Source organism: Ylistrum balloti, unplaced genomic scaffold (assembly GCF_031769215.1).
Source record: "Ylistrum balloti isolate Yb309-2 unplaced genomic scaffold, AGI_CSIRO_Ybal_v1 Utg371212, whole genome shotgun sequence".
NCBI classification, from domain to species: domain Eukaryota; kingdom Metazoa; phylum Mollusca; class Bivalvia; order Pectinida; family Pectinidae; genus Ylistrum; species Ylistrum balloti.
The window spans coordinates 91,560-379,917 of NW_026782658.1; the positions used below are offsets into that span (position 1 = coordinate 91,560).

The 288,358-nt window shown below is 34.4% G+C and overlaps 11 protein-coding genes and 2 long non-coding RNA genes across 16 annotated transcripts; 7 read left to right on the forward strand and 6 right to left on the reverse strand.

The window, feature by feature from the left end:
* Positions 1–1,495: 1,495 nt before the first annotated feature.
* LOC132561481 (proton-coupled zinc antiporter SLC30A2-like) lies at positions 1,496–31,628 on the reverse strand. Its single transcript, XM_060226189.1, has 9 exons — positions 31,465–31,628; positions 18,531–18,571; positions 17,393–17,503; positions 16,118–16,264; positions 14,845–14,998; positions 13,936–14,215; positions 10,806–10,911; positions 6,624–6,758; positions 1,496–5,572 (listed from the first exon to the last, which is right to left on the reverse strand). The coding sequence occupies exons 1-9, from the start codon at positions 31,626–31,628 to the stop codon at positions 5,427–5,429; spliced, it is 1,284 nt and encodes a 427-aa protein (XP_060082172.1). The 3' UTR covers positions 1,496–5,426.
* Positions 31,629–50,890: 19,262 nt separating this feature from the next.
* LOC132561473 (uncharacterized) lies at positions 50,891–56,653 on the reverse strand. The gene is made up of 4 exons (XM_060226179.1): positions 56,622–56,653; positions 55,940–56,003; positions 52,893–53,145; positions 50,891–51,339 (listed from the first exon to the last, which is right to left on the reverse strand). The coding sequence occupies exons 1-4, from the start codon at positions 56,636–56,638 to the stop codon at positions 50,891–50,893; spliced, it is 783 nt and encodes a 260-aa protein (XP_060082162.1). The 5' UTR covers positions 56,639–56,653.
* A 2,528-nt stretch (positions 56,654–59,181) lies between these two features.
* LOC132561469 (serine/arginine repetitive matrix protein 1-like) lies at positions 59,182–79,107 on the forward strand. Of its 2 annotated transcripts, XM_060226175.1 has the most exons (11): positions 59,182–59,295; positions 60,567–60,857; positions 61,193–61,900; positions 62,997–63,029; positions 64,536–64,706; positions 65,606–65,718; positions 66,018–66,092; positions 68,396–68,463; positions 69,755–70,016; positions 72,680–72,727; positions 77,326–79,107. In XM_060226175.1, the coding sequence occupies exons 1-11, from the start codon at positions 59,252–59,254 to the stop codon at positions 77,496–77,498; spliced, it is 1,986 nt and encodes a 661-aa protein (XP_060082158.1). In that variant the 5' UTR covers positions 59,182–59,251; the 3' UTR covers positions 77,499–79,107. The 2 variants fall into 2 exon arrangements, with proteins under 2 accessions (XP_060082158.1, XP_060082159.1); XM_060226176.1 differs by lacking the exon at positions 72,680–72,727.
* Positions 79,108–88,001: 8,894 nt separating this feature from the next.
* Positions 88,002–168,457, forward strand: LOC132561483 (exostosin-1a-like). The gene is made up of 9 exons (XM_060226192.1): positions 88,002–88,918; positions 135,173–135,247; positions 136,428–136,554; positions 155,777–155,896; positions 160,445–160,693; positions 163,526–163,627; positions 164,110–164,199; positions 167,220–167,380; positions 168,063–168,457. The coding sequence occupies exons 1-9, from the start codon at positions 88,002–88,004 to the stop codon at positions 168,418–168,420; spliced, it is 2,199 nt and encodes a 732-aa protein (XP_060082175.1). The 3' UTR covers positions 168,421–168,457.
* Positions 168,458–176,641: 8,184 nt separating this feature from the next.
* LOC132561486 (uncharacterized) lies at positions 176,642–178,537 on the reverse strand. Its single transcript, XR_009554708.1, has 2 exons — positions 178,483–178,537; positions 176,642–176,924 (listed from the first exon to the last, which is right to left on the reverse strand). It is a non-coding gene; the product is annotated as an uncharacterized LOC132561486 (long non-coding RNA).
* A 6,783-nt stretch (positions 178,538–185,320) lies between these two features.
* LOC132561485 (uncharacterized) lies at positions 185,321–187,247 on the reverse strand. Its single transcript, XR_009554707.1, has 2 exons — positions 187,193–187,247; positions 185,321–185,603 (listed from the first exon to the last, which is right to left on the reverse strand). It is a non-coding gene; the product is annotated as an uncharacterized LOC132561485 (long non-coding RNA).
* Positions 187,248–202,448: 15,201 nt separating this feature from the next.
* On the reverse strand, positions 202,449–219,675 carry LOC132561475 (mannose-1-phosphate guanyltransferase alpha-like). Of its 2 annotated transcripts, none has more exons than XM_060226182.1 (12): positions 219,596–219,675; positions 217,436–217,533; positions 216,689–216,792; positions 214,864–215,056; positions 214,231–214,290; positions 213,509–213,639; positions 210,804–210,845; positions 206,039–206,167; positions 205,627–205,771; positions 205,398–205,490; positions 204,229–204,400; positions 202,449–202,731 (listed from the first exon to the last, which is right to left on the reverse strand). In XM_060226182.1, the coding sequence occupies exons 1-12, from the start codon at positions 219,633–219,635 to the stop codon at positions 202,631–202,633; spliced, it is 1,308 nt and encodes a 435-aa protein (XP_060082165.1). In that variant the 5' UTR covers positions 219,636–219,675; the 3' UTR covers positions 202,449–202,630. The 2 variants fall into 2 exon arrangements, with proteins under 2 accessions (XP_060082165.1, XP_060082166.1); XM_060226183.1 differs by lacking the exon at positions 219,596–219,675 and adding an exon at positions 218,117–218,181.
* A 3,209-nt stretch (positions 219,676–222,884) lies between these two features.
* On the forward strand, positions 222,885–227,864 carry LOC132561474 (uncharacterized). Its single transcript, XM_060226181.1, has 3 exons — positions 222,885–222,897; positions 225,909–226,391; positions 227,375–227,864. The coding sequence occupies exons 1-3, from the start codon at positions 222,885–222,887 to the stop codon at positions 227,845–227,847; spliced, it is 969 nt and encodes a 322-aa protein (XP_060082164.1). The 3' UTR covers positions 227,848–227,864.
* A 7,862-nt stretch (positions 227,865–235,726) lies between these two features.
* On the forward strand, positions 235,727–246,475 carry LOC132561468 (dihydrolipoyllysine-residue acetyltransferase component of pyruvate dehydrogenase complex, mitochondrial-like). The gene is made up of 11 exons (XM_060226174.1): positions 235,727–235,897; positions 238,686–238,995; positions 239,340–239,627; positions 240,004–240,150; positions 240,702–240,787; positions 241,145–241,285; positions 242,048–242,129; positions 242,968–243,048; positions 243,525–243,599; positions 244,214–244,278; positions 245,131–246,475. The coding sequence occupies exons 1-11, from the start codon at positions 235,782–235,784 to the stop codon at positions 245,258–245,260; spliced, it is 1,521 nt and encodes a 506-aa protein (XP_060082157.1). The 5' UTR covers positions 235,727–235,781; the 3' UTR covers positions 245,261–246,475.
* Positions 246,476–248,239: 1,764 nt separating this feature from the next.
* Positions 248,240–252,156, reverse strand: LOC132561476 (U11/U12 small nuclear ribonucleoprotein 25 kDa protein-like). Of its 2 annotated transcripts, none has more exons than XM_060226184.1 (6): positions 252,107–252,156; positions 251,182–251,387; positions 250,502–250,625; positions 250,153–250,258; positions 249,363–249,437; positions 248,240–248,699 (listed from the first exon to the last, which is right to left on the reverse strand). In XM_060226184.1, exons 2-6 carry the CDS (start codon positions 251,368–251,370, stop codon positions 248,639–248,641), a joined length of 555 nt encoding a protein of 184 aa, XP_060082167.1. In that variant the 5' UTR covers positions 251,371–251,387; positions 252,107–252,156; the 3' UTR covers positions 248,240–248,638. The 2 variants fall into 2 exon arrangements, with proteins under 2 accessions (XP_060082167.1, XP_060082168.1); XM_060226185.1 differs by having other exon boundaries at positions 252,124–252,152.
* A 44-nt stretch (positions 252,157–252,200) lies between these two features.
* LOC132561477 (DNA-directed RNA polymerase III subunit RPC10) lies at positions 252,201–256,818 on the forward strand. The gene is made up of 3 exons (XM_060226186.1): positions 252,201–252,370; positions 253,306–253,393; positions 255,955–256,818. Exons 1-3 carry the CDS (start codon positions 252,260–252,262, stop codon positions 256,080–256,082), a joined length of 327 nt encoding a protein of 108 aa, XP_060082169.1. The 5' UTR covers positions 252,201–252,259; the 3' UTR covers positions 256,083–256,818.
* A 5,133-nt stretch (positions 256,819–261,951) lies between these two features.
* On the forward strand, positions 261,952–267,244 carry LOC132561478 (androgen-induced gene 1 protein-like). The gene is made up of 6 exons (XM_060226187.1): positions 261,952–262,107; positions 263,175–263,324; positions 263,760–263,861; positions 264,235–264,350; positions 265,100–265,251; positions 265,607–267,244. Exons 1-6 carry the CDS (start codon positions 261,952–261,954, stop codon positions 265,654–265,656), a joined length of 726 nt encoding a protein of 241 aa, XP_060082170.1. The 3' UTR covers positions 265,657–267,244.
* Positions 267,245–278,946: 11,702 nt separating this feature from the next.
* LOC132561471 (calmodulin-A-like) lies at positions 278,947–281,323 on the forward strand. The gene is made up of 4 exons (XM_060226177.1): positions 278,947–279,004; positions 279,425–279,568; positions 280,557–280,802; positions 281,286–281,323. Exons 1-4 carry the CDS (start codon positions 278,947–278,949, stop codon positions 281,321–281,323), a joined length of 486 nt encoding a protein of 161 aa, XP_060082160.1.
* Positions 281,324–288,358: the final 7,035 nt, after the last annotated feature.

Here is a 288,358-nt window from a genome sequence, read left to right on the forward strand (position 1 = left end):
GCATTACTTTCACAGATACCGCTGTAACCCCTGGAAACTAGAGGATGAGTTATTTCCTGGAGGGGGAGTATGTAACCCTGGTAAAAAAAACTAACCACAATATACCGCTCAGCTAGAGAGAACTTCTCTTTTGCTTGATCGGTTGAGCATCAGACTAGTAAGCCAGAGGTCCTAGGTTGGAATCCTAGCTAACACAATGAATTAAGAATGACTTCTCTTACAGAGCCTGACAGAAAATAGATCGTCTGATGTCTCATTATTTGTATTATTGATAAAGTTTTACCAGTAACAAATTTTATTTATAAATCAGCCAGTAATTGGACAAAGTATTCACACTTCTGAAATAACAGTAACTGGTGTTCTTACCACAATCATGTATTCAGAAATGAACATAATATCGTGTTATTTTTATTGCCAACTCACGGTCCATCAATGTGGATTTTCCATTATTTGCCGAATTTTCCGTATAAGGACAGACAGATAATGGACCATGGGTGACCATCTAACCACTAACTGACCACAGATGCAAGGTTATTTGAATAGCGGGTAGCAAAGAAACCCAACACACAATTACAGTATTTAAAAAAAAAAGATTTATTACACATTTTGATTGTGTTGCCCTACAAATAACTGAGACCAATATAAACCTAAAGCAGGATAAACTGCTGAAGGTTTAAAATATATCTAGTAAATATAGTATAATTGACTGACATTACTATATACTGATACAGCGTGCGTAAGCTTCGGTGCATCTGAAAAAATAACAAACCCGCAAGAAAGTAAAATAACATAGTTAACATGAAAAATTATCATCAAATGATTGCTGTGTTAGTCGGTGTATATACTGTACCCATATATTACATTTTGCATTACCACATTCAATAAAATCAGTTTTATATCAAATTTTCAGTCACAAGACAATAATGTGACCTCGTTTTGGCACTGTTAATCTGGGTTACATCAACGCTTCGCACAGTTCCTCAGATTACACATATTTTAGCTTAACGTACAACGTTCAGACGATAATGATTTTCAGGAAGCTCTTACAGCAAAAAGCATACAAGGCAAAGCCTAAAAATTATAAGATAGACGTATATCACTTAAAAGATCCATGTAACGTCTGAAATATTGTTGTCCATATAACATTCATATTGGCAATAAAGACAATGTTATAACCATTCAATGGTTAAATGATGTTCTTAATGTAGAAATCGTGTTCTGTGATGTCTCACGATGCTAGAGATGATAAATAAATGACATCATAACGCTCATAGATTACATAATGATCTCACAATGGAAATCAGTCAAAATGACATCAAGAATGGCATAAAAAACATGATTCCTCCAATATATATAAAACTTCTGGATCATATGCTGGAAAAGGAATTAAGGATCTTAAATTTCTTTTCATTTTAAATGTTTTTTTTCTAAATTCATCAATAAAAATTAATTTATCTTATCAAAGGCTGACTAAATTAATTAATTCTAAGCCTTGTTTTGTAAAGTTGAACCTTCCATACAAATTCCTCTTGATTACAGTCCAGGTCACATGCATTCATGTGAAGAACACCTAGATGATCTTACACAAGTGTCCATTTCATACCAGTGTAAAAGTGAAGTGGTGAAGCCTCCATTGTAAAGTGAAGCCATGTTTTACCAGTTTTAGATAAGTGTTTCTTCACTTTTCATCAGTTTACATGTTCCTCTACACATGACAATATGAAACATATTAGGTGGGAAACATAGTGTTTTATGATATTTTTATTCTAGTGAGTTTCTTGTGAATACATCAAGTAGGTGACCACTGACCAGAATCTTTCATTGGAGCTGAGGAATGTTACTGGACCATATTCCATAACAGTTCCCATCATTCTGCACACAAAAAAAAAAAAAACCCACATCACCATTAATACAACATTGGATCCTTAATCGTCGTCACAGTCCCTACCGTTTATAACTATATATAAACAAATGTCAAGTAGATAATGCATTGATAACATCTATTTTATTTTATTATTCCAATGATTTCTAACCTTTTTATTTCATTGTCATTCTTGTGATAATTTATCATAAATATAATAAATACGGATACACCAGATCCGGGTTCATAATGTGAACTTTAGTAGGACCGAAGGAACGAGATACATGTGATCAAGCGGAGCGGTGGAATAGTTGTTTGAGCAACAGAATCATTTCATTGTAATCAGACGATTATTACTTTGCATCTGTTTCTAGTGAAAAAAAACATTCTCCGACAGATCTCTCTCTCACCCTCGCATAAATACACCCTCCCTCATTCTGTCTCCAACATACACCCTGTTACATACAGTACACTCATTTCAGTATTAGTCTTAACTTACTTATAAAACAAGAGGTCTATAGGGCATGTATCACTCACCTAGCAAAATTGGTTTCTCTTCACCCAAGAATGCTTCAGACCAAATTTGGTCATAATCCAATCATTCTTACTTGAAGAGTAGGATTTTAAATGATTTTCTTTATCTCCAATATCTTGGTAACTCTGTACATCTGTTTTATTCTAATATCCCAATGTTTTCTAACCTTTGTATTTCATTGTCATTCTTGTGATAATTTATTGTAAATATCATAAATACGGATACACCGGATCCGGGTTCATAATGTGAACGTTAGTAGGGCGGAAGGAACGAGATACACGTGAGAAAAGCGGATCGGTGGAATGGTTGTTTGAGCATGTTTATGTTGAATTGGGGTACATCAACGCACAATACAGTTTGCGATAAGTTTTATAACATTCCAATAGTCCCTACGTTGTGTTATATACCGGAAATATGTTGTTTTGCATTTGTAGCATATTATATGTATATAAAGTGCACACTGTTCCTTTTTTGGGCAAGACGGCCATTTATACAGTCCTATGTGGGTGAAGTAGTAAGTGAATGCAGTCCTGCGTGGGCAATTCTACTGCCGTATATGTTCCTGTGTGGATAGCTGTATGATTTATTATCTGGACAATCATGTAACTCCAGATGTCCTATGTAGGCAAGCAGGTTCAAAGATGACCCTATTGGTAACTTACACTGTGTTTGAACAGATCACCATATTTCTGTATCATGGAGCATTGTGACTGGAGCTGCCTTAGTCAATGGGAAGAATGAGTAGAGACCATCCATGGACATTTCTGAGTATTGGACGTTGTGTAAATGACTACTGAGTGACTTAGTGGATATCAGACTGCTATTTGCAGTGATAGTAACTTTACATAAGGGAATGAAAATTATGATATGGTAAGAATATACGAGTATACATAGTGTAATAAAGTCTTGTTGATATTGTATATTTGGTGTTTGTGTCATTCTTATATCAGCGATGTAAGTCATGCTCATCCAGGTTACAAGTAGGATCTTGAAGAATTCCATTTATTTCCCATATTGGGCCTGCCCTGTGTCCCAGGGGTCGAGATCGAAGGTTTATAAAAGATTGATTTCTCTTCACCTTACAATGCTTAAGACGAAATTCGGCCAAACTCTAACCAAGAGGTGTAGAGTTTGCTCTATTTTCCTTATTGGACCTCCCCAATCCTGTTCCAATGAGCTGAGACTTCTCATTTATGCAAGATTGATTCCTCACCACCCAAAAATGCCTCTGACCTTATTCAGGAAAAAATGGATACCCCTTTACCAAGAGATGCTTCAGACCAAATTTGGGCAACATCTATTCGTTCCTGTAGGTGGAGTAAAATTTTAAGAATTTACTCATTTTGCCTCATGGGGTGAAGAAGTCAAATTCTAGAATGGTGGCCATGTTTGTTTACGTGTCTGCGGCTTTGGTGCAGCTTGCAAAAATGTAGTACAGGATTATAAGAACTTTATCAACATGTTAATGTATTTAACAGTACAGACACTGGCGGCGAGGTTGTTACACTATACATAAGTCAATCTGGCAATCATTGAAGGCCCCAAACAAGTTCACTATTTTATGTACCGAAGGTATTTTAAATGACCAGCATTATTTAAGAACACATCCATAAGATAAAGGATTATTTGTGCAAAATTCATCAGTCAACTTTATTAAATGTTACACTGACAATCTACATAAACTTCCTTATGTTGTCTGTTAATGGTATATCAAACATCAACAAGAGTGGTCATTATATCATAAGAAAGAGTAGGTTAAACCCTGGTGCTGCTTTTACTTGGATGAAATCGTGAAAATTGCTAAAACCGGTCCTGCTGCTTATACTCGGGTGCAGTTCACAGGCCGGAAAATACAGTACATAGAATATATAAAGGTCATTTTCCGAGAAAGTCGGAAGAAATTGGTGAATAATTAAAATATTTATGAATGCGGGAGAATAAGAAGGAATGCATATGAAGATAGTATGATCTGAGCCTTTGTACCAGAAGGAGGAATGTTTCTTGTTTGGCTAAAATCAGTCATCTCCCCTCAGTGACTCTATTTCCAGGAAAAGACTTTTAATATCATGGCTGAGTTTGGCTACTTAAGGATGTTCTCCTCTGATAAATAAATAAGAAAAAAATAAATTCCAACATAATATCTTGGAATTATGTCTTTTTATATACTTTGTCATCTATAGTTGCGAGTTGAAAACAGGCAATTCATAATATGATGTTCAGAAGAAATTTTGCTCATGGACTTCTACATTTTATGACGGCATAGTTGACAGCATGATTCAGTTGATAGCATTTCCAAAAAGTTTAATATTAGAAGATGTTCAAGTAAAAGATTTATGTCGTTTTGAAACATTTTCATTTTTTGGTTGCTATATTTAAAACTTGTTCAATCAAATAAAAATTCAGCATTTTCATATGATTTTTCTCAAGATCCAAGTATCATTCCATTGATTGGTAATGAGAGATGAAAATTTATTTAAAAAAAGTTTACCATAAAAATAACAGGGAATGTCTGTTATTTATGAAAAAAATAAAAATTATATATGGAAATGACTTATTTTCTGCTCCACATATTCCTGTACCGGAAAAAGTGGTGCAGCAATATATGATTTTATGCTTTTAATCTGCTTTCTAAAATCAAATCTATATAGGATTCTTTTTCACTTCTCCGAGGAGTACATCCTTAAGAATTTATTTGAATTTTTTGTTATTTACTGGTGTGTAAAACTGCATTTTTTAATATTTCAACATTGCATTGTGTTGAAATATCTGTGAAACAAGAGGCCCATGAGTCACTTGAGTTTAATTTTTGTTTTTAACAAATGACAGGCACAAACTTAATAAAATTGCCTTATCCAGTATCTAGCATACAGATTAAAACCTAAAGAGTATTGTTTGTTGTTAGACTTAATGTTTCCTGAAATGTAAACAGTTCATAGGGCTAGCCATTTCGGCAAGCTGGTCAGTTTTGTGAGGTGTCTTTTGTGGTAAATTTGTCATTCTTGTAGGACAAAGGGTCAATAAATGCGGGGGTCAGTCTGGAAGATCCTGACACTGGGTACAATTTAACATCTCTTCCTCGTAGGCTTCAGTCTGTATTGTGGTTTCCTGGATACCAAAGTTTAGCTGAATCATCTGTGTTGCCTCCTTCAGTACATCTAGTGGGTTATGATCAACACCTTGGGATACAAACAATACATGCATTTTTACAGGCTTACTAGACTGATTTCCTGTTTCGTTTTTTTATTTAGGTTTGTTTAAGTTGATTTTTTTTTTAATTATTATCATCACATGAAAACACAAAATGTGTTTTCAAACTTTCTTTAAAAAATAAAAATTTAATTCAGTGTAAGTTCTCGACAAACATCCACAATTCGGAACAAGAACTAATTGTAATGGGGACCATTACATCAGTCCCCTAAACACCTGTCGTAATTGATGCACATAGTGTTAAGTTAAGATTTGTAAGATAAGTATTGAAAATTGAACAATACAATGTATTTCAATTTCATCAAACTAGTCTACTGTGGAGGGCAGTTATTTTGTCCAATAAGAAAACAGACATCAGTGTTTTGTTTGTTGTGTCAGATAACATCTCTATACAGATTTTCACAGGCAAATTTCAACAAATCAAAAGCGCTATCCTAGGGGACTGAAAATCAGACATCTAAATTTCAACCAATCAGAAGCCATAAATGAGGCATCTATCTTGTTCAATAAGGAAACCAATGTCACCATTGTGTTTTTCTGAGTAAAACCACACTTACATACCAATTTTAATGAAAATTGGATGATATCTAAATCTCAATCACTTAGCAGCGCTTTGTGGCGGCCATCTTGTCCAGTTGGAAAACACGTTACCACTGTGTCTCTGGTGTAAAACCCAACTACATACCAATTTTAAAGGAAATCAGACAATATTTAAACTTCAACCAATCAGAAGATGCTATGTTGCGGCCATCTTGTCAACATGGTGTTTCTGGTGTAAAACTACCAATTTTCATGGAAATCGTTTCCGTAAAAAGATGATTTTTATTTATAACCATCACCACCTTGTCACCATTTATCACCAGACCCCTTGGACAATATTAAGATACATTTATGAAAAGTTTATCATTTCTTAGACACAGCTGCATTCTAAATGCACTAGTACTTATTTATGCTTGGCTTGTATTAATATTAAGAAGAAGAAATGGAGCAAAAAACAGCTACTACTTTTCTATTACTTACTGACAGCCAAATGGACTGAGAGGGCTAGTTTGTCCATGGACAGTGACCACACCCGAAGATCATGGATATCTTTTACACCTGGTAGTCTATACAAACTTGACTGAAGATCCCTGATGTCTATTCCTCGTGGCGTACCTGTCAACATAAGTTTTAATATTCATAAACTCTACTCATCCAGTATCTATCTTAACATTTTCTTTTTATACCTTTTATACCTATAAACCAGTTTCATAAGAATATGTAGATCACACCTTGTAGATCACAGAGGATGCTACTCCGAGCACCTTGACTTGTACACATACCAGGTTCCAGGGGAGGCTACTCCAGGTACCTGGACTCCTAAACATTTTAGGTTCCAGGCGTGCCACTCCAAGCACCTTGACTCATATACATACTAGGTTCCAGGTGGAGATAAATGTATCCAGTGTTAACCCAGACAGTCAGGCACTAGGGGGGATAAAAGTATCCAGTGTTAACCCAGATAGTCAGGCACTAGGGAGAGATAAAATTATCCAGTGTTAACCCAGACAGTCAGGCACTAGGGGGGGATAAAAGTATCCAGTGTTAACCCAGACAGTCAGGCACTAGGGGGAGATAAAAGTATCCAGTGTTAACCCAGATAGTCAGGCACTAGGGGGAGATAAAAGTATCCAGTGTTAACCCAGATAGTCAGGCACTAGGGGGAGATAAAAGTATCCATTGTAACCCAGATAGTCAGGCACTAGGGGGCGATAAAAGTATCCAGTGTTAACCCAGACAGTCAGGCACTAGGGGGAGATAAAAGTATCCAGTGTTAACCCAGATAGTCAGGCACTAGGGGGAGATAAAAGTATCCAGTGTTAACCCAGATAGTCAGGCACTAGGGGGAGATAAAAGTATCCATTGTAACCCAGATAGTCAGGCACTAGGGGGCGATAAAAGTATCCAGTGTTAACCCAGATAGTCAGGCACTAGTGAGTGATAAAAGTATCCAGTTTTAACCCAGATAGTCAGGCACTAGGGGGACATAAAAGTATCCAGTATTAACCCAGATAGTCAGGCACTAGGGGGGGATAAAAGTATCCAGTGTTAACCCAGATAGTCAGGCACTAGGGGGAGATAAATGTATCCGGTGTTAACCCAGATAGTCAGGCACTAGTGAGTGATAAATGTATCCAGTTTTAACCCAGTAGGTCACCAGAAGAAGCTCTAATGCCATGAGTTAATCTACACAGTTTAGCACAAGGGGGAGGTATAGAGTAACCAGACTAAAACTTCAATCCATGTTTACCAGTAAGCTTATGTGTATTAGTACTTCACCAGTTAATTAACATGGCTAGAGAGGTGGTCGTATTTATACTTGCCATGTTAATTAACTGATGAAGTACTAATACACATTAGCTAACAGGTAAACATGGATTGAAGTATACATGAGTTGTCCACAAGGTCTTGCACACATAAATGGCAATAGATTCAGCTGTTTACAACAAGATAAAGTTACACTGACCATCATACAAACTGCTTAGATAGGCTTCAGGTAATGACTTATATAATCAGGGAACAAACTAATACATGAACATGTGTAGTAGATCAGTAACGACAGAATACCTCTGGCCACTGGTCAATACATGATTGTTCACAGGAAATGTCAGTACTAAATTAACATAGGCAGATACATTATGATGAAACATCTGACTTATGTCTAGCATAATTTTAAATAATCTAATCTTATATATTAACTTTTTATAGTTCATTACTCCCTTTGTATAAAATTTATTTCAAATTAGTTACAATTTGACATCATCTATGAAAATATATATAGTTCATAACGTCCCTTAACATGGCTAGTATAAATACGACCACCTTTCTAGCCAGTATGTATAGGTTCCTGAAGGTATGTGAGTGTTCCATCTCTCCATTGCCTACATCGCAATAAACCTTCAACACCCGCACAGCGTTTCGACTTCTTCATCTCCACTCATCAACACAAGAACAAAGTATCATTTTACAATGAATAGCATTTTTGCTTAGTCTACTAACAACATGAGATAAAGGCTTATTGCAAACAAACACAGGTATGCAACTGCGGTCTCTCCTAGTAAAAATTTAATATAGATCAACCTGTCTGTGATGTCTCTCTTTCCAGAGCTAGGCGATTGTTTATATAATGTGCTACCTATATCCATTTTTGGAGACTACATTTCCTTGGCATTTTGAAATGTGTTTGCTAATATACAAGACCAAGCCTAGGGATAATGTTAGGAAATGTCAACAAAGCAACTTTAATAATGTCAATATATTCATTAATGTCATTACTCCAGATATACTGCCTGTTGGAAAGCATGCTACAGGCCCAAAATCAAGACCCTTGACCTTTTGGATATTGAGAAGAAATTGCTTTTGCATTTCAACACATTGACCTCTGTGACTTTGACCGTCTGTCAAGGTGAATTTGGTAGTCGTTCATCCCAACATGCTACAGACCCAACATTAGCACCATGGACCTTTTGGTAATTGAAAAAAAGTTGTTTGAGTATTTCAACACATTTTACCCTTGTGACCATGAAAGTGGGTCAAGGTAATTCATTTTAACAAAGTTGGTAGCCCTTCATCCCTGCATGCTAAAGGCCCAAAATCAGTACCATGGACCTTTTGGTAATCAAAGAGGTGTTGTTTTAAGATTTTGACATATCTGACCCCTATCACCTTGAAAGTTAGTCAAGGTCATTTATATCAATAAATGTGGTAATCCTTCCTTAAATCAGGAAACCGGCCAAATATCAGCACCCTGGGTCTTTTGGTTATTTAGAAGAAGTCATTTTAACATATTTGATCCCTGTGACCTTAAAAGCATGTCACAGTCATTTATATTACCAAACTTGGTAACCCTTCATCCCAGTATGCTACAGGCCTAATCGGCATCCTGGGATAAGTATCCCATAAAAGCTGGAAAAGAGACCACATAGGGATCTTGGCACCCACCATTGTTTGATCTTTATTTGTTCTTTAGAAGTTTTTCATTCTGATCTATTCTCTTTTCTGTTTTTGCTCTGAATGATAAGAAATTTGAACATCCTTTGCAGAAATAGCATCAATAACCTTTAATTACAAAATCCAAGATGGTTGCCTTGAAGTCATTTTGTTTTTCTGATCAGTCCCAATATCAAACAGGCATAACTAGGGACCAATGGGAACCTACACATGAATTATGAAAGAAATCCCTTGAATCCTTCCTAAGAAATAGTAATTAACACCTGTCGGCCATTTTGTTTTTCTGATCAGTCCCAATATCAAACAGGCATAACTAGGGACCAATGGGAACCTACACATGAATTATGAAAGAAATCCCTTGAATCCTTCCTAAGAAATAGTAATTAACACCTGTCGGCCATTTTGTTTTTCTGATCAGTCCCAATATCAAACAGGCATAACTAGGGACCAATGGGAACCTACACATGAATTATGAAAGAAATCCCTTGAATCCTTCCTAAGAAATAGTAATTAACACCTGTCGGCCATTTTGTTTTTCTGATTACTCCCCAAATCAAAAGGGCATAACTAGGGACCGAGAGGAACCTACATAGCCTTTGAGAAAGATTCATCCAGTGCTTCTCCAGCAATAGTGATAACAATTATCATATATGGATGGACAGACGGATGAACTGATGATGGACCACGGATGTAGGACAATTTGAATAGCCCTCCATCTATCTACTGGGGCTAAAAATAAACGAAAAACATGGGTTTTGAAGGCATTTTTGCTAGGAAATGAGACCAGATTTTACAACAAAATTGACAATTATTGTTTTGTAACAAAACATGTTTTGGGATCATTTTGAAATAGATAAAGCAATTCAATGATACATTGTATTTTATACGTTTATATCTAAGATGATGTGCTTTAGAAGGCAATTAATTGAACAAAATTAACAATACCTTGAAAATTGCTATAATCTGGATTAGCAGTTCAAAAGTATGTATATATATGAACAAGTAGTAAACATAATGTAATGACATATGTGTTTTATGTATATAGTGTGGTGTATATCTACTACTGAAATAAAAATCATTTAATCCAGTTTGATCCTATAAAATTTACAGGGATGGACTACCTCAATATTATCAGGAGAGTTAAGCTAGATTTCAGTAAAGCTGACTGTATGAGGATGTATGACAGAAGATGGCTGAATTTGGATCACATACCTTCCATTAGAATCCGTAATAAATCCCGAACTACAGTAAAAGTTGTCATTAGCACCAGTACTGAGAAGATAAATGTACATATGGGATCTGCTATCTTCCACTCAGGCTGAAAATTTCAGAAAAAAAAAATGTTTATTACATTTTTGCTAGTGAAATTTTGAGAAATATCTCCTTGATAAAAGTGTTATTTTTCATAAGCGACTTTTGCAGACTTATGCAAATAAAAAGAAAGAACACAAAACATCTGAAATTGCTTAATCATAAACCCCCCTACAAAAAACACAGACATCTGAAAGGGTTGTTTACTTGTGACCTTCAATTCCATGGTAAACATTCATTTCCATGAAAGTCAGCAAACCATGCAAATTACCTTATCAGTGACCAAATCCAATTTCAAATCGAACGTCTAACATGTTAGGCCTTTCAATGGGATTAGTGTCATCAACATCAACGACGATAGGCTGTAGCCATATTTGCACCTGCATAGTAACTTATCACAGGTTAAACTCTCTTTGGACATTTTACAGCAAATGTTTTCTCTTAATGACATGAGTAAATAATATTTTCTATGTAAATATAAAAATAAATTTACCCTGAATTTTATTTTTGTGTTTACATATTTTTAATGATTTTTTAAAAAATAAACTATATTTTGTTATGTACTGAGAAAGTTTGTTGTGTCTGCGAAAAGCCTTGTCAGCTTTCTCGTTTTCTATTTGTTCCAAACATGCCAGTAATTTGACTATTTTGCTTGTGAAAATGAAATAAATAAAATATCTTATAGTGTCTTCAGTCAGAACAAATATATTTCACTCGAGTGTCTAATATTTTTTGTATCTTTCACGAGTGTGCACTAAAATATTTGTCACACTTGTGAAATATATTTGTTATTAATAAAGACACTATCAGATATCCTCTGCATATTAATGGGCAAAGACAGCAAGTATTATGGTCGATTGTTTCCATTAAATAGTCCATGCAGTTAATATTAAAGACACTATCAGATATCCTCTACATATTAATGGGCAAAGACAGCAAGTATTATGGTCGATTGTTTCCATTAAATAGTCCATGCAGTTAATATTTGATTTTCATAAGTAATATTTCTCCAGTTAATAAAACTTTCAGAAAATGCATACAGACCAGTTCTACTGTTTATTGTTTATGGGTATGTTGTGCAAAATTTTATTTTCTTGACTTAACTCAAGACGGAACAACCCTGAAATTATACAGTGAGCATTCCAGAGGTTACAATAACACTTACAGTAAGTCTATTATACCACTACATGTTTCTATAACTTAGGCCACAATAAAGAAGAAAATGGTATTCAATAAATGATATTTAATAGGAACTTTATCACTGCCTTAGCCAATTTTTATGTTTCTATGAACAACTAAACAGCAAAATCTTATCCAGCAATTATCCCAAGAGAACCAACACATTACCTGTGACTCAAAGTCTCGAGTTATTACAAGACAATGAAACGAGGCAATGCTCATGATACAAATTCCTTCACAGTTCCACCTTGATTTAAGTACAATGAAGATGACCAAATATCTGAGGTAGGATTAATATGGACTATCTAGTTACTGATCAGGGCTCTCACACTCCATTTTGGGACTGGGGCCCGAGGCCCGGGGCCCTTAGAATTGGGAAAATCAGCGGCGTTTTCCTTAGAATTGGGAAAACTTGGGGTCTAAATTGGGAAAAAAAGATACTATTTTGCATTGGGAATTCGGCCCCAAATCTGGCAGATCAAGAGTCGTTACATTACAAAAATAGATAAAACTTATGTGAGAAAAACAAAACTATGACAATTCATGCAAACACTGTTGTAATAAGAGATCCCCAAGGAATCTTGGCGCCGACCATTGTTTGATCTTTATTTGTTCTCCGAAAGTTGGATATTTTCCCTTCTTGTCGCTTCTCTTCTCTGTTTTGCTCTTAATAATAAGAAATTTGACTTTCAATCCTTTGCAGAAATAGCAATAATAATCTTTAACTGCATAATCCAAAATGGTCACCATTTTGTTTTTTCTGATCAGTCCTAAAACCAAATGGGTACAGTTAGAGGCCAAGAGGAATCTGCATATCAAATGTAAGAAAGATCTATGCAGTCGTTTTCAAGAAATAGTGATAACAAGCTTTCAAAGTCATAATCCAAAAAAAAGCTGTCTGTCACCATTTTGTTTTAAAACAAACTCAAAATCATACAGACATAACTAGGGATCAAGGTGAATCTATACTTGAATATTTGAGAAAGATCTATGATGTAGTTCTCAAGGAATAACAAATTTCAAAGTCAAAATCCAAGATGGCCGCCTGTCAGCCCTTTTTTTTTCTAATCAATCACAAAATCTAACGGAAACAACTAGTGACTGAGGGGAATCTACATTAGAAATTTGAGAGCGATCTATTGCATGCTTCTCAATGAATAGCAATAAAAATTTTACTAGGTGACACAGAATAGATAACTTAAAATAGTAACAGTGACTATGACCTTTACACTAGAACCCTGATATAAATCTCCGTGAGATATAAAGGTCCATAAGGAGTGTGAAAAGATTTGGAATCCTTTAAGAAATAAAGCAGCTAGAGGATTTTCTAGATATCAATTGACCTTGACACTGACCTTGACCCCTGATGTAATGGTCCTGTATGATGATTTGATGAAAAAGAATTTCTAATTAGGTATAGTGATTCTTCACCAGTATTTTAAGTTTAACCTCTTGAAGTGAAGCTGCTTAAGTGCTGACAGTAAACATTTGCCAGTAATTCTACTGAATAACCATAGATAGGTATAGGCTTAAACCTTACATGTATTTATTTTAAAAAAATATATATATTAACTTTATTTATTTTACAACAATTGCAAAACAAGTTATGTCAACTTATACTAATCACTCTTGTTGGCCTGGATGTAAGTGCAAGAGGGGTCTTATTGTGGGAGGAAACCGGAGTACGAGTGGAAAACCCACATGGTCGGGCAGGTGACCCCTTACCTTTTCACGCCCATTCTGGGAATCAAACCCTGGTCGGCTAGGTGAAAGGCGAGTGCATTACCACTGTGCCACCAGAACAACATGTGTTTATTTCTGTATAAACATAGTAATGAGATAAACCATTTACCTTAATGTATATCATGATAGCTGCTACAAGTACACCTATACTTTGTAGTAAATCTCCTAAAACATGGACAAAGGCTGCTTTAACGTTGATGTTGTTTGAAGAATGTTTCAGTGGCTTCTCCTTGTCGTTTTGTTCAACATCTGAGACCGAACCATATTGAGAAATTCTGTCTTCAATACTTGAATTGATCAAACTTTCCGCATTACTGCTGCTGTGAGAGTGACCTCCCCCTGCTCCTCCTCCATGTGTGTGACCATTCTGGTGTAATGTTAAGCCCATTCTAAACAAAAGAACAGGTTGGTTCATGGAATATCAAAAGAACCATTAAAAAACTTCAATTAAGCCAAACCTGTCTATGAAGGTTATTCAAGGAAGCAGAGACAACTGGCTGTGATTAACATAAGACCATTTACAGGATGTTTACATACACACCAAGTAATGCTGTGATTAACATAAGGTCACTTACAGGATGTTTTTATAGAAGAGATGAAAGTGGCTGGCATTGGAAAAGGCAGAAATCCGCCGATCGGCAGAAATTTTTCATCTCTGTTGTAATTCAGCTATAGCTTTCAAATGTTCGACTGATGTAAGAGTTATGTTCCTTCGTATTATCGATTTGACAATACCAGAAACTCAATGCTCGTAACTGCTCGATGTTTAATTTTACAGTATATAAGGGCATATAAATCGAAAGATTTAAGAACGCAGTTGATGAAGATTGCTTAAAAATAAAATTCATCATCAAGACATACCTAACCCCCCACCCCTGAAATTTTCTCATCGGATTTGCATCGATCTGAAAAATGACCAAATTTGCCATGGAAAAGGCGGAAATCTGCCGATCTGTGGAAATTTTTCATCTCTCTTATACACACTAAGTGATGCTCTGATTAACATAAAGCCACTTACAGGATATTTATGCACACACCAAGTGATGCTGTGATTAACATAATCACAGGATTTAACTCAAAGTCACCGCTTGTAATCCTCACTACACCCATGTATACCAGAATTCCAGTTAACACCCACAGCATCACAATTGACATCAGTGCTCCCAGAATCTCTGTAATACAAAAGTATTCTTACAACAACTGTGATGTCAAAATATTTGATGATACACATTAAAGATACTACAAAATAAAGATTTCAGTATATAACAAATTTTGTGCACAAACTTATTTATTTTGTAACTATAGTAACTACTTATAATTGGCAATTCATGCATTAAAGCAAGACAAAACATTACTTTTTTATCATCTGTAAATTTTTAATATGCATACACTACAACTGTGATTTGTGTATGAAAAATAATTTTTAATGTTTTATATTTATCAAGGAGCAATAAAATTTATATTTCCACAAATTATTTTACGGTAAAAAATTATGTGAGTATGAAAACTGAACACATGATATCATTTCTTTACAACTATTGTTCTTCTACTGTCGTCAAAATACAGATTTCATAACATTTGACAAAAAATGGATAATCCCAATCATCACCAGGTAAACTTGATTGAAGTTTCATCACAAATCAAACAGACATACATTGTATTGACAAACGTTAGATGGAAGTACATTAAATTAATCAAACAAAAAGCAAATGAGTTGAACCTTCTCACAAAAATTGCACTATTAGAGCCAAAACTGCAGATGTTAAATTTTATGGTGCTAATATTCCTCATTTGTTTCAGTTTGGATTCGTTCAAGGGTTATAAATTTTGCAAACATGTACATACTTGTATGTCTATACATTGGTATTCGTGTATAAAAGCACAGATTTCCTTTCATCTAAATTGCCGTTAAAAGTTTGCTTAGAATTTAATTTCATGCCATATTTGAGGACTATGTATAAAACCAAAGTAAATCCCCCACAACTACTGCCAACAATACATAATTCAGTCTCTTGAACAACAATACAGTAGTTTACCTATATCAAAATTTTGTTAACTTAACAGGTTTTTGTATTGTTTGTAATTTTTGAAGTACATCAGAATTTTCCATAATTTTGTTAGTAGTAGGCTGTGTAGTGAAAGTAGGAGGCTGGCCTGCCGTGTACGTGTAGTCGTGTACGGATCATTATTACGGAACTGGATTGGTGTAGGCGGCTGTATGATCAAAGTAGCCGGTCAAATTGGCCGGCGACCGGCTCTTATGGAAAACCCTGAGTAGATATAACACATACCAGCCCTATACCAGCCAAAGCTTAGTTTTTTTGTAGCAGGTCTTGAGGCAAGAAAAAGGGCAAACAGGCTGATTAGGAAACTGGCCAAGTCAGTGAGCATGTGTGCAGCATCAGATATGATAGCCAGACTGTGAGCAAGGATCCCACCTATTCAGAACAAGAGTGTTAGTGACAATGATGAATGCTATCCACGACAAACTTAATTGGACACAAAATTTTAACAAAGAGCAATAATTCTGTGATTGAGGGGTTGCAGGCCCTGAATCTGGGTTACTGCCAATTCTCTTAATATAACTAATATAAACACCAAGTTTCATAATCCTAGATCTAATGCAAGCAAAGATATGGTCATGATACAAACATTTATCAAAGAGCAATAGCTCAGTACTGAGGGGTTATGGGCCCTGACTTTGCTTTTGTGTGACTAATGTATACGTCACCTTTCAATTATCTAGTTTAAATGCAGGAACAGTAATGCTCCCGACACAAAATTTTAACAAAGGGCAATAACTCTGTAATTTGGTACTCAGCACACTGTCTTAGTATGATTAATGTATACACTAAGCTTCATGTTCCTTGCTGAACTGTGGGAAAATTTATGCTCTTGACGAAAAAACTTTCAACAAAGGGCAAACACTCTGTATTTAAGGAATCAAGAGTCCTGAGTTTGGTTCATTTGCATTGTCTTAGTATGATCAATGTATCCACCAAATTTCATTATTCTAGTTTGAATGTAAGCAATTATAAGTTGTGCTCTAGCTACAAAATTGAGGGGTCAAGGGTTCTGAATTTGGTACACTGCTCATGGTCTTATTATGATTAATGTAGACACCAAGTTTCATTATCTTAGTTTCAAAACAGGTAAAGTTATGCTCTGCACACAAAATAATAATAAATGGCAGTACCTCTATAATTGAAGGGTCAAGTGTCCTGCATGTCCCCTTAGTATGACCAATGTATACACAAAGTTTCATGATCCTTGTTTAAGTGAGGGCAAAGTTATGCTCCAGATATGAAAGGACGGATGGACAGAAGGATGGAAAAGGAGACGACTATGTGCTCCCCCTCAAAATTTCGAGGAGCATAAAAAAGGGAAATCACTTCACCATGTCAAGATCTAAATATTTTTTATTTATTTCCAAGGATTACAAAGGACATCCCAACATAACAAAATGCTCCTTTGAGATGAGGTATAGAAGCAAAAATCCATCAATAAGAATTGACAAACAAATTTAAAACTTAGCTATGTGTGTTAGAAATTAAAGTTCTACTTACCAACAAATTCACCAGTCATGAAACACAGACACAGAACACTTGCTATTAACAGTTTACGTCTAGCTGTTTTGTCCAGGCCAGCCCTGGTCTTATTGGCATGGCAATGACCTTCTTTACAACACAAAAAATCACAAAAAATTGTATACACTGTTTACCTACATAAACAGGACATTCATGACTGAAACTAACAACTTATTGATTGTAACTGACAAAGATGTGAAGTATGATGAAAAATGCTATTCATACAATATTTTTCGATAACTAGAAGGAACCAGAGAAATGCTGGTTTGAAAAACAATAAACAAAGTTTGTATACAGTAATTAAAGAACTGCATGATAGTAACTGTGATAATGAAAGTACAGGATTTATTCTTTGTATAGCCCTATACGCCTTATTTCTAGAGTTTAATACACCCTATTTCTAGAGTCTAAATACGCCCTATTTCTAGAGTCTAAATATGCCCTATTTCTAGAGTCTAAATACGCCCTATTTCTAGAGTCTAAATACGCCCTATTTCTAGAGTCTAAATATGCTTTATTTCTAGAGACTAAATTTGATTTGCCACTTTTTAGAATACACTTTTGACTGACCTTATTCTAGAGTATGCTTTTGAATTTCTAGAATATATTTCACACTGACCTACTTCTAGAGGATGTTTTTGATTGACTTACAATGTACTTCTAGAATTTACTTTGAAATTATCTATTTCAAGAGTATGCATTTGACTGACCTATTTTGAGAACATGATTTCAGACATTTTTCTACATTTTGCATTCAACTGATCTATTTCTACAATATACTTTTGACCGACCTATTTCTAAAGTATGCTTTTTACTGACCTACTGACACACTATCAGAGTATATTTTCACATTTTTTCAGAGATATGCCTTTAACTCACATATTTGACTGACATATCTCTAGGGAAAACTTTGATTCATTCTACTTCCAGAGTACAATTTTACCTAATTTCCAGCAATCATGTGTAAATTATATGTGATTGTCCTATATTCTATTCATGAATGGTACATAAATTAGAGTAATAAAACTACAATACATCTTTACCTGGTGGCCTTCCTCTATAATTGAACTTATCTATATACATTGATTTACTAATGAATTGTACAAATAACACTTACTTCCTTGATGGGCACCTCCTGAATACTTGCCAGATCTCTCACTGAAATTAAATCAAGAAATAATTTTAACCAATTTCATCACCAAGAGTGTAACAGGTAATGTCAGCGGGCCAGGGGATTCAACAGTCCAAAATTTCAATTTTTTTTCGAAATACAGCATAGCATATACTAGATAAATAGCTACAAATAACATTCATGTTTACCTGAGAACAACTGCAGCAGCGCTGACACATGCTAATACATACATTGTAAACAACACACTGATAAACTGAATTATTGACACAGGTACAGAAACAGTATAATAAAAACTAACATAAATTTCAAACATTTATTAGTGACATTCTTTTCAACTAACCATGAATTTAAGTATTTAGTAAAGTTTTTTTAAGTTTTTACATTTTTATTCGCAAATAATATAAATGAAATTAAATATTCTTAATCCCGAGTAAGCAAGACATGATAATATTAAGTGAGTTTCATCTTCAACGTCTCTTCTATTACATAAAAAAAAATTGATTTCTATGTATACCTTGGTATCTACCAGTGTCAACACACTTGAATTATGTACTTGTGTCCTAAACTTAGTGACAACATTTTAAAAAAAATTGATAGTCAAATACTTAATAAGATAAAACTGCAATTCAAATCTATCAACAATGTCTTTATATGGCATACACTTAGACGGGTTTTCAAAACTGTTTCTCATCTCTGGGATAAAAACCTCATGTGCCCGTTGGATACATAAAGAACAGTTCTCATTAGAGTTATACTTAAGACAAGCACGCATCAGAAAACTCTGAACTACTTAGCTCCTGCTTCGCATGATACATAAAATTCATGTTACAACTACCGTAGGTTTGTTTAAATTAAGCTCCACAAGTTCATTATTACTATGATTTTTAAACCACAACTATCAGTAGGTAAGCCTATATTTGATAACAGCAAACTTACGACTAATCAGTAAAGGAAAGTGACCCAGCTCAGAGTAGTCAGAGAAGTATTCATCGTCTTTTTAACTCCAAGCACATTTTTTACAGATCAAGAATTATGCACCTTCTCTATCACGTTTGATGAATCATATCTGATTTGAATTAACTAGCAAATTGTTGACCGAGAAATGGAAAACCTAACTTTATTTAAATAATTTGTATTATAACAAAGAAGTTTACCAAGAAAATTAAAAAAAAAAATTAACAAACAATAATGAAAGTACTGAAATTACTGAAAGGCTAAACATATTGATGATATATATATATTTGTTACTTAAAATATGATGATTTTATCAATCACATGCAAAACAATCAAACATGTTTATAGAAGATGGCTATCAACAGCCAAATAGACCTTTCCAGGATAATTTTAACTCATGTGCATATCAGGCTAGGGGTTGCAACAGGTTTGTTAATAGCGACCTAGATGGGGTAGCATTAAGTTTCAACCTATGCAATACCACCACTTTCATTGAATTCTATAATCTTCTAAAACCGTCTATCAGTAACCATAATCTTCCACCATATGACGTCGTTTATACAGTAATGTTTTTAGTAATACCTCTGTATATACATTTTAACGATATACACAACCTCATAATTGAAGGGCAAAGGCCTACACTTGCACAGGATTTTTACTTTTTAAACCAAAGTGCAGTAAAAAAAAAATGGAATAATTCTTTTCATTCAAAGACTTGTACAATGCTGTAGCCATATTAGTGGACTTTTGTTTGTATTAAATCAGTAACACAGAGATATAGCCATGTTGTAATTGATCTTGCTTGTACATTAAAGTTATCCAGATAGATTATGTCAAGTAAGATGACCATGGAGCCTCGTTCCTTAAAAAAGCTCACATTAAGCCCAAACTTAAACCTGATCAAGCTTCAAGGAAAGAGTATGACCCATGGCATGTAAGAGATAGAGCCTTGGAGCCTGCTTTTTATGCAGAAAAGATAAGGGAGATGCATTCTATCTTATCAAATACAGGTACAAACAAAATCAGGGACATTGTATATGTACACACTAGATATTTCCTCCTGTCATCGAGTATTAAAAATCACAGACAAGGTCAGAGTTAAAATAATTTATTAAAGTTTTAACTTTATTACATATCAATAAGATCTAAAGAATATGAAAAAATATATATCAATAATAATGAAAGACAATAAGGGAGATCACAATCAGATGAGTGTTATCTAAAATTCATAATGATAGATAACAATAAGGGAGATCGCAATCAGAGGAGTGTAATCTAATATCAATAATAATGAAAGACAATAAGGGAGATCACAATCAGATTAGTGTTATCTAAAATTCATAATGATAGATAACAATAAGGGAGATCGCAATCAGAGGAGTGTTATCTAATATCAATAATAATAAATAACAATAAGGGAGATCGCAATCAGATGAGTGTTATCTAATATCAATAATAATGAAAGACAATAAGGGAGATCACAATCAGATTAGTGTTATCTAATATCAATAATAATAAATAACAATAAGGGAGATCGCAATCAGAGGAGTGTAATCTAATATCAATAATAATGAAAGACAATAAGGGAGATCACAATCAGATTAGTGTTATCTAATATCAATAATAATAAATAACAATAAGGGAGATCGCAATCAGATGAGTGTTATCTAATATCAATAATAATGAAAGACAATAAGGGAGATCGCAATCAGATTAGTGTTATCTAATATCAATAATAATAAATAACAATAAGGGAGATCGCAATCAGAGGAGTGTTATCTAATATCAATAATAATGAAAGACAATAAGGGAGATCGCAATCAGAGGAGTGTTATCTAATATCAATAATAATAAATAACAATAAGGGAGATCGCAATCAGATGAGTGTTATCTAATATCAATAATAATGAAAGACAATAAGGGAGATCGCAATCAGAGGAGTGTTATCTAATATCAATAATAATGAAAGACAATAAGGGAGATCGCAATCAGATGAGTGTTATCTAATATCAATAATAATAAATAACAATAAGGGAGATCGCAATCAGAGGAGTGTAATCTAATATCAATAATAATAAATAACAATAAGGGAGATCGCAATCAGATTAGTGTTATCTAATATCAATAATAATGAAAGACAATAAGGGAGATCGCAATCAGAGGAGTGTAATCTAATATCAATAATAATGAAAGACAATAAGGGAGATCGCAATCAGATGAGTGTTATCTAATATCAATAATAATGAAAGACAATAAGGGAGATCGCAATCAGATTAGTGTTATCTAATATCAATAATAATGAAAGACAATAAGGGAGATCGCAATCAGAGGAGTGTTATCTAATATCAATAATAATAAATAACAATAAGGGAGATCGCAATCAGATGAGTGTTATCTAATATCAATAATAATGAAAGACAATAAGGGAGATCGCAATCAGATGAGTGTTATCTAATATCAATAATAATAAATAACAATAAGGGAGATCGCAATCAGAGGAGTGTAATCTAATATCAATAATAATGAAAGACAATAAGGGAGATCACAATCAGATTAGTGTTATCTAATATCAATAATAATAAATAACAATAAGGGAGATCACAATCAGATTAGTGTTATCTAATATCAATAATAATAAATAACAATAAGGGAGATCGCAATCAGATGAGTGTTATCTAATATCAATAATAATGAAAGACAATAAGGGAGATCGCAATCAGATGAGTGTTATCTAATATCAATAATAATGAAAGACAATAAGGGAGATCGCAATCAGATGAGTGTTATCTAATATCAATAATAATAAATAACAATAAGGGAGATCGCAATCAGATGAGTGTTTTCTAATATCAATAATAATGAAAGACAATAAGGGAGATCGCAATCAGATTAGTGTTATCTAATATCAATAATAATAAATAACAATAAGGGAGATCGCAATCAGATTAGTGTTATCTAATATCAATAATAATGAAAGACAATAAGGGAGATCGCAATCAGATGAGTGTTATCTAATATCAATAATAATAAATAACAATAAGGGAGATCGCAATCAGATGAGTGTTTTCTAATATCAATAATAATGAAAGACAATAAGGGAGATCGCAATCAGATTAGTGTTATCTAAAATTCATAATGATAGATTACAATAAGGGAGATCACAATCAGATGAGTGTTTTCTAAAATTCATAATGATAGATAACAATAAGGGAGATCACAATCAGATGAGTGTTATCTAAAATTCATAATGATAGATTACAATAAGGGAGATCACAATCAGATGAGTGTTTTCTAAAATTCATAATGATAGATAACAATAAGGGAGATCGCAATCAGATGAGTGTTTTCTAATATCAATAATAATGAAAGACAATAAGGGAGATCGCAATCAGATTAGTGTTATCTAAAATTCATAATGATAGATTACAATAAGGGAGATCACAATCAGATGAGTGTTTTCTAAAATTCGTAATGATAAATAACAATAAAGAAGATGACAACAAGATGAAATAACAATAGTTAAATAAATATGTACACTTCTGTAAAAGTTATGTTCACATGATCTTTTATTGTCTTTTGTACTAAATGTATGACAAAATATGTTGAATTACATCGGAGGAGCATGTGATATACATTAATTTGAATATCAATGAATCTGCAGGATGAACAATGATAACCTGAAAATATCCGAGTTAGATGTAAAAAAAATGAGGTACAAGTCTAATATTACATCATTTGCTACCTTCGTTTAACATGTTCTTTTGACATGCTGTTGTCTATTTTGTTGTGTCAAATTTTTAAAACTATATTTGTTTACAGCAATTCCTGTTGTGTTAACAAAGACTGCAGATATATGTAGAACGTAATACACAATGACAAAGAGATAGAGTAATCTGTGTCTAGTGCTTCACATGGGGAGAATTACAAGCTCTCATTTTGGTGATGTGCTGGCAGCTGGACAGTAATCCAAGTTCTTTATAAAATAATTACTCAATTGATCATCTGTGAAAAGGTAAATCAAAATATATTAGGAAAGTCATGCAGTACTGTCTGAGCATATTCCTTTTGTAAACTGGGTTTATCACCTTGTGAACAGCCAGGGTGATTTTGAGGTAACTGATAACTACCACAGTGAACAGCATATGGAAGGTCAGTCACATGCCATCCGGATGCCTTTTTAAAGGAGACAACAATGTAAGCACAAATTGTTGCATTTCCTCAGCATCATGATAATCACATACCACCATGGGTAGAAAGTGTCATTAACCACAACCCTTGGGCTTTCACCCGAGGTTATGTAGGCCAATGTTCTACTGACTGGGCTATGACAATGGTTATAACCCCAATATATCTGTATGTATCACTGAATTTTCAATATGTATATTGATCAGGTAATCAGTTAAAACTTGTGAGACAAGTCTGTTTATATTCAATGAATTGAGATCTGGATAAATTCATTATTCACTTAGGGGTATTTTTATCTAGATTCCATTGTACATTGTTGCAAGATCTGAATCACTTAAAAAACACTAAATTGGAACAATCTGTCAAACCAAGTAAACAGCTGATCTCATTGTATCATAAATAATATTTCATTTTCTATCCAATTCACATTAACAATGAGTGTATACATTTACAGATACAACACTTTGCCACCTGCTGTCCAATGGATGTTGATATGGAGGTGAAAGCCAGGACAGATTATTTGTCAGTTATGGAGAAATTTGATTCACCAGTACAGGAACAGAGCAAAGGCTTATATCTATATCCTTCTATCTGCAGCATAATTAAGAGCTAGCTGTGAGGGAATTGACCTGTCTACACGAAGTGACTGCCAAGAGGGAGTATTGGAAATCAAATGTCCATTCAGGGTCAATGATATCAAAATATGCAATATGGAGACACTGAAAATATTTCATCAAATTTAATTTAATTTTCAACCAAATTAAAGATGAAGGGCCAGAACTTTAAAAATACCCCATAAATATTATGCACAGATACAGAATGAAATGGCAATAACTGGCAAGCCATGTAACTAGCCAGACTTTGCTGTTCGAACTGGTGCTGAGGATAACAATATCTGAGTTCAGAGTTCTAGATTTTGTATCCAACATACTGCCTATAAGCTTCAGAATTTCTTCTCTCAGTTTGTTAACTGATTCCTAATTACCTTTCTGTCCACAGTTTTATGAAGATACGTTTCAGACAGATTGATAAAATCTAAGGCTCACTGACTTTGGTTTTGTACAGGCTTGTGAAGAACATGTAACACGTGTGAGAATCAACAACAAAGCTAGTGATGACTACGGTGTTACAAATTGAAATTTATGTAAGTTTAAGACAGTAACTGTCGTAATGTCTTGTTGCATTTGTTTGTTTATTTCCTGTGTACAAGAAACATTTCTTTTTATTTCCATCACTTCACCAATACACATACAATGTAAAATAAATAATCACAATGTAATTCATTGCAAGATTTAACCTTTTCCCTCACATGGTATTCTTTGAGAATCTATAAACATTTTAAAATCAAATAATAAATATCATCACATTTTACTACATAGACATGCAACATTTTGTATATGACACAAAGGATATAACACCAGACAGGGTTTTACCTATTAAAAACTTCAGTGTATTGTGATGCTTATAATTTAGAAATGTTAAATTTTGATTAATTAAACTAGAAGACCTCTGAATAAATATTTCAGTATAATTATATGATACACAGATTTGTAAAATGCTTAAATACAGATGTAGCTGTTTGTGTCATAAGTTCTTGAGATGGGAAACATCAATCATCTTCAATTCTTTATACATAATACAGAAAATGTGGTTTTAGAACCTGAAACAGTCCAAACCTTGAGTCTCATCAATACTGTTAGAATATGATCAATCAGTGGAATGGATGTTTTCATTGGTCGTTGTCAGTCTGTTGTTGATGTCCGTTTCCCTCCCTTATTCTCTCAGCTTTTGGTGATAAATAACTGTAAACAGACATACACAGAGAATCTATAGCCAGTCTATTATTAATTTTGATTTAAGGTCTTGATTGAGAGTTTTTAGTTCAAAGAATCACTTTGTGTCTAAAGATATTTAACTTAATTCCATGCTAAATACAATGCAGCATAAAATGTGATTTTCTCTTAAGGTAATCAAGACCTTCTTGTGTTTATTTGTTTTACATATATCAAATATGATATTAAAACAAAACAAACACACAACATTAATAACAGTATAAATATTCCTGTAAAAGACCATTGGCCAACCAATAACTTCTTACTCAATGTCAGGGGGTGGACAATTAAATCGCAGGTGTTTTTCATGGAAATGTGAACAGCAATATAGGAGTGTGATCATAACCAGATATGGGCTTATTGCTAGATGGCTATGGAAATTTCTCCATGCTATGGTTCTACATGACTGAACATACAAGTGAGTTGAAGAAGCAATTAGCTTTTTTTTAAAGAGTCGACTCAGAAAGAGTCACATCTGATGCACCATGACCATGTAAGTTTTGAATTTTTGGGTAAAGAAAATGAGAAATACTTATAATGTAATGATCTGATTCCATAATGTGATAAAAAATGAATAACAATGTGTTATATCATCAACCTTACCTAAACAGCCATAGAAAGACAGCAGATGATGGCAGCCTGTGTAAAATTATTTTGCCTTGTTATCATCCTATAGTTTATCAACACCACAGTGCAGCTGTTAAACTTCAGCTTTCAAAAGCTGAACTTCTTTTTAGACTTTGATGTTTTCACGAAGACGAGGGTCATCTTCACATTGCACACCTATTAAAAGAATGCAGAAGATGTTAATCAACCTGCAAACAGCATCAAGACGCTTGTTCATAATATGACTTGTGTAAGTTAATGTGTAGCATTTTCTGCAGTTGACAAAGGCAAATATCAACTTCAACTAAAAGCTGTGGGTGAATAATTGGAAAGTTAAATAAAAATTTGCCCGAACGGAAACTGCCATTGACCAAGCCTTCTCAGGTGATCTCGTCTTGATCATTTATCACATTATCTAAAGCAGTTGTCTATTTCCTAAATGGGTTGAAATGGTTTTAGTTTATTCTTTATAGTTATTAAATACTTCAATATTTTTTTCATACATAATTGAAATTTTGTTATGCATTCATCTAGTGGTAAACAAAAGCTCCAGCCAATGTGCATGTAATGAAATAAATCCATAATAGTGATTTATATGTAAATAAAAAAGATATAATCAAATATTCTAGGATTTAAGTTGGAGTAAATTGTAAAAGCTGATTTGCATTTATGAATGAAAACTTTCTATATGTAAATGAAGTGAGGTAACACTATATGTCAGTGAATTTAACTTTTGAAATGTTGATAAGTTTTTATTGTATACTATTTCACTATCTCTACAATACCTTTGCTATCGTACATCTCGGTATCATCACACTGCTGTTCATTGTTATCTGGTGATTTCATTCTGTCATCTGCCATGTCTGAAGTGTCTGCTACACAGCAATAGACAGTGTGTAGGTGTAAGGACAGACTCTGCATGTGGGTCTCCATTTCTTGCTGACTGAGGACAGTTTCTTTGGAAGTCTAGAACACATACAACAAACATTTAGATAGATGGGCCTCCACTGTAATGGTAGTTGTAGTACTTTACTTCAGCATGGCAACTACGGTTGGTCAGAATGAAAAATATAATGAAATTCAGTATATCTCAAAACAGAATTGGTAAAATATTGTAAACAATAGTCCTCTATCAAAGATTTCAAACCTTCATACTTTACATGACTTGTGTACGTTCATTTGTCACAGGTCATACAAACACATATTAATGAAGTGGATATATTCTAATTACTACTATCAATGTAGTACAACCACTCGTCTTATGATGTTTTTTCCCTAAATCATCAATTTTGCTAAGTGTGCTTGAATTAAAAATGTGTCTATTTATAACAATTTCTTTGTTTGGCAGAGTTGTACATGTACTTTTGTACATACCATGTATGAAATTGTGAATGTGTAGTTTCCAATGAGTTTGATTGATGTTTTCATTGTTGGTGTTGTCAAGTATCATCAAATTATATATTGTAAGTTTATCCCTGGATAAGACTTAATATAGTCCGTGTCTTTATTCTAATCCTTTTTTGAGATTCTGTGTTTAGGTGTTTACTTTTATTGATAATTTATCAAGTCACAAACTTTATATTGATAATTAAACCCGTGGAACTTACACTTTAGTGTCGTTGTGGATATTTCCTAACACTAAGGCTAACCAGGAGAAAAAACCAATAGGTACGCCTTTGAGCTGCCTGTTGGCCACTATTTTGTCTATAGCTACCTTGATTCTGACATTCTGACCTTGTTCTTCTAGTACATCTGAAAAAATACAAAATGCAAAGTCTTTTATGTGGCAAACCTTCACCTCCTGAATGCACCTACTGCAGTTGAAACAAAATGAAATTGGACAAATTGGATACATTGAAATTTACTATACCTTTGTCAGATCCCTGTTCAAGATACGTTCTCTTCTCCTTTTGTAGAACACCTTTTTTTCTTTATAGCTGAACACTGATGGAGAATAGTAAACACCATCTCTTTGTCTGCATGCCACCCAGAAATAAAGTGTGCTGAACATATGTATGAAATAAAGATGGGCTGCCAACTTTTTCTAATGATACATCTCCCCCAAATACTTCTCTTGTGCTTGCCTTTTGGAAATTTGAGGAAGGATATGCCTCATTCCTTCGCACATACATTTGCTTGATTCATACCCCTGTACATGTTACAACTTTTCATCACCTTCTCTATATTGTCAATGAACTGTTGCCACCCACATGTGTTTATACACATGCACGAGTTACTATACCACAGTTGAGTCGGAAGGGTCTATTTGAAATTTTTTAATACCTTTTCCATCATATCAGTGAAATTTGTGCAAAATATACAATTCACGGAAAAAATTCAAAGTTTTAAATCAAGAGATTACCACTTGCATAGGTATTGGATATTGAACCCAGGAGAACAAAATTTACAACAGATTATAACTGTTTATTTTGATGCCCTAAAAACATGCACTTGAAAAATTAAAATTCAAAAGTGGAGAGTGTGCTTCCTTTTTATTTCCTGGAAAGATCAAAGATTTTGTGAGGCTGCCCTAATTGATTTTAGGGATTATCCGGAATGCAAAAATTTATGAGCAACAAAAATAAATAAAGTTATAACTGTAAATATAAATGCAAACTATCGGAGTTGACATCATCCAAAACCATGACGGAATGTTGAAAACAACTAGCAAGATGGTTAATTACCGATTGGTAAAGACACTGGTCATGCAGTGTGGAACATAGAAAATTATGTCAGTTATATATGACTGTCTTTTGAAACACTTTGATTTTCGACTATTAAGAAATAACAGTATTAATTATATTATCTTTCACGCTGGATATCACAACGGAAAAGCCATGTGGCTTGTCTGCTTGTATAATGACAGAAGTTAGCATTGACATATTAGTATGCAGAGCCTGCATTGGATATTACGACTACATTTTTTATTATCTATAAAAATTGGCCTCACTGGTGTTTATGAAGCATGTCTGTGAGTTTTATAATCATATAATTACTTATTCATCATTATAAGGATGGTCTTCTCACTATTATCTCATTAAAATGTGTAGTGAAAGACCATTGTCCTTTGATCGAATACACTTGCCTACATGCTTTGCATATGCAGATCACTTGAAATACAGATTCAGGGCCTCAGTGGTGTGTCAGCTGGCACGCGCACAATGTTGACAGGGACATGTGTGACATGGATTACAAACCAGAGATGCCAATGTGTTATATATACATGTCTCTGAGAAAAGTAATCATATGATTATGGGATGTATCCTTTCTTTCAATTTATTTCATTCCCTATTAAATCAACAAGTCGCAAAGTGTGGCATTATCCCCCACACCCGAGTGTTGTATAGAACCAAAATATATAGATATATATATATATATATATAATGATTTGTGACTTCACTCAATTAAGCAATAGTGCAAATGTAACACCTTCTTTTGTCAATTATCAATGAAATTGCCTTCAATCTCCTCAACTTCAACATCTTATATATCAACCTTATAGTAAGAGTTTAGATCTTGATGTAGATTCTAGCTGTGTGTCTGACTGTCAATATTTTAATAGAGCTTGGTTCTGTCCATGAACAAATATATGCAACACTCTGTAAGATCTGGAGTAAGACAAGAAGTCACAAAAAATCGAAAAATATGATGGTAACAAAAAAGATAAATAATAAAATGCCTTCATTTAGAAACGGCACAACTAGGGCACTGACCTAGTATATACAAAAAGTTTTGTGGAGTTCAGTGGAATGTTTCGAAGTTGTAGCAAAGAAAGGAAAGTTATCACTAATTTTGTGTTTTTTGACTATGTTTCCACAGTAACAGAAAAAATATGAAAAATGAAATGGAATCAATAGCAAAAGGCATGACTAGGCGCTAACTTAATATATACAGCAAGTTTTGTGATGTCGATTTGAACAGTTATGAAGGTATAGCCCATCAAAAAGCCCTCAGACAGACAGACGCATGATCGCACGTAGCCCAAATTAGTATTTCCTGCAAACATGTTCGCTGCGGGTGTCCATAACGAACATGTTTGCTGGGAATATTAATAACACATATTCCTTGAGGAAAATTTATCTCTCCATATCTCAACCAATTTTACAAATATCAACATGAAACTCAAGGATGTAATATAACCATATTTAGAATACATTTTTTTAATGTTGCTAACTTTTTTGAGTATTTTTGTCAAGAGTGTCTAAAGACACATCACGTATACCCATGACATTTGTGTAACATGTATATACCAATGTCAAGCTGGCATTCTCCTCAAAGTAAAATCATCGTAACTCTGTCATTTTTCATAGAAATGAAATTGAAACTTTGAATATTTATGTATTATAATAACATGAACTACATATTTTTTGAAGTCACTTATTCTATTTAGTATTTAATGATATATAGTTTAGACACTGTCCTCCAGTGTTAAACACAATGTACTGTGCAATCAACGAAAATTTAACTCTCAATCAATTTTACAAATATCAATATGAAACAGTGTTTCGCGATCTATGATGTCCCTAACTATATTGCTTGTTCTAAAATATACTTCCTGAAGAGTCTTTACAACTCAAATCAAGAATTGATTTCAATGATCCCATCATTCTGTGCATTCTGCAAGCCATATTGTTCCCTCTTAGAAAATTCTCTGCAAACCACACAGAGGAATACTAAATTGAGATTGACGCAAATCTCAATCTGTATATTTTCATGTTTCCCAGTCTGTCAAATTTGCTAAGTTTTAGTATAAAACTTGATTGTCTGATAGTGACAGTATGTATGCATGACACTGTTATGAAAGATGGTGGCATAGTTTATAGCATACGACTGTCACCAGGTGTCACTGATAATGTGTTGAAATATTTCCATCAATGAGAAAGATGGGTTGGTAATAAAGAGTTACTTCCAGACTTTGACAATAGGCTGAAAGCATAATTGCATAACATTTAGACTATATACTTGAATCTAAACATTTAGACTATATACTTGAATCTAAGCCTTTAGAAAAGGTGCACACCTTAACATTTTCGCACCATTATTTTTTTATTTATTTATTCCATTAACGTGTCATTTCAATCAAAATCATGGTTTTATCTAATACATGTGTAGTTCTAGATAAACGTAAGTCGATTTAACCTTCTCTGACCCAATGATGTCAGCAGAAACAGAAGTGCAGTCACGTGTCCGATATACATGTGGGTCGTTTCATGTGAGAGAATTTGAGGTCTGAGCTGTAGATATGTTTCAGTTTCATCACTATGTGGTGGGTCTGAAACTTTTAATGAGCAAAGGATATACAAGAACACACACATTCGTGTCCACAAGCATCTGGCTATTACCTGCTATCGTCATGCCCCCCGTCAATATAATTTTGTACATCACTATCGGTTAGACTCAAGCTACATCGGGAACGAGGTCGTCCCGATCTTTGTCCAGGGTTGGGAGTTACGACTTCTACCCGTGGAACAAGCAACGGTGCATCCTCTGCTCCCGAATCGGCCATCACGATGTGTTTACGTACAATGCGCATGCGCACTTCCCGAACATAGGACCAATGTTTGTAAACAAAGATAACGATATCGGCATACACCAGTGATAATCTAAACATTATGATGACCCTAGCTGGCATGCATTGACATATATCACTAGCTTGTACATAAATATATCCATAGTGCGAATTCCAGGTAATCTTCTTTGCTAAGTAGGTCAAGAGGAAAAAGTGGAAAACGAAAGTAGGCAAGCTGATAAGTAGGACGTTTTAGTTGAAGATTTATTCCTCTAAGAAAAAAAATATCCAGCAATAAATTTTTGCTGGTGGAATTTTGAAAGATTTGACTTTAAAAAGTAGATCAAAATAAAAAAAATAAATAAATATGTTGTCTCACTACATTTTCCGGTACAGGCGTCAAAACAAGAAATAATTACTTTTCAAAGTATTCTTATTTTTTGTCTGACACGACAACCTCTATCAAATTAAATGTTCATCTTTCATTGTAAAGTAAAGGTTGTAGTGTTACCAGACTAACAGTTAATTGGATTGGCGTTGACCATAACCATAAAATCACTGGCTGTCTCAATATCGTGTAACAGAGGTCAGTTTTCGTCTCAATGCCTCCGCAAGGAGTCGAACCCGGGACCCCGTCTTACTGGTACATTGCGGCTAGTATTTTACCAGGGTTACACTCATATGGTTAGGCCCTGCATTGTGGACATTGTAATTGCATTGTAGTTAGATTAGATGCTTTGTACTTTGTATAGAAGTCAGTCTAGATGAAGGCGAATAAACATGTGCATACAATGCGGAGTTCATCATTATAGGCAAAAGAACACAACAAATGTATGATACTTGGATGCTGAAGAAAACATAAGGAAAAAACAATTTAAAGCAATGAGTCAGTTATATGATTATTAGACGAAAATAATAAACAAAGACTGTTCGGTGGCAAAACGAGATCTTTCCGTGATTTTTTTATTATATCAAAATAACAAATGGCAGATTTTAAATCCCAACGTCTTCAGGTATTTTTCTCGGGGTATTCGGGTCTCGTAAAAACCTAAAACTGGAATGCCCATACATTACCAGCATGTGGTACTCAAAGGTGTTGGTCAAGGATGTGGTGTTTTGTGTGATAAAGCATGATTCAAATTGCCTGAATATACATTCTATTACTTCTAAGTGTCGATGATCTTTGATCACGTGACTTTGAAACTACAATGTTCACATCATTTTCTAGACTGTTATTTGTGGCCTATACAAAAAGTTGAAGATTTTAGAGAAACGTTTTGATGACCTTTGACCAGGTGATATTACAACTTAGCAAACTGAATCTTTGCATTACACTGCACTTCCTAAAATTTTCAAGAAAACGTATGCCTATACAAAACGTTGATGGTATTCGAATGAATTGGCATTTTATTGCTGTTTCCGTGTTTTGGCTTCGTCCAGAAATCTTCCATCTTTGGAAGATAAATTTGGCTATTTTGCTCGGGTTACTCTTTGACGTCACAACCATATTAGGTACTTGATAAAGAAATAATTTGTCTCGCAGGAAATTTTAATTAAAAAAACATATTTTCATTGTATTTGTCTCGTGCCGTAATTCCAAAAGGATTGAGCATACAAATTTTGTTTTTTTTGTACCTTCGGATATTGATGCTAGTGACAATGTTTGGTTTGAATCGGCTCAGTGGTTCTTGAGAATTCTAAAATATGAAAAGGTTAATGAAAGACGCATGACGAAGAAAAGGCAACCTAAAGGGTTGCTATGTCAAGGATCCTAGTGTTGTATCGAGACTATGACCAAGGAATGAAACACATTATACTTTCTCTATATTAAAGAAATCATTCATGTACATAATTTCAATTCCATCTTTGTAACTTTTTTCTGTTTTAATTGACGTTTAAACACTTTTTATCATTCACATAATATCCAGCATTCACACCAAAAACAAAATCTGAGTGTCGTTTGTGTTTTCAGTAATTCCAGTACTTTAATTTTATAGTCCCCGTCACACAAACGTATGCACAAACCAGGTAAGCAGGCAAATATACTTTGTCACAGAGTTATGATCTTTCACTATACATTTTGGTAATTGAGCGAGACTATCCTTACTATGACGAATACGTGGTCATATGATCGTAAGGCTTACAGATATGCTTCATAAACACCAATGAGGCCGATGTTAATAAATAATAAACCCATAGTCATAAGACCAACCAGATTCCGCATACTAATATGTCAATGTTAACGTGTGCCACTACACAAAGAAGCAGACAAATGCAGAAATTTCAGTACTTTGATTTTCAGATTCACACTTTTTTCCCTGCCCATCAGCTTTTCAACATAACAAAGGAAAGTAGATACAACCGAAACAGAGGTAGATTTTTCCGGTGTGTTCTAATTTCGTAAAAAAAAGAATGCAGTGATGTTGTGACAGTAGTTATAGTCTGTTCCTTGTTTTACCCGTGTTCTCCAATCTGTTTTACCTGTAGTCTTAAACCAGTTTAACCTTTATTCTCCCACCTGTTTTACCTGTGTTCTCCCACCTGTTTTACCTGTGTTCTCCTACCTGTTTTATCTGTGTTGTTCTCCCACCTGTTTTGAATGTGTTGTAATCCCACCTGTTTTATCTGTGTTGTTCTCCCACCTGTTTTACCTGTGTTCTCCCACCAGTTTAACATGTATTCTCCCACCTGTTTTACCTGTGTTCTCCTACCTGTTCTACCCGAGTTCTTCTACCTGTTTTACCTGTGTTCTCCTACCTGTTTTACCTGTAATCCCACCAGTTTAACCTATATTCTCCCACCTGTTTTACCTGTGTTTTCCTACCTGTTTTACCTGTGTTCTCCCACCTGTTTTGAATGTGTTGTAATCCCACCTGTTTTATCTGTGTTGTTCTCCCACCTGTTTTACCTGTGTTCTCCCACCTGTTTTATTTGTGTTCTCCCATCTGTTCTGTTTTATTTGTGTTCTCCCACCTCTTTTGTCTGTGTTCTCCCACCTGTTTTACCTGTGTTCTCCCACCTGTTTTACCTGTGTTCTCCCACCTGTTTTACCTGTGTTCTCCCACCTGTTTTACCTGTGTTCTCCCACCTGTTTTATTTGTGTTCTCCCACCTGTTTTATCCGTGTTATTCTCCCACCTGTTTTATCCATTGTTCTCCCACGTGTTTTATCCGTGTTATTCTCCCACCTGTTTTATCCATTGTTCTCTCACCTGTTTTTCATGTGTTGTTAACCCACCTGTTTTACCTTCTTTGATCTTCCTCCTATATTCCCTCTGCTGTTCTTCCACCTTTTTGCCTGTGTTATTCTCCCACCTGATTTATCCGTGTTATTCTCCCACCTGTTTTATCCGTGTTATTCTCCCACCTGTTTTATCCGTGTTATTCTCCCACCTGTTTTATCCGTGTTATTCTCCCACCTGTTTTATCCGTGTTATTCTCCCACCTGTTTTTCCTGTGTTGTAAACCCACCAGTTTTACCTTCTTTGATCTTCCTCCTATATTCCCTCTGCTGTTCTTCCACCTTTTTGTCTGTGTTATTCTCCCACCTGTTTTATCCGTGTTGTTCTCCCACCTGTTTTATCCGTGTTGTTCTCCCACCTGTTTTATCCGTGTTGTTCTCCCACCTGTTTTATCCGTGTTATTCTCCCACCTGTTTTATCCGTGTTATTCTCCCACCTGTTTTATCCGTGTTATTCTCCCACCTGTTTTATCCATTGATCTTCCTCCTATTTATGGATAAGTTTATGAAACAGACAAAAATTTATCCTGCCACACAATCACGAGACTGTGTTTGGGGTGAAGGCCATCATGTAGTTTGAAATAGCAAAATGTTGAAATCCTGCCACGTGACTGTGCATATGTAGATCAGTACGAAGGGCCAAGTGTACTCGTTCAACTTAATAACAAATTTCTCAAACCCTCGTTGATGTCCATTGTAGGTTTTTGGCTTGTTTTTGAGGGTCTTTCTGATAAAACGTCTAAAATCTTAAGGTGGGATGATTCCGAAAACAATGTGTGCAATTGATGGTGTAAAATGTAAGTGTTGTAAAATCGGCACGTGGTAACGCAGTGTTAATCCTCGATTTACGTGAAAAGACAATTAGCCCCAGCGAAACAAGAATTGTTAAATTACACACATTTGTTTATATTAAACAGTTAGCAAGCATCTCACATACTTAAAAACTTACGACACCAGCTTAGGATTAGAGTTTAGGGGAATTTAGCTCAGAATTATATAAAATTAACAGAATAATTAAACTCTTGATTTGGTCCACGTGCTCTGTATTCAAATTTCCAACTCAAATACAATTCCTCCTCCTCAAATAAAAGAGTTCAAGACAGTCTGACAAGAGTTATCACCCTTCTCCAAATTCCCAGACCAAGCTTGACAATGTGTAATAAAAATCTGGAATCCTATCTTTATGTATTTTGTACCCTGGCCGATTTCTATAGAATAGTCAAAACCCTTTCACTTGTACATCCATGTTTGACACTTTAGTGTTAATTTACGTTTGAAATACCAGAAGAGTTTAATCACACACTTAATGTGCCTCAGTTCCTAAACTTCCCTTCTCTCATATAATAACCACACAAAATAAAACGTTTTTACAACGTCTTCAGCTTCTCAAAATTTGCTTATTGTGTTTTTTACTTCTGGTCGGGTCATTTTTAAGCTAATTTGTTGGCATTTAGAGATCAGCGAAGTTGTAAGGTAACCTTGAAAATAGGCATTTTATTTAGATTTTTAAAATTTACTTAGAAACATGAAATAGTGGGTCCATCTCACTGTTTATACATAAGCCCCTTTATCTAAGGACACTTTCAACTGAATCTGGACAAACTCCAATTTCCACAAAGAAAACATTATAAGCGTTTACTATAAATCTCTTCTAGGGCATCGCCCCATAGGCGCTGGACAGCCAAGAACCTCCGTTACAAATTTTGTCCTACTCCTTCTCTCAGGAATGGTTTTATTTGGTCAAAATATCTTCTTCTCGAATGAGAAGAGGGATTTTATATTTATTCATTTATTTCCCCTAATGGGCTTTCCTCTCATGCTCTAGACCTCCTCTATGTAACTTATGATATCATTTCGTCACCATTACTATGTCTACTATATTCTTAAACAAACAAATACCCCGAAAAAAAGCTTTTTATGTCATTTGTTGTTTTCAAACATGCACAATTTTGCTTTTTCTTTCACATCTAGTAAACCGTTTGGCAGAAACATTCATTTTCCTGTGAATATATCTTCAGTAATGAATTAAACCAGAGCTTAGGAAATTAAGATAGAAAAAATGAATGAAATGTTCACAGCATACAAATCTCGCTGCCAAAGTAGCATGGGTTTTTACTACATTGGTATTGAGTCTCCAGAATTTCATATTCTATCCATTTTTGTTTGATAATAATCATATTTACATTCCATAATAGTCCGACATTGCAATTTTATCGGATTTAACTGTAAACACTGTAAAGATTTAAATCGTTGATATTTCGTCCTGGAATAACAAAATGGTACATGGTCAGCACATTATTTCCTTAACTGCCACAAAATGACAATAATCTTCATGATATCATTGAGAATAACGAGATCACATATACAAGTATTTCGTCATTACTTTCCTTGAGTGAGGAGTTAGTATAAACTAGCCAAAATCTAGCTCAATTGCTATACATTCCAAACATTATGTTTTTCTTACTTTGTGTACTTACTTTGTGTACCTACTTCGAGCCCTTACTTTGTGTACTTACTTTGTGTACTTACTTCGAGCACTTACTTTGTGTACTTATTTCGTGTACTTACTTCGTGTACTTACTTCGAGCCCTTACTTTGTTTACTTACTTCGAGCACTTACTTTGTGTACTTACTTCGAGCACTTACTTTGTGTACTTACTTTGTGTACTTACTTCGAGCACTTACTTTGTGTACTTATTTCGTGTACTTACTTTGTGAACTTACTTCTAACACTTACTTTGTGTACTTACTTTGTTTACTTACTTCGAGCACTTACTTTGTGTACTTTGTGTACTTACTTTGTGTACTTACTTCGAGCCCTTACTTTGTGTACTTACTTTGTGTACTTACTTCGAGTACTTACTTCGTGTACTTATTTCGTGTACTTACTTTGTGTACTTACTTCGAGCCCTTACTTTGTGTATCTACTTTGTGTACTTACTTCGAGCCCTTACTTTGTGTACTTACTTTGTGTACTTACTTCGTGTACCTACTTCGAGCACTTACTTTGTGTACTTACTTCGAGCACTTACTTTGTGTACTTACTTCGAGCACTTACTTTGTGTACTTACTTCGAGCCCTTACTTTGTGTACTTACTTTGTGTGCTTACTTCATGTACTTACTTCGAGCCCTTACTTTGTGTACTTTATTTGTGTACTTACTTCGAGCCCTTACTTTGTGTACTTACTTTGTGTACCTACTTCGAGCACTTACTTTGTGTACCTACTTCGAGCACTTACTTTGTGAACTTACTTCGAGCACTTACTTTGTGTACCTACTTCGAGCATTTACTTTGTGAACTTACTTCGAGCACTTACTTTGTGAACTTACTTACTTTGTGTACCTACTTCGAGCACTTACTTTGTGTACCTACTTCGAGCACTTACTTTGTGTACCTACTTCGAGCACTTACTTTGTGTACTTACTTCGAGCACTTACTTTGTGTACTTACTTCGAGCACTTACTTTGTGTACTTACTTCGAGCACTTACTTTGTGTACCTACTTCGAGCACTTACTTTGTGTACTTACTTCGAGCACTTACTTTGTGTACTTACTTCGAGTACTTACTTCAAGCAGTTACGTTGTGTTTCATTTTTAAATAAATGATATGATCATGAGCCTATCAAGTATTCTAACAGATGAAATGTACAAATTATATATAATTACACAGTACACACTCATTTGGATTGATCAAGATTTACATGGCGTGTGTTGTCAACGAAACAGAAGACATTTACCATCATGAAACACCTAATGTTATTCTCTATTTCAAATGTCTCTCTATATCGAATTTTTTGTCCTAGTTTTATCGAAAATTTATATTTGATTTTTTTATATCTTTAAACTTTGCATATAAACAATAGCCATGATAGATTTCCTTACTTTATACATACAATGAGAATAAAATACCATGTATAGTGCCCACGAGTTTATGTAACCTGTTGCGACCACAACAAAACAGTTTTTCGTTACTAAAGAGCACTATAAAAGCGAATGACGTAGCAGATTCCGCTTCGTCGATATTTGATCTTCTAAATCGTTCTGTCTACTTTCATATTTTGACTGCTTTGTGCAATAAGATTTGTAGAATTTCTTTGCAATGTGTTACGAAGTCTCATTTCTTGTTGTAGGTCATCGTTGCATCAAACATTTAAACGATAGCCTTGTAGATTCATAGACTAATCTTGATTTGATCAGGGCTTAATTGTATTAACAACATGTTTCTGTATGGTCGTCATATGTCCTGCACTAACTAGTCTTCTTTCGCTCCAGATCGGAGGAAACGGTTTGGATTTTGTAGCTTGCGAGAGTTTGGAGAATCTGTTCATTACTAACCTTCTATTTTCTATAACCCTACTTGCATGAATTCGTCATGTGATATATATAATTCGTTCCGCGTGAGATCACATGATTTTGTCCTACATATGACTTGATATGTGTTCTATTTGTATAGCATTTGTTGATTCTGCACACACAGAATTTGGACATATCTGATTTCACATTTTTCTTTTTATACAAAATAAATTTGTTAAGTAAGATATTTGCTGTCACACACACACACACACACACATATATATACAGTTGTTGGATAGTACGACGTCACACGAGGTGAGCAACAATAAGATGTATGCACAATGTGCGGAAGGTAAGAAAACTGGACGAAATTTGCGCATGTTGTGCGGTTCTGTCGTGGTTGATATAAATTCAGAAATGACTTTTAAATAAGCGTGAGAAAGGGTTTATTTATTTTCTAAATGTATAAGAGAGCATCTATGTATATTTCTTAACTAAGCCATATCTATAAATCTTAAGTTTATATCTATATACATTCATAACGTCAGCAGTCTAAGTGTTACATTTACTTATTATATATACATTATATATATAAACATTAAATGGGCGTCTATTTCGTCTAGACAATAAATCATGTAAAATCTAATATGTTTAAGCTAAGCCATATATATATATTAAGTTTGTATTTTCAAGCATGCATAATGTGACCATTCTAAGTATTCATATACTCATTATACATACGTTATATTTATAACATATAATGGGCGTCTCTTTTCGCCTCGATAATGGATCATGTAAAATCTAATACCGTCAGAAAGGAAATATTATTTTAAGTACTTATTCTCTTTTAAAAAAAACAGTTCCAAGTTCTTTTTTTTAACCTTTTTACTTTTAAGCTCATTAGTAAAACAAGTAGAAGTTAATATACAATAATGTAGAGACATGACATACAGTGCTAGGATCTGTAGTAAGTATAATTAGATATACAATAACGTAGAGACATGACATACAGTGCTAGGATCTGTAGTAAGTATAATTAGATATACAATAACGTAGAGACATGACATACAGTGGTAGGATCTATAGTAAGTATAATTATATATACAATAACGTAGAGACATGACATACAGTGGTAGGATCTATAGTAAGTATAATTATATATACAATAACGTAGAGACATGACATACAGTGGTAGGATCTGTAGTAAGTACAATTAGATATACAATAACGTAATCATGACATACAGTGGTAGGATCTGTAGTAAGTACAATTAAATATACAATAACGTAATCATGACGTACAGTGGTAGGATCTGTAGTAAGTATAATTATATATACAATAACGTAGAGACATGACATACGGTGCCAGGATCTATAGTAAGTATAATTATATATACAATAACGTAGAGACATGGCATACAGTGCTAGGATCTGTAGTAAATATACAAGATATAGTTTATCAAAAACTATTCATCATTTGACCTAATTTTAAATGTTATGCCAATCACACTTTTAAACATCTACTTCTTAAAGTTTTGTAAAAGGAATTTTTAGTAAGAAATGTTATTCATCCTCTGTAGAATTCACTGTAAAATACATACACAATCTCGGAGATGAATGTTTCTCTATCTTCCAGTCTTCACTGTTAAACAGTGTGACGCCATATGCTACTTTATGTATAAACCTCTCGACTTTTTAGATATAAATTTTCTCGAATAAAATTGTAAAAACACAACAATCAACAAAAATAAATAAATGCATTGAGACATTGATAGGACTATGGAGACAATGCTTAGCTTGATTAAAACAAATCACTCAATTCAGTCAATTTTACATCACTATTACTCTGATTAATCCAAAGATTACCAAGGCCAAGCCTGAATACTTTCGGTTTTACAAAAGAAACCCAGATATCACAGTTAGCGTTAACATTTCTAACCATTCAATTCAACTCCTGATAGGTTGTTTGTAAAATATAATTTTTAGATTTTGATATCTTCAACTACAGTACAAGTTCGGCGTTTTTCTCCTAAAAATCTCTTACAGAAATCCAGATGTACCTTTTCAATAACATTACATTTCTTAAACTGCAGATGCGTAATAGAGAATATTGCTTGCATACGTATCAAATAAATTTAACATGGTTTGAACATTTAAACTTAAATTCGTACATTTGGAATATAATGCAACCCTAGTTTTTCTACCCTAGCCTGATAAGTAATTTTGAGCAACACTTGTTGTTATTGTCGAATACTAACCTATTAAGATGCAGTGTTACTTATATTTTCTATGTGTCTACCCTATTTACAATTCTCATCTGAAATTACTCCTGGATGCTGATGTTAACCAACAAAGTCAACACTCGCGTTATTAAATTGGATATCAATGGCATGCTCATCAATGTTTGAAATAAGTAAAGCTTCAGTTTTCAAGGGATTAAATTTGATTTACAACTTTTCTGCCCAGTTGTGAATTTTAATCAGATCGTTATTCATTTCAATCTTTTGTGGTCTATGCTTTGACAGTAACAGGTGTCTCAAATTTTATTATTTTATTTGTTTATTTATTTGGTTATTATAGCTTTTTTGCTATTTCTATTTATTTAGAGGAAGCTCTTCGAGTTCGAAGCTCTATACCAGTAACACGTGTAAAATCACGGTTCGTTCACATCCAGGACGAGAGGTCCCAGGTCTTGATCCATCTGAAAAAATTCTTGATACTGCGAAAATGTTTTGTTTAAAGTTATCAAACTTTGCTTTTGTTAAAATTTCCTTCAGACTCGTTAACTGTCGTTTGCTCTACAGATTTTCTGAAGTTTGAACTAAATCTTGCATCTTTTGGCTTTTACGTACATGTAGAATTGGAACTGTGCTCTTTGCTATCTTTATCATATTTTGGTGACATGGGTTATGTTTAATTACCAATCGCACGTTAGCTGGTTCCTAGCGTTGTTTCAGTTCTCATTCATTAATAGATGGGTGTGAATCTAACCCGATCAATACTTCTTGTTTCGGTAGAGTAATATTTATCCAAGAAATTTCGCAGCTCATTTAATTTGGTATGCTTCTTTTGGTATGTGTTGGATGACAAGAGCGAAAGTCATGTACTGTTGCGTATCACAAAAAACATTAAAAAATAATAATAAATCGCCTTAATATGGCCGCTGGACTGAAAACGTTAGGGAACCACCGTGCTGAATTTATCTTTTTAATATTTAACCGATGCAAAATAGCTTTATAAGTTAGATATGTATATATATATACAAATATATTTTGAAACTCCTCAGCCATTGCCAGAATATACCTATCACATATATTTTGCTGTATTCGGCAGTGACGGAAATAATTAGTATTTTAGCGCGTGCATTACTGCGAAGAAATACTTTTGAATTTGCTTAAATATCTATTTTAAAGATATGAACAAATATTTAAATACGAGATTTTATCTTAATTATCAAGCAAGGTTATTTACAAAAAAAACCCAAAAAGTTGCTTTTTATATCCATTGGTTGATAAGTTGTGACCTTGTTTTGAAGAAACAGGATTGTCCTTTTTCAGCTCTCCTGTTCCCAGCCTATTCAAGGCTGTGCACCCAACGACTGGTGCCATTTCGTCAGCTTATGTCGAAGAGGTGACGCCCTTAAGTAATCAATGCAAGTGGCTTTTGCAAAATGAACCAAATCGGTGAAATAACAGTGATTCAATATTTGCAAAAGAAATGCCAAGCACCTAGGAATATCCATACTGATATGGTGGCAACGCTAGGGAAAGATACCCCTTTATATGCTACAGTGAAAAGGAGGCAAGAAGAGCCTTGGGGATGACATCGTACTGTTGGAACCCCAGAAATTATCAATAAGTCATGATATTGTTATGGTTGACAGGTGTGCTACAGAGATAAATAACCAGAATAGTGGGGATTTTACAGGAAAACGTACACTCCATTCTACCGAAGATCTTGCATTGAGAAAGCTCTTGGCCCGTTGTGTACCAAGACTTCTGGAAATTGAACAGAAGCACAGGAGCATGCTAATCTTAACCGTTTAGAGGCAGATCCTGCTAACTTTCTGAAGAGGTTCATGGCTGTGGATGAAGCGCTTGTCCATCATTTTACCCTAGAGGTCAAACGACATGAACAACGGAAGCACCATGGTTCAGCCCCAGCAAAGAGGACCAAGACTGTTCCATCATGGTCAGGATCTTAAAGCATCAGCTGAAATTGGCTAAGGACAGAAAGACCAAAGTGTCTCGCAAAGGCTTGCAACTTCTGTCTTTCTTCAAACTCAACACAATTAAGGCATTGACCAAATATTCTCTGTATATAAGCGAATGTGTAACAACTGAAATTCAGAAGCTGAAAATGGCGGAACAATGCTCCTTTTTGATTGTGCCGAAATTCATGCATCTAGTATTAATGATGTATTTTTTTCTATTTTATATTAATTTCAACTAAAAGATTAGGGTCATCCGATATGAAGTGTGTACTTTGATTTATGTGAGCTGAATGCGTTTTATTGCTATAACACCGTATATATGACATGGGAGATGAGTATACAGTGGAACACACTTGTGTCGAACGCGCCTGAGTCGAACATATCGGGTAAGTCGAATGTTTTGTTCGGTCCCGATTTGTTCTCTTCTTTATCTTAGTAAATTAAACACGGATGATTTGAATACTGTTAAGTCGAATACTCCCTTTATTTCTAGATTTTTAATAGGTTTTTTAGTCAATAAGGTCTCCAGTATTAAAAGTATTTTTCCTATGTCTATCGCGAGGTTGGCGCTGCTTACATGAAGCTTGGTTTATCGAACGGACGAATAGTTACTTCATAACTTATAATATGGACTGAAACAATTTCTAGAATTTATTGTAAAGTTGTCAGTGGCCGAGTCCATGGAAGGAGCAGGCAGAATTTCTCGCAAGTTAACATTTCCTATCAAATTGTTAAATTGAACAAAATCCGTACGTTTATGATTCCAAGCGTGTCTTTTATATTTACAATTATAAGAGAATGCCATACATAAATTGTTGCTTTATGATCGCTTATTGTGCCATCCACCCAAAACACACCAATATCAATATTTAAAATTATCAAAAATAAAAATAGGATATTAAAATCACAAAGAACAGCTATATTTGAACAAAAATCATATATTGTGTTAAAACTTAATTACCATAACAATCACCACTAGTCCCTAAAACACCTAGCATAATAACTATGTCATGGCATTGTACTTTCGCCCAAATACCTTAGGTAGATACAGTTCAAACTTAGTGTGTCTAAAAAATGTACATGGACGCCGCCCCCATGAGCATTTCTATCATTATGCAAAAGCAGTAAAAACCCGGGAATATTTTGTTGATTTTCTGGAACTAGCTGGTCAATGTGTGTTTCTTTAAAACACAAAATATTAAAATCTGTAGCAATACTGTTCACACAATTTATTCCCAATACTGTTAATTTTCGAATGGAACTCACTTAAATCAACACTGTTGGGACCTGGGTTCCTTTATCACCACTGAGAAGAAGTACAAGTTTCGTTATGTACGTACCGGTGGAAAGAACCAATACTAAGCAAAACAACCAAGGCACCAAGGACAAAATTTAGTTTTTACTGAGAATAAATATATCTGCGATTGAACAACTCAATCGACGCCCAATTCATTTCAAGAGAATAACCCATAATCCGTTACGATACAAACAGAATATAGTTGGTACAATGCGTCGATCGGTTGGCAACCAGAATGTAAAAGGTATTTAGTAACGAATGGGTGGGGTGGGGGAGGTATATGAAATACATACATACATACATCAGCAAAGTCAACGTAAATATCACCGACATTGAAAATAAAAAGTTTTCGTGAAAAATCAGCAGATTATATCTTTAGAAAGTGATTGGTGAATAACGATACACAGGTTGCACTATTTTACCTGTAAACAACCAAGAAAATTAAAATACTTAGTTATTTCCACTCTGAAATTTGAAAATCGGTGCCGAAGATTCGCGGAAGCTACCGGAAAAAGTCGAAGCGCGGATAGGTAATCAAGCTCAGCTGTAGCCGAACGCACCCGGCTACAACCGTATCGAAAGGTGAAAAACGATTCATGGTACAACCAAGGTGATACCTATGTCAAACTAAAGAGACTTGCAAAATATTCTTGAATTTGTATATTTTCATTATATTAAAACTTCATGTAATCATGTGAATGGTATTTCCCAGCACTAGTCATTGACAGTTCTTTTATTCCAAGCTTACTACTTTTCGAAAGTTCAACACATCCCGTGTCTATCAACATTCGCTTGGCCATCCTTTCCTCTCAGATATGTATATATCCACCGTGCCGTCCGTGACAGAAAATACCCATCACTTTGCCAAATACATTGAGCATAAAGCGGAATAAATTCAGCTGAGATTATGACTAAATCCAAGATGAGATGAGAAAATTATATGGTTGGACGTTTACACAAATAGGTAATGTAAATTATGCTCATATGCAAGGTATCAAATTATACCCTTTTTCTGTTACTGAATTGAATTTTCTTTGTGAAACACTTCATACTTAGATGTAAGTAGCACATTGAAAATATGAATCCATTCTTGCGAATATGTAAACACACGCCTTCAACCATCATTGCACGCATGAAGACATATAAAACATACTAATCCGATATTAAGAGCTTGTAATCTGAAAGGAAAACTACAGCAAGAAGATAGCTCTAACCCGCAGGAAGATATATACTGAAATGAACAGAAAAATCCAGATACTTGACAATAAGTAAATCAAACGCGCGTACAGTAGTGGTATGTGCAGGCTGACGTATGCACTCGTGCACAACAGACACCCTATGACACTACGTATACGCATATGTGTGTCAACATAATTGGCGACGTACGAGTGCATGCATCTCGCACGTGTATACAGTCACGATAACCACGAGTCCGCGCACCAACTACATGTATTTCACAAAAGGAGTAAACACACGATTGCTCAACATATATAATCTTATTTGTTTATGATAATTTCAGACGTGACAATCTGATCAATATATATTTTCCAAAACAGAATTATAACGCTCCTTTTATTACACACTTGCAGACTTGTGAATTTCACATCATTTAAAGGAATAATGAATATTAATATAAATCAATTTTCTTAACTGTTCAAAGTTATATAAGATTAAGAAGGCGTTTGATTAACATAGTATGTTTGTAGTGAGTACTTATTTGTGTGGAATAACTTAATAAAAGCCCATTATCGATACATGTTACTCGATATAATTGCTGGCTGTAATAACGATTACGGTGTCATATATTTTGTATATATAATGTATTCTATAATCTATCTCATTCAATACTTGTATAAATTAGGTTGAATGGTTGTACGTACTAGAAAGGAATTAATATAGAGTTCGTAACTTGTTTTCTTACCTCAAAATGCAAACATATGTCTGTTTATTTTGTTGTTATATTGTTTAATAGTGTTTAAAACCAAATCAACAAAAACTCAATGATCGCATGTAACTACCGACACGTTCTAAAAAATTACATGTTATACTTATATAGTGTCGTGTTAATGTCCGACACGTTCTAAAAAATTACATGTTATACTTATATAGTGTTGTGTTAATGTCCGACACGTTCTAAAAAATTACATGTTATACTTATATAGTGTCGTGTTAATGTCCGACACGTTCTAAAAACTTACATGTTATACTTATATAGTGTCGTGTTAATGTCCGACACGTTCTAAAAACTTACATGTTATACTTATATAGTGCCGTGTTAATGTCCGACACGTTCTAAAAACTTACATGTTATACTTATATAGTGTCGTGTTAATGTCCGACACGTTATAAAAACTTACATGTTATACTTATATAGTGCCGTGTTAATGTCCGACACGTTCTAAAAACTTACATGTTATACTTATATAGTGTCGTGTTAATGTCCGACACGTTCTAAAAACTTACATGTTATACTTATATAGTGTCGTGTTAATGTCCAACACGTTCTAAAAACTTACATGTTATACTTATATAGTGCCGTGTTAATGTCCGACACGTTCTAAAAACTTACATGTTATAATTACATAGTGCCGTGTTAATGTCCGACACGTTCTAAAAACTTACATGTTATACTCATATAGTGTCGTGTTAATGTCCGACACGTTCTAAAAACTTACATGTTATACTTATATAGTGTCGTGTTAATGTCCGACACGTTATAAAAACTTACATGTTATACTTATATAGTGCCGTGTTAATGTCCGACACGTTCTAAAAACTTACATGTTATACTTATATAGTGTCGTGTTAATGTCCGACACGTTCTAAAAACTTACATGTTATACTTATATAGTGTCGTATTTATGTCCGACACGTTCTAAAAACTTACATGTTATACTTATATAGTGTCGTGTTAATGTCCGACACGTTCTAAAAACTTACATGTTATACTTACATAGTGTCGTGTAAATGTCCGTCACGTTCTGAAGACTTAATACTTACGCATCACCAGTGCTTTGAAGAACAGAAATATTAGATCCACTTCTTTGCGATAGTACCATTTCCATCGTGGATATCTTTATTTCCTCATGCTAGGACGCTTCCAACTCTTGTGCTGCTTGTATATTATTCAGATGTCGGATTGTTATTGTCAAACAAAACACTGAAAACTTGACAACATTTAGATACAAACTGAAATAACGACACGTTCTGTTTGTGTTTTCGTCTTTTACTTTATCATATGAATACGTATTACCAACGTTAATATCATCTGTAAGTTTTTGACATAGAATTGAAGCTCAGTAATGCAATAAGACCATCCAGGCATGAAACGGCGATGCAGAAACTCCTGATTCATAACACGAGTTGTTAAAAGCGCTGTCAAATGAACAGTAGTGATATATATTTAGGTGGCTAGGTCTTTTCTCTTGCAACGTTGAACACAGTGCAATACATATAAGTAAGCATTGTATTTGCTTACTCCATTGCATGATACTGTAAACGTACATATATCAAGGCTAAAGCAGAACTATCACTTTAGGGTCTTTCACGCTAGAAATGTTACACTGAAATGTGATTGCGTTAATTGCAGATTTCTCATGCCAGTGATACAGCAGTTATGGCGAAAGCATGAATTCATCGTGCTATTTCGTTACACATTGTTATTGTTCTTCAGTTTGAATGCGCCAAAATAAGCACGGTTACAGTAGTAGGAGGTGACTGAATTTGGGATCTTCAATGATATTTTTCCTATTTTCTTAAGTTTTTTATATATAATCTCCCTAAAATCTTTCGACACTATCTCATTTTGACACACACTATGTATATGCCATTTGAGCCATGGCGACATCTAGCGACAGATTTCGGAACTACTACCTTCATTCATAAAATTTCATTTATAAAATGTCCCACACTTTACCAATCTGAACGCTCATGTTTATCATAGCATTAGCAATCTAAGAACTTCTGATTATGAAATCCTAAAGCGACATCATAATAACACGATTTTTTTCTTTTTGATTTTTTATTATTACATTTATACATACAGTAAATCACCTTATGAACAATGATAGTTGGGTTTCACTGAGATATGCACATAAAGAAGTTAATCAAAATTATAGAAAATAAATCCTTATTTGTTGATCAGCAATCTGGATATATATTTTTTACGTCAAATATGATAACGCATGCGCACAAAACACCGGCGGCTATAATCTTAAAATGGCTTCCCATCTGAATCGTTGGCGACTAATTTTACACTACATTAATGTGTCACTACTGTCAATGTCATATCTGCCCGTCATCATGCGTTCGAGTTTTCGAAATCAACTACCTTGTTTTCAAAACGATCGCGTGACGTTACCAGTGCTAAATTTGAGAGGGGTTGTCTGACCCCATGAAGAGATCAAGTTGGACATCGGAAATCGACTGTAAATAGGGAGCAAAAATAGAAACGTTGCTTGAAGTATAAAACCACGCAAAATCAATAACATATATTTACCATGATGTTTCTATAAATAAAATCTGTTCTGTTATTTTAAGTAAACATTTGGTAATATTCTTCAATAAATTTCATTCAGATCTATAGCTATGTGCATGGTTTTGAAACGAAAATATCCACTTATGTTCAATGGAATTTTTACCCAATGACTTTGTTTTCTGATAGCAATTTTAAACGAAAGAGTGAAAAACGAGAAAAGCCTCGAAAATAGAATAAATATTGCGGTTTAGAAATCTTGAATATGTAGCTTTTATTTTTGCGACTTTTTCAATGCCTTCATTATTATTTTTAACGATACTTCTAATTATTTAACAGACAACCACAGATACCCTGGTGTAACACTTACTTGTGACGGTAAATGGAACAAATAGGTATATGGGGTTATCAAAAAATGTTTATATAACAACGGAGATTGAAATGGCCACCGAGTAGAAGTAAGCTCGAAAAACATATGTAACGTCTATGTTTTAATGAGTTGGCTTAGCCCTACCACCGACCCCACAATAAATTTCTAATGTATTCTCAGATCCCTGTGTGTAAGTCTGTAACCTAATCTGTTGTGGACAGCGTCATCATTTCATACAACTCTCAACGAACCAACACCATTTGTTATCACACATTAATTGACTTATTGATTTATTTGGTCTACACATTTAGCTTATTTTTTTAATCGATTTTGTATACACCCCAAATAAACAAAAGTTTATAGAGTACGGCGGTACATAGGGAACCATGGTATATTTTCAATAAAAGTAATATCGTAATGAAAGCAGTGATTTTTTTTTCTGTTACTTGCGCACGTAATAGGAAAATATACCTCCCCCATCCCCAATTGCTTTGAATGGCATGCGACGGGCCTTTCGTATGTTGTTCAGAGAGGTCATCGCCAGCTAGAACAAGAGACCCCGCCTCAAAATGACCCTGATGACTATTCACGGGCGATAAAAACAGCAAAAAACAAGACAAACCAAGTAATGATTAATATCATCAAGGATCACCCACAAAACATGGCTGCCATCAATGATCACCCACAAAACATGGCTGCCATCAATGATCACCCACAAAACATGGCTGCCATCAATGATCACCCACAAAACATGGCTGCCATCAATGCGACATAACTTTTTTTTAAATGTAATTAATTTGTTCGATGTGTGGAATGGATGGTAACGAATCACGTTATTTCAAGTAATTTTTCTTGAATCAAAAAAGGCTACAAAGAAAATCGCTTCCAAATTTAGATTATAAAGTTTGGCAACCTCACCAAATCGGCCATGTGCTGACGTAATAATGAATGTGTCTTGTGAACTTGGCTTGTGAACCTATAGCCAGGTATAAATAGTTTAACACAAAAGTCTATATCTGCTCGAATTGTGGACTGCATTAAGGTATGTATCTCATTATCCTTGTTTGTTAACCTACAGCCCGGTATACAATACTTCTTTCATGCTATAGCTTGATAAATGACATTTGATGGAGTTGTACACTCCATCGATTGTCACGTGATAATTATGCACGGATATCTAACACAAAAAACATGGCGCCCTTTTTAAAACAATATATTGCATGAATAGTGGTATTTGTTCTTTGGCTTTATGAGTAATTTGTAAATGGTGGTTATAGACAATTATCGGACGTTTACCTACATCATACAATTTAACACAATGTAAACATAAAAAATGTCGTCAGTAATAGGTAAACAATTCATTATCAAGCTTTACAGAATCTCCTGAACAGGAGCGACAGAGCATCCGGAAGAATACGAACCACAGGGCAATGAACCTCCAACTGCTCCCTTGAGACAGCTAAAACAGAACACGTGACCGCAAGAACACGTCATGGTTTTGCAACCTTCTCGGTGTTCTATGAACAGGAAGCACTTTGGACATGCACGTATATTTGGAACATTCGCTATATTGTCATAGCCCATGGTGATTCTACCGCAGTTTCGTAGCAAGTCATTTGTAGCTCCTTTGTCAATAAAATGCCAACCAGTGGTTGTAATTTCGTTAATTCGCTGTTTGAAGAACATCCTTTCGTCGTCGGACAAAACAGCCTTGATGGTGATTTCTTCCAAGGTCCATATATTTCGACAAATCTGGCAACTAAATATGGCGATACCGCCCTTCAGAGTCGTGAGACAAAAGCGAAAAAGGTTTTCAGGTGCTGGAAGTAAATGTATGTTTAGATATAGAAATACATGCAAAATGTTTCATGGAATAATTGAACTTTTCCCCCAAAATAACTGGTTATCGCTATCAAATTGTTTCAGTGGAAAAAATCTCATCAAGGAGTTTAAAGTAACAAACCGTCACATGCATTGGACAGTTGAAGTGACCTCAATGGCCGTTAAAGTAAGATCTTAAACTAGTATTTGCTGTGAATGTGGAATGTCATCGCTTGAAGCCGGGCGAGAATATTACAACATTATCATTGATTAGGCTAGCCATTGTATCCTCCCCAAGAATTCCCATAATCATCCAGATGCGGATTTGTGACATAGGATAGTAATTCTGGCACATGGCTCAGAATTGTGAACTGTAGTGATATGATCAGCCGGAACAATTGAGTCATAATCAAACTCTATAGTTAGGGTCATTAATTTGATTGAAAGAAAACAATACGCGATTGTTGTAAAGTTTTTTTTCTTCTTTTAAATTCACCTGGCCAAGTAAGCTAATGGAATAACGCGCGTACGCCGTCCGTCCGTCCGTCAATGTTTCCTCTAAATCGCTACTAGTCACAAAAAACTCAACAGAATATGGCCATTTGATCAAAAGCATCCTTAGAGGAAATGGAGCATATTTATATAAACAGTCTCCCCGGCCCCCGAGGCCCAAAAAGGGAAACTTAGCAAGTTTCTATGATCCGGCTCCACCTGTAGGAATGACTGGGTTTTGCCAAACTTTGGTACGAAGCGTTGTTGTGGGAAGGGGAATCAATTTTGCATTAACGGTGGGTCTCGCCCCCTAGGGTGGGAGGGCCGGACCCAATATGGGAAAATAGAGAAAATGCTTTCAAATCCTACCTCTCCTGTAGGAATTATAAGATTTTGGCCAAATTTGGTCTGCAGCATTCTTGGGGCGGGAGGGGTGAGGGCCCAAATACTTCTCCCTTAGGAATGTTTGGATTTTGGACAAGTTTGGTGCGCAGCATTCTTTGGTGAATGGGAACCATTTTTATACAAACGTTGGGCCTCGGTCACTTGGGGCGGGATGGTGGCGCCAAATGGGGGAACTAGAGCAAATCGTTCAAAATCCTACTTCTCCTGTAGGAATGATTGGATTTTTACCAAATTTGGTCTGCGATGTCCTTAGGTAAAAGGGAAACAATTTTTGGTCTGATTCGGTCTGAAGTATGAATAGTTTGGCTGACCCCTTACGGAAAAAGGGTTCGGGACCAATAGGATGATAGATATGTATTGTGTTGTGTTAATAGATAGTTGGAATTTCTTTTCTTTTAGTTTTAAGGAAAAAAATTTCAGCCAAGCAAAGCCAGGTGAGCCAGAGGGCATCCTGTTTGTTTTATGTTTATAATTTTGACGATTTTACTAAATGGTTGAAGCAAAATGGAGGTAATTTCAATGAATGTGATGAAGGGAACCATGGTTTTATTTTTTCATGATACACTGTTTCTATTTTTCGCGGGTTTGTTTAATCATCAGGAAAAATTCGAAACAACAACTATGACAGTATACAAGCTTTTTCAATCAAACTTACTGACGGCATGACCACAACACATCGTCACACGCGGTCCGTCCGCCATGTCACCCTCAAACACGTCCGGCAAAACACTTCTCAAATGGCCAGGTATTGGTCGTTCCACCGGATGTATAATTAATCCCATTTCGCTCTGTGACGTCATATCCTCTTTGTTTTCAACGATAAATGGGCCCCTAACAAGATCAATACGATCCCATGTCACACTTGTCAGTTGGGCAATGTGACGTTTTATTTCGAAGTATGATTTTGTCTGAAATGAAAGGGAGAAGTTTGATGTTATACTTTGCACGGTAAAACTTCAAAATGATGACGTCATAATTTGTAATGAGGTATTTTATCGTGATCATCAATTGTGTAACCACAATATTTTTTCATTTCAGCTCTTTATAACGATATCAAATGATGTCATACAATTCTTAACTTTTTGTTGGTTCATATGAGGGGAGTATCACTTTTAGAAGGTCGTCAAGCTCGTATTAACCTAAAAAAGGTCGATAATTGTTTTGTTATATAACACGGCATTTAAGTTTAGAGATGAAAAAGACAAATGATTGAAATAAAGTAAAATGAAACAGAATCGTTTTACGATTCCGCCAGAGCAACAGCAGTCAGCGTTTCAAATTAAGCCAACTGTCTTTTTTCTGACAAATACTACCGGAAACATTGTACAGGGTATTCTGTAGAACGTTTTGTGTTCTTGGAATCTTTGCCAAGTACAATTTTCTACAAATCTTCCCCAGAAACCGATGCTAATCGGCTTTCTTGACTCGGTGCACGACTCTGGTGGTCAGCCATGCATGTAAATAGATAATGTCTCCTTTTCGTGGGTCAAATGTACATCCCTTATGGAAATTCTCTGGATATGTTACCTATTTGCGATGTTAAACTCTCGTGCAGGAATTCGCCGATTTCAGGTTAACATTGCATTCATCTAAACCTGCAGGACATCTCAGAGCCATCCACATGAGAGACATTTTCTCAGTCATATAACAATGTATGATGTCATCATTTAATGACGTCAAAAAATACAAAGGAATACCATTTAGTTTTGTTTTTGAAAATGGTTTTGTAATTAGAATATAGTGGAAGACTATATAGATTTTAGTGGTAAGTCATAAAGAGTTGAAATAAAAGAATATAGTGGGTCACACTATGTTTTCGGGAGTATTTATCGGAAAAAGGACAGTTGACTGAATCTGAAACCCTGACTGCTTTTATCTTAAATGTCATGTCATTTGACAGAACAAACATCGTTTTTTCTGTTGATATCAGGATTTGTCAACCTGAGAAACGTGTTTGTGGTAATTCAAAACCAACAAATAAACGGAAGTGTGGCTGGAACTCCATTACCCACAATGCACTCAATGCAGCACGCAATGAGAATTGTCGACCCGTTGAATGGATTATGAAACATTGTGACCGATAAAACATATTTTCAAGCTTTCATATGGAAATGAAATCATATTAAAAGTATTAAATATTCAAATAAATTTAACAAACATATACGTTAATGATTTGAAACGCATGTAAGCAAAAACTCGTTGAAAAATTATAATTTTCACCATCTAAAATAAAACATCACTTTCTGTGAACGGAAATACACTGTCTCTAGCACGGAAGCTGCCGAAATGTCCCAATTTTGCGTGAAATCTGTCCCTTCTCCTAACTGCATTGAAACTGCTGCAATATTTGGAAGTATTTACTACATCAGTTTGAATTTATTTAAGTATGTAAATGTTTAGAAATTTTCCAGGAAACATCTTACACGGCACTTATGGGATTCATATTGGTGGTAACTCGGATTTATTTATTTATTATTTTTTTTTTTTGTCTTTTTGGGTTTTTTTTTTCAGAAAAGAGCAATTTATATAATGCTGGAGATTTGATTATAAAAATTCTCATGGCATATCTAGTTTTTAAAAACTACAACATTTATACTGATTTTCTGAACTACAATGTATAAAAGAATAGTCTCGGTAGCATTTACAAAAATGGCGATATCTTGGATCATGAACTTTACCCGCTCTGTTTTAACATAGCCAGTCAACCTTGCTTTATCAAAAAATAGATAAATCAATAATAAAGGTTAAGTAGCCTTTTATAAGTTGGTAAACATAAGGTAAACTTATAAGCACGGTCTTCAAAAATCACTACAAACTATATACTCTTCCACAATATTTAAGTACAAATTCATTTTTTTCAAATAGTACTAACTGCATCCTCTATATTTCTGAATGGAAAACAATTGTACCTTTATTTTTGGAATGTTATCAATTTCAAAATCTAAAGTCTAGATATGTTGTCGAAGATTTTATTTACACATTTTTTATGAAGTAAACAAACATCCCTGTTTGGTTAGATCAGTAAAGACAGACAGACATAAATAAAGTTAACTTTATTTATTAATTCATTTAGCAAGTTTGACGTCCCCTATAACGGCCTTTCAGCCTTTCACTAGACGAGATAAAGTTGACGTCCAAGTTGTTATGCATGTGTCTGCACACATTGTACACAAGTTATTGATATTTATTAATGTTGATGTTCAATTCTTGTTCATTATAAAGTCTAAACTGGTAGTAAAGGGGAGATGCGTGCAGATAAATGTGTGTACGAAATGGATGAAGTTGGGAAAACCGATGAAACATACACAATACTGTATCCTATCAACATGTAAAAATAAATATCTTACTTACAGTATGCAATTATAAAATGCAAATAATTTGTATAGCTGTAATTTTCATTAGTTAGTTTCCTTTCTCTGATATGTGTATGTGTCGGCGTCTTGTTAAAATCTTGCTAAATATAAATCAAATTTGAAAAGCGCGCTTCAGTGCAGAAATTAATCGGGAAGCTCAAAATGTGCATCTTGTTGATCAACTTGCGCTCGCTTTTAGGCAGTGCCTAGTGCCTCGCCGTGGGAAGTGTCATTTTATCTATTAATAAAGCGCCTTTATAATAATGATGTAAAACGTCGCAAGCCCCTGTGTTTAGAATAACGAAAAATGAGTAACAAGACAAATAATGATAGATGAAGATGTCCTTACCTGTTCTACGGTATAAACTTGACGATTGGAGAACCTCCGGAAAGAAAATGTCGCCATTGTCAACCTTTGATAGAAAACAAATTCAAACTATCGTTATTCTTCTTATACTTCATCATGAATTAAATGGAACAAGATGTAATCTATAATTTGCAAATCTTCTGTATTTCCGGGTTCGCTGAAGATATCGCCCCGTTAAATCTAAGGTAATTTAGATTTGTAGTAGCTGGTGGCTACATTACTGAACAACATAGGGAAGGCCCGACACATGCCGCCCAGGACAATCACAGTAAAGTGTCTCGCCCGAGGACACAAACACGCCAGGACAGACCGGTCCGTTTCTAGGTGTCCTCTCTTCCAATCTAGTCAAAACTATTGACCTTTCGCTCGCAAGGAAGTTAATCACCACCTGATATTATGTAAGGTGAACTGTATGTATAGCCAAGTCCTATCAACCCTTACAATCTCACACACTCAAGTTGTTTTAATTCCCTTGAACTTTGAGATATCTCGCAATTTTTTGTAGACACTATTAGAGATATATGATCTCAGTTTAACTAGTCATAAAATACGGGAGGAAAACTCTTTCCTTGGGTGTATTTTTACATTCCTGATTAAGAAATAATCGTCAACCTTAAATCACTGTTAAATCAATCTGATTTTCATAATTAACTCACATACTTACGTATACACTGTTTTCATAAATCTTCTTCTATGCTTTTATTTTCCCTTTGCAAATTAACAGTAATGTTATATTTAGTAACATGGTAATGCACCATCGGGATGAGTTTCTGCTAAAGGCTTGTTTCTACTTTCACTTTCGTTATGTAAAGTGTTTACTACCACCTACTCCGAACATGGGATGTAGAAGGTTTAATCATACTTTTCAAACTGTTAACGTTTGTATATCATTATTGCAATCGCTCTAGAATGTACAAATCACGTTTTTAATTTCGTTCCGGCGTTCGTTGTTAGTTTCGGAGCTGTTGTTTCAACGAAACTGTTGAGAATCGACATATTTTGTACTAATGACTTCATTCTCTATACTCCAGGGGTTACGATCACTACATCCTCGATACTCCAGGGGTTACGATCACTACATCCTCGATAATCCAGGGGTTACGATCACTACATCCTCGATAATCCAAAGGTTACGATCACTACATCCTCGATAATCCAAAGGTTACGATCACTACATCCTCGATAATCCAGGGGTTACGATCACTACATCCTCGATACTCCAGGGGTTACGATCACTACATCCTCGATAATCCAGGGGTTACGATCACTACATCCTCGATAATCCAGGGGTTACGATCACTACATCCTCGATAATCCAGGGGTTACGATCACTACATCCTCGATACTCCAGGGGTTACGATCACTACATCCTCGATAATCCAGGGGTTACGATCACTACATCCTCGACTACATCCTCGATAGGGGTTACGATCACTACATCCTCGATAATCCTCGATAATCCAAAGGCTACGATCACTACATCCTCGATAATCCAGGGGTTACGATCACTACATCCTCGATACTCCAGGGGTTACGATCACTACATCCTCGATAATCCAAAGGTTACGATCACTACATCCTCGATAATCCAGGGTATCGATCACTACATCCTCGATACTCCAGGGGTTACGATCACTACATCCTCGATACTCCAGGGGTTACGATCACTACATCCTCGATAATCCTGGGGTTACGATCACTACATCCTCGATACTCCAGGGGTAAAGATCACTACATCCTCGATACTCCAGGGGTTACGATCACTACATCCTCGATAATCCAAAGGTTACGATCACTACATCCTCGATACTCCAGGGGTTACGATCACTACATCCTTGACAATCCAAAGGTTACGATCACTACATCCTCGATACTCCAGGGGTTACGATCACTACATCCTTGACAATCCAAAGGTTACGATCACTACATCCTCGATACTCCAGGGGTTACGATCACTACATCCTCGATACTCCAGGGGTAACGATCACTACATCCTCGATACTCCAGGGGTTACGATCACTACATCCTCGATAATCCAGGGGTTACGATCACTACATCCTCGATACTCCAGGGGTTACGATCACTACATCCTCGATAATTACGATCACTACATCCTCGATACTCCAGGGGTTACGATCACTACATCCTCGATAATCCAGGGGTTACGATCACTACATCCTCGATACTCCAGGGGTTACGATCACTACATCCTCGATAATCCAAAGGCTACGATCACTACATCCTCGATACTCCAGGGGTTACGATCACTACATCCTCGATACTCCAGGGGTAACGATCACTACATCCTCGATACTCCAGGGGTTACGATCACTACATCCTCGATACTCCAGGGGTTACGATCACTACATCCTCGATACTCCAGGGGTTACGATCACTACATCCTCGATAATCCAAAGGTTACGATCACTACATCCTCGATACTCCAGGGTTTACGATCACTACATCCTCGATACTCCAGGGGTTACGATCACTACATCCTCGATACTCCAAAGGTTACGATCACTACATCCTCGATACTCCAAAGGTTACGATCACTACATCCTATCAACGTTATTTTTTTACTCAACTTAAAATGCTATTTAAACAATAAGTTTTTGCAGTTTTGACTGAAAGTACCTATGGCATTGCAGATGTAAGTAGCATTAACAATCATTTTATTTAATAGATATCGTAAGGTAACAAATATCATTGGTCATAAAGCTAGAACAATCGATTTGAAAATAATCAAACTCTCTTCTGCTGTTTATTTTGAAAAGACTAGTTATGTACATTTTAGAGAAAACTATTTTATGCAGCGAGGTCTGTGGCTGATGAATTTGGAGCTGAGTGTCGCTCCTTTGTAGCCTTCAATAGGGGCGTATCAGTCTGTGGTTGGTCACCTTTTTTCCTCCTGGAACCAATTAAATTACTTGGTTTGTGCCTTTAGGTTTGCCATGGCATGTTACAGGGATGTAGAAAGCGAAAGCGGATACTAATTTGTATGTGATGTATTTCTCTTTCTAAAATCGGATTGACAAACACACATCTTACGAACACATCTGGTTTGAATAACAGGGTCTGATATCCATAGTGTACTTAGTGTATGCAACCTCACGAGAAAAATTCAAGTCCACGCATCTTTAACACAAAATTGTATCAAAATTATGTCCCTTTATGATTTTTCATAGGTGGCGCTTGAGTCAGAGCAATGGCGCTGGCCACTGGTGAAAATGCGGTTTAATATGTCTTCATGTTTTCATCAGTAGATAAACGATAAACACCAACAACGTCAAAATGCCCCCAGCAAAGGAAAGGACACGCGGACATAGGAGTCAAAGGTAGTATGCATACAATGTTTAGTTTGTGTTCGATGAGGTATAGTTTGCTCCATAAATAGCATTGACGGGTTTGTTTATGGATTCTGTAAATCTATGATAAAACGTTGTAAACCGGGTTCGTCGATCAAGATATGGAATCGCTCCTCCACCTTGATGTGATCTCAACAAATTTATCTCGAAGTATATAGATACGAGGAAGCCATGGCTATATTAGAATGTAGTTTATAGTGGATACCACTCTGGAATCGTCTACAAGACGACTTTCTCAGTTTCTGTGCATGGCGACAATACTTTTTCATTTCATGATGTCTTTCGTTGACATTGCTTTGTAGATATTTTTGTAATTCTTCTGACTGAGGAACATTTTAGCTCACTGTGTATTTCCTGAAACATTTAAAATTGGCACTATTTATATCATCATTTTGTGGTGCAGATTTTAATGAGAAAATACAGTTCTATTACAGTAGTATGGTACTGCTATGATCTTCAGAAAATTGAAAACATATCAAACCATTGCCATACAGTTACCATTTTTGTCCTGAGCACATTTTGCACAACAAAGGCTTTCTAACCATGTATTTAAATCCTGAGGTGCCTAAAGTAGCAGAGAGTCAACAGCAAGTGCAATGTTGGGCCCAAGTGCCATTGTCAACAAAGAACTGAATGTTGTTGGCTAAGGATACTCTGCTGCAATGCATGGTTTTGGTTAAACATTCAGAACGAAATAAAATGTGTTTTCATGATACAATGGGCATCAATGTTAAGTCACCTTACAGTTCTTCTTGGCCATATTTCAAATCTAGTAGAAAATTTTTATTTTTATTTTTTTTTTATTTTATTTCCATCCACAAATAAAGTTTTTGATTAATATAAACCATAGCATTGATTAATCCAATAAATTGACATCATATTGCTAAAATATCTATTTTGATAAGGAAAAAAAAGTTCCGACTGTTAAAAGTAAGTGTAATTAGAATATTTTCTACACATAAGTGTTTATAGTGAAACCTGTCTATAAAGGCTGCTGAAAGTAGAAGAGAAACAATGTCTTTACAGGCAGGTGGTCTTACTAAAAAAATCCAAGTACTCTGTATTGTATTTATTTGGGATCCTTGGGAATCTGCATGCTTTATTGATGAGTATTTGTTATATGCAGTTAGCTTTAAAGTCAGGTTTGTTTGTATACAAGTCTAAATGGACTATTAAGACACAACTGTTTATGTGTGCTGTAATAATATTTTACAATGATTTGATTTGTTCGCTATTTTTAGATCATATTCAAGGAGCAGATCAAGATCCAGGTCACCATATCAGAAAAAAAGTAAATATGTACAATCAAGGTCAAGGTCACCCCGACCATCAAGAAGGAAATCACCACCCTCAAAAATTCATCAGAGTCAACATAGGAGTTACCCTTCTTCCATGAGGAAGCAAGTACCCTCTGGCAAACCGTACAATTTGAAGAGAAGAAGCAGAACCCCATCTCCATATGGACAAGGGTCACCTCAAAGACAGAAGTTACCAACACGACCTAAGACAGCACACCCATCTTCACAAGGGAGGTAAACATCCAAAAACTGTTGCAAATTAATTGTGATTCAAACTTGATTGTAGATTTGATGGGTTAATTAATTGTAAGATTACGTTTAGAAAAATTTTGTCCTGTGGTGTGGACGTCCTGTTAATACATTCATGATCCAAAATCTGTCTTCTAAAGAGGAATGGTTTGGGGTATGATTATGGCTAGAGCACTTTTGAAAATGGTTTTCTTAATTCGTCTTAAACAATCCTACAGAAATCATTGATACACTTAGCCCATTTATTTTCATTCAATACATTTTGTAGTTCAAAGATTTAAAGTTTTTTTGGGATAACAGTTTTGACATTTCTCTTGTAGAGACAAGATGGAAGAAACAAGGCGATTAGATACTAGTGGTCATCGAGGCAGATCACGGTCACCAATTTATTCAGCATCAAAACAACACCGGCCATCAACAACTAGTAGAAACCAAGACAGATCTCCAATTTACACAGGGTCAAATGTCGACAGGTTTGATCCAAAATCTCGAAGGTCATGGTCTCCGGAGCAGTCCTTTCAATACAGTGATGTGAAGGGTTCATCGAGGGTATCAAGGGGAAGACGAAGTCCTTCTCCGGGATACAGTCATGAGCCAGGCCCTTCTACTATGCTGTTTCCATCAGCAAACTTCAATTCCATTAATGGGCCTCTGACCATTCCGCCAAGTCACTCAAATGGAATTAAAATGTCTCTGAACAACCGTTTTGGTTTTTTTGAGGAGAACTTAGAACTGCCTCTTATCATTGAGGATAATATTACAATAGGTATACATCGTCGGGGCCCTAATATGATCTCTGATCCTCGTCGACAAATCATACGTAATTTCCGGCCCGGGGATTCCTTAGATATTCATAGGAAAGATGAGGGAAGACTTCCTATTTTTGACAGAGAGGAGATAAAAGTCTTTCGGCATGACGACATCTTGGATGATGAGGTTTATGAGGAAAAAAGGACCATAAGTGTAGCTCATTCTAAACCAAAGAATCGTCGGGATTCCTATGAATCAGATAGACGAATCATACAAGGGTAAGAAATTTTCATGCCTCCATATAAAACTCTTTATCTAATTTCGTTCACCTTTAATTAGGTCAACTTTCTAGCTGCAAGTCATTTCAAAAGTCAAATACTGTCCACATGCTAAAACAAAAAGAGGAATATGCTTCATGAAAACATCTGCTGAGAAAGGTGAACACTTTAAATATGCAGAGACCTTAAATGTTGAATAAGAGAAGAAAGTTGTACAATCAGTTGCATCACTTAACTGACATTGTAGATTGGAAGCAAAGATTAAAAAGATGACAGTTAGATGTACAGTGGAAACCGCTTAATATCATGTTCCATTTGTCAAATGTGATAATGAGCAGAACATGACAATAACAGTTGACACATTTCTTCATATATCTAAACCTGGAAGTTAATGTTCTGATGCACCAAACTGACTTGTTTTCTAACAGAAATTCTTTAAGATGAGAAATTTGTAATTCAATTTGTTTTTCCAATAAGAACAGTGATTTTTTCTTTAACTTTTGTATTGGTAAATCAGTATACACAGTAAGCATTACCTTTTCACTGACTACTTTTGTATTGGTAAATCAGTATACACAGTAAGCATTACCTTTCTATCGACTTTATCTGCATGGTACCTACTCTTTTATGAGTGAAGGGACAAGTATGTGAATAAAATCAATATCTTCAGGGTAGGGCATACAAAACATAGGTCAAACTTATGTATTCTATAGAAATGAGGAGTTCAAGGTAATTGTAGTACATGATGTAGTATTGATTGTAATGGTGAACAATGAGTACTGTAAAACACAACTATTTTTGAGCAATCATATTTTTAACACAATATCAGATAGGTGCAGTGATGAATTTGCACATTCACAAAGTATGTCTTGACATACAAACACTGGAAATAGTGCAATCATGTTTTCGTTCAATAATTTCAGCTCCAAAGCACTGAAATTAGAATATTTACCACTGAAACATTTTTAAAGCTTTCCTTTCTTGTGTTGTTAAAACATTTCACTTATGTGCATATTTTTTGCGATTGAGAAAAAGACCATTTTGTTTTTATGTTCTAGAAGAATGAGATTAATATTTGTGTGATGTTTCCTTTCAGGAAAAGTTCCCATTATGCTGAACCACAGATCAAGTAAGTAAGAAAACCAGGGTCTTTTGACTGCTGGTTTATTCACAGAGATAAGATCATCACTGGCATTTGGTATTCAAATATTTCAGTCCTGGACTCCCACTTTTCTTGTGGCCATTTTGAAAACTTACTGTATCTGTTTTAATTGCTCTGATCAAAACTGTGAATGGTGCTCTGTACTCTTCAAAAATAAACTTTAAATAATTACTGGAAGCAATTCAAAACATTTGAGATCTTTTTCATTTACATGACTGGTCTGTTATGTAATATTTTGGAATATTTTCATCAGGTTGGTAATGTTAATAGAATAGAAGTTCTTACAAGTATCACAAACAGTAGAAGATATAGAGTGGGACACTTCAATAACTACACAGTCACTGTCATCAGACAAATGACCAGTGTGGAGCCTACTAGCACTGACATATGTAGTGTATGAGATGGTACGGAAACGACCAACTTTTTCAGCTGCACTATAATCCTATGTACACTAAGGTAGAAAATGGTGTGACGAGATGGTTAACAGATTATAGACCAAAATACACAAGATGGTAGCAATGTACTGTAGTCAATTCAGCTTTGGTTAGCTCTTGATCATAGACATGTGAGAGTCTGACCTTTCATTGTTGTACACTACATATGTCAGTGGTCATTTGTCTGATGAAAGTGACCAATACACCACACTCTAAACAATACAAATATGTTATTACTCTCATATGATAACTATTGATAGGGAAATAGATGTAAACCTTAAGAATTCCTATTCAATGCAATTTTAGCAAAACAAAACTCGGCTCTTGATGCTGATTAGTCCCCTACTGGTTAAAACCAAGGAATTGGCTGGACTATAATTTTCCTCTTGGTCTGTCCCTTTGTCAGTCCATCCCTGTGTCTGTGAAAGTGCTCTAATGGATTCATGGCTTCATTCCTCATCAAAATTAATACACATATTAATCATGTAAAATGGTCAAATTTGAGGGTTGTTGGTTCAATGAAACATTTTTTAGAAAATCATTGTCAGCAGTCTAGCTAGATGTGTTTTTCTTAATTCAGCTGCAGAAATAAAAATTTGAATTTCCTGTCTGTTCTTTGAAAGTCGTTAAAAGGAGCGTTATTGCCATATCAGACTCTTTACATGTACACAGAGAAGTTTTCATACTTGGAGCATGTGCCTAAATCCCATATTAATATGTAGAGGTTTGTAACACTGTATTGCTGCTCAGAAAGATTATGAATCAGCAGTGTTTAAAAGTCTGATTGCAAAACAATACAAATGTGTTATTACTCTCATATGATAATTATCACTTTTACAGTTTATGACAGATAAAATTAAATTTACTAATGAGGCTCAAATTATGTGGGTGTTCAAAAAGTATCTATATATGTGTACTTGATTTTATGGTTAAATAATATTGCACTTATCCACTTGTCTGTGTCAAATTACAGTCTATCAGTAACAAAATAAATAAAACATAGGGATTCAGAATGTTTTGTTACCACACAAATTTCCAGGTTTGACCCTCGACCTGACCCAAGGTATGAAAGTTTGCTGACTAACACCAGATTTCGAGATGCTGCCAAAATGACACGCGTTCAGCGTAACCCAAATGATCTCCGACACAGCCTGCAAAAGAGACGTCATGATGATGACGACGACGAAGATGACCAGCAATTTGATGCAAGGTAAGATATAGATATTGTATATACTTGGATACATTACATGTAAATTGTTCACTTTTGATCCTCTTTTTGGTTTTTATTTGATTATTAATTCAGTTATCCCCTCTTGTTTGAAAGTCCTAAAGACATCGGGGGAGATGTATGGTTATTGTTTCACCTTTCAGGTAACACCCTCTAGCAGCCTCATTCCTTGAAAAAACTTCTAAAGAATCATACTACCTTGGATGAGTTTAAGCTTTAGGGTTTAAGATCTATGTCACCGTTACTACTTAAAGAAAATTTTGAACAGCACTTAGTGATATTATTCCTTGAGGGATTTGTATCAAACTTCACTCACTTCAATAATTTTTTATTGCTTATCTCTCAAGGGAATTTCTTTCGTTTACTATACCTTTTTATTTTAGAACCAAAATATTATCCTGTTGTTTGGGTAGGGGATTTCCCTACCATATCTTACCAGAATGTCTGAGTAATGGTTCTACAGAGCCATGGTGACGGAATAGGGTATCTGACCATCTTTATCACTAGCCTTAGTTTACACCTCTGGGTCGTAGGTTCAAGGCCTGTGTGAGGCAGTCACCAGGTAACAGCTGCAGGCTCCAGTGATCATCCACCACCCAAACCTTAAATGACTAGCTGTTGATAGGTCATAAAGCAAAAGTAAACTAAACTTGTTTAAGAATAGATTTATGAAGTAAAGAGTAATGGTCTGTGACTCTCTGTAAGAAGGATCTATAGTGGTACCAACCTGTACTTGTAAGTTCTTGCATTTGTAACTTTATATTATTCTACAGACTGGAGCTTGGATAGATTTTATATTTAGTTTGAATTATGATGAATTAGTATTGATACAGTATCCTCGAGGTGTACCATTTTAAAAAAGAATGATGTTTCTTTGCCAGGAAGAAGATTGAGGCCAAGAGGAAACACAGTCACCGGGATGACCGTGTCCATAGTAGAGAAAGATACCATGACAAATCTGGCGACAGACAACAGGATCGTAGTAGATCCACAGGTATTATGTTAATAGAATTCTTAGGTATTCTGTATTATTGTGTGATCGTCCAGTCACCATGGAGATCTCACCATATTAGGAATCATTTGGTGCTGATTTCACTGAACTGTGAAGATTTCATTAGTGGGAGCCTCCACTGGTTTAGCTGAATTATTAAGTCTCGCAGTATTTATTAGATCTACGTTTTTCCTAAAACGATGCTATCAAGTTGTTTACATCATGGCTTATTATATTAGTGTACAATATCTGTATGAAGGATTTAATCATTAATCTATTTCTTTTCTGTTTGAATTATTTAGACAGAAGAAATAAAATGGTGACAGAAACAGAAGTTTTGCCTGATTTCTCTAATCGTCCTGGAAGGCTAGATGCAGGTAAAGCGGACTGTAGATTTGTCAAAGTGACCACTTGGTATTTATAGCCCACCATCAAATGGTGAGCTGTCCATATCACTCATTGTCTATTGTCAGTCATTCGGTCCATAAGCAATTATCATTATTTCTATTTTTAGGTCACCTGAGACAAAGTCTCATGGTGACCTATTCTAATACACATCATCCGGCGTTGTGCTTTGTGTGTCGTGTGTCGTGCATCCGTAAACAATTTAACACTTTCGACTTCTTCTCAAAAACTCCTAATCCAATTTTAATTGAAATTTTGCAGAAACCTTCCCTGGTCTAAGATGAAACAAAATTGTGAATTTTACAGTTTCTATCTCCAGGGGCCTGAGAGATGGGGCCAGAAGGGGTCAAATTGACTCAGATTTCAAAAATCTTCTTCTCAACACCCAGATGTGGTAGGATTAAATACTCTATATGAATGGAAGCATCTTAAGGTGCTTTACCAAATTGTGAATTTCATGGCCCCTGGGTCTCACATAATTTCATGGACAGGGGGTAAACTTTATTATAGTTCATGTAGGAAAACTAGATTTTTTAGCATAATTTGTTTAATTTCCATTAGAAATGTTTCAAACTTGGTTAGAATTATGATTGAATGGTGACGGCCTGATGGTATGCCCATTTTGATCCTGACTGACCCTCAGAGGCTGATTGGCAGGACCAAAAGGGGTCAAATTGACTTAAATTTCAAAATTCTTCTTCTCAACACCCAGATATGGTATAATCAAATGTTCTTCATGAATGGAAGCATCTTAAGGTACTTTAATTACCAAAACGAGTCTCAAATTTCTTCCTGGGGAGGAATATTTTTTTAGACTTTACTGTAATTTTTGTAGAAAAATTGTATTTTTGAGCTCAAGGTTGGTTATTTCCCACTGGAATTAACTTTATAAGAATCATCAGTATAGGATGACAGTTTTGGTGGAATGCATGTATTGACGCTGTCTATATTCAATGTCACAATTTCTGTTTCATGACACTTGATAACTGTCCTTTAACCTTTATATTCAATATTGCTTATCTCGGGTGATTGACAAGACCGCTAGGCCTCTTGTTATCTCTATTTCTTGAGAAGCACTGGAGGTGAATCGTTCTCAAATTTCACATGTATGTTCCTGTTCCTGAGTTTTGAAACAGATCAGAAAATCAAAATGATCGACAAGCAGCCATCTTTGATTTTGACAATCATAGTTTGTTATCACTATACCTGAAGTATTAGATTAACTCTAATTTCATTTTTAGATTCCCCATGGTCTCTAGTTATTTGGGACAGATGAAAGATGTCTGATTATCAGCTGCTCTTGCCTGATGTTGTTGACATATGATTACTTCTCCTGTCAATAAATACAACAAAGGAATAAAAACAAATATAGATAAGCAAAGAGGGGGAAAATCCATTATAATGGTGGGGGGAGGGGCAGGTCTCTCTGAGATCTTCTTTAATAGAAACTTGTTCAATAAAATTAGACAGGGATCACAGTAACTCAGAGAGCTGTGACGTATGTAATCTACTCCTGCAAATTTGTGTTTCTCAGGGAAACTGAAAACATATTTGTCTGTGGTGTTGTTGTGCACTTTGAGAAGACACTTTACCCTAATTTCTCTGGATGACATGTGAATGTAATTGTCTGTGGTGTCATGGTCGTACCCTTTGACAAGACACTGCCCCAATTGCTCTGAATGGCAGGCCTCCTAATATTTAGGTAGGTAGCCATGGTCCACCAGCTACTACAGGGGACACCACTTTAAAAAGACCGTAGCAGCTCACAGAATGATAAACCCGTCAAACTAACAATTTAGTTGGTAATTCTATCCTTGTTACTATATTTACATTGTGTAAGATTGTCAGAAAAGAGGGGACCAAAACATAAACTTTTACTGAGAAGGAATGAGTACGTCAAATGGAAAGTAAAATAGTGTTGTTATATTTTTTCATGCCACAGTCATGGTCATAGTCTAAACATACATATTTTAGCATTTATCTGATTTGAGCATTTTTGGCCCTGAAGGTATTGCACTAGAATATGCAGTTTCTGTAGTCTGATTATGAAGTAATTATTGTGTATGTACCAATTCATATATGCACTTAAAAAGTGTTAATACACAAAATTTTGATTTTGCCAAATTAGTTCAGTTTACAGTAGATGGACTTGACCTAAACAACAAAACAATTGGTGTAAAATGAGCTTAAACTGTAATCACATAAACATCTATACACAGTTTTAATAAGTGGTAGATGGTCATTGGGGTGACACGTCTACTTTTATTGTTAACAGATCGGTACAAGTCAGAAGAATGGAAGGACAAGCCGGAGATGATACCTAAGAATCCAATGTACTATGAGGTAATGTCAGGGGTCATTTAACAGGTCAGAAAGAGGTCAGCAAAAAGGTTTTTGTGTGTACCATTTATATGATAAATAGTGTATAGGTTTGTATATACAAAGTGATATAGATATGACACGTGTGATAAGATATTTCTTAATCTTCCTTGTCAACGGTTTTGAAGAATTCTCTGTTAATCCATCCCAGTACCTGATTATAATTTAGGGCTGATTTCTAGCCATGGTGGCCTAGTGGTTGAGGCGCCTGACTGTCTTTGTCACAAGTCCTCCACCTTTGGACTATTGGTTGGAGGCAATCACCAGGGCGGTGTTTTTTCTGCATGACTCTGGCTCTCATCCACCGCCCAAACCTGGCTCATCTTTTAATGACCCATGCTGTTAATAGGACATAACACAACACTCCACACTTTAGGGGCAACTGGATGATCTGAACCAGTAATATTTATAAATTCACATGCTGTGGCTATCTGTCCTCAGAAGTTCAAAGTTTGACCATTGGTCAGTGAGAAACAAGAGCTTTGAAAAAAAAATACTCTAAGAGCATACCAATCTGACCTAAAAAAATTGGTGGTTGTGGAAGAAAGCAAAATGTTCTTGACTTCATTCATATTTGACTTTTTCACTTATCATTATTTACCAAAGTTTTAGAAGAGCTTCAGCTGTGTCTGTAATCTGATAGTACCAGTTGGTCTATAAAAGTGGGAAAATATATGACAAATGAGACTGAGATATTTTGAAATATCAGTTTTACAACATCAGTGTTTGTCCTGGAATAAATCAAGGGAGGGGTGAGGTGGGAGAAGGGCTTATTACAGAATAATTACAGCACTGTAACATTCAGTGAATATTCTGCTGTTTCTGTGATAGGTGTGGATGGGCTTATCATCAGGAATGGGTTTTTGTTTTATTGATATTGTAATTTGTGACTTGAAAAATTATTTAACAACTTTAATCAACTCCATATTATATAGGCATAAGTGTAAGTGTCTGAAAAGTGAGCAAAAACTCTCAAGTTTCCTTACAAGACAAATTTGTTTCAAAGTCAATGATACGTTTTTCATTAATGGCGCAACCATCAGACTTCATCAAGATGTAACTTTTTTATGTAATCAAAAGAGTGTTATTACACGTCTTAAAGATATTTTGATATGACTGTATAGCATAACAAGAGCCAATTATGTGATCAATTCACAATCTGTTTAAAATAACAGTCGTTAATGTAACTTTAACCTGAGAATACTGGTACTGATCTACAATTCACTGTAGTGATTCATTTACACATTATCTGCAGCATGATAATCGTGAGGATGAGGATAAAGGATATGTTGGACGTGGACGGTATACCAGACGACCTTACAGACAGGGGTTCCGTACCAGAGGCTCATATAATGACAGAGGCAGCAGCAGTGCCACCTACAGAAATAGCAGCAGCACCAACTATAGAAATAACAACAGAGGTAGCAATTATAAAGGAACGAACTTCATCCCCAATTTCCGTCCTCGTGGATTTAGACGCCCCTTCAACAGCAACTATAGAGGGCGAGGTTATCACAGTAAGTTGCCATGAAAGTAAACATTTACTGTAAGTTGGAACATGTATTGATGGTTGTGTCAAGAGGTTCACTAAATGGTCATGTATTGAGTGTGACATTTGCAGATTCATAGTCAGTGTAAATATGTATTAAAGGTGGTATTAGGAGGTATGAACTGGTATTGACAGTCATGTGCAGTAAAAATTAGGTCAGTTTGAACAAAATCAATTGAATATTGTTGAACCTGTTCCATTTACACAAAATTATGAAAATAAATTAGAGTTTGAACTCTCAGGGTCAATATCATGACGAAATGGTTAAAAGCATGCTAACAAGGCAGGAAACTATTGGTAGGAAATGGCAATTCTGAGGGAAACATATTGATTATAAAATGATTATCTTTAGAAACACTTACTCTACTGCAATAGATGTCAATCTATTGTTCAGAAATCACAGATTTTAGGTCACCTGAGGTCATCTGAGACAATGTCTCATGGTGACCTAATACTATTCATCCGGCGTTGTGTGTCCGTAAACAATTGAACACTTTCAACTTCTTTTCAAAAACCCTGCATCTAATTTCAACGAAATTTTGCAGAAACTTTCCCTGGCATAAGATGAACCAAAATTGTGAATTATACAGTCCCCACCCCCTAGGGGCCTGAGGGGCAGGCCAATAGGAATCAAATTGACTCGGATTTCAAAAATATTCTTCTCAAGAACCAGAATGGTGGAATGGTAGAATCTTTTAAGGGAAGCATATTAAGGTGCTTTTCCAAAATTGTGAAATTCATGGCCAAACGCTCTCACATATCCTCATGGGGGGGGGGGAATAAAGTTTACTATAGTTTATATAGGAAAATTAGATTTCTGAGCTCATTTTGTTTCATGTCTATTGGAAATATTGCATACTTGGTTTGTAATAATCTGTCTCAAACATGTATTGACAGTGGTTAAGGATGTTCACAAACTCAACATGTATTGACAGTGGTATAGGAATGTTCACAGTCTCAACATGTATTGACAGTGGTATAGGAATGTTAACAGACTCAACATGTATTGACAGTGGTATAGGAATGTTAACAGACTCAACATGTATTGACAGTGGTATAGGAATGTTCACAGACTCAACATGTATTGACAGTGGTATAGGAATGTTCAATCTCAAACATGTATTGACAGTGGTATAGGAATGTTCACAGACTCAACATGTATTGACAGTGGTATAGGAATGTTCAATCTCAAACATGTATTGACAGTGGTATAGGAATGTTAACAGACTCAACATGTATTGACAGTGGTATAGGAATGTTCAATCTCAAACATATATTGACAGTGGTATAGGAATGTTCACAGACTCAACATGTATTGACAGTGGTATAGGAATGTTAACAGACTCAACATGTATTGACAGTGGTATAGGAATGTTAACAGACTCAACATGTATTGACAATGGTATAGGAATGTTCATAGTCTCAACATGTACACAGACTCAACATGTATTGACAGTGGTATAGGAATGTTCACAGTCTCAACATGTATTGACAGTGGTATAGGAATGTTCACAGTCTCCACATGTATTGACAATGGTATAGGAATGTTCATAGTCTCAACATGTACACAGACTCAACATGTATTGACAGTGGTATAGGAATGTTCACAGTCTCAACATGTATTGACAGTGGTATAGGAATGTTCACAGACTCAACATGTATTGACAGTGGTATAGGAATGTTAACAGACTCAACATGTATTGACAATGGTATAGGAATGTTCACAGTCTCAACATGTATTGACAGTGGTATAGGAATGTTCACAGTCTCCACATGTATTGACAGTGGTATAGGAATGTTCACAGTCTCAACATGTATTGACAGTGGTATAGGAATGTTAACAGACTCAACATGTATTGACAGTGGTATAGGAATGTTAACAGACTCAACATGTATTGACAGTGGTATAGGAATGTTCAATCTCAAACATATATTGACAGTGGTATAGGAATGTTCACAGACTCAACATGTATTGACAGTGGTATAGGAATGTTCATAGTCTCAACATGTATTGACAGTGGTATAGGAATGTTCAATCTCAAACATATATTGACAGTGGTATAGGAATGTTCACAGACTCAACATGTATTGACAGTGGTATAGGAATGTTCACAGACTCAACATGTATTGACAGTGGTATAGGAATGTTCACAGACTCAACATGTATTGACAGTGGTATAGGAATGTTCACAGACTCAACATGTATTGACAGTGGTATAGGAATGTTCACAGACTCAACATGTATTGACAATGGTATAGGAATGTTCATAGTCTCAACATGTACACAGACTCAACATGTATTGACAGTGGTATAGGAATGTTCACAGTCTCAACATGTATTGACAGTGGTATAGGAATGTTCACAGTCTCCACATGTATTGACAGTGGTATAGGAATGTTCACAGTCTCAACATGTATTGACAGTGGTATAGGAATGTTAACAGACTCAACATGTATTGACAGTGGTATAGGAATGTTCACAGTCTCATCATGTATTGAGTATGGTGTTAGGGGAAAGTGGGAACATGTACTAACCTAGGAATTATAAAGGTAAGACTTCTATGGAGATGGTTTGAATTTGTTTGAAATTAGTTACAATATAAACTGATGTTAATGTTTGTCTCCCCTTAGCTTCATCAGACTATTACTCAAAGACATCATCCTTCAAGGAACGGACAGGTACCTATATCACACTATTTATATCTACCCATAACCATGTTACCTTTAAATAGTCTAGACTTTAATGTCCTCCAAACAGTTTGATCAGAGGTAGATTAGGATCGAGGTTGACGTTATAAACCCTATATCTACTATGCCCAGTTATTGAAGATTGATCTGGTAGCAAATATTATACTTCACTACATTATTGTATGTCTCTGTAATTCCTCTTTCGAATGAAACATAGGGTTTGTCTTGCTATGACAAGGAGCAATGCTTAAAGTTTTGTGTTTACATTCAACTTCTATTACTATATAAGATATTTTAAGTTGTAGTTAAGAACTAGTCTCTCGTCCATTTGTCTTTATTTACAATAACATATGTTTAAATCAAGTGAGAAATCAAAATGGTGTTGTTCAACTGATTATTATATATGGATGATGTAAAAATTGAAATATTTGGCAGTATTAATATTGAAGTTTTCTGATCCTCAAATGCTGTTAGAACTCTTCAGACATCTAACATGTGAGCATGCATAATTTATCATTTCTAAACAATCAACTGTAACACAGTTGATAATATCTGTCCGGATCAGAGCCACACAGACCAACGTATACATACCACTTATAGTAACATCTACTTGATTGCTTTAGGAATATATCTCAGCAATATCTACTTGATTGCTTTAAAAACAGACTCAGTAACATGTACTTGATTGCTTTAGGAATAAATCTCAGTACCATGTATTTGATTGCTTTAGGAATAAATCTCAGTACCATGTACTTGATTGCTTTAGGAATAAATCTCAGCACCATGTACTTGATTGCTTTAGGAATAAATCTCAGCACCATGTACTTGATTGCTTTAGGAATAAATCTCAGCACCATGTACTTGATTGCTTTAGGAATAAATCTCAGCACCATGTATTTGATTGCTTTAGGAATAAATCTCAGTACCATGTATTTGATTGCTTTAGGAATAAATCTCAGTACCATGTACTTGATTGCTTTAGGAATAAATCTCAGTTCCATCTACTTGATTGCTTTAGGAATAAATCTCAGTTCCATCTACTTGATTGCTTTAGGAATAAATCTCAGTACCATGTACTTGATTACTTTAGGAATAAATCTCAGTACCATGTACTTGATTGCTTTAGGAATAAATCTCAGTACCATGTACTTGATTGCTTTAGGAATATATCTCGGCAATATCTACTTGATTGCTTTAAAAACAGACTCAGTAACATGTACTTGATTGCTTTAGGAATAAATCTCAGTACCATGTACTTGATTACTTTAGGAATAAATCTCAGTACCATGTACTTGATTGCTTTAGGAATAAATCTCAGTACCATGTACTTGATTGCTTTAGGAATAAATCTCAGTACCATGTACTTGATTGCTTTAGGAATATATCTCAGCAATATCTACTTGATTGCTTTAAAAACAGACTCAGTAACATGTACTTGATTGCTTTAGGAATAAATCTCAGTACCATGTACTTGATTACTTTAGGAATAAATCTCAGTACCATGTACTTGATTACTTTAGGAATAAATCTCAGTACCATGTACTTGATTGCTTTAGGAATAAATCTCAGTACCATGTACTTGATTGCTTTAGGAATAAATCTCAGTACCATGTACTTGATTGCTTTAGGAATAAATCTCAGTACCATGTACTTGATTGCTTTAGGAATAAATCTCAGTACCATGTACTTGATTGCTTTAGGAATATATCTCAGCAATATCTACTTGATTGCTTTAAAAACAGACTCAGTAACATGTACTTGATTGCTTTAGGAATAAATCTCAGTACCATGTACTTGATTACTTTAGGAATAAATCTCAGTACCATGTACTTGATTACTTTAGGAATAAATCTCAGTACCATGTACTTGATTGCTTTAGGAATAAATCTCAGTACCATGTACTTGATTGCTTTAGGAATAAATCTCAGTACCATGTACTTGATTGCTTTAGGAATAAATCTCAGTACCATGTACTTGATTGCTTTAGGAATAAATCTCAGTACCATGTACTTGATTGCTTTAGGAATAAATCTCAGTTCCATCTACTTGATTGCATTAGGAATAAATCTCAGTCCCATCTACTTGATTGCTTTAGGAATAAATCTCAGTACCATGTACTTGATTGCTTTAGGAATATATCTCAGCAATATCTACTTGATTGCTTTAAAAACAGACTCAGTAACATGTACTTGATTGCTTTAGGAATAAATCTCAGTACCATGTACTTGATTACTTTAGGAATAAATCTCAGTACCATGTACTTGATTGCTTTAGGAATAAATCTCAGTACCATGTACTTGATTGCTTTAGGAATAAATCTCAGTACCATGTACTTGATTGCTTTAGGAATATATCTCAGCAATATCTACTTGATTGCTTTAGGAATAAATCTCAGTACCATGTACTTGATTGCTTTAGGAATAAATCTCAGTACCATGTACTTGATTGCTTTAGGAATATATCTCAGCAATATCTACTTGATTGCATTAGGAATAAATCTCAGTCCCATCTACTTGATTGCTTTAGGAATAAATCTCAGTACCATCTACTTGATTGCTTTAGGAATAAATCTCAGTACCATGTACTTGATTGCTTTAGGAATATATCTCAGCAATATCTACTTGATAGCTTTAAAAACAGACTCAGTAACATGTACTTGATTGCTTTAGGAATAAATCTCAGTACCATGTACTTGATTGCTTTAGGAATAAATCTCAGTACCATGTACTTGATTGCTTTAGGAATAAATCTCAGTACCATGTACTTGATTGCTTTAGGAATAAATCTCAGTACCATGTACTTGATTGCTTTAGGAATAAATCTCAGTACCATGTACTTGATTGCTTTAGGAATAAATCTCAGTACCATGTACTTGATTGCTTTAGGAATATATCTCAGCAATATCTACTTGATTGCTTTAAAACTTGACAGAATAAATCTCAGTAACATGTACTTGATTGCTTTAGGAATAAATCTCAGTAACATGTACTTGATTGCTTTAGGAATAAATCTCAGTACCATGTACTTGATTGCTTTAGGAATAAATCTCAGTACCATGTACTTGATTGCTTTAGGAATATATCTCAGCAATATCTACTTGATTGCTTTAAAAACAGACTCAGTAACATGTACTTGATTGCTTTAGGAATAAATCTCAGTACCATGTACTTGATTGCTTTAGGAATAAATCTCAGTACCATGTACATGATTGCTTTAGGAATAAATCTCAGTACCATGTACTTGATTGCTTTAGGAATATATCTCAGCAATATCTACTTGATTGCTTTAAAAACAGACTCAGTAACATGTACTTGATTGCTTTAGGAATAAATCTCAGTACCATGTACTTGATTGCTTTAGGAATAAATCTCAGTACCATGTACTTGATTGCTTTAGGAATAAATCTCAGTCCCATGTACTTGATTGCTTTAGGAATAAATCTCAGTACCATGTACTTGATTGCTTTAGGAATATATCTCAGCAATATCTACTTGATTGCTTTAAAAACAGACTCAGTAACATGTACTTGATTGCTTTAGGAATAAATCTCAGTACCATGTACTTGATTGCTTTAGGAATAAATCTCAGTACCATGTACATGATTGCTTTAGGAATAAATCTCAGTAACATGTACTTGATTGCTTTAGGAATAAATCTCAGTACCATGTACATGATTGCTTTAGGAATATATCTCAGCAATATCTACTTGATTGCTTTAAAAACAGACTCAGTAACATGTACTTGATTGCTTTAGGAATAAATCTCAGTACCATGTACTTGATTGCTTTAGGAATAAATCTCAGTACCATGTATTTGATTGCTTTAGGAATAAATCTCAGTAACATGTACTTGATTACTTTAGGAATAAATCTCAGTACCATGTACTTGATTGCTTTAGGAATAAATCTCAGTACCGTGTACTTGATTGCTTTAGGAATAAATCTCAGTACCATGTACTTGATTGCTTTAGGAATAAATCTCAGTACCATGTACTTGATTGCTTTAGGAATAAATCTCAGTACCATGTACTTGATTGCTTTAGGAATAAATCTCAGTACCATGTACTTGATTGCTTTAGGAATAAATCTCAGTACCATGTACTTGATTGCTTTAGGAATAAATCTCAGTACCATGTACTTGATTGCTTTAGGAATAAATCTCAGTACCATGTACTTGATTGCTTTAGGAATAAATCTCAGTACCATGTACTTGATTGCTTTAAAAACAGACTCAGTAACATGTACTTGATTGCTTTAGGAATAAATCTCAGTACCATGTACTTGATTACTTTAGGAAGTATTTATTTATAAATCAGTTGTATTTTGTTTTTATTGATTCATTGATTTAAAAGCTGATTTCAATACAACCACAAAGAAACAAAAACTTCAAAGACACCCAGAAATGATAAACTAACGTCATTATTAATTCATTGATCTGTTTATCTAATTAACATCAATCTTAAAAAACAAACCACAATACCTTGAGTGCAATGTTTATCACAAGATCCTGGCAATAGTAAGATGGTTTATTACTGGTACTCATCACTTGTCATGTAGTCGTTCACTGACTTCCTCTGATTTCTGATGCAGGTTGGAACTCCAACTGGAAGCCAGCTTCCTCCACCAGTGGGGAAAGTGTGTGGAAACATGACCTATATGATGACAAGGAAAAGGGTGAAGGGGACACTGGAGATAAAAAGGACGATAAAAAGACTTCTCACGAAGATAGCAGGGAAGACAACAAGCCAACCAGTACAACCTGAGGAAGGGGGATTACTCTTTAATTACAATCTTTGTCCTGGTGTTGGAAAAGCTATTATAAGGAGTCAGTGGATTCAACAGCAATGTTAAAATGATTTGCAATGGTCTTCTCAAAAATTATTTGGTTTGATAAATATTGTTGGTACAGGGAATCTTTTGACTCAAATTTGCTTCTTACTTGAAAATATGGGCATTCATTTTTTAATCTCTATATATACATATTATAGAGGGATATGATTTCAATTGAAAATAAGTTTACTTCTAAATTTTCATCTATGTTTAAAATTGCAGTCAAAACCTGAACATATTAACTTGCTTCACTGACTTCATAAATTCTTGAATTATATCTTCACAATTCATACACAAAGGATTTTCATAGGTCATCATACAAACTCATTCAGCCTGGTACATGCTTTCATACCTTAGCATTTTGATACCATGCATGCATTAAATGAGTCTCTATTTAATGAAACTGGTCATATGCTTTTGATATATTATCACCTTAAATTAAAAAAAAATTTAATGTACTTTTAATCACGTAACTCAGAAAAGTCACATTTTGACAGGTTTTAATGTGAAAATGTGGATGGTTAAATAAAACCGAGGCAGCTATTGTGTTGTATTATGTACATATTAATACGTCACAAACATAAAGTAGGACAACAGATGGAAAATTACACGAGGGACAAATACACAAACAACAGACAGATTATATGATAAAAGCTGGTAAGTCCTCGTTATAAACATACCCTCATTATTCTTACTTGAACTCATTTGCCTGAAGACATGTCCATAGACATACTTTATGAATCATGTATATGGTTTACACTGTGATGAAACTTACTTCACCCTTTAAATCCTGACATTCCTCCATAACTGTAATTTCGTAACATCATACATTATCAAAAACCCTCTAGTTCAACCATTAAAGCTGTCACAACCATAGATTAATGACACGATACATACTTATATAGAAGTTGTCCTAATAGGTGCTTTTCCATCATTATCACCCACCCAGATATGCCTCCTTGCTCCAAAGCCTACTAGCAATATGTGTTATCAAAGGCTGCAATGGAATATTAATAGACTCAAAGATTTTGGTTTATTTACAATATTATATTACAATATTTTACAGTTTTTATCACCATTCAATATCATCTCAAGTTGAACTGTTGTGATGATTTGCAAGAGACTGTTTCTACTTCAACAAAAAAAAAGTTATACATTAACAAAATTGGTGAAATTTTGAGGTGACTTTTTACGGTCTTCTAGCTTTATTTTAAAAAGAGATTTCTCTGTAACCCATTTGTAATTGTACCATTCATAATACTAAAAACAGATGAGTTGACCAGTTCAAGAGATTTACTTACCAGATACAAAAGGTAGATTATAAATTTACAATTTTTTGAAGATTATGTTTCATATGAGAACTTTACACTGATATATTGTGTGTAAATATCTTTAGCATTAGGAATGATTCAAGTACTTTGAATTGATGATATCCTTATAAAGGAAATTTTAATGATGTATTTGTGTTGAAACTATTTTACTGTGAAAAATTGTACCTAATTTTATTGTTTCTACAAATTTTATGGAGCTGTAAATACAAGAATTGAATGTAGCCATTTTTTTTTGTTATTGGAAATGAAATATGTATGTGTCATTTTCTTCGCAGTTTGAAGCTTTTTTCAAATTGTGGGCTACTAAAATCGCCCTACATCTGGTCTGTAGCTTGTCTGTGCATCTGTACGTCCATCTGTAAACAATCCATGTTATTATTATTTCATGAGAAGTACTGAATAGATCATGCTCAAATTTCATAATAATGATAACTTTTCCAGATGTGTCCTGTCAGCATTTGTGTTAAAGATGTTCAAGAATTACCAGCTTTATTGTTATATATAAGAAATCAAATGGTGTCAGTTATGATTTTAGCCTTTACTGAATGATGAATTTGACTTCCTAACTGCACAAAGTTGAAGTTTTTCATTTAGCTTGGTGTTGAGCTGTCATAACGAAACCTGGAATATACTTATATTTATGTATGGCCATACCAATATACAGTTCAGGTTCACCAACAGTGTACTGTTAATTAGGCTTTCTTAATTATACATAAATCTATTAAATACATAACATCTTTGCCTAATCCTGGTTGAAGGTTCCTTGTATACAGTAATATTGAAAGGGTTTTAGAAATTTCTTGTATGCCAAGATGTAAATCATCTATCTGGCTTAAACTCACCATATAATTATCTAAGTGGCTGTTTGTGTTCAGGATCCTTTGGCTTTGCAGTTTATAATGCAAACGAGAAAATTTAATTCATTTTATTTATTAAAATTTCATGAAAATGAGTGTATTCAAATTACATAGATTGAATTTATCATCTTGGAGATTAAAAACTTGTATAGCTTCTCAAGTAGGCTATGGTAGTGATATTATTACAAGGGATATACCTTTTTTACAACACAAAGAGATTCAGAGAGATTTTCTGAAAAAATTAGAATTTAGCATTATGCAATTAAAGTCTAAAATTGACTGAAAGGACCGGTACAGTGAAATTTGTTAAGTATATTAAATTTTCAGCTATTAACAAGGCTGGCCTAGGTAGATAGTTTTTGGCCTGTACCATGCAGTAATATCTTATATAGGGTTGACTTTAATACTTTTTTGAACATGTGTAAATGAAAATTGATATTATATATGATATATGTAAGGATGTTTTTTAAAGTAACTAGTAACTCACTATTACCAAAATAACACTTTTACACCTGACCTTGATTTGCCTTCAAAATATGCATGTTCATAACACTGAGGTAAAAAGGGCAGAACAAGGTGATCTCACTGTCATCTGTATATAACGGGGAGCATGTAATTGCTGCCTTTTCCATCTATCTGACCGTCCTTCCATCCATCCTTAAATTTCCGAAGCATAACTTTGTCTTTGGCAAGGGGCAATCGATGCTAAAGTAGGGGAAAAAATATCATCCATATTTTAAAAAACTTGTATTTCAAAAAAAGAAAATGTTTGATGACATTGTCATATGTCATCATGCTGATTATGGTGCTGGCGAAATCAGTTAAATTGGAAACCTTACAATAAGCAATGGCTGACTGATTACATCTGAAGAGGATGTCATGGTGTTGAGGGTCGAAATGTCTGGAGATGTTTGAATTCCAACTAAAGCATCGGTCTTCAAAGCTCTATGTCTGGCCGAAGTAGTGATACAGTATTGATCTTTGGTCCACACTAAACATTGTATTTAGAGGGAGTATTTCGGAGGTGAAATACATCTAACAAGCAAATCACTCCCTTTTGTGGGCTTCATTCATCACTCCAAAACAGGCCACCTATATTGATATCATGGGGTCCGGCATCCATCCATCATCTGGCATTCGTCATCTTACAACTTCTACTATATATTGCAATTATTCATGAACAACTGTGAGGATTTTAATTAAATTTGGTCTGAAGCATCCTTGGGGAAAAGGGAACCAGTTTTGTGTAAATGATAGGTCCAGAGGGGCTGGGCCTTCAAAGAAAATCAATCAGTTTCTTTAAAATCTATCTTACTCTTTGGGAATTGCAGGATATTGTTCAAATTTGGTCTGAAATATGCTTGTGTAAAGGAAAGTCAGTTTTGTGTAAATGGTGGGCCTCGGGGCCCCCTGGGTCTAGAGGGATGGGGCCTAAAAGGGAAAATCTATCATTGTCTGTAAGATGTATCTTGTTCTTTGGGAATTGCAGGATATCGTCCATATTTGATCTGAAGCATGATTGGGTGAAAGGAAATCGGTGCTGTATAAAGCATGGGTTTCGGCCCCCTAAAGCCAGATGGGATAGGCCCAGCAAGGCAATCTAACCCCAAGTAGATTTAGTTCATTTTCATATCATTGCTTTGCACTATCAACAATTCATTTGGATCTTTGGTTCTTTGAAAAAGTTGTGATCCCAACTGTATAAATATAGCATTGCTGAGCATCAGGAGATAAACATTACTGATCAATTGTCCTGGGGACTGATCCCATCCCAGGACAGATCATGTCTTTGAAATTATTGAGATTATCATCTCATAACTTAATAGCATTGCCGGACATCAAGATTAACATCTGATCTCTGTTCACACCCCTAGGGAATTTGAAGCTGTATCTCTTAGATTAGGCTCATCAGTAGATGTATTTTCCTTCTAAAGAACTGTTAAGTTTTGCATTATTTACTTAAATATCCAAATGAGCAATACAGGCCCTTTATGTCTCTTGTTTTATGATCCTATTAAAACTACATTTCAGTTTCTCTCTGTACATTACATACGTAATATAACATAGTTTACCTGAACGAGGGGGTTGAAATGTCCTTTGATATGTTAAACATTTATTTGTATGCGTTCAAAATCTTCTAAAATGTAACCATTCATAACATCCCAAGTTGATATGATGTAACTTGGCATTAACCAATGACAGTATGAGGGTGAGAAACATGGAATAGCCCAACAAGGGATAAAAAAACAAGAAAATAGTAACATGTCAACATAAGCATAATCCAAATTCAAATTCCATAAAACTAGTTCGAAATATGAACAAAAGAAAACTTTACACGGATACCCCTGAATGGTACAAGGAGAAAAGGACCGGGAAGGGCAAGAGCATCTTCTGCTTCATCGAGGACATTCGCCATTTAAATCTTGGTCAATCCAAGTAAGCAATGCCATGTTCTTGAATGAGATCAAGGTATACAACAATGGGACAAACTTGTGAGCATCAAACACTTCCAGCTTGATATTACATAAAGAAATAGAAGATATTTCTCAACGAGATCACTATGACGACCACAAAAACTTCCCCATTATTTTCATCAATCTGCATCTTTTAACCCTTGTGTCATGAGTTTGTCCGTCAGTTGACGACATTGTGCACGAAAATTGCAATAATGGGAACAGGCCCTTGAATATCGAATCAACTGTGACAAATAAATACCATAGGTGGTGGATGCAGGGATATTGCTATCCAGAAATGGAAAATTACCAACAGAGAAATTTAAATCACGATGTTTATAACATTAAGTCTGGAAAGCTGTCTATGTTGGTTTTGTTGTAGAAAAAGATCGAGACACGCACCTGATGTAGAAGAGTCTGTAGCGTCTTTGACTTCCAATTCTTGTGGGTATAGACGATGGATGTGGTAAATAAATGTCTTGTTATTTAAAGGCAACACATCATCAATATACCTGAAAATGGAATTTAACGACTTTGCAAGGTCTTTTGGACCTGTTTCAATAAGCTCTTCAGAAAATTCAGTACCGTGTGAAAACAAAAACAAGTCAGCCGACAGAAGAGCACAGCTTGTGTATGAAGATCTAACCACCAAACTCGACGAAAATATTGTCAACCAGAAACTTTATCATTTTTATGATTTCATCCTCCATAAATCCGCTGTCATTTTAAAAAAGTATACCAAGAAGATCACACAGTGTACCAGTGATGATATTAGCAGAGAAATAGACTGGGATACTCGCATCAAGTATAAACATAACACTCTAACCAATCTGGTGATTTTGAGACTTTGACTGCCATAGCAAAACACAGATACTAATTTTTACTACTCTAGAAATACCAAGTTTACCCTCTACATTTATTTTGATAGAATAAAACAGTTAAAACTATTTCAATAAGTTGTGTTATTGTTTTGTACAACAGAAATGAGCGGAAGACAATGATTTCATAACACATTTCATTAAGTTCATAGTTTTGGCAGTTATTGGAAAGATGGGTCAGCGAATCATATTTTCTTAAATTTGTCAAAACCAAGATGTATCATTACTGATACACTGTGATCTTCCTATAGGTATACTATAAAAATTAGAGGGGGTCATATTTCTGTTGTCGGGACGAAGTAATGCCCATTTAATACATGTTTGTCAGAATAGTTGTACATAATGTGTAGCATATGTATATTGCTTATAATGTATGACAGTGTCACGTGTTGTCAATGGAGAAATGGCGGGTTATCACACCAGGAACAATAACTTATAAAAAAGAATGTGGTAATTAGGATTACACTGGTGTTGAGGGATCTGTTGCCATTCTGATGCCTTTTGTCCACCGACAGGATTATTGGACATATATCCAGGGTTTGTTTTCTTGATCGTAATATAACTCTAATTGTTCCTTTCCTTGGAATTTTCTCTTTCCTTTGAATTTTGTCTTTTAGTTTTGTCTCTTTCTTTAGAATTTCTTAGTAATTTAGAAATTTATCCTCAGCTGGTATGAATCCCTCTTGTGTTCGACTAGGTCACAGGGGACAAGGTTACAGACTGAACGAGCGTTTAAAATTAGTTGGATAAAGTACACCATTTTTTGTCCCATTAAGACATTGAAGAATCCAAGAAAAACAGTGGATTGCATGTGCAATCTGTCGTCTTCCAACAGATACTGGTCCAATAGTTTCAAGGATAATTCTAGGCAACTACTTTCAGTGTCCCATTGATGTACCAACTATAACATAACTTAATTTGTCATGAATGGTTATTTATTTACTTTTGTAACAGAAGACAAATCCATGTTACGAAAAACACAATTGCGAACCTATATACATTAATAATTAGATTAAAAATTTATAAATTACATTAAAAAGACATAAATGAGTTGGGAAATGTGCAAAGAAGGGCAACGAAACAAATACCGGGAATGAAAGACCTAAGCTATGAAAGCAGGCTAAGGACCTTAAATTGCCGACACTGAGGCTCAGAAGATTGAGAGGAGATATGATTCAAGTATACAAACTAACACATGGAGGATATGATAGAGCTGTCGCGGAGGATTTCCTGATACAAAACAATAACAAGAGTTAACACAGTTTTCCACTATTAAAAAGAAGGAGCAGACTAAATCTGAGGAAGTATTCTTTCTGTGAACAGGTGGTAAACCACTGGAATTCACTTCCTAATGCCGTTGTGACGTCACCAACAATCAAAACTTTCGAATCCCGATTGGAGAAACATTGGAGGCAAACTGAATGTGTTTATAATCATGAACTAGACAATAACACACGGATCCATTTTCGAGATATTAATTCTTTAAACTCTGATCTGGATATATAGGCTTAATAAGCTTGCGTCCATATATTATTATTATTATTATTTAATACTTCAACTATAAACTTGATTCGGAGTGGAAAAAAAATAATAGAGAACATGCTACTTCTAGTATCTGATTAAGCAGCTGCAGTATTTTGTCAATCTATGTCATATGGATACAGAAAGCGGAGTTTATAGTTAAACGAGAGGTAACTCGAGGTAGTTTCCATCACCGGAAAGCTATTTTTCAGGGGAAGTAACTCGTGTTAGTTTCCATAACCGAAACTATTTTTTGTATATATTCTTATGTTAGTTAGAACAATATGAAAACGTGTTATCAATAAATATATATATATATAAAATCAAATAAATGTAAATAACATTTTCAAAAATGTACAGACTCACAATTCTCGGCTGAGCATCTTTAATTATTGGATAAACAGCAGAGACAAATCGTGAATTAAACTGCATTTTACAGCTAATATTGTTCTTCTATGTTTTGTCAATGTTTTCAATGGCCAAATTATATCAGACGAAATGGACGATTAATTAAAACCAAACTTGACGGAAATGTCAACAAGTATATGGGAAAGTTCGATAGTACCCATGTAATTCACAAATTTCCGTGATTTCCACTATTTAAAAAAAAAAAAAACACAAAGTACGTCATGTGTATTGAGAAACCAAGCCACTATTCGCATGAATCAAAACGTGACGTGCATATTTTAAGAGGAGAAAAATTTGTACGCCGTGAAGGAAGCTGTGTAGCATGTGTAACCTATGTAAAACTTTTTACAATTTACACAGAAGTCTCGTCTCATAATGACATTGTCTATATTTACAATCATATGAGTTAGGATAAATATGATTGCCTACTGACGTTAATGCCGCGGTAAGGCTTCTAATGTATTTTATTTCCACATTACGTATGACACACACGTGTACACAGCACTTGTGTGTGTGGGTGAATATTTACGTTTCTGTAAACAAAGGCTTGCTTATGTTATGTTATGTGCTAAAGTTTATGCAAATATTGTTACTAGCCCACAGACAGATACACACTTGAAAGGAAACAGGTTCTCGATTGTAGTTCACTAAGTATGTTTGTTCTAATTTTTTGTATGTATAGAGTGTACACGACTTTTTTGTGAATAGAAACGCGCAATCATCAGTCGCATTATCCATGCACAGCCTTATATTATAACCGAAACTTTCTCGCATACACAAATCGCAAAACATATGGCGCACTTTAGCATGAACAAAAAGACATGATATATACACTGATCTATAAATAATTTCCGAGTTTCTCAATTTTCCATGAAAGGCACAATTTTGCAGCGACAGAGCGGAATGTGTTGTTTAACAAATTAAAATGGTACTTCCCTACCCGAGTCCGTATACTGATATACGAAGGGGTAATAAATAAATAAATAATGTGTTATTGCATTGTGAGAGTTCCCTCTGTCTCCTCTATTAGATGTGAAACTTTTTATATTGTCGTATACATGGTCCAGAGAGGACATTTCCTGATGACGGCAAGACACAACAGGATTTCTATACATTTATGTATGTACTACGTTTCTATACATTTATGTATGTACTACATTTCTCTACATTTATGTATGTACTACATTTATGTATATACTATATTTATGTATGTACTACATTTCTCTACATTTATGTATGTACTACATTTCTATACATTTATGTATGTACTACATTTCCCTACATTTATGTATGTACTACATTTGTATACATTTATGTATGTACTACATTTCTCTACATTTATGTATGTACTACATTTCTCTACATTTATGTATGTACTACATTTCTCTACATTTATGTATGTACTACATTTCTCTACATTTATGTATGTACTACATTTCTATACATTTATGTATGTACTACATTTCTCTACATTTATGTATGTACTACATTTATGTATGTACTATATTTATGTATGTACTACATTTGTATACATTTATGTATGTACTACATTTCTCTACATTTATGTATGTACTACATTTCTCTACATTTATGTATGTACTACATTTGTATACATTTATGTATGTACTACATTTGTATACATTTATGTATGTACTACATGTGTATACATTTATGTATGTACTACATTTCTTTACATTTATGTATGTACTACATTTGTATACATTTATGTATGTACTACATTTCTCTACATTTATGTATGTACTACATTTGTATACATTTATGTATGTACTACATTTCTATACATTTATGTATGTACTTCATTTCTCTACATTTATGTATGTACTACATTTCTCTACATTTATGTATACACTACATTTATGTATGTACTACGTTTGTATACATTTATGTATGTTCTCGATTTCTAGGCATTAGTGCTTTGTGACATTTTATAACGAATCTTTACACACATTTTTAGCGTAAACTTTATCGACATTAGCACATATGTACTGTTAAGTATTTAAACATAGATAGTGAATCATTATTCATGTGAAACTGAGCTTCATTTCCTTAAAATCAAAAATGATTTTACGCCAATTCTCATAATTCTTTATGCTACGGTGAAATCATGCGTCAGAGACATAAACACGGAATTGTCCCATCTGTTGAAATACTTCATCCGTTGAAAAACACTTTCAGTGTTGAATAAATATTTTAATATTTACTGTAAAATAAGATGCCAAAATGTACTCAAATGTTTAATATGTTAAGGTGCAGGTGTCAATATATTATGTGTAACATAGGAACATTAAAAACAGAAAAGGAAAATCCTTATAGTTTACTCACTTGAAATTAACATCAGCTTCAGATCAATATTACCGGGGACGTATAATACAGATCTGTGTTATACGCCTCTGATATTACATAATTTGTACTTTCGCATAGATGACATGACAATGTTAATTTCTGTCATGACATCATTCCGTAATACCCCTGTAAAATAAAATGAAATTGTAGACTCGTAATACACACTGAAACTATCTACAATATCGTTATCAAATCTAGACCGGCTGCATTTCTAGACAGACCTTAACGTTAGGGTGTAACTGTAACCTTTAATCCGGTACAAAACACCGAACCATGAATGGGGTTTAAGGGGCTTAAAAGGATGGCCGGCTTTTATTCTTATTGCAGTAAAGTTATATTTGGATTATGGTAATTAATCGGTAGTTAAAGCACTGAAAGGTGTCATGAACGCCATAGCAACCTGCTAATCAATACACACTGTGTATTGTACACGTGTGTGTGGAATTCCCCTAAATGTGCCTCGTTTTGACCTCGCACATGTGTACACTCTCCTGACATCCAAGATGGCGCTTTCTATGTGAACGGGTGGAGAGTGTAGGTAAATTTTTGTTTAGTTTGGGTAGTTCTCGGAACAGGATGGTTACAGAAAAATGACAGGCTAGTATTTATGACTTCAGATGTTCCATGCAGGCTGTTCAGCGATATTCTCTGCTACTCGCCGTAGGAATTTTACTATTAATTCTCTATTATGGCTTGAATACAAATTTTAAAAATGGAGGAAAGGTTCGGTCCTTGTTTACCCTTCGAAGGGAAAATCTCAGATCGTTTACCGATTCTGAAGACTACAGTTTTGCTGAAGATCTGCACATGTCCCCAAAACATCGACGTGAAAGGGCGTCAGAGTCGAAAAAGAGACAAAAATGTCGAATGGAATCGTGTTTCGATTTGTCAAGGTGTCGGAAAGATTTCAAAGTATACCTGTATCCACTGGAGGAGAGGGTATCGGAAACATATAGCAAACTGGTCTCGGCGATCCAGGAATCGAGATACTATACCACCGATCCGCAAGAAGCATGCGTGTTTGTGTTATCTATAGACACAATAGATAGAGATGTACTTAGTCAAGATTATTCTAAAAATATTCAAGCTAGAATTGAACAATTAGAACATTGGAATAATGGAAGAAATCATATTATATTTAATCTGTATTCAGGGACGTGGCCCGATTATACAGAAAATTTGGATTTCAATATTGGCGATGCGATGTTGGCTAAAGCCAGTATGTCGGTGCATAAGTTCCGTCATGGGTTTGATATTTCGTTTCCTCTCATTGGTAAAGACCACCCGCAAAAGGGTGGAGAGAGAGGTCATGTGTACAGTTCATCAAACAACATTCCTCCATTCCGTCATTACTTATTAGGATTTAAAGGAAAACGTTATTTAACGGGGATAGGATCAGAAACAAGAAATTCTTTATATCATATTCATAATGGAGAGGATATAGTGTTGTTGACTACATGTCGACATGGAAAGAGTTGGCAGAAGAAAGCGACTGAATTGAACGACACTAGATGCGAGACTGACAACATTGAATATGACAGGTAATTTCAAGTCTGATTATGTTTTTTAGTTTGATTTATTGTTAAGATTTTCATTCCCGATACGAGACTGTCAACATCATACTTGACAGGTAACAGATATATAACGTCTTGATTATGTTTTAAAATGATTTCTTAATATGATTATCATTAATGAAAATATTTAAGATGGTTCTTATGAAAGCGATTACAGGGCAGTACTGTGTTACTCTTTAATATAACATAATGCTATTGATGGCACACCCAGGTTCCGGTATCGGGCATCGATTGCCAAGTTTTGTATAAAGTACTTGAAACAAGGGTACAAGTAGGTCACATATATCACTGTAAAAGTAGACCATAAAAGTAAGATTAAACTGGGCTTACAATCACAATAGACAATGTGTGTACTATTTATGGAGCAGCTAATTGTATTGAACTTCTAAACTATCTAAACACACGTGTTTCATAGAATTGAGCTATCGGTATTTTACTGAGAACTTCTAAACTCAACTTATCACAAAGATGTGTAATATATTTGAGCCTCCTTTACTACACTGTGGGCTGCTAAACTCAACTGACCAGATCTATATGTACTATAATTGAGCTGCCTTCTAATCTCAGCAGACTTGTACTATAATTGGGCTACTATATATGTATTATACTGTGGGCTTCTAACGTCAACTGATCAGATATATGTGATATAATTGAGCTGCCTTCTAAACTAAGCAGCCATGTGTACTATAATTGAGCTACTATATATGTATTATACTGTGGGCTTCTAACGTCAACTGATCAGATATATGTGATATAATTGAGCTGCCTTCTAAACTAAACAGCCATGTGTACTATAATTGAGCTACTATATATGTATTATAATGTGGGCTTCTAAACTCAACTGACTATAATTGATCTACCAGTATCACCATATTTTCTGGGTTATAAGCCATATTTTTTCCTCGGCGGTCAAGCTTTCAGCTTATATACTGATGCAGCTAATATGTAGACGAAAAAAAAAATCGGCAGAATGAAAACAAAAAAAATGAATAATATCGTCTGGACATCGGTTCCGGACCTTAATGTATTTCAGAACAGGAGTATCACTTGTACTATTGACCTGCATGACCTCACGCCCTGATAATTTTGGTTGCTGTAACATGTCACGCTTCCAGAAAGAATGAAAAATAGTGATTTAAACCAAGAATACCAGTATGAGATGTCACTACCAAGTTTTTAGGTTTTTAGAACAGATTGTCAAAAGCTTTCATTTGCAACCGTTTAAGATTTTAAGATTGAAATAAAAATTAAATTCTTGTGGATTTAATTAATCGTACCTTTTGATATGAATCACAATAATATCTTCTGAACTCTCATGGTAGCTTCGGAAGCCATAGCGTGGGTATCGGGTCAAACTTTAGAATGACCGCCATGTTTGTTAACGATAGGAAAGATATCGTTTAACTAACAAGAAATAATATGGGATTGTAAGAATTTTGTCACCATGCAAGGGCCTTCGCTAATATTTAACTGTACAGACACAGATTGAGATATTGTTAAGTTAGCGATACATAACATCAGGCTCTATATCTTTTCATAGACAATCTTTGAAGGCTGTCAAGCCAGACAAGTTAGATAATTGTTATTTTACATTTTTGAAACACATCAAGAAAATAAAGGATTATCTCTATATAATTCATTTGCAAACTTATATTAAATGTTTCACTGAGTATTTAGATAAATTGCCTTCCATTGGCTGTTATATCAACAAACTTTGGTCAACATAAGGGTTACCACATTGTAAGAATGGGTTGGCTTATATTCCAGTGCTTTGTATATGTGGCTCAAATAGAAAAAAATTTACTAAAACCAATCCTGTGGCTTATACTCTGGTGTGGTTTGTAGCCCGAAAAATATGGTACACTGAGGACTTCTAAGTGCAACTGTGTGTACGATAATTTAGCGATGCCTGAATTAAACTAAGGTCTTCTAAGCTCACCTGAACAGATTAATGTGCTCTATAATTGAGTTACTTGTAATAAAACTGAGGGCTTCTAGACTCTGGATATGTGCGCTTGTGAAAGTTTCATTGTCAGTGCTGCTTGCATTGGTTCTTTTAAGTTTACTTGTTATAACTAAATGATTACAATATTTCAGAGAAAAAATTACAAATGGTTACCGGTATGTAAAAGTGTTGGTCATATATGGTTGTAACAAAGAAAAGTGTATAGCTATTTGTGGGTTTGAAGCAAGGACCAGCTGTCTCAAGCCAGATTTCATGATAACAGTACATAATACTGGTGCTTATAACTATCTTAAAATCTACTCTCGCTGGCTCTGATGGAAGTGTGCTAGAGGATCTTACTCTGAAAGAAAACTAAAGTACTGAGAAAAAACCACAGGTGGGCAGGTGACTATACCTTTTCATGTCTATTTGGAGAATTGAAGCCTAATCATATGGTCCCCCTAGTAATAGCTGAGTGTGTTAAGACACTGCGCCATTCAGTCTCTGAATACTCAAGATCAGTGTGTACTTGTTCACCTGCAAGCCAGTTCCATCTAAGGTACAAGTTAGATAATTAATAGTTGAAAGGTTTATAGCACATTTTGATGTGCTTCATGTCTGATTTTTAGCAAATGAAAAATAAACCGTGTAGTTTTGTCCTGAAGCATTGTTGAGTTATATGTACATGTACATTACAACAGGACATTTCAAATAACTTCTTGAGTTTACTTTGTAACTTTGTTTTATGTATGTGATGTAATTTGTGTCTGGATAAAGGGGCAGATTGTCTAAAAAATTTGACAATTTACGTGTGCCCTGCTGTTGTTATCACTTCATTGATCATATATCTATTCCAATAATATGCATCATATGAACATTTTTTTGTTAGGATCCAATACCAGTATTGGAACATACCGTTGATATTACTTACAAAAAAATATCATGTACATTAATATGTATAACTAGGGGTTGTCTCGAAATAAGTTATAACTCACATTCTGAAAGTTCAGTCTGATACCTCCAGACGTTTTCCACAACCATGTCGACATCAAGGTAACAAAGGTTTACTGTACATATATATAGTACCAAACATCTAAATACAATATGATATAAGTCTGATGATAGTAACAATATACATTTGATGGTATGTACAAAATAGGTATAATTAAAGGTACAATATAGGTCTGATTATAGGTACAGTGTAGGTCTGATTATAGGTACAATGTAGGTCTGATTATAGGTACAATGTAGGACTGATTATAGGTACAATGTAGGTCTGATTATAGGTACAATGTAGGTCTGATTATAGGTACAATGTTAGTCTGATTATAGGTACAATGTAGGTCTGATTATAGGTACAATGTAGGTCTGGTTATAGGTACAATGTAGGTCTGATTATAGATACAATGTAGGTCTGATTATAGGTACAATGTAGGTCTGATTATAGGTACAATGTAGGTCTGATTATAGGTACAACGTACGTCTGATTATAGGTACAATGTTAGTCTGGTTATAGGTACAATGTAAGTCTGATTATAGGTACAATGTAGGTCTGATTATAGGTACAATATAGGTCTGATTATAGATACAATGTAGGTCTGATTATAGGTACAATGTAGGTCTGATTATAGGTACAATGTAGGTCTGATTATAGGTACAATGTAGGTCTGATTATAGGTACAATGTAGGTCTGATTATAGGTACAATGTAGGTCTGATTATAGGTACAATGTAGGTCTGATTATAGGTACAATGTAGGTCTGATTATAGGTACAATATAGGTCTGATTATAGGTACAATATAGTTCTGATGAAATGTACAATATGCATCTTAATTTTGATTGATTTGTTTTTGTTCAGAATTTTGTTTACCATCTTTTAATTAAATGATGATATTGATTAAAAATCAGATGTGTTCTAGGAAATACAAGAAATTATTTTCCTTTTAGGTGAACAAAATCTTATATGTCTGATATTTCTAGTCACAAACCTGCTGATGGTTTTACTGGCTGAAAGCTCTGAAGGATGTCAGATGTTTATCTACCTTAGACTTAGACAGGATGTAACCTAAAGCTTGCATCAAGGAAGTCCTTAATGCTTTTGACACATTTTGATATAGAAAAGGAAAACATCTTTATATTTTCGGGTGCTGATATAATCAATGGATCATAATTTGAGACTTTCTTACCAGGTACCTAGCCCGGTACATGTAATGATGTAGTTTCCAAGTAGTCGTGGTATTGACGTTTTGGAAGGAACTAACTTGTTTCTTAAATTTCATTGTGATTCAATTCTGCCTTGAGTGTTAATTCAAACAGGATTCTGTTGCAGTTATTTTTGCTGCCAAATCTATGTAGGTTTTAATACTTTGGCTGTTTTCCCTTATTGATCCAGTCATAGCCCATGTTTCTTAATAAGCCCACCCATAATCATACTATTACAAATCATTGCAATTTCACTGCCCTGCAATAAGCCCACCCCTAACTTTGGGTAAGAATTTGTAGGTTGGGCCCCATATACTTAATGGCAGATTAAATGTTATAGAAAACCTGATCGTGAAAGCCACTTTTACCTAGTGATAAAAGCTGTATTAGGAACATAAAAAAATTGACTAAGAATTATAAATCAATGCAAACATTCCATTTAAAATGTACAAATTAATGTTTAGGTAGAGCGGGTTATCTCTGAACATCAATGTAATAAACACATAAATTATTATACCAGTAAACTCAGTGTTGTTACACGGTATCATATATATTTATGATGTTAAAGGTGAACTCTCCCACACAACATTTTAATGTTCCCGATTGAATTTCAGTAATTAGATTTTTATGCCTCTGTATCATCCCATAGTCTTGATATTGAAACGTTACTGTGTGGTATAACCTTCAATGTAATTCGAAAAATTGGAAAGGTCAGACAACAAAAATAGGAATCCATTGTATTCCATTGATAGGTCAGATCCCTGCTCACTGATGTAGATGAAATGATTTAGCATGTTTTATAATGACTTAATGTACAAATTATATATATACTAAAGTAGCAAATCAGATCAAAAACTGAAAAGAACATAAATTCCTTCAAATATGTGCATGACTGAAGAAGTGTTATTTGATGTGTAGGTGTAAAATGTGGTTCTTGTGTACGTATGTGATGGTAGGAGATAAGCAACATATTACTTACATTTAAAATGTGTAGTGTTAATGACTGAAAGCAGGAGACAGAAGATCAGACTTTACAACCTCGGTGAAGAATCTGAGGTGTTCGATCTGGTCTAGACATCTGCAGGTCAGCTTGTGTTCCTCAGAAAATTGAGATGGATGTACTTGTGGCCTTGATCAATGCATCATATACCCCACTTGATTTGGGAAGCAAGTGACACGCCTCCTGCATGTGTGCATGTATATTCTCCCTCCAGCCCTCCCCTATGTTAAATAAGTTCAGTTTTGAAATACTTTAGTACAATAGTGTATTTCTTTGAAATTAAATTCGTTAATTGATTGAGAAGTGGTGTTGTGGTGATTAATCATAAAATAGAAACAAAAGTACTGGTTAATGTGTTTATAAGCAACTATGTGACCAATAACAGGAACTTGTATAGTATTTTCTTTTTGCCTGACGTTAAATACATTTATACTAGGGGTGACAATTGAGGCAAAATAAGCTATCATGATAGTATTGCGATAGTAAAATTAGTATTGCAATAATCAAGTGACTGTTGCGGTACTATCATGATAGTTTCATTTTACTTTTAAAATATGTTAAAATGTGTTTTCTGACCCAGAAATAAAGCAAAGTCACTAACCATTTAGATGTACCAGAAATCTCAATTTAGCAAATTCTAAAACTGTTTTTCATTTTTTCATAGTATTCATTCTAAATATTACCATGCTATTCTCTGGTGTTTGTTGTAAAAATCATAAGCTGGACTCAAGACTAATATTTTTATATAAGTCTTGGTTTTACAAAAAAAAATATTATAATTCCTCGTTATTTCAAACTTGTTTGATTTTTTAAAATGTAATTAATTGATTCAACATTCATATGATTACCCGGGTATTTGGTTTTGACAGTAAGTTTGACATAATTCATACATCGTTGGCAGAGCTGTGTCAAAAAAACTTCTAGTAATAAAGTTAGGACAATATAGCTGTTTACCATAATGAAGGTGCTTGTAATTTCACAAACAGTAGATTGATTGAGGCAAGTTTTGTGACACTTTGTCATGAAATTTTACAAAACAAAAAAGCTGTCCTACTGCTGTTTTTTGCCTTTATATTGGAACTATTTTTAAAATGCTGCTGTCTTCTGTCATGTTGTTTATCCAAATGAGTCATTTCAAGGATGGGTCTAAAACATGGTATAACACTTGTGAAATAGAAACTCTTGTGGATGTAACAACTTGTGCTTAAAATTCTGTTTCCGTTCTGAGTTCGTGAATGTGCTATTTTTTAAATTAAGATTTCATATATAAACAAAGGCTTGCAACCTGTTGGCTATAACTCAATGAAAAATCTTGCTTCCATGCAGCATTTTTGTTTAGTTATAAAACTTTGGTTAACAATCAATAGTTGAACAACCTATTGCGATAGTTATTGGCTTTAAAAGCTATTATAATACATTGATAAGAAGACTTATTGTTATGCCATTATTTACACTAGTTCTTGCAGTTATTTGCTGAGTGTATATCCTTAAGAGTCATCTATAGACAGGGTAGTAGTTGGTGCCTTCCTCATTGAACAACATACAGAAGGCCCAGTACATGCCATCTTTCCCAAGAAACACAATCATGTCAGACCAGTTATCAGAATAGTGATTATATAGCATCTATGTGAACAGGACACTTTAGCCAGGGTTATATTGAGACAGGGCCACTTACTCTAGTAACTGGTGGCTACCACTCCTAACAACATAAAGAAGGGTTATCTCATGTCATTCTGAACAGTTGTAGTAAAGTGTCTTACCCATAGTGTAGGAACTTAATTGTTCTACTGTTTTATCTAACTGGTACTGGTATCTTACCGGTAAGTAAGACAGGACCATAGTGTGTGTATAGTGTGGGAACTGTATTGTTCTTCTGTTAAATCTGACTTTTACAAATTAATGACCTGTTAATAAGACAGGACCATAGTGTGTGTATTGTGTGGGAACTGTATTGTTCTATTGTTAAATCTGACTTTTACAAATTAATGACCGGTTAGTAAGACAGGACCATAGTGTGTGTATTGTGTGGGAACTGTATTATTCTATTGTTAAATCTGACTTTTACAAATTAATGACCGGTTAGTAAGACAGGACCATAGTGTGTGTATTGTGTGGGAACTGTATTATTCTATTGTTAAATCTGACTTTTACAAATTAATGACCGGTAAGTAAGACAGGACCATAGTGTGTGTATTGTGTGGGAACTGTATTGTTCTATTGTTAAATCTGACTTTTACAAATTAATGACCGGTAAGTAAGACAGGACCATAGTGTGTGTATAGTGTGGGAACTGTATTGTTCTATTGTTAAATCTGACTTTTACAAATTAATGACCGGTAAGTAAGACAGTGTGTATATACCATAGTGTGTGTATCTGTGACTGGGGAACATAGTGTGTGTATATATTAGTGTGTGTTGTTCTTCTGTTAAATCTGACTTTTACAAATTAATGACCGGTAAGTAAGACAGGACCATAGTGTGTGTATAGTGTGGGAACTGTATTGTTCTGTTGTTAAATCTGACTTTTACAAATTAATGACTGGTAAGTAAGACAGGACCATAGTGTGTGTATATAGTGTGGGAACTGTATTGTTCAATTGTTAAATCTGACTTTTACAAATTAAGGTTTACATACTTTTGACCATAGTGTGTGTATATAGTGTGGGAACTGTATTGTTCTATTGTTAAATCTGACTTTTACAAATTAATGACCGGTAAGTAAGACAGGACCATAGTGTGTGTATATAGTGTGGGAACTGTATTGTTCTATTGTTAAATCTGACTTTTACAAATTAATGACCGGTAAGTAAGACAGGACCATAGTTTGTGTATATAGTGTGGAAACCATAAGTCACATAGTGCAATGTGATGAAGAGTGATGCAATGTGGTGCTGGAGTGTCAAAGCGGCGTAAGGTAGTGCAGACAGTGTAAAGCGGTCTTGCAATTTTGTGCCAGGTGGTACTAGGTAACTTACAGAGATGGTGTGATGGCGGCTCAAGGTTGCAGTATAGTTCAACTGCGAAGAGGAGGTTTTGTAGGCCACAATCTACTGACTGAGGTATGGCAGCCCTCAAAGTTGCCAATACTTGAAGTTGTTATACACATTTCATCGATGTCAAATCATGTCACTTCTCTAAGTTATGTCATATTCTGCTCCATATTTTTTTTACTGTAAGGCTATAGGTATATAATTACTTTCATGTAATAACTAATGCATTTATTTAATGAAATACCACAAACTTTGTACACAAATGTATCCATGTGACAGTCATGAATATTCTTAAGTTTCTTCTGGAAAAATCCACTTGTATCAGTTTGGCTCAGTCGGTTAGTCTGCTGTCAGTGTTTTGTGACCAGGTGGAGTATTGGATTATTGACCATATCAGTGTTGCAAGGTTTGTTAAGCCCCAAACAAGACAAGGAAGGAGACCTATCAGTGTCAGGTATGATGGATCTAGAAGTTACATTCACCGTCATTCATAGCAGTTTGACAACATTCACATTTCTAGAATTACCTAAATTTAACATGGCTACATTAAATCAATATTTGATTCATAAAAATAAGAAAAAAAAATAATGATTGTTAATAGGGCATTTTGTAGTTAATATCTCATGCTTTTTGAAGAGAAGTCGGATATTAATTTGGAGATGTCTGTCTGTGTATGTTTGTCTGTCTCGCTTTAGTGTCTATGTGATGCTGTCATTAATATCAATAAATTTCTATCAAATTTGGTTTACATAGGTATCTTACTATCCTTCAGTCTTTGACTACCGACGTTAGATGACGTTTATGCATAATTAATCAAGCAGTGATTGGCCAATTGATTTTGGTGTGTTGTGATGCCCTCGTGGTCTTGTGTATGGAAATACATAGATACTCAACGATAGAATTTAACATTATCAAAAGTATTTAATAAATCAATTGATAGAAAGTATACAGTTGAAGTTCATTTTGGAGCATGATAGATTTTGGGATGGATCAATTGGCCTTATCCATATAGTCCCGATTTGTCCTCAATCGATCATTGTGGGATTAATTAGACAAAAGAGTTCGGAATTGAGCAAACATCCCAAATAACCTCTGCCAATTGGCTAACGCACTTACTGAGGAATGGAATATTTCTCTACAGGCAATGTCTATCTGAACTCCATACCATGCAGAATTACATACGCTATAGCTGTTTGGGGAGGGCACACACAATATTAGGGATTTTTCAGACAATTGCTGTTATTTCAACTTTGTGTACATTTTGGTTCTCTTAATCATGAAGTCCTTATCTGTTAAAAATCTCAGAAAATTTGAAGATGGATGGCCCAATATTTGAAGATAACTATTACATTTCACATTTAGGCATATTGCTTGTATCATAAAACTAATCGGTACAGTCGAAGTTGTGTGTCCTTTTTCTCTTAGTATAGATATTCATAGGACCAGGGTTTTGTTTAGATAGATATCGGTATCAAGAAGATATTCTTAGATCAGGGTTATATTTAGGTCAATTGCAGTAGCCTTCATTCAAGTCTTGGTATCATGCCATCCATTAACAGCTGGCAATTAAAAAATTTCAAGACATTCACAGCCATTGAATCTAAAATAGCATGCATTGTGTAGTTCTGGTTGTTAGCTATCTTGAGGACTCCTCAAAGGAATTCACTTTGATTTTCGTCCAGCAACCGTTGTCTAGATGACTGGAAAGGCCGGATGTGGTTTTTGTTCGGTGTTTTTTCACATTGTTACACACGTTACATGAATGAGTACAAAAACTGTTGTATCAACAATCCAAGAGTGGAATGTGAATTTTGGAATTATATGTTAATGTTGGCACTTGATTTCATAGATAAATCCTGATCATAGAATGCACTAGCTAGTGCTGTAATGCATGTCAGTTTTGTTATCTCATTATCATTTCATGGCCATAGATCAGTATATTTAGAGTAATTACACATTCGATGAAAATAAAACTATTATGAATATAGAGATAACAAGGATGAGAGCCAACGCCATGGTGCTAGGTGTAGGTAGGGGTGTTCCTGATATCCCTGGCTTGGATACCACCCGGTATGCAGGGCGATTGAGGAATAGGGACAAAACAAAAGCAAGTATCAATCGCAACAAGCTCAGGTTAAGTGGGTATTAGGTGTATTCGATCTACGAATTACGATTATGAATATAGATCTTTTGTCATCTGTACTGATATAGAGATAATCTTAAAATAAGGCGAGGAGAGTTGTATACAATCTTTGATTTAAAGTAGTGAGCAATGTTCCTTATTAATCCTGAATGAGGGTACATACAGATTTCCTCTTATTACACAAATTATTCGTTGTAGCCCAGTTTTATAATACATGGGAGAATATTGAGGGCTGGGGATGTATGACTGGGCTTATTACCAGGCACCATGGGCTTTATAGAGACTTGGTACCATATAAACTTTATTGTACAACAATTATGAAACATCTTTTTTCAATTTTTTATTTATCACTCTTTTTTTGCCCAAATGGAAGCGCAATGGTTCTTAGTGTGGCATGAGACAGGAACACCTATATTAAACAATCTGGTCAGGCAAATGAACCTCATACAAATCCTGAACACCTAGCTTAAGATGAGGAGAGAGTATGCCACACTGCACCATTCAACTTGATATGATACACATTGGAAATATGTATTGCCATAAAATTAAAATCCCAGTTGTATTTAAACCAGGGCAAGGCTGTCTTTTTAGAATAAATCTGCTATGCCCAGTGATGGTACCAACTGGCAGGGTTGGGACGATGACATTTATAGTGTTTTCATTCTACCGGTTAGCTATCAGATTGATTTAGATAGTATAACACCAGTGCCTCCCTGTGTAAATATATACCAATGTAGGAATCGCATGTGAAGACAACATCATTCCATGAAACCTTGATGACTAAGTCTTCATGACATCACATCAAACAGCACAAGGCAGCAACAATTGGAGACATCTTATTTACTACCATATCAAGCAGGAGAAATGCACAATTTAAAGAGACTCATAGGATCTTTAGGAATAAACTGTTTATTGATTAGCCTACCATTATAGGCTCAAGGGGCCTGTATTACAAATCTCGTTTTCATGTGCTGATTTCAACTTGCATTCAAGCAATTGGTGGTATTACCACAGTTTCTTTGCTGTGATAGAACAATGTTGGCAGTGTTGTTTGTGAGAGTTCACTCTTCACTCTGTTTCTATAAACGTCTTTTTAAAGCCAGACTTGTGCCACATGACCAGTGCATGTGTCTAGCTTAAAGACCCTTACGGGGATACACATACACTCATGTAGGCCATTATTTCTGGGGGAGTAGGCAGAAAATGTCACTTTTTGTCAGCCACTTAAATCACACTACAAGTCAGTAAGGTCTGCACTCCCGGTTACAGAATTACCGCAGTTTATTTTCCACATGTACATGTGAGGAAGACTGCAGACTCTTTCCCCAGGCCTGTCAAGTTCTGATCATTGTATAGCAGAGGTATATATCTACAGGTAATTGTCTGAGTCTGTTTATTCTAGAGATTTTAATTTATCGGGTTGGCTGTTTGACTGCTGACAGATAATTTTGTACCTCAAAATTGGGTTGAAAAATCTGTACATTTGTAATAAAATCAATCTTAAAACCAAGAAAATAGTGGGTTTTTACTTCATCAATCTTGTAGAACATACTGTAAGGGTGAACTGTATGGGCGTCCTAAAATTTTTTTGATTTTGATTTAATAATTTTTTGCGATGATGTTCTCTATTTGTTCTCCAATTTTGTAAATAATATACCTTTAGCTCACAACAGCTGAGGCTGGTTTCAACGCGATAAAAACATCACTGTATCATATATTCTAAAAATGTATTTAGTGCTTGCTTAGAGGGTTTGCTTAAAGGTCACTTTCAATACATCTATGAATAAATACCTTCTTTGTATAATCCAGCTACATTCATGCATTTGGTTTTACATATTGATAATATTGACCACAAATTCATATTATTTTTCCTTCGGCAGATATTTGAAAGCTTAATGTATGCATCTTTTACCAAAAATCTTAAGAGAAAAAAATATTCTATTTGCAAAGATAAAGCAAAAATTAGCATATCTGAGAAGAATTCAAAAGGATATTGTGTGTAAGTATTGAAATTGAAATGCCATCTTTGTAAACATACCTCCATCTGCAATTGTTGCTGAAGCAAAGTCAGAAAATCTTTTAAGATGTGTTTTTTTTTTTTGTGTTTTATAAAAACATGTGTGCATTCTATTCAGACTACACCATGATCCTTCGAATGACTTTATACCTGCATTCTACCTATGATACAATGTCACGAAAGCATGCAGCATGTGCAACATTGTACTTTACCTAACTGTCTAATGTTATCTTCGCAAAATTATTAAGTGGAAGTTTTTTCAGAAGCTTTCTAAATCAATATAGATTTGCCAAATGATACATATATTGGTGCTTTTAGGTGGCCTATGTTAGGTTCACATGTAAATGCTTATGGCTGTGTTTTCTTCACAAGAGACTGTCAAAATTATTCTGTCTAAAATAAAAAAGTCGGCAAAGTAAGCCTGCCCGATTAATTTGGATTTGTTTAATTGGAAGTGTTTCATGTCATGAGGGACCAATAATGTGTTGTTTGTAATTCAAATTCAAGACTGAGGAAGCTTGTTAATCTGTTTTCCTTCTGCATGGTCATGATCAGTTGACACGTTTACGGTTGCAGACCTGAATGTTTCCATCAATGTGTCAAGACTTTCCTTGGAATGAGCTTCTGGCAAGTTGTAGGTATAAAGGAAGATATACTGGTGAATAAGTGTTGGAAAGTTGACAAGGTTTTGTCTCGATTACCTTAAAAATTGTTTGGTAGTATTTGGTCAGTGATGGTGAGGAACATGAAATGTCAGGAAGACTGATGATGGCTTATCCAATAGAACTTCTCTGTACTTTTGGAAGAAACTAATCGGTTTAGTGTATGGTTTTGATCTGGTGTAGAGGCAGACATTTGGGGAAAACAACTGTCTTTATGATACCTCAGAGAATTTAATGTGTATACAACAACCTAGAGAAAATAAACCTACAAGAATATACAAATACAACCTGTACACACGAGAATATATAGAGAATACAACCTGTACACACAAGAATATATAGAGAATACAACCTGTATGAACAAGAATATATAGAGAATACAACCTGTACACACAAGAATATATAGAGAATACAACATGTACACACAAGAATATATAGAGAATACAACCTGTACACACAAGAATATATAGAGAATACAACCTGTATGAACAAGAATATATAGAGAATACAACCTGTACAGACAAGAATATATAGAGAATACAACCTGTATGAACAAGAATATATAGAGAATACAACATGTACACACAAGAATATATAGAGAATACAACATGTACACACAAGAATATATAGAGAATACAACCTGTACACACAAGAATATATAGAGAATACAACCTGTATGAACAAGAATATATAGAGAATACAACCTGTACACACAAGAATATATAGAGAATACAACCTGTACACACAAGAATATATAGAGAATACAACATGTACACACAAGAATATATAGAGAATACAACCTGTACACACAGGAATATATAGAGAATACAACCTCTATGTACCAGGATTTATAGAGAATACAACCTGTATGAACAAGAATATATAGAGAATACAACATGTACACACAAGAATATATAGAGAATACAACCTGTATGAACAAGAATATATAGAGAATACAACCTGTATGAACAAGAATATATAGAGAATACAACCTGTATGAACAAGAATATATAGAGAATACAACCTGTATGAACAAGAATATATAGAGAATACAACCTGTACACACAAGAATATATAGAGAATACAACCTGTACACACAAGAATATATAGAGAATACAACCTGTACACACAAGAATATATAGAGAATACAACCTGTACAGACAAGAATATATAGAGAATACAACCTGTACTGAATATATAGAGAATACAACCTGTATGAACAAGAATATATAGAGAATACAACCTGTATGAACAAGAATATATAGAGAATACAACCTGTACAGACAAGAATATATAGAGAATACAACCTGTATGAACAAGAATATATAGAGAATACAACCTCTATGAACAAGAATATATAGAGAATACAACCTGTATGAACAAGAATATATAGAGAATACAACCTGTATGAACAAGAATATATGTATGAACAAGAATATATAGAGAATACAACCTCTATGAACAAGAATATATAGAGAATACAACCTGTATGAACAAGAATATATAGAGAATACAACCTGTACACACAAGAATATATAGAGAATACAACCTCTATGAACAAGAATATATAGAGAATACAACCTGTACACACAAGAATATATAGAGAATACAACCTGTATGTACCAGGATTTATAGAGATTTATATAGGTAACTTAGAGAATACATCCTGAGAATGGAAGATTAAAGTGCTTATGTACAACAAATTGATAAGTTTTTGGTGTTCAGTGACATCTATTTCTAAAGTCAAAAACAGAATGATAGAAGGATTAGTAATTAGGAACAGTGATTAGGAATTATTGACTTTAAATACTGATATACAGTCATAGAAATAAAAAAAAATGGAACATTGATTTTTAACACTATTTTAAGATCTAAGGTCTTAAATCTTAACAGCAGGAAGTAGTGATTTTGAGAAATTTATTTTTTCGTCTTAGTTGATGGTTATAATAAGACGGAAAATAGAAATTACGATTAATGATGTCAAACTTCAGGGGACCTAATCCTCACACGGCAATTCTTATATGATGTAATAGTTAAGGTTGATTTTAGTGTTTAGTGCATATACAGTATAACAACAGAGTGTGGACAGATGTATGGATTATCCCAATACCCAAACAAGGAAAAATGCAGATAAACATGTCTGGAGAAGGAGAAAGAGGTGTAATCGTCTTGTTGGATGAGTTGTAAATCATATTCACCACTGTGTTGGGCGAGATTAGGGAGACTGTGAGTTAGGAGTTTTTCTCTGGAGATTTGACTTGTTTGATACATTGGTGTAATTTTGGTCTCATTCTTGTTTACTGGTGATAATCAATAGCCATGCTCCCTGGTCACTTGTAGTTTACAGCTCTATACTGATTCCAGGACAGTCAAGGGGCGATGGGAATTCACTGTTAGTGATTGCATTTTACACATTCATCCCCCTTCGGATTGTACCCTATTGAACCAGACAGTATATTTCATCAGTGTATTGTACATTTGTATGTTATTGACGGTACAAATTGGAAATCTATGTTCATTTCGTTTTTATGTATTCTAACTTGTTACGTAGTTGTTCTGTACTGTTAGGTTGGTCAGATATCTGATGCTGTTAACCCTAATTATTGTTCTGTATGGTAAAGTTGGTCAGATATCTGACGCTGTCACCCTAATTATTGTTCTGTACAGTAAGGTTGGTCAGATATCTGATGCTGTTACCCTAATTATTGTTCTGTAGTTAGGTTGGTCAGATATCTGATGCTGTTACCCTAATTATTGTTCTGTACAGTAAGGTTGGTCAGATATCTGATGCTGTTACCCTAATTATTGTTCTGTAGTTAGGTTGGTCAGATATCTGATGCTGTCACCCTAATTATTGTTCTGTACAGTAAGGTTGGTCAGATATCTGATGCTGTCACCCTAATTATTGTTCTGTAGTTAGGTTGGTCAGATATCTGATGTTGTTAACCCTAATTATTGTTCTGTAGTTAGTTTGGTCAGATATCTGATGCTGTTACCCTAATTATTGTTCTGTACAGTAAAGTTGGTCAGATATCTGATGCTGTAACCCTAGTTATTGTTCTGTACAGTAAAGTTGGTCAGATATCTGAGTTATTGTTCTGTACAGTAAAGTTGGTCAGATATCTGATGCTGTAACCCTAGTTATTGTTCTGTACAGTAAAGTTGGTCAGATATCTGATGCTGTAACCCTAGTTATTGTTCTGTACAGTAAAGTTGGTCAGATATCTGATGCTGTAACCCTAGTTATTGTTCTGTACAGTAAAGTTGGTCAGATATCTGATGTTGTTAACCCTAATTATTGTTCTGTACAGTTAGATTAGTCAGATATCTGATGTTGTTACCCCTAATTGTTTTGTATACTTTTTATTTCGTTGAAAGAACATTGTTCCTAATTTGTTTGACATAGCTTAGTGTCTCTTTAGATGATATTGAATGATGTAAAAAAAAAAAAAAGAAATAGATATTAATGAAAAGGTTCATTATAAACAAACATATCTATGTAGATATTGATAAATGCTACAGTGTGACACACACCATTGCAGTTGATTGGGGAAAGCTGGTAAGTATGAGCAAACCTCACCGTTTTCTGGATGGGTGCACTTTGTACTGGTGAAAGGTTATGTATCAACTCATCATCTACCAAATTTATTTAATATGACTTAATTTTACTTTTTTTTTTAAAAAATGAACTTTTCATTGTGATTTAAATCACTTCCTGTTATCAATATTTTATATCAAAACTTTCCCACATACATAAATCATTTTACAAAGTAAACGAATCCCTCTTGTGATTTTGCATTATGCTGATTAGTATGAATCTGTTACATGAAAAACATGTTTTACGGAAACATGCATAGCACCTTGTACTTGTTTGTAGTTGAATTGGTCTCCCATGAGTAATTACATGTATTCGTGGGACTTCTTTGAAAGTCAAATTTGTCGGCCATGTTACAATAAGCAGATATCAAATGAAAATAAAGTGAACTGATTCACATTTTTGTTATAAAACTTTTGATGATTACTATCATAATCAGTCTTCAATAAGCCCATTGGTCAATAATACAATTATTCCTTGCATCAAAGTTAGTTATTGGGCTTATCACAGGACAAGTATGATTTATTTTTCATTATTTTAAAATTCATACTGTCAGCAGTGTAAAGTATGTGAAAATCAAGAAATTACAATACATAGTTGTGAATGAACATGTATATATAGTGTAACTAAAATTGATACTTTTATCTGTATAATTGACTTAATCATTACTTGATTATCTCCCCTTCACTAATTGGTTTGTTACCACTGTCTAATGCACACAGCCCTTTCATGGTGATCTGATTGTGATTATGCATGGAAAGGGATTATTTGTGTAGTGGACTGTTGTAGGTATTTATTACCAACACCTTTCCGTTGTGAGAGGTGTGAAATATGCAGTTCTACTGCTAGTTGGTAATTCTGCTAAAAAGAAAAAGACGTATGTAGGCTTACCAAAAGATATCAGATCATTGCTGGATAATGAAGCAATAAAAATGATTCGCACGTTATACAAGATTTAGTTGAAGATTTAATCAATGTCTATTTTTTATTGTTTTTCTGTAGAAATCTGCAAACTTAATCCAAGTTAGTTTCAATTACAACCCACACCTAGCATCACCAGTGAGTGGGATATTTATTGACTGACTAGTTTCATCAGGGTTCTAATACATTGGATCCTACCCCTGAAGTAATAGAAATGGGATTCTTTGTATAATATGACATCATAGATAAGTAGTTTTTAAGTGTGCACAATTGCCAAGAGCAATCTGCAGACTTTTTAACATGCTAGGTAGAGAGTAGAGAGTGACCAAGATTACAGTTTTCGAAAAAACAGTTTGGTGTTCTTACCTTGTGATATCCTTTCAGTATATACCTTTTTTCACTTGTCTGTGGAACTGTTCTCACAGCAACTTCTTACAAATAATAGAAGCCATTTCAAAAGAGAAAAAGTACCAATTACTAGATTAAGCACTAAAAGTAAAGCATTTTGCCTCCCGAGTGAATATTTACTGCTGTTCAAGGGACTATAAGTATGTCCTATACAGAAAGGGTAAAGTAATGATAACTTTATGGGGATATATCTTAGTGTAGGACTTAACAATGTGGCAGACAGCTATTAATGCTGAAACAATTTCTATGTGACTTCATAAAAATCTTATATTGTAACTTGATGTTGCTGAGTTACTTCCGAGTGGATGTTTTTTTTTTTTTTTGTAATTTAATGCCATGATGGACTGTTTAGATTATAATATTGACCTTTTATGGATTTCTTTTCCTTGTCAACTACTATAAATCCCTGCTTGACAATTTCTCTCCTTGATAGTCTCTTTTCTGTCTTTTTCACTTCTTTTTCCTGTATATCTTTTATACACTCATCGAAAGACGGGACGTTTTATGTTTTCACGCTGGCGGGCAACGGGCGGGCAGACGACTGCACATAGGTTTCCGTTCAATAACTTGAATGATTTTTTACAGATTAATTTGAAACTTCATATGAATATTACCATAAAAGCCAGGTCACGTTTGATAACCAACATTTTTCGCCCATTATTTACAGAGTTATGGCCCTTGGTACGTTTGCAAAATAGGTTTCCCCTCAATAACTTGAGTAATTTTTCATTTATTAATTTGAAACTTCATATGAAGGTTTATTACAAAGAAGGTTTCCGCTCAATAACTTATGTCATAACAATGAAATAGAATTCATTGAGGCAGTTTTATTGTCATGGAAGCTGGGTAACTGATGAAGTATCTACAGGGCTGTGAAACTGTCATAATGGGAGACTTCCAACGTTGATTTTAGCAACAAGTCCGCTAACCAAAAACAACTTCAGTCGCTTACTTCAAAGATGGGTTATCAACAACTCATAACGGAACCTACCACAGATTTTGGTACAACCATTGACTTGATGTTTTCCAATATTGTTAATAAACTTCTTACAGGTGTGATAGAAACCTTCTACTCTGCTCACAAGATTATTTGGATGGCACATTAACATGGTAATTTACTTTACTTCCAGTCAACATACCATTACATGGCCCTAATTCCACAAAGGGGTATTAATCCATGATTTTCAACCCAATCCTACAAATTATGGCAATAAACTTTCCTATGAATCGTCAGTGAACTTTTATTACAAAATGTCAGTGAACTTGCAATATTTATTTATAGTCTGTAAACTTTAGTAAATATCATAATTAACATTCCTACAAATCATCAATATGCCTTCCTATGAATGAAACCTTTCTGCCAATTGTCAATGTCAGTTTTATTAAGATTTGTCAGTAATCCTTCCTAATCAAAAATATCCTTTGCTACAAATCATCTGTGCAGTTTTTGCAAAAGCAACGTTAACTTTATAGAAATTCGGTAGATAATCTTCGAAATCAATCTTACAACCTAGAAACCAAAATTATCCACCTGAAATTCATCCAGTTATGGTTGCTCAACTTAGGACGAACGTATTTTGTAAGGCTTGCGGAACTCTTGTTTTCTTCTGTCAGGGTTGTGTCCTCTGAAAGGGACTCTTGAGCCGAACATAATTGCTCTTGACTGCATGCAATGGGCCTTGTATGTTGCTCAGTGAGGAAGCCATCAGCGATCACAAAGTGACCTTGCCTCAAAATGACCCAGGCTGTTCACCCATCTTCAACCAAGTCACTTTTTGAAAACATTTTCCTTTGACAAGGAACTCTTCTTCTGTGACAATAAATCCTCTTCTATGACAGTGAACTCTTTTCTTGATGAGATGCACCTTGAATACAGTTCCTTTTTCAATTGCAACTCCTTGATAACATGTCATCATGCCAAAAGACAGAAAATGGTTCTAGTAAGATTTGATAATAAAAAAAAAGAGATAACAATATGTAGATCTTGTAGGCTGTGTTTGTTTTATATATTGGTAAACTACAAGTCTAGGTCTACAGTAATACGATATTGCTGCGTGAGTTTAGTGTTTTATGAACAAAAATTAAAAAAAAAACTTATTCAAACAACACAAATGTTAAGGTAAAACAATATATTAAGTTTTTGCCATAAGTCAGAAAAAAAATACCAAACGAGTGGGAGTTGTTCTTTTTTGCAAATATACTTGGAGTGCTGAGACACTTGGTCTCAACATTTAATCTGTTCTTCCAATATTGTTTTTACAATTTATTTACTGGACTTCTCAAGCAGGCTGATGGTGAAGAGGAGTTCTAAAAGGCACAATGTATTCCATTCAATATAGTATACAAGTGACTCAGTGTTCCCTTTTATATTATAAAGCTTATTTTGGTAGTTGTTGATAGTTTGATATTTAGATTGGAAATGCTGTGTCTGGGAACAACTCTTCTGAATACTTACATGACACTTGCAGTAGTTGAGAACAGTAGTTGAGTGGTATTATTCCTTACAGTACTTAGTGTGAATATCACAGATGGTAGTCTGAAAAATTTAAATGGTAAACACTGTTAGCAATCAATGTTTATTTTGGATAATTGGTGTTGGCATGTGAATCTGACAAGGAGCTACTGGGAAGTCATTGAACTCAAAGTGAGAAGTACGGGTTGATTGTGTGGGAGAAATGTACAGAAATTCTGATATATTGTATCTTATTGTACTGGTGGTTTTTATAAGCATTGTCAGTCCTTGTACTTTGAAGCTGGTTGTAAATTTTACCCAAAAAATGTTTTCATATATAAAGAGTCCTTGAAAACTAGGCATGCAAATCTTAAATTTTACAACTTTAGGGGATTTTATACCTTTATTGAACAGTAATAAGGAACACATACAATGCCCTTCCTACAGACAAATTGTAGACAGTACAATAGTTGAAGCATTTAGAATATAGCTGACTGCAGCTGTTTTCTTACCACTTTTCTGGAGAAATTGAGAAAATTATTTCTATTTATTTAACAGGTTTAAGTCCACCATGCTTTTTGGTCTTTCTGGAGAGGAGTCTTAAGAAATTTATGCATGTACACAGTTTTATGAAAAATCTGAAAATTACAAAAAACATTAATTTTGTGTCATTTGAATTCCCCCACTCTTCTATGCATTTTGTGTAATCTTCCATACCAGAGACATGTGAATAAGACAATACAATTTTTGAATGTTTTCCTGCTTAGAAGGCTGTGGGGGAGTACTCAAGTTTTGTCCCTAGTTAAGATACTAATATTAGTAAATAATCTGTCCATCATTCCTTCTGTCTTTCTGTCTATCCTTTTGTGTCTGGAGCAGAATTTTGCCCAGAGTTAAGCAGTGATCATGAAACTTAGTGTATACATTGGTCATACTAAGGCAATTTGTGGAGTGTACCGAATTCAGGGCCCTTCAAAGTCTCAGTTACAGAGTTACTGCCCTTTGTTAAAATTTTGTGCTTGGAGAATAACTTGGAGCAAAAAATAACTTGCATTTAAACTAAGATAATGAAACTTGGTGTAAACATTGTGTATTGACATACTTAATTACAGAGTTATTGCCCTTTCTTAAAATTTTTGACTTGGATCATAACATTAGTTATCTGCATTAAAACTAGGATAATGAGATATGTATACAACTGTCATACAAAAACAAGGTGCAGTGTAGCAATTTTGTGTCATGAGCATAACATTGCTTCCTTAAAAACTAACAATTGATGAATTTATTTATTAATGGCTTTTGCTATTTAGAAGAAGGTTGAGATGAAAGTATTAGACTTTTTCAGTACTTGTATCAAGATGTGCTGATGTGCTTTGTTTTTTTTACATTTCCTAGTTGAAGGAATGCAAGTATAGGGAGCCTGGTACATTAACTGGTAACATTATCCAGATGTCGTGTATGTTGTACAAATCACCTTATCGTTAGTGCTGTCAATGTTTTATTAGATTATCCTGATTAGATATGACCAACAGCACCTTAGACCTACGACTTCAGAGGTGAATTTTTACGTTTAACTTTATCAAAAGTAGGGGGGGTACGAGGAGTGGTAACATCAGATCAGGATGTTTATAGTTACAAAATCTATTGGGGTTGATCAGGTTAATATCTTTACTATGAACATCTTTATTTTATATCTCATCTGTTAGCTATCTTTCTGTACTGGTTCTGGTGCAACTTGTATTTCATCATGAGGTGCAGTTTTATGCAGTGCTAACCCTGATGTAAAAGTTGTATAGACTTCTCAATAGATATCAGAAGTAGGTTTTTGTTTAGGTAAGTTTCAGAGTTACATTGTACTTCATTCTAATTATGAACATAAATCCAGAGTTATGATTATCTTAAATAAATAATTTCGAGCTACTCTTCTACTATCTTCAGCTAGAATTATATGTTTTCTGCCTGCCTGGCTATTTTTGAAAGCTATATAATTTGAGAGCCTTTAGAAAGACAGCATTTTCTCCTGCAGGCTACTTGTGTAACCCTCCTGATTCAGATTTATTTTTCAAATTGGTGGTAAAAATAAGGACACAACACTTTTCTATCATTTAAATCAAAATATTTGAAATAAAATATTGCTATGGACCAATCACAATATTTACAATTTTGATAAAATAAAAATATGATAGATTATCAATGTCCTGTACTTGATGGGTAATATTAGAGACTATTAGAGGTCCTGTACTTGATGGGTAATATTAGAGACTATCAGAGGTCCTGTACTTGATGGGTAATATTAGAGACTATTAGAGGTCCTGTACTTGATGGGTAATATTAGAGACTATCAGAGGTCCTGTACTTGATGGGTAATATTAGAGACTATCAGAGGTCTGTACTTGATGGGTAATATTAGAGACTATCAGAGGTCTGTACTTGATTGATAGTATTAGAGCCTATCAGAGGTCCTGTACTTGATGGGTAATATTAGAGACTATCAGAGGTCTGTACTTGATTGATAGTATTAGAGACTATCAGAGGTCTGTACTTGATTGATAGTATTAGAGACTATCAGAGGTCTGTACTTGATTGATAGTATTAGAGACTATCAGAGGTCTGTACTTGATGGGTAATATTAGAGACTATCAGAGGTCTGTACTTGATTGATAGTATTAGAGACTATCAGAGGTCCTGTACTTGATGGGTAATATTAGAGACTATCAGAGGTCCTGTACTTGATGGGTAATATTAGAGACTATCAGAGGTCTGTACTTGATTTGTAGTATTAGAGACTATCAGAGGTCTGTACTTGATTGATAGTATTAGAGACTATCAGATGTCCTGTACTTGATCGATAGTATTAGAGACTATCAGAGGTCTGTACTTGATGGGTAATATTAGAGACTATCAGAGGTCTGTACTTGATGGGTAATATTAGAGACTATCAGAGGTCTGTACTTGATGGGTAATATTAGAGACTATCAGAGGTCCTGTACTTGATTGATAGTATTGGAGACTATCAGAGGTCCTGTACTTGATTGATAGTATTGGAGACTATCAGATCCTGTAATTTTGATGCTGAGTTTAATTGGTACAGTTACAAGGCACTCCAGTTCAAACAGTGAGTGTTGGCAGTTAGAATTTACCGGTCTGATGAACTTTCAAATAGTGCTATCTGTTTTTTTGTTAAAATTCAAATGGGTTAGACGTAGTTTAAGATTTTCTTCCGACCAGAACACCAGGCGTAACAATACACTAGGGATATGGTTGTGATGTGGCTTGAGGGCTTGTTACTCATTGGCTCTCAATGAGAGTGGTACAGATAGAGAGGTACCAGGTACATTTGCTTATAAAACCAAATTAAACTACAACGTACTTGTTTATTAGAATGTAGATGTGATGTTTCTAAATATACATGTAAAGTAATTGAATGACAAAATTCCAATTGTTTTTAATGATAACAAAATGCTTCATGATAACAAAAACAAAATATGTTATAATAAAAACAAAAATAATCTTTACAGTTTGCAATTTCATGATGAGTCCTCAGATCATTTGAACCAATCAGTGATCAATGTCTAATCGATATATGGGATGGGTAAACATCTCGATTTCTGCAACCATAAATCTATAACATCATACATAATAAAAAGAGTTTGAAATGTAGAGTAAGTACTTCATACTTTCTTGACCATTTTGATCTGATCTGTCCCATATCCATTCAAAAATATTATTTATTAAGGACTTAAACAGCTATATTGACTTGTCTCAATCAACCAGATGCTTGATCACTGTGTAATGTTTTTTGACAGGGTCTAGATTCAAGTCTTTTCTGCTAAAGATAGAGAAGCATTGTTGTCACTTCTTCTTTTACTTATGACAGAGTAGTTAATTATTGAGTTAATTTGCATAACCAACCAATACTTGATTAAGTCAATTAGTTAGAACATCACTACTAAACATGAAATTAAATAATCTCTCTTTTTTTTTAAATATCTTTTTCAAAACTTTGAATGCATAATTTTAACAAAAGGGCTGAAAGAATAAGTTATCATAAATTATGCTGTATCTAATTAACAGTAATGTTGATGCTTGGGCTTATTGCCGGATAAATAAGTTTGCCATACATTTTACAGACCTTAGGTTAAATCCTTTTGCACCTGTCAGGGATAAACAGACCAACCATCTTTCCAGTACTTTTGTATGTTTATTAAATAAAAAACCATTTTAAATTGAATAAACATCCGAAATGCCGGAAACTATTAAAGTGTGTTTGGGAGAAACTGCCAATTGATGTGTATATTTTGACAATACTTAGGAAGGATGCATGTTGCACTAATATAATATACCTGGCATTTATTTGACATGCTGTTAGACTCAACATCATTGACTTCTGTTTAGATTAGGACCACCAGGGTTGGCAATGGGACCCACATTTCACTGGTTAAGGGCAGATGAAAGGGATCATTTAAAACAGAGCATGTGTTTCTGGTTTATAGAAACTTTCCTTCATTGCCTTATCTTGGTATACATGTATGTTGAGGATGCCTTGTCCAGAGTATAGTATCTTGGTATCTGTAGGACGCCTTGTCCAGGGTATAGTATCTTGGTATCTGTAGGATGCCTTGTCCAGAGTATAGTATCTTGGTATCTGTAGGATGCCTTGTCCAGAGTATAGTATCTTGGTATCTGTAGGATGCCTTGTCCAGAGTATAGTATCTTGGTATCTGTAGGACGCCTTGTCCAGAGTATAGTATCTTGGTATCTGTAGGACGCCTTGTCCAGGGTATTGTATCTTGGTATCTGTATTGCTGGATATCGAGGGACTGGGTATTATTTCAGTATTTGTCACATGATGCTATGGAATCTGTTGGGTGTATAGACTCCTTGTCCAAGGTATTGGTGTTTGTGAAAGTGTTTCTGAAGTATCTGTTGATACACTGACAGAGGTATAGTTAAATATGTATATAGGATATATTCTGGTTTTACCTACCCTGTTAGTCTGATGTGTGTCACTTGTTTGATTTCTATTCGTGTTGGGTTACTTACATATCTTGTATCTTTTCAATAACAATGCTGTAACTGTATACTTAGTATCAAGGTGATCTATTATGTCTAAATGGCTGACATCTTATATATAAGAATACTTAAAATTCATGACAGTTTTGGCTCTCAGGGAGATAAGAAATAGATGGGGTCATCAGAAGCACTTGTTACAATATTTGTTGTTTAGTAAAATGTAATCCCTTATAATCCTACCTACCTCTCCCTATCTTCTAAAAAATACCTATCTTCTTATACATGATGATCTCTACCTGGAACTCTACCTGTACTAACCAGTCTGGTGTTGTTTCCCTCTACCTGTGGCTATACCTGTCCACAGACAACCTGTAACTACCTGCCTATAGACATCTACCTATAATTACCTACCTGTACTAACCAGTCTGGTGTTGTTTCCCTCTACCTGTGGCTATACCTGTCCACAGACAACATGTAACTACCTTCTTATAGACACCTACCTATAATAATCTACCTGTACTAACCAGTCTGGTGTAGTTTCCCTCTACCTGTGGCTATACCTGTCCAGACAACCTGTAACTACCTTCCTATAGACATCTACCTATAATAATCTACCTGTACTAACCAGTCTGGTGTTGTTTCCCTCTACCTGTGGCTATACCTGTCCAGACAACCTGTAACTACCTGCCTATAGACATCTACCTACAATCACCTGTCTGTCTATACACATGTACCAAAAAGTGACCTGTACTTAAACCAATCAACCTTAGTTACAATTATAACTGCTGACGTAGACATCTAGCTACCTTTAATTGTACTTGTCTCTCTATATCTATATCTCTACCCATATTTATCTGTCTGCTGCTGTCTCCCTTTACCTGTAAACATACATTCCCATCACAATCAACATCTACTAGTTATGTATTGGGCAGCTACCTGTAATTATCTTAATTATACATATACGATATGTACCAGTAATTACTGTCTACTGCAGTCTACCTGTAATTACCTATCTACAGGCATCTACCTTTCTGTAGGTATATGTGTCTACCTGTAATTATCTTAATTATACATATACGATATGTACCAGTAATTACTGTCTACTGCAGTCTACCTGTAATTACCTATCTACAGGCATCTACCTTTCTGTAGGTATATGTATCTACCTGTAATTATCTTAATTATACATATACGATATGTACCAGTAATACCTACTGCAGTCTACCTGTAATTACCTTTCTATAGACTTCTTCCTATCTGTAGGTATATGTATCTACCTGTAATTACCTATCTACAGGCATCTACCTTTCTGTAGGTATATGTGTCTACCTGTAATTATCTTAATTATACATATACGATATGTACCAGTAATACCTACTGCAGTCTACCTGTAATTACCTTTCTATAGACTTCTTCCTATCTGTAGGTATATGTATCTACCTGTAATTACCTTTCTATAGGCATCTACCTTTCTGTAGGTATATGTGTCTACCTGTAATTACCTTTCTACAGGCATCTACCTTTCTGTAGGTATATGTGTCTACCTGTAATTACCTTTCTACAGGCATCTACCTTTCTGTAGGTATATGTATCTACCTGTAATTATCTTAATTATACATATACGATATGTACCAGTAATTACTGTCTACTGCAGTCTACCTGTAATTACCTTTCTATAGACTTCTTCCTATCTGTAGGTATATGTGTCTACCTCTAATTACCTTTCTACAAGCATCTACCTTTCTGTAGGTAAATGTATCTACCTGTAATTACCTTTCTACAGGCATCTACCTTACTGTAGGTATCTGTCTTTTATACCCTTCCATATGTATCTACCTGTAATTACCTTTTATCTACCCTAATATCTAGCAATCTATCTTATCTCCTTTTAGTTACCTGTATATAGACATTTTTAGTGTAGCTGGTGTTTGCAGACACACTATTCTTGTGATGTGCCAAACAACATCAACTGTAAATATATAATTTGATTGTATGAGTATTAAAAGTGACGCCATGAAATTTCCTTGTTCCTTATCTCAGATTGAGACACATAAACTGAAAGGAAGTTAGTCAACCATATCATCAGAGTTGCATGATATAACATCTGACAAAACACAATAATATACATCTGTATAAACCATGTGTAGTCATCAACGACACAAAATGGGTATTATTCATGTTGGCAGATGTCGTAATAGTGTCATTATTTTTCTCCAATAACTCTAAGTCTTTTGTTCTACTGATTATCTTAGGATGTTACTCACATTGCTCAACATTGTCATGTCTGCTCAAAGTAATCTTTTGATCTTTCAGAAGAGAAAAATAGGTCACTGTTTCTTTAAATAGATTTTAGGATTATTTCTGCCTTGATAATCCATTATCTTCTACTGATTATTGATCTTTTTGTTGATCTTTTTGTTTGGACATTTACTAAATTGATTAATTTGTGTAAAACTTGATTAATTTATTGATTCAATTTCAAATGATCATGATAAATAAGATTCTAGGTTGTCAGGATCGATATCATCAGTCATGTTTAAGTAATGAAGGATTTGTTGTAATTGCATTTACTTTTGTGTTCTGATAATGTATTGAGGAAATTTATAATTTACTATTATTTATTTTAGACTCAATCTGAAAACACATAAATTCCCGTAAACTTTCTGGAATAATTTTGTTCAGAATAGTTCAGGGAGACATGACAAATATCAAATGCTGTGTAATTCCTATAGAGATGATGATGTTGTATGGATGTCAATAAATCAAAACAGATATGATTTAAGTAGAAAAACAAAAAGGATTTCACTTTAGGGAGTAAAAGATGATAATACTTCCATGATCAATTAACCAGAAGAACTGCAGCATTACTACAGAAGCTGTGTAAACTGTGACTACATAATCTAAGGTAATTAAAGTGCCAGCCGTTTTGTCTAGTGATTAACACCAACTGATTGGTTTAATTTGTCCTTGTATTTATTCTCAAAGGAAATAACTGCAGAATTCATCCTGTTGTGATTCCTACAGTAATAAGAGTCCAGGAAGGGAACCTGTGTAGGAGAAAACAAGCTAATTAATTAAATCTTGTATGTCGGATCTATTTTTTCTGTAGAGTGTGTAGCTCTTCTTTGATACAAAATTATATTATAGACTGTGATGGTAAATTTTGAAGACCACCTGATCTGGTGGATGTTTACACAATACCATCGAACATGTTCACAAAAACAAACATGGATGTTTACATTGTACCCTATCATATGTTTACACATGACAAAATACTTGTAGATGTTTACATTGTACCCTAGCATATGTTTACACATGACAAAATACTTGTGGATGTTTACATTGTACCATAGCATATGTTTACACATGACAAAATACTTGTGGATGTTTACATTGTACCCTAGCATATGTTTACACATGACAAAACACATGTGGATGTTAACATTGTACCCTAGCATATGTTTACACATGACAAAATACTTGTAGATGTTTACATTGTACCCTAGCATATGTTTACACATGACAAAACACATGTGGATGTTTACATTGTACCCTAGCATATGTTTACACATGACAAAACACATGTGGATGTTTACATTGTACCCTAGCATATGTTTACACATGACAAAACACATGTGGATGTTTACATGGTACCATAGCATATGTTTACACACGACAAAATACTTATGTCCATTTATATGCTAACATTTAACTTGTTAAAGACCACATGACAAAACACTTATGGTTGCAATTGGTACCACTCTACCACAGGACATTTTTACAAAAGGATTAACAATTGTGGATGTTTGCATATGTTTACACAAGTCTGAACATGTTCACTTGTGACTGTTTAGACAATACCATGGCACATCATACCATGTTTACAGGCTTTTGGATGTTAACACAATGCTCTAAGACATGTTTACATACGTTAGGATGTTTACACATGTTAAGATGTTTACACAAAAGATGTTCTAACTCATGTTTACACACTTTAGTGTGTTTACACAATATCATGTTCTAACACGATTACACACATTAGTATGTTTACACAAAAGCATGTTCTAACATATGTTTACACAAATTAGTATGTTTACACAATATCATGTTTTAACACAATGTTTGCATACTTTAGGATGATAACACAATTCTTCAACAAGTATTTTCTTTAAAACTCACTCTAATGAATGATATAAGTACTGCCTTTGATCAGTAGCTAACAGTGCTATTACACTAATGAACAGCCCGTATGTGCTCAAGGTGAACAGATGTTCGCTCATGCCTATTAACCAGATACAATTTTACACAAAATCAATGAATTTTTAAATACAGTTAGCCATTCCTGATACCTGATAAAAATTAACCAATCGGATGGCTAGTTATACAACTTACTGCAGTTCTCTCTTATTGTAGGTCACATGTTTTTATGTCTTCGGGTTAAAAGAGCTCTGATGCTCATGAAGGCACTGATCATGGTCTTCTGTATTTTACCACATTACTAAAGAGTTCCAGTTTATTGGGTATTTTTAGCTCAATTGTCCAAACCATTGGGGAGTTTACCAGGTAATTTAATAATACGATACTATGGCAAGGCTTAAAACATGTCATCTAACATTAAGCTCTTTCTTTAAAAATGCCAGCTCGTCCTCAGTACTTGTGGGAGTTTCAGGAAAATGTTGTCTCCTAGTGTGATGGCAATGATGAGAGACAGTTTCCTTGAAGAGGAAAATTAATTTAGTATTATGATCAAGATGAAGAATTTTTGCCATGATTGTTGAAATATATCATTACAGGCCCTTTGGGCATCTTGTTATGACTTGGATTGCCTTTTCTACTTGAAGCGTGGAAGGATTTATATATGCCTTTTTAATAAGAAACATTATTATATTGACTCTGTTGCATGGATTAATCCCATCACCTGTTTGTTATAAAACATAGGCGACTTAAAAGTAAAATTAATTCTTTTTGCAGTACAAATTATCTTTATATGAATATATGGAGACAAAAAAATATATTAATTAGAATACTCATCAACCAAAGTGTAAATACTTTAGAAAATTATGGGATGTCCTGTCTTATTAAGTCAGAAGTGATAGGTTTCAGAATTGTCAGATTGTAAAGTGTTGTAGAGATGTCTGGTCATATTGTCATAAAGATCTGACCAAGTCACAGTCCTGTTCTAAATATCCAACAATTGTTTCTTTATTTTGTAGTCAAGGACCTTCAACTAAAATTTTACCTTAATTGAATATTGGTCCTGTTTAGAAAGAGGTCTAAAAACTGCTTCTGAAATTGCTGGTGTTCAAATCAAATTAGCTTTGGTGAAATTTGTCCCTGCACCTAAAGTGGTCCCAAAACATTTTTGAATTCACTAATGACATGCTTCAAATCAATATTGAGCCATAGTTGAATTTTGTCTTCATTATCCTAAAAAGTAGTCCAAAAACTGCTTCTTAAGACACTGGTCTTCAATTCAAATTTGACCCTAATTATTCAAACTTGACACTACCTGTGTGTTATACATGTACATATTATAGGACTCTCCCCTGTCTGGTGTCATTGTTCTTGCACCTCATTGCCATTTGTAATACATAATGCATGTATTGATGAGCTTTGGGAACCGACTGGTGTTGGTATGAATTATGTATCTGACAAAGGCTAGTTTACAAGTCTTCTGTCATATTCTTGTGAATATTTTATAGTTATGTTAGCCTTCATTGACAAAATAGTTAACTATATGTAAAACCGAATTTCCTGATCAGCTCAGAAAAAAGAAACACTTTTTTCGATTCGTCTTTTTGATAACAATGATGTTCAAGCCTAGCTGTGATCAATGAATTTTTAGACAAATATGGTATGTTTAGGTTTTGCCTTTACTGAATATGTTCTGTTAAGTTATGTCTTTACTAAAAATGTTATGTCCATGAATAAGTTAATATCTTTACCAAATAAAATGTTTTCAGGTAGAATGTCTTACCAAATATGGTGTGTTTTGTAATGTCTTTACCAAATATGGTATGTCCATGAATTAGTTGATGTCTTTATACTACCATATATAGTGTGTTTAGGTACAAGGTCTTACTAAATACAGAATGTTTATAAGTCTGTTTTAAACTCTAAATATTTAATGAAGTTATGATAAATCTTCTGAATCATCACAGAACCACTCACCTTGTTATCTGTTTATCAGATTCAATATGATGATAATGTTTCCTTCGTAATTTTTAATGAGCTAATGTCAATATAACTACATCAGGTATTCTTATTGAACTTCACATCGATCAATTTTGTTTGTAATGTGTAGTTTTATCACAATTGGCCAATCAAATATTGATTGTGCAATGGAAAATCAGAAAAACAAACATCCTGTGTCTAGAAGTAAAGGTATAAACTGGACATTTATTGTAGTTAATTCCGTACTTTATGTGTATCTCATGTATATGATTTTATAAACAAATACCAAGGTACATTTATCATAACAAGGCTGTATTTACACAACAAATGCACCATAAAATGATTTGAGAAATTTGTTAATTCTTTTTAAATTGCAGATCAGACAGAAATCACTTTTTGTTTGCTGGAAGTATCAAACATAAATTTGTTTAAAGAAAAACTTGCATTTTAGTAGACTTAAATTCATTTGAGTTCCTAACCAATAAAATAAACTTGGATAAAAAAGAGACTTGGTAATTTATGAGTACAGAAGTTCTTACATTGATTAAATCCACCCTGGATAGTACTATAAGGGGGGTTTAAATGCTTGTGCACTGGATATTACATCGATACATGCATACATACAGAGATGTTGTAAGGTCATCTCCTACTGGGCGTTTATAGACATAGTTACACCTGACTAATGGAACTCAAGTTGACAGAGTGCAGCTTTAAATACCACTAGTCATTGGATAATTTGACATAATTTGGTTAAGTAAGCATCTTTTACTCTTTAAAATTTACAACAGCATTGGAAGGTTATATGTGAGTGCCTAAATGTTAAGATGACCTATATGCATTGTCTCATCCCTCATCTTACACCATAGGTAAACTTTTTACATGTGAATCATCTTTTCAAATTTCACTTAAGTGGGATTCATCTCAGGCTTGCCAGAAATGATCCTGAAATAGTCCTGATCAAGTGTTGGTATTTTCCATGTTTGTCTGCAATAAAATATTGCCATCTTGAAAAATGTTTATAAAATTTTTCCTCGAGTTCTACTAAAGGGATTTCAGCTTTGACTTGCCTGAAATGATCTCAAGATGGTCCTGACCAAATGTTATTTTTTGCTACATGCAAACCGACCACACTTTTTGGGTATGCATCAACTTGGTTATTTAAATTTGCAACCATATTAAAATGATGAAAAGAAAGAAAAGGAAAGGTAAAGAAGAAAGGATAATGGGCATGGTGAAAGTAGATCAATTTTAGTCTCTTTCTCCCTTTAGTAGAAAACCTTAATCTTGAGGGAGGCCAATTTCAGTCGCCCCTAACGATAACATGTAGATTGAGGGGGTCAAATAATATTATTCATAAAAGGAAAGAAAACACAAAGAGTTTGTTATTGGCAACAGATCACTTTTGATCTCTTCATCGTCTCCTTAGTTGCACACAAAAAAATACTGATTCTATAGCAGGGTCCATCATTCTATAACTTCTAAGGATCACATCCAGTAATAAAAAACAGCAGATCATCATGATAAGTTCTCAAATAAACTGACTGATTGTATGCCCACAGATATTCTGGAAGGAACCAAGAGGCCATGAGACCTTCACAACTAAAATTGGCACTTAAATTTATATTCCTTTCTTAAACCAATGCTATCTACCTAGATCCAAGGAATTACTTACCCATTTCCTCTCCTCATTTAGTTGCTGTACTTGACAATGGAGTCGCAGAGAAAAGTGATATAACTCTGAAAAATTAGGAAAAAGAACAAAGATATTATTTAACAATTATCGATGCTTTAAAACAAGTGAATTCTTGGCAAATTAAAATCCTAAATTTGTATCAAAGATCAATTATTTTTGACAGCTGTAATTACTGTTTGTGAAGGAAAATTGATCGGCATGCATTTAGAACTTTTATAAATATGATGAATGGAATTGATTGTGATACCAAGATTTTAAATGATTGTCTTTATACATGTGTAACCAGGACTTGGGCCCTGATTTACATAAATGTTCTTGATAAAGCCCAAAATACACACCTACATATTACACACATGTACAACAAATCTACAACCAAGGTCAAGGTCACCACTTTTAAAACAAGGAATATCATCCCGTTGCCTAATTCTAAGCTCCTACTTTCATTTTTCCTTACATTTGTATAAAACTTTATACAGAAGTTAATTGTTGAGGCAATTTGAAAAGAAACTTCACATTTTCCACCCAAGGTCATGCATGTTGCCATACCGTAAAAAGATTTTTAAAAATCTTTCGGCAGTGACGTCAGTCTCTTCAGTTTCTTATTTTGTTTTTGAACTTCCATGAAACTAATTTTACTTGAAGTCTTCAGGAGCATACACATCTTAAAGACATTGTGTCTTTGTTTCAACCTGAAATTAATTAAAAGAAAGGAATTCAAGAACTAACAATTTGATTACGGGGTAACCTGTAAATTGAAGATGAAAACTTCTGGCTTATTTAATGCAGTACACTGCTGAAGGCATTTAGAATGGTTGTGTGTTAATAAGATCTAATTAATAAAAGAACCATATCAAATGATTAGTTACTGTGTTAAAAGATGAGAATCAATTAACTAAGAAATATCAAGATTTTTTTTGGAGACATAATTGAGGAAATTAAAGTGTAAGAAGGGCAATGAGTACAGTTTAGACAGGAACATGTTAACATATGTTGACTACTACAGTCAACGTATTACAAGTATGTGTTTAAACTTCCTGGTAATAGTTTTATAGATCCTAGTAAAGAACCTATCTCTGTGTTATGATTGCACAAGTTCTCAATACGTAAAGTAAATAAAAGAATTATTCTTTTGTTGTTTTAATATGTGTTAACAACTTGAAATCCCTACAGAATTTACTAATTGTGGTAGCAAGGTCAATGATTTGATATACATGTATGTCACAAGCCTTTAGGCGAGTGACATATAAACTCATTAAGCAAATTCATTAAATTAATTCCCTATTGTAGACAAAAGTGTAAGTCTTTTTATCATATAGCTATAGTTTTGTATAATTAATTGAAATGAAATCTATATTTAGGGTCCAGGAATGTTTTCTGAAAATTTCTCATAATATTCATTGTGTCTATGGATTTTTGTTTATGATTTCAGGTAAGTGTTATTGGGAACCAGTACCGAGGAGGTGACATCACACTGTAAACATATATTTGGTAAAGTGAAGCCATGAGTCCCTGGTTGGTAAAGTGAAACCATCATGCTGCAGTTGGTAAAGTGATGTCATGAGGCAGCTAGTTGGTAAAGTGAAACCATCATGCTGTAGTTGGTAAAGTGAAGCCATGAGTCCCTAGTTGGTAAAGTGAAGCCATGAGTCCCTAGTTGGTAAAGTGAAGCCATGAGTCCCTAGTTGGTAAAGTGAAGCCATGAGTCCCTAGTTGGTAAAGTGAAACCATCATGCTGTAGTTGGTAAAGTGAAGCCATGATGACCTAGTTGGTAAAGTGAAGCCATGAGTCCCTAGTTGGTAAAGTGAAGCCATGAGTCTTTAGTTGGTAAAGTGAAGCCATGAGTCCCTAGTTGGTAAAGTGAAGCCATGAGTTGGTAGTGTGAAGCCATGATGACCTAGTCGGTAAAGTGAAGCCATCATGATTTTAGTTGGTAAAGTGAAGCCATCCGGCCCTCACTTTCTCAAAACTTGCATTAACTGGTTAGAGTTAACTAGTGGCAAGTGAAAACATAACTGTTTCAGCTTTATCCAACAAGGATTTTCAAAGTAGAATAGATGCGGAGACATATCAGTCTGACCTATCTAAACAAATACTCTGTCATGTAATGTGTAACGATAAACAATAAATTTGTTCAGTTCATATCTATAAAATTTCACAAACCAAGGCTTTGAGAAACTCAGGTGCCTGATGTTATTAATGTATATAGCTACCGAGGATGAGAATTGCTTTCCTTGTTTTTCCTTTCATCAGGCAATATTATTGACATCAAAAACTTGAGAAAACAAATGTGAGGAATATTGATTATTTTTGGACATTAATTTTTTTCCCGTTAAAGATTTTATGTAAAATACTTTTTTTTTTGCATATACAGAAAGTAAATTATCTTTGGTCCTATTTGGGGGGAAATGAGACAATATGGATAACTAAATTATGATTTATAAACCTGTTTTAACGCTCCAGTGTGAGAACAACATGATTTAATGGCAGTAAGTTTGAGGTTTATAAATCATTTTAAGGGCTACATGTATATGTCTAGGAATGTTTTCTGTGGATTTTGATCAATATTTCATAGACACTGTTGACCACAACAAAATATCATGTTTGATCACTACAGCTAGACCCCTCTCAGCTATGTAAGACTTTGAAGCTACACAGGGTCTCAGTCTGTCTTTAAGAAAACATGTTGACAAATGTTTGTGTGTGAGTAGTATCCTAATATGTATATTTGTCCAACAAAATATATACAAAGATTTCTGCTGAATCATTTCTTGACTTAAGAAACCAATCCTAACTGGACTGGTGGTATTGCATATTTGTAACATCATAGGCCAAGTGTCTGCTTCAGTCAAATGTTTTATTGTATGTAACAAGAAAGGACCATTGATTAGGGTTTGTATGACAAAAGGAGAAATATTGCTTTTGTCTGGATTCAGCAAAAAGGTATAATTTACTGGAATATACCACTACATATATCACATAAACAGCACATTTATATAGCAGTAAGTCCAGGTATACCACATTTATATAGCAGTAAGTCCATGTATACCACATATAGCAGTAAGTCCATGTATACCACATTTATATAGCAGTAAGTCCATGTATACCACATTTATATAGCAGTAAGTCCTTGTATACCACATTTATATAGCAGTAAGTCCTTGTATACCACATTTATATAGCAGTAAGTCCAGGTATACCACATTTATGTAGAAGTAAGTCCATGTATACCACATTTATATAGCAGTAAGTCCTTGTATACCACATTTATATAGCAGTAAGTCCTTGTATACCACATTTATATAGCAGTAAGTCCTTGTATACCACATTTATATAGCAGTAAGTCCTTGTATACCACATTTATATAGCAGTAAGTCCAGGTATACCACATTTATATAGCAGTAAGTCCTGGTATACCACATTTATATAGCAGTAAGTCCAGGTATACCACATTTATATAGCAGTAATAGCAGTAAGTCCATGTATACCACATTTATATAGCAGTAAGTCCATGTATACCACATTTATATAGCAGTAAGTCCTTCCTTGTATACCACATTTATATAGCAGTAAGTCCTGGTATACCACATTTATATAGCAGTAAGTACCACATTTATATAGCAGTAAGTCCAGGTATACCACATTTATATAGCAGTAAGTCCATGCATACCGCATTTATGTAGAAGTAAGTCCTTGTATACCACATTTATGTAGAAGTAAGTCCATGTATACCACATTTATATAGCAGTAAGTCCTTGTATACCACATTTATATAGCAGTAAGTCCAGGTATACCACATTTATATAGCAGTAAGTCCAGGTATACCACATTTATATAGCAGTAAGTCCATGTATACCACATATAGCAGTAAGTCCATGTATACCACATTTATATAGCAGTAAGTCCAGGTATACCACATTTATATAGCAGTAAGTCCATGTATACCACATTTATATAGCAGTAAGTCCATGTATACCACATTTATATAGCAGTAAGTCCAGGTATACCACATTTATATAGCAGTAAGTCCTGGTATACCACATTTATATAGCAGTAAGTCCATGTATACCACATTTATATAGCAGTAAGTCCTTGTATACCACATTTATATAGCAGTAAGTCCATGTATACCACATTTATATAGCAGTAAGTCCTGGTATACCACATTTATATAGCAGTAAGTCCATGTATACCACATTTATATAGCAGTAAGTCCATGTATACCACATTTATATAGCAGTAAGTCCTGGTATACCACATTTATATAGCAGTAAGTCCAGGTATACCACATTTATATAGCAGTAAGTCTTGGTATACCACATTTATATAGAAGTTATTCCTTGTATACCACATTTATATAGCAGTAAGTCCAGGTATACCACATTTATATAACAGTAAGTCCATGTATACCACATATAACAGTAAGTCCATGTATACCAGATTTATATAGCAGTAAGTCCATGTATACCACATTTATATAGCAGTTAGGCCTCTTTTATTGATGGCTGTTTATTAGAATTACCAAAAATTATATACTAACTTCACTTTATATGTCTAGTATATGTTTTGACCTTATTTTGAGTAGAAGGTTGTGTTGACCCCTGTCTGGATTTAATGATGGATATGTCTGTATCATTTCAATAGCATTTGCTGTGTTCAGACAGACTTGGTCACTGTAAAATTTTTTCCTTAAAGATTTAACACAGAAGTGGCACTTTGGGACTTCAGCTATCTCTACTGGTACAGAATAAAGAATGATGTGATCAGACATTCAACTTAAGTACTATTTTGGGACTTTTTGTTCAATTGTAGAAAACTACAAGACTTCAACTTCAAGAAATGCTGAATACATTAGAAAATTTGAGCTTATGAAACAATTTATATCAAGTTTGAATGGCAAGATAAATAGGTTTCTGTACCTCTTTTTCTCAAACCATGATTTTGTAATGAGAAACAGATAGAAAATGTCTGTTGGTAGATCTTTTATGTGGAAGTCCTCGAAGGACATGTACAGTACATGATTTACATTGTATCCTTGTATGTACACCCACCTGTTGCATCCCATCACTTCCGATTCTTATCACCTTAGGTTTAAGTTATAGAATACAAATGTCAACTTTATGTACAGATTATCTCAAATGGCTTAGGGCTCTGAGGCAACAAGGTCAAGGTCATCAACAAATTTTGTGATAACATTCTATAAACTTCATATCAGAAGGAATTTTGATCGACTAGCAGTAAAGTTCAGGTAAAATACCTTTAATGGGTTGTGTTTTAGGGTTTCAAGGTTACTATTTTTAATAGTTCTTGTGACTTACAGGATTTTTCATCAAACTACCAGGTATGTTATGAAAATACCCCTCAATGCAGTAATGTTGTTCAGTGTTAGATACTTTGATGTACATATTGAAACATTACCTTGATATTTTAGCACTGTTTGTGCTGCAAGTATTGCTCTAAACTCTAATTATTGTTGCTTATGCTGATCATATAGAATTATTATAGATACAACTTATTGTTGCACAAATTTACCAAAACGTAATAATTCACTCAAATTTGATGGCTCTAAATTAATTATCTTTACAGTAAATGACCTACGGGTTCTTTGTTAAACTGACATAAGCTTCTACTAGGAATTTGCAGGAAGCCTCAAGCCGTTATGCTGACACATAAATCATATTGTGGTGAAGCCTTTGTCTGATCATTATTTATTCAAATATCAAACAACAAGACTGCTTTTGATGATAACAGGGTTAAAGTTGGTTGAAACTGCCAATAAATCCTTCTGAAATAGAAGCCTTGTGTCATTATTGACGACATGTCATGCTGTGGTCAAGTGTTGCATCAGATCTTTAAATATTACCTTGGACCAATTTGGAATGTCACACAAATATCCTTAAAAAGATCTTTTACACAATAATGCAGTCTACATCATATTGTTTGGCCTCTAAAGTGATGTTGTGATGGGAATCATTATTGTTAGGCAAGGAAAGAAATATGTCTTGATAAATAACTTCTACCAAACTTAGGGAAAGAGTCACACAATGGACAGGTTGGAAGGCATAGAGGTTTGTTTTAATGAAAGAGAGTATTTTCAAGGTCATTTAAAGTATTAGAGTGGAAAGTATGGCTCCTATATTCCAGTTGTGTGCTGTTTTGTATTCCTCAGTAAAAATGTACCCAAGCCGTATTTTACAGCTACATTAATGGTAAAACAGCAATGCTTCTGTACCTTAGCCATATGCAGTGGTTCTATTAAATTGTCTTGTCATGCAATTTATTCATAACAGACTTTGACGATGTAAAAACTTGTTCGCTCTGAATCAGAATCACCATTTTATCAATCCATAAACCAGATTTGGCTGTATCTGTTGTTTGAACATATTCAGCTAGCTATTAGATTAATCTTCCATTACATAAGTTTTATGCCAAGTTTTGTGCAGCAGTTGGATATTTATGCAAAACTTGGTGGAGATATGAATATATTTATTCCTGTTTGTGTTAGCTGACTGTGACCTGTTTCTAGGGCATCGTTTTCATGTCTCCAGTTGATATGAATTGGGTTTTACAAGTATGGAGTTTTAATAAGAGATGTGGCAGCATTGTAATTGCTCATGTACACATCCTGACATTCTAAGATGGATGCTATTTAGTTCAGAAACACATGTAATTTACATTTTCTGATTAAATGTTGTCTTTGGTAAAGTAAACAGTAAAATTAATCAGAAGAAACAAGTTTTAAATTTGAAAACCAAATTGTGGTCTTGGTCCAAATGATACTGACTTTTAATTCTCATCTTTATGTTTAACTGTTTCCATGACAACAAACATCAACTGTTGCCATGAATTCAAACATTTTGTCAACTGTTGCCATGACAACAAACATCAACTGTTGCCCTGTCATCATATTTCCTGCCAAATATTACCTCCATTTGTGACTCTTTCTAAAACTCAGCCCCCATTATCAACTTATCCTAAGCTGCCTTCAAGTAGAAACTACTTCCCAACAGATGAAAACCACATTGATTTTCTTGCAGGTAAATTTTTTTTTTTTCGATATGAAAATTATCAGCAGTGGCTCCACAATGTAGATGTAAAAGATACATATAAGGTTTAAACCAACCACCCTCAGCTTTCAAAGCTAACAACTGTACTAAATGAATTTAAGATACTGGAAAGAACTACAATGGCTTTTTTCAGGCTGTACTTTGAATCCAATTAAAAGGATTCTCAAGGAAAGTAGCTACCAGTTAGAATGAAAGGAGACAATATGGCGACAGAATGCTATAGCGTTAAATTTGATATTCTTGAACATATTTCCACTTTGTAGAGTCTGTGGAAGTGTTCTTGGCTCACAGAATTTTATTGTAAAACATTAATTTGATCTGTTACTGTCTCAGAATCCTGATACGGCTGTGACATGTTCACTGTAATTGTTTGTGCTTTTTCAAAAATTTTTATGGCAGTTTCTGGAAAGCACTGGCTGTTAAAGTTGGTGTACTGGTATTTTCTATAAAAAGCTAACCTATATGAAATATTTTCATAATCAGAATTCGTTACCTACTCTGTGACAGAGACTTAGTAGATTTTAACACTCTTTCAAGTGAGCTAAAGAGAAATTCTCCCTAGCAGTGTCATTGTCGCTTGGAAGCAGCTGATACATGTGTTTTGAACATATTTATAGAACTTCCATGTAGAAACAAATATCAACTGTTTATGTATATATGCATTTAACTTGCATACCTTTTTCTGAAAAGGTGCTTCAAGATCAGCATTAACATGAGAGGTCAAAGGTCAGCTTGCTTGTATTCATACTTGCTTGTAAGTTTTTTTGTTTTTTTTTTAAGTGGGAGAATAAGAGTTCAGCATTTAATTAATGATGCTAATCAAAATTCTGTATTGATCGACCGGGCTGCCAATTGGCCACAGAGTCTACGATACCTGCTGTTACTGTAGATGGTTTGTGTGCTGCACCAGGATCAGTAATGAAATGGTAGAGAATATTGTATCTATGGATGAAGTTTTAATCAAAATTTCTGATCATTTGGTATTGATTTCTGCTGTAAGCTATAGTAACACACATACTGTAGTATATCAATATGGTGCTGTCCTGTCACTCTGTACTTAAAGACAATCTTGTAATTGAAGTTAAAAGCTGTTACAGAGGCTAGAAATATTGATGAGAATATTAAGTTCTGTTTTGTGATATTCCAGCTAGTGTTGCTTCTGGTTGGTTTGTCATGGTAGCTGGATCTCATATATTCTTCATATATATGTATGTGAGCTATTTCAGAAAAACTTCTCTTATGTAACCAACAACCCAAGGCTTGTGGCTTCAAACTCCTTCCTGAATTTGTCCACTGAAAGTCTAAAGAAAAAATTAGGAAATATTTAGACAGGGCTCTCACACCCCATTTTGGGACTGGGGCCCAGGGCCCTTAGAATTGGGGAAAAATAGCAGTGTTTTCCTTAGAATTGGGAAAACTTGGGGTTTGAATTGGGGAAAAAAAAACTATTTCGCATTGGGAATCGGCCCCAAATCTGGCATATGGAGAGCCCTGTTAGATAAAAGTAATAAATAAATAACATGCCTTCTTTTGTGGTCATTTAATCAAATTGAGAATTATTAAACATAAAAGAGAATCGCTATTATGGAATGTTACAGTGCAATATTATAGTTAGGTATTTAGTGGAAAATATCTAAGAATTGATTACCATCTTTGTTAAAAAATTTTTTATGTATTTCTCATAGATCTATCACTACATCACTACTGTCATTATCCTGTAATATACTGAGAATGGGGGTGGGGAGTGGGTGGGTGGTGGGGGGTGGGGGTCCAACAAATCAAAGGGAGATAAGCTAGTGGAAGAATTCAGCAGAGCAATTCCTGGGGGTTGGTTTACTCAATCTAGTGTTTCTATTGAAAACTGATAAATGTAGCGGGCTTATTGCCAGAAATCCTGGCTAAATATTGTCAGATAAATTAAAAAAATTAATACATGTATGTATAGGCCGCACTAAAAGTTTTCACATAGACATATCCTGCTCCACATTATAGAATATGTATCTGGAAATCAAGGCCCATTAAACATAGAAGAATTTCTCTTACCTTATCTCAGGACGAGTTTGGTAATCTTCACGAGACACCATATTTCTGGGAAATAAATTATTTTTCTCCAACACAAGGTCATTAAACACTTACTAATATTTCAGGTAAAACAATAACATAACAATAAAGATTACATCACCTGACACGCTAAAATTTTGACTGATTATAAGTTTCTTAGAACTAGGGGAGGATAACTCTGACAAATCTTTTGTGAGGTCTGGTAGTGGAAAAAAATAATTCCTATTTTCAAAGTCATGTGATCTTTATAATACAATCAGATGCACTTTATATGTAGATGTAAAACTAGATCATGCAGTAATGGGTTGGTCTGTGCAAGAATTACAGATACTGTATTTAACCTTAAAATCATCCCTTCCACATACAAACCACAAAAGTTTCACTCTTAGGAAATCTATTGTCAAGTATTCAAGTGAAAGGTATTGTGATGTCACTTGAAACTTCAGTTGTATAAAGAAGAAATTTAATTCATTTTTTTTTTTTCATTTGTAAATTTCAGCCATATAACTTGGTCCATTAACTGGTAATATTCAAAGACTAAATATTTTTGTTCATAATAACAAATATTTGTGAAGTATTAAGCTTTTTATATGCTTAAAAAGAAATAATTTCCATTTGGTTTCACATACATGTGCAGGTGTCTGTGCTATTACAGCTGAATAATGATGAGCTGATATCTAATGGCACCTATACAGAATGTTCTACATTAAAAAATCTAACTATTTTTTTCACGAATGATTAAGACGTCAAGCTGGCTCATATTATTGTACCTCGGTAATTGATTGTGGACTGTTAGAAGGCTCATCATGAATGGAATACCACAGCCTTTTAGGTTTTTAAGCTAGTCAGCAAAGTATCAAATTTTCTGACAGTTTCAAAGATGGATATATAATTAGGGATATCACAGCTATTTTTCTTTTTCTTCAATTGAATGTGTCCTATAAAAAGATTGCTAACTTGGTGCTGGGTTTATTCTAGATCACTTGGCCTGTCCATACTGGATTTAGCAAAAGTGCAAAAAGAGATGCTGTTCTGTTGTCTTCCAGTAGACCCATCCCCTACATTGAAGTTGAAATTTTAGTGGCCCCTCGGCTGTTTATAGGATAAACAAGTAAAGTACGCTTGGCTGTCTCTAGAATACTTAATTCTATAAAGTTTACTATAACAATTTTATATCTGTCATACCGTATTTATCCATCTATATGCCCAGAGGCATTGTCTCTTACAGGAAATCAGGGGATGGGCTTATTACAGGACTAAGAAATAGCATTAGTTGTTAACTATTCTCAAAGGGGCCACAATGAAGATTTGATGCATGTTTTGAAGCTCCTTATCCCTGGCAGGAAGCTGAGAAACAGACTGGTCTGTTATTGTGGTGGTTTTGAAGCTCCTTATCCCAGGCAGGAAGCTGAGAAACAGACTGGTCTGTGTTATTGTGGTGGTGTCCTTGGTCAACACATTCTGCCCTAATTGCCATGAATGCATGTGATGGGCCTCCTGTATCTTGTTCATTGAGGTAGCAACCAGCAACTACAAGGAGATCCCAGCTGAGAATGACTCAGGTTGTTGATGTTGTGATAAACCCAACAAACTCACTAACTAACTCTACTCAACAACAAAATAGACAAATGGTTATGTATATGAGGTTATTACCAGGTACATAGGCTTCTTGGTTGATATATACAATATCATGAAAACATATCCTGTCATTATCTGGTAAATGTTAGAATTGGAATATTTTAAAAGGAACATAAAGTACTACTTTGCATTTTTACAAAATAGAGTAAAATTTGATAGCTTTGTGTCGGTTTTCTAATATAATAAGCACACAAAGACTCGTAATTCTTGAAATTTTAACATGAGCTATACAGCTCATCCACTTAATTACTGGTATGGAAATGAATTCTGACAGATACAAAGTAATACAGATCAGGTTCCACGGATTGGTACATTTAATGAACTAGCTATTAAGTAGCTTGCTATTTTATAACATTCTTATGAAAATGTGTAGTGATAGATGATACACATAGTATTTATGGATTAAAGGAAATCTTGGCTGCATTTACGACCTTCTGGCATGGAATTAATGATCAAAGTAATTGGTTTTGTTCCTGAGATAATGTGATACATCGTCTTGTGTAATGATCTTTTACTTTACATATCCTGTAGCAAACATTCATGTCTGAAGTCACTTTAACCTGCAAGTGACAGAATAAATACAGCTTTTAAACACATACCATATTTATCCTCCCGAGGGGGCCGTCATGCCAACTCTTACCCAAATCAGGGGATAGACTTATTGAAGAACAGTGAAACAGAAGTAATCATGGTTTTTAATTTTTTTTTTTTACAGACCTGGGCTTATTACTAGATAAATGCTGTAATAATTGTACCAAACAGTGATATATGCGTACATCAGTGGGCTTATTATCAGCCCTGGGCTTACTAATGGATAAATACCATACTAATTCTGTTCTACTGCATATGAGCAGACTTATTGCCAGGCTTGGAGTTAATACTACTGAAGTATAATGGTTATGGGTGGGCTTATGATTAGCCATAGGCTTATTATCAGAAAAGTATGACATGTATAGTATTTAACCTGATTATTTGTGCACAGTGTGTGCTCAGAGGACCACGACACAAATGTGTCTAAAGATATTACAAGGAGACATTTTCCATGTGAATTCTTTGTTAACAGGAATTTTTTTTTAAATAAAAGTTAAAATTAAATCATATAAGGGAATTTTAATTAATTTAATTACTTAATTTGATTAAAATACCATTTCATTTCCATATAAGGGTTGAGGAGTTTTTGTTAGTTTATTCCAGGTATATATGAATGCCTTACTTAATTTCCTTTCAAAAACAGACAAGCAAACTAAAAATCTAATGATATTGAAACTTTCATTAAAGATTTTTTCCCCTTATTACCTTGGTGTACATATAGAACTGGTGTTTGCACCTACATTTTATGTCTCTTTATTTAGAGTATAAATCATTTACAATGAACAAGGATGTGTATTCTTTTCTCAAACTCAAAGCAAAAAAATGTGTCAAGTATGGAGATGCTGCTATCAGTGTTACTGATCAGGTTCACACGTGTGTTTGCTTATCTTGCAAATGACATTATATTTATTGTAAAAAGCTATTCTATAATCAAGCCTTTGAAGTGATGGTAGTAATAATGCAGAGTATTTTTTATAATTATTTTCATAAACTAATTAGGAAAAATAATATTGTGTAATTTTATTTTTATGAAAAAAAAAATGGTCAAGATGTTTTCATCTGTATGAGACTTCTAGGCAGTGAACTGGAATTAATGGAATATTTACAAATTAAGCTAGATTCTCTCAGAGGAAATACTTAATTTGACAATTTTTTTATTTCTAAGAATGAAATTTGTATCTGTACATTGTCTAGTCGTTGTAAATATTTGTCTATAACAAACATATATAGATGCAACATTAATTTGTTGTCATTGAATACTGTTAAGTGCTAAATATCAAGAAACACTTCATTATATTTGCTACAGTTTTTCTGTTCTATGTATAACATGTTACCTTATATGTTTATTGCTGAAGTAAGTATTGAAGTTGTCAATCCTTAATTTTCTCTGGCTACATGTTGACAAGACTAGGAACATTCTTCTGTAAAATGTGGTTTCATTACCAACAGTTAACATGATAAATACTGAGAAAAGCAATATTAGAAATAGATGTGGTATTTGTTGATGATAAAAATCCAACATCACAACTGTCAGTGTTTAAAATTTCATTATTTCAATAATCAAGTCTGATGTAGGGCATTTTTTATAATTGTGTATGAGTAATAAACATTTTTGATTAAACTGAAGCATTCACCTGTTTGTATCTTTCAGAACTGATTATAAAAAGCTGTTATACAATGCTACATTTTCACTTGTGCCAAGGGGGAGAAGGCTTGGTTCCTATAGGTAAGTGCATAGTTATCTTAGAATTGCCATCGTTCTCAGTTTCCACTTCAGATTATAATCTCTCCACATATTATTCCTCTCATCCTTTCATTCCATTTTCCTGCTGTAATATTTTTCTCCGTTTCTCTCAATTTACTGTGCTTCTTCGTGTATTATAATCTAAAATGTGAACCCAGATGTACTGTTTATATGTATATCCATATTTTTTTGACAATGAGCTCATGCCCACACATATTATTGCTGTTCCTGATAGAACTGCACAGAAATGCTGTTTCTTTTTCCTGTTATAAGATTCCCTTCATGACTTTGAGTCTAGGATTATTTTCCAGTTTGTGTTATACAGAATGATCAGATTTTGTGATACTTTGGTGTGTCATTTGTTTATGAAAGTTGTAAATTTATGAGAAAATGACGTTATTTTATCACACATGCTAATGATGTAATAACCAATAGCTGCTGACATTACAATCAGTTAAGTTTGTTGACCTTATTGGATAATTACTAGTTAAGTATGGTGTACCATCTCTCTCTTTTGAAGCATTTGATAAAACTCATTTCTAATGCTGTAACTGTACTCCTTCTTAAGAAATTGTAACAAAATTTTTGGTTTCTTTATTCGTCATTAAGATTTCCTACAATTGAACTCTGGTTTCCCTAATACTGATCTTGTGTTTTTGTAGACTTTATGGTATATGAACAATCACCCTAATATTTCCTTCTTTTCTTGCCCTGTACCAGTTGTCCTGTACTCTACATAGATTCTAGATTCATGATATGAAATAAAAATTTGCAAATCTTTTACAATTTGTATCTTTAATTTTGGAACAAATTTCTGAAACAATATACCTTGGACATAATTTTGAATAGGGACAACTGAATGTAGACCAATATTTGGTGTGATATAAATTTCACATTACTTGTGAATTAAATGAGTTTCAGAATTAGAGAATACTTCATGGTACATTCACAAGTGTAGAATTTAGGTTTGTAATACTATAAGAGCTGTTTAAAGCAAATATGGATATCAAACATCAAGGATACATGAAATATTGTTTGATTACAGTGTTCATAAAGTAGGAAGGTTTATGATGAATGAACTGGAATTTATTGAATACTGAATGTTCACACGTCAATGTCATACTGTGCCTTTGTGTATCTTTACATTGTACATATTTGACAGATTTTTGGAAGCCCTGCAGGCAGGGAGCATTCCATTTTTACTGAGTAATGGTTGGGAACTGCCATTTTCTGAGGTGATTGATTGGAAAAAGTCTGTGATATGGGGAGATGAAAGACTTTTACTACAGGTAAGTTATCTCCCTTAGCACTTAAGTTCTGCTTTAATAAGGCTTAAAATCTATACTATTGTAGTTTTTAGCTGCCCCAGTGGAAGTCCTAATAAAGCTGTCATGGAGACGTAATTGGGCCATACCTGATAATGAACCAGTTCATATATCATGCAGTTAAGCGCAAACACTTTAATTGTCGTTTCATAAGCCCACCCTCTGACTCGAGAGTTGGTGATTATGTGTTTGCCTCCCTTTGCTTATGGCAGGATCAATATTTAAGGTTAAAACTTTTCGATTAAAATGGGTCTTTATTAGAGCCCCACATCTTTGACACTGGTACCTAAAATATACATGTCTGTGTTTCTTGCTCTCTTTTTCATATCAGATCACCATATCTTAAGTTCTTTTGGGCAAATTACACTCAAACTTTACCCAATGCTTTATCAAGTGCTCACATTGGAGAGATCTCCAGACCCTTAGGTCAAAGGTCAAGGTCACTATTACTATTGATAGAAAATTGATTTCTCCGAAGGATCTTCTGTTACACTTTGACTTTCTCTTTCACTTCTTCACAGGAAGTGCTAGCTCTTATTTACTTTTCATGTGCAAAGATCAAGGTCACCATAACTATCAATTGAAATGGGAATATATAAAAAAAATATATCATATCTGAATGTTAGTGGTAAATATATACTTATGATATAATGAAACAGAATTGATTTAAATCAAATAAGAATTTATCAAGCACAGGTCAAGGTCATCAGGTCAAAGGACAAGGTCAAATTTTAAAATATTTCACAGCTAAGTATTTTGTGAAGACATAGTGGAATGGAATGAAAGTTTACCAACTACAAGTCAAGGTCACCAGGTCAAATATGGAGGTCCAATTTGAAATGTTTGTTTACATTTCACATGCAAATCAATATATCTACAAAGTAATAAACAAAAATTCAATGTAACACACACAAGTTTATAGTCTAACACAATGTGGGGCCATTCCTGTGTCAGTGCTCTGGTTAGTCCAGGCCAGGCTGGCGTTTTAGGTTAGAAGTTTTCCAGTGAAATTATTCATTATTGTGTCAGGTCATACTGGTGTTTTTGGTTAAAACTGTAACAAGGAAACGAAGCTTGACAGTAATCTGTAGTCAGGGTTTACCCTGGAATGCTTTCTGGACAGTTACAAATTAAATTGGAGTCTTTCAGATGTTTGCTGTTAATTAATTGAAGGTGCTGTGAATATCTTTTGTTATTTGAAGAGGTTGTCTTGTTTGACTGAGGTATTTTTTTTATTAGGCTGGAAAAAAATATTGTGGGAAACTTTGTGTTGTTGGTTTTATCTCCTCTGTCTTATGGAAGTAGATTTACTCTCACTAGTGGGATTTCAGTATATTATGAATTAAGTCTACCCTTCTCAGTATATAACATGAAAAATAAAACTCCATTGTCAAGCCTCTTTATACGGAAAAAGTTTAAAGATTTTTTGGGCAGAAATTGGAGGTGTGTATATGCATATCATTTTTAGTGTAATATGTTCAACACACAAAGCGCTGAAATCAGATTACTGCCAAAACACGTACATTAACACTTTTATGACATGTGTTCACAAGATGAAATAAGGGATGCAATACAATTCCTTATTTTGAGACAGGGTAGTTGTAACTGTAGACTAATAAAACATCAATATAGTAGGCCCGTGCTATCCATTACAAGCAGAATCAAGTTCCAAATGACACAACCATGACAGCACCGAATGATTCATCATCTCAGATTTGTGAGAAATACAAATAGCCCCATGTTGGGATCAAACCACACAACTCAGATCTTAAGTTATTTGCAAGGTCAGATCTATCATGACACCACACTCTTAAACTATGTTCATTTTGTCTATTTTCACCACAAACACTCATCTATCTATACACACGTCATTTTGTGTTACACAGAATAATAATTAGATACTGTGTATGTGGAGTATGATGTGTAATACTGAAAGTATTATTTGTGTGTCATTGTCTTCACCACCTGTTTTGAGAATTTCTCTGTTTTTGAACGTCAACAAGGTAGAAATGGTGAAGAAAGAATCTTAAGGAAGAGGAGAAATGAAATTGGAGAATTTTTTTTTTTTTTCAAATATAGACTTTCAAATTTGAATATATCCCAAATACAAATGAACACCTGTTCAAATCATTTGTTATTTTAATCAAGAGGAAATATAACTTGAATTTGGTTAAACACCAGTGAAAACAAATTTATGGAGATGCTGGAGAATATTTTCAGAACATCCCACCAGAATTATGTGTTTTTGTTCTTGGGTATTATGTCCTAGTATGACTCTTGCATTTACGCTATTTAGTAAGAAGTAACATAATGCAGTACATGCCCAAAAAAAGAGATAATTAGACATTATTATGCTTGGATGATTTAGATCCTATCTCATTCAAGTCTAAAATATAGATTGTTTTGTTATGCCTTCTGTACTATTGTTGAAAATAATGCTGATTCATGTGAAAACAGGTGACAAAGAAGTGGAAAATGACTTGGTTAAAACTATTTATAATTTTTGCTAACTTTGCAACATACAGAATCATTTATGAATCATATTGGAGGCATTACATTTTTTCATTAAAGGAAAATACCAAAGGATGTTGAGAAAGGGGGCAAAAATGGAAGCTGAATGGTTTTACTAAAATGTGATGATGTCTATCAATTTGATTATATTATGTTTCCTGTATTCATCAGTGAATTAATTTCTTGTAATAAAACCATCCGTATAAACCTAACTTATTTCACTGTGCTATGATAAGACCACCCCTTTGAGGACCAAGTAATATGCCGACTCCTTGTTCTTAATTTTACATGGCATACAGTCTGATGATTCATCTCTCCATATGGTAATGTTAAAGGCCAAAGTAACAATATTGTATAACTTTGAAAACACGATGATACTAAACTGGATTTGTCTTTTAATTACACTAAATTTAGTCTGACAGCAAGACTGATTTTGTTTATATCTGAGGGTTAAGAAAGATTTATTTTGTGTCTGATAGTTATGATAGATTTTGATCATAGTTGATAGTTAACCTGCAGATGTTAGCACCATCACCATTTCTGTAGAATTTCAGACATTGTATCCTCAATTCCTCCTCAGTTCTTTGGCCTGGCTTTACTGACCTTCACAGTGTGTGGTATAACAACCCAATTAATTTGTCGCTGTACCAATGGTAAAAAAGTTCTAGAGGCTGAATAAGATCAAGTGTTGGTGATCCTATTACTAATAATTTCTCAAGTGGTCACATCTGTGATAGGATGGTAGATAATCTCTGTAAACCATTTCACTTCCAACTAAAGTAGTGTAGGTGTTTCTGTTCACTCTGAACTTCATATCAGCATTAAATTTTCAGTTTAGAAGCATGGACTGATTCAACAATATATTAGTTGTTCTGGGACCACCTTAACTTACGTGACACACTTATCCTGTAATAGGTACAGAGGATGAAGTGTTATATTTGACTTCAAGCATCGGTCAGAGCTTATTAAAGGACATTGGTATAGCATTTTTTGGCAGTTTTAGGTCATCTGATCGAAGGGTCTGATGACCTATTCCGATCGCCTTTTGTCTGTACGTTGTCCGTCGTAAACATTTTCAACTTCTTCTCAAGTTCTGCATGTCTCATTGAGCTGAAACTTACCTGAATTGATCCTGACCAAAGTTTGTAAGTTTGGGTTGGACTTATCATCAGGTAAATTTAGTAGGTATCATATCAGGTAAATTTAGTAGGTATAGACTTATCCAGGTAAACATGGCTGCCATCTTGAAAATACATTTTCAACTTCTTCTCAAGTTCAAAATTTGAAATCTTAATCCCACATGACCGTTAAGGCGAAACATCAAAAATTATGAGTAGACTTATTTACAGGTATAGACTTATCATAAGGTAAATTTAGTAGGTATAGACTTATCATCAGGTAAATTTAGTAGGTATAGACTTATCATCAGGTAAATTTAGTAGGTATAGACTTATATCAGGTAAATTTAGTAGGTATAGACTTATCATCAGGTAAATTTAGTAGGTATAGACTTATCATCAGGTAAATTTAGTAGGTATAGACTTATCATCAGGTAAATTTAGTAGGTATAGACTTATCATCAGGTAAATTTAGTAGGTATAGACTTATCATCAGGTAAATTTAGTAGGTATATCATCAGGTAAATTTAGTAGGTATAGACTTATCATCAGGTAAATTTAGTAGGTATAGACTTATCAGGTAAATTTAGTAGGTATAGACTTATCATCAGGTAAATTTAGTAGGTATAGACTTATCATCAGGTAAATTTAGTAGGTATAGACTTATCATCAGGTAAATTTAGTAGGTATAGACTTATCAGGTAAATTTAGGAGGTATAAATGATATGCAGGACTCAAGCTATTTTATAGATAGTGTTATAAAGTGATTATGGCAGTCGTCACAGAACTGAAACTGGACGTACGCCAAAGTCTTAGTTTTGCATTTTAAAACACCTTAATGAAATGCTATGATATCATGGAAAAACAATGAGTGACATCACAAACTAGCAAATTTTATTACAAAATAACATTGCATGTACACAATATGAAACCAAGCTGTCTTCAAGGATGACACCAGAAAGGTTCCTGTGTATTTGTAATAATTCATTTAAAAGTGATCTTTAACATGTTACTCTCCTTTAGTAAAAAGTTGATGTACTCTAACACAGAAATTCCAAAGGCTTACTTCTTTAACTCGGTATGAAATGAAAACTCAAGTTAGATCCTATCTTATATATATATATATATGTACTTTGTCAGTTTTATCCCTGCATAACATACACGTGTCACATATGTCACACATGTGTTATAGGATAAGATTCACCATAGATTCACAACGTCACAATTAGATGATAATGTTACATTATAATGGTACAATTTGAAAGCCCATCAAAATAATGTTTACATGCCTGTAATGGCAATCTTGCCATAAAAGTAACCGACACCATCTCGTTAAAGTCAGAATTTCTTAACAAACCTGCCTCTAAGGTCTTCCTATAAAATTCAGATATATGATGTGTAAATCACACCTTTCACAACTTCTTGTTAAAAATATTACTTTTAAAATTTGATTGGTTTATGCGCACATTTTCTGAAAATTTTGTATTAATTATGCGTCCATTTTGCTTTTATTCATAGTTGTTGTCAAAAATATGATTTTGCAAAATTTTTGGGGAAAAGAAAAAAGAATGAAAGATATTCATTGTGTCAGCAGTTGGGATATAGAAATTCTGTACCCTCTGTTGCACAGATAAGGATGAAAATGGTGAGGGAAACAGCATAGAGCAGAAGATTTATATACAAGCGCCACATTTTAGGACATGTTGGGCCATTTTTTAAATGACCAAAATTAATAGTGTCATTTTATGTAAGTCTGATGCATCTGGCTTATGTTACAAATGACTGGATTTGTTTTAGAAAATTTACTTGGGAGAAAACTAAACTAGGTTTAATCTACAATCTGATGCTCCTGGCAGTTTGAGATAGAATATAGCTTTTAGTGTTACATAAACCAGAATGGCTGTCGGCTTAATTGACAGTGCAAGGGCTTGTATGAATGACATGTGTGGCGGAAAGATAAGTGTCAGTTAAGTCATTATCAGGTCCTTGTATGGTGGGCCTGTGTAGTGGTAGGATAAGTGTTGGTTAAGTCACTGTCAGACCCTTGTATGGTGGGCCTGTGTGGTGGTAGGATAAGTGTTGGTTAAGTCATTATCAGGTCCTTGTATGGTGGGCCTGTGTAGTGGTAGGATAAGTGTTGGTTAAGTCACTGTCAGACCCTTGTATGGTGGGCCTGTGTGGTGGTAGGATAAGTGTTGGTTAAGTCATTATCAGGTCCTTGTATGGTGGGCCTGTGTGGTGGTAGGATAAGTGTTAAATTAAGTCACAGTCAGGTCCTTGTATGGTGGGCCTGTGTGGTGGTGAGATAAGTGTTGGTTAAGTCACAATCAGGTCCTTGTATGGTGGGCCTGTGTGGTGGTGAGATAAGTGTTGGTTAAGTCACTGTCAGACCCTTGTATGGTGGGCCTGTGTGGTGGTAGGATAAGTGTTAAATTAAGTCACAGTCATGTCCTTGTATGGTGGGCCTGTGTGGTGGTGAGATAAGTGTCGGTTAAGTCACTGTCAGACCCTTGTATGGTGGGCCTGTGTGGTGGTGAGATAAGTGTCGGTTAAGTCACTGTCAGACCCTTGTATGGTGGGCCTGTGTGGTGGTGAGATAAGTGTTGGTTAAGTCACTGTCAGACCCTTGTATGGTGGGCCTGTGTAGTGGTAGGATAAGTGTGGGTTAAGTCACAGTCAGGTCCTTGTATGGTGGGCCTGTGTGGTGGTGAGATAAGTGTTGGTTAAGTCACAGTCAGGTCCTTGTATGGTGGGCCTGTGTGGTGGTGAGATAAGTGTCGGTTAAGTCACTGTCAGGTCCTTGTATGGTGGGCCTGTGTAGTGGTAGGATAAGTGTCGGTTAAGTCACAGTCAGGTCCTTGTATGGTGGGCCTGTGTGGTGGTAGGATAAGTGTCGGTTAAGTCAGTCAGGTCCTTGTATGGTGGGCCTGTGTAGTGGTAGGATAAGTGTTGGTTAAGTCACAGTCAGGTCCTTGTATGGTGGGCCTGTGTGGTGGTAGGATAAGTGTCGGTTAAGTCACTGTCAGACCCTTGTATGGTGGGCCTGTGTGGTGGTAGGATAAGTGTGGGTTAAGTCACTGTCAGACCCTTGTATGGTGGGCCTGTGTAGTGGTAGGATAAGTGTTGGTTAAGTCACTGTCAGACCCTTGTATGGTGGGCCTGTGTAGTGGTAGGATAAGTGTTGGTTAAGTCACAGTCAGGTCCTTGTATGGTGGGCCTGTGTGGTGGTGAGATAAGTGTTGGTTAAGTCACCATCAGGTCCTTGTATGGTGGGCCTGTGTGGTGGTAGGATAAGTGTTGGTTAAGTCACTGTCAGACCCTTGTGTGGTGGGCCTGTGTGGTGGTAGGATAAGTGTTAAATTAAGTCACAGTCAGGTCCTTGTATGGTGGGCCTGTGTGGTGGTGAGATAAGTGTTGGTTAAGTCACTGTCAGACCCTTGTATGGTGGGCCTGTGTGGTGGTAGGATAAGTGTTGGTTAAGTCACTGTCAAACCCTTGTATGGTGGGCCTGTGTGGTGGTAGGATAAGTGTTAAATTAAGTCACAGTCAGGTCCTTGTATGGTAGGCCTGTGTGGTGGTAGGATAAGTGTCGGTTAAGTCACTGTCAGACCCTTGTATGGTGGGCCTGTGTGGTGGTGAGATAAGTGTCGGTTAAGTCACTGTCAGGTCCTTGTATGGTGGGCCTGTGTGGTGGTAGGATAAGTGTGGGTTAAGTCACAGTCAGGTCCTTGTGTGGTGGTGAGATAAGTGTTGGTTAAGTCACTGTCAGACCCTTGTATGGTAAAGCAGGCCTGACCTTGTATGGTATGCCAAGCTTGATCTTGTATAATAAAGAAGGTCTGACCTGATATGGTATGGCAGGCCTGTTCTTTTATAGTATGGCAGGCCTGAGCTTATATGGTATGGCATGCCTGACCTTATATGGTATGACAGGCCTGACCTTGTATGGTATAGCAAGCCTGACCTTGTATGGTATGACAGGCCTGACCTTGTATGGTATGCCAAACTTGATCTTGTATAATGAAGCAGGTCTGACCTTATATGGTATGGCAGGCCTTACCTTATATGGTATGGCAGTCCTTACCTTGTATGGTATGGTTTGCCTGATCTTTAATTGTAGAACAGACTTGATATGGGATAGAAGTTTTGTGTAGATTGATTGGTTTTTGCATGACATTTCAGGCTAAAGTTGGATCATTGTTCGGCACTTTGGTCCTTGTTTAGAATGATAATTAAGTCAAGGATTTTACATAATAGTTAAGGATGAAAAAAGGGCATGGACAAGATCTCCTGCTGATGCAATCCAAGGATCAAATACATCTTCCAGGGAATCAAACCTCAGTCTTTCGCAGCATGTGTTCTATCCATTAATGCTATTTATACACAAAAATAAATCTAAAGCAGTTTTAGAAAAAGCATCACATTAATGGTAATGCTAAGAAGATTAAAAATGTCATTTATTAGATTTTAGTATCGATCAGGATACGATGTGAATTTTGTGTACTTGCATGTAAGGGTCGGAGCCTCATAAGAACTGTACTAGTCACTGAAGTCAGGTGGTACAGTGGTAATACACTGACCTTTCACCTGGCTGTACGGGGTGCGGTTCATCGACCAGATGTGAAAAGCTCCTGGGGTCACCTGCTGACCATATTGATAGGTAGTCAGGTTTCCTCCCACAATAACACTCCTCGCATGCTTACATCAAGGCCAACAAGAGTGATTAGTATTAGTTAAAATAACTTCTTTTGAAAATTTTAAAAAAATAAATAGAGTTTATGTTTGTATTTACTTGCTACTAACGAGGTAAGTACACGAACATACCTTTGATACAGATTTAGTTAGTCAGTGACTTGTGGAGATGAAGAAAACATTCTTCTGTTATAAGGATTTGAATACCCAATTTTAAAACATCTTTTCAAATCCTGATAGAGGGAGAAAAATGGTTGCCTAAAGTGAGATCTTAAGGTAATTGGGAACTTGGTCAATGACTTACTGGCTGTGTAAGTGCAATATGTACTGTCTCATTTTAAGCAGCACCTCATTAGCCTAACTTTCTAAAGTATTATCAATGACAATTGTAAGAATTCAATATTTTTGTGTAATACATTGAATGCTAAATCATTTGCTTGCTTCTAATTAAATTTGGTTCCAAAATTGCTGAAAAATTTAAGTTTTGCTACACTGAAGTAAAAGTCAGTATAATTGTAACTTGTGGTGCGTTGGGTATTGAATTTTAACATCATCAGAAGACTAAAGCAATAACAGTAGTTCAGAAGGACCATTAAAATAATAAAATGGAGATATGTATTAAGACATGTAGATTAAACAGAAAATATTTTGCTCTCTCATATTTCTCATCATTTACATTTAGAATGTATTACATTTGTTTTAAATTTACAAGGTCACAAAGAATAATTGTTTTTTAATTTTCACAGAATTTAGACAAAAGACTTCAAAATTTGTTGTCATTATTCTCAAATAGCGTTATTTTTAAATGTTTCGAAATCGTTAACTAGCTGACAGCAATTTTATGCAAGTGTGTTCAGATGGATTCTGATTGTGATAAAACCAAGACAGGCACGTGTGAGGATTTTTTAAAATCCAAGTGTGTTGATGTGTTTTATATTATGATAATCCAAGTTGTTGATGTGTTTTAATGATGATAAATCAGGTATGTTGATGGGTTTTTTATTATGAACGTGTGTTGGTGGGTTTTTTAAACCCAGTTTTAATCAGCCTGATGTGGGAAATATATTACAGCTTTTACAAAATAACAACACTGCACTCTCACTCACTATAGCTTTTGGAATTTCAGAATTTAAACTCTAAGACAAGTAAAAAAAATGTTAAAACATGTTAGTAAAACAAAATTATTTATTAAGGTAATACAACACAATATTTTTGATGGGTATAACACATTTCTGTAAGGCTAATGATAGTTCCCTAATACAAGATTAACCTCAGGCAGTATATGTATCGCAATAGTAATGGAAGTTATGTCAGAGATACTCCTGGGATTCTAAGTGCTTTTACATGTAGCAAGTCCAATAAGTTTAGCCTGAATAAACCCCTGGGACCAGAATCACAGTATAGATATATTATATATTGAAATTACAGATAAAATGATTTCCTTCGTTGTGTATTGATTTTAAAATCGTGCACGAATCTTGCCATTATTCGTGGAGTTATCGAGTCAATCTGAATACATCCAGCCCTGATACATATATTCCTGGGTATATCCCATCGTTCAATGACTCAAATCATTCTCCTTTGATTACAAGTCTCAGTGTGTTAATTATAACCTGGCACAGTCGATGTTGACATTTTTGTGGTCAATTCAAGTACAGACTTTATGCAGGAAGTCTACAGTCTCATTAAACCTGGTGAATTCATCATCCACAGTGGGCTAATAGTTGTCAGAAGAGGTTGGGAAGAAGGGAGATAATTCAAGAAATATTTCAATTAAAAAAAGTGCATAAAGGGCTTGTGTTTCAAGTGGACTTATTTTGCTTTAATGTGTAGATACTCCAAATAATCAAGAATTATAAGTTGACAGAGATTGAAGCACTAGTGGATTTTGTGAGCAATATTTATCCACAAAATCCATTGAAAATACAAAATTTGAGCCCCATGAAAATTGATGATTTTACAGTAGTCAATGGTTAAATTTTATTGTTATCTGAGGTACTACAGAAAAAGACAGGATCAAAGTCCTTCTGATGACATTGAATATTTGTAGAAGTCTGGGATCCTGCTATTTATTGTCTGTAGTCCGACTCCAGTGATCTGTCATGTTGAGCTTAACCAGGCAGTCTTAGGTCTAGTTGTCAATGAGTAAGCTTGTATATGGATTATGGACTTGAGATATATACTGCTAGCCTCCTTGTCTGAATGTTGAACTGTTCACATAATCAATTGGTTGATTGGCGATGAACATGACAAAATCATTTAGACCATTAATATGTGGTATTAGAACATAGAGGTGTGATTGAATGTCATAGTACAGAAACTGTTTCCTGCTCTACATCTATACCAGATGGTATAAGGTACCACTAATGAGATGAAGTCAAGAACTACAAGTACTACTGCCACTTAACATCGGACATAATCAACATTATTAATTGCATGGAAATTTCAAAATAATAAATTTTTAATATTTCATATCTGGTGTGTTTTCACAATCAGGAAAAATTCACACTAAAATTCTGGTTGTTGCTAAGTAACTCTAACAGAAAAAGGAGAAAAAAAATTTTGTGTGAAGTGTAAGTGTTCTATAATACTTGTATACATATGCTTTATTACAGAATAACAGTTTGAATATGTATTAAGTAACACACGCCCTACAATTACAAAGCTTATGATCCAAGTCAGTCCTCTACAGCATCTGTCCTGTTAGACCTCGTAGCCCAATGAACAGCCCCAAACACTTACAGGCAGCCTTGTTTGTCTTGGTTTGAGTATGAAATATTGCCACTAACATCTACTGGATTTTATTACAAAGGTTCTTATTTGAGTTTTTTTTTCATATGTGAAAAATTTATACAACATGATCAAATTTTTAACCAAATGCGGTTGAAAATGGACATTTTTATGTTAAACTCGAAGTCATATCCACTCTACATCATTTTTGTGTCGCCTGCAGAGCTGGTGGACACTTAGGGATCACTTTTGTCCGTCGTCAGGCGATGGCATTCGCACAAAAGTTTTCTGGATTTTTTCGGTTATGCTTCGAGTCATCAAAATGTAGTATGTGGCGTTTTGGAAGGGTACAGATTCAGTTCGATTCCTGGCTGTCTGTAACCCTTCTTGGCAGAGTTATGCCCCTTTGAACTTAGAAAATTCTCTGGGAATATTGTTTTCTGGACTTTCTTTGGTTATGCTTTGAATTATAGAAATGCAGGTGACACCTACAGTTCCGAGGAACTATTGTCTCCATTTTACACCACAATGCCATCTGTAATATGTGATGTTATTTTGTCATTTAAAGTGACTCTCTTAATAACCTATATTATACAAGTTTAATATGTAAAAATATTACATTGGTATATTCAATTAATAGTAAGATAATAGTAAAGAATTGGGTTTTCAATTTACCGGTATTCAATATATAGAGTACTTACTCTGTCACAGTTGGATGTAGCACATTATTGTTTCTCTTTCTACAAAATTTTGATTCATCAAAATGTTACTTATATGAAGTTTTAAAATCCCTCAGATAGGGTCATAGTTGTAAGGTAGAAGAAAACCCTTGAAATTATTTGATAGTTGTGTTGTTTGCTGCAATATAACTGGTCACACAAATATGAAGGCCATCATTTCTTCATGTTAAATTTGCCGAACAACAACAATTACAACACAACGAGTAGAAGATTTGAGTGTGACGTTTCAATTACTTAGTGGTCATCTTCATCAGACAGAAGTTTAGAAAATTATTTAACACAAGGGCTGTTCTTTAGAAAGAATTTGGCATTCTGAGAGTGTTATTTCTCAACAAGAAATCTCCTATGCCAAAACTTAACTTGTGATGGGATCCAGAACTTGTGATGGGATCCAGAGTCCTTGAAATTCATCTATGGTACTTCCTACACAATGATACTTAACATTATGTTTGAAGTAGGAAAATCACCAGGACATAACCAGCTGATAAATTTTTCTGTTTCTGTTTGAATTTAAACAGAATGTTTTAAGCTTAGCTATTCTGTCTTTTGAGCTTGGTGTTTATAATGTTTGTAATGACCATGTGGAGTTAACCATCATTGAAGTGCAGCACATTTCATTACAAATGTATACTTTCCTATTTGTTGCCTTCCGGTTTTGAAAGAACTTACCAAAATTAGTTCCTGTAGGCAGATGTCTGATGTATCTAAAAAAAAAAAAAAAATAATAGTGGTTTCATGAAACGTAGATTTTTACACATCACATGTAACAGACAGTAAACCCTAGCTGCCCTGTAATAATTCCATCCACTATTACTGTTTCAAACAATTGTCAAAAAATGCTATTTCATTGTTCTATAATTAGTCCAGCCCTGATCACTTCAAACTAGAATTTTATGATATTTGGAATTGTAACAGAATCCCAACCTATCCCATTGGGACACCTGGCCCATTAGAAAATCCATCTCATTGCTTTTGAATACCAGTCCGATCCCAGTCACTTTAAAAGTCAAAGGGAGAATATGCCACATCCATACTTTTTCTCCTGACTCCGTAATCTTAATTTTATTTAATCAACTGGCAACCTTTTACATTTATCTGTTGAGAAAGTTTAAGATATAACTTGACTAATTAATGATGTTGAGTAATGATAATTGCTGCAGAGAACAGAATGAAATCATCCAAGTTTTGAACATTGATTTTATTTTGATGGTTTTGTCAGTTGTTTGTAGTGCAGTTTTGAACATTAAAATGAGTACAGTATACTGTTTATTTGATCTTGTTAAATCAGTGTCTTGGAAGGTTTTAGGAGTACACCTGTAAAGTTCATGTGTGGGAAGCATATACAGCTCTTTTTTGAAAAGACAAAAACAAAAACAAAATTTTAAAAGAACAGAAAGAAAACCCAGAAGCAAAAACCATAAAACAAATGAAAAAAATATAAAAAAAAAGAGCAGTAACAAAAACAATAATTAAGTGATAAAGATAAATAAAAAAACAAAAGTGGGGAAAGGAAGGATGATGAGAAAAGAAACTTCTTAGAAAATGTTTGTTTTTATCAATCATAAAGTAAGAACACAAAATCTGTGCCATTTTATCATATTTCTGACAAGTTTGCTGATTCCATATATCACATGATTTGTCATTGCATATGGAACGATTGTAAAACTGGAATAAATAGGGAGTGTTCAAGGTTGATAATTTTGTTTGATTGATGATAAAAGAAGTCTTTAATTTCTACAATGGTAACTGATGATAATATCAGAGAGATTTGTACAGTCTGTTTTATTACATAAATGGCCGGCTTTGGCATGTCATTCGCTGTTATAAATAAGTAAAACCTTGATCATGTCACAGGAATGTCTTGGTTATCTATATTGGAGCAAATCTGTCTCATAGGGAAATTGATTTGAAAGTTTCTGCATAGTTTTCAGATATACAAGTTATATGATAAATAGAATCTTAAACTTGTGCCAATGTAATATGGAATTTATACAACTTGATACATTCTATATTACATTGACAGTCAGGCAAGATCCTCATTATGATAGTATTACGGGGTTGATCAGTCAGTAGAGTGATGTACTGAATCTGCAACACAAATGAAGATCTGAGCTTGTGACATTTCAATTCCTAGTCAGGGCAGTTTTGCATTCATCAGGTAATTTTTTAAAAGTTGGAGGTGTGGTTAGTTTGATCCCTAGCCAGGTTGGTTTGCATTTTTCAGATGAAGGTTAGAGGTGTGTAGTTTGATAAATAACCAGGGTAGATTTGTGTTTCTTGGGAGAAGATTGATCCATAGTCAGGGTAGATTTGTTTCTCAGGTGAAGATCTGAAGAGAAAATTTTCATTTTCCTTTTGAGGAAAGTAATATTTTTGTGTTGGAAATTGATGTTTCTTTATAAGTAATTTTCATTTGCTTATTGAGGACATTGATGTTTCTTTGTGGGTAGAGTCATGTTTCTTTGTGGGTAGAGTCATGTTTCTTTGTGGGTAGAGTCATGTTTCTTTGTGGGTAGAGTCATGTTTCTTTGTGGGTAGAGTCATGTTTCTTTGTGGGGAAAGTGATGTCTCTTTGTGGGTAGAGTCATGTTTCTTTGTGGGTAGAGTCATGTTTCTTTGTGGGGAAAGTGATGTTTCTTTGTGGGTAGAGTCATGTTTCTTTGTGGGGAGAGTGATGTCTCTTTGTGGGTAGAGTCATGTTTCTTTGTGGGGAGAGTGATTTCTCTTTGTGGGGAAAGTGATGTCTCTTGGTGGGGAAAGTGATGTTTCTTTGTGGGGAAAGAGGTGTTTCTTTGTTGGGAAATTGATGTTTCTTTGTCGGGAAATTGATGTTGATCTGTTGGGAAATTGATATTGATCTGTTGGGAAATTGATGTTTCTTTGTCGGGAAAGAGGTGTTTCTTTGTTGGGAAAGTGATGTTGATCTGTTGGGAAAGTGATGTTTATCAGTTGGGAAAGTGATGTTTATCAGTTGGGAAAGTGATGTTTCTTTCTCTGGTAAGTGATGTTACGTGTGGGAAAGTTTCATTTCTATATTGAGAAAGTGAAACAGATGTTTAGATATGATGAGGAAATTGTTTTATCATCTGTGAATTTTTTTATCCTGTAAGAACACTTTTTATTTTTATTTTTATTTTTTTTTTTATTTTTATTTTGTTTACCAGTATCAGTGATGCCAGTGTCTGATGTATGATGTTAAATATGTTGTGACAGGAAATTGACAATGAAATCGTATTAAGAAATTCCAGTTCACATCTTTAGCAAAAGTACATACATTGTGAAAATTAATTGAATTTTGTAAAATTTTTTGCTAAAGGCAGATACCAACAGCTGCCTGCTTGTTTTAGATTAAATTCTAACCGCTATAGATGAAAGTTTGCTGATAGTGGAGAAATATAATAAAATTGTGTTCATCACAAGCAATGCAACTGTTTACCAACTCACTGCAAATACACAGTGCTTGAAATTTTTATTTTTGTTTTAGAGTTGTAGAAAATTAAAGGAGTGTGTTTCCCTGTAGAATATGATTGAAAATGAGTTGCAAAATATTCATCTTAGGTTTGATGGAATGAGAAATAAGGATAATGAGTTTTCAAAACTGTTTTGTCTTTCCTGGTAGTTTTCTATATTTAGAATTACAGTTGTCATCGGTCATGTGACATGAACAGATCAAAAATAATATCTAGACTATGGAGTCTCAAAAGAAAACTTAATGGTTGCTTCAGACATAACTGAAAATGATGGCGCTATCTTAAGGGAATATGTTTTGCAATGATATCACTTTATTACCATTGCATATGTTCATTTTATTAGTTTGCATCACACAAAATGTCTTTGAGTTTCATGCAATGGCTCGACATCTTCCCTGTATCCTCACATATCCATTTTAATTTCTGCAGGTGATAATTCACACAAAATGTCTCTGAGTTTCCTACAATGGCTCGACATCTTCCCTGAATCCTCACATATTCATTTAAATTTCTGCAGGTGACAATTCCCCGCTGTGCCAATTCTTACTGTCAACTACTAATGCTGGCAAGTACTGTATATAGATTCAGTATAAGAACGTATGTACAGTCAAACCTGCCTTAAAGACCGCATTGCATGTAACAAACCTGTCTATACAGGCCACTGGTTGTAGGTCCAATGTATTGTAATTCAGAGTCATTGGACCTGTATGTAAAGACCACCTGTATGTAACAAACCTGTCTGTATAAGCCACTGGTTGTAGGTAATGTGTATTGTAAAATTTTGTCAGAAGTGTCCTTGGGGGGAAATGAAACAACTTCTGTATAAATGATGGGTCTCTTCACCACCAGGGGCCAGAGGGCTGGGACCTAAAATGGAAAATATAGCAAATAATTCTTTAAAATCCTAATCATCCTGCGGGAAGAATTGAATTTTTCCCAAATATGGTCTGAAGCTTTCTTGGGGAAGGTGAAAAATATTTAGCTCACCTGGACAAAAAGGGCTAATTGAACTATTAGCATACAGCAGTGGCCATCTGTCAACTTTTATTAAAAATTGAAACAATTATGTTATGAATGGCTAAACAGACTTTGACCAAATTTTGTCAGAAGCATCATTAGGGGAAGTTGAACAAATTTTGTATAAATGTGGGTCTCAACCCCTAGGGCATGAGGGGCAGGGTCCAATAGGAGAAATAAAGCAAATTCTTCAAAATCATTAATTCTTTTGTAGGAATGATTGGATTTTGGCTAAATTTGGTCTGAAGACTACTCGGGTAAAGATTTATTACTTTTGTTTAAATGGTGGGTCTTGGCCCCCTTGGACAGGAAGGGCATGGCCCAATATTGGAAAAAGAGTGAATTCTTTAAAATCCTACTCCTCCTGTAGGAATGATTGGATTTTGTCCTAATTTGGTCCGAAGCATTCTTAGCTGAAGGATAATCAATTTTGTGTAAACAATTGGTCTCAGCTCCCTGGGGCAGGAATGGCTTGCTCAATATTGGAAAGAGAGAAAATTCTTTAAAAGCCTACTAATCTCTATAGGAATGATTTGGTCTGAATTATGAATGATTTAGCTGACCCTCTAGGGACAGAGAGTTGGGGTCCAACAGGAAAATAGATATGTTTTGTGCTGTGTTCTTGGATATATAGAATTTCTTTTCCTTTAGTTTTAATTAATCATTTGTAGTCAAGCAAAGCTGCCAGGTGCGCTATACAGGCCCTATGGGCCTCTTGTTTTAAAAGATAAAAATTTCAAAATTGGAAATAGTAGAGCTAAAGCATAAAAATGTCCATTTTAAAGTTATGTAATGTTTATACCTGATTATTAAATTTAAGTGGGACTTTATTTACTTTATTACTATAGAAAATAGCAAAATATGGAACAAAACAACAATGGCAAAATATAAAACCCTTCAAAAATAACTGATATAGAACCACTCGAAAAATAGCTAAATATAGAACCCCTCAAAAATAGCAAAATATAGAACCCCTTGAAAAATAGCTAAATATAGAACCCCTCAAAAATAGCAAAATATAGAACCCCTCGAAAAATATCAAAATATAGAACCCCTTGAAAAATAGCTAAATATAGAACCCCTCAAAAATAGCTAAATATAGAACCCCTCGAAAATAGCTAAATATAGAACCCCTCAAAAATAGCTAAATATAGAACCCCTCGAAAAATAGCTAAATATAGAACCCCTCAAAAATAGCTAAATATAGAACCCCTCGAAAATAGCTAAATAAAGAACCCCTCAAAAACAGCTAAATAAAGAACCCCTCAAAAATAGCTAAATATAGAACACTTAAAAAAATGGCAAAACTCCCAAAACTAATGAACCTTTCACAAATAACAAAATGTAGAACAACTGAAAATGAAAGTAGCATACATGTAACTTTGGGGTAATTTGTGAGTAATATATGCAAGATTTACATTATTTATAATACATAATTTAGTTTCTTAAAAACCAAGCTTAGAGAAATTTTTTTTTTTTTTTTATTTTTGAAAAAAAATTTAACAGTCTATATTGCATTTTGAACGGCCATTCAAAATCTCCCTGCTGACTGTCCTGACTGCATGGTACAATCTAATTTCAAACCCAAGCCTATTCCGGCTTTCATCATCTATGAAAGTACAACAGCCTTTGTTGAAATATCAATAATATATCAAAGAAAAACATTGGTCTCATTTTGTACGCCTGGATGTTTCAATCCTTTGGTACACATGATTGAATTAAAGTTTGGTATTTGCTGCTGTGGAGTTTGGAGATTGATTTGATATTTATTAACTGTGAATATTTGTTTGCGATTTTTGTGTCTCTAGAGAATTGGCCAATATACAGGTTTGCTGCATCCATGTGTACAAAAATAAGAAAATAAATCTTCAGCTTGTGGGTCAATGCTTCATATAGATGTCAGACACAGATAATGAAAGATTGGTGTTGTTAAGAGAGAATATTCAACGTTATGAGTATTTTGTAATTTTATCTTTACCTTCAACTTTAAACAAATTACAGACATAAAGTTGGTGCTTACCTTTTTTATTTGCACCTCGTTTCTAGCACACCTCAGAAGAGATCTGTTATTCCCAAACATCAAACTGTCAAAGATACATTTTTAGGTCATCGGACCGAAGGGTCTGATGACCTATTGCAATCGCCTTTTGTCTGTACGTTGTCCATCGTAAATATTTTCAACTTCTTCTCAAGTTCTACATGTCTCATTAAGCTGAAACTTACTTGAAATGATCGTGACATGATCCTTACCAAAGTTTGTTAATTTTGGGTTGGTCCGAAATCCAACATGGCCAATGGCCGCCATCTTGTAAACACATTTTCGACTTCTTCTCAAGTTCAAAATTTGAAATCTTGTATTTTATGTCAGATGACCGTTAAGGCCCATGGGCCTCTTGTTTATGTTATGTTGTCAGCTCTCCCTTGCAGGACAAAACTTGTCAGCTCTCCTTCACAATATTTTTGCCTCAATTTTAGATATGAAACATCAGAAAATCTTCAAAATTCCTATCAGTTTACTAGAACGAGCAGTTTGAAACTTCTTTTTTTAAAATTTTATTTTGTTGAAATTCTGTCAATGAATGTACTTTTCAGAGGTTTATGTTTTGAATGCATGCAATGCCCCATGAAAAGAAAATTTTATAAAGTATCTTTCTAGGCTTGAAGATCTGAATGCATGCAATAACCCATGTAAAGCAAATTCCAATAAGTTGCTGTATATAGATCATTGATCTCTTTTTAACACTCAAAGCTTCATTTTCTCATGGAACTTTGTCAACATTTATGCAAATGTCAAGTATAATTATATTTGGACATTGTAGTGCTTCAGGGGTCCAAGGTCAAGGCCTTGGTGGCAGGGGCATTTATATCTTGCGGATGTTTTCTATTTTTTCTTTGTTTTTTGTTCCAGGTTCCTTCTATTGTAAGATCAGCGAAGCAGCCAGACATTCTACAGTTGCGTCAGCAGACCCAGTTCTTGTGGGAAACTTACTTTTCTTCTGTAGAGAAAATAGTATCCACAACATTAGAGGTAGGTTGTATTTCAAGTACATATTAAGGAAAATGAAATGCTTAAGGTTGTCTCCCTTTAAAACATGAACAAACATGTACGGATGAGTGTGGGTAAGAAAAAGGATTTTCTTTAGCTTTATTTTTACATTTCTGCTGTAAGCTGTAGACAAAGACCAAAAACAAAAACAAAAAAAACAACCTTATCTATCTATAAGTGTATGTTCATTGTCTTGAAACATGCCCATCTTTTACTTTAAGTTGGTGAGGTTATGTCCTGTCCCTTATTGTGGTATCATTACGGTAATGTGATTGAAGTTATTGAATTTTATACTTTGTCTTGGCATTGTTAAGAGAAACAACATACTGGAAGTATATTATAAAGATATTAAGGTGTAATTAATAACTTCTTGTCTAGATCCTGATAATTACCGATGTTTTCCACCTCAGCAGTCTTCAGTTTACGTTACAATAAGGCATCGTTTACAGCATGTTAACCTCTAGAGCAAGACAGACATACAAAAATATGAGCACTTTGTTTGCATCAAACACTACCTCTAGTCATTCCAGGCAGAAAAGAAAGAAAAAAAAACCCAAGAATAATTATCCCTGATTTCTTTGTTAAAGAAATAGCATGCCTGATGGTTAACGCAATACATCACTGTGGTAGAACTAGGCCACTCTCCGTACAATGTTTTCAAAATAAGTTAGCTGAAAGTGTTTAAAGCATTCAATTTGTGGCATAGAATCATGTTTTATTCTGAATTTGGTGTTTGTGCAAAGGACAAACTGATCTCCACGACTGTCATCAAGGCCACAACTATCGCAATTTTCAAGGGGGGTGTCCTCTGCCAGGTTCAAGCAAATGTGATTGATCCTGCCTAAAGTACATTTACACATATTTGGAATAGATTACTGTAACTTTTACATATTTTCAATAATTCATGTTCAATTTAAAATAAACCTGAAAATATCTTCTTTTGTTTCAAAATCATTATGATTTATCACAGTAATTGTCACTCAGTGCCATGTACCCCTCCATTTGTTGCACTCTTGTCATTGACCAATATGACGATGACTACAAAAATTGTCAGTTTAGAAGAAATGTGGATAGAATATTTTTCTTGCTTTCCAGATAATCTTTACTTTTAATTTATAATTGCTTTAGTATTTTGGCTGATTCTTTCATTGTACTTTGCTCTGGCATGATATTATTAGATATACAGCATTTTGTTTTTGAGGTAAAATTGTGGTCATTCATTTAACAAGGTCAGTCCTTAGACATTTTGAACTTTGTGAAAGGACAACTCAAAAGTAAAGTATCTTAAATATTCGTGTTTTATCAATGTTTCTTCCCATCACACCCTTAATAACTTAAAAAGTCAGTGACATACAATATTATTCAGCAATAAAATTATGCCAGTTATTAAGCCCACTCATGTTTAGAAGAATTGCGACATATTATCTTTTCATTGTTCTTTAAGCTGTAAAGGAAAATGTTGGCCTCCTGGGCATGTTGTAGGATAAGTACAGTACATATGGCTCTAGAGTAGACACTATGTATTACACTATCTTTCATTGTCCTGTAATAAACACACATCTAAGTTTGTGTAAGAAGTAATGTGTTGGTCTCTTGGGATTATTGTAAGGTTTTTATGGTAATATCTAGTTTCATCTATAATAAGTAATTTAAATGCACAGGTTCATATGTCTTTCTTCTCAGTTTTAGTTTCTGACAAATATAGTAAGGTTTGGTACGTTTAGTCATTGACCCAAATCTGTACCATAAACAGAAAGCACACAGATAGGTACATACCAATATAGTAGAGTGTGGTATGTTAAGTCACTGATCTAAGTTTGTACTATAAAGCCACACAAGTGAAATGACATGTTTTGATACAAATTTGGAGTTAGATACAATAGAGTTAAGCATTGAACTAATCTGTGTCAAACAACTGTTCCTGATCTAGGACTTATCATTGAATCATGCCACTGTTCGAATTAATTAAAAAACGTAGCATGCAGGTGACAGAAATCAATTTCTGTTTATATTTCTGGTTAATTTTGTCACCTGAGACATTTCTTTTTTTTCTTTTCCTGTCAAGATAAGTAGATCTTCTGCTGGAAGACGTAGAAGTAGGAGCATAAATTCAGACACAGATGAATAGATAGGAAAAACCTGTCCCTAGCTGTCACACTTATAAAATGGTTGACTTATAAATCTTTGACAGAAAGTTCTATAACATATTGGCTTGGTAGGAACATGCTAAAACAGAAATCGTCCTCCCACAACCTCCCATTGTGTGGGCTGCTGGTGATAAGTCTTGTCTTGACTGTCAGACTATGGAGAGGCTTGAGTGCCATATCGCCGACAGATGCCTATCGGGATGTCAGTTGACGCTGTGCAATTATTGAGCTTTCTGATTCAACCAATAGAAATGATTAGCCAGTAATGTCCATGAAACTGACAAAAGTTTGTGTGCACGGTGTATGTGACTTCTGCTCCAAAACACACATAAGGAAAAAAGTATTCACAGCTGGGTATACTGTTGGGGCAAAAGTGTTCAGAAGGGACCCCAGAATAACATCAATGTTCTTAAAAGTGTACAAGTTTATCACTAGTCACTGAAATATTGAATAAATTCTTACAAATTGAAGACATTTGCTGGAATCAGTTGGGACTCATAAAACATGTCTTTATCAAATTAGAATGGGTTGATATTAAGGCAAGATGTCACCTATATACTTGTTCAGGGGTCTTAACTGGAGGTCTTCTATCAGGAAAGTCTGTTTTGGTTACATTGCGATTGTTTATCATGTTATTCTAATTCAGCTATGTTTGAGCTGTTACATCTTACTACAACCTTATGTCTATAATTAGTTTAAGAATGAAATACATTATTCATGTGAAAATGATAGATTTTACTTTCAAAAATCTCCAGTTTGACACCAAAATTTAGAATGGAGATGACCCAATTTACTGAATTGGTGATTTAACACACAAATGCACCTGATTTGTGATAATATTAGCAATAACAATGAATTGATCAGTTTTTAAAATCCTGTTATCTGGTACGTTATATGATACATAAGCTCACGATGTGACAAACAATTATACTGAGGACTATGTTACACTAACTTTGTGAATAGATTTATTTTTATGCTCCCCAAAGGGAAAACATATAGTCGCCACTTTGTCTGTCCGTCTGTCATAATTTTGTCCGGAGCATAGCACAAGAACCATCACTCTCTTTTTGTATAATTTAGGAGTTGTTGCCCTTTGTTATTTTTCATACTTAAATTTTGTGGAAAGCATTACACTAAAACTATAACAAGTATCAACATGAAATTTCATACGTAGATAGATCTCAGCATGGAAAATGCAGTGCTGAAGAACCATCACTCTCTTTTCGTATAATTTAGGAGTTGCTGCCCTTTGTTATTTTTCATAGCTAAATTTTGTCGGGAGCATTACTCTAAAACTTAGAGAGGTATTCACATGAAACTTTCTTGGTAGTAGGTCTCGAGGAGTAGGAGGGCAGTGCACAAGAGTCATAACTCTCTTATGGTCCTTTGTTGTTTTTCATACTTAAATTTTGTCCCAATCGGGGAGCATTACCAGTCTCTGACGGCCCTTGTTAAGTATTTGTACAGTATAAGAAGGAAACCAGCAATACTTCCATTAAGTACTGCTTGGATGTTTTATCAATCAAAATGTGCAAAGTTATCAAGTGTGGTGTATGTCATTATCGGTGTTATGCCAGGAGTGGTGTTACTGTGATATTTATAAAGAGCTGTGCTGTACAGCTATCAAAGCCTGCCTGTAGTGTTGTAGGCTATACATTCACAAGGACCTGCCTGGTCACATCATCAATCTTTGTTTATTTACTTACACCATTATTTGCATTTTTTTCCTCTGCCAGCATAGATAAGGATTTTATTGAAGTTGTCTATTATTTGTTTAGGGTTAAGGTAGCAGTAATACATATGAGATTGAAACTTTTATTATCGGGTTGTCTTCTTTTGCCTTGTAGGTGAGTTACATAGACATTTAGGCCTTTTCTGAATGATTTGGGGCCAAATTATTTCAAGGTCCAATTCATAATTGCAAAATCTTATTTTTTTTCCCAATGCAAGCATTAGAATTCCCAGATAATTGGCAGTTAAACATGTCATCAATAAATCTTCATTGTGCTGCCTAATGTTTGGTGTGACAGCTGTGGGTTGACGTAGTTGTGTATACGCTTCAGTTAAGTATATGAGCTACACAGAGAGACATTAACCAATATATCAATAGATTTAGATATCTTTATGTTTGGTTGTTTTTCTATATTTGAGATTTTGTCACTCTTTCCTCGGTATTCAAGCCCATTGACCTCATTTTCTAAGTAGTGAGAAAAAGCTCTGAAAACTGATATATCCATGTAAGTGATACAGTCCATCTGTATTCCATTTCTGTAAATTTGAGTACATATCATACATACTTGTCTCTCCTGCCTTGTATCTGATGATAGGTTTACTGTCTAGTAGCTGTCAGAATTCACTAACATCAATATTATTTTGGTTACAGATCCTGAAGGACCGTGTGAGCCGGCAGAGTCGATCTCCATTGTTGTGGAACAACTTCCCAGGGGCTCTCGCATTACTACCAGAATATTCTGATACCCTCCATCAGTACCCATTCTTCTATGGTCCCCTTGCCCACAAACCTGGCAACCTCTTCACAGCTGTAATTTATGCAACTTCTCGTGTCCATCTGTCATCCAGCCCGCTGTTTCGACTCATCAGAACTATTGCCAAGTCATCCAATGTTCAAAAGGTGGAGTATTTGTGTTCCCTGAACCTTCAACTTTTCTTCTTTAACAGCCATTCACCATCATCATAGAGTGACTGTTCAAATTGCCCTTCCTCCATCTGTCCGTTCTTGTTATGGTCATTTCTTTAGAGGTATCGGTTCAATCACTTTCCAATTTAACATGTAGGTTCTCATTAGTCCCTTCTTGTGCATTGTCCAATTTTTGGTCTGATTCGAAAAACAATGGCAGCCATGTGGCTATCTTAGAGTTTGACCATAAATGTTTGTTGTGGCTATTTATTGGAAAATATTGGAAGGATGTTTCAGAAATTTCATGTCAGTTGTCATCCCCTTGGTCCCTGGTTCTTCTGGTAAGATTTTGGGACTGATAATAAGAACAAAATGGCTACCAGGTGGCCATGCAGGATGTTGAAATTTGTTAACGTTATTACTTAAAATACCGAATGGATTTATCTCAAAAGTCACTTGAATATTTCTTTTGGCCTCTAGATGTGCCCTTTTCACTTAGGGACTGATCAGAAAAATGGCGGACAGATGGCAATCTTGGATTATGACAATGAAAGTTTGAAAAGCACAGGATGGATCTGATTTAAAGTTCATTTATAGGTTCCACTTGGTACAAAGTAGTAAATTTTGATTTTGGGATAGATCTGAAAAATCAAATGACCGATAGATGACCATTTTGGATTTGGCAATTAGAAATTTCTTAGAGGAATTTTCAAATTTAATAAGAGGAATGACCCCCACTTATTAAAAAACAATTTAAATTAAAGAAGATTAAACTATGATGGACTCAAAGATCCCACTGGGGTCTCTTGTTTTTTTATTGTAACACTTCATACATGAAGTGAATTTCAATAATTCATGTCCTAATATATATTTCTATTACCCAATATGTGAATTTTACCTTGAAGGATGATGTACCTTAAACCCAAAAGAGTGATACACAACTTGCCATTACAAATTGATAATTATATTACAAATTTGAAATCATAAATAATGCTGTACTGATTAAACTTACAAAAATAATGATATATTCGTTGAAATTATAAGTAATATCTTCACGGATCAAGTTGTGATCAATAGAAAATATTTTGAATTTATTGAATAAGTTCGAAAAATTTGATGTCACAAATATTCAGGCAAGTCATACCAAGTGAAATAAATTCTATACTTCAGTTACGTTTGCACAATTGTGAGATTCTATTCATCATATAAACTGTACTTCAGAAATATAGGCAATAACTATAAAATTAGTTTCCCTGTGAAACAGACTTAGTATGATTATCAATCTTTTTAAGTCTACAAGACGTTACTTATTAATGACATCACAATAGTGTTATTACATGTGTCATGTAATAGACATGGTCATATGATATGACACAACTGGCTTTTTATGTGATTAATGTACATGTATCTTCTGTAAATTAATTTATAATGTAGTGGTGAACTACCTTCGATGACAACAAGGAAAACGGGGACTGCCAAAGATCATTTACTTTTACAGAAATTTAAATGGAATTTCTGATTTCTATAACATACAAACGAAAGTGAAACAGAAAAAGTAAAAAAACGCAACAAAAATCTTCAATGCATTTATCTGTATCATTGGAATAAATTCCTCATTAGTTAACACAAGAAATTCTTTGACAAATGGAAATCTAGAGAAATTCTTTCAGAGGTTATAGAAACAGGGACAATTTTGTAACCCCAATAGTGAATTTATGATCTAGCCACATTATATCAAGTGTAATGCTTTATGGCGATATTAACTCGAGGGGAGATAACTCTATTTTTGATGCTGGTATCACAGATAGATCTGTTCATGGTGAGCAATGATTATTCATGATTTTAGCTAGTGTGAATGGAAACATGCATATTTTCAAACATAAACCTGGCTATTTGTAGAACCATTAGAAAACCTCAATGTCAACATTCTAACACTGTGTTAACCTCATAATTTTGGATATGCACAACCACTTTGATATTAATTAAGATATGAGATTGAAAATTTCCCATTTGAAAATTGTTAAACTATTATGTATTCTATCCTAGGTTTGCTGTATGCTCACACATAAAAAGTTAAGTTTTGTAACTTCATTCATTAGGAGAGTTAAGGGATATTATGATAAGCTTATCATTAGAAATGAAAAGGACTTTAAGGGATATTATGATAAGCTTATCATTAGAAATGAAAAGGACTTTATGTATACACTCCCAAATATGTCTCGTGTATAAAAGCTATCACAATGTATACTCATTGTCCATTATGAACAAACTTAAAATTTTCAAACGGCAGATTTTATGTGCTCAGAAATAAAAGCATTAATAAGGTATGTATATATACCATCTAGTACATAACACTGGTATTAGTGGTATATGTCTGGTTGTGTAAAATTCAAATGAAAGTCATCATATCTAAGAATGTAAGTATAGCAAAATGAAGATTTAAAACTGGGAATCTCCCTTCTCGTAAATAGGGATTGGCAGTATGCATGAAGATGTCCTGTTTACCTCTCAGATTGTTCGGGAAAACAATTGTAATGCCTGTGTTATTTAATCTGTTTGTTAGGTTTATTTCTGACCGCTTTGTACCGTATGGACCTATACTAGATATATAATTTTAGATATATTTAAAACCCTTAATCCTCACATAAATACTTTCTAAACCTTCTTTTGACAAAAGATGCTTTAAAACATTGTTTGAAGTTATACTTTCTCCTGGATTGTAGACATTAGGAGTAATAAAGAATTTTTTTTTTTTAGTTTTGTCTTAAATGAGGATAAAGATTCTAGTTTTTCTCCTTTGTGATAATAATGATTGTTCCTTTACAGATGATTGTACTGTGGCATTGTGACACTCCCCCTCCACAAACAAACAGGTGGCCAGGAGACCTCGGACATATCTCTGTCATAGTTAAAACCAGGAACATAACAGTAAGCTAAATCTTCTCAACTCTTTTATACAAGCATGTTTTCATACACATGAATTGATCGTGATCTGATAATGGTTTAGAGTGTGCTAATATAGGAGGTGAAAGTGGGAAACCTTTTGGCATTGTTAACTTTGAATTAATTGTCTTTGTATTAAAGACTCAAAAATCAGTCTCCTTGGCCATTTGCTAATTCTTTTTTTCCTTATATAAAACAAAACAAAAAGGTTTTTTTGTTTTAACAAAGGAATTTTAATTCAAATTTATAGATTACGAAACAATCTTATGACCAAATTTATACTGATTGTAATTGTCAAAATGACCTTCAGTTATATTTACTAGAGACATTTAAATTTTCGTTTTCATTGTGTTATTTTCAAATACATTTGACTGAAAAAATATTTTAAAAAAATTTCTGTGATATAAATGCTTTGATCTTTTGAAATGGTTTTCAGTATAAACTTAACTGTGATGTTTTAATTCCAGTCAATCAGTAACCGTTTTCATCCATATCCTGAAATTACAACTGATGCTGTTTTTAGCTTTGATGAGGATAGCCTTTTAACAACAGATGAAGTAAGTCTGAGACACTGGTCAACTGGATCTCACAAATTTCTCTGTCTTTCCTGTGTAGAAAAACATGTTTTCAACAAAGCGATATTTTGGAATCCTTATCGTTTATCTTAGTAAAAACCTATTATTGAGTAAAGGGATGCTGAGAAGCTGGCTTTACAATCCAGTAATTCTTTAAACTAGGGATGCTGAGAAGCTGATTTCACAATCCAGCAACTCCTAGAACTAGGGATGCTGAGAAGCTGATTTCTCAATCTAGCAACTCCTGAAACTAGGGATGCTGAGAAGCTGATTTCACAATCCAGCAACTCCTAGAACTAGGGATGCTGAGAAGCTGATTTCACAATCCAGCAACTCCTAGAACTAGGGATGCTGAGAAGCTGATTTCTCAATCTAGCAACTCCTGAAACTAGGGATGCTGAGAAGCTGATTTCTCAATCTAGCAACTCCTGATACTAGGGATGCTGAGAAGCTGATTTCTCAATCCAGCAACTGCTGATACAAGGGATGCTGAGAAGCTGATTTCTCAATCCAGCAACTGCTGATACTAGGGATGCTGAGAAGCTGGCTTTACAATCCAGCAACTCCTGATACTAGGGATGCTGAGAAGCTGATTTCTCAATCCAGCAACTGCTGATACTAGGGATGCTGAGAAGCTGATTTCTCAATCTAGCAACTCCTAGAACTAGGGATGCTGAGAAGCTGATTTCACAATCCTGCAACTCTTGAAATTAGGGATGCTGAGAAGCTGGCTTTACAATCCAGTAATTCTTTAAACTAGGGATGCTGAGAAGCTGATTTCACAATCCTGCAACTCCTGATACAAGGGATGCTGAGAAGCTGGCTTTACAATCCAGTAATTCTTTAAACTAGGGATGCTGAGAAGCTGATTTCACAATCCTGCAACTCCTGATACAAGGGATGCTGAGAAGCTGGCTTTACAATCCAGTAATTCTTTAAACTAGGGATGCTGAGAAGCTGATTTCACAATCCTGCAACTCCTAGAACTAGGGATGCTGAGAAGCTGATTTCACAATCCAGCAACTCCTGATACTAGGGATGCTGAGAAGCTGATTTCACAATCCAGCAACTCCTGAAACTAGGGATGCTGAGAAGCCGATTTCACAATCCAGTAACTCTTGAAATTAGGGATGGTGAGAAGCTGATTTCACAATCCAGCAACTCTTGAAACTAGGGATGCTGAGAAGCCGATTTCACAATCCAGCAACTCCTGATACAAGGGATGCTGAGAAGCTGGCTTTACAATCCAGCAACTCCTGATACAAGGGATGCTGAGAAGCTGATTTCACAATCCAGCAACTGCTGATACAAGGGATGCTGAGAATCTGGCTTTACAATCCAGTAATTCTTTAAACTAGGGATGCTGAGAAGCTGATTTCACAATCCAGCAACTCCTAGAACTAGGGATGCTGAGAAGCTGGCTTCACAATCCTGCAACTCTTGAAACTAGGGATGCTGAGAAACTGATTTCACAATCCAGCAACTCCTGATACAAGGGATGCTGAGAAGCTGATTTCACAATCCAGCAACTCCTAGAACTAGGGATGCTGAGAAGCTGGCTTCACAATCCTGCAACTCTTGAAACTAGGGATGCTGAGAAACTGATTTCACAATCCAGCAACTACTGATACAAGGGATGCTGAGAAGCTGATTTCACAATCCAGCAACTACTGATACTAGGGATGCTGAGAAGCTGATTTCACAATCCAGCAACTCCTGATACAAGGGATGCTGAGAAGCTGATTTCACAATCCAGCAACTGCTGATACAAGGGATGCTGAGAAGCTGATTTCTCAATCCAGCAACTCCTGATACAAGGGATGCTGAGAAGCTGATTTCACAATCCAGCAACTGCTGATACAAGGGATGCTGAGAAGCTTATTTCACAATCCAGCAACTACTGATACTAGGGATGCTGAGAAGCTGATTTCTCAATCCAGCAACTACTGATACAAGGGATGCTGAGAAGCTGATTTCACAATCCAGCAACTCCTAGAACTAGGGATGCTGAGAAGCTGATTTCTCAATCCAGCAACTCCTAGAACTAGGGATGCTGAGAAGCTGATTTCACAATCCAGCAACTCCTAGAACTAGGGATGCTGAGAAGCTGATTTCACAATCCAGCAACTCTTGAAACTAGGGATGCTGAGAAGCTGATTTCACAATCCAGCAACTGCTGATACAAGGGATGCTGAGAAGCTGATTTCACAATCCAGCAACTCCTAGAACTAGGGATGCTGAGAAGCTGATTTCAACACAATCCTGCAACTCCTGAAATTAGGGATGCTGAGAAGCTGATTTCTCAATCTAGCAACTCCTGAAACTAGGGATGCTGAGAAGCTGGCTTTACAATCCAGCAACTCCTGATACAAGGGATGCTGAGAAGCTGATTTCACAATCTAGCAACTCCTAGAACTAGGGATGCTGAGAAGCTGATTTCAACACAATCCTGCAACTCCTGAAACTAGGGATGCTGAGAAGCTGATTTCACAATCCAGCAACTGCTGATACAAGGGATGCTGAGAAGCTGGCTTTACAATCCAACAACTCTTGAAACTAGCGGACAGATTATATCAATTTCATTTTCGGTGTATTACCTAGAAGTAACTACAGGTCTTTTCCAGTTCATTTTAGGTGTAGTTTATGGTAATATTGAAATAAATACTGTAAAATATGAGACAACTTTTATCTCCCGCCTTAGGAAGAGTGATATTTTGGGGTAAAAATGTCATATCTGTACAAAATGTTTATTTCATGTTAAAAATACATATCGCAGCATCATAATCTATGTTGAATATATATTATTAATAAACATTTTATTTTTGCTTATAAATTACCAAACTAACAAAGTGGGATGGGCAAGACTCATAATTATGCATTACTTGTCTTTTTAATAAAGATTTATGAAAACAAGTAAACAGGCACATATTAATGTAATGAGGAATATGTATTATTCAATGATTCTGTTAAATTGCTGATTTCTATTATTTGGTAAATTTCAGATTGACTTCGCATTTAGTGTGTGGAAGGAGTTCCCAGATAGAATTGTTGGCTACCCAGCCCGTGGCCATTACTGGGACAGTGCACAGAATCGCTGGAGTTACTCATCTAAATGGACTAATGAATATTCAATGATTCTTACTGGTGCTGCTATTTATCATAGGTAATGAATATTCATTGTTTCTTTCACTGCTTCATAGGTGATAAATATTAGTGATCAATGTGCTGCTATTTATCATACTTAATGAATATTCAGTGATTCTTTCTAGTATGACTATTTATCATAGGTAATGAATATTCAGTGATTCTTTCTAGTACGACTATTTATCATAGGTAATGAATATTCAGTGATTCTTTCGAGTATGGCTATCATAGGTAATGAATATTCAGTTATTCTTTCTAGTATGACTATTTATCATAGGTAATGAATATTCACTGATTCTTTCTAGTATGACTATTTATCATAGGTAATGAATATTCAGTGATTCTTTCTAGTATGACTATTTATCATAGGTAATGAATATTCACTGATTCTTTCTAGTATGACTATCATAGGTAATGAATATTCAGTGATTCTTTCTAGTATGACTATTTATCATAGGTAATGAATATTCAGTGATTCTTTCGAGTATGGCAATGTTTCAGGGGAATGAATATTTACTGATTCTGTCTTGACCTAAAATATTTGATTAAGTTTGAACAATATGTTCCTTAAATAAACCAATGATATGAACATGTTCCTCTTTGGGGTTGGGAAACAAGCTCAGAGATTATGTTAATTCCTTTTCTTGATATTAGAGCTACAATTTATCATGGAATTTATGTATTTTATTTCTTTGTTTCAGGTATTATAATTTTTTGTATTCAAATTTTCTAAGTAGTGCTTTTACGGATATTGTGGACCAATCGCAAAATTGTGAGGATATTCTCCTCAACTTCCTAGTCAGTCATGTGACCAAACTTCCACCAATCAAAGTGACACATCGGAAGGTCTACAAAGAGTCAATGCTGGCCAGTAGTTCTAAATTATCAACTTGGCTCCTGACAGACCACTTCACACAACGTAAATTTTGTGTTGATAACTTTGTTAAGTTATTTGGGTACATGCCCTTGGTTAGATCCAAGGCTAGAATGGACCCATTGTTGTTCAAAGATCCTGTGTCGAATTTACGTAAGAAATACAGACAGATCGAAGTTGTATGATGAACTTACCTTAGGACGAGATTGAAGATATTCCTCCTTATTGAGGCTAAAAATAAAAGTTGAACAATGATTATTTTGGAAATGAATGGAAATTTCATAGTTAAGAAAATGAATGAAAGTTTGATGATCCAGGCTAATAACACTTTTCTCATCAAGTTTGAAAATGGAATTAATTGCATTGGATATTTATAATTTAGACAAAATTGGAACTTAAATGGAAATTTGGTATTTCAAAAACAAAATAATAATGATGAAAAGATTGAACTGAACTGAATGGAAATTTCATCAGACTTAAAAAAACAGCTTGAATGAACATTAGATTGATGGAAGAAAGGATCACATAACCCCTGATGGCTGACGTAAGATCTTGTGGGACAGTTTGAATGGGATTTCTGTTTGTGACACAAATGAGAAGTTATCTCCAGTTTCAGTCTAAATGAATCGAACATGATCTAACCATTTGCCAATGTGATGTATTTTAAGCTATTTTAACTAAAATGAACTGTTATGAAGATATAGACAATTGCTTATATATCATGTGATACTGTATGGCCTTGTGTTAACCTTGTGGATAGTTGTGTGTAATGTGACATTACATGGCTAGTAAATGTATATGATGAAGTGAGTGAGCTAACATTGTATACCTGTGAGTGATATTGTTGTAGAGCGTGTTTTGCCAATGCTGATCTCCATTCTGACCACCTTTTCTTGTTTCTGGAGGATGTTTTAATGAGGAGGTTTGGAATCTGTGAAACCCTTAGACTTTATCAAAAATCAGGCCCAGATACTGCGTTTTTCTAAACTTTTTGTAGTTAGCAAGCAGTTTCAATTTTCCACTAGCATTGGTCATTCTTAGTTTTGAAAGAATCAGTATTAAGTTTTCCGTTTAACCCAACAGGTCCTGGGTCTGTTAATACCATGGTTCCAAACTTCAACCGCCCAACTTGTGTTCATGTAACCACAATGCCCACCTCAAGTCTTTAACCATGAGCCCACCACAGACCAAGGACCGAGGGCCAAGTCTGCATCCATAAATGTGAAGCCCATCCCTGACCAGATCTGGCCGCATCTGTAGATTTGATGCTCACCCTTGATGCGACCCACGGTCATAAAATGTGCAGATACCCTGACTGGGTCCGCATCCATAAATGTGATGCCTACCCTGCCCTGACCTGGCTCATGTCCATACATGTGATGCCTACCCTGCCCTGACATGGCTCATGTCCATACATGTGATGCCTACCCTGCCCTGACATGGCTCATGTCCATACATGTGATGCCTACCCTGCCCTGACCTGGCTCATGTCCATACATGTGATGCCTACCCTGCCCTGACCTGGCTCATGTCCATACATGTGATGCCTACCCTGCCCTGACCTGGCTCATGTCCATACATGTGATGCCTACCCTGCCCTGACCTGGCTCATGTCCATACATGTGATGCCTACCCTGCCCTGCCCTAGCTCATGTCCATACATGTGATAATTACCCTGCCCTGCCCTGGCTTGCATCCATAAATGTGATGCCTACTTCAACCCCCATCCCAACCAGGTCCAAGTTCATGAATGTGATTTATATTCCATCACCATAACTACTGTACACAACACCTTCCAATGTTGCAACCAACAATGTCAAAAGGAAATGTGGCCTTGTTTGATTTAGAACACACATTTCTAAGAAAAATGGCCGAGTTGGACGAGGGTTACATGAATTTCATAGTAATTGTGGATAAGTTGGCTCATTACACTTGGATTTCTAATGAATTGTGATGGAGTTGAATTGTATTTCTGTCACAAATTTAAAACTTAATGTGATATTCATTATTGTAAATGTTGACATAAAATAAGCATGCCACATGTTCCCAATATTTTTTATCAAAGTGTACGGTGGTGATTCATGCCTTGTGTATGAAAGAATAGGTGTTATTTTCAGTGTGATTTCTTTTCATGTGTAACAAACATCACATGCTATGTTTAGCGGAGTAAATTTCCAGTTCTCTGTAGCTCCTGTCATATTTGCTACTCCAAACATGTCACCTTATTAATGGACCACTAGAAACTGGATATCTTTTTATGCTCTCAAAAATTTTTCTTTGGAGTATATATTTGTCGCTTTATCCATCCATCCGACTGCTCGTCCTTTTATGTCCAGAGCATAACTTGCCCACAGTTCAACGAGGATAATGAAACTTGACGTATACATTGGTAATACAAAAGTAATATGCATTGTGCGAAATTCAGGACCTGCAACCCCACAGTTACAGAGTTACTGCTTTGTGTTTAAATTTCATGTACAGAGCACAACTTTGCTTGCATTTGTACATTGATCATACACAGTAAAGTGCAGTGCACCAAAGGTAGGGCCGGTCACCCCACCGTTACAGAGTTATTGCCCTTTGTTAAATTTTTGTGTCAGGAGCATAACTTTGCTTGCATTAAAACTAGGATAATGAAATTTGATGTATACATTGGTTATCCTGAGACGATGTGCAGTGTACCAAAATCAGGGCCTGCTCCCCCTCAGAGTTCTTGCCCTTTTAAAATTCTGCATGCAGATCACAACTTTTAAATGCTTGCATTTAAACTAGGATCAAAACAATTGTGTATACATTGATCATACAAAGATAATGTGCAGTGTACCAATGTTAGGGCCCACTACCCCCTAAAATTATAAATTAAATGCCTTTTTAAAAAAATTTGAGTCCTGGGCATAGCTTGGCCTGTATTTGAACTAGGATAACGAAACTTGGTGTATATATTGATCATATGAAGACAATATACAGTTTACCAAATTCAAGACCATCAGTCACTTAATTACAGAATTATAAATAAAGTTGTCAGGGATCATTCACCAGTTTCACTGATACTCTTGGTTTTTTTTTTCTTTTATGTTTTTACGATTATTCTGAAGTTTGAATTGCAGCCCTTTATGAATATCATATAAATTTTATAGACATTTTGGACCAACCAGTGAGGAGGTTGAAATTTTACCTTCCAGTAACTATCTAAATCATTACAAGGTACAATAAATCCATTAGGATTGAAGGGAAGACACTAGGAGAAACCTTATGTGAATGGTTGTAATTGAGAGACACTATATACATTACTGTTTGTGAAAATGAATTGTTACATATGCTTTTTCTGTAATCTCTAAACTGTGTGAAGACCTAGTGGACTAATTTTTTATCATCTTCGAGACTACTTGTGTGACATGTAGTCCTTTTTGACATAAGATTTTAGCTGTGCTTGATTGATGTGATGCGTCTTTACAAATTAACGTTGTATAAGTGGGAATAGATATTTAAACAAAGTCTTTCAGTTTGACTATTGTGTATGTGCGATAAGGATGTCAGTCCATCATTAATAATGTCAGTTCTTTAGTATTGTACTGGGGCCAGTTATACATGCAGTTTTCAATTTGTAAAATCATTCACACCAGATAGAAAATTGTACAGAAATCGTGTATCATTGCTTATAACAGCTTTGTGTATTTGTTGAACATTGTCCCATGATCAAATCATTTTGCTGATTTTACTGTTAGTCATTGTGTGTTGGTTGTCAAAACCAATGTAATATGTATACTGTTTGTGTCTTTAGAATTGTTTATAAAGCTACTTCTACAATCGTAGTGTAATATAGCCACTCCAGGACACTCTTAAACACTTCTTTTTCCTAGCCCAGACTGACACAATAATTTGGAAACTTTAAGCTTTCAAACCTTGCATTAGTCTTTCAGAACCTTTATGAAACTTGATGTTAAGCACCAGGTTTTTCTCTTTATGCGAACTACAGATATTAGTGAAGTCAAATTGAAATGCTTGCTGTTTACTTTTGCAGTTTACTTTTCTATTTATACGAACTACAGATATTAGTGCAGTCAAATTGAAATGCTTGCTGTTTACTTTTTTAGTTTTTTCTCCCAAATGCCATAGAACTAAACTACAAATACTGTATATAAAGATTTCTTCCAATTTGATGACACCTTAAGGTTTCTTAATTCATATGTTGGTTTGATAAAAATCTTAGAGGCTTCCGTAGTGAATAAGATATTTTATTGCACTGTCCAAACTTATTTTGTTTAATCTGTAATTAGACCTAGATGATTTCAATATTCCTGAGTTACTGAATTCTAAAATCGACAATATTTTGTACAGGAAACTCTGTAAATTTGTGACTGGAGCCTTTTCTGACCATGTCAAAGATAAAAGTGTTAAAAAATCAAATAGTTGTTGTGTTGTAAACTGGTAATGTATAAACATGTTGTGACATTGTTGTAAACATATTTTTATGTAAATATCTGTCGTTAATGACTTGTGAAATATTCTGTTGTGTTCAAAACACTGAATTCCTCTCCTGCTGTCATTTTTTTTACTCGATGCTCATTCATGTTCATAATTTGTAAGACTTGGAACTGTTCGAGTACAGAAGTATGACCCATTTAATAGTATTTATCTGGCAATAAGTCCATGTCTGGTAATAAGCCCATCCATATTCATTGCAGTTTCAGAATAAACTCACAAGCTAACAGACACATTAATTATTGCCTTGGTTTAAGGACACCTTCCAATTTTGAGGCAAAAAGTTTACTTTGACTTCCTGGGCTTATTGTGGGATAAATTGACTTCCTGGGCTTATTGTCGGATAAATTTACATAATTGTGTAAGCAGTGATATGTAAATGTTGTTGAGATGTTGGCGCCTTGCTGTAGACCTGTGTCGTTTTGTATATTAGACAAAGTGCCTTTTATGATCAGTACCTCTCACAAAACCATTACTTATATACAACAGCACGAGGTCTCTGAACACTGTATACTACTGTACCCTCTCACATCTCACAGGCCCGGTATAGCATATTGTATATAACTCATGTAGCCCAAAACTTAGGCTGGAATGTTCACATTGTAGGGAAAGAAGAATGTGCGCTAAAGATGTGAAAATGTCACACTTGTTTTCAAATAGAGATTTTTTTCTGATTTTGATTCAGATCATTCTTTTGAAAATATGTTTATGTTTCCATGAAAAGTTTTTATCATAATTTATTTTTTGTAGGGATTTTTTTTTATATATATAACATATAAGCTGCATAATGAGTATTCATAATAAAGTTAGTACAAATGTATATCTATGTGTAAGGTCCAAGTTCATCTTGGTGTTATTGTATCAAGTAGCACCACCTAGAGAGCGAATTCATAGAAGTCAAAATAATCACAGACAAATCAAAACTCTGGCAGTTGATCAGCTCTGTATTAGATTGACAGCTTTGTTTCTCCATTTCCGGAGGTTTTTTTAAGAGTCTAACAATCCCAATTGTGTTTATTCACTAAAGTTGTAGAATAAAGAACTTTAACAGAATAGATAAGGCGTATTGTTCCTGCTGGTTATCCTAATAATGTGACACCTTCATTTTTTAGAAAACATTATACCATGTAAATCACATATCACATAAACGATATTATGTGTACTTGTAATTAATTTTTAATTTGGTTGTCTCAACCTTTTTTTTTTTTAAATTTATCCCAGTTTCAGTATTAATTTCTCTTATTAATTATATCTAACAGTATTGAACAAATCTGTGTGTTCTTATCAAGGTTTGGCTTCCATCTGTCTGCTGGTATTTTTCTCACAGTAGCTTTCCATGATTAGGTGACACAATATGATTAAACTACAATAATTTTTCACAAAATTTTCATCAGGTAGGTAATGGAGAAGTTCATAAAATGCATGTCATGCAAAGAAAAAAATCAAATGTGACCTTTTTGGGCCTGTTAACCTTGACTGATGATTATCAAAACCCTAATCAGGTTTTAAACTTGATGTGAAATTAAGTCTTTGTGAATTTAATAGAAAAGTGGCCAAATGTGATTTTTGCAATGAGCAGAATGATACAGAGCTAGAACTAGATAATACGTATCTGAATGACTAATTATGATCTGCTGTACAAGAACTGGAAACACTTCAGTGATTGATATCACAGTTTGAGGTCAGTGGTAATGTTGCTGGAATTTTGCTCCCAAAAAGATATTTTAGGAACTCAAAAAGACTCATTTAGAACACCCTTTTTCAGACATGTTTGTGGGTGGATTTCTTTGCTGAATCAAATTTTGAAGATAAGAAATATTAGTAGATATCTGTATTATAATATTCCTTAATTGTGTTAGTGAAGATACCAAAGATTATGCCGTAGGTTAGTACTTACTACTAATAATTATTCTTCTGGGGTACACCTGTCTGGATTAGCCGAAGATATTTTGTCATATACATGTTTTACATACACGCATGCCAAAGGTTTAATGATCAGAAAAATTGGATACCTTGTACAATGACTCAAGAGTTTCAGTGAGTTGTGCAGGCACAAAATTTCATAAATCTGGAGACATAGAAACATAGTTTTGGTGCAGAGGTTATCATTTTAAGGTGAAAACTTCTGTAGCAAAGATGAAAATTGAATTTTTTGGAAGTTAATATTTTGATGGAAGAAAATAATGAGAAACAATTTCAAAAAGGTATATTTTTGGTGGCCTATAGCGGACTTTTTTCACAAGATATTTAAAAAGCCTAACAAGAAATAGTGGTGAAAGAAATCATTCTAAAGTGTAATATTTATACATGTTTTATTTCTTCAATCCCAAGAACCATTGTTATTTTGATGAATAACATTTGGTTCTGGGATTTTAGATCAATCTTAAAAACAAATCAGCTAAATACCAGGAGAGAGTAAAACTGTCACAAAGAAAACAGATCACATGTATTATGCCATTTCAGAAAGGGTACTATGGAAAATTTATTTGCTAGATATTAAAACCAGTTTTTTCACATATTACTTCTTTTGGCATAACAGTCCAAATAACAAGTTAGGGTATTTGAATTTAAAAAATTAAGATATTAAAAAACATCTCCATAAGATCTGTTGATTTCAGGAATTAATATACGAATTTACTTCTGGATGTCCTTTTTTTAGTATTCATGTGTTTTATTTTGTACAGAAAATTTTAGGTAGATATTTATGGATATTTTGTGCCAAATTGTGCCACATACACTGATTTTAAAGATTTGTGTTTTGTTAACCCTTGAATATGTTTCCTGACTTTTATTGCTGAAATATCGAAAATATGTATTTTTGTCCATGAAAGCAAGTTAAAAAAAAATTGAAAAAAATGTTGTCTAAAGGAACAACCGATTGACTAAATTTGAAGGAAATATAGACACTAAGAATTTGGTACCCAAGTTTAATTAGATATTATATGATGTTCTCGTTTAATTGGGCTAAATTGTGAAAAAAAAAAAAAAAAAAAAAAGAGAGAGAGAAATGTTGAGAAATTAAAAATGATAAAAAATGCATAACTTTAATGACTTCTTGGAATTGAAAGTCTTCTGAAGCCTTCTGATTCAGCTTATATTTGTTAATGGTATTGAAATATGCTTGGACAAGGACTATTCTGGACCAATAGTCAGAGTGGTGTACCAGATGATGCCTAGAGCGAGAATGGGAAACGATCTTGATGTGCATTATATACCAATGTTTTTATAGCAAATGACCGAAATATACTTCGCCATGCAGAGATAGTATCAGATCATATGTATTGTATTATCAATAAACTGGAAAATATTTCAAAACAAGCTTTTGTCGGTTGTCTGTAACTCACTTTCATCAGAAGTATTGTTGTTCAGATCATGTTTTGACCTTAGTGTGCCCATCAATCGTTTGTAAAGCCTTGAAAAACAATTCTGGTTATAGCTATTTCTAGACAAGCAGCAATCTCTAAGGAAGGGAGGTAAGGGTTTTTTTTTTGAAAAGTTATCACCAGTCTGTGCTGTGATGGTTGTCCTCGGGTGAAATAGAACTAAAAATTTCTTTTAACGTGTGATTAATCTAAATCAACACTTGTCCACAAAATAAACATAAAAATTGACATGGGTTACAGCACTTGTGGATTTTGTCAGAGACGTATATCACACGTGTTATATATGTCTCTGATTTTGTCAGCAAGATTCACCCTCAAAATCGAGTACCAAAAAAAATACACATTTTTGAAAAAACCGTGAAGTGTGAGCCCAATGAAATTACATGATTTAACAGTAGTTGAAGTAGCCACCAGGTATCAAAGGAGACCCTGCCTTAAAATAATCTTCAGAATATTGATGGGGTATAATTCCAGTCATCAAAGCAGATTACAATTCATATTCTGTACAAACTGTATTTTATAAAAAATAAACCAAAACAGATCACAAGACACCTTTTATTTATAAGATCATCATCTCAAATTAACAATCTTCATAAGTTTTAATAAATATGATTATGCAAAATTCTCCATGCTGGATACAATTCCACTTTGGCTGGAAGTCCAGTTAGAAACGGGTCCATTTATGAAATACTTTGTGTACATCAGGGAAGGCTCTTTGAGAAATCACAAGATGATCTGATTTTTGTAGCTGCCACTGAGAGCTTTGTCTGGTAGAACAATGGAGTTCAGTATCACCACCTCTGATGGCACGGTTACATTGGATCCTGTAAACATAGTGTTAATAATAGATATTTATAGAAAAGTATTTGTATGATACAAAAGTTTAAATAATTTAAAAAAAGAAGAGAGAAAATACATGATTCCAGATTTCCATGGTTTTCTACTCTTGATAACTATTATGGATGACTGTCAACAATGAATGGTCTTGAGAATCTGGCTGTTGACAATGTATGGTCTAGAGAATCTGGCTGTCGACAATGAGTGGTCTAGAGAATCTGGCTGTCGACAATGAGTGGTCTAGAGAATCTGGCAGTCGACAATGATTGGTCTAGAGAATCTGGCTATCGACAATGAATGGTCTAGAGAATCTGGCTTATTGAATATTATTCTAAACCACTGCACTCCTTTGTTCTCCATGGAATTAAGAGGCATAAGACTAGTGAGTCATTCTAAAGCTCATATTCACTCTGACCGAGACCCAAATATTCATCCACCAGTGGCATTCCACTTGCTCTCGATTTCTACATTAGTGTTGTATCCCTTTCAAAATGTATTAAAGCAAATTGGTACCTTCTGATAATAATGACCCTAATGTCAGATATCTTTCTGAAGTCACTCATAATAGAAAATATTAATAAGCTAACTAACTAGTAAGAGCCAAGTTTCCAAGCAAATCGTGCCCAACACATTTTTAGCAACCCAGTTACTGACTGCTCTACCCAGATATGAAGTCGAGGTAATTGTACAATTAACAAACATGATTATCGCTTGTCCCAGATGTAAACAGCAATGATGTTGGAGATGCAGTTTCTCAGAACACATACAGGACATTAGAAAACAAAGGAACAGCCAGTAGCACTAGGATCAGCATTCCAAGGTTAAACGTACCATTCATCCTTTTTATTTTCATTTTTTATCAATATTCTATTTTATATATTTACTATCAATTATTGATATAACATTGACTGTTTTTGCTACCTCTCCTTTTTCATTAGATTCAATTTTTCATTAGTAGATCACTTTTGCAAAACTGAAAACTCAACATTTGTGAATTCTGAAATTACCTAAACTACGTATTTTATCTTTTGGAAAATAAAACTTTGTATATCTGGAAGCTAAAGGCTACAGCTGACTCAATGTTAACGGTTTTCTCTATTACAGGACAAAGACAGTAATACAGTTCTACTGAAAATGTAGTAAATTGGCTTACTGATAGAGTGGACTTATTCCTGAGTAAACAGAAAAGAAGGAAAACTACAGCCAGATCAGTTCTTGAGCCTGGAAATTCTAAGCTTTTGATCATGAGTTACTTGGCCACATAGGCTCAAAGTTTGGTTAGAGTTAACTTATTGCTCGCAAAATAAATAAATAAGAACGTTCAAAGCAAAGCTGACATGCAATGTTTCTCGTCTCAACAAATCTACATCTGTGAACTTATCAAACATGTTCTCATTGTTTTTGTTTTATTCATATTTCAAAAGTTTCACTAATGACTGATTGACCAAGCTTTGAGCAACTGCGTCCTGGTCACCAGAACAAGTTCAGTTCCACTACACAATACTGAATCATTCCTATAACAGATGTACAAATAAATTTCCCTACCTATCACAGTTATAGAGGGGTTGAGTTTTCCCTCTGATGTAAATGTGGATGTCGTTTCAATCTTGGCAAAGGGTTTGTTAGGATTTGGGTCATTTGGTGTTCCTTCGACTCGGGTCCATGTCCCTACTGTACTGTTCCAGCCAATAACACTGTATAGTATGCAGCAGTGGTCCTGTATCAAATAAATAAAATAAAAAACATGTTAAGTAGACAACAAAACATTTATAATAGTGACTATTTAAACAAGATTAAAACTCCATTAGTTTACCATATATGACAAACAACAAACCGAAATTTATACTTTTAAACTCCAGAAAAGTGAAATATTTTCTGATTGGAAAAACAAGTTTAACTTCAACTATCCTTAAATTTATGTTATAAAAATTATGAAACTGTTTATTGGCATGGATTTAATTGTGTCAGGTTTCCGAATGTGGCACTCCACTGGTTGAGCAGGTAATCTCAGGAATTGTTTATTTTCTATAGGGGAAGACCAAGAACAGCAATATATTTGTCACTTTATCCATCCATCCGACTGCTCATCCTTTTATGTCCAGAGCATAACTTGCCCACAGTTCAGCGAGGATAATGAAACTTGACGTATACATTGGTACCGGTATAAAAAATGTGCAGTGTTCGTAAGGTAGGGCCAATAACCCAAATGCTACAGAGTTATAGCTCTTTGTTAAAATTTTGTGTCAGGAGCATAACTTTGCTTGCATTAAAACTAGGATAATGAAATTTGATGTATACATTGGTTATCCTGAGACGATGTGCAGTGTACCAAAATCAGGGCCTGCTCCCCTCAGAGTTCTTGCCCTTTTAAAATTCTGCATGCAGATCACAACTTTTAAATGCTCGCATTTAAACTAGGATAAAAAAATATGTATACATTGATCACACAAAGATAATGTGCAGTGTACCAATGTTAGGGCCCACTACCCCCTAAAATTAGAAATTAAATGCCTTTTAAAAAAATTTTGAGTCCTGGGCATAGCTTGGCCTGCATTTGAACTAGGATAACGAAACTTGGTGTTAATTTTGATCATATGAAGACAATATACAAATTACCAAATTCAAGACCATCAGTCACTTAATTACAGAATTATAAATAACGTTGTTGTCAGGGATCATTCACCAGTTTCACTGATACTCGTGCTTTTTTTCTTTTTTTTTTCTCAATGTTTTTAAGATTATTCTGAAGTTTGAATTGCAGCCCTTTATGAATATCATACAAAATTTACAGACATTTTGGACCAACCAGTGAGGAGGTTGAAATTTTACCTTCATGTGTTTTAACTACCTAAATAATTACAAGGTACAATAAATCCATTAGGATTGAAGGGAAGACACTAGAAGAAACCTTTATGTGAATGGTTGTAATTGAGAGACACTATATACATTACTGTATGTGAAAATGAATTGTTTCATATGCTTTTTCTGTAATCTCTAAACTGTGTGAAGACCTAGTGGACTAATTTTTTATCATCTTCGAGACTACTTGTGTGACATGTAGTCCTTTTTGACATAAGATTTTAGCTGTGCTTGATTGATGTGATGCGTCTTTACAAATTAACGTTGTATAAGTGGGAATAGATATTTAAACAAAGTCTTTCAGTTTGACAATTGTGTATGTGCGATAAGGATGTCAGTCCATCATTAATAATGTCAGTTCTTTAGTATTGTACTGGGGCCAGTTATACATGCAGTTTTCAATTTGTAAAATCATTCACACCAGATAGAAAATTGTACAGAAATCGTGTATCATTGCTTATAACAGCTTTGTGTATTTGTTGAACATTGTCCCATGATCAAATCATTTTGCTGATTTTACTGTTAGTCATTGTGTGTTGGTTGTCAAAACCAATGTAATATGTATACTGTTTGTGTCTTTAGAATTGTTTATAAAGCTACTTCTACAATCGTAGTGTAATATAGCCACTCCAGGACATTCTTAAACACTTCTTTTTCCTAGCCCAGACTGACACAATAATTTGGAAACTTTAAGCTTTCAAACCTTGCATTAGTCTTTCAGAACCTTTATGAAACTTGATGTTAAGCACCAGGTTTTTCTCTTTATGCGAACTACAGATATTAGTGCAGTCAAATTGAAATGCTTGCTGTTTACTTTTGCAGTTTACTTTTCTCTTTATACGAACTACAGATGTTAGTGCAGTCAAATTGAAATGCTTGCTGTTTACTTTTGCAGTTTTCTTTTCTCTTTATACGAACTACAGATGTTAGTGCAGTCAAATTGAAATGCTTGCTGTTTACTTTTGCAGTTTACTTTTCTATTTATACGAACTACAGATATTAGTGCAGTCAAATTGAAATGCTTGCTGTTTACTTTTTTAGTTTTTTCTCCCAAATGCCATAGAACTAAACTACAAATACTGTATATAAAGATTTCTTCCAATTTGATGACACCTTAAGGTTTCTTAATTCATATGTTGGTTTGATAAAAATCTTAGAGGCTTCTGTAGTGAATAGGATATTTTAATGCACTGTCCAAACTTATTTTGTTTAATCTGTAATTAGACCTAGATGATTTCAATATTCCTGAGTTACTGAATTCTAAAATCGACAATATTTTGTACAGGAAACTCTGTAAATTTGTGACTGGAGCCTTTTCTGACCATGTCAAAGATAAAAGTGTTAAAAAATCAAATAGTTGTTGTGTTGTAAACTGGTAATGTATAAACATGTTGTGACATTGTTGTAAACATATTTTTATGTAAATATCTGTCGTTAATGACTTGTGAAATATTCTGTTGTGTTCAAAACACTGAATTCCTCTCCTGCTGTCATTTCTTTTACTCGATGCTCATTCATGTTCATAATTTGTAAGACTTGGAACTGTTTGAGTACAGAAGTATGACCCATTTAATAGTATTTATCTGGCAATAAGTCCATGTCTGGTAATAAGCCCATCCATATTCATTGCAGTTTCAGAATAAACTCACAAGCTAACAGACACATTAATTATTGCCTTGGTTTAAGGACACCTTCCAATTTTGAGGCAAAAAGTTTACTTTGATTTCCTGGGCTTATTGTCGGATAAATTGATTTCCTGGGCTTATTGTCGGATAAATTTACATAATTGTGTAAGCAGTGATATGTAAATGTTGTTGAGATGTTGGCGCCTTGCTGTAGACCTGTGTCGTTTTGTATATTAGACAAAGTGCCTTTTATGATCAGTACCTCTCACAAAACCATTACTTATATACAACAGCACGAGGTCTCTGAACACTGTATACTACTGTACCCTCTCACATCTCACAGGCCCGGTATAGCATATTGTATATAACTCATGTAGCCCAAAACTTAGGCTGGAATGTTCACATTGTAGGGAAAGAAGAATGTGCGCTAAAGATGTGAAAATGTCACACTTGTTTTCAAATAGAGATTTTTTCTGATTTTGATTCAGATCATTCTTTTGAAAATATGTTTATGTTTCCATGAAAAGTTTTTATCATAATTTATTTTTTGTAGGGATTTTTTTTATATATATAACATATAAGCTGCATAATGAGTATTCATAATAAAGTTAGTACAAATGTATATCTATGTGTAAGGTCCAAGTTCATCTTGGTGTTATTGTATCATGTAGCACCACCTAGAGAGCAAATTCATAGAAGTCAAAATAATCACAGACAAATCAAAACTCTGGCAGTTGATCAGCTCTGTATTAGATTGACAGCTTTGTTTCTCCATTTCCGGAGGTTTTTTTAAGAGTCTAACAATCCCAATTGTGTTTATTCACTAAAGTTGTAGAATAAAGAACTTTAACAGAATAGATAAGGCGTATTGTTCCTGCTGGTTATCCTAAGAATGTGACACCTTCATTTTTTAGAAAACATTATACCATGTAAATCACATATCACATAAACGATATTATGTGTACTTGTAATTAATTTTCAATTTGGTTGTCTCAACCTTTTTTTTTAATTTATCCCAGTTTCAGTATTAATTTCTCTTATTAATTATATCTAACAGTATTGAACAAATCTGTGTGTTCTTATCAAGGTTTGGCTTCCATCTGTCTGCTGGTATTTTTCTCACAGTAGCTTTCCATGATTAGGTGACACAATATGATTAAACTACAATAATTTTTCACAAAATTTTCATCAGGTAGGTAATGTCGATAGAATAGAAGTTCTTGTATCACTTATAAATATGGTTGAGTTGTAAGAACTTGTATTTTATGACTTTTCAGGTGGTGTAGAGCTATACTGAATTAAGTCACTGTTATTGTTGTTCAACTTTGACCACTAATCATAAGAATTTAATCAGGTATAAAACTAGAAACAAAATCTCTGGAGAAGTTCATAAAATGCATGTCATGCAAAGAAAAAAATCAAATGTGACCTTTTGGGCCTGTTAACCTTGACTGATGATTATCAAAACCCTAATCAGGTTTTAAACTTGATGTGAAATTAAGTCTTTGTGAATTTAATAGAAAAGTGGCCAAATGTGATTTTTGCAATGAGCAGAATGATACAGAGCTAGAACTAGATAATACGTATCTGAATGACTAATTATGATCTGCTGTACAAGAACTGGAAACACTTCAGAGATTGATATCACAGTTTGAGGTCAGTGGTAATGTTGCTGGAATTTTGCTCCCAAAAAGATATTTTAGGAACTCAAAAAGACTCATTTAGAACACCCTTTTTCAGACATGTTTGTGGGTGGATTTCTTTGCTGAATCAAATTTTGAAGATAAGAAATATTAGTAGATATCTGTATTATAATATTCCTTAATTGTGTTAGTGAAGATACCAAAGATTATGCCGTAGGTTAGTACTTACTACTAATAATTATTCTTCTGGGGTACACCTGTCTGGATTAGCCGAAGATATTTTGTCATATACATGTTTTACATACACGCATGCCAAAGGTTTAATGATCAGAAAAATAGGATACCTTGTACAATGACTCAAGAGTTTCAGTGAGTTGTGCAGGCAAAAAATTTCATAAATCTGGAGACATAGAAACATAGTTTTGGTGCAGAGGTTATCATTTTAAGGTGAAAACTTCTGTAGCAAAGATGAAAATTGAATTTTTTGGAAGTTAATATTTTGATGGAAGAAAATAATGAGAAACAATTTCAAAAAGGTATATTTTTGGTGGCCTATAGCGGACTTTTTTCACAAGATATTAAAAAGCCTAACAAGAAATAGTGGTGAAAGAAATCATTCTAAAGTGTAATATTTATACATGTTTTATTTCTTCAATCCCAAGAACCATTGTTATTTTGATGAATAACATTTGGTTCTCGGGATTTTAGATCAATCTTAAAAACAAATCAGCTAAATACCAGGAGAGAGTAAAACTGTCACAAAGAAAACAGATCACATGTATTATGCCATTTCAGAAAGGGTACTATGGAAAATTTATTTGCTAGATATTAAAACCAGTTTTTTCACATATTACTTCTTTTGGCATAACAGTTCAAATAACAAGTTAGGGTATTTGAATTTAAAAAATTAAGATATTAAAAAACATCTCCATAAGATCTGTTGATTTCAGGAATTAATATACGAATTTACTTCTGGATGTCCTTTTTTTAGTATTCATGTGTTTTATTTTGTACAGAAAATTTTAGGTAGATATTTATGGATATTTTGTGCCAAATTGTGCCACATACACTGATTTTAAAGATTTGTGTTTTGTTAACCCTTGAATATGTTTCCTGACTTTTATTGCTGAAATATCGAAAATATGTATTTTTGTCCATGAAAGCAAGTTAAAAAAAAATTGAAAAAAATGTTGTCTAAAGGAACAACCGATTGACTAAATTTGAAGGAAATATAGACACTAAGAATTTGGTACCCAAGTTTAATTAGATATTATATGATGTTCTCGTTTAATTGGGCTAAATTGTCAAAAAAAAAAGAGAGAGAGAAATGTTGAGAAATTAAAAATGATAAAAAATGCATAACTTTAATGACTTCTTGGAATTGAAAGTCTTCTGAAGCCTTCTGATTCAGCTTATATTTGTTAATGGTATTGAAATATGCTTGGACAAGGACTATTCTGGACCAATAGTCAGAGTGGTGTACCAGATGATGCCTAGAGCGAGAATGGGAAACGATCTTGATGTGCATTATATACCAATGTTTTTATAGCAAATGACCGAAATATACTTCGCCATGCAGAGATAGTATCAGATCATATGTATTGTATTATCAATAAACTGGAAAATATTTCAAAACAAGCTTTTGTCGGTTGTCTGTAACTCACTTTCATCAGAAGTATTGTTGTTCAGATCATGTTTTGACCTTAGTGTGCCCATCAATCGTTTGTAAAGCCTTGAAAAACAATTCTGGTTATAGCTATTTCTAGACAAGCAGCAATCTCTAAGGAAGGGAGGTAAGGGTTTTTTTTTTTTTTTTTTTTTTGAAAAGTTATCACCAGTCTGTGCTGTGATGGTTGTCCTCGGGTGAAATAGAACTAAAAATTTCTTTTAACGTGTGATTAATCTAAATCAACACTTGTCCACAAAATAAACATAAAAATTGACATGGGTTACAGCACTTGTGGATTTTGTCAGAGACGTATATCACACGTGTTATATATGTCTCTGATTTTGTCAGCAAGATTCACCCTCAAAATCGAGTACCAACAAAAATACACATTTTTGAAAAAACCGTGAAGTGTGAGCCCAATGAAATTACATGATTTAACAGTAGTTGAAGTAGCCACCAGGTATCAAAGGAGACCCTGCCTTAAAATAATCTTCAGAATATTGATGGGGTATAATTCCAGTCATCAAAGCAGATTACAATTCATATTCTGTACAAACTGTATTTTATAAAAAATAAACCAAAACAGATCACAAGACACCTTTTATTTATAAGATCATCATCTCAAATTAACAATCTTCATAAGTTTTAATAAATATGATTATGCAAAATTCTCCATGCTGGATACAATTCCACTTTGGCTGGAAGTCCAGTTAGAAACGGGTCCATTTATGAAATACTTTGTGTACATCAGGGAAGGCTCTTTGAGAAATCACAAGATGATCTGATTTTTGTAGCTGCCACTGAGAGCTTTGTCTGGTAGAACAATGGAGTTCAGTATCACCACCTCTGATGGCACGGTTACATTGGATCCTGTAAACATAGTGTTAATAATAGATATTTATAGAAAAGTATTTGTATGATACAAAAGTTTAAATAATTTAAAAAAAGAAGAGAGAAAATACATGATTCCAGATTTCCATGGTTTTCTACTCTTGATAACTATTATGGATGACTGTCAACAATGAATGGTCTTGAGAATCTGGCTGTTGACAATGTATGGTCTAGAGAATCTGGCTGTCGACAATGAGTGGTCTAGAGAATCTGGCAGTCGACAATGAGTGGTCTAGAGAATCTGGCTGTCGACAATGAGTGGTCTAGAGAATCTGGCAGTCGACAATGATTGGTCTAGAGAATCTGGCTATCGACAATGAATGGTCTAGAGAATCTGGCTTATTGAATATTATTCTAAACCACTGCACTCCTTTGTTCTCCATGGAATTAAGAGGCATAAGACTAGTGAGTCATTCTAAAGCTCATATTCACTCTGACCGAGACCCAAATATTCATCCACCAGTGGCATTCCACTTGCTCTCGATTTCTACATTAGTGTTGTATCCCTTTCAAAATGTATTAAAGCAAATTGGTACCTTCTGATAATAATGACCCTAATGTCAGATATCTTTCTGAAGTCACTCATAATAGAAAATATTAATAAGCTAACTAACTAGTAAGAGCCAAGTTTCCAAGCAAATCGTGCCCAACACATTTTTAGCAACCCAGTTACTGACTGCTCTACCCAGATATGAAGTCGAGGTAATTGTACAATTAACAAACATGATTATCGCTTGTCCCAGATGTAAACAGCAATGATGTTGGAGATGCAGTTTCTCAGAACACATACAGGACATTAGAAAACAAAGGAACAGCCAGTAGCACTAGGATCAGCATTCCAAGGTTAAACGTACCATTCATCCTTTTTATTTTCATTTTTTATCAATATTCTATTTTATATATTTACTATCAATTATTGATATAACATTGACTGTTTTTGCTACCTCTCCTTTTTCATTAGATTCAATTTTTCATTAGTAGATCACTTTTGCAAAACTGAAAACTCAACATTTGTGAATTCTGAAATTACCTAAACTACGTATTTTATCTTTTGGAAAATAAAACTTTGTATATCTGGAAGCTAAAGGCTACAGCTGACTCAATGTTAACGGTTTTCTCTATTACAGGACAAAGACAGTAATACAGTTCTACTGAAAATGTAGTAAATTGGCTTACTGATAGAGTGGACTTATTCCTGAGTAAACAGAAAAGAAGGAAAACTACAGCCAGATCAGTTCTTGAGCCTGGAAATTCTAAGCTTTTGATCATGAGTTACTTGGCCACATAGGCTCAAAGTTTGGTTAGAGTTAACTTATTGCTCGCAAAATAAATAAATAAGAACGTTCAAAGCAAAGCTGACATGCAATGTTTCTCGTCTCAACAAATCTACATCTGTGAACTTATCAAACATGTTCTCATTGTTTTTGTTTTATTCATATTTCAAAAGTTTCACTAATGACTGATTGACCAAGCTTTGAGCAACTGCGTCCTGGTCACCAGAACAAGTTCAGTTCCACTACACAATACTGAATCATTCCTATAACAGATGTACAAATAAATTTCCCTACCTATCACAGTTATAGAGGGGTTGAGTTTTCCCTCTGATGTAAATGTGGATGTCGTTTCAATCTTGGCAAAGGGTTTGTTAGGATTTGGGTCATTTGGTGTTCCTTCGACTCGGGTCCATGTCCCTACTGTACTGTTCCAGCCAATAACACTGTATAGTATGCAGCAGTGGTCCTGTATCAAATAAATAAAATAAAAAACATGTTAAGTAGACAACAAAACATTTATAATAGTGACTATTTAAACAAGATTAAAACTCCATTAGTTTACCATATATGACAAACAACAAACCGAAATTTATACTTTTAAACTCCAGAAAAGTGAAATATTTTCTGATTGGAAAAACAAGTTTAACTTCAACTATCCTTAAATTTATGTTATAAAAATTATGAAACTGTTTATTGGCATGGATTTAATTGTGTCAGGTTTCCGAATGTGGCACTCCACTGGTTGAGCAGGTAATCTCAGGAATTGTTTATTTTCTATAGGGGAAGACCAAGAACAGCAATATATTTGTCACTTTATCCATCCATCCGACTGCTCATCCTTTTATGTCCAGAGCATAACTTGCCCACAGTTCAGCGAGGATAATGAAACTTGACGTATACATTGGTACCGGTATAAAAAATGTGCAGTGTTCGTAAGGTAGGGCCAATAACCCAAATGCTACAGAGTTATAGCTCTTTGTTAAAATTTTGTGTCAGGAGCATAACTTTGCTTGCATTAAAACTAGGATAATGAAATTTGATGTATACATTGGTTATCCTGAGACGATGTGCAGTGTACCAAAATCAGGGCCTGCTCCCCTCAGAGTTCTTGCCCTTTTAAAATTCTGCATGCAGATCACAACTTTTAAATGCTCGCATTTAAACTAGGATAAAAAAATATGTATACATTGATCACACAAAGATAATGTGCAGTGTACCAATGTTAGGGCCCACTACCCCCTAAAATTAGAAATTAAATGCCTTTTAAAAAAATTTTGAGTCCTGGGCATAGCTTGGCCTGCATTTGAACTAGGATAACGAAACTTGGTGTTAATTTTGATCATATGAAGACAATATACAAATTACCAAATTCAAGACCATCAGTCACTTAATTACAGAATTATAAATAACGTTGTTGTCAGGGATCATTCACCAGTTTCACTGATACTCGTGCTTTTTTTCTTTTTTTTTTTCTCAATGTTTTTAAGATTATTCTGAAGTTTGAATTGCAGCCCTTTATGAATATCATACAAAATTTACAGACATTTTGGACCAACCAGTGAGGAGGTTGAAATTTTACCTTCATGTGTTTTAACTACCTAAATAATTACAAGGTACAATAAATCCATTAGGATTGAAGGGAAGACACTAGAAGAAACCTTTATGTGAATGGTTGTAATTGAGAGACACTATATACATTACTGTATGTGAAAATGAATTGTTTCATATGCTTTTTCTGTAATCTCTAAACTGTGTGAAGACCTAGTGGACTAATTTTTTATCATCTTCGAGACTACTTGTGTGACATGTAGTCCTTTTTGACATAAGATTTTAGCTGTGCTTGATTGATGTGATGCGTCTTTACAAATTAACGTTGTATAAGTGGGAATAGATATTTAAACAAAGTCTTTCAGTTTGACAATTGTGTATGTGCGATAAGGATGTCAGTCCATCATTAATAATGTCAGTTCTTTAGTATTGTACTGGGGCCAGTTATACATGCAGTTTTCAATTTGTAAAATCATTCACACCAGATAGAAAATTGTACAGAAATCGTGTATCATTGCTTATAACAGCTTTGTGTATTTGTTGAACATTGTCCCATGATCAAATCATTTTGCTGATTTTACTGTTAGTCATTGTGTGTTGGTTGTCAAAACCAATGTAATATGTATACTGTTTGTGTCTTTAGAATTGTTTATAAAGCTACTTCTACAATCGTAGTGTAATATAGCCACTCCAGGACATTCTTAAACACTTCTTTTTCCTAGCCCAGACTGACACAATAATTTGGAAACTTTAAGCTTTCAAACCTTGCATTAGTCTTTCAGAACCTTTATGAAACTTGATGTTAAGCACCAGGTTTTTCTCTTTATGCGAACTACAGATATTAGTGCAGTCAAATTGAAATGCTTGCTGTTTACTTTTGCAGTTTACTTTTCTCTTTATACGAACTACAGATGTTAGTGCAGTCAAATTGAAATGCTTGCTGTTTACTTTTGCAGTTTTCTTTTCTCTTTATACGAACTACAGATGTTAGTGCAGTCAAATTGAAATGCTTGCTGTTTACTTTTTTAGTTTTTTCTCCCAAATGCCATAGAACTAAACTACAAATACTGTATATAAAGATTTCTTCCAATTTGATGACACCTTAAGGTTTCTTAATTCATATGTTGGTTTGATAAAAATCTTAGAGGCTTCTGTAGTGAATAGGATATTTTAATGCACTGTCCAAACTTATTTTGTTTAATCTGTAATTAGACCTAGATGATTTCAATATTCCTGAGTTACTGAATTCTAAAATCGACAATATTTTGTACAGGAAACTCTGTAAATTTGTGACTGGAGCCTTTTCTGACCATGTCAAAGATAAAAGTGTTAAAAAATCAAATAGTTGTTGTGTTGTAAACTGGTAATGTATAAACATGTTGTGACATTGTTGTAAACATATTTTTATGTAAATATCTGTCGTTAATGACTTGTGAAATATTCTGTTGTGTTCAAAACACTGAATTCCTCTCCTGCTGTCATTTCTTTTACTCGATGCTCATTCATGTTCATAATTTGTAAGACTTGGAACTGTTTGAGTACAGAAGTATGACCCATTTAATAGTATTTATCTGGCAATAAGTCCATGTCTGGTAATAAGCCCATCCATATTCATTGCAGTTTCAGAATAAACTCACAAGCTAACAGACACATTAATTATTGCCTTGGTTTAAGGACACCTTCCAATTTTGAGGCAAAAAGTTTACTTTGATTTCCTGGGCTTATTGTCGGATAAATTGATTTCCTGGGCTTATTGTCGGATAAATTTACATAATTGTGTAAGCAGTGATATGTAAATGTTGTTGAGATGTTGGCGCCTTGCTGTAGACCTGTGTCGTTTTGTATATTAGACAAAGTGCCTTTTATGATCAGTACCTCTCACAAAACCATTACTTATATACAACAGCACGAGGTCTCTGAACACTGTATACTACTGTACCCTCTCACATCTCACAGGCCCGGTATAGCATATTGTATATAACTCATGTAGCCCAAAACTTAGGCTGGAATGTTCACATTGTAGGGAAAGAAGAATGTGCGCTAAAGATGTGAAAATGTCACACTTGTTTTCAAATAGAGATTTTTTCTGATTTTGATTCAGATCATTCTTTTGAAAATATGTTTATGTTTCCATGAAAAGTTTTTATCATAATTTATTTTTTGTAGGGATTTTTTTTATATATATAACATATAAGCTGCATAATGAGTATTCATAATAAAGTTAGTACAAATGTATATCTATGTGTAAGGTCCAAGTTCATCTTGGTGTTATTGTATCATGTAGCACCACCTAGAGAGCAAATTCATAGAAGTCAAAATAATCACAGACAAATCAAAACTCTGGCAGTTGATCAGCTCTGTATTAGATTGACAGCTTTGTTTCTCCATTTCCGGAGGTTTTTTTAAGAGTCTAACAATCCCAATTGTGTTTATTCACTAAAGTTGTAGAATAAAGAACTTTAACAGAATAGATAAGGCGTATTGTTCCTGCTGGTTATCCTAAGAATGTGACACCTTCATTTTTTAGAAAACATTATACCATGTAAATCACATATCACATAAACGATATTATGTGTACTTGTAATTAATTTTCAATTTGGTTGTCTCAACCTTTTTTTTTTAATTTATCCCAGTTTCAGTATTAATTTCTCTTATTAATTATATCTAACAGTATTGAACAAATCTGTGTGTTCTTATCAAGGTTTGGCTTCCATCTGTCTGCTGGTATTTTTCTCACAGTAGCTTTCCATGATTAGGTGACACAATATGATTAAACTACAATAATTTTTCACAAAATTTTCATCAGGTAGGTAATGTCGATAGAATAGAAGTTCTTGTATCACTTATAAATATGGTTGAGTTGTAAGAACTTGTATTTTATGACTTTTCAGGTGGTGTAGAGCTATACTGAATTAAGTCACTGTTATTGTTGTTCAACTTTGACCACTAATCATAAGAATTTAATCAGGTATAAAACTAGAAACAAAATCTCTGGAGAAGTTCATAAAATGCATGTCATGCAAAGAAAAAAATCAAATGTGACCTTTTGGGCCTGTTAACCTTGACTGATGATTATCAAAACCCTAATCAGGTTTTAAACTTGATGTGAAATTAAGTCTTTGTGAATTTAATAGAAAAGTGGCCAAATGTGATTTTTGCAATGAGCAGAATGATACAGAGCTAGAACTAGATAATACGTATCTGAATGACTAATTATGATCTGCTGTACAAGAACTGGAAACACTTCAGAGATTGATATCACAGTTTTGTTTGAGGTCAGTGGTAATGTTGCTGGAATTTTGCTCCCAAAAAGATATTTTAGGAACTCAAAAAGACTCAAAAAGACTCATTTAGAACACCCTTTTTCAGACATGTTTGTGGGTGGATTTCTTTGCTGAATCAAATTTTGAAGATAAGAAATATTAGTAGATATCTGTATTATAATATTCCTTAATTGTGTTAGTGAAGATACCAAAGATTATGCCGTAGGTTAGTACTTACTACTAATAATTATTCTTCTGGGGTACACCTGTCTGGATTAGCCGAAGATATTTTGTCATATACATGTTTTACATACACGCATGCCAAAGGTTTAATGATCAGAAAAATAGGATACCTTGTACAATGACTCAAGAGTTTCAGTGAGTTGTGCAGGCAAAAAATTTCATAAATCTGGAGACATAGAAACATAGTTTTGGTGCAGAGGTTATCATTTTAAGGTGAAAACTTCTGTAGCAAAGATGAAAATTGAATTTTTTGGAAGTTAATATTTTGATGGAAGAAAATAATGAGAAACAATTTCAAAAAGGTATATTTTTGGTGGCCTATAGCGGACTTTTTTTCACAAGATATTAAAAAGCCTAACAAGAAATTGTGGTGAAAGAAATCATTCTAAAGTGTAATATTTATACATGTTTTATTTCTTCAATCCCAAGAACCATTGTTATTTTGATGAATAACATTTGGTTCTCGGGATTTTAGATCAATCTTAAAAACAAATCAGCTAAATACCAGGAGAGAGTAAAACTGTCACAAAGAAAACAGATCACATGTATTATGCCATTTCAGAAAGGGTACTATGGAAAATTTATTTGCTAGATATTAAAACCAGTTTTTTCACATATTACTTCTTTTGGCATAACAGTCCAAATAACAAGTTAGGGTATTTGAATTTAAAAAATTAAGATATTAAAAAACATCTCCATAAGATCTGTTGATTTCAGGAATTAATATACGAATTTACTTCTGGATGTCCTTTTTTTAGTATTCATGTGTTTTATTTTGTACAGAAAATTTTAGGTAGATATTTATGGATATTTTGTGCCAAATTGTGCCACATACACTGATTTTAAAGATTTGTGTTTTGTTAACCCTTGAATATGTTTCCTGACTTTTATTGCTGAAATATCGAAAATATGTATTTTTGTCCATGAAAGCAAGTTAAAAAAAAATTGAAAAAAATGTTGTCTAAAGGAACAACCGATTGACTAAATTTGAAGGAAATATAGACACTAAGAATTTGGTACCCAAGTTTAATTAGATATTATATGATGTTCTCGTTTAATTGGGCTAAATTGTCACAAAAAAACAAAGAGAGAGAAATGTTGAGAAATTAAAAATGATAAAAAATGCATAACTTTAATGACTTCTTGGAATTGAAAGTCTTCTGAAGCCTTCTGATTCAGCTTATATTTGTTAATGGTATTGAAATATGCTTGGACAAGGACTATTCTGGACCAATAGTCAGAGTGGTGTACCAGATGATGCCTAGAGCGAGAATGGGAAACGATCTTGATGTGCATTATATACCAATGTTTTTATAGCAAATGACCGAAATATACTTCGCCATGCAGAGATAGTATCAGATCATATGTATTGTATTATCAATAAACTGGAAAATATTTCAAAACAAGCTTTTGTCGGTTGTCTGTAACTCACTTTCATCAGAAGTATTGTTGTTCAGATCATGTTTTGACCTTAGTGTGCCCATCAATCGTTTGTAAAGCCTTGAAAAACAATTCTGGTTATAGCTATTTCTAGACAAGCAGCAATCTCTAAGGAAGGGAGGTAAGGGTTTTTTTTTTTTTTTTTTTTTTTGAAAAGTTATCACCAGTCTGTGCTGTGATGGTTGTCCTCGGGTGAAATAGAACTAAAAATTTCTTTTAACGTGTGATTAATCTAAATCAACACTTGTCCACAAAATAAACATAAAAATTGACATGGGTTACAGCACTTGTGGATTTTGTCAGAGACGTATATCACACGTGTTATATATGTCTCTGATTTTGTCAGCAAGATTCACCCTCAAAATCGAGTACCAACAAAAATACACATTTTTGAAAAAACCGTGAAGTGTGAGCCCAATGAAATTACATGATTTAACAGTAGTTGAAGTAGCCACCAGGTATCAAAGGAGACCCTGCCTTAAAATAATCTTTAGAGTATTGATGGGGTATAATTCCAGTCATCAAAGCAGATTACAATTCATATTCTGTACAAACTGTATTTTATAAAAAATAAACCAAAACAGATCACAAGACACCTTTTATTTATAAGATCATCATCTCAAATTAACAATCTTCATAAGTTTTAATAAATATGATTATGCAAAATTCTCCATGCTGGATACAATTCCACTTTGGCTGGAAGTCCAGTTAGAAACGGGTCCATTTATGAAATACTTTGTGTACATCAGGGAAGGCTCTTTGAGAAATCACAAGATGATCTGATTTTTGTAGCTGCCACTGAGAGCTTTGTCTGGTAGAACAATGGAGTTCAGTATCACCACCTCTGATGGCACGGTTACATTGGATCCTGTAAACATAGTGTTAATAATAGATATTTATAGAAAAGTATTTGTATGATACAAAAGTTTAAATAATTTAAAAAAAGAAGAGAGAAAATACATGATTCCAGATTTCCATGGTTTTCTACTCTTGATAACTATTATGGATGACTGTCAACAATGAATGGTCTTGAGAATCTGGCTGTTGACAATGTATGGTCTAGAGAATCTGGCTGTCGACAATGAGTGGTCTAGAGAATCTGGCAGTCGACAATGAGTGGTCTAGAGAATCTGGCTGTCGACAATGAGTGGTCTAGAGAATCTGGCAGTCGACAATGATTGGTCTAGAGAATCTGGCTATCGACAATGAATGGTCTAGAGAATCTGGCTTATTGAATATTATTCTAAACCACTGCACTCCTTTGTTCTCCATGGAATTAAGAGGCATAAGACTAGTGAGTCATTCTAAAGCTCATATTCACTCTGACCGAGACCCAAATATTCATCCACCAGTGGCATTCCACTTGCTCTCGATTTCTACATTAGTGTTGTATCCCTTTCAAAATGTATTAAAGCAAATTGGTACCTTCTGATAATAATGACCCTAATGTCAGATATCTTTCTGAAGTCACTCATAATAGAAAATATTAATAAGCTAACTAACTAGTAAGAGCCAAGTTTCCAAGCAAATCGTGCCCAACACATTTTTAGCAACCCAGTTACTGACTGCTCTACCCAGATATGAAGTCGAGGTAATTGTACAATTAACAAACATGATTATCGCTTGTCCCAGATGTAAACAGCAATGATGTTGGAGATGCAGTTTCTCAGAACACATACAGGACATTAGAAAACAAAGGAACAGCCAGTAGCACTAGGATCAGCATTCCAAGGTTAAACGTACCATTCATCCTTTTTATTTTCATTTTTTATCAATATTCTATTTTATATATTTACTATCAATTATTGATATAACATTGACTGTTTTTGCTACCTCTCCTTTTTCATTAGATTCAATTTTTCATTAGTAGATCACTTTTGCAAAACTGAAAACTCAACATTTGTGAATTCTGAAATTACCTAAACTACGTATTTTATCTTTTGGAAAATAAAACTTTGTATATCTGGAAGCTAAAGGCTACAGCTGACTCAATGTTAACGGTTTTCTCTATTACAGGACAAAGACAGTAATACAGTTCTACTGAAAATGTAGTAAATTGGCTTACTGATAGAGTGGACTTATTCCTGAGTAAACAGAAAAGAAGGAAAACTACAGCCAGATCAGTTCTTGAGCCTGGAAATTCTAAGCTTTTGATCATGAGTTACTTGGCCACATAGGCTCAAAGTTTGGTTAGAGTTAACTTATTGCTCGCAAAATAAATAAATAAGAACGTTCAAAGCAAAGCTGACATGCAATGTTTCTCGTCTCAACAAATCTACATCTGTGAACTTATCAAACATGTTCTCATTGTTTTTGTTTTATTCATATTTCAAAAGTTTCACTAATGACTGATTGACCAAGCTTTGAGCAACTGCGTCCTGGTCACCAGAACAAGTTCAGTTCCACTACACAATACTGAATCATTCCTATAACAGATGTACAAATAAATTTCCCTACCTATCACAGTTATAGAGGGGTTGAGTTTTCCCTCTGATGTAAATGTGGATGTCGTTTCAATCTTGGCAAAGGGTTTGTTAGGATTTGGGTCATTTGGTGTTCCTTCGACTCGGGTCCATGTCCCTACTGTACTGTTCCAGCCAATAACACTGTATAGTATGCAGCAGTGGTCCTGTATCAAATAAATAAAATAAAAAACATGTTAAGTAGACAACAAAACATTTATAATAGTGACTATTTAAACAAGATTAAAACTCCATTAGTTTACCATATATGACAAACAACAAACCGAAATTTATACTTTTAAACTCCAGAAAAGTGAAATATTTTCTGATTGGAAAAACAAGTTTAACTTCAACTATCCTTAAATTTATGTTATAAAAATTATGAAACTGTTTATTGGCATGGATTTAATTGTGTCAGGTTTCCGAATGTGGCACTCCACTGGTTGAGCAGGTAATCTCAGGAATTGTTTATTTTCTATAGGGGAAGACCAAGAACAGCAATATATTTGTCACTTTATCCATCCATCCGACTGCTCATCCTTTTATGTCCAGAGCATAACTTGCCCACAGTTCAGCGAGGATAATGAAACTTGACGTATACATTGGTACCGGTATAAAAAATGTGCAGTGTTCGTAAGGTAGGGCCAATAACCCAAATGCTACAGAGTTATAGCTCTTTGTTAAAATTTTGTGTCAGGAGCATAACTTTGCTTGCATTAAAACTAGGATAATGAAATTTGATGTATACATTGGTTATCCTGAGACGATGTGCAGTGTACCAAAATCAGGGCCTGCTCCCCTCAGAGTTCTTGCCCTTTTAAAATTCTGCATGCAGATCACAACTTTTAAATGCTCGCATTTAAACTAGGATAAAAAAATATGTATACATTGATCACACAAAGATAATGTGCAGTGTACCAATGTTAGGGCCCACTACCCCCTAAAATTAGAAATTAAATGCCTTTTAAAAAAATTTTGAGTCCTGGGCATAGCTTGGCCTGCATTTGAACTAGGATAACGAAACTTGGTGTTAATTTTGATCATATGAAGACAATATACAAATTACCAAATTCAAGACCATCAGTCACTTAATTACAGAATTATAAATAACGTTGTTGTCAGGGATCATTCACCAGTTTCACTGATACTCGTGCTTTTTTTCTTTTTTTTTTCTCAATGTTTTTAAGATTATTCTGAAGTTTGAATTGCAGCCCTTTATGAATATCATACAAAATTTACAGACATTTTGGACCAACCAGTGAGGAGGTTGAAATTTTACCTTCATGTGTTTTAACTACCTAAATAATTACAAGGTACAATAAATCCATTAGGATTGAAGGGAAGACACTAGAAGAAACCTTTATGTGAATGGTTGTAATTGAGAGACACTATATACATTACTGTTTGTGAAAATGAATTGTTACATATGCTTTTTCTGTAATCTCTAAACTGTGTGAAGACCTAGTGGACTAATTTTTTATCATCTTCGAGACTACTTGTGTGACATGTAGTCATTTTTGACAATTATGTATGTGCGATAAGGATGTCAGTCCATCATTAATAACGTCAGTTCTTTAGTATTGTACTGGGGCCAGTTATACATGCAGTTTTCAATTTGTAAAATCATTCAAACCAGATAGAAAATTGTACAGAAATCGTGTATCATTGCTTATAACAGCTTTGTGTATTTGTTGAACATTGTCCCATGATCAAATCATTTTGCTGATTTTACTGTTAGTCATTGTGTGTTGGTTGTCAAAACCAATGTAATATGTATACTGTTTGTGTCTTTAGAATTGTTTATAAAGCTACTTCTACAATCGTAGTGTAATATAGCCACTCCAGGACATTCGTAAACACTTCTTTTTCCTAGCCCAGACTGACACAATAATTTGGAAACTTTAAGCTTTCAAACCTTGCATTAGTCTTTCAGAACCTTTATGAAACTTGATGTTAAGCACCAGTTTTTTCTCTTTATGCGAACTACAGATATTAGTGCAGTCAAATTGAAATGCTTGCTGTTTACTTTTGCAGTTTACTTTTCTATTTATATGAACTACAGATATTAGTGCAGTCAAATTGAAATGCTTGCTGTTTACTTTTTTAGTTTTTTCTCCCAAATGCCATAGAACTAAACTACAAATACTGTATATAAAGATTTCTTCCAATTTGATGACACCTTAAGGTTTCTTAATTCATATGTTGGTTTGATAAAAATCTTAGAGGCTTCCGTAGTGAATAGGATATTTTATTGCACTGTCCAAACTTATTTTGTTTAATCTGTAATTAGACCTAGATGATTTCAATATTCCTGAGTTACTGAATTCTAAAATCGACAATATTTTGTACAGGAAACTCTGTAAATTTGTGACTGGAGCCTTTTCTGACCATGTCAAAGATAAAAGTGTTAAAAAATCAAATAGTTGTTGTGTTGTAAACTGGTAATGTATAAACATGTTGTGACATTGTTGTAAACATATTTTTATGTAAATATCTGTCGTTAATGACTTGTGAAATATTCTGTTGTGTTCAAAACACTGAATTCCTCTCCTGCTGTCATTTTTTTTTACTCGATGCTCATTCATGTTCATAATTTGTAAGACTTGGAACTGTTTGAGTACAGAAGTATGACCCATTTAATAGTATTTATCTGGCAATAAGTCCATGTCTGGTAATAAGCCCATCCATATTCATTGCAGTTTCAGAATAAACTCACAAGCTAACAGACACATTAATTATTGCCTTGGTTTAAGGACACCTTCCAATTTTGAGGCAAAAAGTTTACTTTGATTTCCTGGGCTTATTGTGGGATAAATTGATTTCCTGGGCTTATTGTCGGATAAATTTACATAATTGTGTAAGCAGTGATATGTAAATGTTGTTGAGATGTTGGCGCCTTGCTGTAGACCTGTGTCGTTTTGTATATTAGACAAAGTGCCTTTTATGATCAGTACCTCTCACAAAACCATTACTTATATACAACAGCACGAGGTCTCTGAACACTGTATACTACTGTACCCTCTCACATCTCACAGGCCCGGTATAGCATATTGTATATAACTCATGTAGCCCAAAACTTAGGCTGGAATGTTCACATTGTAGGGAAAGAAGAATGTGCGCTAAAGATGTGAAAATGTCACACTTGTTTTCAAATAGAGATTTTTTCTGATTTTGATTCAGATCATTCTTTTGAAAATATGTTTATGTTTCCATGAAAAGTTTTTATCATAATTTATTTTTTGTAGGGATTTTTTTTATATATATAACATATAAGCTGCATAATGAGTATTCATAATAAAGTTAGTACAAATGTATATCTATGTGTAAGGTCCAAGTTCATCTTGGTGTTATTGTATCATGTAGCACCACCTAGAGAGCAAATTCATAGAAGTCAAAATAATCACAGACAAATCAAAACTCTGGCAGTTGATCAGCTCTGTATTAGATTGACAGCTTTGTTTCTCCATTTCCGGAGGTTTTTTTAAGAGTCTAACAATCCCAATTGTGTTTATTCACTAAAGTTGTAGAATAAAGAACTTTAACAGAATAGATAAGGCGTATTGTTCCTGCTGGTTATCCTAAGAATGTGACACCTTCATTTTTTAGAAAACATTATACCATGTAAATCACATATCACATAAACGATATTATGTGTACTTGTAATTAATTTTCAATTTGGTTGTCTCAACCTTTTTTTTTAAAATTTATCCCAGTTTCAGTATTAATTTCTCTTATTAATTATATCTAACAGTATTGAACAAATCTGTGTGTTCTTATCAAGGTTTGGCTTCCATCTGTCTGCTGGTATTTTTCTCACAGTAGCTTTCCATGATTAGGTGACACAATATGATTAAACTACAATAATTTTTCACAAAATTTTCATCAGGTAGGTAATGTCGATAGAATAGAAGTTCTTGTATCACTTATAAATATGGTTGAGTTGTAAGAACTTGTATTTTATGACTTTTCAGGTGGTGTAGAGCTATACTGAATTAAGTCACTGTTATTGTTGTTCAACTTTGACCACTAATCATAAGAATTTAATCAGGTATAAAACTAGAAACAAAATCTCTGGAGAAGTTCATAAAATGCATGTCATGCAAAGAAAAAAATCAAATGTGACCTTTTGGGCCTGTTAACCTTGACTGATGATTATCAAAACCCTAATCAGGTTTTAAACTTGATGTGAAATTAAGTCTTTGTGAATTTAATAGAAAAGTGGCCAAATGTGATTTTTGCAATGAGCAGAATGATACAGAGCTAGAACTAGATAATACGTATCTGAATGACTAATTATGATCTGCTGTACAAGAACTGGAAACACTTCAGAGATTGATATCACAGTTTGAGGTCAGTGGTAATGTTGCTGGAATTTTGCTCCCAAAAAGATATTTTAGGAACTCAAAAAGACTCATTTAGAACACCCTTTTTCAGACATGTTTGTGGGTGGATTTCTTTGCTGAATCAAATTTTGAAGATAAGAAATATTAGTAGATATCTGTATTATAATATTCCTTAATTGTGTTAGTGAAGATACCAAAGATTATGCCGTAGGTTAGTACTTACTACTAATAATTATTCTTCTGGGGTACACCTGTCTGGATTAGCCGAAGATATTTTGTCATATACATGTTTTACATACACGCATGCCAAAGGTTTAATGATCAGAAAAATAGGATACCTTGTACAATGACTCAAGAGTTTCAGTGAGTTGTGCAGGCAAAAAATTTCATAAATCTGGAGACATAGAAACATAGTTTTGGTGCAGAGGTTATCATTTTAAGGTGAAAACTTCTGTAGCAAAGATGAAAATTGAATTTTTTGGAAGTTAATATTTTGATGGAAGAAAATAATGAGAAACAATTTCAAAAAGGTATATTTTTGGTGGCCTATAGCGGACTTTTTTCACAAGATATTAAAAAGCCTAACAAGAAATAGTGGTGAAAGAAATCATTCTAAAGTGTAATATTTATACATGTTTTATTTCTTCAATCCCAAGAACCATTGTTATTTTGATGAATAACATTTGGTTCTCGGGATTTTAGATCAATCTTAAAAACAAATCAGCTAAATACCAGGAGAGAGTAAAACTGTCACAAAGAAAACAGATCACATGTATTATGCCATTTCAGAAAGGGTACTATGGAAAATTTATTTGCTAGATATTAAAACCAGTTTTTTCACATATTACTTCTTTTGGCATAACAGTTCAAATAACAAGTTAGGGTATTTGAATTTAAAAAATTAAGATATTAAAAAACATCTCCATAAGATCTGTTGATTTCAGGAATTAATATACGAATTTACTTCTGGATGTCCTTTTTTTAGTATTCATGTGTTTTATTTTGTACAGAAAATTTTAGGTAGATATTTATGGATATTTTGTGCCAAATTGTGCCACATACACTGATTTTAAAGATTTGTGTTTTGTTAACCCTTGAATATGTTTCCTGACTTTTATTGCTGAAATATCGAAAATATGTATTTTTGTCCATGAAAGCATGTTAAAAAAAATGAAAAAAATGTTGTCTAAAGGAACAACCGATTGACTAAATTTGAAGGAAATATAGACACTAAGAATTTGGTACCCAAGTTTAATTAGATATTATATGATGTTCTCGTTTAATTGGGCTAAATTGTGAAAAAAAAAAAAAAAAAAAGAGAGAGAAATGTTGAGAAATTAAAAATGATAAAAAATGCATAACTTTAATGACTTCTTGGAATTGAAAGTCTTCTGAAGCCTTCTGATTCAGCTTATATTTGTTAATGGTATTGAAATATGCTTGGACAAGGACTATTCTGGACCAATAGTCAGAGTGGTGTACCAGATGATGCCTAGAGCGAGAATGGGAAACGATCTTGATGTGCATTATATACCAATGTTTTTATAGCAAATGACCGAAATATACTTCGCCATGCAGAGATAGTATCAGATCATATGTATTGTATTATCAATAAACTGGAAAATATTTCAAAACAAGCTTTTGTCGGTTGTCTGTAACTCACTTTCATCAGAAGTATTGTTGTTCAGATCATGTTTTGACCTTAGTGTGCCCATCAATCGTTTGTAAAGCCTTGAAAAACAATTCTGGTTATAGCTATTTCTAGACAAGCAGCAATCTCTAAGGAAGGGAGGTAAGGGTTTTTTTTTTTTTTTTTTTTGAAAAGTTATCACCAGTCTGTGCTGTGATGGTTGTCCTCGGGTGAAATAGAACTAAAAATTTCTTTTAACGTGTGATTAATCTAAATCAACACTTGTCCACAAAATAAACATAAAAATTGACATGGGTTACAGCACTTGTGGATTTTGTCAGAGACGTATATCACACGTGTTATATATGTCTCTGATTTTGTCAGCAAGATTCACCCTCAAAATCGAGTACCAACAAAAATACACATTTTTGAAAAAACCGTGAAGTGTGAGCCCAATGAAATTACATGATTTAACAGTAGTTGAAGTAGCCACCAGGTATCAAAGGAGACCCTGCCTTAAAATAATCATAAGTATTGATGGGGAATAATTCCAGTCATCAAAGCAGATTACAATTCATATTCTGTACAAACTGTATTTTATAAAAAATAAACCAAAACAGATCACAAGACACCTTTTATTTATAAGATCATCATCTCAAATTAACAATCTTCATAAGTTTTAATAAATATGATTATGCAAAATTCTCCATGCTGGATACAATTCCACTTTGGCTGGAAGTCCAGTTAGAAACGGGTCCATTTATGAAATACTTTGTGTACATCAGGGAAGGCTCTTTGAGAAATCACAAGATGATCTGATTTTTGTAGCTGCCACTGAGAGCTTTGTCTGGTAGAACAATGGAGTTCAGTATCACCACCTCTGATGGCACGGTTACATTGGATCCTGTAAACATAGTGTTAATAATAGATATTTATAGAAAAGTATTTGTATGATACAAAAGTTTAAATAATTTAAAAAAAAGAAGAGAGAAAATACATGATTCCAGATTTCCATGGTTTTCTACTCTTGATAACTATTATGGATGACTGTCAACAATGAATGGTCTTGAGAATCTGGCTGTTGACAATGTATGGTCTAGAGAATCTGGCAGTCGACAATGATTGGTCTAGAGAATCTGGCTATCGACAATGAATGGTCTAGAGAATCTGGCATATTGAATATTATTCTAAACCACTGCACTCCTTTGTTCTCCATGGAATTAAGAGGCATAAGACTAGTGAGTCATTCTAAAGCTCATATTCACTCTGACCGAGACACAAATATTCATCCACCAGTGGCATTCCACTTGCTCTCGATTTCTACATTAGTGTTGTATCCCTTTCAAAATGTATTAAAGCAAATTGGTACCTACTGATAATAATGACCCTAATGTCAGATATCTTTCTGAAGTCACTCATAATAGAAAATATTAATAAGCTAACTAACTAGTAAGAGCCAAGTTTCCAAGCAAATCGTGCCCAACACATTTTATCAACCCAGTTACTGACTGCTCTACCCAGATATGAAGTCGAGGTAATTGTACAATTAACAAACATGATTATCGCTTGTCCCAGATGTAAACAGCAATGATGTTGGAGATGCAGTTTCTCAGAACACATACAGGACATTAGAAAACAAAGGAACAGCCAGTAGCACTAGGATCAGCATTCCAAGGTTAAACGTACCATTCATCCTTTTTATTTTCATTTTTTATCAATATTCTATTTTATATATTTACTATCAATTATTGATATAACATTGACTGTTTTTACTACCTCTCCTTTTTCATTAGATTCAATTTTTCATTAGTAGATCACTTTTGCAAAACTGAAAACTCAACATTTGTGAATTCTGAAATTACCTCAACTTCGTATTTTATGTTTTGGAAAATAAAACTTTGTATATCTGGAAGCTAAAGGCTACCGCTGAATCAATGTTAAGGGGTTTCTCTATTACAGGACAAAGACAGCAATACAGATCTACTGAAAATGTAGTAAATTGGTTTACTGATAGGGTGGACTTATTCCTGAGTAAACAGAAAAGAAAGAATACTACAGCTAGATCAGTTCTTGAGTCTGGAAATTCTAAGCTTTTGATCATGAGTTACTTGGCCACATAGGCTCAAAGTTTGGTTAGAGTTAACTTATTGTTCGCAAAATAAATAAATAAGAACTTTCAAAGCAAAGCGAACATGCAATGTTTCTCGTCTCAACAAATCTATAGCTGTGAACTTATCAAACATGTTCTCATTGTTTTAGTTTTATTCATATTTCAAAAGTTTCACTAATGACTGATTGACCAAGCTTTGAGCAACTGCGTCCTGGTCACCAGAACAAGTTCAGTTCCACTACACAATACTGAATCATTCCTTTAACTGAAGAACAAATGAATTTTTCCTACCTATCACAGTTATAGAGGGGTTGAGTTTTCCCTCTGATGTAAATGTGGATGTCGTCTCAATCTTGGCAAAGGGTTTGTTAGGATTTGGGTCATTTGGTGTTCCTTCGACTCGGGTCCATGTCCCTACTGTACTGTTCCAGCCAATAACACTGTATAGTATGCAGCAGTGGTCCTGTATCAAATAAATAAAAAAAAACATGTTAAATTGACAAGAAAACATTTATAATAGTGACTATTTAAACAAGATTAAAACTCCATTAACTTACCATATATGACAAACAACAAACCGAAATTTATACTTTTATACTCCAGAAAAGTGACATATTTTCTGATTGGAAGAACAAGGTTTACTTCAGCTATCCTTAAATTTATGTTATAAAAATTATGGAACTGTTTATTGGCATGGATTTAAGTGTGTCAGGTTTCCGAATGTGGCACTCCACTGGTTGAGCAGGTAATCTCAGGAATTGTTTATTTTCTATAGGGGAAGACAAAGAACAACAACTTTTGGAACTAAATATATAATAATGTTCTATTGAAACAAGAGAACCATGGGTCTTAGCATTCACCTGACTATAAAAACCTGTATATATGATACATTATCTGTCATAGTCGTAAAAACTTAAATCTTAAAACTTAAAACATTCAACTTATATCAGTAGACATTGCAACAGCAGTAAAGGCAAAAATCACTCCTCATTTCAGTTTCTTAACATTCCCACAAATTTCAGGACAATGAAACCAATAAAACTGACTGAAAAAAAGATTTTAAATGTATTTATCAAGATGGTGGCCATATTCGATTATGGACTGACCTGAACACTGACAACAAGAAGATAATTTTTTAAGAAGATGAGTTGAAAGGTTTTGAAGTTATAGCCCGAAAAAGCCCTTGGACAGAATGCATGCAAGAACGAACAGACATTTGCTCGCATACAAACACGCACACAGCCAAAATTAATATCCTCTGCTAATACGTTTTGCAGGAAATACTTAGTCAGGACCATCTGAGGATCATTTCAGGCAAGTTTCAACTCAGTTCCAAAGGTAGAACTTGAGAAGAAGTATAAAATTTGAAATGTTTACACATAATGCATGACAACAATATGACAGATGACCTAATAATGCAACACAACGGTCTTTGTGGTTTTAAGAGCGTATCTACCTACCTGAAGCGTGGCTCCTTCCAGCACAATGGACTCTCGAACGCGAACTCCCTCTCCGATGATGGCATGCTTTCCTATTGTCACATTAGGACCAAGCTACAAAACATAAATAGAACATTACTTTATGAATGAAGTCATTAAATACAATCTGCAATTTTCTTTCCATTTGAACTATATTTCAATTTGTGCTATAGTCAACCTAGCTGTATAGTTTGATTTGTTCCTTACTCACCACAGCTGTTGGATGGACCTGCGCAGTAGGATGTATGAACACATCATCTCGTATTGTCGGCTGTTCTTTCCCATTTTTAGCCAGCCTCTCGGGGTGGCTATCCCTGTATATAGCTAGGTAATGTCTGTTGGCATATATAGCAGCTCTACAGGGGAAAAATATTGATATCTAATACTTCAGAAGACACAAACAATCACCTCAATTTATCAGTGACCTACTTATCCTACCAGAAACCCAAGAAGTGTAGACATAATCTCAAAATTGCAGGTGGGCTTATTACAGGACAGTGAAACAGTATTTGTTAGCGATTCTGAAGGATGGATGGGCTTATTACAAGGCATGGACCTACTTTCAGTAAAAATGTAGTAAAACAAATATTTGTGCAACATACTGGTATTGTGACAGTACTTACCCAGAGGACTTAATCTGACTCCAAAAACGGTCAGTGTGGTAGGCATACAGTTTACCACTGTTAGCCAGGGGGATAAAGATCTCCTGCTCCAAGCGAATCATTTCCTTAGAAGGTGTACTGGGGTCAAAACTGGAAAAATTACATAATTACCATTTACCTTTCAAAAGAGAATGATACAATAACATCTTGTTTAGTTAGCATGTCTAGAAATTATACATAGTAAATTGCTTAAACGGATTTATTTATATTGGTTAAATATGTCATTGTTGACAAGATCCCAAGGTGTTACAGCATGAGTCAGTGGCGTCCAAGGATAGAGTAACCTAATCCTGTACAACATAAGTCAATGGAGGTCTTGGGCCCATTTAAATAAGGCTGTACCAGTCTATAGCGCTAACTGCAACAGCTAAGGTGTTACAACATGAGTCACTGATGCCAAAAGACAAAGTAGATAGGGTTGTAAATCATGAGTCACTGACGTCAAAAGACAAAGTAGCTAGGGTTGTAAATCATGAGTCACTAACGTCAAAAGAAAAAGTAGATAAGGTTGTACAGCATGAGTCACTTGGGTAAAAAATAAAGTACAGCATGTCAATGTCACTGGAGGTCAAGGTCATAGTTAGATCAGGTTGTACTGCATATGTCAATGCCACTGGAGGTCAAGGGCTTAGCTAAGGTGATACAGCATGTCCATGTCTCTGGAGGTCAAGGTCACAATTAGTTGAGGTAGTACATACAGCATGTATCACTTTGGCCCAAGAACTGCCTCTGGGCTATCTATTATGTGATTTGGATCACTGAAGAATGGGTAGTTTTCTCAGATCATATTCTTAAATTACAGCTGAAAATTTCTAAAAACTTCAACTAAGAAAAGTGAAAATAGGACAGTTGAAATAATACATGCTGTTTTCACATCTATGAAAATATTTACACAAACAGGTTTGTTATCTGCATACCCTAATCTCTGTGTGAAAACAACATAACATCTGATGTACATGCAGACATATAATCTGGTATGTCATGATGGATTTTCAACAATTACACAAAATGGCACTAAATACATGCAAAACACAAACATTGGTCAACAACATTCAACCTTCAGGTCAGTTACTGGCCGCACTACATTCATAGTAAAGCATACACAACCGTATTATATACTAACTCACTCAGGATGTCTGGACATAACACCATAAGCATTTCATTGTAGCTCTTAACCATTTACATGTTAAATGTTAGCTTCAGCAGGCAGGAAGTGAGCATTTCCACGTATTCTTAGTGTAGACAACACATAGCTGGAGACTGGCCAATCTGTATAATATCTGACACTGCCCCTGTGATTAACAGAATATGTTACCTGTATGTGTTTAAAATGTATTTATTACTGCGAAAGACTGAAATTCTGTTGCAAAATCTCATTTGAGTCATAATGTTAAGAATAATCCTGCCTGGGACTACACAACAATTACATGAGATAAGAAAAAAATCACATACTACCCTGGTCTAGATAATGTCCCATCTTATCTGTCTGCTGCATACCTTTACAAAATCAATTTGAAGAATAAGGAAATGAAACTAGTTGAGAAATGTTTATAATATATTTAATGTACGACAAAAAGAATTGCTACCTATATGTGTTTGAGATCCATTTTTCTACCCCACCGGACTGAAATATTCCTACTTCTGGTGAGGGTAAGATATCTAAATCTTAACCCAACAAGAGTCTGCACGCACAGGAAGTGACATTTCAGGTTTGTGTTATTGTCAATAACATCATTTTTATGATGTGTTGGGGTCAGCTGGGGACACTGACATCACGAACATTTGTCATTCAGGCCTCAAATGCAAATGACTATACTGATGGTTATAATGTCACATGAATATTAATTTGCTTATTTGTTTTTTAGCCCTCCAGCTAGGGAAAGACCTGATTGTTCTGTTACCCAGGACAGGTGTATCCACCTTTTTCCTGATGTGAGATTTCCTTGTCTCATCCTAGGGTTGACACAAGCTACACAAGCTCTTTACAAATTCTTAAAACAATTTAAGTGATGTCACTGACACGACCTTGTAGTGGAGCTACTTTTATGGGGTCGCAATTACTATACCCTCTACTGAAATCTTATATTATCCTTAAAACTGAAAATCTTATGTTCTCATCAAGGTTGAAACTCATCTTAATCCACAACTTTGTTCAAACTTTGTTAACTCAAAGTTGTTACAGTCATTAAAATTTTTTTGAGTTATTCAAGTATTCAAGTTGAATTAGTCTTGATGTGACACTTTACCTCTTCTCAGTATCACCTTCTCGATGGTAACTGATGTACTTTCTCTATTGATCAAAATCATGTACCCTCGTGTGAAAGCATAAGCTAATGTACCAGACCAGGTTGTGATTTTAGCTGTGCAGATAAGTTCCATGTGACAGCGCAATGAGATCCATATTTCTGTGTCACATAATTGCAAGCTTAAGTGTTAATCAATAGCTTTCTGTAAGTACAGTTTGACTGTTAATCAAAAAATTAAATCATCAACATGTTTTTATTGTAGCAACAGTCAGACAGAATTTCTCTTCACGAATTAAAGCAGTAGTGTGGCATAGAGTGTCATATGATAACGGTGTATTGGAACATGATCTTTTGTAACGCTACGTCAGGAGTTTGTTTGGCTAGAAAAAACTTCGAGCTTTGGTAAAGAGGAACTTTTAAGTAGGACTTTTGATTTTCTGGACCAAATTTTCGTGCAAATAATCAGACTTTTTCAAATTTTCCAAATTTAGAATTTTCCAAGTCTTTATTACTAAGATAAAGAGAAAATTCTGCTGTGACTGACAAAGTACTTTGAGTTAAGCGGGGTATTCAAGTTTGAAATAAAGAAATTTGACAGTACATCAGGAATGTATCGAGAGTATAATTTTATTTGGTTGGCATGTCCACTAGGATCATATTTCACGTAAGATTAAATTACAATGTGTGAAGTGTCCGAGACACGGGCTTCATCACTATTTATCTGTCATTTATGTGTTTTTGTTTACACACAATACACTTCATCTTGCACTGAGATGAGGTAAACAGGGTAAGAGAATTATAATCATTCATCCTCTCTAGGATCAGATAGAAGGATAACAACCCTTGAGGGAAGATTATAAAGCTGTCAAACACTTGGTAAGCATTGTGTTTGACAACTTATTATGATCTTCCCACTCTGGTTGAGGTCCCAAGGTCTCACCCTAAAGGAAGTGAAAGAATCCATTACTCTGAATCTTGGCTGGACATTCTGTTTCATCACTTTCTCTGCATGGCCTCAAATGAGATTTTGTTGAAGAATGTCAGCCCTCAACTGAGACGAATTGAACTCGAACATATACAGGTATACAGGTAATAGATTATATACAGGTAACAGATTTCATACAGGTAACATATTCTATACAGATAACAGATTTCATACAGGTAATAGATTCCATACAGGTAACAGATTCCATACAGGCAACAAATTCTATACAGATAACAGATTTCATACAGGTAATAGATTCCATACATTTCAATACAGGTAACAAATTCTATACAGATAACAGATTTCATACAGGTAATAGATTCCATACAGGTAACAAATTCTATACAGATAACAGATTTCATACAGGTAATAGATTCCATACAGGTAACAGATTCCATACAGGTAACAGTTTTCATACAGAACATAATGGTGTCATGATCATATACAGTATACTATAATATTTTTACTTTACGCTACATACCGCTAAGATGGACCTAAGATGTCCAATGTATGGAATATTCCAATAACATATATCAGTGATGTGACTGGCAAAGTTATATACAAACTGCTATCACAGCTACTGTATAGATCAGTGTGTGTAACAGTCAGCTCCTAATAGTAGTCGATTGTTCAGAAAACATAAAACATTACTGTTTATAACAAAGACATGAACATTCTATTCAAATTCGTTTCATCTTGTTGATTTCTTTCTCTGGTTGGTAAAACATCAGACATACTATTTGTACAATCATTTACATAACGGTGTCACATTGTGTATAACATCAGACAAATTTCGCCTACCCTGCAGACTCAGTAAATGTTGTAACAGGGGCCAAACATACAGAGTATGTGGGAGATGTAGGGTAGATTTCAAGTAAACTAATGCAAACAGAAGTATGACACCTCCAGCATGCAGGAATTCCCCTTCAGCTCGATCAGCAGAGGAACTTGAGATCAACATACTACCCATTTTTCTGTTACTACCCAATACACCAAATGATTTTGGATCCAACAAATTCCACAATTCCTCTATAATGTAATCAATTAAACTAGTGTATAAAATAGGTTATATTACATTTAAAATTTCAATAAAATGTTTAATTTTAACCAGCTAATTAAAATTTCTATTATATAACACATCTACAATGATGAAAAAAAGCGTTGAGCTACAGATATACTTCATATACTTCCAATCTGCATTCATAATCTACTTAAATGCAAAAGCTAAAATCAGTTAAGTACGGAGTAACTACAAAAAAGATCTGAAAAGAAAGCAACCGACATCTAAATTACTAAAACAATGTAAATTGAAAACTGATCTCAAAATTACAGTTAAATTTCTCCTGCTGTTTTCTTACGGGAAAATTTCTTTTATCAGGTATAAAACTGGGAAGAAAGGATGTGATGGGTATACAAAATAACAGAGAAGGGAAATAACTCTCCATTTCACCAGCATGCCATGAAACTGAACAACAGTGAGCACAAGACAAGTTACCATCCACTGTACACTGGCTCATCATATAGTCCTGCTACAGAACTGAAGGAACACAACAATATTTCACAGAAAATAATGTACAGAAATATGTATATTTCTTTTATATATAAACCAGGCTTAATCAAGTATGAAGTGACCCAATATTTTTCCCCAAAAGGTCAACGGTAAAATAGGAATGAAAGTGCAAGTATATATAATCCAATCCCATTCAAGTTCAGCTGCATTTTGAAAAATTGGTTGAAACATGCTAATGAAATTGATTCTGTATCTTCAATCAAAGGTCAAAAGGTCAAAAAGACCATGTTTAGACATGCAATATATAGCAACTTGTCTTCATGACATGTAAAATAGTCATTATAGGTCTTATATGATACAGTAGCCATGATATACTCCAGAGACTGGACCAGACAGACACAGACAAATTATTTCTACATTCTTAGCTTCAGACTAGGCCCATATATGATACAGTAGCCATAATATATAGACTGAACCAGACAGACACAGTCAAATTATTTCTACATTCTTAGCTTCTGACTAGGCCCATATATGATACAGTAGCCATGATATACTCCAGAGACTGGACCAGAAACCCACAGTCAAATTATTTCTACATTCTTAGCTTCAGACTAGGCCCATATATGATACAGTAGCCATGATATACTCCAGAGACTGGACCAGACAACCACAGTCAAATTATTTCTACATTCTATGCTTCAGACTAGGCCCATATATGATACAGTAGCCATGATATACTCCAGAGACTGGACCAGAAACCCACAGTCAAATTATTTCTACATTCTTAGCTTCAGACTAGGCCCATATATGATACAGTAGCCATGATATATAGAGACTGAACCAGACAACACAGTCAAATTATTTCTACATTCTATGCTTCAGACTAGGCCCATATATGATACAGTAGCCATGATATATTCCAGAGACTGGACCAGACAACCACAGACAAATTATTTCTACATTCTTAGCTTCAGACTAGGCCCATATATGATACAGTAGCCATAATATATAGACTGAACCAGACAGACACAGTCAAATTATTTCTACATTCTATGCTTCAGACTAGGCCCATATATGATACAGTAGCCACGGTATACTCCAGAGACTGGACCAGACAACCACAGACAAATTATTTCTACATTCTATGCTTCAGACTAGGCCCATATATGATACAGTAGCCACGGTATACTCCAGAGACTGAACCAGACAACCACAGACAAATTATTTCTACATTCTTAGCTTGACTTTGTATACTGAAGAATCATATTTATCATACAATAAGCCCAGGGAAAACATACACACAATAAGCCCAGGGAAAAACATACAATCTCTTGCCAAATGTGATGAAGTAGGCTTATTTGTGAACTTTGATTTACCAGGGTACATCTGTTGCCATTTCTTTTCAGAAGCTGCAGTTAAGGTGGGTGGGCTTATTACCAGACAGGGGCTTATTGCCAGATAGACACAATACTTAGAAATGCTGTATTACATTTCATTCTGTTCTTCATGACGTTTTTTTGAATGGCCAATAACTGTGGTGACATTGAAACTAGAACTAAAAAATATTTTTCACAGATAAGCCATGCTCCGAGACTTAGCCATTGTTAGTGTTAATAACAACAGTGAAGAAGTTTGTAAATATTACCAAGAGTTTGATCTGTTCGTAAAAGTAAACAAAACACTTCATAACAAAAGGCATAAACATCATATTTATAACTTTAATGTATCACTACACCACACAGTATTGTAACATACCTATATAAAGATTAGTTATATTGGTGATGTTTTGAGTTTCATTCATTTTACGATATCTCTTTATCTATAAATTTATCTGTTATGATAAACAGATAAATAGACTTTTTAGTGCTAAGTACATGAGTCAGATTAATCTATAAAATTAATTGTTTGTCTTTGTATGATTAAAGAATATACAACCCCTACAAAAATGCATGATTCTACAGCATTTGTATTATAACCCAGGATGAGATTTAATTTAAAAGTGTAACAAAAATTGAACTAAAATTTATAGAATATTTTTCACAAGTGTTAGATACAGAAAGATGGATATGACAGCCACAAGATGTTTAGTTTTGAAAATTTTACAATGAAGTGACACCATATAGTGTTCTGAAATTTCTGAAGCCGGTAAAAGGAAACTTAAATCGTGTTGTTGTTCTGTCGATCATTCTGCCTATTCAGAACACCAGTTTATTCAATGTGAAGCAGAATTTAGTGACGTTCGTTGATTAATCTATCTTTTAGAACATCATTTTCAAGATAGGTCGAGGTCAGTTAAAGTCATTTGTAAATACCAACCACCACCAGAACTTCATATGCTAATGATAAATTTGCAGATGACATAATGTGGCATTTGATTGACCAATCAAAACTTGGATTTAATTGCAAGTAAAATCCAGTGTAAAATATCCTTTATGAATTGACATCATATTGTCTCTATTTACTTAATGTCGGAGCAGTGATCTACCTAATAGAAAGAATTATCATGCAGGATTCATGTTCGTTAATTCATGGTTACTCTTAATCCATCAATTAATTAATGTTGAAATCAGTATATGGTTTTTGGTTCTATATATCGTTCCACAAAATCAAAATTTCATGAAAAATTAAAAAATCCATGAAGTTTGGGTTCCATGGTTTGATGGTAATCAGTTCATTATATAAGTACCTACTTGTAATTTTCCTGGAGATTTTTTTGGAAGATCTGCTGTAGAGGCTCGAAGACTCTTGGGGACAACAGATAGATCCCGCAGTTGATCGCTGTACTTACAAAGGTCTCGGGTTTCTCCACATAATGGAGCACCTGCAATGTATCGTAACTAACATATTTATCATGACTGATCAGATCAAATTAGATGATTTCGCTTTGTAACTTATTTCACAGAGTTGATATCTACTATTCTGGCCTTTCAGCACAACTCCTTGTAATGTGGGCTGACATATTAAGGTATTTTCTAAAACTTCATTGTGAAAATTTGTAATAAACAGATAAATATGTTGACAATCAATCTTTGTTTATCCAGCAGCATCTCAAAGCAAGGACTTTTTGTATTTGTCTGTTTTTTTTGTTTTTTTTTTTCAAATCATTGGTGATGGATTTTAATGCTTACCCCACCCCCCCCCCCCCCCCACCCCCACCCAACCCCAAAATCAGTTTACCATATTGTCACACTATTTCCAACCTTAGTGTACATAGGATTATAGTAAACAGAAAAGTTGTCAGTGCTAATATCCTCCACAGTGGTCATCTGTGTGATGAAGGTGACTGTAGTCATCAAAACATCATGATAAAATATTCTAATTGTTGTGTTATACGAACTTTTAATTTTCTTTTTTTACCAGACATTGACTTATTGTAAGATAAAACAGTGTCAACCCTACAAAAGGAACTCACCTCATGGGTATCCCTATTGTCTACCACACAGCCATAGTTAAGGGACTGTTGACGAGTCGCCTGAAAAAAACATCACATGAACAATAACAAGCTGCCTGAAACACACACCAAATAAACTATAATGAGTCGCCTTAAACATAGATCAAGTGAAAAATAACGGAAGGCTTAACCACAGATCAAATAAGTCATACTGACTTGACTGGTCACTCACCTCAACTCACAAATCATACAACAGATACTGGCTGGGCTGGTCACTCACCTCTGTACCTAATATCACACAACAGAGACTGGTCACTCACCTATGTACATAATATCACACAACAGAGACTGGTCACTCACCTCTGTACCTAATATCACACAACAGATACTGGCTGAACTGGTCACTTACCTCTGTACCTAATATCACACAACAGATACTGACTGGACTGGTCACTCACCTCTGTACATAATATCACACAACAGATACTGACTGGACTGGTCACTCACCTCTGTACCTAATATCACACAACAGATAGTGACTGGACTGGTCACTCACCTCTGTACCTAATATAACACAACAGATACAATGTGGACTGGTCACTCACCTCTGTACCTAATATCACACAACAGATACTGACTGGACTGGTCACTCACCTCTGTACATAATATTGTACAACAGATACTGGCTGGACTAGCCTTGTGTTGATCTAGCATATCTTGAAGTGGGAAGTCTCCACACACATCAGCATTCATAACGAAGAAATAATCAGGATTCCCCGCCAGGATTTGATCCCTAAAGTGATACAGTCCTCCAGCAGTTCCCAAGGCTGTGTACTCTTGTAGATATCTGTTCAATATACACCAACTAGATATATAATCTGATCCATTCAAGGAAGTTATCTCCCCTGGGAAGAAACAAAACTCTGCCCTGTTGTGATTTAACATTTAAGGTATGTCGAGTGGGGTGTAGTTAAGCTCATCAAGAAAAATTCAAAATTCTAAATTTGTGGCTTTGTTTTGGTTTGTCTTCATTTCAAATGTAATATCTTAATGGTCATCAGAAACAATACTTGGCAGGCCTTTATATTTCAACATAGAGATCACCTGGGTAGTACTCTGAATCAATTTCCTCTCAATACAGTTGTAGCCAAGTGTGTTCGGCTACAGGTCAGTTTGATTACCTATTCGTCTTTTCTGGTTGCTTTCCAGAATCTTTGATACCGAAAATTGGTAACGTCAATTCTGTCACTTGGCAGTAGTGACTGGTGTAAACACAGTGGAAGTATCATACAACATGGTAGTTTTATAATCGGTCTGATTTCAGTAGTTATGATAAACTGTATTATAGATGTTTAGGAGAAGTTTTTACATACAAAATTACATGAATTAAATGTGAAACCTTACAGAGCTGAGACAAACCACAAGTAACCAATCAATCAGGCAATCTCTTCAATATCTGCCCAACAGGTTAATTGGAAGTCATGTATCAACTTCAGTAGGTGCTCTAACCCCTTTCATGTCATACCTGGTTGAATATCAATCAATCAAATTTATTTCCTTTAGTTATACAACTTATCGGTAACATATAATAACACACATGATAATATATATAATACATAGAACAAACACTGGAACATCATTATACACACTATTTAGACACAAACAGTCAGTTTTCATTGTTAAAATAATTTACATTAATACCTGATGATGAGACGTACTGACAACCCAACTACATCTATATCATTACATCATCATCATCATCATCATCATCATCATCATCATCATCATCATCATCATCATCATCAGCAGCAGCAGCAGCAGCAGCAGCAGCAGCATCATCATCAATCATCATCATCATCATAGTATCATCATCATCAGCATCATCATCATCATCATCATCATCATCATCATCAACAATCATCATCAACCACAACAACAAAAAAACATAAGAAAAAAGAAATGTACAATGTAACCCCCGGTAATAATCAGATACTTCTACGTTTGTTCGCTTCAATAATGTATTTGCCCAGTAAATTCAAATCTTTCAAATTATGTGTGTTCAATAATTCTATAACTATGAAAACAGATGGCTTATACCAGTAATAATTTTAATGTATTTTCTCCTAAGATCGGAATATATGGGACAGGTAAAAAGAAAATGGAATTCATCTTCTACTTCTAATTGGTCACAATTATTACAAAGTCTATTATTCCTATCAGTATTTCTAGATCTACCAGTTTCTATAGCTACTTGGACACAGGTGTATGTCCAGGGTCACCACCTGGTCATAAGACCAGAAAAAGGCTGTGTTATTTACCTGTATATTTTCACAGGGGCTAAGCAGCATGGATATTGAATCATATATCAGAGAAGACAAAATCAATTATTTCATCTCAAAATTCAGACAGCATTATGAATAGAAATTATTCAAACCTATCTTAACTTGTAATATTTGTTACATATAAAAAGTATACATACCTTACTTGTAACTTGAATTCTTTTTGTGCCATGTTGATAAATTTTGTCAGAGCATCATTTGGTTGATAGAAGCCCATCAATATCACTTCCTTCATACCTGGAATCTTTAGAAAACAAAGACAGATACTTCATTAAACAACTACCATCAAGCTGTACATATTTTCATATGTGTGTTTTCACAGATTCTGGATATGCTTTACATATGGCTTTAGACAGAATTTTCACCTTGGCTTACTAATTCTATTGCAAAACTTTTGCTTTTTTTATTTAAAACGCAAAAAAATATGACTTTAAATTACTCCCTCCATCAAAGCAGGAAGAAGAAAGTATTTCAGTAACATGTTAGGTATCATATGATCAAGGATTAGTAAAATGAATTTGAAATGTATACAGTATGTATTTAATGCTTCCAAACTTCTTTTATAAACAAATCTCTTTTTACAATCAGATATCCATATGTATTTGAAATTCATACAGATTAAAAATTTCTTCTTCGTGTACATCAAGGATTCCATTTGACCTGTGAGGCTATGTTTTGGAATCCCAGTACTAGTTTGAACGCCTGTTACTTCTGAAAATAATAATTATATATCTCCTGCAGTTATGACTCTCAATCTTTGAAGCAAACCTTATTTGATAAAATATCAATAACTTTGATTGAAATTGCAGTCCTGGTCCAATGTAATATTATAATAATCTCACCAAAAATAAATGGAATTGTTGAATTTATTAAGGTGAATACTTTACCTTGCTGCAGGCTTCAATGTGATGGTATATGATAGAGAAACCAGCCACTGGGAACAATGGTTTAGGGATCTCCAGGGACAGGGGACGGAAGCGTGTACCTGTTAATAGAAAAACTTATGTTTAGGGATCTCTGGGGCCAGGGGATAGAAACCTGTACCTGTCCATAAGCAAGTGTATCAGTAAAACTGCTAAATGCTCACCAAAAACGACTTTATTGGACACAAAATTTAAACAAATGGCAATGATTCCATGATTAAGGGGTTGCAGGCACCGAATTTGGTGTACTGCACATTTTCTTAGTATGTCCAATGTATATACAAAGGTCCATGATAATAATTTTAGTGCAAACAAAGCTATGCTAATGACACAAAATTCTGATAATTTATCCCCCAAGTTTTGGTATCCTTGTTTAAATGCAATCAAATTAATGACATGAAATTTTAACAAAGGGCAATAATGCTATCTAATTAAGGGGTTATGAGCCCTGAATTTGGATTACTGCAAATTTTCATAGCGTAATCAATGTATACAAGAAGTTATCTCAGTGCTTAAATGCAAGCCAAGTTATGCTCCAAACACAAAATCTTATCAAAGGGCAATAACTCTGTAATTTAAGGGCAGAAGGCCCTGAATTTGGTACATGAAATTGCCTTTGTACAGGGGTAGAAATAAGAAAATTACTATAGGTGGCCCTTTGGGCCATCTCTTCAGAAGATTTACTGGCCCTTCTGTCATTGCAGTGGCCCTGGGTTTTCTTCGTAATTTAGCCTCTGAAATTTGTTTCCCCATTTTGGAAGATAAGTCCGAGTACAATTTTCTCTTTCGTATTTTCGTTGTTGTGTTAACTTTTCCTCTGGGGTTTTAGGTTTCTTATCGGGCGTGGGCTTGAACCCACTGAGGAAACGTTCCATCATGCTATCAGTAGATCGCCATTGTTGTGCTCCATGTCTTTATAGCGCTTGTAAGTTCTGACATACTCTATACACGGAACAAAACGTAGCAGTGATTAAGACTGTTGGTACCAGCTATGCCGATGAAAAATGTCTTTAGAAACGAGAGTCGGCAATATGCCTTCACCGAACATGACGTCGGTGTCGTTCAGATTTATCGATTTGACTCATTTGGGTATTACTAGCAGAATAGAGGACAAATTTTGAGCTTCAAAAAGTAACAAGCCCGACGGACCAGCGCTTTGCATAATCTGTTGGCCCTTCATTACAATAGATAGCCCCGGGCAGACGGGCTTGCGGTTATTTCGACCCCTGTTTGCATAACCAATGTTTTTACCATGTTTCATGATCTTTGCTTGACTGTGGGCAATGTTTTGGTTTGGACACCAAAGGATGGATGGAAAGATGGATGAACAAATATGGCAGCAACTACAAACTCTTCAAAAAATGTTTCAGGAGCATAAAAAACACTGGTTTAGGGAACCCAAGGGACAGTAGGGTGCAAATATGTACCTGTCAAAATACTGAAACAAAAGTTTAGGGATCTCCAGGGGCAGGGTACAGAAAGGAAAACTATTTTATCAACAGATAAACAAATATTTATGGATCTCCAGGGACTGGGGATGGAAACATGTACCTGTCAACAGAAAAACTACAGTTTAAGGATCTCCAGGAACAAGGAACAGAAACCGCAACAGGAATAGCCTAACTGAACAGTAAGGCTGTTTCAGGTAGTACTGGATGATGCCAGGCTCTTAATAGTAATATATTAACAGGTAATAATCGTTTAATTCACTGCATCCATGGTGGATGTGTTTCTACCACTTATGAACACTTCCGTTCTATCTCTAAAATGAGCATAGTCAATTAAATGTAAATATCAATAACAGCATAATAAATGTGAATATTGACATCACATTATCAGTTTAGAGTCTGTGGCTATGCGGACGGGGACTTGTGCATGTTAATAATAAAGAAAAACAGGTTAGCGACCTCCAAGGTTAGGGAACTGAATCTGGAACCAGCCAATAGAGAAACAAAAGTTTAAATATTTGGTGAAAACATATTTTTCTCAGTTTGGTGAATGAACCTGGAAACAGGAACCGTCGCGTGTCCCGGCCGACCCGACAACGGAATTTTTTAAGCACGTTGTGTCCTGTATCTATTAAGTCTACCGTAATACAGACATCTGCAAGTGAAAGAAAATTACCCTTCATTGGGCCGCCAATCAATATGACTGTCTTCAGCATTTTGTCAATCGTGAACAGTGACAGTATTAAACGTGTCAGTACCAAACCTCCGGAAGTTTATTGTTTGACATTAAAAGTTGAAGCGGAGTCCGTACAACCATATCCGTCAATAGGTATGCGCGTAATGCAAAACACAAAAGGCCGTATAAGTACTGACTAGATCAATAAAAAGTTATAAGAACATAAGAATTAAATGCATATATAGACAGAATAAAAAAAAACGACACAAAACAAAAGAAAATGGCGAAAACCGGTTTGTTCATTAATGTGTACACACAAAACTGGCGTATGCAACCCCTCCCACCCCACTCCCCGCCTTTTCTTCCGTCGTTTACAGGGAAATTTATCACACACACGCACACACACACACACACACACACACACACACACACACACACACACACACACACACACAAACGATATTACATAATATGAACATAATGTAATCGTGCTGGAGTGCGCAAAATCATGATTACATACAAAATATGATGTATGCTTCCGATTTGCCCACTTTTTATAAGACAAAGAACAATGAGAACAATTAAGACAACCAATTACAGTGAGTTGCATAATTATCATACATTTCACCTGAGGCCAAATTATCCTTAATTCTAAAGCTTAGTTACACGATATGATTATAAATGTTTTCACAAAACTGATTAGACAAATGTATTAGAACTAGAGGTTATAAATTTGTCATGAAAAACAGGACGAAATATAGGAGACAGAAGTCAGGAGGAACTGTACTAGGTTATATATATCGCAGCTGAAGCAGTGTTTATGTTTTCGTGAAAAAGAATGTAGCTTTTTCTTATGGTTTGAATTGTCGAAAAATGAACATGATTTAGAGTCATTAAAGAATTGGGATATAACGGCTGAGCATGTTAGTGTCATCCGTGTGGAACAAATCGATGATAGATCGATAATCTAGATAGATTACATCAGATATACATGTAGCAATAGAATTGGAGAATAGAATTGTTGGAATAATATATACAATGTTTGTAGATGCTGCTACTACAGTGCTTGGAAAGATTGTGCCAGGTAAGAGAAAAACTCCACAATTCGCCTATGACGATAAACATGGTTTTTAACAGCAAGTAAACAGACACGGGACCACATAGAAGTAAAAGTTATTTTAACAGGTGTAAAACTGGTACAGTGCGATTAGATATGGTACAGAAAAAATAGACAAAGTGATTTTGAATAACGATTTAAATAAATACAGGAGAAATCTCAAAAAGAATTAAGCAAAATGAAGTAAAAAAAAAAATCCAAAACAATACTGGAAGATGATTAACAGAAAAAAGTAGACAAAACAATATTTCCTCAGAAACCTTGTATTATTTTTTCCTTGACCTCAATAGTTTACCTACTATCAGCTCAGAGATGAAAATGAATTAGAAAATAAAACCGATAGTATTTCTAATCAACAATGAATGTTAAAGTTCAATTCCGGCGGTAAGACGTTGGATATATTCAAGGAATTTAATTATCTTGGAATTTCATTATGTAAGTCTGCAAAATTTCTAAGAGCTACAAGAAAACAAACACTTAAAGGAACCAGAGCCTTGTCTGAGGTGTTAAATGGGAGGATTACATTATCTGATAATACGGTGTCAACTGGATGTGTTTTATAAGATAGTAACACCAGTATTATCACATGGTTGTGAAGTATGAGTTTTTTTTCTGATAATACTTTATCTTAAATTATCTACTCCTGATTTTATGGTATATGGAGAGCTCGGTAAACTTCCGCTCGACATTGAAATTACAACAAGATTGATGACTTTTTGGACAACGTTAATAGAATCTTCAGATAAAATCAATGATTTATTATATAAAGTGTTAGCTATTGTAAATGAAGAAAATTGTGGTTCAATTGTATGGACCGAATGCATAAAAGATATATTGAACAACTGTTGACGTTCCAATATATAGCTAAACAAAAAATAATATAATATTAATCCGAAATGGCTTCTTTCAAAACTAAAACTTACATTAACTGATCAATTCAAACAGACCTAGTCGGAAACATACCAAAACTCTACAAAATCGGCTATTTGTGTAGGGCCTTTAAGGACGAAATTGTTTTTGAAAAATACTTAAATATATATGCTATCAAAAAAGCATGCTTTAACTCTTAAGTAAATTTAGATTAAGAAATGATTATTTACTTGTCGAAATAGGAAGTTGGAGGAATAAACCAAGGGAAGAATGCATCTGCCAAAAATAGCAATAAAAGAGATATTGGTGATGAGTATCATTATATATTTGAATGTTTGGCTTTAGAAAATGAAAGAAGTTGCTTATCATCGAAATTGATTGCTAGACAAAGTGTTTTCGTTAAAAAAAATGTATCTACAAAAAAAGGATCTTACTTTAAAAAAAATTGTGTACCTTCATTAAGAAAATTAATCATTTATGTTCCCCGCAATAATTATTAGTTTAACAAAGCACATTACATCTATGATGCATTCTTCTCTCAGTATAGTCATATAAGCGCACCGTGTTCCTTATACTGTATACATATATATATATATTGTATATTTCTGTATACCATTTGTAAAGGTGTTGAGATATACATGAAATTAAAAAACTTAAATATCTGAGTTCATTTACCTGTATTTTTTCCTTTGTTGTCTGTTACCTGAGATACTGTACCAGAGATGATTTTTAAATGAAGTGATTAAGGTCACATTCCTAGAAATTGTGAAAGGCGTTATTACGCATACATGCAAATAAACCCAATTGGTTTCATAGCAACTGGGCCATATCAGTCCGACTTTCCCTATCGATATCATCGCCCATATTAATCTGACCGACCCTATCGATCTCATCGCCCATATCAATCTGACTAACACTATCGATCTCCTCGACCATATCAATCTGACCAACCCTATCGATCTCCTCGACCATATCAATCTGACCAACCCTATCGATCTCCTCGACCATATCAATCTGACCGACCCTATCGATCTCCCCGACCATATCAATCTGACCAACCCTATCGATCTCCCCGACCATATCAAACTGACCAAGCCTATCGATCTCCCCGACCATATCAATCGGACCAACCCTATCGATCTCCTCGACCATATCAATCGGACCAACCCTATCGATCTCCTCGACCATATCAATCTGACCAACCCTATCGATCTCCCCGACCATATCAATCTGACCAACCCTATCGATCTCCCCGACCATATCAATCTGACCAACCCTATCGATCTCCTCGACCGTATCAATATGACTTGTGGCGGTATGTTATAATTTCACTGCCGTAAAATGAGTTTTACTGGCGACTCACAGTGCAATAATCTTCAGCTGCAAATTTGAAAACTGTACATTTTCACAAATCTAGGCCATATTTCTCCGGATTGTTGATGCTCCCGATTATATCGAGGTATGCTTTGTAACTAATTAACGTTTCGCTACGTTGGTTATTAAATAAGAATTGAATTTATGTATGCAAAGTCTCGCTGTAGCAAGCATAAGATATAAAGCATGATAAATTGAAAAAAAAACCACCAAAAAACAAAATAGATCCTCGACTTTTTACACGATTTTTATACTTTGTACATGATTCGAACCACCAATACTTACTATAACCTTGATAGTACCCATTACACCAAGTCTATCGGGTTCATAATGTGTGAAACATGAAATTAGTCAAACTCATTTGCTCACGTTCATGTTTTCACTGACCGTATCAGTGACTCTGTGAAAATATTTCTCACGTTTTACTTCGATTATTTCAAACGAACATAATTATTTATCATGTATAACTCTTTACTGAGAGTTCGTCCGCCTGCTGCAATTTGTTCGAGTAAATGGACAATAAACTTGGCATAACGTTTCCAAACTCTCCTCTTGGTTAAGATCTACTGAAAGTTCATTTTTCTTCTCACAAATGTATCTGCAGGCGTACCGTGTATTCTGAACATCCAGCATCTGGATTTGTATGGTAACCGAAAAAGACAAACAAAAATATCTGATTACATTAGTCAAGGGTGCGTGGGCGGGAAGTCCTGTCTAACCGAACACAGACACCTGTCCGTGTCACCACCGTCGGATGTTTACCTGTTGCACGTGCGCCAGTTGCGTCACATGCAAGACATGTAGCGGACTTCCCCGTGAACTCGTTTACCTAGGACAAATATACTTACAAATGGCGAAGGCAAACACTTTCTGTAGTTGTGTTCACAACACTAGGTGCAGAGTTCTCACCCTATTTGCCAGTCTAGGCATAGGTTTGCTAGTTATAGAACTCGTTTCTCAAGACGTGGGATTGGCAGGTCAAGATATTTCTACCGCAGGTCCCACATGTAAGTAAACAAAAGCCCTGTTTTAAATTTGTTTATTAGAATATACATGTTTACTATTCCCGTGTTTACTTTGTAATGTTTTGCAAACTTATTGAGGGTAATTATAAATATCATCTTAACGATATGCAAATTGTCTTGTTAGGGATTAATTGAGTTAATCATTTACTCTATAATTTTGCATCAAAATAAAATGCAGTATGTTTGTATATTGTTTATAAACATCCATGTGCATGCATTTTTATCTAAAAATGTGAAATGTAGCCACGGACTTAGATATACTGAAGTCTGTAATATAGTCATGAATACCTATTATACATGTAACAGCAACACGTCCGACCTGCTATATCAGTGTAGACAAAAAATAACACTCGCCATTCTTTATTCAGATAACTGTAATTGGAAGAAATCTTATCATCCTGTATAAAGACACGCCAAGTCAACTATGTATAAATATATATAATTTTGCAAATTTTGAAATATTAATTTTGACATGTAGCCCGAACAACAATGTTAACGCCGGGGAATTAATTTTCAAAAAATTCAATTTCGGCGCCGTTAGTACATTTTGTGAGGAGAATGTGTAATAGTAGCTTCATAGTGAAAGTCAAGCAATAGTATATTGAATTGACAACGTTTGAATGAAGACATGATGTGTTTAGACAAAAATGTGTTGTATGGAAGTTTACAATGTATCTTTGTTTGAAACACAGGCATATTTTTGTACATTGTAATCTGAAATCCAGGTAAAAAAAACACCTTATATGAACGATGTATAATTCACCTGCCATTGTTTAAAAAAAAACAACACCTTGCTATTGCCTAAAAAATGTTGGCGTTTAGTAAACTGCCCCCACCCCACCCAAACAGACCAGAGGAATTACATCAGAGAGAATGTCTTGTTTGAAACGACTGACAATTAATTCTGAATCATTTCTTTATTTATACTTCAAACTTGTATATAAGAGAGAAACGTCGCTGTTCCGTATTTCGTATGGTTTTTAAGGTTGACAGTATCCGAAGTAGTAAAGGTTGATAATATCCGGAGTAGTAAAGGTTGATAATATCCAAAGTAGTAAAGATTGGTAGTATCCGGAGTAGTAAAGGTTGATAATATCCGGACTAGTAAAGGTTGATAGTATCCGGACTAGTAAAGGTTAATAATATCCGGACTAGTAAAGGTTGATAATATCCAAAGTAGTAAAGGTTGATAGTATCCGGACTAGTAAAGGTTGATAGTATCCGGACTAGTAAAGGTTGATAGTATCCGGATTAGTAAAGGTTGGTAATATCCGGACTAGTAAAGGTTGATAGTATCCGGAGTAGTAAAGGTTGATAGTATCCGGACTAGTAAAGGTTGATGGTATCCGGACTAGTAAAGATTGATGGTATCCGTACTAGTAAAGGTTGATGGTATCCGGACTAGTAAAGGTTGATAGTATCCGGAGTAGTAAAGGTTGATAGTATCCAGAAGAGTAAAGGTTGATAGTATCCGGAGTAGTAAAGGTTGGTGGTATCCGGAATAGTAAAGGTTTGTAGTATCCAGAAGAGTTAAGGTTGGTAGTATCCAGAAGTGTTAAGGTTGATAGTATCCGGAAGAGTAAAGGTTGATAGTATCCGGAGAAGTAAAGGTTGATAGTATCCGGATTAGTAAAGGTTGGTAGTATCCAGAAGAGTTAAGGTTGATAGAATCCGGAGAAGTAAAGGTTGATAGTATCCGGAAGAGTAAAGGTTGATCGTAACCGGAAGCTCTAGATTTGTGACGACAGACCTTGTGTCCCAAGTTTTGAGAGAACTTGTTTGAAACTCTTTAGTTAGTTGTGCCTTTAATACAATTTAACGATCCTTTCTTTCACATTTCAATATTTTCATTAATTTTGATACAAGAATTTGTCGTTTTATATAAGGTTCCTCTGTACTGCTAGTGTTGATGATGTTTTGTATTTAGTTTCAGGATCCTTACGGTCAGGCGTTGTAACACTGACAGAACCTGCCATATTTTCCATTCGTGATCAGCTCATTCTAAGATGCGAAGACGGAAACTCGACGCTGTATATGACCTCTACAGAATACGACCAGATTCCAACGGTAGAGTTCGAGGACAATTGTTTTTCTCGTGCAGTTAGAAACTACTGTCCAGAAACCAACGGTAGAAGAGTTCCGAATATTGCACATTACGTTTGGTTTGGTATAAAGAACATGACTTTTTATCAGCTCGTGAGTTTCATCAGCGTACACAGATTCCAGAATCCATGTATGATACTTGTTCACGGAGATGTCATCCCCGCAGGGCCATACTGGAAGTACTTGATTCGTCGTGTACCTACTATAATTCACGTTCACATGACGCCACCACACCGAGTCAGAAACGGAAAAGTTCTTGGTAGCATGACCCACAAATCGAATATAGCTAGACTGATGGTGCTGAAAGGTAATGTGTACATTTTGTGTGGAAGAATTTTTCCCACAGTGTCCTATAATTGATATGATGCTTTAGTAACAGAACATTCCATATGATATCAGCACCAACACACGTCCAACACGAAGGACAATTCCTATCAATTACCGGTTACTCAAACTTTTGCGAGTGAAGTGCTAACGAAATGAAAATTAAGTTCATCTGAAGTTTAAATCGATATAAACATTTCTTATCAATAGTTTGGAGTACCGTTGACGTATCCGCGATGAAGTCAATCATATATCGCTACCCCAGTAGAGAGCTTGCATACATTGTCTAAATTGATTAAAGGATATAATTCGGTCCGAATACAAATGTGAATTCACTAAAATCAATGATACCTCAGATCGAATTTGGTTAGTATCCCTTCACCACTACTGAAGAAGAAGGATTTTAGATATTACTTAAATGTTGTGTGGATCTGATCCCAGAAGGTTCAGAGCTCCTTTTATACAAAATTGAGAACATTTCTTTTAAAAATGCATTCAGTCCTTATTGATAGTATGAAAAAGGTAACTGACGGACGTCGACGATGGCAAAAGCGCACAGATCATAAGACAAGGTCATCTAAACAATCTTATCCTAAAGGCGCATCCCTAAGTATTTGGATACTTTTAATTGTACGGAAGAGAAAAGAGTTATCATATAAACTATGATAATAAACCAACATCGTCCTGTAAGATTAATTATTTTTGTGGGGATTAATTTTCAATGATTCCGTGTGTTCTCCTAATCCACGAATTCATATGTCCACGAACTGTTAAGATATTTATCCACGAAATCAAGTGTCCACGAAACATTTTTTCAAGCCTACGAAAATTGAGCTCCTGCAAGATATATGATTTTACAGTAATTCGAAACCGACATCAAAATTGGATAGCGAAGTATAAACAAAAAACAAAGAAAATCACGAAGACGAGAATTTCACTATACCAACATTAATTGATATTTTTCAGAATACGGCGGTGTATACCTGGACCTTGACACAATCCTGCTCCGCTCTCTAGTTCCGTTGATGAACTACCCGGTCACCATGAGCCTGGAATATGAGTCGAACCTTTGGAATGGCTTGATTGTAGCTGAACGAGATCCTGTGTTCATACGTCAGTGGATTACCCTTTTTCATGACCTCTACTATTTTGATCCGAATAAGTACTTTGAATTTTCTTTGTTCTTGCCAACTAGGATTGCAAAAGCACATCCATCTTGGATACACATTGAAAACATGACATTCTGCACGCCTAATGGAATGAACTTGAACAAAATCTTCAAGGAGAATTATGACTGGAAACAGAACTATGCCATGCATTTGTACATACGATATTACAAGGAAAATGATGACGTCATAACTGTGCGAAGGTTTAACTCAACAATCGGTGCGCTTGCGCGCTTTGTTTTGTACGATACAAAGGCACTACTGACAAATTAATCATGTTTATTAGAAAATGGAAGATAACACTGTCTACGTAATATACACCGACCTCTGACTTACTGGAGGGAAAATCAATCTATTTTTGTTTTATACAGCGAAAGCGAAGATCGGGGTAGTGGTGTGGCACATTGTTTAGGTCTATCTAAATGTTGTACTGCTTTTTACACCATTGTATATGACCACACGTGGTATTCTTTCAAACCATTCAGAATTCCACTGCTGTTGGAGCTTCGAGTGTCTTAAACTGGAAACAATTCTTATGCCGTCTTGAAATTGAGTATTAATCTTCCTAATTAGTCCTAATTTGTATTGTCATAATTTGGAGCAAATTAGACTTGATCATAGCCGCCATTTTGAACAAATTGTTATTGCATCATCTTATGAATGGAGAATGATATTGAGGAAGCAGGATGCATATTTTCATGAAATTTGTGAAAGGAACTGTGATTTTCTCTACTGATTTCATTTTCAAGGGAGGTATTTTTCGAACCGATTCCGAAATAATGATAACAATTACCCTGGACAACAGCGAGATGTATACCTTAGAATGATTATATATGGTATTGATTTGCCTTCTGAATACAACATTTGAATAATTAAGACTGTCGACTTCACACTTTTTTTGCAACTGAGAGGTGACCTGATCATATCTAGATAAGTCGTCACTGCATGCATTAAATGACGTTCACGTGTATGTTAATATAAGTAGTTTTACTGTAAGTGGACCTAACTTAGCGGTAATCCTAGCACTTTTCCAGCTTTAAATATTGCGATAAAATATCATTACACCGATTGCAATTTCTGAATGTTATTAACACAAAAATGATAGTGAATATGTTTAGTCATTATTACAATAATTCATCAAAAAGTGGCAATACCCTATAATTTGGTTGTGACAAATGAAGTACGGTTTTAACTTTCGTGATTTAAAATTAACGTTAACTACATTTATTTATTTTGTCACGTGTGAATTGCTTTCGCAAATTCGGTAATGAAAAAATGTCGATTTATTTGATAACAGTTTCCATTACTCCTTCGTGGTAATACATGTTGTCACTATAGTTACTTCGGACAGTTATTCTGAATCCCATTTACTCAGAGAAGTAAATACATACATCACTGGAGTAATTTACATCCATCGTAATTATTTATCAGTAACACGTGGCTAAATACCTTCTCCGAGATCTAGAAGCTATAACTAGTTTATTGATACTGCAATGAAGAGGTAAACAAGGCAACATCCAGCCGTTTTGTTTCGCGCACCTCTGTCCACATAAACCTCTTTGTGCCAGGGATCTGCTAGATCGATAACGTGTAATTCTATAGAAAGGTAAACGAATTGAAATTCGGAGTAAGTTGGCTAATAATGTACAATCGTGGGCTCGCACAACGTTACGTGATGCATGCACAATAAAAACCTGGCTGAAATAAGCTATCGCCCATTTGTGCGCATGTTGTGCGGTTGTATCATGGTTGATATAATTTTAGAAATGACATATAGATCACCTTAAGATAAAATCACCAAAAACACATAACTGAATTTCTGTGAATTTCAACAAGTCTTACTTTGTCAAACGGTGGAGGATATCTTTTGTACATGTAAATTTATATCACACGATCTTATTACCAACCTACAGGGTGAGTGTACACAGTTTTTATGTTCTGTTCGGTTGATGCAATGTATCATTCAAATGTAAAGGTATAAATAAACAACATTTCCGTTTACTTGCTGGATTTATCGTCTAGTCAACAGCCAGGGCCATTTTGAGGCGGAGCATCCTTGTAGAAGCTGGTGGCTTCGTCACTAAACAACACATGGGAGGCCCGTCGCATGCCACACAGATTTATTTATTTTATACCTTGATCTACACCGCGCAGGCACAGACAATGTCTTTGTGTATGGACAACATTCAATTTTGGACCGCAAAGAGCTCAGTTCAGACTGGAGTTTTAATCCGGACTATTTTTCTGTAATGCTATATATTGTGTCTTTATGCCGGCCCTTCAAAATGCTGGAAGGTTTGTCATGATAGACTTTGACCTCAAAATTGAACATGTACTTCGTCTTCTTTAAACGGAAAGAGAATGTTAACTAGCATCACACACTTGTTGATTATGATCAAGTCTTTTAACTATGTATACACTGTACTTTAAAATTTCTTTGATTTCAAAAGAAGTTTAAATCTGCCAAAATCATTTAAAACATTATTAGAACACAAGAAGACCATCATCACAGGAATATTTCAATTACTGTGACCAACACACTCGTGTGTCTCATTATTATGGTCGTGTTGTTGTACCAACGTACTAGTCAAACATCTATTGTAATAACGTGAGCTTTATTTTGTAATGTCTATTATAATGTAACTGTAACAATAGGTACGTAGTTACACTTCCTGCTGATAGGGGTGTCCTTTGGAACGCCATAGCTGTCTAATGTGGTTTGATAAAAATATAAGATGCTGCTTTCTTATATACTGTGGTTCTGTTATTATATGATGTGATCCTGTTATTATATGTTGTGGTCCTGTTATTATATGCTGTGGTCCAGTTATAATACGTTGTGGTTCTGTTATTATATGTTGTGGTTCTGTTATTATATGCAGTGGTTCTGTTATTATATGCTGTGGTTCTGTTATTATATACTGTGGTTCTGTTATTATATGCTGTGGTTCTGTTATTATATGATGTGGTTCTGTTATTATATGCTGTGGTTTATTATTATATACTGTGGTTCTGCTATTATATGATGTGGTTCTGTTATTATATGCTGTGGTTCTGTTATTATATGCTGTGGTTCTGTTATTATGTACTGTGGTTTTGTTATTATATGATGTGGTTCTGTTATTATATGCTGTGGTTCTGTTATTATATACTGTGGTTCTGTTATTATATGTTGTGGTCCTTTTTTATATACTGTGGTTCTGTTATTATATGCTGTGGTTCTGTTATGATATGCTGTGGTTCTGTTATTATATACTGTGGTTCTGTTATTATATGATGTGGTTCTGTTATTATATGCTGTGGTTCTGTTAATATATACTGTGGTTCTGTTATTATATGCTGTGGTTCTGTTATCATATGTTGTGGTTCATTTATTATATGCTGTGGTTCTGTTATTATATGCTGTGGTTCTGTTATTATGTACTGTGGTTTTGTTATTATATGATGTGGTTCTGTTATTATATGCTGTGGTTCTGTTATTATATACTGTGGTTCTGTTATTATATGTTGTGGTCCTTTTTTATATACTGTGGTTCTGTTATTATATGCTGTGGTTCTGTTATGATATGCTGTGGTTCTGTTATTATATACTGTGGTTCTGTTATTATATGATGTGGTTCTGTTATTATATGCTGTGGTTCTGTTAATATATACTGTGGTTCTGTTATTATATGCTGTGGTCCTGTTATAATATGTTGTGGTCCTGTTATTATATGTTGTTATTCTGTTGTTATATGCTGTGGTTCTGTTATCATATGTTGTGGTCCTGTTATTATATGTTGTTGTTGTGGTCCTGTTATTATATGTTGTTATTCTGTTATTATATGTTGTGGTCCTTTTTTATATGCTGTGGTTCTGTTATTATATGTTGTGTTCATTTATTATATGATGTGGTTCTGTTATTATATGCTGTGGTTTATTATTATATACTGTGGTTCTGCTATTATATGATGTGGTTCTGTTATTATATGCTGTGGTTCTGTTATTATATGCTGTGGTTCTGTTATTATGTACTGTGGTTTTGTTATTATATGATGTGGTTCTGTTATTATATGCTGTGGTTCTGTTATTATATACTGTGGTCCTGTTATTATATACTGTGGTCCTGTTATTATATGATGTGGTTCTGTTATTATATGCTGTGGTTCTGTTATTATATGCTGTGGTTCTGTTATTATATACTGTGGTCCTGTTATTATATGTTGTGGTTCTGTTATTATATGCTGTGGTTCTGTTATTATATACTGTGGTTCTGTTATTATATGCTGTGGTCCTGTTATAATATGTTGTGGTTCTGTTATCATATGTTGTGGTTCTGTTATTATATGCTGTGGTTCTGTTATTATATGCTGTGGTTCTGTTATTATGTACTGTGGTTTTGTTATTATATGATGTGGTTCTGTTATTATATGCTGTGGTTCTGTTATTATATACTGTGGTTCTGTTATTATATGTTGTGGTCCTTTTTTATATACTGTGGTTCTGTTATTATATGCTGTGGTTCTGTTATGATATGCTGTGGTTCTGTTATTATATGATGTGGTTCTGTTATTATATGCTGTGGTTCTGTTAATATATACTGTGGTTCTGTTATTATATGCTGTGGTCCTGTTATAATATGTTGTGGTTCTGTTATCATATGTTGTGGTTCTGTTATTATATGCTGTGGTTCTGTTATCATATGTTGTGGTTCTGTTATCATATGTGGTGGTTCTGTTATTATATGCTGTGGTTCTGTTATAATACGCTGTGGTTCTGTTATTATATGTTGTGGTCCTTTTTTATATGCTGTGGTTCTGTTATTATATGTTGTGTTCATTTATTATATGCTGTGGTTCTGTTATTATATGCTGTGGTTCTGTTATTATATGCTGTGGTTCTGTTATCATATGCTGTGGTTCTGTTATTTCATGCTGTGGTTCTGTTATTATATGCTGTGGTTCTGTTATTATATGCTGTGGTTTATTATTATATATTGTGGTTCTGTTATTATATGATATGGTTCTGTTATTATATATTGTGGTTCTGTTATTATATGATGTGGTTCTGTTATTATATGATGTGATCCTGTTATTATATACTGTGGTTCTGTTATTATATGCTGTGATCCTGTTATTATATACTGTGGTTCTGTTATATGTTGTGGTTCTGTTATTATATGCTGTGGTTCTGTTATTATATACTGTGGTCCTGTTATTATATACTGTGGTTCTGTTATTATATACTGTGGTCCTGTTATTATATACTGTGGTTCTGTTATTATATGATGTGGTTCTGTTATTATATACTGTGGTTCTGTTATTATATGATGTGATCCTGTTATTATATATTGTAGTTCTGTTATCATATACTGTGGTTCTGGTATTATATGCTGTGGTTTATTATTATATACTGTGGTTCTGTTATTATATGCTGTGGTTCTGTTATTATATGCTGTGGTTCTGTTATCATATGCTGTGGTTCTTTATCATATGTTGTGGTTCTGTTATTATATGATGTGATCCTGTTATTATATGTTGTGGTTCTGTTATTATATGATGTGGTTCTGTTATTATATGCTGTGGTTCTGTTATTATATACTGTGGTTCTGTTATCATATATTGTGGTTCTGTTATTATATACGGTGGTTCTGTTATTATATGCTGTGGTTCCACCATTACATGTTGTGGGTTGATTATTATATGCTGCTGATATTTTTTATGAGGTATGTTATTATATGGTGGTTGGGAATTAGCAACACTAGATCACAGCTACCATATTCCTGACTGTGGGGAAAATGTTGAAGTACAGATAGTAAAAGTGAAAACAGGTATTTATGAATTATAATGCTTTCAATCAAGTCAATCTAAACTTTCTTTTTAGATGAGTAGCAAAGAATGGAGTTTTTAGTGCAAATTTATAGCGAGCGCTTTAAGGTATTGTGTGTGTGGTTATTCAACTCCCAACGAACTGCCCATGCGATCAACTTTAAACAGAAGTGTGGCTGGAACTTCATTACCCACAATACACTTACCGCAGCACGCAATGAGAATTGCCGACCCGTTGAATGGATTAAAATGATTTTGACAGACAAATTGTTGTTTCAAGCTCTCATGTGGAAATGAAATAATACTAAAAGTCTTAAATAATTCAAATGGATTTAACAAATATATACTTTAATGGTTTTAAACGCATATAACGAATATCTCGTTGAAAAATTACAGTTTTAACCATTCAAGATATGGGCACGATTGTGCATCAATGTACCTGATTTCCGGTTTGACCGCCGGGAACTTTCGTCACTTTCCGTATGACATCATCTCTTACACGAAAGCAGCCGAAAGGTACCGATTTGGCGAAAACTCTGTCCTGTCTCCTAATAATGCTAATTCTGCAAGATGTGGATATTCTTTCGATAAATGTTTGAAATTATTTATGATCAAGTATATGAATGTTTAGAAATTTTCCAGCAGACACTTATAAGGCACGATGATAAGATAACTATTAGTGGTGAGGTTTTTTTTGTTGGTTTTTTTTTTTTCGGAAAAATGCATTTTATGTGATATATTGTGACTTTTGAATTTCATTTAAACATTTACATTTATATTGATTTTCTGAATTACAATGTATAACACAATAGTCTCAACAGTGTTTATAACTTCACCCTCTTTTTTCCATCATGACAAGTCAACATTGCTTAAAAAACTGAAGGTTCTAAAGTATTTTATGATTTGTTAATTAACAGATCGAAAACTTCAATAGCAAAGAGAAAAGAAAACGATGGTAGAGAAAATTCTGTTGTTAATAAATGAAAATTTGTTAAATATATAACCACCACGGTCACAAATCAAACTAAAACTACCGGTATATCGTATTTCACAATATTTTGACTACAAACTCTATTTTTTAAGGCAAAATCGATATATAGTCCTCTCTACAATATCTGTAACTCTGAAAGGGAAACTCTTGTACATTTATTTTGAAAACTTTTTTTATCAATTTTTAAGTCGAGATATGTTGTCAAAGACTTTATTAGTACATTTACTGTTGCCATTGAAACCGATGACCCTCATCACGAATTTCAGTTTTTCTGGGCCAATGCTCTGAAACAATTTACGATAATTGCTCAAAATATTTTACATTTACCGGTATTAGTCTTGTAGTATTTTTTGCTAATGGGGAAGTTCACCATTTAAATAGTTTCTGTTACCATGGAAACAGATAGGCCAAATCACAAAGTTAAGTTTTTTTTCATGCCAGTTCTCTTAAACCATTCAAGGTAATCACCTGTTACTCAAAACTTTGTACAGGCATCAAGCTAGTACTTTAGCAGAAGTTCTCAATTTCAATACTTTGTATGGAATTATTTGAATCGAACCAAGGACGGGTAGGTGAAAGACAAGTGTGTTACAACTGTGCCACCAAATCATCGACTGATCATGTTGATACATTGTTTTCTAGAAGATCAACAAGATGTGATGATGATGATGATGATGATGATGATGATGATGATGATGATGATGATGATGATGATGATGATATATTGGTACATTTGTATGTGCAGATGTTTTGTTAAAATCTTGCGAAATGAACTATTTTAAAAACACATTCAGGATCAGGCTGTTCAAAATGTGAATCTTGTTGACCGACTTGAGCTCGCTTTTAGGCAGTGACTATTTCATATTATGTACCAAGAATATTAAGCCAATGATTTTTTTTTCGAAGTTCAAGACTTAGAAGAGGTGATTGCTTGAAGTACGAAATCGAAAGTGCCATTGTTGTGATTTCCTTTTTAAAATCAACCCTTAGTCATCATTGAAGATTTTGCTAACGATCGTTATCATCATTCACCTGTCTATAAATGCAATTTCAATCACGTTCCCTTCTCACCTCCGAGCACGGCTGGAAATAAATGAATGAAACTCAAAATAGTAATGAATTCTAATGCTTCAATATTCAGGCCATGGGAGCAGCCATTTGTAATCAAAAACACGGAGATGAGAATCTCGCGATAACTTAGTTTCGTATCATGTATTGGTGAATAAAACCTGTTATATTTTGTAAGATTTTAATTGGCACACATAAGTGATTATATAAGAATTACTGTGTTAGAAAATGAAAGCTATATTCGTCCTGCTTAAAATTATTACGAAACTAAATCCAGAAGTCTATCCTCGCGAACTATTGACATTGGTGCTGACATTGGGGCACATTGCTCCTAGGTTATAATGTATCGTCCTCCTCAAATTGCCCGCATTTTCCTTCGGTGTAGTCAGTCCAACAGACATGTGGTCAGATGCATCAGTACCCGAGGAAGCAAGCTTCAAACCTGGCACAGGATAAGGTACGAAAATACACATGCCGGTACCGGTAACCCCCTTTGACCATTGTAACAAAATAGAGTTCAAATATACTTGTCACAAGGCAAAGAAAACAACTAGTTGTTCTGCTCCTTGTAATTTTTTATGAACCGGCGGACGCACATGGGAGAAACCCCTAAAAGCAAACACACGACCTTATAAGAATACCTATTAGATGCGTATTCTGTATGACAATAAATGGAAATATTTGGACCGGTATGGAATAATTAAACAATTATGATTCACAATTCCGCAACTATTAATTAAATGTATAATACAGTTAAACGTTAGTTTAATTACCTTCCAAGACCTGTACAATGTCTGGTAAAATGTGTCAAAGCCCAGTTGTCTTTTCAATATACTGCACCAAGACTCAGAGGACTCCCGAGGATACGTCCCCACCATGGCCGACTGCGACGAATGCGCAGTTGTAAAACGGTTTTGTTTAATCAACTTTCACACTCGCATGCTTTCTCCACAACTTACACCCTAATTAACACATAACTAAATAACAACACCAAATATGGACAAGACAGGACGTGCACACAGGACCAACGTGGCACAGGCACAACACGTGAATATACTAAAAATGGAAACAGATGTTTTCCCGTTTCACAACATATAACAATACACAACTCGAAATGAATATATATGTACCTGTCACATATTGTTACAAAAGGTGGTTTCGATATTAGTGTAAACCAGATACATAAGTAGAGTAATCTTTGACTGACTCATGTAGGATTAATTTTATCAATATGTAATATCTAGTGGACTGGTTGTGAATTATGAATGCACACCGTTCTCTGTAATTGTATTTACAGTGGAAAGTTTTGCTATCTACTAATCATGTTAGTCTATACTATTGGCAAACTTAGCTATCTTTCGGAAGGCGGTCTGCCTTTGAAAATGCCCGTTACGCCGAAGACAATACTGAAACGTGAAATTCTCCTGGTTAACATGTATTAGACAGTTTAATCAGCCAAGGTCCAACTAATGGGGCATTGGATCATGGCATTGCCATGACAAGACCTGATGGGTTAGGGATAAAAAGCAGGGGAGATTTGGGGCTGGGGGGAGAAAGCTCACTAGCCCTATAGACAGAGGGGTGAGAGGGATAGCTCACTAGCCATATGGACAGACAGGTTACACCATGATGAACACTATGAGCAGTGGGTATTTCAGTATATAACTTGAAAGTACTGTTTGTATACAGGGACAGATCTGACGCGAAGTGAAGTATGAGTATATAAACTCTGTATGCTGTTGAGATGTTGCTTTTGTACATGCAACATTATTATTATTCAACATGTAATAAACATGGCTATTGCCAACAATTAGTGTGTTTACGCCTACTGTGTTATACCATTCCTTTCAAACTGATCATGACTATCTTCTCCAGATTTTGAGTTTTGGAAATATTTGGCGACGTTCATTGTACTTGCTGAAATAATGATGATGTTTGAAAATGATCTTATCAAATTCACAAACAAGGACTATAAGCTGGTTTCTCAAAAATTTTATTCCACATGTCATATTTTTAAATCAGGTTGTTTCATATAGACTGTATTATATGTCCCAGTATAAATGTATAATATAAAAGCCTCACAGCTATCAGAGTGATCTGGTCTTGCCATAATTCTAAGGTCGTCTGTCAGTACATGTATACAAATGTTTTCATTTCAAAACATTTTATTAATACAAAGTATTAATAGGATTAGACAGCAGGCTAGTGCCTATATAAGTCTTCTCCAAATGTTTTGATGTGGAGAACAGTCAGTGATCAGTGAATGGTCAGTCCACAGTCATATGTTCACATAAATTTAACGTACATACTCAACAGAACAAGCAGAACACTATGTACATGAAACTCCAATTACAAGTGCATGATGTGTACAAAGACTTACAGTGACAGGACAGATACAGTATACATCCATGTATAGAAAGAGAGAGTGACATACGCTAGTACAATGATATAATCTTAATTTTATGATCCTTATATACATGTATAGTACAGTATGATGAATATGGATAAAAGTGACAAAAAATTGCAGATACTTTTATAACTCACTATCATAACAATAATACATAATAGATATTCTGACAGGAGAGTAAAAGCCAAGTAGTATATTGTAGCCAAAGTAGGCTATAGTTTAAATTCTGAATATCTGCTTTATACATTTCTATCTAATGCATGTAATATCTAGTACATGTTATCCTATAAACAGTGAGAGATATCAACCAGTGCCAGGATCATCATTCAGATGATTAATGTGCCAAGGAACCATAATTTTTACAGCATGCCACAAACAGATTGGAGCTTTCTTTATCTGTAAGATTGTCTCATAACACCTATATTTGTTGAATGTACATTTTTTCCACTTACTCTTCTTTAGCTTATGTTTGTGTTAGTCATACCTCTTCAAGTCACATGTCTAAACTCTTTGCATATGTGCAGGAGTTCAGACAACAACGAACCAAATGTTTTGCTGTCTCTCTCAGTCTCCACTTCATTTTTGTGCCTTTTGTGTATTTGATGAAGTCATCAATATTGTGACTACATATTAATTATAATCCGTTTCAGATTATAAAGTAGCAGAATTGATCAGAGGACATATTTATAGATGAAATAAAGCTGAGAATGTATGTTTTTGACTGGTATATTTTTGTAATGATACATGTCATAACTTTAAAATTTAAGAAAAAAATTATTGCTGTAACCTCTTTTCCTAAAACTTTCATAACGTCTTTGTGAAATATTCTTTTCTTCAGAAAAGTCACTGATGAAGTGAGCACAAGACATCAGCAGTTGTTTCGTCAGAAGCCAGTATGTTCTCTACAGCGGTATTACAGTGCAGATCTGCCAACACATTACAAGATAGCACTTCCGGCCCTTTCTCCCACAATGGAGGCTGGTACCATTGTAAACTGGCAGAAGTCAGAAGGTGATCGTGTGGTGGAGGGTGACCTTCTGGCAGAGATTGAGACAGATAAAGCCACTATGGGGTTTGAATCTGTTGAGGAGGGTTACCTTGCAAGAATCTTCATTCCTGCTGGAACAAAGGACATTCCCGTGGGCAAAGTAAGGACCAACACACTGACTTTTACCTTACTTAACTGTTTAGAAGTTTACATAAGTAATTGATATGTTAGATATCATATGTTATATCCTAAATATTCCCCTAAAAATATCTAGATTATGTGAATTTCATGTTTGCTTGTTAGTCTTTGTTCTCTATACAGGTTAATAATGTAACTGTATCCATTTGATTTCAATGCCAATAAGCTATCTTTAAGAATCTATATTCATTGTTTATCAACTCAATATGACCTGTCCATGTTTACATGTAGACAACCACTCTAACCCTTCATAACTGTTGTATTTAGTGTGAAGAGTTATTAATTATCAGCTTTTCCCTTCAACAGTTGCTGTGTATTATTGTGGAGGAAGAAGCAGATATTGCTGCTTTCGCTGATTATGTAGAGACTGCGGAAGACAAACCACCATCTACAGAAGCAGCTGCCCCTCCCCCTGCCCCAACTCCAACACCAGCAGCGCCTCCTCCACCACCAGCAGCAGCCCCTGTCATAGCTCCTCCTACTCCAGCCCCTATGGCTGCCCCTACTCCTGCTGTTGTAGCTGCCCCTGGGGGTAAGGTGCAAGCCTCACCTCTAGCCAGGGAACTTGCAAGACAGAAAGGCATTGACCTTACAGTAAGAGACCTTGATATCTGTAAACAAGATTTTAGGTTGTTTCCATTGTAATGGAGCTTTGAAGTTTTTATAAGATTTATCCTTAAAATGAAGTATAGCAATCCTCTTTCAGCAGATATTTGCTGAATCAAGTATTGTTTCTAGAATAATGATAGATTTTGATCAAATGTTATCTTCCATTTTCCCAGTTTGTTGATGCACAGCATATCTTTGATTCTTGACTTTAGAATGAGATATTTTTCCTGTTCTAGTTTTGGAATTTTTTATAAGGTTTTATATTGTTTTATAATAGAAACTAGTTTTAATACTGGTATGAAATGGCAGATTGCTGACTCCGTAAGTGTCTTCAAGCTGATTTAAATTCTTCATTCAACAGCAAGTAAAGGGATCTGGGGCTGATGGTGAAGTTCGTGCAGATGATGTTAGGAACTTTGTCCCTGGAGGAGCAGTTGTGGCCCCCACAGCTCTAACAGCTGTTCCTGGTGCAGCTTACATTGACATCCCTCTTTCTGCCATGAGACAGGTACTTATACATCAGTTGATGATAATCTGATGTGTAAAGGTAATCATAGAACATATACATGTATATCAAGGGCTATAAACTCCTAGCTTTGTCTTATGGTAGAGGAGAGGGGATTAGGATAAAACAACGGCGACCTCTGTTTTTATGCTAAGAGCATTTTCAATGCTCTTCAGCATGTTGTTCAGATTGTGATAATTATTTCTCCACTTGAAAAGGGACACTTTATGTTGTGCCTTACAAATTTATAAACTTCACCAATGTATGACCTGTCATATCTTTATTCTTTGGTTTTCTATTTGATAATACTGGTTGCACTTGTAAAAGATAGAAACCATTAACAATTTGACTGGTTGAATTGAATACTCATTCATTTTATCTTAATTATCACAGTTTGTGTTTGGTTTTCCCCCAGAAAAGGTGTTCCCTAGAAATTAAAAAGGGTCCTTCTGTATAGTTTGATAAGAAATTCCTGAAAATAACTCGGGTTCCTTTTTAATTGCTATGCTTCATGGGGACAACTTAATTTGATTATGTATATTCGTCTCCTACAGACCATAGCCAAACGATTATTGCAGTCCAAGCAGACGATTCCGCACTATTATCTTACTGTAGATCTGAATGTTGACAGTGTTTTAAGGTAAGTTCTACAAATCTTTGTAGTGTAAGTGGTCAAAGTTCAAAAACCGCAGATGCAAAGGGGTGGGGTGGGGGGTTATTTTCATTGATTTTTTGGGTACTTTTAATCCAAGAATTCATATTTACATGTCCTGTAAAAATTAGTGTAAGTAGTTTTATTAAGCTATATGTATCCACAAGGTCAAGTGTCCTCCAAAAATGGTAATTATTTGAAGAGTCATGAAAATTGAGCCCCTTAAAAATGTACAATTTTACAGTATGTATTTTTTGAACTTTTTTGTAAGTCTTGTTATTGACAGAGCAAACATTAAGCATCAGATTTGTCAGTTTTTAGGTAACTATGTGTACTTTTTTCTAGATTAAGACGAGATTTGAATGAAGTTTTGGCAAAAGACAACATAAAACTATCTGTTAATGACTTCATCATCAAGGCTTCTGCACTGTCATGTCGCAAGGTTCCTGAGGCGAACTCCTCCTGGATGGATAACCACATTCGACAGTAAGTCCTACAAATCATCACAGGCTTACTAGACTGCATTGAAGTCTATGTTCTGTCAAACAAACTGGTTCATTATTGTTTTTAATTTTTGATAAGTGCCAGTCTTTCATGATATATCAGGCATATATCATGAAAGACTGGCACATATTAAAAATGTTTTTTCCTTTCTGTGGTTGCTCATTATCAGAAGTGATATTTTTATGTATAAGGATAATTATTTATATGTAAAGTTCTAATACTTAATTGATAAAGTTTAATTTTGATCCTTTGCACAGTTAAAGTTGTTATTAAATATTTATAACATTTTGAAAAACATAACATTTTATGTGTGTTTTTTTTCTCCTGCTTCTTAATGGTGAAAATACAGCATAGCTTTTATATTAGATAAATATTTAACCCTTTCGGCAATTATCTCTTACAATGTACAACTCAGCGCAAAATATTTTCCAGAAAATATCCGAAAACAATGGTAGCATTACTGAAACAAGCATATCTTGTCTAATAATAAAGGTATGAAAATTGTTGACCAAAGTCGCCTACGGCGGCCTGTCTGCATGTCGACTTTTGTCGCCTATGGCGGCCTGTCTGCATGTCGACTTTAGGAGTCTACGGCGGCCTGTCTGCATGTAGACTTTAGTTGCCTATGGCGCCGAAAGGGTTAAATGTATTTTGGTTTTGACACTTTATGGCAAAATTTGGACATGTCAAAATAAACCAATTATATGGTATCTATATTCTCTCTACAAATCCTTGTCTGTTTAGGTACAACGCTGTAGATGTGAATGTAGCAGTAGCTACACCAAATGGTCTGATAACACCAATTGTCTTCAGAGCAGACATTAAGGTAATAGGAAACTCAAAAAAAATTTTTTTTAGATAAGTTGAAACCTCATTTTGATGATCAGGAAGATACTATGTGTATTTCAGCAGATATTTATTTCAAAATGCTGTACAGTTTAGTTTTGTAAATGCAGTAAAATCAGGTTCAATTAAAATAGCAATTACATATATATGTAAATGTATAGTAAACCATCTTTTTTCACATGCAAACTTCGTGGTGAAAAGCAAAAATGCAAAAATAAGTCAATGTAGAATGCACAGATGATAAACAATAGTTTTAAAGGTTAAACTTTGTTGATTATACACTATGGGATGATTTATTCTTCATACAGAGTTTATTCTAATTCAATGTGAACAGTACATACAGCTATAAGACTTATCACATTTCATAAATGTCGTGTTGATTCTAATGTAATTGACATGTTAGTCCTTTGAGTGTTCGATTCTGAGGAGTCCATGTTTGGTAACTTTCAGATAAAGATTGCTAGCATGCTTGATTACTGTGTCACCTGTATATAAAGCCAAACAAGGTTTAAGATAATTGTTATCAACCTTCCCATTGCTATTGAAACAGAAGCATGAGATATTGAATAAATTTTTAAGTTAATTACTTGTAGACTGGTCCATTCCAGGTTAAAATAAATACCATGCACATAGAATTTTTGAATGGTGTTTCAGAATTTACAAAAGTAAATTGGCAAGAACTTGTTGTATTGCTAAAATCATGAAAGTTAGTAGGTATGGTAACTGCTGTGGCATATTCTATATTTTCTGGAGAACGAGACAAAAACCGTTATATGGTGATTAGTAACTTGACAATTTGTTAAACTTTAATTTCTCAGGGTTTGTCAGACATCACTCAGGACGTCTCCAGGCTAGCATCAAAGGCCAGAGAAGGCAAGCTTCAACCACAGGAGTTCCAGGTAAGTGTTATAAAATAGTGACAGGAGTGGTCTTTGGACTGCTTTCTGTCACTGGAGTTTCTGGTAAATAGCCACAGTGATGGACTAAACTTTATAGCCTATAGTAATGATTTCAGACTAATGTGCCTGATGAGTCCAGAGGAGAGCTCAATAAATTGTTGCTGAGGCCATCCTTTAAATTTTCTATGTTTGGTATTGACCGAAGACCCTGGATCTGTTAATAGGAAAAAATTTGCTATTGCAAAACAAAATATATAATAAATTAGTCGGTTTCTTATCATGATTATTACCTGTATTTATATTATTATGAAACACTCTGAAAACTAGTTAAAAAGATTTTTTGAATACATGTCAAGAAAATTAAGGAGAAAAATTGATTTGGAAAAGGGTTATATGATTTTGCTAGCCAATTCTGTAGGAGGTTACTTATATTTAAATGAATTACAGACATCACAGCTTGGTTTGTTTTGTTTCAGGGAGGAACATTTACTATCTCCAACCTTGGCATGTATGGGATAAAGTCATTCTCTGCTGTTATTAACCCTCCACAAGTAAGTACATCTGTCCTTTTTGTACTAGTCTGTGCCCGATAATCAGCTCACCCATACAACACTACAATTCAACAGTAAAATTACCAATAAGTGATATAACAACTTGTCTGTATGAAGTCCACACACTGATTTTCAGTGCAATTGAATGTACTGGCCCATTGGACTTGATGTAAATTACAAGATGATAATTCATCTATATATATTTTCAAATTGATGCCATGGATAATGTCATCTTTTACACCTATTGATGAAATCAAGGTTAGTATTTTCATGCTTTACCTCAAAAGTAAAACTTAGGTGTATCTTTGTTTGATTAATATACACAAAGAAGAGATGCAAATATTTTTTGTCAGAAAAGCTAGACTGTGGTGTTTCTTTTGGCAGCAACAGCAAATTGTTAACATTTTACTTATATTTTTACCATGCATTTATAAATAAACAAAACAACAACATATGTTGTATATAATTTTTACATATTATTCATTAGAATTAATTTTTGTACTTTGAAACAAGGAGACCAAGCATGTTTTTCATTTTGCTTCAAAAAAAAACATACTAACAAAGCAGGACAGGCATGACATATACTTGTGTGTAAATCTTGTGTTTACTTCCAGGCATGTATTCTGGCAGTGGGTGGAGCAGAAAAGAGACTGGTCGTAGATGAGGACAGCAATCAAGGGTAAGTTGATTCTCAAAACATCTTGCATTGTTTGGTATCATCAATCTATCACAGGGGTCAGTATATAAGTCATCAGGGTCAACGGGGATTATATCACAGGGGTAAGTATATAGGTCATCAGGGTCAACGGGGATCATATCACAGGGGTCAGTATATAGGTCATCAGGGTCAATGGGGATCATATCACAGGAATCAGTATATAGGTCATCAGGGATCATATCACAGGGGTTAGTATATAGGTCATCAGGGTCAACGGGGATCATATCACAGGGGTCAGTATATAGGTCATCAGGGTAAACGGGGATCATATCACAGGGGTTAGAATATAGGTCATCAGGGTCAACGGAATCACATCACATGGGTCAGTATTAAGGTCATCAGGATCAATGGGGATCATATCACAGGGGTCAGTATATAGGTCAACAGGGTCAACGGGGATCATATCACAGGGGTCAGTTGACAGGTCATCAGGATTTACATCAATCATATCACCTACCGTTTGATATTAACTAACTAAATATGTATCAGGCACCAGTGTTAACGTGGATCATACCACAAGATTCAGTTTACAAGTTGACAAGGTCAGTGAGGATCCTACAGAAATTGACATCAGTAAAAAATTAATTAAATATAAATAAAATACAAATGTGTTAAATTGAAGACAATACACGTCAGAAGAGATGGTAAATGGGACCACATTCAGGAGTCAATATAGAATATAATGCTTGTTGATTAATATTTATCTGGACAATCCTTCATTTATTTCTTGAGTCTTGAATTTACATATTTGTTTGACTGTAATATTTTGTTTAACTCTCATATTTGTATTGTTTGATTTTCATCTGTTAACAGGTATGCCCAGGCTAACATGATGTCAGTGACTCTAAGCTGTGACCATCGTGTTGTAGACGGAGCTGTTGGTGCCCAGTGGCTGGCAGAATTCAAGAAGTTCATGGAGCGACCTGAAACTATGCTCTTATAAAGTAGAGTATAGGCTAAAAAATTATGGAGTGGGAAATCTTCAAAGTGCTAGAGAAATAAGTGCAATGATAGGACATGGATATTAATCAAGGGACACTGGCGGCATGTGTATTGTTGGTTGTTCTACTCTGTAGCATTAGAAGGAAATCTCTAGCTCTGAGTGAACAAATATTAGTTGTGTGACGATGTCATGCACATTATAGTGTGCAGGACTTGATGCCATTTCTACAAGGCGTAAGTGGCTTACAGAATAAAATATTTTATATTATTGATAGGACAGGGCTCTGTCGTTTGTGATGTCCACTTGATCCTGTTGTGATCTAAATTTACTCGATAACGGGCATTTCTGACAACATCAAGATAAACCACCTCTCATGAAGGAAATTACGTGGTTTTCGAAGACTGTTTCTGATTTTGATTATCACACCATCCAGGATGTTTCCGATCAGGAACAATACTCAACAGAAATCTTGGAAAGGGTAGGGGAGTTAGGGGACGGTATTAACAAAATTTCAACTTTGTATTAACAGTGTAAGAATAGATCTAGTGAAACCATTTTAGATTGAAAAAATTTAATGTAATTGTAGCTCCTCAAGTCATTGAAAATTAGTGTGGCTTACTTTCTGGATTTACCCATTAAAGGAATGTATGGATTAAACCATTTACTGTAAATGTACTTAATTTAGCTCAAATCTTAGCACATTTTTGACAAATTAGCATGATGTTAAATTTGCGTATCAACAATAGCATATTGTTTATGTCTTATTTTCAGTGCTAAAAGATTATTGCTAAAATATGAACATTTACCATATACTGTAGCCAGCTGCTGGTTATATGAAGGCTATACATGTATTTTAATGCCTGTTTGACCAAACATTGTTACTACAAAGGTGTGAGACATTTTTGTGTTCAGCTGCCAACTTTTAATCCAGGGAAAATGAAGATGATAGTATTACCATCTTCAACTGCTGATGGCAGACAGTACCTTTGTGATAGCTGTCCTAAAAATGTCAGTTATTTATGTTACTTACCTGAAACCAAATTTGTACCGGGCGTTAGTGGAGATCTTTTATGTTCAATATTAAGATATTGAGGGTGGATAGTCAGTACTGCGATGGTAAATACAAACATTTATAAAATGACATTGTTAATGTTTCGTTTTAACCCTTTCTTTTATGTGTAAATAATTTATTCAAATTAAATGTTGTCAACATCATCCTGTAGGTTTTCATTGTGTTGTTTACAATATTGCACACTTATCATAACTCTGTTACATATTCCAGCTACGTGCACCAATAACCTGATTTCATTGTTTCAGTCAGTACTTACTGATGAGCAAGGTTGCACTCGCAACCAAAGTGTTGAATTCTATGGTCAAGGTGTCAAACTCTATCTGAAATATCAAACTGTCAAACTCTCTCTTTACCAGAAGTGTCCAGCTCTCTTTCTGAAGTGTTTAAGTATATATCTATAGAAACAAACTCTATATCTGCAGTATTGAACTATAAGTGTAAAACTCTCTATCTGAAGTACCCAATTCTTGTCTGAAGAGTACAACTCTCTATGTGTTTTAACATTCCATCTGAAATATCAAAATCTAACCGCTGTGTCAAAATCTCTATTTCCCACAATCAAGGGCACAATTAGTGGGAGAAAATATATATTGTAACTCGTGTGAAGGCTTATAAGTTATCATGATTTCTTTCCTAAATGTTGCTATTTCTGGTGTATACAGTTATTGAATTTACCTAAAAGCAAGATGTGTTTTTGAAACACTATGCCCCGGTTGCAGCAAAATTATGAAGTGGGACATTTCAACTGTACTGCATAAGGCATGTGCTAATTGCATGTACTCTTTGGGAAACACTTGTGTCATTGTAGCAATGGTTTGGCAGCTTTTGTTCAATAGTTATGGCCAATGTTTAAATGCTCAAAAATGTTGATACTATGGGAAAGAAGCACACATGCCAAATATGAAGGCCCTGCCTCTTACAGTGCAAGAGTTATGTCCAGTGTTAAGACTTTTCCAAATGTAAGTCGAAGGCCAAGGTCACTTTGTCAAAAAATTTTAGTGCAATAGTTACGGGCAAAATTAAAGCTGACAAAAGACAAACACAAGAAACAACACAAGAGGCCTAGCACCTTTGACGGTCACCTGAGATAAGCAACATTGAATATAAAGGTTAAGGATAGTTATCAAGTGTTCATGAAACAGAAATTGTAACACTGAATATAGACAGTGTCAATACATGCATTCCAACAAAACTGTCATCCTATACTGATGATTCTTATAAAGTTATTTCCAGTGGGAAATAACCAACGTTATGCTATAAAAATGCAATTTTTCTATAAAAATTACAGTAAAGCCTTAAAAAAAATATATTCGTTCCCAGGAAGAAATGTGACACTCATTTTAGTAATTATAGCACCTTAATATGCTTCCACACATGAAGAGCATTTGATTCTACCAATCTACCAATACTATCTGGGTCTAGAGAAGAAGATTTTTGAAATTAATTTGACCCCTTTTTGCCCTGCCCATCAGCCCCTCGAGGTCAGTCAAGATCAAAATTGACATACCATCAAGCTGTCATCAAATGTGAGACTGTGGGGCCAAGAATTTCACAATTTTGGTAAAACATCTTTTGATGCTTCCATTCATGAAGAGTATTTGATTATACCATATCTTGTTTGAGTCAATTTAACCCCCTTTGGCCCCACCCCTCAGGCCCCTGGAGTGTGGGGACTGTGTAATTCACAAATTTGGTTCATCTTAGGCCAGGGAAGGTTTCTGCAAAATTTCATTGAAATCTGATCCGGTGTTTTTGAGAGAAAGTCGAAAATGTTAAATTGTTCACGGACACATGACGCCGGATGAAGGGTATTAGAATAAATTGAATTGAGACTTTGTCTCAGGTGACCTAAAAGTGATATGCCCCCAGATCAAAAATAAAACTTATCTCAATGACATTTGCCACAAGTCATCTTTTTATTTACTATGTAAACCTCTCAGTAGCAGTGATCAAGTTTTGAGCATTTTGCAACTTGTTCTTAAGTCTTTTTCATCCTTTCATTCTCAAGTGACCACCTGCTGCATATTGTTCCACAAGTCTTCTATATCCGCTTTCTGTGTCCACAGGTCTGCTGCACTGATTCAGTTAAGTCAGCAAATCATGCTATCACTATTTTAATTGCTTAAGACACTTGATTTCCAAAGACACTGGAAGTATACAGTGGCAAGTGCCCTATCAGTCTTGTTCTCATGGTCACACCAACAGCAACAATTAAGACTGATCCAGACTAAGAGGGAGTCCTAAACTGGTGTGATGGGTCAGTTTTATATCTAACAACATTATATGCCAGTGATGACTTGTTGTTATCATCCACGGTCTTTTAATCGCTTTATGAAAGTCACTTCATCCTTATTTCTAATCTCATACCTGTCAAATAAATGAAAATTTTCATCAATTTAGTTAGACTGCTCACCGATGTTAGACCTACTGTTAAACTTCAAAAGTATGGAGCTGGTGAATAGGAAAGTAGTTGACATATTTTTTCTTTGGATCACAATATGAAGGATTGGAAGCAAGACAAAGTTTAAACAGTAACTTTTCAATGTAAAGAAATGGAGTAAAACTTATTTTTGTAAAACATAGAGCAATCAAATCTGGAATGAAGTTAGATCTGTGGGTGTACAACTCATATCTGTTTTAATAATTGCTTGATTATTAAAGTTTTTTGCTTTACCAGAATTCACATAGCTATAAATTTATTGAAAGACAGGATAAATGCATATACTGTGAAATAATTAATTTTCGTGGAGGATTTATTTTCAATGATTTCATGGGTACAATTAATCCACAAATTTATTTGTTCACAAAATGATATACAGTTTAGGATACACATTATCTTAGCACTAGAGGATTTGATGAGTACTATTTATCCAAAAAGTCAAATGTCAACAAAAATGGAATTTTACAAAAAAATCATGAAATTGAGTAAAATAGATGACTCTTCTGTACAATGTACCAAATGAGATACAGATTTGTAACAACTGAACTTGAAATTCACTGTCAAGTAATAGATTATGAAAGTGGACTTACTCTTTCAAAGATTTTCTGTTATCTGATAATTTCTGAGAATTGAAATATAACCAGTATCGCTTCCAAATATATTTCCTGTAAAGAGAATAACATATCAAATACATGTGCAGTACAACAAGGTATTATAGATTCTGGTACAAGCATACATAGCAATGAACACACCATCTAGAAAGTAGTGATTAATAGAAAATCAATGCAAAGATTTTAACTAGATATTCATTTTAATCAGTCATTATAACAAAATTACCACGACATACATGTTGTAAAGTTGCAAAAATATTGCTTTCCTCCCTCCAATATGGCAGCAGTTTCTGAAAATACTCTGGTTTCTACACGTCAAGGTGTGTACTTTGGGGTCAACGGAAAGAAGTTGATAAAAATTTGTGAAAAAATTGTAAAATGATTCAAATCTAATCAATGATATCTGCCGTTTCCAGCCTGTATCTAACTTACCAGCACACGGCATATATCAAGCCTGGATGTAACCTACCAGCTGATGTGGATATATCCAGGCTGTATGTAACCTACCAGCTGATGTGTATATCCAGGCTGTATGTAACCTACCAGCTGATGTGTATATCCAGGCTGTATGTAACCTACCAGCTGATGTGTATATATCCAGCCTATATGTAACCTACCAGCTGATGTGTATATATCCAGCCTATATGTAACCTACCAGCTGATGTTCCTATATTCAGCCTATATGTAACCTACCAGCTGATGTTCCTATATCCAGGCTGTATGTAACCTACCAGCTGATGTTCCTATATCCAGCCTATATGTAACTTACCAGCTGAGGTGCAGCTTTCCTCCATTTCGAATCTGCTTCAGAGTGATGTAACGCTTTATGGCATGCTTCAAATCCAGCACTGTTGCATTTTGAGTAACGACTACCGCTATAACAAAAGGAATATAAAGATTACTTATATATCTATATATGTTGGGAGTAAATATAGATATAAGGTCACATACATGTCTGTCCCAGTTGTATCATGGTTCTGACATCTTGTTTAATACCTGTAATACTGTCCAGAGAGACCTTAAACACTGATATCTCCTGAGTATAACACCACTGGAATATTTTATCAATACTTGTACATTGTACATCAATACAAAGAAATATTTCATTGCGCTTTTACCCATAACTTCGTCATCAGCCCGTCGGACATTAACCACCATGGCTTGCCCATATTCCAGAGCAACACAAGAATTCACTTCCTCTAAGGTCACTTGAGGAGGAAGGTCAGACAGCAGAGGGTCTTCCTGTAATGTAAAAGGTTCATACATCAGTAAGTTACAATTTCTTATTTAAATGACCAAAATTAGTATCTATTATGTTGCATGTTGTATCATGCATCTGTAACTATGGTATATATTCAACAGGAAATCTCTGGACTGACTATACTTTATCATAATGGTAATTTATATCCTGTTTGTTTAGTTTCGACTTACAATTATCAGATGGTAGGCTATCCTCCTCATCTTTAAACCCTACCTCCTATCCCCTCCAAACTCTTCTGAGAACAGGCATGCTAGTTACTTCAACATCTCACATCAAACACATCACTGCCTGTACATTATATGTTGTTTGGAGATAAACTGTAGTGGGTTTGTAGTGGGTCAGTGGCACAGGGGTGGTGGTTGTACATGAGAGGTGGGAATTAGACTGAATTTTTGGATATGGTTAGGATGTTGTGAAGGTCAGAAGTGGAGGTGAGATTGCTAAGTTGAATATGAAAGTATGTACAGAGAGAATTTTGGAATAGGGAGTGGATTTGATCAGTGTGGAGGGCGTGAGTATGAATTAGGATTAACTTACTGTAATGAGGTTTGCCATCACGGACTCTACTTGTGACATAGCCTCTACATGACTCAGAGTATGATCATTAGCGGAAATCGCAACTGAGGCAGATGGCGTGTCTACTACAGAGGCCTCCATGTCCTTGGTTACTTCCCCTTGGTTATCATCGTCCCTCTGAGATGATTCTTCTATCCCTGTTGAATCCATAGATCTGGTAACCTTTCCTACATTAAAAACAATTTATGACAGCCTTGTTAGACAAGGTTCTCCTCCACCATTTTTACTTTTATCTGTCCCATGGTCTCCCTCTGACAAGGCCACTGGCCTCTTTGATCAATCACCAGTACATACCAGAACAGAAGACTGATATACTGCAAAACATTTAAATGGTATACACTAACACACCCTATAAATAAGACAGTCAGACACAAATATAGATCTTGACCATGATATTTCTACAATTTTTATGCATGCAAACACAGCGGCATTATGTTTTATCATTTTTTTTAAGATGATTATATGTCCCCGAGCTCATTGTATAGTCCAATATTTAAAACATTTTTAATTTTAAAGACAGATGTATATATCAATTCCAAGGAAATTTCACCTGTCAAAGCTACAAATAAAATCTAGATGACCCGTTGTAATATCACGATGAAAGGTCTCAAAGTTATTATTGTGCCACTTTTGAAAGCCAGTTTGCGTTTTCATATGCAAAACCACACCCTCTCTGCCCGCCCCTCTTTCTGGAAACGCCTTTCTGGTATAACTTTACAGTACAATACCACAGCACAAGCAAAATAAATGCATGTCGCAATCGTTAGAAAGACATTCTTGACGTTGATACTACTTGTTTTAGACTATTGACAGTCGTGTACCACTTTATACATACTACCTGAACATATCGATTATTTAAAAAAAAAATACACGTGAATATATATACATTTGATAATGATTCACCTTTGCTTGTGTGTTACTTGCCAGGTACAGATGAACGAGAACACTACAGGGGAAATGCTTGTCATTCAAACGGTAAAATGATTACGATAATTCAAGCGTTAAGTAGACGGACTTCCGGTAATGACGGTCGGTGAAAATGTTGATGTTTTGCCCCACATGTTCTAATGTTTTAGTTGTTGAAGAAGGAGAAAGATGTTACAGGTTCGCATGTAACACCTGTCCTTATATACAGAATATAAAACGAAAGGTAATCCAACTTGAAATATGAGAACCTTCTGTTAAAAAGATACAATAATACATATTGTCTTCTCATCACAGTGAGCCTGCATCGATACAATGTAATATACAATATTTCTCATATCATGTATGATTGCATCATTTACCATTTTACTATACCTGACGTACACCTGTTAATATGCAGTTACATGTAAAAGGTTCGTTTCAAATATTATAGTTAAATGTATGAGTTGATTCGCAGAGTAATGTTTATGTGTAAAGTTGTTTGTAATAAATACACTGTAATTGATGCAAGTAAAAAAATAATATGAAGAACAAAAATTTGAAATATATTTCATTTTTTAATGTATCATAAAAATTGGTTATTTTACATGGAGATATATAGATATATGTCTTATATCATTTAAACGATCTTTCTGAAGTAACGCAGTCACCATCACCATTATTTTTTTGTCTGTCAGGATACTGTGGAGGTTGGGTATACATATAACATGTACACTAATTATAACTTTACTGTACTCATGCTAAAGTGTCAACTTACATGAAGCATCCACAGGTTGTACTTGTTTTTCAGTGACATTTCCTTTATAAATCTTGTTGAGTTTTATATATATATATATATCTGAGAACTTCAGCTCATCCAGCAACGATGACCAAGGTGAAAAATGAATTCACAGATACATAGTCAGAATCCTACTAACTTACCATACACCTACTATGTGCTTTAAGTGGAAATTATGTGTGATCAGCAGTCTACTGCTCGAAAAGATTAAAATCATAGATACGTACTGTGGGAATTTCTGACATTTTGCTCAGTTTTTATATTTTTGACATTGAATTATATCAAATTTAAGAAATAGAGATTTAGAGAATTCTGTTCGATGTTGTTGTTAAACAATATAATTTAACTGCAACTTCAATTCTAATGATTTCTTTGATAAACAGATCAGCAATAGAAAATACCCTAAGCTGAAGGAAGTAGATGATGTGTTAGGTGGTGCAGCTGCCTGGGAAAATGTAGACAGTACAGAAGGTAGGTAGATTTGCATGAAAATACAAAGACATTTATTGAGCCATCTTCCATACTCCAGAGAAATGCTTACTATTGCTCTCTGCATCCCTGGAACATTTCATGTCAAAATTGGAGGTTACATGTGAAACACTTTGCAAATAAGACAGGAGGACTAGTTTGGTCCTTTGATGAACATCAAACAAATTGCGAGGTCACATAATGGTATGTTGTGTCAACTTCGAAGTTGAGCTTTGCTCCTTTGTAGTCTTCAAAGGCAGATATCAGTCTGTGATTTGTCAGCTTTTTTATCCTGAAACAGCTCTAGACATATTAATTACTGCAGTTGAGCCTTCAGTTTTGCAACCAATCTTTCCAGGGGTGCCACGAGTGAATGTGCATTTGATCGTAACCTCTGAAGTATCAAGGATGTTCCTGAGCTAATTTCATGGGAAATATGACACCAAGAAATATTCAAGAAGATCAGTAAAATAAGTTAGTTTGATGACATCATTTTAATCTGGGAACACACATTATATGGAATTTTTTGTGAATGGTTATTTTTGCCAATTTGATGAAATAAAAATCAAAAGACCTATTAATACAAATTAATTATTTGCATCTGCAAAATTACTAGAAATGGATCAAAAATTAAAAAAAACAAAAAAAATCTGAAATTTTACATTTACGTTCCCAATCTGTTTTTAATTAGTTTTCCAGCAGTAGATTTTCATGTTGGAATTACTGCAAGTAACACCTGTATAATTGACAGTGTGGTAACAATTTTGATATCTTTTTGCTTTATGCATTATGGAAAAATATACTGTCGTTTGTAAGTCTTAAATAAGCAAAGGGAGGCAACACATTATGTCTTACTCAAATTTAGGGAAGTGGACTTGTAACATGAAAACAGTATAGTATGTGTTGTCTTTTCTACTGAATCTACTATATACTTAATAAAACAAAGGTTATCAAGATTTGTATAAGTGACAGTTTTGTCAGATGTCCATGAAATATGGTAACTAAGGGGGTCTTACCACAGACTTACATATCTAGTCCCTGGTCAAATGATTACCGATATGTAGGATGTCTAATTATGAATGTTTAAATGTTGACCAAAATGTGTGATGGTTCCCAGATTTTATCTGATGTGCAAGAAATGTGGTGTTCATGTCTCTAAGATCGGTGATAGAAACTTATGTGACCATCATCAGGTAGGACGACAGCATTACAACATTAACGCTGCTATATAGAGCCTGCACAATCTATATTGTTGAATGGTTTGAGCATGCAGGTATGGCGTTCCTCTTGTCATTCTTTTGCCTGGGCCAGTTCTTGTAAGATGGAGGGCAGATTTTGCCAATGCCATACTCATCTTCCAAGAACATTCCAGATTTGTTAAGCCCAATCAGTGTGGTTGGTGCAATGGTGTTGCCTAAAGACAGGACCTGTGTAAGGCCTCCTTACACACAATTGGTAATGCTTTAGCCTGTTGAGGATGGTCTGACTGCGTATATATAATTACCTGTCAACCAAGCCAGTTCCTTGATTTTATGGTAGAAGGAAGAAACAGATTTTGAAGATTCTGTAGCAGTGTTAGATGGCCTTCATGAGGGGTGTAAACTCATGGTTGGCTGTTCCTTGGACAGTCAGAGGTTCAAGTACATATTTAGTTGCATTAAAATGATAAAACTGTCTTGTAACCTGAGGTTGCCTTGCACCAACTAAGAGCATGCAAATTGCCTTTTCTCTCTCTTCTTTTTCGACAGAAGCTACATTGCATTGATCTATACAATTTAAATCCAAATGATGATTTTTTCAAATGAGAAAAAATTTGAGATAGTGCTTAAAGCATTTTATGAAATTCAACTGAACAAATTTTGAGTGAAGTGGAGAAATTTGTTTTGTTCTAAAAGACAATCTTTGAATTTTACACTTGACTGATTTCAATCAAAATGTTGGCAAGTAATCCAGAGATTCCGATAAAACACATTATTAACTGATAATTATATATAGGTATATAATCAACCAACGTTTGGTGTACGACAAGGTAGCTTGATCACCTTTTTTTGTTTCTTAGATATATATGTGGGTGGACTAATTTCAGGGTATACATAGGTTTATTAATACAGATAAATGAGGTTTATATTTACATGCAGGATACACATCGTTTACACAGTGGTGAGAGTATTTGTGACATGTGTAAACATGTAGTAGTTCAAAACCTTTTATCCAGAGGAAGTCTATATAGGGAAATTCATGAACCTTTTGCTATATAGTAAAAATGTTTTGTACAGAAAACTTTTAACCAGACTGCCAGTATTTTCAAAATTTCAAGAACAATGTAGTTCTTCTGAAATTAATTTTGTAGGATCTTTCTCGCCCTTCCTATGCAACCTTCCAGATAAGTCTCCAAAGAATTGTTATCAAAATATTGACAAACTCAATTCCATCGTGAGATGTGATACATTCTTCAAACATGAGCGAGTCTCAAATGAAAAGAATAATTCTAAACCTCAAAAATTCATGTGAAAATATCAATCACCGTTATTTACATATGAATATGTATTTTTGATTCTTTCCAGAAACCTGTCCTAAATGTGCACATGGCCGAGCATTCTTCATGCAGATACAGACACGATCAGCTGATGAACCAATGACAACCTTCTATAAATGTTGTAACATGAAGTGTGGTCATCGATGGAGAGACTGACCATATCTTATATCTCACATGATATACAATTATATAAAACTGACCAGAGGGTTCAAAATGGAAGAACTGCTTTTTTGTGGTCAACACCAATATATATGTACAATGCCAAGGACAATTATGTCTCTTTCCTCTGATACAACGGAAATGAATGATGATGGACTTTAATCCCAAGCAGGCCTGGAGAATATTATAATTGCATTTTGCATTTTGCTTTCAGTGATATTTTTCCTGAAAATAACATATTTGTATTGAGACAAAAAACAATGTTATTCAGAAGTAAGTCAAGTCTAGATCTATTTTGCAGTAATGCATAAAGACACTGAAGAACACTTCATGCAGGGAGAAGTGATGGAGATCAAATTCATCGGACATCCTTATTTTTTGGTTTTCTTCAACACACCACAGTTCTGTCAGCATTCATGACACAGCCAACATAGATTGACTGGGAACTTGTATGACAGTTGAATAAGTTATGTTACCACAATATGAATTGAGTTTTCCATTCAGAAGAATTCTCTTTGTTTGTATATGTACTTAAAGAGGGAAATTTTCCTGTTAAATGTATGTTTAGCAGGTTTAACCTTGGAATAAATTCCTAGCAAAGATAACATAAAATGTTATATTTGTACATGGAGGAGAGAAGTTACTGAGGGACATGAAATCGTAAAAGATTGATCCAAGAACTTTAACCATTTCAGTTTACAGTAGATTTTAGCTGACACAGACCCTACATAAGAATGCCATCTGTCAGTCACGCAGGACTATTGCAAAGAGGAATCTACAAAACTTTAGAAAGTTTCATAAAGAAGTTCTCAAGAATAAGCGATAAAAATGTTCATTGTCCAAATATGCTGAATGCTAAATTGATGTAAGGCACAGCTGAATGTCATGGCTGTTATTCACCCATGCATTAACTTTTCCACTCGTTAAACTTTTCAAGCACTTTGTATGGTATTTAGTTGAAACCTTCTCTGTGGCTGAGAAAGCCCAAATGACTGTAAGCACAATACATATACATACTCCATGGGCGATGTAGAGACTTATGTATATACTTCTCTGCTCTATGGCATTCTTATGTTGTGAAATAAAAGTGAAATTATATCATAGATATAAAACAGAGATAGTTAGAATACAGTAATTACAGTGATAATTGAAATCTAACAATGTGATTCATTCAAACCATTCTAAAAACTGAGAAAAATATACTTTAATCGCAAAGAGACAGTGACCGGTACAAGTGTATGTTATATATATAGATGTATAAACCTTGGGCTTAATCGTTCACCTGTTTTGCAGTTTACAAAGAAGCCGTTTACTAGTTATTCAAGACTATATTCAGAATAGCTTATTTACAAATGCATACACATCACATACATATTATGGACTTAATTTCTAAAACTGTATTCTTGAAAGAATACCTAAATTACTTACATTTTTAGCATTTCACTCAGTCCATCGGAGATAACAAACAGCATATATATCTGGATATCTTACTCGTAGAATGTATTTACAATGCTTATAGAATTTGATGCATACAATGTACCTATTTTTTCAAAGGATACACTGTGTTATATAATGTATAATTCAAACTTCCCGGTAAACACTACATACAATTAGATTATCGATCCACAAATTGACAGAAAGTACATTCACAGATCATAGTTTATCTAATTGTATTAACGTTATTTATTAGCTATCTGTTAATTTTGTGAATCTGTTAGAACCACGTATAACGTGTAGAAGACGTCTGAAACACATGTCATAATGATCTTTGGTATCTGAGAAACGTCTGCCATAACATTTCCCCACTTAATACTGATATATATAATTTCGGACCAGCATTTAATTACAATTCAATTGATTGCGGTTGTTAAAACAGCAAAATTCAATACTTAATATGGGATAGGTCACTTCTGTACTAGTTCACACATGAGCACGTTTTACATGTTTTTCGTTCACGGTTCATTTCTTGTTAAGTGCAGCACCCAATTACTGCAAACTGCATCGTTAAGACAGCGAAAACATATTAACTGTACTGTTCGTGTGACACTCCTGATAACATGATTTGCAAAATGTATTTCTGTAAGCATGATCAAATAAGTGATTTCTTTCGCCAACAGTCTACTTTTGAGAATTGTAGTTTTGTTTACGTGTTTTGCTTATCTAAACGTATCACAAGAAACAATTCGCCTCGTTTTTGCTCAGGTATGCATAATTGGAACGCTCAGTTATTGAGTGACATATCTCGTAAGTCAGTGCACAGATTTTGATATGGACAAGTGGTCAGTCATATAGGCTTGGGAAGGGGTGATGTCTTGTAAATTACAGCTACCACTGCATCAGTAGCAAAAAATGCAAAATCATGAAAAATCGTGTCTTCCAGACCAGAGAATTTCTTGGAAAAGTTGAAAGCAGTTAATCAAAATTTCATAACCACATACTCAATATCACAACCTCATCATCATATCCTCAGCATCACAGTCTCATCTCTACATCTTCATAATCACAAACTCATCACCACACCTAACATCATCACCACATCTTAAACATCACAACTATTACCTCAACATCAAATCGCATCACAACTTCAACGCCGACTCAAAGCAAACTTGCATCATCACAGGACATTCTTCAGATACCTCGATTCTGAAGTCTCAGACCCACAACATTACACATCTTCACGATCACAACCTCATCACAACATATTAGACAACACATCCTTATATCATATTCTCACCATCACAACCTCATCATAACCTCATCACAACAGATTAGACAACACATCCTCATATCACATTCTCACCATCACAACAGATTAGACAACACATCCTCATATCACATTCTCACCATCACAACCACATCACAACAGATTAGACAACACATCCTCATATCACATTCTCAACATCACAACCTCATCATAACCTCATCACAACAGATTAGACAACACATCCTCATATCACATTCTCAACATCACAACCTCATCATAACCTCATCACAACAGATTAGACAACACATCCTCATATCACATTCTCAACATCACAACCACATCACAACAGATTAGACAACACATCCTCATATCACATTCTCACCATCACAACCTCATCATAACCTTATCACAACAGATTAGACAACACATCCTCATATCACATTCTCAACATCACAACCTCATCATAACCTCATCACAACAGATTAGACAACACATCCTCATATCACATTCTCAACATCACAACACATTAGACAACACATCCTCATATCACATTCTCACCATCACAACCTCATCATAACCTCATCACAACAGATTAGACAACACAGCATCATATCACATTCTCAACATCACAGCTTCACCACGAAAATCGCATCACTGTAGTCTCTACCGAAACTCTATATATATAGATGGGCTAATACTAATACTGGCATATTTTTTTATCGATGTTATTTTTTGTGATTGTATGAAAGCATTTGATAAAGTCATGTCAAATAGGGAATTTCTGGGATGTTCTTTACATGGAAAGTAAACTTTTTACTTAAAAGGAAACAAATGGTAGCCGTAAATGACAAAAATCGGGTTGGAACTGTGTATTAAGGGAATCAATCATGACCACAATGTGTTAGGACCACTTTTATTTGTGTTTTATATAATGAGGTTAAAGTCCTGGAACGACTACATACTTGTTTGTGGACGATACGAAAGCATTTAGAGCAATTGATAAAGAGGAGGAATGTAAAATTTGCTACCAATACCTATATTCCCTAAAAGGATGATCAGAGGTGTGGCAACTCAGCTTTTACCCATAGACAATCAATTATCATTTAATAAACACATATGTGAGAAAGTGAATAAAGGTTATTTCATGATGGCAGTTCTATGGCGAGCAATATAATGGGGAATATATATATATATATATATATGAACCTGGAGAGATTGAAGCTGTTATACACCTACTTGGTTAGACCACAAATTCAATATGCGAATCAAGTCTGTTACCCTCATCTCGAAAAGCGCATAGAAATGATTTTTTTTTTTTTTTTTTACAAGTTTAGAAAAATATTTATTCCCTCAGCAATTAATTTGGAGGAGGCTGCCAGGGTTGGGGAGCCCTGGGATCAGCCTCCGTACAGATAAGTGCCATCACGCAGGATGCCTCTCATTCATCATACAAACACACTTCCATGTAGACACTTACATGTAGCCATTAGAAACAATAAATATTTTGGTAAACCTAATATAAATAGACAGACATAACAAGTAGAAATATTTACATAAACAACAAAAACATGGTAAACAAGCAGGACAGACATACAAATAGGTTGTACAAGTGACATTCTAGACAAGAGATATCAAACAGATAGACTAGATAATAGACATAAAACAAACAAAAACAAAAACAAAAAACAAAAAAACAGTGTAACATAGTACAGTGCTAAAAGAAATGTGATACTTATCTATTTTGATTTTTTTTTTAGGAAAGGAACAGGAGTTGACTATCATATAGTAAGCAGCTTTTGAGAGAATTATGTGTGAGGATTAGATTCTAATAGAGTTGACCATTTTCTCCGAAAGGTTTTAAATTTCTCGAATTCATTTTGATTTTTCGATATATACGTTTGCACTTGATAAGTTTCCTTAATCTCATTTTAAAGTGCAAGTATAGATAAGCTATTTTTAAGACATTTTGATTTATAGATATAATATTTAATGATTAAACTTTTGTCAACTGCATCCTTTGTTTTATCATAAGAAACCAAAAAGGAAAGATTTCTTATTTAATATAAAGTTAATACGAAAAATGAGTCTCTCAAAGCTAAGGTGTCTCACCTCTTGTCAATCCCACAAAATGTGTTCAATTGTTTCTCTATTTGTTTTACATAATGAACATAATGAGGTATCAGATAAACCCATTTTAAACAACACATAGTTGGTAGTCAAAATGTGGTGATTAATTTTATATTGAAACCATTGAAATTTGGTATTTTTAGTGACTTTAAAAGGAAGTATGTAGATTTGTTTCCATGTGTCATCATTAATATCGTAGTTAATCCATTTTAATTTACCTGTGGGTGTGACATTATTTTTACTTAAAACATATATATATATATATATGGAATATAAGGATATTTTATAGATACGTGTTCAGATTTTGTTGATATTTGTGTAGTGCTTTTGCTATTACTGATGTGATTCCATGATACTTTAGAAAGTTGCACCTAATATTATATTTATGTTTGAAAACTTCATAAGAAAGACACTTACCATTATCACCAACTATATCATTAATAATCCTTAACCCTTTTTGATACCAATCATTGTAGAATACAGTTTTATGTGCTATTTTTATATCATTATTGAACGCGCATAGAAATGATATCAAATGTTCAACGTAGAGCAACAAAGTGCCTGGACTAAAAGACTTATGAGAGATGACAGAAACTAAAGCCACCAACCCTAGCATATAGGAGACCCCGCAGTGATATGATAGAGGTTTACAAAATCCTTTGTGGGAAATATGATTGTGAAGTTTCTGACATCTTTCAGAGAAGATTCATCAACACGTGGACACGACTTAAAGATTTATGAAAAAAAAATCCGACATTAGATATAAGAAAATTTTCATTTATACAAAAAATCTGTCGATATATAGAGTGACAAACTTTCCGTTACGTGGTGTGACAGTTAAGAATATTGTTAAAATATTGTTTAAAAATATTACAACATTTCAAAGTAATATTTTTATTTCAGAACTGACTGTTAAAGGATAATAAAATCCGACTTTGTCAGAATAAAATCTATATTTTTATATGTATATATCCGGAATACAAAACATGATCGTGTCTAAATGTACTTTCTGTGAATTACTTCCGGTTTACTAAAATGTCTTTACCGGCTTTTTACCATCTTGTGGTTTTCATATTTCTAGCGTATTCGTTTGCTTTTAACCTTTTAAAAGTCCAGGATGATCCAGGGACTAACCTTTTTACCTACCGCGGATATGGAGGAAAATTCAAATTCCTTACTTTTTGGCTTTTTGTAAGTGTCAAGAGTATGTCATCAGTGGGACCATGTAAGATCAAAGTACACTCGATTAACAGCCCATCGACAGCTAATCATGAGTGCAATTATCGAGTTACATATACAATTTACGATTAGTGTTATCACGTAGATTAATTTTCAAAATGCATTACTCATACAGAGGAATATTTCAAAAGTCACACTATCGCTAATACAGAATGATAAAATGCATGAAAATTTTGCTTTTCAATGAGGCAGTGAATTCCTTTTATCTGTAAGCCGACATACATGTTTCTTGTATTAAGCATTACATCAGAAAACCGATTTAAGTCAAAGCAATAAAAGACAAGTAGAAAAATGAAGGACAGATGAGTACCTAAATCATTTTCCCAAGCAGCTGGCAGTCAACTATGAAATAAACTAAAGTTTATAAGCGTAATTCCAAAAAACTTTTATCTATGTGTGCATTGCTATCCTCTTCAGAAACAACTTTTAAGGTAGGAAATGTCAATGGATGACTATTTTTGGTGAAAATATTAAACACTTGAAATCTTCAAAACGGTCAAAATATTAAGTTCACATTTCTTGTAGATTTGTTTATAAGAATACATGTAATAACATGAAAGACATTAGCCATATATATTTTATGTAAATATGATGTATTGCACCTTCTTAACTTAAAGTGTATCAGGAAAACGTGCCGATGCCATACCTGTTACTTAGAGTGATGGATGAAGGGGTCCTTCATCTTCATCAGAACTTTAATAGAAAATTTTACCAGGGCATGCATGATCACACTTTGTAAAAAAAATGCACCTCTTATGGTTGAGTTGCTAAAATGTTTACATTCCAGTATATCTTAAAACATGGTCTTTGTTATTATTGTATTCTGAAGTAAGGTAATTTTGGACATGGTGCTTTGTATATGCTTGAAAAAAAATCCAAGAAAAATGACAGGACATCTAAACTTCATATTTGAAAGTACATGTTGTGTACCTTAAAGAAATTGGTATTTTTGTATATAAATGCCTTCCATTTTCCAGTCATATTTAAATTTAAAATAATTATTTGTTTCCTGTTTACAGTTTCTACAGGTATTCTATTTTGGATTTTCTTGTGTGAATGATATTTTTGGATCCAATAATCGACCTTCACAGTCCAAGCCCTTCCTTCGCTCTACTTTACAACGTTGGCGGGATATTCTTTTATCTAGCATTGTATTTCCTGTAGGAATGGTAAGTCACATTCAAACATCAGCATCACTTAATTTATTTTTAAAGGCAGAGTTGCTTTGTAAAAAAAATAAGATTACAGAATTATTTTCATCTGCAGTAGTCTAATATTGTGAAACAAGAGGCACAAATGTATCTGTTTTTTTTTTTTTTTTTGGACACAGCCATAGAATAAAGTGTTGTACATTATTTAAAAAAATATCACTGTTGATGTCTATTTGATAAACAAATCAGCTATATGGTTTTAAATAAACACTGTTCTGTCAAAGACAGTGAAAATAAGAATACAAATCTGTATTTATAAATGATGACATAGACCAAGATTGATTTTCAAGAGTCGGTAGTTGTTGATCAGTAGATTTTCAGTATGAACTTATCTTGTGACTGAGTACTTTCAATCTATGTTTTCTCTTATACATTAATGTTTTCTAATTTCAGTTTGTAGTGTGTACATTTTGGGGGATATACTTTGTAGACAGAGAGCTGGTTTATCCTCAGAAGCTTGACAAATTTATTCCATCTTGGCTAAACCATGTTATGGTAAATATATCTACATTGTATTTCTCATAAAATATTAGATATTAAACTGGAGAAGTGATTTGAGTTTATTATGAAAGTATTAGATATTAAATTGGAAAAGGGATTTTTTGTTCGTTTGCTGGATATATCGCCGTTTGAACAGCTAGGGTCATTATGAGGCAAGGTCTCTTTGTGGCAACCTCATAGAACATGATACAGAAGGCCCATCACATACAATGCTTACTCCTAAAAATTTGCTTTCAAGTTAACCATTTCCCCCAAATATGAGTAAAATGGACCCCATTCTCAGGTGAGTGGAAAAAAAGCCCATCCTAATATTACTTTTAAAACATACATTGTTAGTTAATAAATGCCTTTGTGATTTTCTTTACAGCACACCACAGTATTACCATTCCTACTGGGGGATATGTATTTGGTTTACCACCATTTTCCCACACGCAAAAGAGGGCTGAAGATTCTCCTTAGTTTTGCTTTATCATATTTGGTGTGGTATGTATAAAATGATTTTATCACATTATTATGATGATATGGTTTGCATTAACCTATAGCTGCCTTAATCTTATACTACAAATAAAGATGGTAACCTGACATCTGACCTATGTTCTACAACCCTCTTTTATAGAGCACAGGATGAGGAGGGGTAAGGGGGCATATCATATACTGTTACCTATGTCCTCTCATTTCTTATAAGCATCACATCTGCTTCAGAATTAATGTCATGCTGTGAAATCACTCATTTTTGTGTTTTGCTTTGGTCTTTGTTGAAATTTGCTAAATTTTAGTCCATGAAATTATCAGACATGTGTGTATAAGATACTATTTTACATACAGAGTGTGAAATTTGACTTTGTCAGAATATAATTCAATTAATTCTAAAGGAAAATCGTGAAAAATTTGACCCTTGGAAATTACCACCAATGCAGTACACCTGATCCACAGATCCACAAATGTATATATATATGAACCAATTAATATCAAGTAGCATCAAGTTTTACACCTTTAATTATCATATTGTCATTAGTCAAGGATAAAGGTTCAAAGGTTGCATGGGAATGGAGGATTCCTTGTCTGTCATACTTTATATCATTTCTTCATTATCATTTGGAATACCATGCTTATCCTGAAACAAGGCCATGCCTGGATATGTAGGCAAACATCCATCCTTATACAATACACTACTGTTCAGTGAAATTATAAAACATATCCAAATTAACTAGAGATTTATCATTTGTCTCCAGGATACTATGGGTAGCCTACTATGCTAATATATGGGTTTACCCAGTTCTTCAAGTTATGGCACCACACGAGAGGGTTATCTTCATTGCCATTCTCATGGCTTTATTTATAAGTATTTACCTGGTTGGAGAAGGCCTGAACAAATTTCTCTGGGGTAAGTGTCTAGTACCTAGTTAGATATGCAGGTGATTATGTGATACCTTGTTAAAGATTTAGATAAATATGTAAATATATGATAACAGGTAAAGTGTCCAGGTAAATATGTGATACCTTATTAAGTATTTAGATAAATATGTAAATATTTCATACTTATATCAGGTTAAATATTTAGATGAATATGTAAATATGTGATACCTAGTTAGTTACTCAGATTTATTTTTATAAATATTATGGTAAATTTACAATTTAATTAATTTGCAAAAAAAACCGGATTTCCTATGTAACGAGGAAGATCTATTATTAATTACAACTAATTATTACAGTTATAATGACATTTCTTTTTAAAACAGGGAAGGAAAGAAGAAACTACCAGTTAATGCAACAGAAGTCACGGAGTTGATGTCAAAGTCACACAGATAGATATAATATATAAAATTGGCAGTATAGGGGCCAGTAATGTTTATCATTCAAATACCAAGTGTCAGATGTATGATTGACATGTGTTAATGATTTGTAGTAATTTCAGTCTAATTTAATCATCATGAACAAAAATTTATCTCGTTAAGAATACCGTGCATGGTGAACTTTGACGGAATCCTAATTTAGAAGATTGTTTACAGAAAAGTGTTCATCTTATGTACAAATTTATACACAATTTTATTGAAGTATTTGTGAAAATCTTTAGTTTTGTGATATTTCAGTCAGATATACCAGCTCTCTAATGGAAATGAAGTGCTGTAATCAAAGCTTTGAAAGTTTAAGACAATATTAGTATGTATTAGGGTGAACATTTAAAAGGAAAGGCTTTAGATATACAAAATTCAAACTCAATATCTGTATACGAGTGGATTTTAAGGAAGTCGTTTCTGTTAGCCATAAGTTTCATATACCTAAATTAGAAGATATTTGTTAAGATAGAGATAGGGAACGTTTTGAAGTGATGTCCTGAGCAAATAATCCTATACCTTGATAACCATATGTTTATTTAACATTCCGTTCAATGTTTTTAATTGATGTACTAGTTTTCTATTTGTTTGTTTTTGAATTATGACATAATATGTGTAGTTAAGAAAGTAATCATTGAAACATTGGCTTTTACAAAAAAAAAATGTTGGAAACAGAAGTGGATTCAAGGAAAAAAATCATTAAAAACACATGAATGTACCTTGAATTTTCACTGTAGATGTCATGCTGCCATATGAAAAAAATGTCTTCTACATGTATTTGGTTTTTTTCATCAGAGGAAATTGTATTACAAAAGCAGAACAGTTTTTTTCAAATCAGAAATCATAAAAAATATCAGAATCACTTTTACTTAAGAATTGAAATGTTTGAGTCAACAAAATTTTACAAGAATCAAAGTTCTAAGTAAAGGAATTATTTAGTGTATAAATTGTAGAAATGAAAGGATTTCAGTTGGTGTGCCATAGTCAGTGTATAGTCAACCAACTATTTTTGAGTGCAGAAATCCAGTTGTCTCCCCTTACTACATAACACAACTTACCAAAGACTTGAGTAATCTCTTGCCAAGTTGCAGTACACTACATATAGCTACCTCCCCTTAATTTACAGCATTATTCTCTGGAGACCATTAAATTAAAATTCAAATAAATAAATATCATTATTGAAATTAAAATTCATAAAATAATATACCATGTCCTCAAATTTATGGAAGTATATCATAAAATTGTAAAACAAGTTTCAGACGTTTCTGACAGTTTTGCTGTTATGTATGCTTTTTACGGTATCATCATCAGTGTTCAGAAAAAGAATATTGATAGACTAACATGAATTATTCGTAGATTGAAATGGAAAAATATATTATTTGATATTTGGAAATTTAATAATTTGTAAATTGTAAAAAAAAATTGGCTTGATAATTTTACAATAGTTTGCGTCTGTGACATTTTCTATGCTATTTCCTTTTCAAACCCTCTCTATACAAGTATGTGTTACATTATGTTTTGAATGTATTACGAAAATATATCATGGTGAGCTTATTATGCTTTGTAATGTCTTTCATAATAAAGTAATTGTGATTATTAAGAATGATGCCATGACTTACAATCATTTAATGTATGTTTCTTTTTTATTATTTCAACATTCCTGAATCCATAACAAGTTCGACCATTTGGACATTTTACATAAATAATACGCAAAAATGAAGGTTGTTTATTCCAATCAATGCTTTAGACAGAGGCTATGTAAATGTGATTTTATGGAATGTACACAGATTTCTGACTTTATCTAATCTAGCTACTGAAGTAGTGGGGCCGTGATGGCGAAATGGTTGAGGCGTCTCTAGCCATCAGGGGGTATGCAAATAAATAGCAAGGACTTCTTTGAGCAATGGATATAGTTGGAAATCCGATGCTGAAGAAGATCCATTTAACCGTCGGCTGCGGAGAACAATGTGAAACTAGACGACAGACGAAAAAAGTACATTTAGTTTGTGATTTCAATGTAGAGAAAAATTGAGCCTGTCCGTGGGGGCAGCAGCATAAGTACTTGAGAAGCAATAGATAATGACTCTTTTTTTCGATGTATTCTTACATTGTATTTCTACGGAAGCGTATTCCGGCCACGTTGTGTTTTATCTTAACTCGAAATTTCGAGCTAGCAATCAGAAATTTTGAGTTAGTAATCAGAAATTTTGAGATGTTAACCCGAAATTTCGAGTTGCTATCTCAAAATGTCGTATTACTAACTCGAAATTTCGAGTCACTAACTCAAAATTTCGAGATTAAATAAAACACAACCTGGCCTGAATACGCTTCCGTATATTTCAGCGAACTATCAAAGATTCTAAAATAATGGTCATGTAACGCAGGAAGGACGACACAGTTGTATGACGCAGTTAAATTTACTGATTGGCTCTGCTGTATCTAATTTAAATTTGTATGAAAAGGTGACATTCACTTGTGTGTCTTTCTACAAGCTTGGAGTTTGAAGGTGATAGACACTGCTGGTGGACTGTTAGTCCCCCAAGTTTGCCGTAACCTGCATGCCACGTTTTAATTCATTCGAATAGTGACACTGTTAAGAATATACACATGTACTTGACGTTCATGTCAGAGTTATGAAATTTTGAAATTTAATGAATTCCGGGGCAAGATTTTGACATTTCTTTCGATCACTGAAGTTACCCCAGTCGCCTCCAATATTTAAAATTGAAGTCGTAAGCATCACTGACGAGTCCTAGAAAGACGAAACGGCTATATGGTGCAGTTAAATTCGTTGTTTAGATCTACTGTATCCTATTTGAATTTGTATTAAAACCTCTATTCACTTGTGTGTCATTTGAACAATCTTTCATGATCTTATCCCCGACATATTTTTTAATTGAAAAGTCGTTGCCCTGACGATCATTCTGACGCTAGCCTCGACATCGGAGATATTGTTTAAACGACAAAATTCATGAACTGATCTTCAGTATACACAACAATTACATAATTAGAGGCGAAAATGAAGAAACGCTTGAAATGAATGAAAGGAGATTTGGAAAATTTTGTTTCTTTTGTTTCAAGTGGTTGCGTAAGAATAAATTTATAAAACAAAGGAAATTGGTTATAGAGACAATATACACACGTACATTATAGTCTTCAGAGATATGGGATCTTTGGGGCTTAAGTTTAGTGCCCTAATGTTCTGAATCACGTGATGTCCTATCTGTAACTGCCCGACAAGGAATAGAAAACAAAACCGTTAATTCCAATTTCGCGGTAAAGTTTATCAACTTAATTAAGGATCAGTTTCACAATAACGTCGTCTTTTTACTACATTTTTGTGAGACTCTTTAAATATTAACATTTCCATTTACATTTGCTTTGGGTTTACAAGTTTATAAAAAATAAATTCACGAAATTAAAATTAGGAGAGAGAAGCGGATTCACACTAATGTTTACAGCAAGTGCACAGAGGCCCGGCTTCCAACACACCAGGCTTGAAGTAATGATTTTGTTGGTAAGACCAGTTATAATATACAAACCGGAAAAGCGAATATTTGTGAATAATATATGTGATATCTTGTAACGGAAGTGATGTAACTTTCAAACGGGAAAAAAAAAACAAAAAACAAAACAAACAAAAAAACAGAAAAACAAAAAGCAATAACAATGTGTTTTGAAGTTCTTCTGATGAAGTTTCTCTGAAAAAAAGTATCCTGGAACATAAACTAATCGAGGTAAGAAAACAATTAAATTTTATATCAATCCTTGTTTAAAAGTTTCCTATTTAAAAGCGTGTAACTGAAGTCAATATCGACAGTGTGGAACTTAGAATCTAAATGCTTTACTCGGTTATACATGATTTTACCATATGTATGTAGAACTCCTTTGCAATATAATTATTATCAATTTTCTTAAGGTTTGGTATTGGTAGTCCACTTTTTAAAAGTATTTTTAAAGAATTTATCTTATGTTGTAACGAAATCAGACAATAACATAACTGAACTTAATACAACAGTAGGCAGTTCTTATAGGCTGTTAAATACAGAGGACTGACTATACAGGCCTGTGGAGTGATTAAGTACTTGTTAAATTTAAGATGTTAATACACCAATTTCAATACAGAGTTTATATAACGTATGACATAACAGTTATTTGCCAATCAGAATAAGAATGGTCGGGTAATATTTTATTTCTTTGTGTTTCACGGGTGCTCGTTAGTACTCTTGGTAGTTCCTTTATTGTTACTCGGAGATTGACAAAGATTTACATGGCGGGTTTCGTCGATGAAGCAGAAACTGTTTACCATTCCTTTTAGTATCCACGAATTTTTTTATCAAATATTAAAACAAAATACTTAAATAGGTTATTTGAACAGCCGCTAGACAAATTCGATTGTCCAAGAACTACTCTTTGTTAACATTGTTGTGCAGAGTAGTATGTAATTAACATGTATGAGAAACGCGGTCACTTACAATATCTGTATTACCCACATGCTTCTGATGTCTGATTGCTGTGAAACAAAATGGTCTTAATCACCTAAAGGCTGAAACACGATCTTGTTTTCTTTGCTTTCCTACAGCGTTTTTTTTTTTTATTTTTATTTTTTTGACAAATCTTTCTTTTGTTCACATAATGGCCCAGTTCCATTGATTTTGATATTGAACAAATACTTTTCTAACATGGCGATATTTTATTATTGTTTTAAATAAATAGAAATTATAGTCCATAATTTAGTTCTTAACATACCATAACCGGCATTAGGTCGTGCAGGTACATATAAACAGTGTGTTTGTTTGAGACTGTCATATCGTATAGAATATTTGCGTGGATACCTTAACGGACTGTCAACGACAATAAAGGCTATCATTTTACCGGTATTGTCTTCACTGTGTAGCATGTTAATACAGTTCGCTGTTTGTAGCAAACCGTTAATCTTTATTCATTATTGAGAAGCCTTGTGTATCGCGGAGATGAATTGTCTGGTTAGATCGCTTGTTGAGATATTCATACTTTGCCAGGTTTAAAGAATCTACCGCGCCTTCATACCGTTCCAGATGGTGTAGCAATTTACGAATACTTCTTGAATGGGTACTATCAAAGAAATGGGGATATATTGACCCCAGTAGACATTTATCAAATTCCATACCGTTTAATATTTACCGATATAAAGAAAATTATGATTTTTTTTGTATAATTACTATCGAGCAAATATAAATTCCAGTGGATATTTCTTAAATCCCATACTGTTTAATATTTTCAGATATAAAGTATATTATGAACGTTCTTTGTATAATTACTATCAAACAAATAAAAAAAACAATGTAGATGTTTTCTTTAATCTCAAAAAAATGTAATATTACATAATGTGAAGCAAATCATGAACGCTCCTATAATAAGAACTGTCAAACAAATAGGCACGTGCAGATATTGACCCTAGAATATTCGTTTCCTGTCATCCCTTGCCATTTTTATTATTGTATTCAAAGCAAACTGTGTTTTTTATAATTACTGTATAAGAAATAGATGTATATTGAGCCTAGTGAAATTGTTCTTTTCTCAAACACGATTTTAAAAATTCTAATCATCGAGGCAAGAATAATGATAATAATAATTATTATTATGACATTCTTAACGGCCCGTCAACACATAAAAGGTCATTAGGGCCATCAAACGGTCAAACACATTACGAACGAGCAAGAAAATACCAATAACACGGTGTAACACTATTTACTGTGAACGTATTAAATTTGGCGAAATATAATTTTAGCGAATGATTACATTTTGGCAAAATAGCGCAATGTTCTATTTGCGCATCCATTACAATTACTTTATAAACAGCATACAAGAAAGTTCAATTAGTTCAAAATATCTGAAATAAAATTGCCACCAAAATATATACGGTATGTAATTTAGATTTCTGTTATCTAGTCTTCAGATCAACCAAACATAACATGTTCTTAATTCTCTATTCAGTTGAAAATCAGTTGTTTAGTTAGAAAACTGAATGTCGATGTTTCAAACAGTTGATCTCAATATGTCGAACCTGACTATTTAGTTAAATAACTGAGAGTCGAATTTTCAAACAGTTGATCTCCATATGTCGAACCTGACTATTTAGTTAGATAATTGAGAGTCGATGTTTCAAACAATTAATCTGGATATGTCGAAGCTGGCTGTTTAGTTAGATAATTGAGAGTCGATGTTTCAAACAATTAATCTGGATATGTCGAAGCAGGCTGTTTAGTTAGATAATTGAGAGTCGATGTTTTAAACAATTAATCTGGATATGTCGAAGCAGGCTGTTTAGTTAGATAATTGAGAGTCGATGTTTCAAACAATTAATCTGGATATGTCGAAGCTGGCTGTTTAGTTAGATAACTGAGAGTCGATGTTTCAAACAATTAACCTGGATATGTCGAAGCTAGTTGTTTAGTTAGATAACTGAAGGTCGAATTTTTAAACAGCTGACCAGGATATATCTGTAAAAGGACACTTTAGACAGTCGGTGAGAATACATTATACCTGATTGTTTAGATATACTGTACAACCTTACATGTAGACTATGACCAGATGTCAAATCTTGTTGCTAGAATAATCCAGTATCTACCTTTACAGTCTAGTAATGTTGAGAAACACTGAAGCTTGCCGATTACAAAAACAACAGGAAAGATCAAATTAATGTGTAATTGAGCCAATATCACTACTCTTCGCAATTGTATAATGACAGATTGTATTTTGTGCTGTGATCGATTCCACGCGCCGCGGGTGGACGATTAAGACACATAGATACTTCACTCCCTCTCTCGCGACACTCGGTCGATGTTATCCGATATCCGTAACGAACGTGAGGTTGTGTACGGGGTAACTCGGGTATGTTGATCACAGCACCGTGTCACAATACCATCTTATGTCGTGGGTTTACTATACAGATGGGAGATACCGTTACAAATACACTAACTCTATCCGGCGGTTGAACCCGGGTTGATCGTTACTGATTTGTTATTACATCGACCGACTTCTGCTGGAATAAAAAAAACCCACACAAGTTGATCAACCGAATGAAAAAAAAAACTGCAAAAAATATATGAAATTATATTAAGGACGATGTTAAAAATAATCCTTCTGACACTGTATTCAAGGTTGATGATAAAGATTTTGGTTGAGTTTAAGGTAGGGTTTATTTACTATTAGATGTTGAATGATATTCAGGTTAATAATATTTCAGTTTTGTGCCATTAAGCTGACAATTCTGATATGCCTGTAAAAAGAATGGTAGGTATACGAGTATGTATATATACTGGAGGGTGTTCCCAGCATCTAGTCATACCTGCAACAATGACTTGCTCTGTTTCCGCCTTACGTTAGTACGCATGCGTGAACGGTATCAAATCAACGTCAACAAAAGCCCTAATCATGGGTACCTGGAACTACAGGTAAAAACAACAGCATTTGTATTTATATCAACGTCAGGAAGCCTTATCGTACAGAGTGAAAAGAGGATATATTCGATCATCGTCAGGTGAGTTTGAATTTGTCGCCTAGCTGTAGGTAAGGATAATGTTTACCAACATCATACTTATCTAATTGAAATTGAAGCACTTTCAGATGGTAAAATATTACAATTTGGAATGTACGTTTAATGTGTTCTGTCAGCATTGTAATTTACACCTTTTTTCATTTAGCAAAATTGTTAGTTGGTTTTTGCGTATATTTAAAAATTAGTAACAACACAGTCGTAGAATACATAGAAAACAAACACAAAAATTCCAAACGAGTTCCATAGCAATAAAGTTGTTTTGATAAATCGAGTTTCAGTTTAATTGATTAATGTTGAATGCCATATAAGAGAGGGAATCCTTATCTTTAAGTATTTTTAACAATCAACTTTTTTGAGATATCATTTCTAGCTCTGTAACCTAACAGTACCATGTTATGATACAGCAAATAAGCGGAAGTGGTAGATTTACTGATCTGAGTGACGTTTAATCACTGTTAAGCGTAATCGATTACGACATGTTTAAAAAATAACCTGATCTTAAGTAATCAACGGACAAGCAAAAAACCAAACAAAAGAGCCTTTGTAAGGTATTTGTTAACATAAATCTGTTCTTAGTTTTAACACAATAACATCTTGTTCCACTCTTTGTCAATACCAAACAAATCCTCTTTATGGTCGAAAGGAAATATTTCAGATTTGTAAGTTATTGCCTTGTTTCAATGTTTTGAGGTATCAAAATATGACGTATGAAATACGATAACATCGTTATCAAACAAAAGGCGATGTCGTGAAAGTACCGCAAACGTGATACAAGGCACTGCGTGTTTTAGGTTTAGGCATGAATATGATAAGGTTTTTGTACTACATGTTCACCACCACCATCACACCACCACCACCACCACCACCACCACCATCATCATCATCATCATCATCATCATCATCATCATCGTCACCATCATCCCCTCCTCTTTCTCCTCCTCCTCCTCCTCCTCCTCCTCCTCATCATCCTCATCATCATCATCATCATCATCATCATCATCATCATCATCATCACCACCATCACCATCACTATCCTCCTCCTCCTCCTCCTCCTCCTCCTCCTCCTCCTCCTCATCATCATCATCATCATCATCATCATCATCATCACCATCACCACCATCACCATCACTATCCTCCTCCTCAATAACATATCATCATAAATCCATCATCATCATCATCATCATCATCATCATCATCATCATCACTACCCTCCTCCTCCTCCTCCTCCTCCTCCTCCTCATCATCATCATCATCATCACTACTCTCCTCCTCATCATCATCTAAATATATCAAATGACTTACTGTAAAATGACGAGTTCACGGGTCTGGAATTTTCTGTTTTTTTAAAGGAACATTATATTTCGCTGGTAATTGAGTTCGTACATGAACATTACATCCACTGACGTCAAAACTGCATAGTGTCTCTTTAGCTGTTTTATAATTCAAATGAATTCGCGGACAAAAATATAATTTTATATAACATCTACATCTTCACAGTTTTGGTTATGTCAAAATTAAGAATATGTATGATTTACATAAAATGACAAAGATTAGGATAAACTGACTTGTTTGTAGAAGGTTTGTAAATAAATTTCTAAACACAAAATGTTTCGTGTTCCGTTTCATGTTGAATGTCCAAAACTAACATCTTGTATCACGTTTCAGTTAAAATCAATCAAGATGTATCGATCCATGTGCTTTCCGACCCAGTAACACTGATTGCGATTTTCTTGGTAACTGATTTCTACTGGGCCCTGTAGAATATCAAATTGCCACTGATACGTTACACATACTACTGGGTTAAAAGAATCGATTACCCTGATATGTCTCATCATATACTTACAAATGTTTATTGCAACCGTTATCCATAACATTTAAACATCGTATGTTCTCAAACAATACATGTTTTACAAAATATATAAAACGTTCATTATTTCCATAGTCTGTAACACGATGATGATTTTTATAGGTAGAGAACATTTGTCTCAAACCAAATCTCAAATAGCTCCAAATTCCTCTGCATTCCGAAAAATATTATCAGCATGCTACAAATAAATGTTTCTATAATTCATTAGGAAATATTTCCTCAGTATGTTATATAGAATATTTCAAGTTTTGTTATACAGTAAATATTTCATTTATGGTTAATACTTAAAACAAAACCCTAGTCAAAACACGATATGCTTTAACAGACTATAATATCGCTAATTCCACGTTATTTGTCATTGCACACATCGATGGAACTCGAAATACCTGTTCCATCACCTTTGTCTTATTTGCAAACGGAGCCAACGGAACTGTGAAAAGACATAACGCTTTGTATATTTACAGATGTTTTTGCTGTGACTTGATATAATGTAAACATGGATTCTTAAAGTTTAAAAGTAAAGGTTTTCGTTTCATTTTGAATGTCCAAAACCACCATCTTGTTTCACGTTTCAAGGGAAATCAATAAAGTTATATCGAGACAAAACATAACGCTTTGTATATTTACAGATGTTTTTGCTGTGACTTGATATAATGCAAACATGGATATTTACATATGTTTTTGCAGGAATTTAAAAAGTTTAAAGGTAAATATTTTCGTTGTGACATGTATTTTGTGAATGGCAATGAATAACACGCAGACGTTTTAAAGGCATGACAAATCTAATGATGATTTATAATACTCCAGTTTGCACGTCTACACTTTGGTACAGTTTTTTGCCCATATTTTTGAAGTGGTTGTATGAATTAAACGTATCGTCAAAGGCTTGATAATTTGTATCAAGAATAGTTCAATCAAAATGTACACAAGACGATACAGTTTCCGAATGGTCTTTGTTCAGTTCACGTTTGTGCTTAACACTGGAAACATTGGTCAATTGACTAGGCGCAGTCCATTTATGACAAAAATCTATTCTTTTAACATTTCCGTCACAATGATGAAGTATTATCATATGTTTGTTTAAGTGGTAAAATGAGACGACACTGTGGGGTATTGTATAACTAGCAGCAAGGTTAGGTCAACTGGGAATCGATTGAAAAATAAAATTTAGTTTTGTATTGTTTGGAATACATTGAAGAACAAAAGAAATTGATTGAACGTGGTTTTGAAAGAGATGAATCCTGATTATTGTTTTAAAGTGAAACAATGTATATGGTTAACAGCTCAGGTATCGACTGGGCTTGTCAAGGTGAATCAGTGTAGTTAACTTCTCGATCAATCAGTATGTATGGTCATTGACAACGCAAAACAAACAACGCTTTTCGAGGATATGTAAAAAAAAAAGACTGTTGCTTGTACGTTTAGCATCTTATTACGAATGACAAAATCAAATTAATACTTATTTAAATAAACGCTCATTCATTACGCTACAATATACAAAACAATTTACAACATGTCAACATAATCATAATCTTAACTCAAATTCAATAAAACTAGGGCAAAATATGAACAAATGAAAGGCTTACATTGCGTTTTCTAGGAAGCATAACACGCGTCACCCTCCTTTGGCCATATTACAGACAAAACATCCCATCAACACTTAGGACTAAGTTTTACAAATGATGCATTTTGAAGATCACATATTCAGAATATTTATGGAAAAGCCTACAATAGACTCAATATTATCCGTATTATTAAAACTTAAGTCAACCGATAATCATTAATTACCATTTACACTTCATTTATTAGGCCAATTCTTGAATATGCTGACACAGTATGAAATTATTGCACACAACAGTTAAAACATTCACTTGAATCAGTTCAGTCAGAAGCTGCTAGGATCAAAACAAGCTTTCGATCAGGACCAACACACATAACAAACTTTATACAGAACTGGGTTTTGCCTAATATTCAATCATTTGACCATACCATCTGTCAATACAATTCGTTTAAATGAAGGTTACAATAAACAAGAAAATAGCAACATGTCTTCATAATCCAAACTCAAATTCAATAAAACTAGAGCAGCGGAGATCGCTGAAAAAGTGCTAGGATGATATGGTCAGGCGTTTCGGAAGAATAAGCGCCTTCTGCTTCATTGACGACACCCACCATGTAATCCTTGGTAAATCCAAGTAATGTCACTTTCTACAACTTAAAATTATAGTATCATCAAATAAAACGTACAGACATGTCTGATATGTATACACTGTACTGTACTTACCGTCAGAAATAACGATTTATTCTAAAACTTATCAAGCGTTTTCTAAATGTCATTGTAATCAATATAATTTTTGCCAAAAAGGCACTTTGCAATTTTATATGCTACACTTACATTCTGAAAATATCATACAGCACCTTATAGCTATAACTCTGACTTTACAAACATATCATTTTGCATATGAAGCGTGACAAATACATTTAGAAACACTTACTCATTTTATAAACGTAACGCATACCAATATGCATAATGATATGATGAGCTGGAATAAAGAAAACAGGAAATATGTCGGGCGCTCGAGCTAAATATCTTATAAGAGGTCTTTCATAAACTTTTCTTTTCAGTTCAAAGACATTAGGAAAGAAAAGATGATCGCTGATATGCGTTTACCATAGGCCTCATCAAGAAAACCTGCCAGAAAGCGTTTGGCATGGCTTTGTTGGAGCTTCATTTGGGCATACATATAATGATAAACTAACAATTGATCAGTCACAATATCAATAATTATCCACGGGTTACTATTGGAATAATGTATTAATGTGTTTATGATATATTGGCTTGTGATGAACTAGTTCACTTACAGTATCAAGGAACATAACCAAACTGGTTCTAATGTATTGTATAGAGAAGGGCGTCCCTATTCCGCAACACTTTATTAATGCCAACAACCAGTTTTAACCTTTTAATAGCAAGATAAATTAATCGAGCTGAAACTGTTCCAGAAGTCGTGCAATACCCAGCATATACCGACCGATCAACATCAGAGAGCTTGTATTTCGCCTCCGCGGTCAGACAGCTGTAGAGATCAATGAAGATGGAGACAAAAGATACGGTCGAACCATAACTAGTATAAAATTCTTTACCTTAGAAATAATAACTATTGTTGGTTGGAATCGATAGTTTATACGTACGATGAAAACAAAAACCATTTGACGTCACGAAGATATTTTTCTTATAATCGAATCCATTGTTTTGTCATGATTCCAATTACTAATCGAGGCATTAAGACATATACGGTGCCTAATGTCAATGTGGATTATTTTGTTTACGGCCTTAAGATAATGACTTTCTTCGGAAACCAATTATAAAGTCACGTGATTTGGATACCTGGTTTGTTAATTGATTAGTTTGAATTTAAGAGGGCGGTGATTATCAAATACAATAATTTCTAACACTTTCTAGCATTGAAGTTTCTGTCGACCGTAGAGCTTAGCTATATATCAAAGAGGACACCACAAATGGCTCTACTAGGCGATATATACAATGAACAGCTGCCAAGTATCTAAACAAATAGTTTTTAAAAAAATCCGATATCAGTTGTTGGAACACAATCAGGCTGTCATTGTCATTCCGGAAATCGATGTCGTATCATCTTTTTTTTTTTTTTTTTAGTTTTCTAGGATTTCCGTTTAAATACTTCTGTTGTTATTTTACCCTCGTTTGATTGATAGTACACATGCTTACATGTCGATATATTCTTTTAATGAGCACATAAATGTGATTTATGAGTTATATATATATATATATATGTTTCATTAAATGTAGAATTTATGAAAATGATGGACCAAGAAATAGCACTGCGGGAACTACAAGATGAGCGAACGTTCAAAAAAGGTACGTTGATGTATTTACGTCAGTAATTAAGTAAAATTAACAAAGTTAGCAGTAGTATTGAGAGAGAGAGAGAGAGAGAGAGAGAGAGAGAGAGAGAGAGAGAGAGAGAGAGAGGGGGGGGGTGGGAGAGAGAGAGGGGGGGGGGTCAGTAAAATTGTAAATCTACATTCTTTTCATTTAAAAAGAACAAGAAATAAAAAGTACTCACCATTAACTGCGAAAATATAATTTGCAGAGACTGAGCATGTCTTCTCGAGTGATAGGTAGATGCGTAAAAACTGGAATGGTTAGGTGGTTGTTTTAAAGTGGTTACCTTCAGGTTACATCTAATTCATAATGAAATACTTGATATAGTCTTAAGAAAGAATTGTAATTATTTGAATTAATTATTTGTCATGTTGGCCAATTTTCTTTCCGTAGTAATGAAAAAACTTTTCCGACAATTGGACACCAATGGTAACGGAAGTCTTGGAGTAACGGAAGTTATGACAGCTGCGCGCATGCTTAAAATGAAGCCATCAAGGGAGGAAGCTATGGCTATGATAAAGAAAGTTGACAAAAATAGTAAGTGCTGTATTCTATCAATGTGTTTGACACTTTAAAAGGCACAGTGGGAATGAAATATACCTGAAGCTATTTTCTGTCTCAGAATATCGTGTAATCTCGATAACTTCTAAACCATTAAATGTATGTAAATATGTATACTACGAATGGAAACAGCAAACATTTTATCATTGAAACCCTTATTTATTAGAATCGTGTATTCTAAATACTTGAGATATCTAGGTTTCTGTACTTACCAATGGCTAGCGAAGCGCCGTTCTTCAGCCATATTTGCTTATAATAACAAATTACATGTTCATCATACCAATCATGATGGAGCCCCTGATATTTAGCTTTATTTATTCGTGAAATTAACTTTCTACGAAAAAGTATTTAAAAGAAAACCGCAAAAATTAACACCCGTGAAAATATATGATTTTACAGTATAGAAATCTTAAATAAACGCCAACCAAATCATACGAAATCACACACTCATCATGCCAAACACGTTGGATCCCCTGAATGTATCTACTAATATATATTTTTAAAGTTAGCATATGATTTCATGGATAAAGCGTACCCGCAAAACGAAAGAAAATATATTGCCCACGAAAACATAATTTATATTTATATCCCATCAATGTTTACCTGAGTTACATGATTTTTCTGGCACATGACAGTATTATCAATTATTTGCTTCTCGAAGATATGTAAAAGAAATGTATCGCTTAATCAGAAACAGGATGTTTAGTTAATGAGATAACATGTGTCCGCATAATTTTAGTTAAACATTAATATTTATTGCTTATTTGTGTTATTTGTGTAGCCTCAAATGTATTGTTACACCGACAGTGACTAATTAGTTTATGGGCAAATTAGTTTAGATTTGTTGATTTCATTCATAATTTGTCGTGCTACCTGTAAATGATTGATTCCTTTTCCCCTGGAACTCGGACATTACAATGGGCTAATCATCAATAAATGCCACGTTTATATTTTTAATCCACAGGGGATGGATGTATAAGTTACCGGGAGTTTGAAACCATGATGGAGGAGTACGTTTCGCTGCTAGACTTCCAAGACCGGGAACTGAGACAGGCCTTTTGTACCTTTGATCGAGATGGGAATGGTTACCTGGATAAAGGTGAACTAAAACAGGTCCTCAAGGGTATGGGAGAGAAAATGTCTGACCAAGAGGCGGAAGAAGTTTTCAGATTGGTTGACGTCAACAGAGACGGGAAAATATCCATAGATGGTAGGAACATTAGATTTAATATAAGTCACATGATCAACAATTGATGAATTGATATCTGAAAAGATATGATGCAGTATATAATTCACATGTTATTCGGCTAAGAGGCATCGATATATTTTGTCTTATCACATATATATTTATGATATCATAAGACAATTTATAAGTATTAAATGTTATGGCTGATGGTTTCGTTTTTGTTTACCTTCCTTTTTGAGAACGTGGCACTACTTACTTGGATTGATCAAAATTTATATGACGGTTGTCATCTATGAGACAGAAAACAATTTCTCTTCCAGAACACCTGGTCTTATTCTCGTGACACATATTCAGGAGTCTCGGTGTAAATCTTGATTCTGTTCATATTTTGCCTTTGTTTTATCTGTGTTTGAATATCTTATTATGTCAGTATTTTCTTCGCTTTTTCTTTTAAGGTCCTCTATTTTCCTTTTCATTAATATGAATACATGTTTGTGTATTTTCCAGAATTCGTGAGAGCACTTTCAGCCGAACCACACACGTGATACATATATCAACTTATTTCAACTTCCTCAACCTCCGAACAGTAATATGTACGACATATGTATGTATTTAATTAACCTGAATGATCAGATGAGCGCTATATCTATGGGATGACGTGCGGTTCTTATTTACCATGTAATGATGTTTGTTTATGTTGATTGAAAAGGTTTTCCATGCTAATGCATTCTGGTGAAAGATACATACAATCGCAGATTTTTCCGAATTTTGAGGAATTTTTATTGTTTCATTAGACGATTGGAATTCAAAATTTTCTTTGACTTTCATATTATAATCTCACATATTTCAATTTTGAGAAATGATTTCATTTTTAAATATACTTGAGTAATGCGACCGCTGCTAAATGCTAGGATGCCTATACTTGTGTATATTTTTCGGATATTATTTCGGCTATAGTAATACAGCTCTAGGAGGAAGTATGCTGTTGTTTTGTCTTCACGTTACCTAAGCCCGTTACAATATCTGTACAAACCCATACAAATTCCATATAAATAACAGTTGAAGTACTTAGCCAGCATACTTTGACAGATATGATGTAACTACACTTTCATCATGTGCATGTTTCATTTGATCAGTTCACAGTCGATTGCTATCACTCCAGGATGTTAAAGATGGGTTAATAAGTAAAGGCGTTGATAGTATGTAAATAATTTTAGACAATGCTCCATGATTCAACACATAAAAAATTTTCACTGTTATTGCTCACGGCTACAATTTTTAAACCATAAGGATATGTCACCTGCAGACTAACAACTAATTGTCATTGTTTAGATCATTGTGCCCCATATTAGAGAGAAAATGTTATCTCTTTGAGACAAGAAGTATCATCGTTATTAGTGTTTATATATAAGCATCAATGTCTCGAAACGTGAACTTAGTGAACTCTTTCTTCGTATTAATGATATGATTTATTGTTTGGATCAACATTCAAATATAAACAGAGATCTCCATTTCACAATTAATGAAGAGTTATATTATCAGAATTATTAATAAAATACAAATGACCTATAAAGGTAATTTATCAAATGTACGTAAGGGATCTTCATATATAATAACCATTCCAATTAGGGCAATGATTAACAGAAAAAGCCAAATAAGACCGGCTCCTACTCCCACCGCCGCGATAGCTCTGTGTTGACCAACGTAACCTAGGTGAAGGTCTGTGGTGCATGGTTCGATACTCCCAACCTGTGACAGCTTGTGTTTCTCGTGAAGATAAAAACAAACCGTTCTTAGCTGACATGGTGTTGTGAAGGTCTGTGGTGCATCCCGACGGCATGCGACGGACTCCCGTATGTTGCTAATTGAGGTAGCCATCACAGAGTACCTGCCTCAAACTGAAGCTGGTTGTTCAGAGGGCGATTACATTCAGTGAATAAACCATTCTATGAAGGTGTTTTAAGCTGGACTTATTAGAAGTCTGACTGCAAAATGATCACTGAAGTTACAAAATGTTTTACGAGAAATTAAAGTCTTGCTATGAAATATTGTTAATTTTAGATAAGATTGTGTCATTGTGTTACATCCATGACTATTATTGCAAAAGTGATTGCTAAATTACTACTACTTTCACATTTTTATCTCATGTTTACCATGTTTTCTGCGAATATATATCCATGAGATTTTTTCGCGTAGATCATACTAAATGTGTACTGTAAGCTATCGTGACATCACACAATATGACGTAGAAAAGGTGACAATAGAGATGTAGAGTCAAACTGATTTTCAGGTTGACCTTGGATGTCCGTCATAAAAACGATCTTAAATTCGTTTAACTTTAACTGGAAACGACTTTACGATCTTACGTATATTATGCGATATGATATACATATAGACATTATAGTGTTTAATGCTTAAAAAATAAAAAAACTTTATCTATTTGTTTTTTGTTAATCGTATATAGATGGTCACACTTAAAGTTCAAATAGAGGTCGGATGACCTTATTTTAGTAGCAAACTATATTCAAATGGTCTTTATTATTCCTACATTTGATATGCAATGTCTTCATGAACCGTCTTTTTCGTAAGGCTTCATTAGGTAATTGATTCTTCAGCTCTTACGGCAAGTTTACAATGGTTTTCCAGTATGCTGTATTTACATACCAAACTTAACAACTTTACCATAGATTGAATACTTTGCAGATTTCATTATGGCCGAAGTGTCATTGAAGAGGCAGACAACACTTACTCTTCTGGCACAGCTAGTATTTTTCAGTTGGTAGTGTAATGCTTTCTATTATACATACTTCACTCTCGTTTCATCGAATTTGAGTTGGATTAAGATTGCTGATATGTTCGTATGTTATGTTTTTTTCGTTAAAGTTGCCAGCTGTTTTGTACTTCCAGGGCTCGTCAGTGAAGCTAACTGCCTAATTTTTTGAAATCTAGAAGGCGACTGAGGAAAATTCGAAGTGATCGAGGGGGTAGGAGGGTTGTTACAGCAGCCACATAATTTTCATATGTATCATAACTTTAGAACATCGTCAAGTACATGTGTGTATTCTGAACGGTGCTACTATGTGAATGCAATGAAATGTGGCGTGCAAGTTACGGCAAACCTCGGGGACTTAAAATTCACCAGAAGAGTCTTCCAACTGCTATCTCAAAGATTGTACAAGGGAATAAGAAAATAATTCAGAGCTAAAAGTTATTGAAGAGATCAGTTTACAATAACCTGTAACCACCAGTCTGTGGTCTTTTTTCATGGGCCTTCGTGTAAATCTTTGAATTTGAATTAAGATTATGTTGACATATCGATTTCTGTAACATTTAGTGTAATAAGGATAACAAAGATTCAACTCATTGACCGAAATTACTGTATTTGCACGATTTTACACATCTTTCAGCGATAGTTTTGCATACACTGGCAAAGTCCATCTAGGCAATGGTATGATTCGTGTGGGCTATGGTGATGTCCAGGTCCGTCGCGGTCCATGTGACATGCAGTCATATTATAGGCATTGCAGTCGGTTTTTTGCGTACAGGCTAGAGAAATAGACGAAATCCAACAAAGAGCAAATTTCATTAAGTTAGATTCAACATCGGCTAACATGAATAATTATCCTATTGAGTATCGAGTACTACTACAGTAAAATATGTTCCCTTGGTACCAGACTCGGAAATGCTTTATGCTGTAATCATTTATGTCAGATGGTTATATTAATAGATTACGATAATTCAATATCAAAGGAAATCAAAATAAAAACTGATGATAATCGAAACTGAAACGTAAGCGTAATTTGCAACTTGTTATTTCAAAGCTCACTATCTGTGGAAAAACGGGAACCATATCTCTGGAAGAAGGAACTCTCGCATAATGTTCCAAATTGAAACGGTCATAACTCTATGAATTATAAAAATATTTACTTCTATAGTCTGCTCTCCTGCAAAAAATATCATTCTTTATAGAAATGAACGTAATGTCAATTACCTGAAAGCAGCAACTCAACTGATGGGTTGTTATAGCATTGTTTTACATTTATGTGAGGTTTTATAATACTTGATTGTGTACAAACACTTATACGACTAGATTCCTCTGTGAAATGGCAGACTTAAAGATCTGTAACTTAATTATACTTTTTATTTCCTTATTGAGGCACATACCTAAATTCTGCTCATTATCAACATGGACACAAAATATTAAACATCTCTATCAGAAATATATCAATGAACAAAAACTATACAAATTCATAAAATTTCAAAGGGTGATAACTCTCGAATTTCAGCTTATTAGTATACACATTTGACAACAAGACTGTATCTTTAAAGATCCAAGTTAATTCTGCCTAAATTACAGTATAATTCATTCAATTTATTTCAGCTTCTTATCAAAATCGAGCGATTATTCATCATTCGGAGTAAGCTATTTTGACGAATATTTGACAACAATGTCTGATATATTACGTTAGCATCGTTATGTTGATGAGGATAGTTGATCTCATCTCATCCCTTATTTTGTAAAAAAAATTTTTTTCACTGCCTTTGTGATGCCACCAACGAATGACAAATTTCGAACTTTTTTGCTGCTATTTATATATACAGAAAATATTTTACAACAGCTGTTTATATAATTCTGTCTATACTGTTTCTCTGACGTCTCCCCTGGATGCATTGGAGGATTTTATGACGTCATTAACATCTGTAGACTATGGCGTTATCCTTACTTTGTATACTATATTCGGTATTGCGATATACTTTCAATGTATTACAAAATCCTTCGAAATAGGTTGTTTTGAATAACTGTCTAATTTTACGTCACCCAATTAAATGAATCAACGATATGATATAACTAGTGTTTGTCCTTTTTGTAGCTAACACATCATTATTATCTATTTATAGTTTGTTTCATTTTTAAATACCATGTTTCTTTTTTCACGATTTTTCGTCACAGCATTTATAGTTTTGAACAACAGCGCCCAAAGGCGGTCCTATCTGTTTGTCCGTCTCTTTTCATTAAAAAGTGAGAATACTTACGCATTCTGTTAACTGTGCAAGTGCATTCATTGTGTTTACATTCAAGGACAAGTCCGCCCGAACACATTGTATATTGACAAAGGGCTGTTGAGTCGTGTTCACAATTTTCCGAAACAGCTAAAACTAAAGGAAAACAAACATAACAAAAAGATTTTAATGCACAAGGATTTAAAATGTTTAATAAACAAGATATGCAGTTTATATTATGGCCTCTTAACGTTACTACTGAAAACATTTTCTTTCAATACACGATAAAATGTTTGAAAAGCAGTATACAAAATAGTACAGATTTCATTTGTGTACTTGTATAATCATATTTACCTCAGTCACCTACTAAGCCTTTCTGCATGTAACACGAAGAGAAACTATTGTTTGATCACGAAAACAGTCATTCGCTACCATTTGGCACTATTTTTCATGATATTCATCGAAAGCCTCGCGCTGACCAGTAAGATGTCAAAAAAAGATGACGAAATCAATTTTCGAAAACGTTACTTACATAAAATTATGAATCTACCCTATCTTGAGTATCATCATAGCGTGTGCCACCTGTCTTTATCTATCATACGACACATTTGGTTATAGTGAAATACATCTAAACCAATGTGCGCTACCGCGAAATATTATTAGTTTTTCCGTTTATCCATTATAACCAGCGTGTTATTATTTGGCTGGTTGATGGAATTGATGGGGAAGTTTTACATTCGCCATAGTTTGCCTGTTGGTTCCGTTATTGTATACCTTGTACTCATTTGAGAACCTGACATTACTTACTTGGACTGATCCGTATTTACATCGCGAGTGTCGTCTATGTAGCAAACAAGTGCACTCTTCTGGAACACCTGTTTTTATTTTTGTACTTTAATCAGGAATCTTAAATTTGAGTTTTACATATGGTCCTGTTGACATACTGGCAGTTTCTTGAACTTGTACAGCACGTATCGTTACAGCACATCTACCGTAGCAGAACATTACCATATTGCGTTGGCTTGTTCTATCACTTGATTTGTCTCCAATCGAATATGTTTGGGAAGAAGTGTAGCCAATTTTGCGCCAGGAGTCAATCCCCATTGCGACGCATCACGTGGTACATTGTCAGTCACATGACAGAACATTCCCAAATCACTTCTACGTAAACTGATCAATTTCATACGTTTGATATGTGTAACATGCATCTATGCGAATAGTGGTCAAACCTAGTATTGAACAAGTGAATATGTATTGGCATCTTTTTCCTTTTTGGCTTTAAATTCTAATCCTGGTTGACGGATCTTCTGATTCAATCTGTCATTACAAAGTTATGCGTTCTAAAGATAAATTTCTATTGAAAAGCATATTTTGAAAGTTCCTAATATCATTATGCAGTACTCGTTCGAGAGCCCTGAAACAATTAGAGTTTTCATTGTAATGCATCCATTTATACTCGGTTCTAAAGCTTCATTGTTGTAATATAATATAGAAAGCAAATTGGGAAAAGCGCAAATTTTGAGCGGAACGGCTCCTTCATGGTCAGGATATAACCTCTCATTTTTATATATAAAAAAAAAAAGACAAATTTGCGTGTACCTTGCTAAACATAACGTAATCTGCACCATGTATAATAGTCTTTCTTATTTTTACGTGATCTTCTTGTATCCAAGATGCAAATTTTCAATATGCAAATTATGAACTGAAGAAACATTAACTTGGATAGACACCAGAGTCAGTACAAGGATAATAAGACAAGGTGTTGTGACACCTTCTTCATCGACGACACCCGCCATGTAAATTTTTGTCAATCAAAGTGAGTAATGTCACTTTCTCAAATAAGAATAAGGTATATAGCAACGGAACCATTAAATAAACTAACGAGCGTTAAACACGTCCAGCTCCACATCGCACAAAGAAATAGAAAAATAGAATATCACTATGACGACCATAAAATTATTTTCATGAACCTGCATCATTTCAAACCCTTTGTTATGGGTTTGTCTGTTAGTTGACGACTTTTTGCACGAAAATTGAGATAAATGAAACAGGTCTGTGAATATTGAATCAACTGCTTCATGTAAATATCATAAGTCGGGACTTTAGGGATGGTGCTATCCAGATATGGAAACTTCGCAATCAGGAAATTGAAATCATCACGCTTGTTGTACAGCTTTGGAGAAAACTGTTAGTTTTGTTGTAGAAAAAAACCGAGGTAAAATTGGAACAGGCAGCTTCAACTCCTCTCTGATCGACAAGGGGATGCACAAGTGAAAAATAAATAAACAAATGAAATAAAAGAATAATGTCTGGTCCAATAACAGGAATTCAAATCCCAAAGGAATAAGTAACCTACCAATCCAGACGAATGCGAGCGCAGAACACAGCAGAACCTTCATGTTGACTTTCAGTTGGTGTAAGTGAATGTGGCTTCGAAGGCGCGCTGCATTTGAGACGCCTGAAATATCACGTGATTATTTACCTTCAAAGTCTGATAGCCGCACGCATATGTCCCTTGAAAGATCAAGACGTACCTAGGTCAGTTCGGAAAAAAAAAAACAAAAAAAAACGCTGTCTGT

Bases quoted from the DNA above. Each gene is read 5' to 3' on its own strand.
- LOC132561474 (XM_060226181.1), top strand. The intron at 226,392-227,374 runs GTAATGTGTACA...GATATTTTTCAG, and splicing joins TAGACTGATGGTGCTGAAAG to AATACGGCGGTGTATACCTG.
- LOC132561483 (XM_060226192.1), top strand. From the start codon at position 88,002: ATGCAGGCTGTTCAGCGATATTCTCTGCTACTCGCCGTAGGAATTTTA. The intron at 135,248-136,427 runs GTAAGTGCATAG...CATATTTGACAG, and splicing joins AGAAGGCTTGGTTCCTATAG to ATTTTTGGAAGCCCTGCAGG. The intron at 164,200-167,219 runs GTAAGTCTGAGA...GGTAAATTTCAG, and splicing joins GCCTTTTAACAACAGATGAA to ATTGACTTCGCATTTAGTGT.
- LOC132561477 (XM_060226186.1), top strand. From the start codon at position 252,260: ATGTTGATGTTTTGCCCCACATGTTCTAATGTTTTAGTTGTTGAAGAA. The intron at 252,371-253,305 runs GTAATCCAACTT...TTTGATAAACAG, and splicing joins TACAGAATATAAAACGAAAG to ATCAGCAATAGAAAATACCC. The intron at 253,394-255,954 runs GTAGGTAGATTT...GATTCTTTCCAG, and splicing joins AAATGTAGACAGTACAGAAG to AAACCTGTCCTAAATGTGCA.
- LOC132561478 (XM_060226187.1), top strand. From the start codon at position 261,952: ATGTCTTTACCGGCTTTTTACCATCTTGTGGTTTTCATATTTCTAGCG. The intron at 263,325-263,759 runs GTAAGTCACATT...TTCTAATTTCAG, and splicing joins TTGTATTTCCTGTAGGAATG to TTTGTAGTGTGTACATTTTG. The intron at 263,862-264,234 runs GTAAATATATCT...TTTTCTTTACAG, and splicing joins CTTGGCTAAACCATGTTATG to CACACCACAGTATTACCATT.
- LOC132561476 (XM_060226184.1), bottom strand. From the start codon at position 251,370: ATGGATTCAACAGGGATAGAAGAATCATCTCAGAGGGACGATGATAAC. The intron at 249,438-250,152 runs GTAAGTTACATA...TTCTCTTTACAG, and splicing joins GGAAAGCTGCACCTCAGCTG to GAAATATATTTGGAAGCGAT. The intron at 248,700-249,362 runs GTAAGTCCACTT...TTTATTTGACAG, and splicing joins AACAGAAAATCTTTGAAAGA to GTATGAGATTAGAAATAAGG.
- LOC132561473 (XM_060226179.1), bottom strand. The intron at 53,146-55,939 runs GTAAGGACATCT...CTTTCATTTCAG, and splicing joins AAGTTTATACCGTAGAACAG to ACAAAATCATACTTCGAAAT. The intron at 51,340-52,892 runs GTAAGTTTGATT...ATTTACTTCCAG, and splicing joins GTGTTGTGGTCATGCCGTCA to CACCTGAAAACCTTTTTCGC.
- LOC132561469 (XM_060226175.1), top strand. From the start codon at position 59,252: ATGCCCCCAGCAAAGGAAAGGACACGCGGACATAGGAGTCAAAG. The intron at 60,858-61,192 runs GTAAACATCCAA...TTTCTCTTGTAG, and splicing joins CACCCATCTTCACAAGGGAG to AGACAAGATGGAAGAAACAA. The intron at 70,017-72,679 runs GTAAGTTGCCAT...GTCTCCCCTTAG, and splicing joins TAGAGGGCGAGGTTATCACA to CTTCATCAGACTATTACTCA.
- LOC132561481 (XM_060226189.1), bottom strand. From the start codon at position 31,628: ATGGCCGATTCGGGAGCAGAGGATGCACCGTTGCTTGTTCCACGGGTA. The intron at 17,504-18,530 runs GTAAGTGTTATT...TGTGTTGTAAAG, and splicing joins AGGAGGTGCCCATCAAGGAA to AAGGTCATTGCCATGCCAAT. The intron at 16,265-17,392 runs GTAAGTAGAACT...TGTTCTGAATAG, and splicing joins CATGACTGGTGAATTTGTTG to GTGGGATCCTTGCTCACAGT.
- LOC132561471 (XM_060226177.1), top strand. From the start codon at position 278,947: ATGATGGACCAAGAAATAGCACTGCGGGAACTACAAGATGAGCGAACG. The intron at 279,005-279,424 runs GTACGTTGATGT...TTCTTTCCGTAG, and splicing joins TGAGCGAACGTTCAAAAAAG to TAATGAAAAAACTTTTCCGA. The intron at 280,803-281,285 runs GTAGGAACATTA...TGTATTTTCCAG, and splicing joins CGGGAAAATATCCATAGATG to AATTCGTGAGAGCACTTTCA.
- LOC132561468 (XM_060226174.1), top strand. From the start codon at position 235,782: ATGTATCGTCCTCCTCAAATTGCCCGCATTTTCCTTCGGTGTAGTCAG. The intron at 238,996-239,339 runs GTAAGGACCAAC...TCCCTTCAACAG, and splicing joins AGGACATTCCCGTGGGCAAA to TTGCTGTGTATTATTGTGGA. The intron at 243,600-244,213 runs GTAAGTACATCT...GTTTACTTCCAG, and splicing joins CTGTTATTAACCCTCCACAA to GCATGTATTCTGGCAGTGGG.
- LOC132561475 (XM_060226182.1), bottom strand. From the start codon at position 219,635: ATGCTGAAGACAGTCATATTGATTGGCGGCCCAATGAAGG. The intron at 210,846-213,508 runs GTAGGTACTTAT...GTGTTCCTTCAG, and splicing joins AATCTCCAGGAAAATTACAA to TTCTGTAGCAGGACTATATG. The intron at 206,168-210,803 runs GTAACTTGTCTT...TAATTTTTCCAG, and splicing joins GAGCCAGTGTACAGTGGATG to TTTTGACCCCAGTACACCTT.